Source organism: Meles meles, chromosome 5 (genome assembly GCF_922984935.1).
Source record: "Meles meles chromosome 5, mMelMel3.1 paternal haplotype, whole genome shotgun sequence".
Lineage (NCBI taxonomy): Eukaryota > Metazoa > Chordata > Mammalia > Carnivora > Mustelidae > Meles > Meles meles.
Window position 1 is genome coordinate 25,659,410 of NC_060070.1, and position 278,175 is coordinate 25,937,584.

A 278,175-nucleotide genomic window follows, 5' to 3' on the forward strand; every position below is an offset into this window, starting at 1 on the left:
CTGTCAAGTAAATAAATAAATCTTAAAAAAAAAAAAAAAAAAAAGAACTACCTCACCCCCAGCCCCCTTACCAAGAAGATGGAAAGGACCTCTCTGTCGCCTGCGTAAAGACCGGGGTTCACCAGCACTCTTGCCTGCCTGCTTGAGAACACTTACACATTTGCTTATTAGATTCTTTTTTCTTTGCTCTCCCTTGGACTGACATGCATAGCCAGGCCTCATGGTTGTTTATCAGTTCTCCAAGCCTATTTTAAAAGATTTCTGCTTTCATTTAAAACCTAAGTCACATTCTTCTTGCATCCGCTGCTGTATTTCCTGAAGGGGTTGTGTCAAAGGAAATTCAACACCCACTTTCCTCACGATCGGCTCCCCGGCTTGCTCACTCATCAGAAGGCCGTGCTATTTGATACTTCAGAAGATTATTTTCCCTGTTAGATGACGTGTTGAAGGAAGGGGAGCTGGCCCCAGCGTCAGGTGACTGAGTTTCGCTCCCGTTTCTACTGTTGACTCCATCAATGTCCTTGGGCAAGTCATTGAGCCTTTTCATGCTGCGGTCTCTGGGGATGAAATCTGCCAACTGCATCATATGAGTTTGAACCATAGTGCCCTCTGGGATAAAAATAGGAGGGGGCCAGGTGTCCATGTGGCCCCAAACTGATGGGAAGAGGAGAACCACGGGACCTCAAAGCTGTCCTTGAGCTGCAAACTCTGTAACAGGGTCAGGCCTCGGGCCTTGATCCAGTTGCCTGTAGGGTCAATTCTGGCACTTGGATTTTTCCAGAAAAAAGAAGACACTGCATTAACCACCCAGCCTTGTATATTCCGTCTGCTCCATATCCCATATACCTTTGTACTTCCCCTGTCGGGATACTTACCATTGACTGTTGTTACTCGTTTGGCCTCACTGCCCTGGAAATTTCTCAAGGGAGGGGATCTGTCTGCCTCATGCAACACTGTACCCTGTGTGAGGAGGACGTGCCTGGCAATTAGAAGGTATACCAGAAATATTTGACAAATGGGTGGATGAATGAAGGAGTGCTATCTGGCCTCAGTAATATCTCATTTCTGTATCACTGAGGCTGCCTATTCCCGGCTAAGAACATGGTGGGATTGGATTATCCCTAGCTCCTCAGAGCCCTGAGCCACACTATGGAATGATAATGGAAGCGGGTCTCAGACCAAATGCTGTCACTTGTACATAGTTATCTGTTAGAAGACCCCCAAATATTCAAGCACTTTGTTCTGTAAGCTCAGCAAAGTCCTAGCCCTCTGAACTTTTAGGTGCTCTGTCCACCCTTGACATGAAAGATTCTCTTGACAATGACAGGACAGTATTCTAAAGATCAGATTTAGTTAACATTAGGCATCCAGAGTTGTCTGAGTTCCCGGCTGAATGTAGGACAAGTTCCGAATCACGCCTGTGATTTCTGAAAGGTGACCAGGGAAAAGCTGACTAGAAGGTTAGATTCAGCGGTCCTAAGAGTAGAGAGAGAGCTGCTAATGTTTTAGCCAGTCTACCTGTTTTGAATACAGTTAAGTTCAGCAGTAAAAGTCCCGCTCTAACCTCCTTGATATTAATGAACAGATTGCTAACTTTGCCAACAGAAGTCATTGTATCCTTCATTTTGCTCATTAGCCCAACTTCTGCTCTTGGCTCCAGATAAAGATGGGTAGAGCACCTGAGGCAACCACCCAAACGGTTTTGTCAAGAAGAACTAATGGGAGCTGTAGAAGCCACTCAGACTTTTAAAAAGCAATTAAAAAGGCCCATGAGGTCCTGCTTCTGGAAAATGAAGCATAGTCTAGCCCCACAGGGCTTTCTTCCTCCTGTGTGCTTACTAACCCTCAGGGGGATTTGGTCTACTGGCTACCTTCCCCAGGTGGACCTCAACCTGTGGCTTGTAACAGAGTATAATTTACCTTCTGGGTTCTCTTAAAATTGCCTTAGCTATGTAGGTAATTGTGGGTCCCAAGGGAACTTATCAGATGGGCCCTAGAACCTTTTGGTTCTACTGACCAAGGAAGTTTCCCCTGCTTTCTTTCTGTTCTTAAAAAGTCACCGTAATGGCTGCCTTGATTCCTCACAAACTCCTCTTGGCTCTCACCTTCTCCAGCCTCTCAGCTCTGGACGTGGATGCGCTGCACTGCTGACCCACTCGGGAATGGTCAGGAGCCTAAGCCATGTCATAGGGGGAGGTTGGAAGTTATTTGTGCCACACTGACCGTCTGTGTTAGTGTGGCTGAAATGGGTCCCAGAGTTGTAGCAATGTTCTTCCCTACAAACATGCCTGTGCACACACATTCCATAGAGTGACACTCTGTCTCAGGTGTCTGTTCTGAACTTTGGACAACATGGAGATCCAGCCTAGCTCTTGTTTCTTCTCCCTGTAGAACTAGAATCTACCCCAAGCACGGTGCAAGGCATCCCTGGCTCTCAGCAAACCCACTGCCCAGAACCATGCCAACCCGTCCCCTGGCTGTCATGAACCTCAATGGACACAGTACACAGCCTGAGGCTGCTAACTCTTGGGGATATTTTATACTTCTGGCTACCCTACTGGCAGGAGGCTCCCCTGGCCCTGATTCTACCTGGTTATAGGTTCTTTTCTTTTCCCACAATGTGTGCTGCCAAGCTTGTCCAGTGTATTTGGCTCGTAGTGTTATCAGAGCATAGGGTTAATTTTTTTATGTGTCTCTCTCCAGGGGAAGCAAGTTAATCACATTATTTGTTGTTCCCACTAACCCCGCTTGGGGGAAACCCAAAAGAGCAGTTTAAGGGGTTGTGCTTTGCCCCATAGGACCCCACTCCTAGAGCTGATTGGTCCCGGGGGGACCGCAAACCCACAGGCAGCCAATCAAAAGGCTGGTCAGCTACTCATTCCATAACCTGGAGCACACACAGAAAAACTGGGGTAGTCCCCATTTCTTTCTCGGAAATTTGAATACAAAAGTGTCAAAAAAAAAAAAAAAAAAAAAAGAAAGAAACGAGAAAAGTGAGGCCACAAGGGGATCCCAGTGAGCTCAGAGTACCAAATACTGAAACTATGGGCAAGCAAAAGTGGTGGAGAGAAGAGTTTCAAGCCAAGGGAAAGCAGCATCTCAAAGAAAATCGATCTGGGGCAATGGGCGTGACCCTCAACGCCTGCCACGGAAGCCCTAGAGTCTCCCCAAACTGGAGTAGCTCCCCAGTCCCAGTGCCGTGATGCTGTGAGCCTCCCCCCTTCCCATGCCTGCTCCTGGCTGGTCTGTGGAAGACCATCTCCATTAGTGCTCCAAAAAAATCCCCCTCCTGAGCTAGCCCGCCTGAATCAACTCACCGCCAGGAAAACCATCGAGCTTTTCTGTATTCTCTGTGTGTGCAAAGACGGTGGGGTGTATCTTCGTAGCTTTGCACCTAGCACAACACATGGTACACATGAATGGGTTCTCAGTAAATGGAGACTGAATAAAAGAATTTTTGAAAGCCCCAATCAATAGTCAGGTTCAGGCAATTACTGTCTTATGTTGCAGTATCTTCAGTTTGGCGCTCTAAGTTGAACAAAGGATGTGGCCACATTTCCTAGCATCCCACCTCTTCAGCCTTTCCTATTCCATGAGATTCTAGACACACCGCTAATTTTTGAAAATGTAAATGCTTCCTCAGATTCAAAATCTCCTTCAGGAAGGTAAATTCTACTCCTGTCCATTTTGTTGAAAGGATCAACACACACATGCACACAGGAATTAATCATTTTTATTTTGGACAGTCCTTAATATTTTAAGGACCCAAGTTTGTGGTTCTAATCGATTCATCTAAAAATTAACCAGAACTGGTTTGAGATCATCTTCCTGCTTGGAAGTTATTAATCAGTTCAAGCTTCTTCCGCTTTGAAGAAAAGTTAATCTGTTATAAGAAAGCAGTAACTTTTTCTTCCGAAGGCATTTATAAACATCAGTTGGTTCTGAAGGGAAATTTTTAACTTTCAGCTATTGAAAATTATTCACCACGAGGGGACCATGCATTGATCCCCTCACACATCGGGGACAGCCACGGCCCTCTCTGGCAGCTGTCAGCCTGACGGTGGAAGTTGTTTCATCTGCTTTCCAGCCCATTCTGAGGGCGGCAGTAGCTTTCACTGTGACACGCCGCTGGCGGTGGCAGGGTGTCAGCCCATGCTGGACCAGGGCCAGCAAATATTTACTGTCAAGGGCCAGGTGGTGAACAGTTTAGGTTTTGTGGGTCTTACGGTCTGGCTCAAATCCACTGTTAGAGTACAAAAGCAGTCACGGACAATATGTAAATGAGTGAGTACCGGTGTCTTCCAATAAAACTTTATTTATGGTCACTGAGATTTGACTTTTATATCATTTCAGGTGTCACAAACTATTAATCTTCTTTTGATTTATTTTCAGCCACTTAGAAATGTTAAGAGCTATCTTTGCTGAGCAGGTTGAACCAAAACAGGATAAAAACCTGGATGCTGCTTGGAGATCCCTGCTTCCTGCCCCACTTGAGCCCTGGGGGTTCCGGGTATAGATCAGAGGCCTCAGATGAATGTGGTGGGAGCCAGGCTGGGAAGATTTGTGCCTCCCACCGAAGGCGAGTCCTGGAAAGACGTGAATCTCCTATGGAAATGCCACCCATCTCATGGAACATCAGAGCAACAGTGGTCAAGGGAGAGACCTGAAGAGAAAGGCCAGGAGCTGGCTCTGTGACAAGCCCCAGAGTCATGAGGGCCAAGGAGTCAAAATTCCGGAGACCCTGTTTGAAGGGAGTGTGGAGGAGGCTGGCTGGTGTCCAGCAGATTTAGTTCTCTAGCCTGAGAAGGGATATCCATCTGGGCCTACAACAAGGGGCCATGGTGGGACAGGGTTCCCTCAGTAGGGACAGCAGAGTTGGTGGCTGAGGCCCACAGATCTCGTGGGATGAGGCCCTACCCAGAAGAGAAGGAGCCTCCTCCCTTCCTTCAGGTTTCCTAGAGCTGGGGAGGGGTGAAGAGAAGGAAGGGCTCTTCTCTTCTATCACTGGTGCTAGACATCCTGGAGGACGCAGCAGAAGGCACACTGGGCTCCCCCAGGGCTAACGCTGAGACATGGGGTCTCTTCTCAGTGGCAGCATCTTCCCTTCCTTAGGGAACACTGCTGTTCACAAACGAGGAAGACTATTTAAGAGCCACACCCACCCCTTGCTAGGACAAGAAGGGTTTCTCAGACCCAGCTGCAGGATACCTGAGACCCTCCCCACCCAAGGGGTTGTACACTCTGAGATGGGGTGAGGTGAGGGGGGGATAGGGAGGATGTCACCGGACAGGGGCAGGAAACCCCACCAGCCCTAGTGTGCTGGCTTCCTGTGGGGCAGTGACATCACCCTGGAGATAGGAGGCCTCACAGAAAAGCTCCCCGTTTTGAGTTCAGCCTCCTGGACCGAAGAGCTCTTGTGAGCAGGGCCATAGTCTCAGAGAGATTGTTCTGGAATCCCCTCCCGATACTTGTTGATATTCAGAACTGGAATGAGTACTGGAAGTGATGCACTTGTCTGCCCTTGATTCACTTCCATGAGAAGCAAAGCTTTGCCTTCTATTAGCCTCAATTTCTTTACCCACCTTACTGTTGTTACGTCATATTTATTTAATTCTCCCAGCCCCTCCTTCCCAGCTTTTTTTCTACTCCTCAAACTCGTCTGCAAAGACTAAAAGTTGTAGAGTGGGTATGAACCACCATAGTGCAAAATCTTAGGTGTCAAAAAATTCAAAAAGGCAAGTATTTATTTCCGTAGAACTGAACTTATAAAGTCAAGATAACTTTTTTAAAGATTTTATTTATTTGAGAGACACAGAGAGAGCACTGAGGGAGAAGCAGACTCCCCACTGAGCATGTGGGGCTCGATTCTGGGACCCTGAGATGAGGACCTGAGCTGAAGGCAAACCCTTAACCGACTGTGCCACCTAGGCACCCCTAATTCAAGATAACTTTTACTTTAAAATGCAGATTCCCTAAATAGTCCACTTCTGGACTCTCCCCGCCCCTCCCCCTTCTCCCTGGAGGCCATCTCAGTTTCTGTGTGGGAGGAAAGAGCGGGGTGCAGCACCTAGGCATTGTTGAGAGGAGTTTCTGGCTCACCACTATCCTCCACGCTCCATTGGCATCTACATAGCCAGAAGCTGTCACATCTTGTCCTCACAGTCGTGGGCTGGCATCTACCATTCATGGCCCGAATCCCACTGGGTCTCCAGTGAGCAGGCCCACGTATTTGCATTCTCTTGATGCCAGTCTGCTTCGCTGGGCTCTGCAAGCTTGTAATGCTTGGTCAGTTAGGCACACCTGGCTGCTTTCTCTTCCTTTTGCCAGGGAGTAGGCGTTGTTGAGATACTCCCTTGGCCCCTCATTGCTGGTCAACAGTCGTTGCTGGTGCCATGCCAGGCACTCCTGTGAAGCACGGCTCCCTCTGTTCCTGCTCTGTCCTTGACCGCCATGGGGTTTCTATCGTCCCACCTCCCCGGCTCAAACTAGGAGGCCCATGGTGAGGACAGAGTTAGGGGCCCTCTCAAAGACATTTTTTTTTTCATCTCTGTTTTAATTTCTCCTCACAATTCTTTCCCCTCAGACATATTAGGTCTTGGACTGCATGGCTTAAATTATAAAAATGTCAAAATATCTCCAAATTAATACATAACTTCAATGGAATCCCAATCAAAATTCTAGTTGTAATTCTCTTTTTTTTTCTTTTTGAAACTTGATATGCTTATTCTAAAATGTATAGGGGAAAAGGAGTTCCATAGATAGCAAAATCAATTTTGAGACAGAAGAGTAAAGAGGGAGAAATGGCCTAATAGATATTGAGAGACAAAGTTGTTCTTAATGTGTCAGTGGAGTGGAATTGAGAGCTCATAGGTGGCCGTATGCTCACCTGGGAACTTCATCTAACAGAGCTGGCGCCCCGTCTAACCTCACATACAGAGATTTCCAAGAGATGGGTAAAAATTTCTTAAACCAGACTTTAAAAGTTCCAACCACCAAAGCAAAATGATAGATCTGATTACATAAAGATTGAGGGTTTCTTTTAACAAATGACACCACAGCTGAGCTGAATTTAAGAGACAGATGACAGATGGGGAGGGGAGATTTACAAAGCCTAAAAGTGACAAAGGAAAGGCATCTAAAATATACAAAGAACTCATGTGCTTCAACAAGAAAGGAGAGTAAGCCAAAGGAGAAATGGATCAAATATGTAAACAGATAACTTACAAAAGAGGAAACCCCAAAGCTTTAAAAGGACGGGAAAGAAACTGCTTATTAGTAATCAGAGAAATGCAAATTAAAGCAATGATAGATAACACACTCTAAGGGTGTGTTAAGCTGTAAGGTTTATAGCTATTAGCTTGGCAAAGTTAGAAAGCCGGATAATGCCAAGTGCTGGCAGGGGTGTGGGCATAGAGATTCCTCTTCCGGCCGGTAGGAGCCCCGGTTGGAGAATTATTGGGCACTAACTAATCAAATTAAGTACAGATACCTAATGACCCAGCAATTCCGCTTATGATGTAGGTTTTTAGAAATTCTCACACGTGCCCATTAAAGGAACATGTAGAAGCAGGGGTCAGCCCAGGATTTGTGGGACTTGAAGTTCATATAATCCAGGGAAACCTTGCTAAGAAAAGGAATACAAATTATGAATATAAAATTGGATACAGAGCTTTGGAAAGGCCTTTGGCAAGTGAGACCCTCTGAGTTTGGGCTTTATCAGCCTCTCGGTGAACTTGTCTCTGCCCATGAGGAAGTTCATCGCAACACGTGCAGAGTGGGGAGTTGAGAGCTTCTAAACCAATTTGGTTACCACACCTACTGGGCTTCTTGGGGGAAATAAGGGGTATTACTAGCTCAGCATTCTTTTTAATAGTAAGACATCCATCTAAACTTACAAAAAAAAAAAAAAGTATTCTTTCAGTGATGGAGATCAGATCCCTAAACCAGCTCCGATAATCTCCTATCACTCTGGTTGGGGGCCACTGGGTATAAATACGCAAGTGAGCCCAGAGAAAGAGAGTCAGGAAGTTCCCGTGCAGAGAGACAATATTTTGCAATACTTCCCAGCTTATCTATTTTTGGAAATGCTTTCTACAAAGGAGAGTGCTTAGAAGCAGAGGCTTCATGAGAGCCCCTGGGGCATGCTGGGGCTTGTTCCAGTATGCACACTGAGGGCCCAGGACATGGCCCCGGGCACGGAAGGTTGGCGGAAGCTGGAAACGCTGGGCTCTTCAGGGAAGCAAGGTGCCCAGAGAAAAGAAAGAAGCTAGAGGAAGACGAGCCTCTCCTCCATGGAGCCAGATCTAGAGATCGCTACTGTGAGGCCTCTGGGAGGTGACGGGGTCATAAGGATGGAGGGGTCATAAGGATGGAGCGCTCATGAATGGGATTAGTGCCCTTATAAAAGAGGCCTGAGTGGGGCGCCTGGGTGGCTCAGTGGATTAAAGCATCTGCCTTCAGCTCAGGTCATGATTCCAGGGTCCTGGGATCGAGCCCCGCATCGTGCTCTCTGCTCAGCAGGGAGCCTGCTTCCTCCTCTCTCTCTGCCTGCCTCTCTGCCTACTTGTGATTTCTCTCTGTCAAATAAATAAAATATTTTTAAAATTAAAAAAAAAAAAGAGGCCTGAGAAACTACCTTGCCCTTTCTGCCACGTGAGGATACAATGCAACCTGGTGAGCCCCCGGGAGAGGGCTCTCACCAGAATCTGACCATGTGGGCACCTTGATCTTGGACTTCCAGCTTCTAGAACCAGGAGCAATAAATTTCTGCTGTTTATAAGTCATCCCGTCTGTGGTACTTCGTTACAGCAGGGCAAACGGACGAAGATATTACTGTAGGAAGGAGCATTTGTGAAGGCTGCCTACAGCGGATCCAGGCCCTGGGGCTTGTGGGGTTTGTGATAGGCTGCAAGGAGGCGCTGCTGGGCGAACTGCATGGGGTTCAGCACAGAGGCCAAGCAACATGGAGGAAGGGAGTGGTTGGCAGTTGCTTGGGACAGAATGCTCACCCCTTTTAAAGGACCCTCACTGGTGTTGTGAGTCAATAGTGTGTGCGTGTGTGTATGTGTGTGTGTGTGTGTGTGAGAGAGAGAGAGAGAGAGGGAGAGATAGGGAGAGAGAGAGAGAGAGAGAGAGAGAGAAGTGAGTTGGGAGGTAGCCACTGCCGATTCAGCTCCCTAGGGTCACCTCTGGCCCAGAGCACAGGTCAAAGACTACTCAACAAATTCCAGCTGCCACCTGCTGGTGCAGCTGAGGCTTCTAGTCAGTGGTAGAGCCATTGAGCAGAATGGGATTGTTACCAGACCCAGGTACCAGACCGGGTAGAAGGGATCAATCCCGGTTTAGGAATTGAAGGAATTAACTGGTAACATTTCACCTAGGATTTGCCTACCAGGTATGGAGGAGGAAACCCCATGAGCCAAGGCAGAGGAGAAACATCTGCGAGCCAGCTGGGGGACCCCTGACAGCAGCATGGGCTATACGGCTTGAAATGGTGGAAGGAGACCGTGGAAGAGAAATCTGGGGTCCGATTGGCAAGGGCCTTGAATGATTGTAAGCCACAGAGTTTAGGCAGCGAGGAGTGATGGAAGATTTTTAAAGAGAAGAAAGGGGAAATTACACGGTGTTTTAGGGACAAAACTCTAGAGGCAGGGAAGAGAGGGGTGGGGGAGGGGAGGGGTTTTGAAGCACAAGACCTACTAGGAAGCCGGTTGCCCACATCCCTGGAAGAGATAACAGCGACCTGAGTCAGCGGCACAGGGGATCTGAAGATCCCAGATCCACTCAATCTGGTGTGGGAAAGATGAGAAAACAGATCAATACAATGTCAGACACAGCCTGCGAGGACTATGGCAAGGCACAGACAAGCCCCTCACTGTGCATGGTGGCCAGCAATGTTAAAAGAGATGGACTGTGAACTGGCTGGAAATTGTTTGGGGGAAATGCAAGGATCTGCCCTGTGTAGCTGGTGTGTGGGGTGGGAGTAGGGAATTTCGGGGAGGCTGGCTTACAAAGAGCTTGGACCCCCACACCACTGGCTTAAGGAAAGCAAGTAGGAGCCACTGAAGGTCAGGGTTGAAACACAGGTCACCAAGCCAGGCTGGGGCAGAAGATAAAGACTGGAGATCATTTCAAGCAAATACTGGTTTAGAATAGCTGGAAAACTCACAGATTTCTTTTCTCTGTGGTCTGTTCTTCAATTCTATTTTATGTGGCAATCGATTTAACTGGTACTTTTCTCCCAGTCTAGGTCATTATTAAGCATATGGGTTTTTCCAGTATGAAATTAATCTACTCTGTAGAGTAAATTGCTTGAGAAGAAGTACCTTCAAACTTGTTTTCTGCCCTGGCCATCCCCACCCCTGGAGGGTTCCCGGATGTGCTGAATTCCACTATGGACTAAGTCCCAGGTGGACCACAGAGCCGAGGCTAAGGCGGGAGCCTTCTAGCAGGAGGTACACCTAGTGCTGCTCCAGCTTGGGTCTCAACTCTCTCTGGGCTGCTCAGAGGGCAAAGGCTTCTGCTGGGGGCAAATGGAGAAGAAACAGACAAGTGAGAGAGAACAGAATGAGACTCCTTTCCAGCTCATCCTGCAGTGATGGTGGCATACTTAGGAGAAGAAAAACAATTTTTCTAGCCAATAGGAAACTCAAATTCCCTGAAAGGGAAAAAACTCTGGCATTGATTTAGCAAATTTCAAGTGGCCTCCACATTCCACAGGAACAATCTAGAATGCGTGAACTGGTTTCTTCTGTATCACAGGTTGCATTCTCTGGTAGGCAGGCTTCATTTGGCAATACCACGTTTAAAGAGAAATGGCTTCATCTCCAGGTTCCATGTCTCAAGTTTGTAAAAAAGAATAAAATTGAAATAGAATTTGAACTTTCAAAAACATTAAAATTGCTGGCTCAGCTTAGATGGGGTTTTCTTAACATACTGCTCTCTACTCACCATTTCATTGCTGAGGAACCCATAGTAACTGTCTACAGCCTTTGGATTTGGTTAGAACTCTCTTTGATCTTTAAGAATCTCCATATGGATCAGTCTTTTCAATTTTGTCTCCCACTCCTGTGAACTTCCGTCATATATTCTACCCCAGCCTGTAAACTTACTGATCCCTCTGGACACCAGGCCCCACACTTGGTTCTATTTTTGCATTCTATTTTGCATTCTTATATATATAAAGCTTTCCCTAAACACCTCCCTCTTTCTCTACCTGCCCAAATACATCAAGATTCAGATTTGCACTCAGTTCTTCCACAGCTGACCATACTGGTGGCTCCCCCAAATTCATGTTTCCCTTCTCCCTGGCAGATAAGACCTCAGACCTGTTCAGGTGTCCAGCTGTCCCCCACTTAGAGGATGGTGACCTCCCCCAGCTCAGATAAGTTCTAACCAGCTAAGTCAATCACTGTGGTCTCTTCCCCTTGACCATGACTAGTTGGGGCGGACTATGAGTTGTAGGGGAAGAGGTCTGCCCAGACACCTCTGAAGTTTTCCTCATCTTAAGAAGCTGTCTTTCGCTAATGGCCATGTTTGGATGCTTCAACTGGACGCCATCTTGCGCTCAGGTGGGAAACAACCAATTACACTGAGAATGGTTGAGTGGAAAGATGGAAATCTCCTGTACTGAGATTCTGACCCCATGCTCTATCTCTGCACTTACCACTGGGTGAGATAATGCATTTCCTTACTGTTTAAGCCTCCGTGAGTTAGAGTTCTTGGGCAATGACAGCCAACAGTTTCCTAAGTGACTGAGGCATTCTTAACCTGAGGGACACATCCCCAGGGGGCCCGTGGATAGAATTCAAGGGCCCATGAAAATTGTGGTCTTAACTGCAATTTCGTATTTCCTTCAATTAGGAATGTAGGTAACAAGCCTCAGCAATATTCGTAGAACCTGCAACTCAGTCCTAATAGAAACCATGGATATGTTCATACTACATTTTGGTTTTTGGAGATGTCTTAAACAGGGTGGCATAATGATTTTCTTGGGCCTGAAGCACCTTTGCCTTTTTGGGTGCCTTGGTCCATGAAAATTGTATTTGGCTACTGCATTAGTATAAAGACAATTGTATAAATATATATTAGAACATTTTTTCAGCCTAAAATTTATATTTTCTTGGGACTTCAAAAACTGAAAACATTTTCTCATATATCACTAATGCTCACCACCGCTTCAAAATTTTGGTAGTTATTAGACCTATTGCTAGAGCCTGAATGCATTAACTAAGAAGCACATATTAATTATGTTACAAATTTGTTTTTTAAAACTATTTTTAAGAGATTTTGTTTATTTACTTTAGAGAGAGTGTGAGTTCATAAGCATGGGGGAGGGGCAAAGGGAGAGGGAGAAGCAGATTCCCTTCCGAGCAGGGGGCCTCCTGATGTGGGGCTCAATCCCAGGACCCTAGGATCATGACCTGAGCTGAAGGCAGATGCTTAACTGACTGAGCCACCCACGTGCTCCCATTTTAAAAACTATTTTAACAGTTTTATTTCAACCAAATTGATATACAATACATAATTATATATATATATTTATGATTATATTCTGCATTTTAAAGTATTATTCTAAAAATAATACTTATGGTATTATTCTAACAAAACAAAACAAAACAAAACCCTATTTGGTGAGGGGTCCACAGGCTTAACCAGACTGCTAAAGTGTCCATGGCACAAGACTGGTAAAGAATGACTATGACGGCATTCCCCATGACTCAAGGTGGCTTTGGCTTTTTTCCCATCAAGACTCATATAGCAGCACCAATCATTTTAGGAAATGATTCTATTCAGGGCAGGATGTTAAAGTATTTGGTCTCCCCATGAGAGATGCCTTCATGTTTTATTGTTTCTGTAAATTAGAGCTCCTCCTATAATCTCTTTGTGGGCAATCTGCCATCCATTTCCTTGTACCCAATAGTACTGGTACAGTCCTCGTCATCCAACAGATGCTCAGTCAATGCTTGCTGGCTTGTCCTTGCCTCTAAGAAAGATGTGGTGTGGAAGGGTCTGGTTGTCTTTTATAATATCAATCAGCAAAATCAGCAAAGTCCACAAACAATTCTAGTTTTCCTTAATCTGAGCTGCAGGCTCAAAGCTCTTACAAATTTCCCCAGAGCTAAATGACTCAGTTGAACAAAAGTCCAGTGTTTAAGATTATAGATGTAGAAACAGGAGGTTGTGAAAAAAAAGTAAAAACAAAATAAAACAAAACAAAAACTCATTTCAGGGAGGCAGGGAGAAAGAGGTCTTCCTTAGAGCCTAAACCAACCTCCCCTTGTCATACTGGTGTGGGTGGGGATTTAGGGCCTTCCAGGCCAAGTCCAGAGTCTGGTGCCACATAATATCAAAGGCCAGCTTCCAGTTAGAGAAGTAGAGCATGGGACCCTAGAAACCCCAGGAAGTAAGAGGGTGAAAGAGAAGCGCTCACTACTTGTCCTCCATTTATGGACAGCAAGGGTCCCAGGGAGAGGGCCGCATGCCTCGGACTTGGACATACTATCCTCACATTTCATCCTCACCACTGCCCTGCACAGCGGGCATCATAGTCCCCACTTTGCAGGTACAGGAAACGGACCAGAGTGGTTGAGAGTTACAGACCTCCTAAGACTAAACGCCTGGGTCTTCCATGTGTATTTCCTAAGAAATCCGTGCTCCATACGCTCCTATGTAAGAACGGTACCATCAGTACAGTGTTAACTCAGAAAGTTAGCATTGATGACACGCTATTACTTAATATACGGTTCAAGTTCCAGTCTCCCCGATCGTCTTAATAATGTCCTTTGTATCTTTTCTTTTTCTTGAACCAGGATCCAGTCAATGGTCACACATGGCATTTTGTTGTCACATCTCCCTTCTTTAATCTAGAACAGTTACCCAGACTTCTTCTTCTTATTATTATTGTCCTTCATAACAATGACATTTTTGAGGATTCCAACCAAGCCAGTTATACTGTGGAACACCCTTCAATTTGGATTTGCCTGTTTCCTTGCGATTAGACAAAAGATACACAAATTTTGGCAGGAATATGGATACCATGTTCTTGGTTAACTGGTATTTATTGTCTTTGGATCCTTTAAAGTATAAGGGGGGGCATGGGATCCATGTTCTTGGGGGCATCTGGTTTATAAAGCTTATTTTATTTTATTTATTTGACAGACAGAGATCACAAGTAGGGAGAGAGGCAGGCAGAGAGAGAGGGGGAGAAGCAGGATCCCCGCTGAGCAGAGAGCCCAATGCAGGGCTCCATCCCAGGACCCTGAGACCATGACCCGATCGGGAGGCAGAGGCTCAACCCACTGAGCCACCCAGGTGCCCCAAGGGGAGCATCTGGTTTATAAGTGAGTTTCCCAGTTACATGCCAATTTCAAAGCCATTGTTATCTTTGTGTTTCTTGTCCCAGTTAATTAAGCTCCTGGTGTCAAGTCAGGCTTTCACTTCTCCAGGCCCTGGACCCTCCTGCCCCATCCAGACAGTGTCTGAAACTGGGGTCCAGGGGCTGAGCTGAAGCAGTGCTGGTGGGGGATATCACACAGGTGAATGCAGCAAGGGGCTGACAAGTGGCCCGCTGTTGCCACGACCTTCCTTGCAAGTTTCCCCTGGGATTCCGCACAGGTTCAGCTCATAACCTGACCGGCTCTCTGGCTCTGTCTTCTTTCTGCCTGGTGGCTCCCAGATCCAGCCCTAAAAAGCTGAATAGCGAAGGGAACAGGGCCAGGCACCGGTTATGGCGGTCATGTAGGTGCAGGATAAACGTTCCAAGAAAAGTCAAGACTGAGTATGTAGAAACAACCAGAAACCTGTAGACGGGAAAGAGTGTCTGCGATGATTGCCTAGCTGTTTTCAGATCACTGCCGTGAGCCCGTACAAACGGTGAGAATGAATTTAGTCGCTCAGACTTGACTATTTTGCCTACCAACATTCCGAAGATTTAGGCAAAATGGCAAAGGAGCTCTTTTTATTTTTTTGGTGACTTCACGTCTCCATTTTCTGGTCCCTCGCAGTTGTTCTCCCTCAAACTCCAAGGGCTCAATTACTCCTGTCAGTTTCTTTGTTCCTCCTAAAGTGTAATGGACTCACATCACCTTAGAGGATTATTTCTTTGTCTATTGTCGTTTTGCCAGAGGGAGCAGAGAGGGCCCTTAAAGTTTCTTGCATCAGGTGAGCCAGGGAGCCAGCTGCGCGGAGGGCCTGAGCATGCGCAGGTGAAGCGGGTTAAGGGGGGAGAGGTGGGGAGCGGAAGCAGAGGGGCAGGGAAACCCGGAAACAAGGGCCTGGGCATCCTGGGCCGCTGCGTGCTCCCTGAGGGTCACCAACACGGTGGTGGAGCCTCGGTAAAGACAGTGAGCGTGGGGGAGTGGACTGTGAAACGTGAGTCAGGGGGACGCTGGGTCTAGTCAGTTTTACCAGAAGTCGCTTGGAGGGGGTCTTCTAGGCCTTCTCCCAACATCCAAGGGGTCTACAGATGAGGAAACGTGTCGGATGTGAGCTGCCTGCCGCCTTGAACCTGAAGCCAGCAACAGGTAAGGGCCACCGGCACCTGAACTAGCCGGGGCTGCGGAAGCCGAAGGGTCAGGGCAGGAGCCAGACATTCCAAGCAAAAGGAGTGGGTTCTTGGGAATCTAACGCTTAGTTCCTGACAGTTGAGGGGAACAGAACTAATTAGGCCCCAAGCCTTGGTTTTGTCAGCTCACGGACATTTGTGTGTGGGCGTCGATATGTATATATTTTTAAAATTACTATGATTTTAATTTAAATTCAAGTGATTAACATATAATGTATTAGTTTTTAAGGGGTGTATGTATTTTTTTAAAAAATATTTTATTTATTTACTAGAGAGAGAGAGACAGACAAGCAGGGGGAGGGGCAGAGAGAGATGCAGACTCCCCACTGAGCAGGGACCTTTACTCTGGGCTGGATCCCAGGACTCCCAGGTCATGACCTAAGCCCAAGGCCGACGCTTAACCGACTGGGCCACCCAGGCGCCCCTATATATATGTGTTTGTTAATAAAATTCTGCCAGAACTTATAGACGACTGGATATCTGGTGGGGATAAGGTGTGGTGGCTATGGAACGTTATGGAAAGGTGTCAGATTCCGTGCAGAACAGGTCTTGGAGGCCTGAGATGGAAAGAGGAGTGGTCATCTTGAAAGGCTGGAGAGCCCTAGCACTTAGAAGAGGATAGTTCTGCTGAGCCAGCTTCGAAGTGAGTTTAGCAGAATCACAACATACTTTTTCTGATCATGTATTGATAAAAGGGATTTCATTTTTCTTTGAGTGAGTGGCTCGTGTCTGTTGTCGAAGATTCACTGAGGAGGTATTCACTGAGGACTTGATGTGGTGATTGTATAATGTGGACTTATGACTTATGAGGTGGTTTTGCTCTAAGCCTATACTCAGATTCCAGGACAGGAGACAAAAAGAAAACAAATTTTCTTGCATTTGCCAAATGGGGAAAGTATATGAATTTGTGTGTGGAATCTCCCTAAAATTAATATATTTGTTCAATAAATATTTATTGATGCCTATTACAGTAAAGCCTTAGGGAAATATAGGGGCAAATGTACAGGTACACAGGAAAGAATTCGTACAAAAGGGGAAAATGTGGCATAGAAAGTGAACTAAATGTTTTGCCTGGGATTATCAAATTTACTTCTGCCAATCAATCCTTAAAGCACTTAGGTGTTTATTGTTTATTTCAAGATGAACCTTTCTTGATACAAAGAACTATGGGGGAATATTAGAGAAATGTAACTGCGTCTGTGACCTGAATTTGCAATCTAGTTTGAGTTGCAAAATAGTGTGTGTGAAGCAATTGGCCAATGAGGCAAAATAATGAATAATTAGTTATTAAACTGTGTGGTCTGAAAAAAACAAGGGTTTTAGCAGAGAGGACAAATAGGCCTTAGTATAGACATCCCTACCATGTCTTCTCGTGCACCACAGGTTGGCTAGTTTTTGTTTTTTTGAGGAGAGTAAATATTTTTTAAATTCTAGAAAGTGCAGAGAATAATGTCATAAGCACCTGTGTTCCCATTTCACAGAATTTTAAAAATGCTGGAATTTTTCATTTTTGTTTCAGACTTTTTTTTTTTTTAATTTACTTATTTAATTATTAGAGAGAGAGAGATAGTGAACACAGGTGGAGGGGCCAGGGCAGAGGGAGAGAGAATCTTTTTTTTTAAGCTTTTATTTATTTATTTTTTTCCAAGGAGAGAGAGAGCACAAGAGTGTGCACGAGCCTGTGCATTTGCGAGCACAGCCTGGGGGGGAGGGGAGGTGGTGGGTGGGGCAGAAGGAGAGGGAGAGGGAGAGGCAGAGGGAGAAGTAGACAGAGCAGGGAGCCTGACAGAAGGCAGAGCTCGATCCCAGGACCCTGAGATCATGACCTGAGCCAAAACCAAGAGTCAGACGCTTAACTGACTGAGCCACCCCAGTGCCCCTGTTTCAGACATCGTTTTACATAAAATGAAGAAAATTCCTTAGAGTAGACACTCTTTGTTCCACTCCTCATCCTCTCCCCTGAAGCCTTCTTTTGTTCAGCACTGTACTTGTGGGATTCATCAATGACTCATGTCATTTGTTCATTTTCAGTGCTGAATGTTCTCTTGTGCAAAGAGAACCACTTTATTCATCCTACTATTGATGGCCATGTGAGTTATTTTCATTTTTTGGCTACTGCAAATAATCCTACTATGAACATTCTTGTATATCTTCTTGGTGACCAAGTGCACTAATTTCCCTGGCCTTGGAGTGAAAATGCTGTGTCACAGTGTATCTGTCTGTTCGACTTTAGTAGCTATTACCAAACAGTTTTCTAAAGTGTTTGTACCAGTTGCTCCATACATGTCCCTAATATTCACCATTTTATATCTTTTTAAACTAGCCTTTTGGTGATTATAGTAACATCTCGTTTGTGTTTCCCTGATGACTGATAAGATTAATCTCCTTTTCACATATTTTCAGGTATTTCCTCTTTCGTGAAGTGTTTGCTCAAGTGTTTTGCCCTTTTTTCTATTGTGTTGTCAGTTTTTGTTATTGATTTGTAGGTCTTTATATGTCTTGGATACAAGCTTTTTGTTATATGTGTTACAAATAATTTTTCCCCTCTTGGTGTTTGTTTTCTTAATGGGTCTGGATGAACAGATATTCTTAATTTTAGGTTGTCCATTTGTCAATCTTTTTTAAAAAATTTTTATAGTTAGTGCTTTACAATTCCTGATTTAGAAATCTTTGCCTACCCCCCAGGATAATAAATAGAGATAATAAATAAAGAGAATAATAAAGTTATTCTCTTATATTAGCAAATGGAATCTTTATTGTTTTACCTTTCAAATTTAGGTCTACAATCCACTTGGAATTGATTTTTGAGTATGGTATGACATAGGGGTCAAGTTTTGCTTTTTTCGATGTTAATATCTCACTGACCTAACAGCATTATTGAAATGACCATTCTTTCCCTAATCTTCAATGCCATCTCTGTCACAAGCAGGTGTCACTCAAGTGTGCATTTGTTTCTGGACTCTCTCCCATCTGTGCCTTTGGTGTGTCTGTTCCTGGACTTTAAGTACACCTTCCAGATTTGTCCCATCAAGGGCTGAGGAAGCTGGGGTCTTTGTTCACCAACTCCTATTACTCACTGGTGCAGGGTTGTTCCTGGAGACACTAACTCCCCAGTACCTCTGCCCTCCTCCATGTACAAGCCAAGAACAGTTCTATAACCAGGAGAAGTTCACCATCTATTTCCCTACTCACACTCTATTTGGCAGCATATAGTTCCTTGTGGTTGTGGAACTGAGAGCTCCAGTTTGGGGTTGGCTGCTACTCAGAGGCTGTCCTCAGTTTCTAGAAGATGCCTACGATTATTTACTACTTGAGATTGCCCAACACGACCACCCAATTTTTCATAGGTAGAAAAAGGCTTTAGCAAGATGGGCACTGCAGTTTTATGAAACTGCATAATCATGTACACAGAATCATATTTATTCTGCCACCTTTGCCCTATTCTGTTCAAGTCACAGGTCCCACGTTTACAGGGAAGGCATCCCATGGGATTGAGAACACCAGAAAGTGGGAATCATGGGGGCTGCTTTAGAAGTCTGTCTGCCATAGCAAGTATGGGAACTATCTACCAAGCTAAAGGTGACCGTCAAAGTGTGCCAAATAGATATTGGCAAGACACTGCCAGGCCCTCCCAAATATCTTTGTCCTAAATCTCTCCTGAATTTCAGACTGAGGTATACAATGGGCTACTTAATATTTCCTCTTGCATGGCTAATAGGCATCTTGTCTTTAACATGTCCCAAGATAAACTTCTGGTAACAAACCACCGGTAACAAATAGGAAAAACCCTGCATTCTTCCAACTACAAAAATCCTGGAGCTGTTCTGATTCTTCTTTCTCTTATAACTCTCTTGGTTCTCTCCTTAAGCTATATGTAGTACCTGATCACTTTTTACCACTTCTGCAGCTATCAACCTGGACCAAGCTGCCATTATCTCTGGCCTGTTTCCAGACTTTGACGTCAGCTGCTAGAGAGATCCCATTTCAGTATAAGTTAGAACATGGCAGTTCCCAAGTCAAGAATCTCCCAGTGATTGCCCAAGTTCCTTGGAGTACAGTTCAAAGACCCAGCATGCCTACAAGCCCTACATGGCTCCTATCCCAAACCTGCCTGACCCATCCCCCACCATTCTCCTCTCTTCAGTCTTCTCCAGCAGCACTGGCTGCCTTGCTATTCCTTGATTGTGTTGTGCACATTCCTTCGTCAGGAGTTTTGCACTTGCAGTTCCCTCTACTAGAATGCTCCTCACCCTCATAAACATATGGTGTACTCCCTCAGCTCCATCTGGTCTCTGCTTAAATGGCCCCCTTACGAGTGAGGCCTTCCCTTTTCACTTGACATAAAACAACACCATGTCTTGCTTATTCCATTTCATTTCCCTCCATGGCAGTTTTCACACAGAGTGACATATTGTGTCGCATTTTCTCATTTATCTATTATTTCTTATCTCCCACTAAAATGTAGGGTCTCATTGGTTCAGAAATTTGTCTTTTTTATTCTCTGTTGTGTCCTCTAGATATAGCCTAGAACAATGCTTCACATGTGGGAGATGCTCAATAAATAACTGTTGAAGGAAAGAATGCTGTGCCCCAAAAGAGACCGTAGAGGTCTGGTCTCAATTCAGAGAAGACACCAGGCTGCCTCACATTTAGTGAGTGGTAGCTCTGGGGCAAGAACCCAAGTCTCCCTTTTTCTGGTTTGTTCGTCCCATTCCACTACTTTCTACTTTGATGGAAGCGCAACACTGATAACTGATAATTAAGTAAAATAATAGAGAATAGTTCCAAACATGTTCCTAAAGGTTTTGCCAAATAAAACTCTGCTGTTCTTTTAATCTATTAACTTAGCGTCCAAAGCAAATGTCAATGGTGAGTAGAAGTTGGTGAGGCATGTTATAACTGCTTTATACATAGAGTTCTACTTACTGATCAAGTAGTCATTGTCCTGCCCAGGGAACAATGGTCTTAAGTTGTCTGCAAAGATAAATGACTCTGGTAAAGAGCTCAGTTTGCTCCTTTGATGAATAGGGCAAGGGAAGGATCCACTCAGTGCCCCCTTTCACTCTGTTCTATACCTGAGTGGTGGCTTCATGAGCCACAGTTAACAAGCCCAGTGTCTACCTTACAAAGCTCAGAAAGAGAAGCCCTCCTCTAGGATATAATTTGGGATTTTTTGCAGAGAAGATGCCTGTGGAGAAGAGCCCCCCTCTCTCGTCTCTCTCCTACCACTTCCCCTGTCCCATCCGTCTCCATTTTGGGGAGCAAACATTGTTGCCGAAACAACAAAATTAAGGCAAAACAACTTCCTAGGTCCCCTGGTCCTTTCCTCCCTCACCTTTTTCCACGTGCCATCCTTTCTCTGTGCTCTATTCGAATACCTCTTCTGCAATGGCTGGACATGGACCTAGGATGTAAACTCAAAAATAATGGAATCATTTCATTTGCATATTTCCACAATTTCTCCAGCAACATGATGGATGGGAGTGGTGGAGGGGTTTTAGATGTCAAATTTGCAGGTAGGCTATATCAGAAAGGTGTCTCTTCGCTAAATTAAAACAATTCATTATAAGCAGAATGATGTATGTATGTGTAAATTAACTCTAATATTCACTCTGGGAGTCATGGATAGCACATGAAGGAAAGCAATCAGGAAGCCACCATCTAGAAGAGGTTATATAAGCATTATAAATATTGTCATAGAAATCTATTCCACATGGTGTGTCAGTTAGCATAAGTGAGGAAAGAAAGACTTTGCTGTAACTAAATGAATAGCCTTCCAGCTATGAGCTTAGATAGATAACTGTATTAGGTCTCTTTATCCTTGCATGGGAATAGTGTACATTTCCAGCAAGCCCATGAGCCTTACACATTGAGATAGTACTCCTGGTCCAGAAATAATCGATCTTGTCCTGCCTTCTTGCACTGCAAGAGGGCATGGGGAGGTGGGCAGGCTCTGCTGCATGATCCTACCAGAAGCCCAACTTAGCTGCTGTCACAATGTTGGTCTCTCTGCCTCCTTCCCTTGCAAAATGCCTGTGGGTAACTGAGTGTGGGGACTTGGCCAAGATTAAAGGAAGGGTTCGATGGTGGGGTTTGTGTCTGCTTGCTAATGAAGGTTTGCATGTGTGGCAGAAATTGGCCTAAGACTAGCTTTCATCATAATAACCTGCCTGGGGGTAAGGTGGTAGAAGAAAGGGATATAGAGACTCAGCCTTCCTCTCACCCCAGGTATTTACCAGTATTTACCACAGGAAATGAATAATAACCAAATGGTTAAATTGGCTTAGGTCAATTTGCAGCCCACATCTTCAGTCACATTTTAGAATTATTCTTGATGAAGATATAAAGTAAATAGGTCTTAGTGGCTAATGGAGGATGACAAGAGGTAAGGTTTTCCCTCAGACTTGTCCATTGGTCTACTTAAGGATTCTGACTTTCAGACTTATTGGTGCATTTTATTTCCTTCATGTGGGAATACAGTGGACACAGAATGGTAGGACTTACTTGAGTCTTCCAAGGTAATAACTGTTATTGAAATAAAGGAGGGTTCTCTCAATGAGTCAGGCCTGGGGAATCCAGGGCAAAGAATCAAAATATTATATTCAGATGTCATTTTTGGCATAGAGGTCATTGGTACCTGAGGCCAGGATGGGGATACAGAGGAGGATAATGAGGTGAGTTTTCAAACTACAGCATCATCACAGAAAGTGTCCCTCCTGGCCAAAGCACCCCCTGACTAGTGTAACTGAGGATCCTTCTACACAAATGGTTTGGGGTGATGAAGGGTGATGCCCAAAAGATAAGTAAAGACCCTTTAGGAAAGATCAGGTTTCTAAGGGCCAGATACTGGAGGGTACTCTTGATTATGGGCCTAGGAAGGTGATGACTGCACAGAAGGATTGATATGTTTTTACAGATCCAGATGACTGGAAAACACAGATATTATCTTTGCCCTTATTTTATTGGGGGAGGGGCCTTCCTCAAAACACACAGAGTCCAGTGGGACCTGTGCTCTGGCAATTGTGCCTTCTGGCCTGATAAGTGTATGAAAGGCGAGGCAGCTAGAGGAAGACTTTGTTTTTCTCTTTTTCAGCTTGAAACATTTGAGGGCAGAAGAGTTGGCATAAAGCAAACATAATTACATGTTAACTTCAAAGATGGAAAATACCATGTACATTAAATTCTATAACCTGCCAGGAAGGAAATTATTCATGTTGACCTAATTTTATTTCTGATCTACCTATCATTATTTAGAGTAAAAATGTTGGTGGTTGACTTTATAATTCAATGCTTTTATTGGAAAATAATTTTTAAAATGGAAATATACTGTAGAAGAGAATATGCCTGTCCCAATTACATATTTTACAAGTAACTGATAATTATGGATAGTGGGTAACCACTTAGTAGAGAATTTTAGATCTTTTTAAAAATAAAAACTATAGAATCTGTCATTTTGTCTTTATTTATTGATCATTTATTATTATTATCATTATTAAACATTGCTTCTCTACCTTGTTTTTATGCATTAACTCAACCTAGTGTGTATTTGAATTTCTGCTTGGATACAATGTTATTTCACAAAAATGTTCTGGTTCATTTTGTTTCAGGTACTACAGAAGATACTAAAAAGTAGAGATCAAAGGAATTTTAGTAATCATTCAATCCTTTTATGTTAATTTTGATTTATTTCATTATTATTATTTTTAAGTAGGCTCCATGCCCAGCAGAGGGCTTGAACTCAAAACCCTGAGGTTAAGAGGTTAAGAGGTTAAGACGAGCCAGCCAAGCACCCCCAGTCCCCTCACTTTAAAGAAGAAGCTGGTGTCAAGAAAAATGATACAGCTTATCCAAGATTGTATAGCTGGGTCACTGGCAAAGATACACTTAGAAACCAAATCTCATGACTCCTGGGCCAGGCTCCTTCCCCTACACTATACTGTCCCCACTTTCCTTGGCCACTCCATATTTTTAAATTCTGACTCTCCCCCATTGAGTGAATATAGATCTTTATTTATTTATTTGTTTTTTGTATCAGGATGGAATTTTTCTAGTCTTTAACCCTTGCCTTTTTCCCCTCTCCACATGCCTTTTCCCCCTCCACATGGAATCTTTGAGAGGAATTAAAAGATTTCAGGGACAGGGGAGAGTAATACCTAATAAAATTCATGGTAGGGAGATAGGCAATACAAGCAGGACTCATTTCTCTTTTGGATGCTGCACTTTGAGGAGTCTGAAAGATACAAAGCTTTTAAGATCAGATATAGCCTCCCAGGTTGGAAGCTGCAGTGCTTAGGTGGGATCTTGAGGACAGAGCAGAGAATCATAACAGCAATGTAACAATAAACAGGGGAACTAGAGAAAAAGGGAATTGGCTATGTATCCAAGGAGGACCTTATGTGGACTGATAGAAAGCTTGGCACCATTCCTTAGAGTCTACATAGTTGAGTGATTGGTTATTGATAGGAATCTCTTTTTTGGTAATAGGTTCTATGTGTACAGTTATGGGCCTGTTTAAGAGTCACATTGAATATTTGAGCATATTTGTAAGTTTGGGTTTTAATATTACCACTTTGCTATCTGGAATCCTGTCCCACCCCAGCTAATCTGGGCATTCCTAAAACGTCTCTCTCTCTTTTTTTTAGATTATTAATTAATTAATTATTTTAAAATTTTAATTTAATTTAATTTGTGTGTGTGTATTCCAAAGTTCATTGTTTATGCACCACACCCAGTGCTCCATGCAATACGTGTCCTTCTTAATACCCACCACCAGGCTCACCCAGCTCTTCACACCCCCCCCACAAAACCCTCAGTTTGTTTCTCAGAGTCCACAGTCTCTCCTGGTTTGTCTCCCCCTCCAATTTCCCCCAGCTCACTTCTCTCCATCTCCCAATGTCCTCCGTGTTATTCCTTATGCTCCACAAGTAAGTGAAACCATATGATAATTGACTCTCTCTGCTTGACTTTTTTCACTCTGCATAATCTCCTCCAGTCCCATCCTGTTGATACAAAAGTTGGGTATTCATCCTTTCTGATGGTGGCATAATACTCCATTGTATATATGGACCATATCTTCTTTATCCATTCATCCGTTGAAGGGCATCTTGGTTCTTTCCACAGTTTGGTGACTATGGCCATTACTGCTATGAACATTGGGGCACAGATGGCCCTTCTTTTCACTACGTTTGAATCTTTGGGGTAAATACCCAGTAGTGCAATTGCAGGGTCATAGCGTAGCAATATTTTTAACTTCTTAAGGAATCTCCACACTGTTTTCTGAAGTGGCTGCACCAACTTGCATTCCCACCAGCAGTGTAAGAGGGTTCCTCTTTCTCCACATCCTTTCCAACACTTGTTGTTTACTGTCTTGTTGATTTTGGCCATTGTAACTGGTGGAAGGTGGTATCTCAATGTGGTTTTGATTTGATGCCATCTCCATTAGCCATCTTCCCGATGGCTAATGATGATGAACATTTTTTCATGTGTCTGTTAGCCATTTGTATGTTTTCTTTGGAGAAGTGTCTGTTCATGTCTTCTGTCCATTTTTTGACATGATTGTTTTGTGTGTGTTGAGTTTGAGGAGTTCTTTATAGATCTTGGATATCAGCCCTTTTTCTGCAGTGTCATTTGCGAATATCTTCTCCTATTCCGTGGGTTGCCTCTTTGTTTTGTTGACAGTTTCCTTTGCTGTGCAGAAACTTTTTGATCTTGATGAAGTCCCAAAAGTTCACTTTTGCTTTTGTTTCCTTTGTCTTTGGGGACATGTCTTGAAAGAAGTTGCGGTGGCCGATGTCGAAGTAGTTACTGCCTAGGTTCTCCTCTAGGATTTTGATAGATTCCTGCCTCACGTTGAGGTCTTTTATCCATTTCGAGTTTATCTTTGTGTATGGTGTAAGAGAATGGTTGAGTTTCATTCTTCTGTACATAGCTGTTTATTGAAGAGACTGTCTTTTTTCCACTGTATATTTTTTCCTGCTTTGTCAAAGATTATTTGACCATGGAGTTGAGGTCCATATCTGGGCTCTCTACTCCGTTCCACTGGTCTATATATCTGTTTTTGTGCCAGTATCATGCTGTCTTGGTGATCACAGCTTTGTAGTAAAGCTTGAAATCAGGCAACATGATGCCCCCAGTTTTGTTTTTCTTTTTCAACATTTCCTTAGCAATTTGGGGTCTCTTCTGGTTCTATACAAATTTTAGCATTGTTTGTTCCAGCTCTTTGAAAAATCCCTGTGGAATTTTGATTGGGATGGCCCTGAAAGTATAGATTGCTCTAGGCAGTATAGACATTTTAACAATGTTTATTCTTCTGATCTATGAGCATGGAATGCTCTTCCATCTTCCTAAAACATTTTTTATTATTGATGTGTCAAGGTGTTCTATAGGTCATCTGCTTAATAAGGGTTCAGAGAATTGTACAGTATGCATAATTTGGAGTGATAACTTCATTCATTTTTCCACTTCTGCCAGCTGACTTCTAGACCAATGAGCGTATAATGTAGTATAAAGGTTGTAGACTTTGGCATTAGATCCAAATTCTAATCTCAACTCATTATTTCCTAGTTGAGGACAGAGTTTCTTTAACTGTACAGGTCTTAATTTTCTTATTTCTCAAGTGACAATAATAATACATGCTTTGTTGGGTTGTCGTGAGAATTAAATAATATGGAAAACACACTTGGGACTGTGCTTGGCACACAAATGTCAACAAATGGCAACCTTTATTCTTCTGGCACAGTGGAGGAGAGAAGGGAGGGAGATGCATGTCTGAGGGAAAAAGGGCAAGTATTTCTTTACCTTTGGATGGAGGAGGTTTGAGAGTTGGTACAGATACCTGGTAGGAATAATGGGTTGGCTAAGAAGAAGGATGGTTGGAGAGAGGAAGAAGATAAGGTGGAGAAACCAGGCAAGATTCCTAGAACAGAAAGCAAGAAATGGCCTTGAGCAGTGGTAAGAGGTGTTTTGGGGTTTTTTTTGTTTGTTTGTTTGTTTAAGATTACTTATTTATTTGTTTGACAGAGAGAAATCACAAGTAGGCAGAGAGGCAGGCAGAGAGAGAGGGAGAAACAGGCTGAGCAGAAAGCTGGACGTGGGGCTCTATCCCAGGACCCTGGGATCATGACCTGAGCCAAAGGCAGAGGCTTTAACCCACTGAGCCACCCAGTTGCCCTGATTGGAGGTGTTTTATAACCCCTCTCTACCAAAAGTGTGGTCCTTGGACCAGCAGCGTTGGCTTCACCTAGGAATTTGTTAGAAATGCAGAGTCTGGCCACTCCCCAGAGCTTTTGAATCAGAAATCACATTTTACTTGATCCTCAGGTGATTACTATATCTGCTAAATCTGTTGATATTGTTTTCATCAGCTAGGGGTTGAGCAGATTCATATCAACAGGAAGACCCCTGGGCTCTTGTTATCTCTGAATTTATCAGAAGAGTTTCTCCACTAAATGGGTGAGGTCCAGGATCCAAGATGTGCCACTCCCTTGTTGCTCTGATCTGGACAGGGGGTTTTCTAAGGCAGTTAGGCTGGAGACTCTGAGGGATTCTTAGAACTTCTTGCCTGGGTCCAAAGTAATGGAGGCAATGAGAAGTGGAGTGATTAACACCCTTTCTCTATTGAGGGAACAAAAAGGGAGTTGGGGTTGTCCTTTAGACATATCTGGTAACTCAAGGATGTACCCTGACTGAGAGGCATCCTGCCACCTGCCCCTTCAGCTCCTGGTACCTTCCTTGCCTCTGAACCACAGGAGCACTTTTGTCTGTGCCCTGCATTTAGGGTCTTCATCACAGGTGTGGGAAAGAATGCTGGACTAATGCCCTATCACTGCTCTGTTACCAGTTCCTTGTTCCCTTATATGTAGAAAGGCTCCCAGTGTTTCCCAGTGCACTGGGGACAAGACAAGGCCTTCTGGTGGCTATTCCTACTGAACTGTACTCCTAAGTCAGCAGCCAAACAGGTGATGGAAGTGAGTGAAATGGCTGGATATAACGTAAGAAAGTGTTGGGTCTGGGGCCAACAGGGGAGCACGTGCACCATCAAGAAAGGGCCAGTTGTCAGGGCGTACTCTGGCCAGTCTTTTTTCTAAGAAATTCTAGAAGTCCAGACTCATGTTAAGTTTTCTGACTTTTAAAGGCTGACAACGAATTCATTCTATTTTTAAAAAATAAAAATAAAAAAAAATTTGTGTGTTGCTCACACAAAACACATCTGAGGGCTGGATCCACCCACGGGCTGCCAGTGCGTGAACTCCTTCCTAAGTCTTTTAAAAGAGGAGAATTGAGGAGCACCTGGGTGGCTCAGTGGGTTAAGCCGCTGCCTTCGGCTCAGGTCATAATCTCAGGGTCCTGGGATCGAGTCCCGCATCGGGCTCTCTGCTCGGCGGCGAGCCTGCTTCCCTCTCTCTCTCTCTTCCTGCCTCTCTGTCTACTTGTGGTCTCTCTCTGTCAAATAAATAAATAAATAAAATCTTAAAAAAAAAAAAGAGGAGAATTGAAATTTCCATCAGATTGGAAATAGGCAAAGAAGACAGCGACTCTTGAATTGCTACTTGCCCCAGCATGGCAGGCCCTGGTGACGGCTGCCCAAGGAAGACAAAGATGCTGACTTCAGTCCGTTCTAGCAGGACACAATTTGAACAAAATACTGCTTTCATATCTTCTCATTGCAACTAAATACAAAACTGAAAATACTCAATAAATTACATATTCTGGGATTAAAAGAGCCTATCGTAATTAGGTGATTAATCACCCTTAGCCTCTTATCATGTGCTGGTACATGAGTAATGTGTGTTTAATGTATTGATTGCATCCAAGCTAGGATTCCTTAGAGGCTGTCCCCTGAAGGACACTGTGACCACAGAGGTCCACCTCAGGTTACTGCCTTTTGCAAAGTGATTATGGGGTGCACAGCCAGGTGTAATTTAAGAACGTCTTCCTACAGGCAGTGGGTGCTTATGGCTGCCCAGCCCTAGCTGTATTGCTTTCAGCTTTAATGGGCATCTTTATTGAAACAGAAACCTAATTCTGTTTAGGTTAATAATATGCCCACTCAATCTTCCTTTCCAGAACCAGCCTGATCTTTAAACTTTCTGAGGAGAAACTGGCAGTGATTCCTCATTGCAGGTGGCTATCTATCAGATAAAGCACTCCTTTTGATTGCCTTTTTTCAAAATGAAACTGCAGTAACTCTCTCTTATCTATGAATGCAGGGGGGCCCAAACCGTTGTGGCGGGACCACAGGAGATGGCGAATGTCTCCCACGTGTACCAGCCTGAAGTTCAGGAATGGGATGAGCCTGTGTTCAGGGGCTGAACCAGCACCACAGCGATTCCTTCCAACTGCTCTTTTAACCCAGGATCCCTCTGTGTGATTGATGGCCTTGGAAATAATTTATGGGAGCCTAAAGAGGGTTCTGGGAATGTGACAACCCAGATTCAATTTCCATCTTTCTCCCAAACCCAAAATTTCTTCCTCTCTGGAGCCAAACAGCTGCTAACTTCCGTGGGTGGCTGGGTGCAAGTGAGGCCTTCCGCTTCCGTGTGTTCCAAGCAGAGAGAACTGTGGGGTTCTTTCTTTGAGTGGGCTGGGCAGGTTCTGGAGAATAGTGTCAAAGGCTGTAAAGAATGGAGGGTGGTAAGTCCTGGGAAGACTTGGGTTGTTAGGGCTAAATTCATCATTGGTCCAGTGTGACTGTACTGGGCTTTTCTTTCCCTAAGAGGCTATGGAGGAGTTGAATGGGGCTGAGGCCTCTTGCCTTCAGTTGGGGTAGTGTGGGAAGTCTCCAGAGAAGGGGGTTTCCTGCAGGTGCCTAACAGAGTGCTGGCAGTTTCTATAATTCAGCCAGTGGGGACTGAGATTTCTCCACCTTCTGCCATCTGTGAGTGTCCCACAACTTGGGACATATAAACCACTCTACCCTAAGGCCTAAAAAGCCCACGCAGAAAATTACTGTACCATTCAAACAGGGCCAGGAGCCAGAGCAAGGGTAATGAGAAAAAACAAAACACATTCCCAGCAACATGAAGCTGGGAGAGGAGTGTCTGGGTGTGGGAGGGAAGAGGATAGTAGCTTGAAGGAAAAAAATGGCAACTGTTGGTGGAAAGAGAGGGAGAAATAAAGAAGACTCCAAAGGTTTACAGAAAGGAGAAGAGAAAGAAAAAGGATTCTAAAGCTCTCATTTTATTGGAGAGAGAGAGCATCAGGAGGGAGCTGAAGTATTTCTGTGGAGAAACAATGCATACTTGTGAGTATAATGGTATCTTGTTTTCAGAAAAAAAATAAATAAATAAAGTTAAAGAGCTACATTCGAAGCAGTTAGGCTCCCAGGTCATCTCTCTTGCCTTACACAGGGTGGGTGGTATTGTACTGCCTCATGACAGGAAATTCATGAACTGGAAGGGTTCTGGACTCAAGGACACCAGCTCATTGAGGCAAGGATACCACACAGAAAATGGGCATTGGGAGGAGGATTAGCTACAGAAAGTTGGGATCCCTGAGCCCTGGTCTTCTTTTGTGCCTCACCTTCCAGAATATTAGTATTTATGTGTATTCTTCCCATTATGGGAATTGGAGTTTCCTTTTTGGGAACCTGACCAACTTAAAAGACGTAAAGATACTGACAGAACCCCTCAGTGAAGCAGGAAGTGCTGGAAGGAAGCCCACCAATCAACAGATTCCACCCACATCCTCTGAATTCTGTTTCAGTTAGTGCACTGCTCTTTAATTTGAGAAGACAACCAAGGATTACCAGACATGTAAGACAATCTAGCATGAAAGGCAGAGACCAAAAAAATTATAAAGGAAAAGAAATTTGGAAATAAAGAGAAAAAGAAGAAAACTTAAAAGAGCTCTCAATATCTCCAAAGAGAAAAGAGAAGATATCATATTGAAGAAACAAAAGAAGTGGTGGACATTGGAAAGGGTATGTGCTATAGTGAGTGGTGTGAAATGTGTAAGCCTGATGATTCACAGACCTGTATCCCTGGGGCAAATAATACATTATATGCGAATAAAAACAATTTAAAAAAAAAAGGAATACTGAGAGAACAGTTGAAAGAGATCTTGGGGATTAAAAACAGGATAGCCAAAAGGAACAATTCAAGAGCAAAGTTGAAATGAAAGAAGTGTTGTCAAATTTAGCAAATAAAAATACAGGACTCCCAGTTTAATTTTAATTTCAGATAAACGCAAAAAGGTGTTTAGTGTAACTATGTCCCATACAATACCTAGTTTGTCTGAAATTAATATTTACCGGGCTATCCTGTATTTTATCTAGTAACCCTACCTAGAAGACAAAGTTCATAAAGTCTCCAAGGAAATATAACCAGAGGAAGAGAGAGAGAGAGAGATGGATACATAGGTAAAGTGAGAGAGAGAGGACAAAACTCCAGGAGTTGTTGAGGAACTCTAATATTTGAGTGGTAAGGAGTTCCAAAAGGAGAACAGAGAAAATACATTATCGAAGAAATTTCCCATGACTGACTGAGAGAGTCTACACAAAGCCAAGCATAGAGGACAGAAAGTCCCTGGAAAAACACATCATTACAAACTTAAGTAGGACCAGTGACAAAACAGTGAAAGATCAAGCCATATACAGAGGATCAGGAATGAGAATGGCAAAATTTTTCTGTGGAAAACAGTGGGGCAATGCCTTCTGTGTTCTCAGAGAAAATTGATTTTCAGTTTAGAATTCCACACCCAGCTAAACAGACCATCAGATCTGGAGGCAGAGTAAAAATTTTCCTAGAACCTTCAATATCTTAAGAACTTAACTTCCAAGTATCCTTCTCAGAAAGCTTTCGGAGCATGTGCTCCATCAAAATGTGAGAGTTAGGGGCACCTGGGTGGCTCAGTGGGTTAAAGCCTCTGCCTTTGGCTTGGATCATGATCCCAGGGTCCTGGGATAGAGCCCCACATCGGGCTCTCTGCTCTGCAGGGAGCCTGTTTCCTCCTCCTCTCTCTCACTCTCTCTCTGCCTGCCTGCCTCTCTGCCTACTTGTGATCTCTGTCTGTCAAATAAATAAATAAAATCTTTTTTAAAAAATGTGAGAGTTAACCAAGAAACAAGATAGGGGCCCCAGGAGAGAGAGGCAGGAAAACCCCGAGATGATAAAAAAGGGGAGACTTCAGGATGATAACTCTACAGCATGCCCAGAGAATGATCACACCTTACTGGGGCAGGACAGGAGGCTCCAGATGTTCTATCTATTTGAAAAAGATAAATCTTATAGAATATATGATATTTGGAAGTAGTGAGATGAGATTTTAATTCTGCCAGAGAGCTTGAATATGAATTAGTAATTTGGACACAAGAAAATTAAAGTCAGTAACTCATGAACTCTAGAAAAAAAAAGTTGTACAAGAAAAAAAATTAATTATAGTTCATTTCGTGACTTGGGAATATAATTTACATAGTCATAATTGTATAAATGCAATATTAATCAACAAAATTATGATATAACTACGTGGTATGGAGAAGAGTGTGTGCTTGTTTGCGTGAGCACGGCAGGGGTGTATAAGTGTAGAGTTTGTGTGGAGTTTGTGAGCATAAAGAAGCCAAATCCTATAATGTGTTAAGAGTCTCTACATGATAATCAAAAGCTGAAATAACAAGAAATAGCTGTAGAGGCCTGTCATTTAGAAATAGAAAAGCAAATACCAGAAGGAACAGATATAAAAGTTTTAAGTGTTGTCTTCTAGATAGTGAGAATTGAGAGATGATAGGCAAAGGTGTGAACTACTATTTTGAATTTTAAGTGTTACAAAACTATTTAGCTCTTTAAAACTCTTGACCTTCATAAAAATAAAGATGAAGTTTTAAAAACATGACAAACTTGGGGCGCCTGGGTGGCTCAGTGGATTAAGCCGCTGCCTTCGGCCTTGGGCTCAGGTCATGATCTCAGGGTCCTGGGATCAAGCCCCGCATCGGGCTCTCTGCTCCTCAGGGAGCCTGCTTCCTCCTCTCTCTCTGCCTGCCTCTCTGCCGACTTGTGATCTCTCTCTCTGTCAAATGAATAAATAAAATCTTAAAAAAAAAAAAATAAATAAATAAAAATAAAAACATGACAAACTTTATTTTACCTAGAATCTAGTAATACATTCAAAGAACTGTATTCTTGACTATGCAGGATTTATTCCAGGAATTTAATATCAGAAATTCAATACCAGAATTCTAGGAGTCAATATCAGAAAAAGCTATGACCACAATATATGAACAAACTGAATTTTTTTTGCATGATCCTATCCATAAAAATCATTTTTTAAAATTTAGCAGACATTCCTCAGAAGTTTCTAAGAAAATTAAAAATAAAAAATGATCAAGTATACAAAAATGATAAGATATATTAAAGACTACAAAGATAAAAGAAATATTATCCTAAACAGCAAAAGGAAAATGGTAGGAGATGTTCTTGGGCATAGCAGCTCCCGAATCATAAAGAAAATTTTCCTGTGAAGTTAAGACATTTAATCTATATCTTCCCTGTAGCTTTCAAAACATAAAGGACGCCCTACATTCAAAGCACTTATTTCACTTATTTTGGGGTCCCCAGAGTCTGCATTTTGAACAAGAGCTCCAGGTAATTCCGTTTTGGATTAACTTTGGGAACGGCAGCTTAGGCCGACAGAAGGTACCAGGGGGTTCAAACTGAGAAGCAACCAAACCAAAGTTTCAAAGAGCTCCTTCTTCCTCTTCCTCCACCAGCCCACCCATACCTGCGTCATTACACTAGAGGACAAATAGGGTTGTCCCTCCAAATCACCCATCCCATTTCCTATGGAAAAGTTGGGTCACGTTGCCATTCAATGCCGGAAAAGTTTCTGGAAGTGGCCTTGGTTCCTGGAACATATCTGATTCTCAGCAAACAGCAAGAAAACATCTTCCTGGGGTGGGGAGAGAAACAAGTGCTGTGTCTTGTCTGCAGATCTGAAGCTGGCCTGTCTTGGTTTCAGTGGTTTCAACAGTTTCGCCGGTTGTTGTGGTTGTTAATTCCATAATAACAAAACTTGAAATAGTGCTCAGAACGGTCAGTACTGGAGGAAGTAACCAGGGTAGGGGATGCCCTCAGAGTCCAGCTGGAGCCATTTTCATTCAGAATTTGGTGACATCAGTCTAGGGAGGCAGAGGGGCGCTGGCTCTCCAGATCTGGAGAGCAGCAGCCCTGGGGAGACAGTGACATTCTCAGGAAACGGAAATAACACAAGAACAACCCCCCTGAGAAGGTGGTTCCATGGAGAGCAAAGGAAGTGACTTGAATGACCTAGTGAAGCCTTCTCCACCCTGGGAGACCTTCTGAATAGAAACTCTGGGTGGTGGTTGGAAAACTCCAGCATGCAGCAGAATTATCTGGAGGGCCTGTGAGACACCGACCGCTGAGCCCTGTCCCAGAGATCAGTAGATCTGGGTGCAGCTTGAGATTTGACATTTCTAGCATATTCCTCTTGTTGCTGCTGCTGCCCTGGGGACACTTCAAGGACTACTGGCCTGTGGTTGGCAAGGGAGGTCTGCTCAGCAACATCTTTTTTGCTGGGGGACAGTGGTCTTATGACTGCACAGGAGAAAAGCTAAGGGTGGGATGCGTGCTGGGCCACACTTTGTTATTAAACGCTCTTCTTGAGGCCAGGCAAGAGACTTGGGCCTAGTGGGCCAGATGACCATTGCACCTGCTTACGTTCCTCAAGGCACAAGCATTTGATGACTGACTGCCATCATTAGAGCTACCATATACTAAGTGCCATCTGTATGCCAGGCATTTCATAGACATTCCAACTTCATGGCAGCCCTCTGACTCCCTCCAGGCCTTGCCAGGCATATCCCCTCCCAGGGACTTGGCACCAGCTGGACCCTTGGCCTAGAAGGTTCACCCCCACCCCCAAGCTCTCCTCTACTCTCAGGCTTTGCACAGATACCATCTTGTCAAAGCAGCCTTCCCTGGCCATCCCCCCTCGAATCTCCACCCCCCACTCTAGCCTCCAGACTTCCATTCCAGCCTTCAGGCTTTACTTTCTTTCCTGAGCACTTATCGCTAATGTTCTATATATTTTGTTTTGTTTATTATCTGCCTCCCTCATTAGCATGGAAGCACAGGGCAGGGCTTACGTCACTGCTGTTTCCTTACAGTCTAGAACTGTCTGGTACATAGTTAACAGTCTGTACTTAGTGGTAAAATGAACAAATGCAACCTTCAGAGAGCCAAGCCTCACTTTGCAGGGACGTGCAGAATTTGCTACCGTGATGATTAGAGCCTATCAACTTATAAAGTATTCACATCCAGAACGCCTGGGTGGCTCAGTTGGTTAAGCATCTGACTTTGGCTCAGGTCATGATCTTGGGGTTCTGGGATGGAGTCCTGCATCGGGCTTCCTGCTCCATGGGAAGTCTGCTTCTTCCTCCCACTCATGCTCTCTCTCTCTCTCTCTCATAAATAAAATCTTTAAAAAAAAAAAAAAAGGTATTCACATCCGGCTTATTTCACTGGAGCTGTTGAAATGTGAGGGAAGAAAACAAATAGAAATGAAAACAAAGAGAAAATGGGAACTAGGGGCTGGGGGAGGGAGGCGGCAGTGGCACCACTCACTTCTGGCCCTGGGGGTGCGTGTTGTCCCTCAAGTCTCCTGCCAACAGTGGCTCTCAGTGGGTGGGTGTGTCGTCTGGACTCTTCCTGGGGGCAGAAAACAGCTACTACAGTCAGCAAGCAACCATTGCTGGGAAGCAGGGTTTCTGAAATGATAAGGAAGGGTTAGTTAAAAGGAGTAGCTTTGGGGCGCCTGGGTGGCTCCATTGGTTAGGTGTCTGCCTGGGATCCGGTCTCCTGTCCGGCTCCCCTGTTCAGCAGGTAGTCTGCTTCTCCCTCTACCTCTCCCCCTGTTCATGCTCTCCCTCTCTCTCTCAAAGAAATAAAATCTTAAAAAAAAAATTTAAAAAAAGACTAGCTTTCATATATCCAAACCAGCTGACACAGGAGGGGAACCAGAACTAGGTTGTCACCCAGGAGTAGCAGCATTGTGGCGCCAAAAGTACGGGGGTCAAAGAGAAGCTGGCCATGAGCCAGCAAGCAGACACCCTCCTGAGGCAAAAGGAAAAGGAAGAAACTGGCCTATGATTTAACTGTATCAACCGACTCTGTTTTATTGGAAACGCTGTCTGGTAGAGTCCATGCTGCACGGAAAATATGAAACATTTCCTCTCTGGGCACCTGTTTCTAACAGAGGCTACAGTGTTGATGACTTTGCAGCAGTATATAAACCCAGTCCATGAATGAACTGCAGGGAGGGTCCACAGGCCTTGGCCAGGGTGGCTCGTCTCAGATGTGAACATAACAAAAGCCAGCGCCGGGGACGGTTGAGTTCACAGCCCCGCGCACACAGGCAAGTGTTTCGGTCACGCTTCCTAGCACAGTAGTGAAGAAGGACGAAAAGAAATAGATCATCTCGAAGCCAGTGAACAGACTTCACCCACAGGTATCAAGCAACCAACAGCTAGCTTCAGTTCAAGTCCATAAGCAGTAATGATAGAAGTCAGCCTAGAGTGGAAAATCCTCCTCTCGACGAAAGCTGAAATATGGTCATCGTGACCAGGCCCCCGCCATTAAGAGCCCCCTAATTTCTAGTAGGTAATTTGGCAAACCGTACTTCCTGTCTCCATCAGGAACAAGTTGAGGACCTGCCAGGGATGGCAGGTGTGACTACACACAGAGCGTTAGGTGGCAGTAAACGGAGTGCCATCAAAGGGAGTAGCCGGCAGCATAAGGCCTTCGTCTAGGGTCCTGGAACTGTTCGTAGAAGTTGTTTAATAAAGGGCCTGAGATCACATATGTGTGGGCTCAATCAGGTTAAGCAGTGGTTAACCTTTATTCTTGTATGGGCTCATATACACTGGAAATCTATGGGAAGACCTCAGGATAGACTGTTTCTCAGATATTTGACTATAAGAAACCTTTTTGGAAAGAACCTACAATTAGAAAAATCTACTCTAAGCCTATTTGTCTCTCTGCACTTGTGGTGGGGAAGAAGGCGATGGGCTAAGTGTGACTGTTTATAAGCAGATTCTGTTAGATCTGTAGGGAAAGACTTGGTCACTCCTGGATTAGTGAGTTCTTGAAATGGATAGGAAACTTCTTCAAGCCTCTAAACCCGGCTGTGACTGTGACCTGGAGAGAATGCTTTCCTCCAGACGGGAGAATTCAAGGTTTCTTTACTTGATATGCTCTCACGCTGCAAAGCTTCAAATGAGACCTGCCATGGAGTCAGGTGCTTTTTTAAAAAAATGCTGTTTACAACTTATGGAATTGATTTTATTAATCTTCAAAAGGTTGCAATTTGCAGTTTGAAAAATACTAAGTTCTATCTAAACTGAAGCAGATTAAAATTCTTATGCCTGTTCCCTCAGAGAATTCTGTGCTCATGGTCTCATGTGGCAAAAGGGGAGTTGGAGAAGACTTGGGGCCAGGTTTTTCCTTCAGGAAAGATGGTGCCTTACACCTTCTTCATGCACTCCAAGCTCTTGGCTAGGTCCCTGCTTTCGGAAAGGAACAGGGAAAGCCGTGATTAAAACTGATTTTAAAACAGTGCTTTCAAGTTGTAAATGTGAGTCATATTTTAATCGTGTTCTGTAAACCATCCACAGCTAGCTATTCCCAATATTTGTTCCAGCTGAGATCACAGGTAAGTGCCCAGATAACGGAAGGGTATGGATCCAGCTGGGCATGTGGGGGGGGGCTGGGGGTGGGGGACTCCCAGGTAATCACAAGGTAATAGCATCACCTACCCACACCACACTTCGTCTCGCAAATTAGTGTCTTAATGTCACTTCCGGACGCTGAGCAGGGCTTATCCTCTGAGGGAAAGTAGACCCAAAAGGTTTCCTGGTGCCCTGAGAAAGGTGGGAAAGATTATTGATTTAAAAAAAAAAAAAAGATTCTTTCATACTTTTACTTTCTACCCATATCAGAAAAGCCTGAGCCTCAGAACATAGCAAGGTCTTGGCTCTGACCCCCTGGGTGTGGTTTCCAAAGCCAGGCAACACCTCTTCCCTACCCGTTGGGGCACCCAGGGTGTGTCCAACGTTTTTTTCAAACTAACAATGGAATGTGGTATTTTACAAAGCACTGTGGTTTTTCAAGCTTTAATATTGAGGGTTCTGGAAAATATTTGTATTCTCAGTTTCCTTTTCTCCGTCTTTCTTCCCTTCTTGATTTGCTTGATTTTTTTTCTGAGCATTTTGGCTGTGGAGCTCCCCCGTTATTGTCCCTTGGAGTAATATCTTAAGTATAAAATACAATCTTATTGTTTGGAAAATTAAGAGAGAAATAGAGTGCCAGTTATGGGGCCTGAGGAGCCATAGGAGAGGAGAGAGGTGGTGGCAGGGGCAGGGAGGAACTGTAGTTCAGTCGGAATGGCAAATGATTCACTGTAATTTCAAAGCTGAAAAAAAGTAGATTTCACCCTGCTAACTCAATTTAACTGCTCAAATGATTATTGCTCCCCTGGTGTTTATAAAAAACATATGAAATGAAAGGAAACAGACTCATACAGACTTGAAGAGTTTTCAGAAACCATTATCCCCACCAAATCTGTTTTGAGTTTGCCAACACAATGAATCCTAACTGTCGATGTTACGGTCTGCAGAAACAAGCCAGCAGAGCATGGGGGTTGAAAGGGATCACCGCCACCAAGCCTTGGTGTGACCTTGGGCAGGTCACTTCACTTGTCCAAGTCTCATCTTATAAATAGGGGATTATTCACAACTGGGGTTACCATTCAGGCTTGTCGTCAGGATTTAAGGAAGTAACGGGTGGTGAGCACTTACTAAAAGGTGTGTCATATGGAGAATGAGCATACATTTTATTACCGAACTCTACGTGAATAGAGTTACTGCAGGTAAACCGGGTTCTGTCTTTGGAAGAGTTCCAGGAAAGCCATGCAAGAGAAGTCCCATAGGCCTTGTCCTCCATATACCAAGTGTAGCAGATTTCAGTGGCAAACAGTGTGCTCTTCAGGGGGCATTTTTAATGCCTGGAGATATTTTTGGTTGTCATACTGAGATGCGTGTGTGTGAGATGCTATGGGCCAATAGTGGTGGAAGGCAGGGAAGCTACTTAGCATCTACAGGGCACAGGGAAGCACCCATAACCAAGAAGTATCTGGCCCCATGGGGCTCCTGGGTGGCTCAGTGGGTTAAGCTGCTGCCTTCAGCTCAGGTCATGGTCTCGGGGTCCTGGGATCGAGTCCCACATCGGGCTCTCTGCTCAGCGGGGAGCCTGCTTCCCCCCCCCTCTCTCTGCCTGCCTCTCTGTCTACTTGTGATTTCTCTCTGTCAAATAAATAAATAAAATCTTTAAAAAAAAAAAAAAAGAAGTATCTGGCCCCAAATGGCAACTGTGCCAAGGTTTCACAGAACATAACAAAAACAGACCTAGCGGGGCGCCTGGGTGGCTCAGTGGATTAAGCCGCTGCCTTCGGCTCAGGTCATGATCTCAGGGTCCTGGGATCGAGCCCCACGTCGGGCTCTCTGCTCTGTAGGGAGCCTGCTTCCTCCTCTCTCTCTGCCTGCCTCTCTGCCTACTTGTGCTCTCTCTCTGTCAAATAAATAAAATAAAATCTTTAAAAAAAAAAAAAACAGACCTAGCATAGTCCCTTTCACATCCAGAGGTTGTACCTTCCTTCATGGCTCTAAAAAGAGTTGTATTAATCAGTATGTGAACAGATTTGTGATTTTTAAAAAATTTATCATTATTATTATTATTGTCATAATTTTTTTTGTCTTCTCTGACTCTCCAAGAAGAAGCTTCTTGGAAATGAGACAGTGAATGACAAGAGTATTCTGAAGTTGACTATATATATATATATATATATATATATATATATATAAAATTTATTTATTTTTAAAGATTTTATTTATTTATTTGACACAGAGAGAGAGACAGCAAGAGAGGGAATACAAGCAGGGGGAGTGGGAGAGGGATATGCAGGCTTCCTGCCAAGCAGGGACTCAATGCAGGGCTTGATCCCAGGACCCTGGGATCACGACCTGAGCTGAAGGCAGATGCTTAACAACTGAGCCACCCAGGCGCCCCTGATATATTTTATTTTTTAGTACGCTCCACATCCAATGTGGGGCTCGAACTTATGACCCTGAGATCCATTAAAAAGAGTTGTCAGTAGAGTCTTAAGAGAACAAAAGAAAAGTCTTCGTTCCCTAAGAGCCCACTCTGTTGGCAGAGTTTGGGGCAGAATTAGGAAATGCGGTTAAAGCTGGAAAAAGAGGCCTGGTATTTATTCACCACTGTTACTGGCTTTCACTGTCAAGGCGAATTGATGGGAGCCCAGAGGCCCACGGGGAGAGTTAGACAAATGAGAGCATGGACTCACTTTGAAGAATTTACTTTGGTGGCAAAAGAAAATCTTGATGTTAACTCACGTCTTAAGATTAAAGCACAGATATTCTGAGTCCAAGGGGATTATCTTGATTGATAATTCATTACATCTATTTAAAAGTAAATATAGGGGTGCCTGGATGGCTCAGGTCATGATCTCAGGGTCCTGGGATCAAGCCCGCATCGGGCTCTCTGCTCAGCGGGGAGCCTGCTTCCTCCTCTCTCTCTGCCTGCTTCTCTGCCTACTTGTGATCTCTGTCTGTCAAATAAATAACTAAAATCTTAAAAAAAAAAAAGTAAATATAAATCAGATTGGATCCTTCCAGGAAGGCTTTTTTTTTTTTTGATTCAAACAAATACACTAAATTGTGGGTGATTCTTCAAAATCTGCACAAATCTAAGGATCTAAAAACTTTCTAGGTTGTTGACAATAGTTGCAAAGGAGACAGTGTACTTTTATGTCTTAACAATATCCTACTTTTAATTTGTGATCAAAACCTAAAAACACAAAACAGAGAAATAGGCTGAGAAGTAAGCTGCTATCATGTGGTGTCATGGACTGTCAGGTGTGATCATCTTCTCTGTTCTCTCCCAAGGTGCAAGTTCCATGGACAGTGTCCTGTTCTGTCCTCATGAGATGGGAACCTATGTGCTTCTGAGCCACTCCTTGCTCACATCTAGCAGAGAAAGAGGGCCAGGCAGCAACAGAACCTCTAGGGAGGGAGGACCTGGGTGACTCATTTGGTTGAGCTTCCATGACTCTTGGTTTTTAGCTCAGGTCATGATCTCAGGGTCATGATCTGAGGGTTGTGAGGTGGAGTCCTGCATCAGGCTCTGCACTCAGCAGGGAGCCTGCTTCTCTCCTTCTCCCTCTGCCCCTCTACCTACTGTTGTTCATGTGTTCTCTCTCTCTTAAATGAATATAAATAAATCTCAGGGTCCTGGGATCAAGCTCCACATCAGGCTCTCTGTTCGGCAGTGAGCCTGCTTCCCTTCCTCTCTCTCTGCCTGCCTCTCTGCCTACTTGTGATCTCTGTCTGTCAAATAAATAATAAATAAAATCTTTTAAAAAATTAAAATAAAATAAAACAAATAAAAAGAACCTGTAGGGTGCAGGTTCGCAGACCTGGCAGGCCCAGTAGCCCTCCAGGCCACAGCCTCTTTGGCGTTTGCCTGAGTTGTGTAGGGTCCAGTCTTAGGGTTGGTGAAGAGGAGTTGGAAGGGTGGCATACCTGACTGGAAAGCAGAGTTGGAAAAATGGCTGCAAAATGGCACATGACCTTCGCACGTTAAACTTGGAAGGTCGGTGTGCCATTGGAACTGCCATTTTGGCTCATTCCTTTTGTGAAATCCTCTTGAAATTTTCTCACATTTAAATTTCTGTTGGAGCTTAACCAAAAGTCCAAGTTTTCCAATGGCAATCTAAAGTAGAAAATATTTCTGAGGGATACAAAAATTGAATGAGCCTCTTGGTTTTGTGAGGGGGTGATGGCTACATAAGGGGCACACTGACCTTGCCACTTTATGAGCAGAAGGCAGGTGTGAGCTTACACATTAATGTTTCAGAATGTCCACAGGAAGTGAATAAAGATGACCCCACTGTCCCATTTGAATGCCATGCCAAAAAGTTTGATTATCTGGTCACCTTTGTTGTAAGAACGAGAGTTCAAGGGATCTTTGTAATCTTGATAGAAGTAGATTCAATAAAATAGTTCAACACTGGAATGCTCCTCAGAGCCCTGAAGTTTTGGGTCATAGAAGGGAACATCTGCAAGCAAATGACTTTATGATAAGCATTATATTTGAAGAGCTCCCTAACTGACCGTGATATAATGGTGACTATAAAACACTTCCCTCTGGAGAGGCTCTAATGGAACCTGGAGATCTGTGTGGTCAGAAAGACGTCTCCTTGATGCCTACATGAGTGAAAAGGGCAGCACGGCAAAGCGCACATTGGTACAAGAGCACTGGACTGGGAGCCTGGAGACCAGGCCAGCTTCTGACTTCCTGCCCTTGGAATCTCAGATATTCTCCAACCCCTTAGAGTTCAGCCTCATCAGTACAATGAGGATGGATGCTGGCATCTGCTGTGTACCCTCCTGGGCTGTGAACATTGGAGAAAGCTTCATGAATTGTTTACTAAATAACCAGTGTCTTACTGTTCTTGTCAAAAGGTAATGAGAGTTAGAATCCAATTGTATCTTATTAAGGAAATATGTTTATAACCAAATTACTTCCCGAGAACTTCATGTTTCCTGGCATGGTCTTTCATTTCTCTCCTAATATAAAATTGTCAGGAAACCTATGTTTCACTGAGGAGAAAATTTGCAGACCCAATAAATATATTTTAAAATGTCTTATTTTATGGTCATATCTTTGGTCATCTAGATGTGGCCGTTTGGAGGGGGCCTTAGCCAGAGATCTTTCTATTACATAGGGCAGACACCCATCCAGGTCAGTTCAAATAAGAGAAAGCTTGTTGCAAAAATAAAAGCAAAAACAGCAGCCCATCTCATGTGCATTCCAATCAAAGTAGAGTCATCCCGTGTGCAACTGGGTTTGGGAACCCTCCAAAGTCAAAGGGGTGCTTTTTTGCTTTTTTGTGGCTTGCTGGTTTATTTTTCCCTTATATACACCACAAACCCACATATCACAGAACTGGCCCAGTCATTATCCCCGAATCTATAGGACTGTGTTGGTCCCATACAATGTACCACAGTTTCCTGTGTCTCTTAGTCAAACGTCTTTCCTTCTTGCTTCCTCTTGCCTGGAATGTAGATGCAATGCTCTTCTCTCTACATCAGCTTCCTTTTCGGCATCTAAAGCTCTGAGTGCATGTCCACCAAGCTAGAAAATGACAAGCAACAAACATGGAAGCATGTTTTATAGCACCACCTCTGGGCAAGGTATTTAACCTCTGTGCCTCAGTTTCCTCATCTGTAAAATGGGGACAATATTATTCCAAATCATAGAGCCTGGTCCTTGTTGCTCAACATTAGCCATCATCATGATTAATTTTCAGGACAAGTGAATTTATAAAACCGACCAAGAGCAGGCATAGGACTGTATAATCTAAACACTGTATCATGTTCTAAAATAAATACTTAAGTATTAAAATAAATACTTAAATACTCTCTTGAGTTTGTCCGGTAAGTTTCAGAGCAGATGACTTGACCTAACCTAGGTCTTAAAAGGAAGTGACTGAAATAGATGACTTGGTGAAGAGAGATATTTTGGTTTTTGGTGACTATAACAAACCACTGCAAAACTTAGTGGTTTAAAAAACAACAATTACTTATTTACTCATAATTCTGCAACTTGGGCAGGGCTTGACAGAAGTGTCCCATCTCTGCTCCACATGGCTCCATATGACATCACATGGCAGAACCTTCCAAGATGGCCTCCTTGCTTATATGCCTGGCACATCAGCTGGGGCTCGCCAGGCATCCTCTTTCCATGTGGCCTCTTCCTGTGGCTAACCTGGGTTTCCATCATGATGGACTTATAGCGGTCAGACTTCTTACAGGTGGCCAGCCTCCCCAAAATGCAAAAGTAGAAGCTTCCAGACGTTCTTTGTTCCTGGGCTCACAGGTCGCAGAATGTCATTTCCACCATATTTTATCCAAGCCATCACAGGACCAGCTCTGCTTTAAGGGGTGGGGACACAAAAGGGCATGAATATCAGGAAGCTTAGTTCTCTGGGGCGACAGATGAAAGACACTGACAGGAAGTTCAACATTCAAAGGTTCAAACTAGGAAGTAACAGAACAGGCCCTCTACCCGACAAGGATCCCTGGAGGCTGTCATTTTGGGACAATTTGAGTAATCTCTTCCTTCCAGCACCAGGTCAGATCCACTGAACTATCAGGCTTTCAAACTAGCATGCATGCTGGCAGAACCCAACAGTGACAAAGGCTCCGGGTCAGACCGCTAATAAGTTTATTTCCATGGTCACTCTTCATCACTGACCATTAGCATTTTTTCCTCTCAATTTTTCCATCTATTGCTCTGTTTCCTAAAGCAGTAAAGCCTTTAATTTTCTGTGGGCCAATTATTTTCCATGTGGGTAGATCTGGACATTTTCCCAAAGAACCAGCTTTTGGTTCGGTTGACCCTAGCTATGGCTTGGGGATGCTTTCTGTCCCCACTGTTGGGGGTGGGGTGGGGTTGCCATGGAGCAAGTCTGAGGTTAGTGTAGGGCCACTGGAAGACCTTTACTGTGGTTGCTCAGGTGGGGCTTGCAATTCATGGATCAGTGTTTTCCTCTCCTGCCCCAGAACCAGAGAGCTTGGATCTGCCTTCTGAATTCCTCTCCTCACTAGAGGGCCGGTGGAGCCCATGAACAGCAAGGCTTTCTGTCACAGAGGAGGCATCAGCCTCTCAACAGAGCTGGGGCCTGCCCTGTGTTTACAGCTGAGAGAAGGGCCCTGCCTCTTTCTTAGCCCCCATCTGCCCCTGCCTCTGCCTCTTCAACCTGACCCCCCCACCACTTCCTTCATTCTCATCTCCAGCATTCTCTCTACAGTACCCTCAGAACATAAGATTTTTAAGAAATGCACACAGCCTCACTTGAAAGCAGCATTAGCCTCTGGGTTCATGAATTAAGACATCACAGCGAACTCGAATGTCAACTCCTTCTTGACTTTGCCCTCAGGGCTTGGCCCAGAACAGGGCGCAAAGTGGGAGCTCAAGCCACGGTTGCTGGATGGTGCGTGAATATCACCCAGCCGGGAATTTTCTATTTTGTTTCCTAAGTTTATCCGTTTGGGTTCTTCTCCCATCACAGACTGTACCCAGGGAAAACAAGAGCCGAGTTTCTTAGAAACAGCTTGTGTCAACAGTCAGTCTTCCTCCCGCCCCCTCCTCTGCCCAAAGCAGTGAGGCTGTAAACAGCTTTCATCAGAAAACTGGCACTTGGAAAACAGAAACCAATTAGGGAGCTGCAGAGTGACTCAGGAGAGTATTACCAGAGAACTGGGACGGAGATCACGCGTGTATTGGAAACGAACCTTGAAGATGTAACCTTTGGGAAGACAGCATTGATTGTAAATAGCCAGGCTCTAAGTTTAATCATTCAGCAGTTACCGAACTTCTCCAGATAGATCTTCTTGTGCTGTGTAAGATTGCTGACCGAAGGGGATTCATCAAGGGGAAGGTCTGGATCGTTCTTCAGGGAGATGTTGTATGTGATATTCTTTTGCCTTGTATATTAATCTGCTTGGGCCGACGTAACAAAACACCACAGACTGAGTGGCTGGAAACAACAGAAATATCTTTCTTCATAGTGCTGGAGGCTGGAAGTCTCAGATCAAGGGGCTAGCAGGGGTGGGTGCTTCTGTGGCCTCTCTCCCTGGTTTGCCCATGGCTGCCCTCTGGCTGTGGACCCACGTGGTCATCCCTCTGTGTGTGCTCTTCTGGTAGCTCTCCCTTTTTATATGGACACCAGTTACATTGGATTAGGGCCACCCACGTGATGTCATTTGACCTTAATTAGTTGATGCTGTCTCCAAATACAGTGAGAGTCTAGGGTAGAACGTATGAATTCTGGGGGCAGGGGGGGGACACAGTTCAGTCCACACTGCCTTCTCTCCTTGTGGAGGTGAAGAGTAGAGGAAGGTACTACCCTAAAATGCATCATTTCGGTATGAGGATTATTTTGAGGTAAGGGCACTTGGAAGACAGCACAGGCAAGAAGGGTGTGCTGACCTCTCCATCTGAAAACTGCCCTCCCTATACCAGGAAGTAAGAAATCCTCTTAGCACCAGAGATGGGGAGACAAGGCTGAGAGAAATCTGTTTCAACAGACCTTGTTAAAATAACCCTTGTTTTCCTTCAGTCCCTCCATGCAATTTAGTTACTTTTTCACAACTCTTAACTTTTCATTCAACCTAGTCTATAAGCACTTAGACCTAATTGGTTTTTCGGTCTTCATTTTCCTGTGAAGGCTCCTATGTCCATGTGAAAATATTAAATTGCATGATTGTCTCCAGTTACTCTGCCTTCTATTGACTTGATTCAGGCCCAGACGGAGACTATAAGAGGGTAGAGGAGAAAGTTTTCTTCCCTTACAGAGGTTTGCTAAATACTTTGGGTTGGATGAATTAATGACATCCTTTCTCCCCTTCACCCACTCTTTCTGCCAGTTCCTAGGATTACTCAAACAGGAATAGGCTCTACACAGGTAAGGGGATTGTGTGGGGAGCTCCAAGAGGCATGGCGTGACTATGGACAGCATTCCAAGGGTCCTTGGCACTCCTTGCTTTGCCTCTGTCCCTGCTGAGATGACTTGACTCTTCCCTTGCTGCTTGTTAGAGTAAAAGAAATGAGATTTCATAGTCCTTTGATGGGAGTGGGCGATGGCGGGGAATGGTGTAAGAATGCAATGACTGAATGACAATCTTTTCACAAGTCTAGTAGCCTTACTTCTGGGGACTCCCTGTGGGTTCCATTATAGTATTTTCATTTGCGTGTAGGGCAAGGAATTGGCTTGCTAACTACAGTTTCTCCACGAGTCTTGGAATGCATACCATTTCTAGTCGTTTGTCTTAAGTACTTTGTGTAGTGTTAGAAGCCAGAGCCATGAACACAGGAGAGGCTGGAGCACGTTGTCCTGTGATGCTGCAAACTTGCTGCGATGGCCTTGCTGCTCAGGAGTTCTCTCCCAGGATGACTTCGGCAGAAAGGCTCCTCTTCCTGACATGCAGAAGCCGGAAGACAGGCTTTGCTCCTTGAGGCCATGTAGTTAGAATTTAATGAACTCTGTGTGTCTCAGTGGGGAGTGACTGGAAGGGATGGCTTTGGCCAAGCCCTGGAGGTAGAGTTTTGGTGGTGTTGCAATATGGCGGCTCTGTAGATCATTCCTGGGCTTCCAGGCTACAGCTAGACTTTCTCATTTTTCAAAAGGAAGACATTTCCTGATAGTTTAAAAACTGATCAGTCTCAGCCAAGCAATATATTTGATTTGAAATACTGTTGTTTATACTTACTTTCTTTATGAGAATAGAAAATGGCATCCAAGAGAAATGAGATGATTTTTGCCTTTACTTTCATGTTAAGAACTACTAAAATAATTTATTTCAGAATCATTTTGTCTCTAATAAACACTATGATGACTTGAGTCTTACGATTCCTTTTCAGACCACCTATAGACCTTTCTTCCTAAATAATAACAAATAGAAATATTTACACACTTGACACAATTATTGAATATTGAATGTACAAATTTATCAAGATTTACTTACTGAGCTATTTCTCCTGTGTTTTTGAGAATCATGGAAGTTTTCATGGAAAAGGACACATTCAGAAATGTCAGGGAAGTTTGTGTATGATTTTTAACCAAAACTTAACTTTTATAAAGGGCAATTTTGATTAAGTCTTTTTAAAAAATCTTGACTTGGGGTGTCTGGGTGGCTCAGTGGGCTAAAGCCTTTCCCTTAGGCTCAGGTCATGATCCCAGGGTCTTGGGATAGGGCCCCGCATCGGGCTCTCTGCTCAGTGGGGAGCCTACTTCCTCCTCTTTCTCTCTGCCTGCCTCTCTGCCTATTTGTGATCTCTATCAAATAAATAAAATCTTTTAAAAAATCTTAACTAAAAATTTTTTAAAAGCCTAAATTATGTTTAGAAAAAAATAGAGAATAGAATTACACACTGTTTCTTAAGTCACTTTAACTTATATTTTATATATTTGATTCTACAAAAACTTGCCAAACTTTTCTTGCAGAGGTGTGCAAAATTCATGCCTGTTACCACAGTTTTTGAGTTTTTTACATAACTTTTTCTTTTTTAAAAAAATTTTTCATTGTGTTATGTTAGTGACCATACAGTACATCATTAGTTTTTGATGTAGTGTTCCATGATTCATTGTTTGCATATAACACCCTGTGCTCCATGCAACCCATGCCCTCCTTAATACCTGTCACCAGGCTCACCCATTTTCGCATCCCCCCCACAAAACCCTCTTTCTCAGAGTCCAGTCTCTTGTGGTTCGTCTCCTCCTCTGATTCCCCCCACTTCACTTTTCCTTTCCTTCTCCTCATGTCCTTTGTAACTTTTTCAACAGAGAATGTTTTCCTTCCTTTATCTTAATTTCCCAAAGTCCACTGGAAAAGTAACAATGATAAAACTATGTGTTTTCGAAGTTGTTTTCTCGTCTAGAGCATTTCTAATTAGACTCTGCAAAACCACTTTTGATTCTATGTAAATGTGTTTATTAATGGATCAGGCACTTCATGCAAATGATATACCTTTAAATAGGATGCAGAATAAAAGACCAAAATACACTACTATGTCCAAAAGCTTCTGTTGACACACAGAGCTTTTAGAGAATGGAGGGTCCATCCCTATCGTGAGAACATGGTCTGAGAACAACCAGAATCCCCATCCTGTATGGTTAGCCTTAGTTCCTTAAAATCATCTTTATTTCTGGCTTCCGGGGCTTGTGTTTTAAGATTCAGAGTAAATGCGGTAAGTTCTATGTAATTTAGCTTCAGCGTAAGCAAACTTGACTGCCCTGAACTATTGATGAGAAATGTCAATAACTCCTAGGAAAGCATTTTAAGTTTTAAATAACAACGTATGAAGTGGCAGGGCAGGTTAAATGTCCTTTACAAAAGTTCTGGTCAACCTCTGTGAGGATTAAAAAGTAGTTATACATCTCAACTGAGAGTGTGCAGTTATGGTTGACTGCAACTTCTATTTGTTCATTTCTTTCTTAAAAAAGAGGGACGCCTGGGTGGCTCAGTTGGTTAAGCAGCTGCCTTCGGCTCAGGTCATGATCCCAGCGTCCTGGGATCGAGTCCCACATCGGGCTCCTTGTTCAGCGGGGAGCCTGCTTCTCCTTCTGAGTCTGCCTGCCACTCTGTCTGCCTGTGATCCCTCTCTCTCTCTCTGACAAATAAAAAATAAAAAAAATCTTAAAAAAAAAAAAAACCAACTGCTTACCTTCAAACCAATGGTATGGAATGTTCCCTGAGACCCAAAGTCCATTCCTACCTGATTCCACGTGCCTTCTGTTTCACTCTTGGGGTGACACATTCTTCATAACACTGAACATGCGCCTGTGTATCAACACTTGAGACAGAAACTGAAATATTTTCAACAAATATAAATTCAAATTCCACCAGCGGAGTTCTGGTTAAATGTGCCAATTAAGCCATTATGTTTACTATCCCTCCTGCTGGAGATAAGTCTTAAATGACAAAAAGGGATTTTTAAAAGGCATAAAAGCACAAAAACAAAGAGAATGAAAGAAAAAAAATGAAGTAGCATTAAAAAACTAGGTGCTGGCAGTATTTGAACTGAATGATTTAGGGTAGGATTTTTCAACCTCAGTGCTGTTGACATCGGGGGACAGACAATATTTTGTCGAGGAGAGCTGTCCTGTGCACTGGAAGATATTTAGCAGTGACTCTGGACTTTGCCCACTAGAATCCAGGAGTGTCTGCTCCCCAGCCGTCATGACCCCAAATGTTACCACTTATTGTCACATGCCCCCTGGGAACAAAATGTCCCCTGTTGATAACCACTGATTTAGGGAATGAGAAAACTCTGAAATTATCTCTAGGGAAAGCCCAAAAGCAGGCTTATCCTGGCCAGAGAATACCCAAAAGACTCAGGACCTAGAGGTAGCAAGCAGAAAACAGGATTTTGGCTGACCCTCTGTGTAAGAGGTAGATTAGCTGCTCTATATCCCTCTGGTAGTGATTCCTTCTTTGAAGAAGCTGAGTCTGGGAGACTCCGGGCCCAGAGACAACAGGCACAGTTGAGGATGAAGGTTTCATATTGAATGTCGATATTATGTAAAAATCTAATAAAGTCAGTGGAATTCTAGCCCCTTGCTCAATTCCACTCAGAGAACACTGGCATCTAGGTATGTGTTTTCCAGGCAGGAGATTGGAGGATTCATCTGGTGAAAAACTAATCAAACCATAAAAAGGAAAAAAAAAAATCTGTTGTCATTCAGATGTAATGAATAGACCTGGCCAGACCACAGTAAACCCTAAAGTCAAGTCTATCAGTCAGTCATCTCCCCACAACCCCCACTCTGTTTGCTTCTAATCATGTTTTCAGTGCCTTGCTACCATGAAACAGAGAGCCAAGGAAGGCTAGGTGTTTTAAGAAGACTTCCAGTATGAAAGAAAAAAAAAATAAGAAGAAAGAAGGAACTTAGAGAAAACTGAAATATTGTAGGGAACACATAAAAAATGTCAAGAACATCCTATGTGAAGCTTCCCCTCCCAGATCTTGGTTTCTAAATACTATTCTTTACTGGGCTAGGTGTAGAGCAATATCCTGTTATGCCAGAAAATAAAGAAATGCTCAAAGCATGAAAAAGAAAACGGGAGCCATCTTGAATGGGTGTCCTCTAGCCCAAATGGGGACAGTTTGAGCATAAAAATAAATAACGGAAGTATAGGATTATGACCCGTGATTAAAATAGAAGGTCCTGAATCCATACTGACACAAGCAAATAAGGGGAGAGGGAAAGTTCTTCCTTTTAGTAGAATATCAGCTAATGATGGAGAAGGAATGAAAGAAATAGATAATCACCAGCTGGCCCCCCAGTCGGAGGTGGATGATACAGAAGGAGATCATCAACAGATGCCAAGGTTGGTGGTAGAAGAGCTATTGATGTACTCAGACTGTCTCCACGCAAAATGCCGACCAAGACTGAGAGGGAATTCAGGACTTTACAGAGGAGGAAACTGGCAGACACCAAATGACAGGGGACCAGGGTAACTATCACCAGTAGTGGAATGAGTTGAGGTTGTGTGCTTGATGTAAGACACCAAGAAAGAGCAGAGCCCCATTTCTGTAGTATTTCTAAGAGTCCATGGCTCAAGTCTGGTCATGGGGAAACACTGGACACACCCAGGTTGATGGTCATCCTGCAAAATGAAAGGCCTGTACTCTTTTCTTTTTTTGAAATTGTGTTTTCCGTTTTGTTTTTTAAAGATTAATTTTTCTTTCCTTTTTTTTTTTTTTAAGGATTTTATTTATTTATTTGACAGAGACAGACACAGTGAGAGAGGGAAAACAAGCAGTGGAAGTGGGAGAGGGAGAAGCAGGCTTCCTGCAGAGGAGGGAGCCCAATGCGGGGCTCAATCCCAGGACCCTGGGATCATGACCTGAGCTGAAGGCAGAGGCTTAACTACTGAGCCACCCAGGTGCCCCAGTTTATTTCTTTTAGATAGAGAGAGAGGCAGCTAGTACAGGGGTGGGGAGCGGCAGAGGGAGAGAGAGAATCTCAAGCAGACTCCCTGCCCAGCTCAGAGCCTGACAAGGGGTTCGATCCTGCGACCTGGAGATAATGACCTGAGCCACAAAGAGTTGGCAGCCCACTGAGTGAGCCACCCAGGTGCCTTCAAGTCATTAACAGTTGTAAGAGTATAGGCCCTTTGCTGGGTGGGTTTCCACTCAGATCATAATCTCAGGGCCGTGACATTGAGCCCCGTGTCATTTTCTGCACTCAGCACACAGTCTGCTTGAGATGCTCTCTCCCTCTGCCTCTCCCACTCATGCTCTCTCTCTCACTCTCTCTCTCTAAAATAAATAAATAAATCTTGGGAAAAAAAATCAATTCAGTGTATGGTTCCATGGGGAGTCTAGACCTTAAAAGAAAAAGAGGGATCATTTGGACAGTTGGCAACATTTATATGAGGTCTAGCAAAGAGACCACATCTGGCACAGTAGCTGTTCTCAGGGCTCTTTCTTGTTTAAATAGTCCACTGTTTCCATTAAAATTGTTTTTGTTTTTGGCAAAAGACAGACTGGTGAATTAAATGGAAATCTTATGGGGTCCACTTACTACCTTTGCATTCTTTTAAATTTTTAAGAGTGGCACTAATTTCTGCTAGAACCTCTGTGATGCAGTATTGTTTTTGGTTTATAATCTTGGCTGTGTGTGTGTGTGTGTGTGTGTGTGTGTGTGTGTAGGAGAGTGGAAGTTTCAGAGCTCTCCATTTGGCTGTCTTCACTATGATAGCTCTTATCCCACAGGCCATGGAGGCAGTGTGGGGCTGATTTAATTACTGGGCATATGTATTCCAAGTGTACCTTGAGAGACCAAGAAATCCTACAGATGGGTCTGCAAAGCCAACAGATGCACTGTAAGCCACACCTGAGCCAGAACTCCATTCTCATGCAACCCCCCAGGGGCCACCCAGCACAAACTGACAGTACAGGGTCCCTTATTCAAGAAAATATTGGGAGTTTTTAAAGGGCAGCATCTGGGCCTTAAACCAGGAATTAAACCACAGTTAGAATCTTCTAGATGTGAAATCCTGTGTGACTGCAGAGGTCACACACACTTCTGTGACACTGGCCTTGGCCCTACTCAAACAGGGTACCACAATGCTATTCCTGGGCTCTGGGTATTAACATCAGCCTGGACCCTGTGTCCAACAGTCCTCAAAATGTTTGGATTTTCCCCTTTCCTTAGTGTAGAGTTACCTAAGTAAATGGTCCTGGATCTTTTGGGGAAGGACCAGAAACTCATTACTGTAAGTACTTGTGTCTTCCTGGCCACCTGGTCTCTTTCACTTGATGCGTTCTGGGTCCCAAAACTGGCTCGGTTCTGGAAAATGGGCAGGATATCCTGACTTTTCACTGGGATGACTGCCTTCAACATCCACCTTTGATTTCTTTTGTTCATACAGGTTAAGTAGTACCTTTTGGGGGGGTGGGCTACTCATGTGTTTGCCCCTAGGAACACTGTATTTATTAACCATCTCCCTAGCTCTATGTAGACCAGGCCACCTTGCTGCCATTCCAAACCTACCATTCATTACAATAATTGCATCCTCATGACTTATGGTTAAGTGCTACCACCTGGCCTCTTGAGGGGTGGGGGGATTCGGGGGATGATAGAGGAAAAGGGGGAGTTGTCCTATTATTCTCATTGCTGTCAATGATCCCAGTTGTGTGAAGACAGAACTTCATCTCTGGTCTCCAGAGGAGAGATAGCCCTGAACTCTTGCAGCTTTGGTGCCCCTATCCCTAGCACATTCCATGATTGCTTTGGTGAATCATGTGTCCTCTGGACCATCCAATGGAGCACAGTCATCGAGGCCTCAGATGGTATACCTGCCTTGCACACCCACATTTCTGAGCCGTTGACCTTTCTTCTACCATCTGCCAGGGGAATTCTGTCTTTTAACCCTCACTCAATGCAGATCATTGCTTCTTCTGTGCTTGTTGGGACCATACTAAGAGCAAGAACTCTCCTAGAGTTCTTGACAGAGTGTCAAGCCCTGTATTCCAGGAGCTCCAAATAAGCACCTCTTCTCCAAAGGAACCTAATGCCTGCTTGGGTTCAACACCTGAGTCCTGGCCCACGGCTTCCTTCCTAGCTCCTGCCACTGCTGTGGACTAGGGCCTCTTCTTCAGCTTTCTCTGTGTTTCTGCTGCAGGAGAAGAGAGATTCTTCGCATGCTACCTAGGAGACCTTTGGCTTTCACATTTCCATACTTTTTGAAGTCTATCAGTCACTCTTAGTCTTTCATTATCTTTTTCCTGACCATTCATTGAGTTTAGTACTAGCCACCACTATTGTCCTTCTAGTTGCTATTTTCCCCATATTGCTCAAATGTCTGATACAGTGTTGGCTACCACCAGTGAGAATTTCACAACTGGTTTGTTCCCTTGTGCTGTGTGTGCTCCCCTTTCCACCAATGGGGTGGTCCTGCCAACCTGATGGCAGGTGATCTAGCTCCCATAGCCCAGCTTAGCATCTGCTTTCTCAGACCATTTCTGGTTTCAGCTGTCCTAGCTTGGGTTCCTTGGAAGGTGACTTGGAGACCGAGATCAGCAGGCAAAAGCCTTCATAGAGAGTACTCTTGAGATCGACACCTGTGGGAAGGAAGAAAAGAAAGGAAGCAGGATGGCACAGAGGGGGAATCTGGCCATGACTAAGACCTCAGCTGACTCCAGAGGGAACTCGAAAGCTGAGAATTGTCCCAAGTTGCAGGGAGGGTTTTACCAGCATCTTGAACAGTCATTGAATGACAGCTGCTCTGGGAAGGGGTCATGACTGTGGGAAAGGCAGCTCCTGGAAGTTGAACCAATTCCAAAACAGGCTGCCAGGGGAGAGGGGTCTGCCAAGGGCACTTCCAGCAGCAGGAGGCTAAGTTCTTCTGTCCTGAAGAAAGTGGCTCAGCCCAGCATCCTTGGTAGCTTGTAATCATGGAAACACTAACTTTCGATCTAGCTAAAAATTGTGCTATAATTGAGAAGAGAAATGTGTGTGGTTTTGTGTATGTGTGAGATTGAGGAGTGTCAAAACGAAATCTTCTCTTTGCATGTTTGGAAGCCAATAGATTAGACCTCAAATGTTTAAAAAATTAAAACAGGGACGCCTGGATGGCCCAGTCAGTTAGGCATCTGCCTTTAGCTGAGGTCATGATCCGGGAGTCCTGGGATAGAGCCCTGTGTTGGGGGAAAAAAAAAAAAATCTCTGCTTAGCAGGGAGCCTAATTCTCCGGTCTCCCTCTGCCCCTCCTCCAGCTCATTCTCTCTCTTGCTAGCTCACTCTCTGTCTCTCGATAAATAAAGTCTTTAAAAAAATAAAATTAAAATAAAAATCAATGAAATAGGCCATGCAAATTGTGTAATTTACTCAGGAATTCCTATCTTCCCCTTCTTGAAGATGCTGCTTTGTCTACCCACCAGGGTAATGTTTATATTTCTAAAAATGTTTTCAATGATAATGCAAAGATGATAAAAGCATCTTTGCGTTTAACTCACAAATTTTCATTTTGCAGAAAGCCAAATCACTGACTCAGAGCTAGACACTGGGCAACCTTAGCGGAATAAAGATAGAACAAATTAAATCTGACATACTTAGAAGGAATTTGGGCCTCTTTCTTAACAAAGAAAGATAATGGGCAATTGAAAACTCGTTGACATCTTTTAGATGGCTTCCACTTCTTCAGTTCTTATAGTAATCATCTAGTGTTAGTAGAACAGATAATATTTTCCCCATTTAATGGACGAAGTGACTGAGGCTTCTGAGGAGCTGTGTTTTACCAATGAAATCTGTATATAAATACTGGACAATAAATGGAATTACAAATAGATTTACTGTGTTTCGGTTGATTGTCTTGAATTTTAAAACAACTGCTGATAAAAAGAAATTGGTAAATGTTAAATTGTTACACAGCAAAAAAAAAATTTTTCTACCCGGGGTTTTCTAGGATATTCTTTGACAGATAAACTTGTTCTAGAATAATTTCTTCAGGCTTGAAGACCATCATGTCAATACCCAGAAAAACTCACCCGGCCTTTTAGGAGATCTAAACTGTCTAAAGTGTCAAATAGCAAATGGTGGAAATAGACAATTCCATTCCTACTGGCAAGTGAGATTTAATTTGTGTGAAAGATCGCTGGGTGTAAGTTTAGACACTTTAAAGTGAGACAGAAGTAGGTCTCTACTACTTGGGAAGCTCCCAAGGGTGACCTTGGAGTTGTGTATAGCGGTGTATGTGCCAGAGTGCTGGGGAGGGATTGGAAAAAATTTTAGTTCCACTCTATAAAGCCCTCTTTTATTTAGGATTCTCTAAACTCATTCTGCTTCTCATGATTCAGTGCACTTGTCCACTTATATTTTACATATACTTTGACTCCTTACTTTTTTTTTTAATATTTTATTTATTTATTTGACAGAGAGAGAGGTCACAAGTAGGCAGAGAGGCAGGCAGAGAGAGAGGGAGAAACAGGCTCCCCACTGAGCAGAGAGCCCGATGCGGGGCTCGATCCCAGGACCCTGAGACCATGACCCAAGCCGAAGGCAGAGGCCTAAACCACTGAGCCACCGAGGCACCCCGATTCCTTACTTTTGCTATAATCCAAAGTACCCCCCTTTTAAAAAGTCTCCTTTAAATAATATAAAATCCCATCTGAACAAGTACTTATTAAGTGCATTGATAGAAGGTCCTCATTGCTACTTAAATACTTATTGAGCAGCTTGTTAAATTTTAACCTTTTAGACAAGGGTTTACTGCACCGAAGCCTGAAATTACTGCCCAGAGACCTTTTGCAGCTCTTACATAAGAAATTAAAATAAATTTGAGAGAGGGGTAGAAGGTAGGGGAGATGTAATAATTTTGTAAATTTTAGGTTTGGGTTTTTATAACAAATTGGTCAATTTATCTTTAAAATAGTTGTTTCATATATATTGTTAAAAAAAAAATGCAGGGGACACCTGGGTAGCTCAGTCAGGTAAGCATCTGCCTTCAGCTCAGGTCATGATCCGGGGGTCCTGGGATTGAGTTCCCCGTTGGGGGTTGGGCTCCTTGCTCAGCTGGGAGCCTGCCTGTTGCTCCCCCTGCTTGTGCTCCCTCCCCTCTCCTCTGTCTCTCTCTCTCTCAATGCCATAAAATCAATAAAATCTTAAAAAAAAATTCAGTAGTACAAAAGAGGCATCAGTGAAAACAGTCTCTTCTCACCCCTGTCCTAGAGCTACTAGTTTGCCTCTCCAGAGGAAACCAATTTCTTGTGTCCGCCTTCCAGAGATGCTCTCTACACACACGTCTACACAAATGGTAGCTTACTACATGCTTCTTACACACAAACTCCTTCTACAATCCGTATCAGAACACAATAGAGCTACAGGTTTTCTTTTCTAATGCTTAAATAGTATTACCAGGTTGTTTCCACTTCATTTGCCATTATGAGCAATTCTGTAATTTAGCTTTCTTTATGTTTACATTTTTACCACCTTGGAATTTTTTTGGAGTATGGGGTGAAGTAGGGATACAAATTTGTTTTTTTCTGGGTGGTTATCAAGTACTAACATGATCTGTTGAATAATTCATGTTTGCCATTGATTTGAAATTCCACCTTCATCACATACAACATTTTACCGGTGTTTGAGTAAGTTTCTGGAATTTCTATTCTGCTTTGTTTATATCACTCTATGGCTGCTCCTCTTATTATTATTTTTTTGGAGTTTTCCTGGCCTTTACTGCTTGTTTATTTTTTCATGTGACCTGTGGAAAATAGTTACAGATTGTCTATTTCCCCCCAAACTTCAAGTAACTATTGAGGACTTGGGGCACGGCTAATGTCACTAAGAAGCCAAATTTTTAATTTTCTTTAATGTTAATTAAAACTTAAGTAGTTTAAGTTTTAAGTAACACTTTTAATTTTTTAATTAACACTAGTTAAGTACTAGTGGGTACTGTGTTGGACAGTGCAGTTCTAGCAGATTCTTCTTGTATATAGAAAGATTGTTGATATCTGAACATTAATTTTTTACCAAGCCACCTTACTCAGTTCTTTTATTCTTCTTTTTTAATTGAGGTATAGTTTATGCATAATGGTTAACATTAGTTACAGGTGTCTGACATAGTAATTCAATGAGTTTTTTTATTTTTTAAAATATCTTATTTATTTATTTGACAGAGAGAGAGAGAGAGACAGTGAGAGCAGGAACACAAGCAGGGGGAGTGGGAGAGGGAGAAGTGGCTTCCTGTTGAGCAGGGAGCCTGATGTGGGACTTGAACTCATGACCTGAGCCGAAGGCAGATGCTTAACCATCTAAGCCACCTAGGTCCCTCAACAAGTTTATATGTTATGCCATGCTCACTGCAAGTGTGGCCACCGTCTGTCACCATATAATGCTATTATAATACCACTGACTCTATTCCTTATGCTGCACCTTTCACCCCTCTGACTTACTTATTTCATAACTGGAAGTCTGGATCTCCCATTCCCTCTCCCTCTGACCCTCCTCCCTGCTTGTGCTCTCTCTCTCTCCCATTGTCTCAAATAAACAAAAAAGTCCAAAACCTTTAAAAAAAAAAACCCAAAATTTAAAATGGAAATATCGTACAATCCAGTAATCCCATTACTGGGTATTTACCCAAAGAAAATGAAAACACTAATTTGAAAAGATATATGCATCCCTATGTTTGCTGCAGCCAGGATATGGAAGCAACCTAAGTATCCATCCATAAATGAATGGATAAAGAAGATGTGGTGTATAGACTGACACACACGCAGGAATATTACTTGGCTATAAAAAAAGAATGAGAACTTGCCATTTACAATAACGTGGGCATTATGCTGAGTGAAAGGAGTGAAAGGAGTCAGATAAAGACGAATACTATATAACTTCACTTACATGTGGAATCTAAAAAACAAAATAAGCCAAAAGCACAAACAGACCCATAAATACAGAGAATAAATGATGGTTGCCAGAGGGGAGTGGGGGTGGAAGATGGGCCAAATGAGTGAATGAGAATAGGAGATACAGGCCTCCAGTTATGAATGAAAAAGTCACGGGGATGAAAGGTACAGCACAGGAAATAGTCAATGGTGTTGAAATTCAGTTGCGTGGTAGCAGACCGGAGCTCCACTTGCGGTGAGCATAGCCTCACATATAAACTTGTTGAATGGCTGTGTTGTACACCTGGAACTAATGTAACATTGTGTGTCAACTCTACTTCAACTAAAAAGGAAGAGAAGATAGGGTTTTCAGACTGAGACACAGTAACTTATCTATAAAGTAAATATTTTAATATTTTCTTTTGACTTAAATGTTTACTTTTTAGATTTGGCTATAGGCCTTTGCTCCAATATGTATATAACCTATTGATAACATATTTTGAGATTTCGTTTGTGTTACGCAGGTGTGAGGGTTTTCATAAAAATAATCATGATAAAAATAAAAATGATTATTTTCAACTAGTGTTTAAGTTGTCTGCCTATAATGGTGGCAATACAGTTTAGCTGTTAGACTAATTCCAAAGTTAATTCTAATTTCAAGTTAATTCTGTAGTAGCCCTAGTTTCTTTGCTAGTAATTATTTCATACTGGCAGTTCATTAAACTTCAAAATGTATAATCCTTTCCTAGTGGAAGTGCTCTCATACCAAGGGTTTTATGCCCCACACAGAGCCAAAGCGTTAAGTTTAAATTCCCTTTGAAACTCATCGCTAAATTGTTTCTTCTTGAAATGTTGAAATTCTAATTAATCACTGTCAAGCAAAAAAAAGGGGGGGGTGAAGAAAAAAGTGTGTTGAAACTCTTTGATACAAAATGTTACTTCTTTCCCTTTCCCTAATATTACCTGGATTATGATTATAATCATATATTATATGGTCTAGGTCAAACACAGCAAGTTGTCAAGTGACCAATTTATCAAATTATATACATTCATTTTGTTTATGCTAATTGCTCATAGTTTATACCAATTTATATTTTGCGGAGACCTCATTGTTTAATGCAGTTGGATAATGGGTACAACATCAATGTTAAGCAATTTGTAACTGTCCACTAAATGGAAGCATAAAAGGCAATGGAATAGATTAAAAAATGGTAAATATGTATCAGATTTGGTGAGTTAATCTCACATTTCTTTACAGTGATCTTTCTGGGTAGTGTTGAACATTTTGTCCTTACTGAAAACTAGGTTGTTTTTTTTTCCCTCTGTAAATTATTACCTATTTAATGTAACTATGTAAATGTATTCTTTACTTTTTATGGAAATGCTAATTTACCAGGCATTTCATTTTTTGGACACTGGAACAGTTCTGGAACACTCAGCTTCTACATACAAATGGTGGGCTTACTCTAAAATGTAGTTGAAGTTGTTATTCATCTGAGAAGAGTGAATGAGAATGAAAATGTGAAATCACTTCAGGCCCAATTTCTTCATGCACCACCTGAAGCTCTTCCTTTAGCTCCCATTCAAAAAATAGACCAGTGACTCAAGGGTAGGGGGACAATGGCTGGGGTATTGGTTGAGATAGGCTATTATGTTTTACAAACTTTCTACCCAAAATTTTAATGGCTTAAAACAACAAAAGTTTTATTTTTTGCTCACACTACCCATCCACTGGGTTGACAGAAAATCTCTACTAAACTTAGTCATTCAGAGACTCAAGCTGATAGCACAGCCACCATTTTGAACATTGCTGGAGAGAAAAGAGAATTCAGGAGAAGACCCACCGGGCAAACTCTGGTCTAAACACGTGATACTTCCACTCACAATTCATTGACTGGAATTAGGTACATGAGTCCACCTCACCACAGGAGAGTCTGAGAGTCGAGAAAACTGGAAATATTTGGCAAACAACATTAGCGATTGCCACAGTTGTATTGAGAAGGTGTTGAATTACTTAGTTGAGCACCGGAAGCTAATATTGTACTGCATGTTGGCTCACTGGAATTGAAACAAAAACTTAAAAAAAAAAAAAAGTTGAAAGAGCAGTTTTGGCAAGAGCCTAGACGACCTCAGCAGAAATGGAAAAAACAGTGTGAACGGTGCCGGGACACAGTGTTGGCTATTCTGGGATTGTTCATACTTCTCCTTCCTTCCTCAAAACATTTTCCAATTCAATTCACTTCAACTCAATTAGATTCAATTCAATAAACATTTAAGAAATACCTCAAAGTGTGAGATACCTGGTTATACCAAAGTGGCAGAAACAAAACTGTAGGTGTCATTGTTTTTTGAATGCTACACTCAGGCTACTCTGGGGGTCACCTTGAGAAAAACTAACAAAGCTTTGACAACAAGCCAAAATCAGACCAAACTACATATAAGTTTTAGACTATAATAATAGCGTGAACAGGTACTGAGTTAATTATTTTTTTAAGTTAGATGCCTTCTTCATACCATTTACTAAAACGTATTAGCTACATTTGACATATGACACCAAAGGCAAAAACCACAGAAGCATTATAGATAAGTTAGACTTTATCAAAATTAAAAAAACAAACAAACTTTACTGCTTCTAAGAAAACCATCAAGAACACGAAAAGGCAACTTACAGAATGGGAAAAGTTATTGACAACTCATGTCTGATAAGGAATTTCTACCCAAAGTAATTTTAAAAAAACCTCAAATTCAGCAATAAAAAAAACCTCAATTTTAAAATGAGCAAAAGATTTGAATAGATGATATTTCTCCAAAAAAAGTTTTATATGCAAAGTAAGCGCATGAAATAATAACATTAGTCATTAGAGAAATGCAAATCAATACTACAGGGAGATATCACTTCCCTTTCACTGGGATGGCGATGATAAGAAAGACAGGCAATACCAAGTGTTGGCAAGAACGTGGAGAAACTGGAATCCTGGCATATTGCTGGTGGGAATATAAAATGATGCAGCCACTTTGGGAAACAGTTTGGCAGTTCCTCAAAAAGTTAAATACAGGGGAAAAAAAAGGTTAAATACAGAGTTACCATATGGCCCATTAGTTCTACACCAGCTATATATTCAAACAAAATGAAAAACATCCACGCAAATATTTGTATATGAATGTTGATAGCAGCATTATTCATTCCAAAAATGAAAATAATCCAAAAGTCCATCAACTGATGAATAAATAGACAAAATGTGGTATGTCTACACATTGGAATATTATTGAGGCCTAAAAAGCAGTAAGACATTGATACATTCATAAACCTTGAAAACATTTTTCTAAGTAAAAGAAGCCAGACGCAAAAGGTTACTGACATGCTGTGTGGTTCCATCTGATACAAGATGTCCAGAAAAGACAAATTCGTAGAACCAGAAGATAAATTAGTGTTTGCCAGGAACTAAGAAGAGAGTGGAATGGGTTAGGACTCCTTATAGACGAGAGGCCAATGAAAAAGGTCTGGAACCTAGTGGTGATGGTTACACAGCTGTAAGAAATAGGACACCAGTTTTGTTAATAAAATACATATATCTACATCTATATTTACATATACATACATCTAGATGGTGAGGTAACAAGTGATTTTTATTCTTTTTTGTATGTTCTTCTGTTTTCTTTCTCACCATTAGCCACAGAGAACATACATTACCTTTGTAACTCAACAATGCAAACCTCTTAAAATCTATTCAAATCAGATTCAAAAGTTGAGAACTTCCATTCCCCGAATAATCTTTAAAGTAACCCAATGCAGGTTACATTCATCTGAAATTCTAGAATAAACAAGACTAAATGTTTTGGGGAAAAATCTGAAGAATGGTTGGCTCTGGAGGGGTGGGAGCAGGGACTGATGGAGGACATGAGATCATTTTCTGGAGTGACAGAAATGACAGTATTGTGGTCTGTATGTTGATAACGTTGGGTTATACAGGTATACGCATTTGTCAGAACTCAAGGGACATATAGTTAAGATTTGTGCATTTGATCATATGTAAGTTTTACATTAAAAAAAACCCCGTAAACAAATGTTGAACTCAAGTCAGTGTTTGGTATGCTTAAATGTGTAGGGCAAAATCGCTTTCATATATATATTTTAAAAGTAAGGTAGGTTAATGGATGAATAGAGGTATTAGAGGGTAGATGTATGATAGAGGAAATAAAGCAAAATTGCAATGGTGGGATATAGGTGGTGGATCTGTTTTATATTTGAAATTTTTCATCATAAAACATGGGGGAAGAAGACACTCAATGTGAAAAGTTTACAATTTATTACTCTTTTGACTCCCCAAACTCCATTTTACTTGCATCTTCTCCCAACATTAGGTATTTCCATTTGATTGTGAAATTCATCTCCAGCCCCTACAAATCATTTTACTTTTGTTTTTAATAAGAATGGCATCATTCTTATAGTTGTGAGCATTTCTCAAGATAAAAAAATCATGTTTCTTTCCCTCCTTTCTCTCATATCCTCTAATTCAGTTAAGCACTAAATTCTAATTTTCACTTTATGATGTCTCACTTCTTTTCCCGTTACTGCTACCTTAATTCTGCACCAATTACCTGCTGTTTCCATGAAGAAATAGACTGGCATAGCTAAGAAAATAATTTGCGTGTAATTTGATGCTCTATATAGTTTTACATGCACGCTATAAAATGGTTCTGAGAATACTGTATTAGAATTTACTTTGTTATTTTGAGTCTTAAAACTCCGAATTCCAGACTCGCTTCCTTTTAGTTTGTATGTTAATGACTTGAAACCAGTTTGGGATGATTTAGATGCATACACCCCTCATCCCTATCACAGAAATCAGAGTTATGAATTCTATGCTATGAGTGGTCTCTATAGACAACTGGTCCTGCTAAATGAACTCTGCTAGAATTGTCAGTTACCATCTTCACAAGTATCTGACACAAATTCTACCACATTATTCTGCAGGTCCATTTTGCAAAAAAATTTATCTTAGAAAATAGTTACCATTAGATGCCCTATGACTACTTCATTGACTTTTTCTTTTCCCCTGATGGCTATACGAGCAGGTCATTGGTAACATCGACCTTAAAATTTTCCTATGTTAAAATAATTGCAGTGAAGATGTTGTATCTGGGGCTTTGATTATCCGTGTATCTCTCTCTATATGGGAACAGAACTGAGTTTCATGAGGAAGAACTTGGTTCTGTCAAAAGCTTTCCCCACCCCTCTCCCCTAGGAATACAGGATAGTCATATTTTGGGAGGTTTCATTTTTTTTTTTTTTTTAAGATTTTATTTGTCAGAGAGAGAGAGAGAGAGAGAGATTGAGACCATAACAGGGGGAGCAGCAGGCAGAAGCAGGCTCCCTGCTTAGCAAGAAGCTCCATGTGGGACTCAATCCCAAGACCCTGGGATCATGATCTGAGCTGAAGGCAGTCACTTAACCGACTGAGCCACCCAGATGTCCCAGAAGGCTTTTTTTTTTTTTTTTTAAGATTTTATTTATTTGACAGACAGAGATCACATGTAGGCAGAGAGAGGAAGGGAAGCAGGCTCTCCACTGAGCAGAGAGGAAGGCTTTGTTTTTAAAGGAGCATGTTGGTCTTGCTCTTCATTTGATTGGCAGAGCACAGAGGGCTTTTGAAGACCTGCAGGTCTTTGAACACTGTTTTAGCCAATTTTTTTTTTTAAGATTTTATTTATTTATTTGACAGACAGAGATCACAAGTAGGCAGAGAACCAGGCAGGGAGAGAGAGGAAGGGAAGCAGGCTCCCTGCTGAGCAGACAGCCCGATTTGGACCCTGGGATCATGACCTGAGCCAAAGGCAGAGGCTTTAACCCACTGAGCCACCCCGGTGCCCCTGTAATACTGTTTTTAACAAATTGCCTAAAATCCTTCTGGATTTATAGTCCAAGAGGTGTAAAGAAAAAGAAATTTTAAAAAACCTTCTGAAATCCTCTGAAAATTACTTTTATTTAATGTTGGCTAGGCTTTTCTCATGTCATTTGCCTTTATTAAATCTTCAGGTTTATGTTCTAGTGTACGCACTGCTTAAGTCACGAAAAAACTGAGCAAGACCTTCTACTTTAAACTGTCCTTTGGTGCTTCTAAATACAATGAATACATCTCACCCCAGGCTTGCACAGTCAATATGCATTTAACCTTGATATGGATAATCAGATGCTTGAGGAAAGGGAGGGAGATCAAAAATAGCTAATGAATGAAAATTCAAAATAGAAGCTATTGTGAAAATTCCATTAGCTTGCTCCCCTCCCTTGACTGGAGCAGGGAATGGCAGTTTGCAGCATCCCTGAGCTCTGCCTACTGGTGCTCTTCACAGTCCTTCAGTCTAAAATCCTAAAGGGCAGGCATCTGCCTTCGTTCTCAGCTCATGATCCCCAGTCCATCCTCAAGTCTGGCTCCCTACTCAGCTCTGCTCCTCCCCACTGCTCTTGCTGGCTCTTGCTCATTCTCTCTCAAATAAATGCATAAAATCTTTTTCAAAAAATAAATAAAAAATAAAATCCTAAAGGTATTTCTTGTCTACATTAGAAGGAAGAGGTGATCTCCTAATAAGGTCGCTGTTCCTTGTCATTTTTAGCTTTTTGGAACCAGGCTGTCTCTTCTAGCCGGCTCAAAGTCCTCTGTGTTCCTGATGACCTGGTAACTAAGAGCCAAAGAGAACATTCTGCCTCTCTGGTTTCAAGTGAGTTTCTTAGTAACGCTGGGGGCCAACACGGAACACTGACTTTCCCCCTTGCTCCCTGGGCTCTAGGTTGTGTTGGGATGGCAGGTTGTGTGATCTCATCACATTTTTTCACTCCAGTGATGCTTCTATGGTTGAATCTAACTTCTCTTTGTTCTGCTGTGTCTTATCAAGGAACTCATCATACACATGTAGCCAACCTCGCCTTTCAGAATTGCTAACAATTTCAGGACTTAATTAGCTGAGATACAGAAACTGTTTCCCACTTAAATTCCCCCACAGCGATTTGGTAAAATGAGATCTACTAGATTTAGGGTGAAGATGGAGAAGAAAGAGAAACAAATTAGGTATCATTTCATGCTAGTTGGGTATTATTATGTGAGAACAGTCAATGTTTCACTTCCCTATTTCCAGATTCAGATCATCAGTGCAGCCTCTCCCTCTCAGGGAGAGGCCCAGGAGTAAGAGAAATTACATAAATATCCTTTGAAAAAAATTCAGTTCAAATTATACACATATTAAAAAAAGACTGGGGCAAAGATTTATTGTTTGCTTTTACATCATATTAGCTCCTTCAAACTAAGATGGTTTTCCCTTGTCACAAAAAAACCCAATTCTCTCTTGTGAATGTCCTCCTCTTTCAGGGATTCAGAGTCATGATTTATAAGAAAATTGGTGGGGCTGGCACAGAAAGATTTTACATAAACTTTGTCAGACCATTTGGGAGTGGAAGGATCCTGGGAGGAGAGAAAACTGTTAATGAGAAAGTAACAGGCAAGCTAACTTCCCACCATGCAACATTCCAGTGGCCCTGCAGAAGGTTCTGCCACTTAGACTTCTCCCACGTGTACTTTGTATTTAGAAAAGACTTTTTTCCTTACTAAACAAAGCAAATTTATTAAATAACAATTCAACTTCCCACTTACAATTATCGGGTAGTATATAAGTGCCAAATTAGAAGACCGGATCAACATGAGATGACAATGGTATTCCGGCAAAGACAAGTCCAATAATGAAACTTTATAGTGGTGAAATCTATGATTTTCATAAAATTTTCTTTCAAATTGAATATGGATTCTCGTTACTGTCCCTTTGGGCTCAAGAGACCCAAACAGAGAGCATCTGTAAAGAAACTAAGAGGGAAAGGAAACCGTAAGTAACAGAGAAAGCTGCGGTGAGGGAGGAGGCTGTGGGCCTCCTATCTTTGGCATCCTCACCAGATTATCTACCAGTTTTTCATCCTGGATATACTTGTCTATCTTGAAACTTTCTCACTAAAATCATGCTCCTCTGCCTCCCAAGCTTCAAGTCCAATATGGTCTCTTAGGTTACAACAAATGTTTCGGTGACACCAGTGAGTTCCTTTGTGGTTGGTAAATAGGAGAATGAGTCCCATGGAGTTGTTCTAGTTCCTTGGCTTGGGGTTCTGCGATGGCAGAAGTCACATTTTCAACGTTAGCAAAACAGGAGAAAGTGTTCAGTCACTGCAGCTCTATATTTAGAGTAATCAAGAGCGTCTGCACCTGGGCTCGTCCCCAGAGGGGCGTACCCCCAGTCTTGCATGACTCTGGGCCCCAGCACGTCGCACTTCCTCCAACACTCCCTCCAACACTCGGAGCGCCTCTTCTACCTCCTTTGTTCAGCACTCAGAAGCAAATATTCCCATTTTATTGTTTTTGTGCCTTTTTAACATACCCCAAGGCAGCCTCCACTACGTTTGAATTGCCCATCTGCCTGGCTGTTCACGTTCTCTCTGGAGGCACAAATTATAGCTTTTATTAGCACTTTGGTTACAAAGATGTGGAAATTCTGAGAGGCTTATCCCTAAGCTTACTTGTACTCTAAGCTGTTCTTACTAATGAACATTTTTGCAGAATGCCTCAGTCTCCACGAACGTGTGTCTGTGTTAATGTAAAAATTCTGTACTTTACACTTAGTGGATACCTCATAGATGCTGATAGGTGATTTATAATTAACGGTACCACAAGAGTTTTAAAAGGTGATTCCAATGAATGACTGTGTTGACAAGGAACCAAATTACAGGAATTGAGCAGGATCATTGGACTTCTCTCGAATATAAAATCTTCAAGTTATTTTAATTTGCGTGCTATATTTATCACTAGTGTTTTAGAGAGACAGAAGCTAACTTTTCAATTTCAGAGACTGATGAACCATCATCCATTAGTCCTTGAAGTTGAATAACAGGAAACTGTACTTGTTTTTCAAACCACTTGGCAATTTTAAGAAGCTGCTGGTCACAAAACGCACGTCCAATGAACTGTAGTCCTATTGGCAACCCCTGGTTTGAGAGAGCCACAGGGACACTCACTGCCGGCAATCCTGAAGACAAGAAAGAAACCTATTAGCTGATTACTTCTCCACCCTAACAAGGGGAGACTTCTGCTTTCTAGTGCTAGTAGGTGTAAGACAGATAAGGTTTAAAAAAATGACAGAAATTATATGATATGCACATGCTTTTGTATCTTCCTTTGCTCACTTAACAATATATCTTGGAAATCACTGTGTATCAACTCACAGAGACTTTCTTCATTGCTTTTTTTTTTTTAATAGCTGCACAGCACTCCATTATGTGGTTTGTACATAATTTTTTCACCCATGCTTCTACGGTTGGGCATATAGGGTGTTTTCAGTATTGAGCTATTTCACACCATGCCCAGGTATACATGTTTTTGGTATTCTTTTTTTTTCTTTTTTTTAAGATTTATTTATCTGAGAGAGAGAGAGAGAGAGAGAATGCAGGGGGAGTGGGAGAAGAGAATCTCAAGCAGACCACCCTCCCAACCCAACTGAGCATGAAGCCCAACGATGCTGGGCTCAATCATACAACCCATGAGATCACGACCCGAGCTGAAATCAGGAGTCGGACGCTTAACTGACTGAGCCACCCAGGTGCCCCACGGTTTTTGGTATTCTTGAAAGTCTCGCAGATGAATAGGGATTGCTTCGTCAACAGATAAATGCATATGTAACGAGATGTTGCTAAATTCCTCTTCAAAAAAGCTGTACTATTTTGAACTCCCATCAGCAAAATGCTTTTTCCCTATAGCATTACCAACTGAGTATGTTGTTGAGCTTTTGAATGTTTGCCAGTTTGATAGATAAGAAATAGTAGCTTGTTTTTAATTCCACATTTGGGGCAAAGAAAGCAAAAGATCCTGGGATATCTTGTTATGCCATAAAATAAGGAAGTTTTTAGAAATTAATGGGGATAGGTCTAAAGGCTACATGCAACTTGAAAGGGCTCTTGTTGGCCAAACAGTTTCAGCATCAAAACCAATAATGACAGTAATTGTTTATAATACACCGAATTAAAAAAAAACCAACAAAACAAACTGTCTTTAGAGAAGACTGCTAATGTATGTACAAAGAATGATAGAAAAATCAGCATTTTTGTCATTCTCTAGGAAATAATTCAGGTAAGATTCATCAATAGATCTCAAACTGGGTTCAAGATTTTTGGGGACTAGGATAGTCACACAATCTCAGAGTAACACCTCACCATCAGTTATAATTAATCAAAGGAAAAATGTAACTTTACACAGAAAACACCTGGCAGTTACTTCCTTCACTAGGGATCAACTTGGTCTCTGAAAGTGGAGCAAACTGACATTAACTGTTTCCCGACATGGAGAAATGTTTCCCAATCATGAGTAAGCAAGCTAGCAAATCCAGATTATGGATGGGACATCCTATAGGGCAAGTGCACTAGGCTCTTCAAAAAAGTCAATGTCAATTAAAACAAAAATTTTAAAAGGTGGGGCATTTCTCATCAGAAACTATGCAGTCCAGAAGAAAGTAGCATAACATTTTTTAAGTGCTAAAGAAAAGAAATGTCAAGCCCAAATCCTGTATCCAGTGAACATAACCTTTAAATATGAAAGGAAATCAAGCGTTCTTAGAAAGTTAAGGGAATTGGTTAACAGCTGACCTGCACTAAAAGAATGGCTAAAGGAATTTAAACAGAAAGGATATGATAAAACAAAGAATCTTCATACACCGGAAAGAAATGAACATCGTAAGCAAAAATATGGGGAAATACAATAGGCTTTCCTTCTCCTTTTGAGTTTTCTACGTTTTGTTTGATGATTGAAACACAGATTATAAAACAATCTGATGTGTTCCAAAAGGAAAAAAAAAAACCCAAAACAAAACAAAGACTAAAACCCAAAGCAGAGAACTGGGGTATTCTAAATTTTAAAAAGATAAATATAATATATCGGGGGGAAAACAATTTTATAAAAGACATTTTTGGTACAATTGAGAAAATTTAAATATGGACTATATCTGGAATATTATTATATTCATGTTACTTTTCCTAGGTGTGATAACAGAATTGTGGTTATGCAGGAGATTGTCATCATTTTTAGAAGATTTATGCTAAAGTATTTAGGAGTGAAGTATCATGATGTTGCAACTTTCTTTCAAATTATTCAGCTAAAAAAAAAAAGTGTGTGAGTGAGTGTGTGTGTGTGTGTGTGTGTACAGAGAGAAAGAGAGGAAGGAGAAAGCAGATAAGCCAAAATGAATGAATCCAGGCAAAGGGCATATTGGTATTCATTATACCATTCTTTGAACTTCTCCGGAGGTTTGAAAATTTCCAAAAATAAAAGTTAAAATTATGCTATTAAGTAGACTGACTCCGAGTATGTGTGTGCACATACCACACACACACACACACACGTACACACTTTCCTAAGCATTCCAGAAGAACAAGCTGTTGCCTTCACAGAACAGTCTAGCTGGAACCTAAGTTGAAGACCATGGTGCCTGTCTAAAAATTTGAAGAAAACTAGAACATTCCCAAGGGATCCTCACCTGCCATATTTACAGCCTGTGTAAAAATGTCATCCTGCGTGCTTCGTGTCCTGTTGTCTTCTTTAATGAACTCCAGGTATGGTGCTGCCTCCCGCAAGGTGGTGGGAGTCAGCAAGACATCCACTCCAGAGTTAAAGGCCTTCACAAAATCATTAGCAATGAGTCGTCTCACTTTCTGTGCCTTAATGAAATAATTCTCGTAGTTTCTGCGGAAAAACAGATGATATTTTAAGGATTTTTAAATTTCTTTGGATCAATTTTCACAGACAGGGCTTGTTACAGAATGACTGGATTCTGACCTTTATAAGCAGGCACCACGAAGGTTCCTAACGACACATATAAATGATTTTTGTTCAACTGTGCTGTTATTTCTAAAAATTTGAGTATCAGGAGTTTAATCAGAATTCACTGCTAGACACAATTCTACACATACAATCACAGAATAGTGATATCATTAAATAACTGGATATCATCCACTTTCAGGGAGGGATATCATTAAACTAGAACTTTTATTTTCAGGTGAAAAAAAAAATCAAGTGCATAGCAATTAAACGACGTTCCAAAGGTTACGAAGACAGGCAGTGGTAAAAGACTAGAACTTAGATCTCTGGAGGCTTATTCGAATCCTTCTTCTATTATAATGTCTTATTTCAACTGCAGTATAATGAGAATTCATTATTATAAGGATTCTGAAGTTTTGTAAAATTCTAATGTGCCATCCTAAGTAGCCACTAGGAAACAGAAACTTGAGAAAGTACACAGTGTTTGCAATTTTGTATTTTATGGCTAGGCATGCCCCAGGAATGGGAATGTGAAATTCAAGAAAAGATACTTACTTTACTGACAAGATTAAGGAATTAGCCAGCTATAAAAGTGACTATAAACCAATGATGCAAATAAAGGGAAAAAGAAGGCACTCTTTGGATCCTCCTGAACCAGACACAAAGGCAGGCAAAAGTATGGTTTTAAACTTCAGTTTGTCACCTGTAAAAATGGATATAACTACTCATCTTACTGAAGACCAAATATAATAAAGATAAAAATGTGCCCTTTTTTTACTCTAAAAGAATCCTACAGAAGTATCAAATCTCTTTACTATCATTTGACCACAGGGTCTCTAGAGAGATAAATGCAGGTATTACCTATAATTAATACAGTAACACTTGATGGCTTAAATGATGTCATTAATGGCATTTCCCAAACCTCAAATTTATTCAAACACAAGCCCAAGTTTTTTTCTATTAAATTTCTTCCTACTTTAAATATGGTTCAAAAACAGAACTTTTGTTTCCATTAATGATAGAGGAATGGAATTTACCCTGCCATAGTAAATAGTAACATACCCTAGTATTTACCCATAGCTAGGCAAAATAAAGCAACCATTTTCAGATATTAGACAGCAGGCATTCAAGAGAGGGAGTTCTGAGAGAGGGGAAGCAAGTAAGTGAGCCCTTTAATTTCCCCAGCGTAATGCCTGGAGGCAGTTTCCAGGCCTCAGCCCAGACAGGAGGAAACTACACAGAGTTTTCAGGGGACAGTTTTCAGGAAGTTAGGGACGAGGACTGGAAGTTCAGGGAGGCAAAGAAAACTGGAATTTTCTCACGGAGTACCAGAGAGGAGAAAATAGCACACAGAAAGAGCTCAAGAGATCTGTAGAGTGATCTCTCAAGTCTTTGGCTGAGTACCGATCTGTGTGCATGTAGGGAGAAGAAATTCTCAAGGCCAGGGAGAGAATCACTGCAAAGTCAAACAACTGCAAGAGCTCATATAGGGCTAGAAACAGGGTGCGTTCCTAACAGCCAAAGTGGAAAGACTTCATAATACATGAGGCATCTGGCAGAATTCTTCAAGGGTACTGCCTAAAGTAGAGTTAAATTAGCCTAGACTAAAGGCCATTTTGGACTCATCCTTGCAAAGCTTTTTTAAAAGGAAGCCTTGAACGATCCAACCAGATTCTGAGTAACTATTTATTTATTTATTTATTTGACAGAGATCATAAGTAGGCAGAGAGGCAGGCAGAGGGGGCGGGGTGGGGGGAAGGGAGGAGAAGCAGGCTCCCCACTGAGCAGAGAGCCCAAGGCCACCCTGGGCTCAATCCCAGGACCTGGAATCATGACCGAAGGCAGAGGCTTTAACTCACTGAACCACCCAGGTGCCCCAGATTCTGATTAACTTAACTGCATCCCAGAGCAAAGCCCGACATGGTTTAAAGGAATACAACAAAAATTCAGCAAATGATAACATAAAAGTCACTATGCCCAGTTATGCAAAAAAGCAGAAAATATAACCCATATTATGGGTTATGGGGGTAAGAAGCAATCAATATAAAGATACCCAGAAACAACAGAAATGTGCAAATTGGCAGATAAAAACATTAAAACAACTACTGTAAATATGTTCCATATGTTCAAGAAGGTAGAAGAAAACATGTATCATGAAGAAACCGAGGAGATAAGAACTGCTTGAAAGTTCTAGGAATGAAAAATGCAAAGTAGGAAAGAAAAATGACCCTTGATGCAACTGACAGCAGATGACACAGCAGATCAGTGATTCTGAAGATAGTAATAGGAACTATCCAAAAGGAAGCAGAGAAAAAGACTACAAAACAAACAAACAAACAAACAAACAAAAATACCCAGGATGGAGCCATCAGTGTGCTGTGGGACATCAAGCAGATTAACATACATATGAAAGGAGTCCCAGAAGAAGGGGGGAAAGTCAGAAAAAGTATTTTAAGAAACAGTGGCAAAAACTTTCCCCAATTTGATTAAAATAATAAACCCACAGATCCAAGAAGCTCAACAAACCCCTAAACAAGAGGAAACCAGGGAGAAAACCACACCGAGACACAACATAGTCAAATTCCTGAACACTGGCGATACAGTCTTAAAACCAGTGTGTGTGGTGGGGGAAGACATGTTACACACAGAGGAACAAAGACAAGAATGACAACATTTCTCAGAAACTGTGGAAGTCTGGAGGCAACACAACAAGATCTTTAAGGTACTGAAAGAAAAGCTTTCAATCTAGAATTTGATACTGAGAGAAAATGTCAAAATTAAAATAAAGACTTTTACATATAAACAAAAGCTGGAAGAACTAATTGCCAGCAGGATTATACTGTAAGAAATATTAAAGTTCTTTAGGGAGAAAAAAATTACACCAGATGGATATTTGGATCTACACAAAGGAATAAAAAAGCACCAGAAATAGTAAATATTTAGGTATACATAAATGACTTTTTTTCTTGTTTTAAATCTCTTTAAAAATTATTTAAGGACAAAAGAAGGCAGGAAAAGAGGTTAAAAGAAAGAACAGATAGGACAAATTGAAGACAAACAGTAAAAATCAGATTTAAATGTGGCTCATGTTCTTTAAAAATAAACTGTGGATTCCTAACTCAATAAATTTGTGTTTTTTGAACAAAAGGTAATAGAAGAATGACAAAATTGTAAACTGAGGCACCACATGAAGGAAAAAAATGTTATGAGTTGTTATAGTTCCTGGCACATAAACTGACTTTTTAAAGCTAAAAAAAAAAAAGTATACCCAAATTCCATTTTTCCTATCACTCATGTCTATCCTCCCCTCACAAAACAAGTGAGCGAACAAACAAAATCCCTCAAAACAAAAAAGCTGACTTAAGTTCTCTGACTCAGGAGATAGGAATGCCAGCAGAAATTCTCACTTCCTTTTGTCAATTCCCTCAACTGGTAACCACGCTTTCAGACTCCTCTCCTTCAGTTTCTTTATATGCTGTTACTTACAGTGACCAAGATACTCTATCAAATTGTGCCCTGAGATACACAATTTGACTCAAATCAGTTATATCTGGCAAATGTAACATTTTCCACTTAATGAAAGTCTTTGCTTATAAGAAAACCTCTCAGCAACATTTCATTTTCTTTTCCTACTCCAAAATCATTAGTCATCTGGCCAATATAGAAAAGTCTTATTTTTTTTAATTGTTTTTTAAAAGTTTTTGTTTGAATTCCAGTTAATTACCACACAGTGTACAATACAGTGATTCAACAGTTCCAAACATCACCCGGTGCTCAGGTGCTCATCATGACAAGTGTCCTCCTTAATCCCCCCCCCCCCCCACCTCCCCTCTGGTAACTATCAGTTTGTTCTCTATAGTTAAGAGCCTATTTCTTGGTATGGCCCTCTCTCCCCTCTGTCCCAGCCCTTGCTCATTTTTTTTTCCTTAAATTCCACATGAATGCAAATCATAAGGTATTTGTCTTTCTCTGATGACTTCTTTCGCATGGCATTATACTCTCTAGCTCCATCAGTGTCACTGCAAATGGTAAGATTTCTTTCTTTTTTATGGCTGAGTAATAGTCCATTGTGTGTATATACACCACATCTTCCTCATCAATTGAGGACCTTATTCATCAATTGATGGACCCCTGGGCTGCTTCCATATCTTGGCTACTGTAAATAATGCTGCTACAAACACATGGATGCATGTATCCTTTGCAATTAGTGTTTCTGTATTCTTTGGGTAAATACCCAGTAGTGTGACTGCTGGATAGTTCTACTTTTAACTTTTTGAGGAACCTCCATACTGTTTTCCAGAGTGGCTGCACCAGTCTGGGTTCCCACCAACAGTGCTGAAGGGTTCCTTTTTCTCCACATCTTCACCAACACCTGTTGTTTCTTGTGTTTTTGATTTTAGCCATTCTAATAAGTTTGAGGTAATACTGCATTATAGTTTTGATTTACAGGAAAAAAGAGTCTTTTATGTTCTGTCTATAGAACATAATCAGATATTTTTAGGTTTTTACTTTCAAGCTTTACCAAAATAGAATTGACATAATAAATTGTGTAATTTTAAGGTGTACAATATGATAATTAGATATATGTATATGTTGTGAAATGATTACCGCAATAGGGTTAAAACACATTTATCACCTTATATAATTATAATTTTGTGTGAGTGGTGAGAACATTTAAGATGTACTCTCAGCATTTTCAAGTATATAACACAATACTGTTAATTATAGTAACTATGCTTTGTATCCCCTGAACTTATTCATCTTTTTCTTTTTTTTTAAGATTTTATTTACTTATTTGAGAGAGGAAGAGAGAGAACATTATTAACAAGGTGAGGGGCAGAGGGAGAACCAGACTCCCTGCTGAGCCGGGAGCCTGATGTGGGGCTTGACCCTGGGACCCCAGGATCATGACCTGAGCCAAAGGCAGACACTTAACTGACTGAGCCACCCAAGTGCCCCCAGAGCTAATCCATCTTATCACTACAAGTTTGTACCCTTTGACCAACATCTCCCTATTTCCCCTGGCCCACAGCATCTCCCTGTTTCCCCTAACCCACAGACCCAGGCAACCACCACTGGACACTTAGGTTGTCTTCCCGTCTTTGCTGTTGTGAAAATGCTCTGAGATAATGATTTCATTTCCTTTGGCTATATTCTCAGAAGTAGGATTGCTGGATCATATATGGTAGTTCTATTTTTACTTTTTTGAGGAACCACCATGCTGTTTTCTATCATGGCTGTTCAAATAGTATTTTTGGAAAAAGTAATCCTAAGTATCAGCCCTGAAAGGATACATAGGTGAACAAAATGCTTTCTGTCCTTGAGGGAATATAGAAAAACTCAGGAAGCTATTCATTGAAACAATTATTCTTGCCTTTTCACACTTCTCATGTCCTCTTAAACAGACCTGATGGTACGCAAGATGAATTCTATTCACAAGATGATGAATATATTTATACTAAAGACAATCTAAGTAGGAGCCCTAGTAATTTAGAATTCTTTCTTGGAGCAAACAGATACATAATGTAGGGGAAGACTAAATTGATTTGCTAAATTTTTCAAGATACACCAATGTAACTTCCTGTTTAAGTCTCTAACAACAATAAGCCAACAGTAATAGTCAGGGGACATTTAAAGAGGCTAAAATTCTTTAGTGCTTCCTACTTAGTTCTGTACTAATCATTTTGCTAGAGTGTCATTCTTTTTTTTTTTTTTTTTTGCATTCGAATAACCAGAAATTAAAAGTACTATAAATAGGTCTTTAGTTATGATTTCTAATTCAAATAAGCAAGATACTTGCTTCTTTAGCAAGTATCTCAACTTAATAAGACCTGATAGATATGCAACTAATGTACTCTTGAGTGTTCAAGAATGGAGAAAATTTCTAATTACTTACTCTTTTATTATTTCTTTCTTTCTTTCTTTAAGATTTTATTTACTTATTTGAGAGAGAGCACAAGCAGTGGGAGAGGCTGAGGGAGAAGCAAACTCCCCACCGAGCGGGGAGCCCAATGCAGGACTCGATCCCAGGGCACCAGGATCATGATCTGAGTCGGAGACAGATGCTTAACCGACTGAGCCACCCAGGTGCCCCATTACCTACTCTTTTAATAAGAAAAAATTTCCTGCGAGAATTCTTCCTCTCACCACATCATTAAACCCTTCTCGCCTGGTTGCAGCATACATGGCTTCAGTAGACACACTGATGTCACACCTATGACCTAAAAACAAGAAAAGAGATAAATTTTATTTGAAAAGGAAGTCAAGTTTTGGCTGAAAAGCAAGTGCAGATTCACATTTCTGACCAATATTAAAATTTTGGGGGACTATCCTTAGTGGCTCCTCTTCTTTATCTCCTAAGAATCAAGGAGAGAGGAGAAAATAACTAAGAAGGAAACTTCATTTGTTCACCTCTTCATCCCTCCTTCCCTCATTCCTTCCCTCCATCCAAATATCTACCGAACTCCTACCATGTGCCAGGACCTACACTTGACAGACTGAAAATACAAGGATAAGACACTATTCCTGTAAAATATTCACAATTCAGAGAGGGAAGCCAAACATACAGAGATATTTATGATGAACAGTGTAAGCAGAAGGCTAAATGACAAAGGTAAGATGATTCACTGGTTTACTTGTCTAAATCATTAACCTTATCTCTGGGGATAATTTTTTTGTCATGAATAAGTAGAACTACCAAATGTTGGACACAACTACCTTAAAAATCCCAAACACAGCCATCTTACCATATTCTAGCCCGTCAAATCTTGCCATATTCGATGCCACTTCTGATGTACACAATACATGGTAGCAGACAATTGAATAACGGGTGTGAGGCAGGGACACTTCAATTACTTTGGCCCCCTCAGATTCAAAGAGGTTAGCAGCTTTGGACCAAAAAGATCGCACTTCACCTGATAATTCTGGTGCAAGATATTCCTTATTGGAAAAAGTCAAGATATAGAAATTAGAACATCTGTTTTTTTTTTTTTTTTCATTCAATATGCATTTATTGTTTGTTTTGTATGTGCTTGGTGCACAGTGATCCCAAGACATGGAAAACAAAATCACTATTTTAAAGGAGTTTAAAATCTAGCAGGAGGTGACAGGCATCAATGACATGAGGTGACAGGCATCAGTGACATAGTGCAATGACAGAACTGGGTCCAGAGAAAAATGAGGTCAGAATGAGCACTTCCATGGAAAAGACAGAGGGAGTAGGAACCAGAAATGCTGAGGTAGTAAATATATACACAATAAACACTCCATTCAGGGTCCTGGGATCAAGCCCCGCATCAGGCTCTCTGCTCCACAGGGAGCCTGCTTCCTCCTCTCTCTGCCTGCCTCTCTGCCTACTTGTGATCTCTCTCTCTGTCAAATGAATAAATAAAATCTTAAAAAAAAAAACAAAAAAAAAAACAGAAATTAGAACATCTGTATAGATGGTTTTATACAAATATGTACTTTAGGACCTTTGGCAGTACATTAGAAAATCTGATTAAATTGCTAGGAGGTAGCTAGAGAGACCGAATTAATTTAAGAGTGCTTACAGCATGACAAGCACTATACTAGTTATTTATGAGAGATGAGATATTAAGCAATAATATCAATATTAACAATATTAAATACTAACAATATTAAAGATGAGAGAAATGGCTGGAGACCCCATATGTGTTAAATGTTCATTATCAGATACTCTGCAAGATGCTGATGCTTTTCAAAGGTTCTCTCACTTAATGCTTTTGCAGAAACTTGTATAAGGGTCTCAGGTTGAACATTTTTTTTTTTTTTAAGTGGGCTCCACTGTGGAGCCTAGCAGAGGGCTTGAATTCATGACCCTGAGATCAAGACCTGGGTTGAGATCAAGAGTTGGATGTTTACCTGACTGAGCTACCAGGTGCCCCCTTCACTTAATGCTTTTATAACAATCCCATGATGTAGGTATTATCATCCTTCATTTTATTAATGAAAAATACTGAGAACTGGACAAGTTAAGTCACTTTCCTAAAGCTACAAAACAGATAAGTAGAGGATCTAGGATTCTTTTTTTTTTTTTTAATTTTTTTAAAAGATTTTATTTATTAATTTGACAGAGATCACAGGTAGGCAGAGAGGCAGGCACAGAGAGAGGAAGGGAAGCAGGCTCCCTGCTGAGCAGAGAGCCCAATGTGGGGCTTGGTCCCAGGACCCTGAGATCATGAGCTGAGCCAGAAGCAGAGGCTTTAACCCACTGAGCCACCCAGGCGCCCCCCCCCCCTTTTAAAAAATTAATTATTTATTATTTTTTTATTTGACAGAGATCACAAGTAGGCAGAGAGGCAGGCAGGTGGGTGGGGGAAGCAGGCTCCCTGCTGAGCAGAGAGCCCAATGTGGGACTCCTTCACAGGACCCTGAGATCATGACCTGACACAAAGGCAGAGGTTTTAACCCACTGAGCCACCCAGGTGCCCCAAGGATCTAGGATTCGAAACTAGGTCTCTTTCTATTACCTATGTTTTCTCTAAATCCTTAAAGGAAGGCACAGCTATTATCTTAATTGAAAATTTTAAAGAAAGTATTTCTCTACAGCGGTGGTCTCAACCAGGGGCAATTTTATCCCCTTTGTCTCAATCAGGGGACGTCTGGTAATGTCTGCATACATTTTTGTTTGTGGGGTTGTGCTGTTTGTGGGGAACTGCTGCTTCCAAGGCTAAAGGCCAGTGATGCTGCTAAGCATCTTACAATGGACACACAGCACAGTGTCCCGCAACAAAGAATTATCCAAACAATCACTGTTAAGCTTAAAACTCAGTAAGTCGTGGGGCACCTGGGTGGCTCAGTGGGTTAAAGCCTCTGCCTTTCGCTCAGGTCATGATCCCAGGGTATTGGGATCGAGCCCCGAATCAGGCTCTCTGCTTGGCAGGGAGCCTGCTTCCTCCTCTCTCTCTCTCTGCCTGCCTCTCTCCCTACTTGTGATCTCTATCTGTCAAATAAATAAATAAAATCTTTAAAAAAAAAAAAAAACAACCTCAGTAAGTCGTTTAAAGGTCAGTAATTTAACATATTGACCTTCATCCATGAATTACTCGGTTGCTACTGTAATAAATGCAGTAGCAATACTAATGACGGTAGTAAAGAAGGTAACATGTTATTCAGCCTTTACTATGCAAGGTATGGCTCTGGGCTATGTTGTTTACACCCCGGATTAGCAGATTATAGCCTCCCAGCCAGATATAATAACTTGCCAGTTTTTTTGGTTTTGTTTTTGTTTTTTAAAATTTTATTTATTGATTTGACAGAGAGAGAGAGAGAGAGAGAGAGATATCACAAGTAGGCAGAGAAGCAGGCAGAGCGGGGAGGGGGAAGCAGGCCCTCCACTCAGCAGAGAGCCCGATGCGGGACTCAATCCCAGGACCCTGAGATCATGACCTGAGCTGAAGGCAGAGGTTTAACCCACTGAGCCACCCAGATGCCCCTTGCCGGTTATTTTTGAAAATAAAGTTTTACTGGAGCACAGCCACACTCTCATTTACATATGGTCTGTGGCTGCTTTCACACGACAGGTGCAGTTAAATAGTGACACTAAACACTGTATGGCCCACAAAGCCTAAAATATTTACCAACTGACCCTTTACAAAAAATGTTTACAGACCCCTGCTTAACAGGATTCATTTTTTTTTAATTTTATTTATTTATTTGACAGACAGAGATCACAGGTAGGCAGAGAGGCAGCCAGAGAGAGAGGAAGGGAAGCAGGGTCCCTGCTGAGCAGAGAGCCCGATGCGGGGCTCGATCCCAGGACCATGAGATCATGACCTGAGCTGAAGGCAGAGGCTTTAACCCACTGAGCCACCTAGGCGCCCCCAGGATTCATTTTTTTTAGTGAGATAAAACTGACATACAACATTATGATAGTTTCAATATATGATTCAATATTTGCATATATTAAAAAATGATCACAATAAGTCTAAGTTAACATCCATTACCATACACAATGACAAGAATTTGCTTTTCCCTTGTGATAAGAACTTTAAGATCAGGTGCCTGGGTGGCTCAGTCGTTGAGCGCCTGCCTTCAGCTCAGATCATGATCCCAGGGTCCTGGGATCGAGTCCCACATCGGGGTCCCTGCTCGGTGGGAAGCCTGCTTCTTCCTCTCCTGCTCCCTCTGTTCATGTTCCCTCGCTCACTCTCGGCTTCTTCCTCTCCTGCTCCCTCTGTTCATGTTCCCTCACTTGCTCTCGCTCTGTCAAATAAAATCTTAAAAAAAAAAAAGAGCTTTAAGATCTACTCTCTTAGTAACTTTCAAATATGCAATATTGTATTATTAACTATGGTCACCATGCTGTATATTACATCCCCATGATGATTACCAAATTTAAGCCTTACTGCTCTCTGAGATCAGCACTGTTATTATCCCCATTTTGTAGATTGGGAAATTGAGCTTAGATTAAGTCATGTGCTCGGACTGCACAGCTAATAAAAGTGGCACAGCAGGATTCAAAGCCAACCGGTCTGTTTCCCAAGTCTGTTCCCTGTGTTTGACTTGCTTAGCGTTTTTGTAAAGTAACAAAAGGGAAGAGTTACCTTCGGAATTCCTATACATAGTTTGCTCACATCTGTCAAAGTGGGAAGTGTAAATGGTTTGACAGGGTCTCGTATTGTGGTAGAATCTTTGGGGTCATGCCCGGCCAGCACACCTGTAAGGAGAAATACTTAGGAATGACAGACATAATGTTTTACAGGGAAATTTATAATGTTTTGAAACTCTGTGGAATCATATAAATACCCAACACAATTGCTGCGTCGTCCACACATCTGGTTAAGATTCCTGGCACATCCATTGAATTCACCAGGGGAATGAGGCCATGACGAGAAACTAAACCATAGCTTGGTTTGAAACCAACAACCCCGCAGTGGGCAGCTGGATTTCTGGTCGATCCTCCTGTATCTGATCCTAAAGCCCTGGAATTTAAATGGAATTTTCTTTAGAAGATCTCCAATTATATCTGGAATCTATTTTTAAGTGTATATACTTTTAAACTTTATTTCCCCCGGTTATACAAAAGTCAGACATGCTTGTCTCAGAGAACTCCTAAAATACAGAAGAAGTGTAAAGAGGTAACAAAATATTCTACTGCCTAAGGCAAACACGCTATTGACATTTTGACATATTAACTTCAAGACTTTCTTAAAATGAAGTTTTCTTTCGTGGCTCAGGTCATTCTGTAATTATAACTTCCTATCTCTTTTTTTCTTATGAGCATTTTGCTAGCTCATTAAAATTACTGAAAATTTAAAATATGTACAATATCCCATCATAACAATTGGTGATTCCCAGGATTTTAAAGCCTGTTCTCCTGTCAGTATATACACAGACACCTTATACCTTCCTTTAATGGCAGTTTTACAGTATGCTTTTACAAACTAAACACATCTCTCCCAGAAATTCATACACAGAACCTTCCGCTACCTCATTTAGAATCACGGATAGAAATGTACTTTAATTTATTTAAACATATACGTTGTTGCCAACTAGAATAACTGCATAATAAATTACTTTGTAATAAACACCTTTGAACATAAATCTTTGCCCATATGTCTGATTATTTTTTAGGCTGGCTTCTTGGAAGAAGTAGCGTTAATGAGGCATAGGGTCTGCCCATTATTCTAAATTCTTAATCTGTATTGTCAAATGACTTGTCAGAGAGGCTCTGCCAATTTATATTTCCAACTGCAGTGAATCAGATTTGGGCTTATGTTTCATTATCATCACTGAGTACTAGCAGTTCTAAAAGCTGGTTAATCTGAATAACGAAAAATCTTTGTTAATGTGCATTTTTGAGTAATTTTTCGCATTTATTTGTATTTGCATTACCCAACTATGGAGTGCCCATTTCTTTGCTCAGTTATCTAGAGAGTGTATGTTTTTCTTATTAAAGACAAAACCAAAAACTAATCTTGAGGACATTCTGCTAAGTGAAATAGGTCAGTTATAAAAGCACAAATACTGAATGATATTCACTCGAGGTACCTAGAGTCTAAGTTCCTAGAGACGGAAGGTTAAAGAGTGATTGCCAGGGGCTAGGAGGACAGGCAAATGGGAAGCTGCTTTTTAAAGGGTACTGAGTTTCAGTTCTGCAAATGAACCAAATTCTGGAAATTGGTTGCACAACAATGTGAATGTATTTAACACTGAACTGTGCACTTAAAAATGGTTAATATGGTAAATTTTAAGTGCATAATTAAGCATTTTTTTAAACTTTATTTCAGAGAAAAAGTTTTTCTGATTAGAAAAGTGTATGTGCCAACTAGAAAATTTAATGTTATAAAGTATATGGAGTATAAAGTGAAATTTCTCTTATTATCACTGTCTCCCTAATAATCCTGTTATGTTTTGATATACTCACGCAGATACTTCCATGCAACTAATATATATATGTACATAATTATTTTAACAGAAAGAAGGTCATCTTGTACATAGTATTCGGCAACTTATTTCCCACTTAACAGTGTACCTTTGATATCTTTCCCTGACACTATGAAGCTTTCTAGCTGCTTCCTTTTAGTGGGTACATAATACTCCAAGAACCTTCCTGTTGTTAAAACTATCATAAAAGCAGCAAATCCAAAAGGGGGAAAAACAAAGTAGAACACTCGATACTTTGGGACCCATTCAATCTGGAGTTACTTTGGGTCTTTGCTTCTCTTGACTATACCCAGAATAAATCTTTGGACTGAACAACGCTCCTACCAGTCACATGGCCCTTGAGCTCTACAGAAAATGCAAATGAGATTGTCTTTCTTAGCAAGTCCGCATAAGCTACAAAATCAGGTTGTTGCTTTCACAATTTCTAAAAGGACACATTTTCTTATTAGGATTCACTGACGGCTGTGTAAAAGTAAAACCTGCATTTCCATAGGAATTATGTGTCAGAATGCCATCTCCTCAAAGCACATTCAGGAAGATGAACATTAAGTAGGGTGATGAGGGTAAAAAAAAAAAAAAGTACCTAATCTTGCAGTCCTAACTTGTCAGAGCTCTCATTAATATTAATGCAATGCTATAAAATTCTACAGAGATAAAATGAAATGGTTTTACTTGTAAATAAGATTTCAGAGAAACTTAAAAAAAAAACACAACAAAAACACAAAAAAACCCCTGAAGAATCTAAATCTCCACAGCTCTAAAAAATATAAATAATTTATTGGTTGCAATGTGTGTGAAAGAGCTTAGTTTCAGTGGATAATTAAGGAGAAATAAAATACACACAGTACTGCTAAAGAAACACATTCAATTTTATACTGAAACCAAGAAAAGTAAATAACTGGTATTAATTTACTCTTCTTTAGGCGGTTAAGAAATGCTTTACAAATGGGAACTTAAAACATAAAGCATGATGGATGGATTCTCCCCAAATACAAAATAGGACAGTTGAACAAGTCAGCTCCTAACAAATGGGAAGAAAACTTTACTCAGGGCGCCTGGGTGGCTCAGTGGGTTGGGCCGCTGCCTTCAGCTCGGGTCATGGTCTCGGGGTCCTGGGATCGAGTCCCACATCGGGCTCTCTGCTCAGCGGAGAGCCTGCTTCCCTTCCTCTCTTTCTGCCTGCCTCTCTTGTGATTTCTCTCTGTCAAATAAATAAATCTTAAAAAAAAAAAAAAAAAAAAAAAAGAAAACTTTACTCAGTGACACCCATTTTTAGTTGTAGATTTATGAAAACACTATTTTAAATATTCTATTGATACACACCAGGAACATTTCTTGCCCCTCTCTCTTTTTTTTTTTTTTTTTTAAGATTTTATTTATTTATTTGACAGACAGATCACAAGTCGGGAGAGAGGCAGGCAGAGAGAGAGGGAAGAATCCCTGCCGAGCAGAGAGCCCCATGCACCGCTCGATCCCAGGACCCTGAGATCATGACCCGAGCTGAAGGCAGAAGCACAACCCACTGAGCCACCCAGGTGCCCCATTTAGGTGAAGGATAAACCATCGTTAGCAGTTGAGCAGCACTCAACTAAAGCCATGGTATCTTAGTCCCTAAATATTTGTAACATCAGTGAGCAGACACCCAAATAAATTATTTTATTTTTTTTAAGATTTTATTTATTTATTTGACAGAGAGAGATCACAAGTAGGCAGAGAGGCAGGCAGAGAGAGTGAGAGGGAAGCAGGCTCCCCGCCGAGCAGAGAGCCTGATGTGGGACTCGATCCCAGGACCCTGAGATCATGACCTGAGCCGAAGGCAGCGGCTTAAACCACTGAGCCACCCAGGCGCCCCCAAATAAATTATTTTAAAAATGATATTCAGTTATGCTCACTGGTTTATTCTGCAAGATAAACAAAACCACGTTTTTAAGAAAACCAGATATTATAGAGGAAGAGTTAAAATACTATCTTGAAGTTAAATGTATAAAATACACAGTACATATACTGTACAGTCGAGTATTTATAAGATACAATTTTGATAGACCATCGAGCACCAATAACTTACTAAAAAGAAATAAAAATAGCACAGTATGAACTACTCTCTTGTTGGGTTCTGAGGCTGGTTTATGACTATTTGTATCTGGCTGGGCTTTATAGTACAAACAGAAAAAAGCATCTTACGCAAAGCATGTGAATGCTGCTACGGCCGCAGCGCTCCCTCCTGAGCTTCCTCCGGTTATAAGCCAATCTGAATCCTCGTTCTCACCATGGGGCTTCTGCTTCCTCTTTTCTCTGTATTGTTTTGAATAACTCCAGGGGTTTCTAACTGGTCCAAATACACCATCAGTGCTTCCAGATCTGAGATGAAGTGAAGCAAGATATCTTCATGAAACTTTCATTTTATATGAAAATTTCACCTCCTGATTACATTATCTGTGCCTAACACTGTATAATCCACTGGAACTTGAACTGGAAAAGGCAAGAATCCTGCTTAGATGCAGCCTTCAATAATTAGATGGTTGAGGAGGTGGAGGATGGGAAGAGCGAGCATGTGCGAGAAAGCAGAGAATACTAGTCTGTTAAGAAAAGAGGATTTTTACCCCAGTTGATCATCTAATTCATCTTATGATGATTTCCCTTGTAAGTCAAGGTCTTCCAGTTGTACAGGGTCATAGACATTCAAAGGGTTAACACGAAATCCTTTGAAGGATTCCCTCTTTCATCCAGACGTTTTAAGACAAGTGTAAGTCAACTAATAACTTATTTTAAAAGTTTTGAAATAATTTCATTCTTACAGGTAAATTGCAAAAATGAAAATAATATGAAAAGAACTTTATACCCTTTACCCAGATTCACCCGTTATTAACAAATCACCCAATTTGCTTTGCCATCTGTGTGCTTTATGTGTGTCTGTAACATATACAAATCCCTTTTGTTTCCAAACCACATAAGGGTAAATTAGGTGTATCATGGCCCTTTACCCTTAAATATTTTGGTATGTATTCACGTGCATTTCCTAACACTGAGGTCTTCCCTTGTGCAGTTGCAGTACAGTTATCAATCTCAGTAGAATTAACATCCATACAGTATTTTTATCTAACCCACGGTACGTACCCCAGTTTGGTCAGCCGATCCAGTAATGTCCTTTACAGCATTTTACCCCCTCCCAGTACAGGATGGAGTCTCGAGTCTGGTACTGCATTTGGTTATTATCGTCTCTTTAGTCTCTTTTTGTCCTCTTTTAAAATTTTTTTTAAAGATTTTTATTTCTTTATTAGAAAGAGAGAGGGCATGAAAGGGGAGAAGGTCAGAGGGAGAAGCACACTCCCCATGGAGCTGGGAGCCCGAAATGGGACTTGATCCTGGGACTCCAGGATCATGACCTGAACCAAAGGCAGTTGCTCAACTAACTGAGCCGCCCAGGTGCCCTCTTTATGTACTTTTTAAATCAATCACCAGCCAACAGACATTAAGTTATTTCCAGTTTTTGGCAATTACGAATAAATCCACAATAAATACTGTAATGAAAGACCTTAGCCATTGCTTTTGTGTAAATATAAGTCTTCCTCCCTTGAGCAAATATGTAGGACTAAGAATGTTGGATCATATGTTTACCTATATTAAGAAACTTACAAACGATTTTCCAAAATGGCTATACCATTTTGCATTTCCTACTGACATTGTGTGAGAAACCTAATTGCTCTGCATCCTTGCCAGACATTATGGTGTGTCCTCAGGGAATCACATGTAGTGTTAGACGATGTCCACTTACATTCACTGATTATGTTCATTTTGATCAGCTGTTCAAGGCAATGTCCTAATAATCTTTGTTGGAGTTTACGCCCATGGAGAATTCATTCAACACATATTACTGAGTGCCAACAGATACCACTGCAAATCAGAGAGTCGAAGACTCTGCTTCTATGGAACAGGGAGCATAGACCAAGCAAACATTACAAATATGACAAGAGTTATAAAAGGGAGAATAGAAAGCACTTTTGGTGACACACTGAATGCTTTCTCCCCCAAATCACAAACAAGGCAAGGATATCTGCTCTTATTACTTTGACTCCGTGTTGTACTAAAGTCCTAACCAACACAATAAGAAAGAGAAATGGAAGAAATAAAATTGTCTCTAGTTGTAGACTACATGATCATCTACATACAATATACCAAAGAATCTGCAAAGATCAACTAGAACCAGTAAGAGAGCTTAGCAAGGGCATGGGATACAAGGCCAATATAGAAAAATCAATTATATTTCTATATACTAACAAACGATTAGACATTGAAAAGATAACCATGTTATACAGCATTAAAAATTGCTTTTTTTAAAAAAGATTTTATTTATTTATTTGACACAGAGAGGTCACAAGTAGGTAGAGAGGCAGGTGGAGAGAGGCTGGGGGGAAGCAGGCTCCCTGCCAGGCAGAGAGCCCAATGCAGGGCTTGATCCCAGGACTCTGGGATCATGACCTGAGCTGAAAGCAGAGGCTTAACCCACTGAGCCACCCAAGCGCCCAGCATTAAAAATTTGAAATACTTGTGAGGGGGGCTGTGCCTGGGTGGCTCGGTCTGTTAAGCATCTGCCTTGGGCTCAGCTCGTGATCTCAGGATCCTGGGATATACCCCTGCTTCGTGGGGCTCGAAGTCTGCTTCTCCCTCTCCCTTTGCAACCCCCCTACTTGTGCACACGCTCTCTCTCTCAAATAAATAAACAAAATCCAAAAAAAAAAAATACTGAAATGCTTAGGAATAAATCAAATTACATAGAAGATTTATATGCAGAAAATCATAAAAATACCGCTGAGAAAAATTAAACAAAATCTAAATAAATGGACAGATACAAGGTGTTCATGGATCAGAAGATATATATTAAGATGTCAAATCTCCCCAACTTGATCGATCTATAAATTCACAATCATAATCAAAATCTCATTAAGCTTCTTTGCAGAAATCAGCAAGCTGATTCTAAAACTTCTATGGAAATGCAAAGGACCTAGCATATGTAAAATAATTTTGAAAAAGAAAAACAAAATTAATTGCTCTCACTACCTAACTTCAAAGCTTATTGCTATAAAGCTGTAGGAATTGGGGCACCTGGAAGGCTCAGTTAAGTGTCTGCCTTTGGCTCAGGTCACGTTCCCAAGCATGTCAGGCTCCCTCTTCAGTGGGGAGCCTGCTTTTCACTCTTCCTCTGCTCCTCCCTCCCCGTCCCACCCTGCCCACTCATGCTCTCTTACTCTCTCTTATTCTCTCAAATAAATAAACGAAATCTTTTAAAAAATAAAGCTACAGGAATCAAGACAATATCATATTAAAGTAAACAGAGATACACAGATCAGCAGGCAGAATCCAGAAATAGATGTATATATACATATTCCAACTGATTTTTGATAAAGGAACCAAGGTAATTTAATGAGGAAAGGATAATCTTTTTTTTTCTTTTTCTTTTTTTACAAATAGTCCCAGAACTATTGGACACGTGCAATGAACCTTGGCTTTATTCACACCACATACAAGAAAATTAACTCAAACAGATTATGAGTCTAAAGGTAAGAACTATACAACTTATAGGAGAAAAATCTTTTGTTACTGTGGGTCAGTAAAATTTCTTAGTTAAGATACAAAAAGCAGGGATGCGTGGGTGGCTCAGTTGGTTAAGCAGCTGCCTTCGGCTCAGGTCATGATCCCAGCGTCCTGGGATTGAGTCCCATATCGGGCTCCTTGCTTGGCAGGGAGCCTCTTTCTCCCTCTGCCTCTGCCTACCTCTCTGCCTACTTGTGATCTCTCTCTCTCTGACAAATAAATAAATAAAATCTTTAAAAAAGATACAAAAAGCATTGATCATAAAAGAAAAAAAAAGATGAAGTGGACTTCATCAAAATTAGGAACTTTCACTCTTTGAAAGGAATGTTCAGAGAACGAAAAGACAAGCCAGAGACCTGGAGAAATTATTTGCAAATTACTTATCCGACAATGGACTTGAATCCAGAATATATAAAAGAACTCTTAGAACTCAGTACGAAAAACAACCCAATTTTTAAAAAAAGGGTAAAAGATTTGGATAAATACTTCACCAAAGAAGATACATGGGTAGCAAAATAAACACATGATGTTTAACACCATTAGTCATTAGGATAATGCAAACTAAACAATAAAACATAATCTCATAGAAGGACTGAGAAACTGGCATTCGGGTCCTCAAGAAATCACCTCAGGGCTTTTGGGTTACCTATGTTTAATGAAATTAAAGACAGAGATGAAAGAAAGAAATATAAGAGAAGAAAATTTCAATTTTATTTACCCCATTGCGAACTCATCTAAATTTGTTTTCCCCATCAGGACAGCTCCCTGATCCAACAACTTCTGAACAACTGTAGCATTATAAGGTGGTACGTAACCTGAAAAAAATTCAGTTATTTTTATTGTAGGAGAGAAAACAGTGAACATGCAAGAAACAAGATTTTAAACTACAACTAAGCTGGTCATATCACATGTATTCATTATTCCTAATCTGAGTAGTAGATAGGACTTTCTTCTGAAAGCTAGTTAATTTTCTTACTGCTAATTGCTATGTTTCCCGAAGGCAGTTGTTATATTCATCTTTTTAAAAAGATTTTATTTATTTATTTGACAGAGATCACAAGTAGGCAGAGAGGCTGGCAGACAGAGAGAGAGAGGGGGAAGCAGGCTCCCCACTGAGCAGAGAGCCTGATGTGGCGCTCGATCTCAGGACCCTGAGATCATGACCTGAGCCGAAGGCAGAGGCTTTAACCCACTGAGCCACCCAGGTGCCCCTATATTCATTATTTTTATCATCTAAAAACACTGACTTTAACAGTTACTACTACACAATACTGAATGCTAGAGATGTAGCCAATTCATTTGAAACTAATTGCACATCATTATTTTGCTCATTGTACTTGAAATGCTATATCCCATAGTAATTTTTTATCTATTTCAGTCAGAAACAGATCTTTATTCTCAACTGAAATTTCATCTAGTGTGTACTCCAAGACAGTTAACAACAATCCACCTATCATGGGGCATACTCCTCAAAGACTTCCTTTCAGTGTGTAGCACTCTGAGTAAGATTTTGCCGTGTCTTTTTCCTTCTAGGATCTAGGAATCTTGAGAAACTGTTTTCCTTCTGACCCACTAAACTGTAAAGAATAAAACTAAGCATCACTATATACACAGATAAATATAGTGATAGAAGAGATGGAGGAGCTGGGAAACAAAAGACAACTAGACAATAGTAGCGAACCCTCACACCACCCTCAAGAGAGGGGCGATGACAGCCACTTCCTCCCTAGTCCTGTGGTATCGATGAGCGGGAGTCAGAGGGCACTGAGTGTGTGTGTGGTGGTCAGTTAGTAAATCTTCCTAAGTAGGATTTCTAAAACATCCTAATAGGATACATCCATTAAGCTGTCTTACCTCTAAGGAGTAATTCTGCATTCCGAAAGAGCCGATAGTGAAAATATTCCAGCCTAAGTACTTCTTTTGCAGATATAATTAGCCTGAGACTACCCTGGTGCTTTAGTATCTTATCTTTAATTTAAACTGAAAAAAATATTTTCATAAAACTATTAACGCTCTGGATGATTAAACTTTACCTTTTAGCATGTTTGAGGCACAAGTTGTCTCAATGCCGGACGTGCTAAAGTTGTCTTTTACTGCAATGGGAATTCCATCTAAATCCCCAAGTGAGCGACCTGCATTAAAAAACCAAAAGAGTAGGGTTATATCCAGAATATAAAGACATATTAATACTAGTTATTGCAGTAACTATTAGTTTTTGGCGAAGATACTTCTTCATAAATCAAGTTGATGTTAGAAATTATTACATTTGGGCATCAGAAAACATCATATACCCATTAGCCTTATTTTTATTGTACCTCATAGCAAGTTCTTGATATAAGGCTATGTTTTATGTTAAAAAAAACCTCACTTGCCAAATGGAGACTGCTATATCCAATTAAATTCTTTCTCTAGGAATATCCTAATTAAGTATAACTCAAGTAATTTACCTTTCTTGTATCTTTTCTCTGATTCTTCAGCTTGCTTTAAGGCCATCTCTTCTGATACAGTAATGTAAGCGTTTAGAAACTTGGTCTTCTTGATAAGAGAGAGACATTTTTGACAGAGCTCTGTTGGAGTAATTTGGCCTTGTTTCAGTGCTGCAGAAACCTGTAATATATACAATCCAAAAACCTTTTACTGAGGCTGCAGAAGTTTCAAGTATTATACTGAGTGGGCAGGTAGAGTGGTGAAATTTAAAATCTTGAAGTGAAGCTTGCATTCAAAACCAAGAGAGCTCTATACCTTGGGAGCGTGGTGAGCGAGGGTAACGGACCCATCAGCTTCGGGGGGGGGGGGGCATGGCAGTCGTCACCCGAGTGGAGGAATGTGCTGGTTATTTATTTATTTATTTATTTATTTGACAGAGAGAGACACAGGAAGAGAGGGAACACAAGCAGGGGGAGCGGGAGAGAGAAAAGCAGGCTTCCTGCTGAGCAGGGAGCCCAAGGCAAGGCTCAATCCCAGGAACCTGGTATCATGACCTGAGCCGAAGGCAGATGCTTAATGACTGAGCCACCTAGGCGCCCCAGGAATGTGCTGTTTTTAAGTCAGGTTTGCATCCCCAAGGGCAGGGGTTCAGGTGCCATAGCCTCTAGTAGGAGCAGAGGCTTGGCGTAGGTGGGACATGAATGGGGGTAGACTGTATAGAGGGTAGCTTGGCCAGAACACAGGCAGTACAGAGTGAGAGCAACAGACTGGACAAGGCCCTGCAGGACCTTATGGCTCCAAGTGAGATCTTTATATTTTACTGCAGAAGTCAAGTAAGAGCCACTACAGATTGAGAAAAATGCTTATAAAATATGGGTTCAAAAGCACACTAAAACCAAACTTCACCATCCTGTATTGGATGTGTTAGAAAGGCCGGTAAAGAAAGTGTTAGGATCAACTGCACCACAAGTGGCCAGAACCTGTATGTTTATAGTAAGCAAACCTTGAAGTGATGAGCATTTAATACTTCCTGGAGGAAGTAATAGTAAGTGCTTACTAATTAGATAAAAGCAATGAATAATAAGTCAAAGGGACACCAAAGCTTTGCAGATTATCCAAACAGAGCTGGATGAGATGAGGGCTCAGGGAGAAGGTGAATGGGTGGAGTACGATTTACTGAGTATTTACCAAGAGCCAGATGCCGTTGCTTTACTTACATGCGTTACTACCTCACTTAACCTTAACACAACCACGTAAGTTGTCATTTTATTAACCCTCACTTTACAGATGCAGAAACTGGAGCTCAGAGAGGTTAGTGATCTGTCCGAAGCCACACAGTAGCACAGGGTAGAGGGAACGTCATAACACGTGCCCTTTCACCACCTCTCTGGGCCAGAACAAGCTCAGTTCCTCCTCTGAGCTGACTGCATCTCCAGGAGTCCTACGTTTACCAAGCAACAGGAGTCTGCATTTGAGGGGAAAATCTGCCAATCATCAGCGCTCAGCTGTTGAATAAATCATCAAAGCAGCAGTATTCTTAGGGCTGAGGGTTTTAGAGGAGCAAATCAGCGGGAACAGGAACGGAGAGGTCCCTTAAGGCTGATGCGCAAGAGAAGGAAAGCATGGCTGGGGGGGGGGGGGGGGGCCTGGGGGAGGGACCCAGGAAGGGGCGGGGCAGCTGGGGGATGCCACAGCCAAACTGCGGTAATGAAGAAAATTATGCCTTTCTTTCTTTGCCTCTCCTGAAGTTTCCTAATATCTACTATCCTCAGGCTGCTTTCTGACTTGCCAGCTGGTATAAGAATACAAGGGAAAGGAATTAACGGTTGTGGTTACAAGGGCAAGAAATGAGATTGTCCGGGAGCACTCATTTTAGATGGTGTTGATCTTCATTAGGACCATTCTTAGGAAATCCAGATTTGAGAACGTCAATAAGAGAATTGGAGCAGAGAAATGAAAACAAAGATGCTAACTAGCTAGAATGGCCTGAGCATAAGGAGTGTGAAATAGAACAGTGCAGCTTCCCTGGGGCAAAACTGAAGGTGGCAGAGCTGAATAGAAGATGAAATCAACTTTAAAAGTTTTTGTTAAACCAGATTCGCTCTCCCTGACTTCTTTTCTCTAATGGAAAGTAGGCTTTTCCTTGAGAGCCCTGCCTCTCCTGCAGCCTTCTCCAGCGATGACTGTTTTAGCTTCCACCCACCATGGAGCAGAGTCCAGTGGGGGAAGGGAGCATGTGCATCCTCCTCATTCCTCAATGCCTTGCTCTTCCCCTACACTCAGAAACCCCAGCTCAGCTGAAGGACAAGCCTTGGAGGAGCTTGGATCACTCTCCCAGGAGTGTGAATCCACCATCTCCCGAGTACTCCTTTTCATTCATTGCAGATTTTCCCACTTAGCTCTCTCTGATCTTTACAGTGGCTCCTGCTGTTATTCTGGTTGATTTCAGACTTCAAGTAATGTCCACTGACACCTGGCCTCTCAGTTCTTGACGTCATTTCGGGCAAACTTTTCCTTCACCTTGCCCCAGTTACCAACTCAGCTCAGACTGCGTCATAAACAGTATCTCTATAACCTCCAAAACCTCCATTTGAGTTACCCCACACCTTCTGTCCATTCAGCTCATTTGCTCTACCACCCACATAGTCAAGAAAAAAATGGGGACCTCAGTGCTACAACTGCAAAGAAAGAGTCTGCCAACAACCAATAAGGCTGAAAGTGGACCCTGAGCTTCAGATGAAACCACAGCCTTGGCTGACCCCTTGATTTCAGCCTTGTGAGACTCTGGTGAGCGGAGAACCCAGCTATGCCATTTCTGGACTCCTGACCCACAAAACTGTAAGATGAGAACAGGATTATCTTTTTTTTTTTTTTTTTTTTTTTTTTTTATTTGACAGACAGAGATCACAGATAGGCAGAGAGGCAGCCAGAGAGAGAGGAAGGGAAGCAGGCTCCCTGCTGAGCAGAAAGCCCGATGCGGGGCTCGATCCCAGGACCCTGGGATCATGACCTGAGCCGAAGGCAGAGGCTTTAACCCACTGAGCCACCCAGGCGCCCCGAGAACAGGATTATCTTAAGCCAAAAAGTTTATATTAATTTGTTAGGCACCAAGAGAAAAATAATACAGCTTCTTAGAAAAATTAAGAAATCTTCCTCAGGAGCCACTCTTCTTAGAAACTAGGTGAAGAGATAACTGTTAAATACATATAATTTAGTCCATTTATCCCTATAACAAAATTAATGTCAATAATGGCACTTAGTTATTATCCTAGTTTATCCTAGGTGCTTCATATTTCTTTTTTTTTTAAAGATTTTATTTATTTGGGGCGCCTGGGTGGCTCAGTGGATTAAGCCGCTGCCTTTGGCTCAGGTCATGATCTCAGGGTCCTGAGATCGAGCCTCGTGTCGGGCTCTCTGCTCTGCAGGGAGCCTGCTTCCTCCTCTCTCTGCCTGCCTCTCTGCCTACTTGTGATCTCTCTCTGTCAAATAAATAAAATAAAATCTTTTAAAAAAAACGATTTTATTTATTTATTTGACAGAGATCACAAGTAGGCAGAGAGAGAGAGAGAGGGGGAAGCACGTTCCCTGCTGAGCAGAGAGCCCGATCCAGGGCTCGATCCCAAGACCCTGGGATCATGCCCTGTGCCAAAGGCAGAGGCTTTAACTCACTGAGCCATCCAGGCGCCCCATATATTTTTTTTTTTAAGATTTTTAAAATTTTATTTTAATTCCAATATATTTAGCATCGTGTTCTGTTAGTTTCAGGTGTACAATATAGTGACTGAACAATTCCATACAACACCTGGTGCTCATCAGAGCAAGTGCCCTCCTTAATCCCCATCATCTATTTCACCCATCCCCCACCCACCCATGCTTTATATTTCATTTAATCTTTATATCCACCATGAGGGGTTGATATTATTGTTTTCTTTTTATAGATGAAAAACTAAAGTTCCTGTTTGAGGTCACAAAGCTAGAAAGTAGCCAAGTTGCTAAGATTCAACCAAGGCCTGTTCTTGTTTCCAAACTATTAACTTTACAGAGAGCATCAGAAGTTGTTATTCTGGCTGGTTTCAGACTTCACGTAATGTACACTGACACCTGGCCTCTCAGTTCTTGACCTCATTTCAGGCAAACTTTTCTTCACCCTTTTTTTTTCTTTTTAAAGAACCATCTTTTAAAGAGAATTGTCTTGATAAATGCTGAAGGTATAGGAGAGCCCTTGAGGCCTGAGTATCCAGCAGACAGGTACCCATGAACACACTCCATTCACGCTTTTGTCTCCCATGTTTCAACAAATTGCATCAGAATGACTAGCAACCTCACATTCCTAAATCCAGCAGTCACTGCTCAGTCCTCATCTTATAATGCTTCTCCACAGCATTCAACCTAAGAGAGCACTCTCCTCTGGTCTCATCTTACAAGTACTTCTCCGCAGCATTCAACCTAAGAGAGCACTCTCCTCTGGAGGCTTTTCACTTGTGTTTCACGACATCAAGACCTGGTTTCCCTCTTGCCTTACTGACCATTCCGTCACCTCTTTTGCTGGCTCTGCTTCCTCTTGCTGACCTCTAAATGTTGGAAAGTTTTAGGCCTTCTTCTGTTTTTGTACTCAACTCCCTGGGTGTTCTTATCTGGCCACATACTTTTATTATAGTCTGTACTCTGGCCAATTTATATCCTCATACTCACTGCTTTTCTGATCTCCAAATTCCTAGATATCCACCTGCTTAACTGACATCTTCGCTTGGATATCTAGTAGGCATCTCCAAATTAACATGCCCAGGAGAGAAGTCTTGATTAATTCTCCTCTTTCCAAATATGCTTCCTAAGAGCCTCTCCTATACAGGGGTCCTCAAAAAACTAAAAATAGAACTATCACATGATCCAGCAATTCCAATTCTGTGTTTTTAGAATACTATTCTCCCAGGCCTTCCCCTTCATATCCTTTAGGTCACTTAAACACACTGTCAGAAAAACCTTTCCTGACCACTCCAAGACACCTGGTTCCCCCCTCTAGTTCTCACACTGTGGCCTGCTTAATCAATCTTCATAGTACTTATACTACCTGTGATTATATTATTTACTTAAAAAAATTAAACTTCTTTAATGCCTGTTTCCCCACAAAAGTGCAGGCTTCATGAGGACAGGAACTTCTGTCTGTCTTCATGTTAATTCTGTGTCTGGAACACAGAGGTGCTCACTAAATGTTAGTTGAATGAATGAATACCTTGGAATCTGTTTTCCCATAGAACAATAATTAAGTGTTCTTAGGTTGACCCCCACCAAGCCTACTGAATATGTATTATTAACTTAAGGTTTATATTAGCCTGATGTCTGGCTCCTGGAAACACTGGGATCATGCCATAAAAGAGGAAGGTGAAAGTGAGACTCCTCTTCTTTCCTGATTGTACCTGCATAAAACTCAAGAAATAGGACTTTTACCTCCTATTTGGCATGTTACCTCCTTTTAGTGCTTCCTTCCCAGCCTCCTCTGCTACTCTAGGCCTCACGTAGGTCCCCAACATTGCCTCAAAACTCTGCAGTTTCTCCCCAGAAAATTCTCCCTTTCTTCAGTTGATTTTAAAAACTAGGGTGTGATGGAGAGAAATTTTATTAAACTACTGTAATACATAACAATGGGAATAAACTGACTGTCCAAGGCATCTTTATATATTTAAAAGAAAATGTGTACAAATTAATTAACCTCTAATTGGTAGAATATGGGCAACAGTACAATGATGTGGGGGAAAAATACAGAGAGGAGAGAAGATATTTTTTGGACTTGGAAAATGTCTACCAAATAATGTTTTGTCTACAGTAGGCATCAACATATATTTGTTAAAGGAGTTACTTAGTGAAAGTAATCCTGCTCATGCAAGCTCTTATGTACCTTAGGTCAGCTCTCCTGTTTTTTCCCCCCGGAGGCAAAAGTTGTTTCTCACAGGAGCTCACTGAACAACATCAGAAAGGGGTGGCACAAAAGAGGGAGTGCTGAAGGGGGAAAGGGTAGAAAAAGGACATACTGTATTTTTATAGGTTGCATTTCATTTTAAAACAATTTCTTTAAAGAAAATTGGATTCTTTAGTAGAGGAATTTACTGTACAGAAATATGTAGCAGAGCCAGAAGCCGTATTATGATGGTAAAATACTAATGTATTGGGGGAAGGACTATTTATTATTAAACACCTGTCAATTTTAAGTTATGATAATTTATAGCTTTCTAAAAGGATACCAAAAGGGGGTTAGGGTGTTGAAGATTTCCCAGGTGAAGCTAAGATAGGAAGATGGAAGGTAGGGTAGGTCCTCAACCTCTACTTAGCAGAATCGCCTGGAACTCTGGTTAACGATATACTCCCGTCCTCAAATCCCAGAGCTGCCAAATTGGGACACAGCTGTGGTTTTAACAAGAGCCAGACGTGATTCTTATAACAGCGGGCCTGCAGACAGTTCTCCAGATTGAGAGACATGGGCCAGAAAGGAAGGAGACATGAACTGAAGCCTTAATAGCAGAGTAAGTTAAGAAAAGTTACAGACATAAATTCAAAACAGAATTAACAGGGTTTGGTGATTTACTGGATATGACAGATGAGAAAGAATGTAAGGGCAACTGGGATAAGGGTTGTGCTACTAAATAGAGAATATTAAGAATTCAGAAATCAGGTTTTGGTTTGTTAAGAGGGAAACGGAGAGATAAGAAAGTGGTCCTGTTACAATGCTGAAGTCAACTTTGTTAAATTCCGTGGAGGTGGTTATGGGGCATTTAGAAGAGATGTCCAGAGGGCATTTACAAATATTAGCCTAGAGTTTAAAAATTCTATCTAGGCTATGAAGACACAGGTGAGGGTATCTTTGGTATAGTTGAAGTTTAGAGAATATATCAAGGCAGGAGAAACTAAAAATTACTCGTCTGTATTTTGCAAATACAGATTTGCTGAGTTTCTTAGCGAGAACTGCATCAGATGAATGCAGGGGACAGAAGGAGACTGAAGTGGACTGGCGGAACCCAGTCTGAGGGGCCATCCATCAGGGGTCTGACCGCAGCCTTAGCAAACGTCTAATTGATAGAAGCCTCTGTACGCTTCCACCGCTCTGCGTAAGGCTCCCTTGCTGAGGTCCTAACTACAGAATGCGCAGAGGGAGTACAGATGAACGCCCCAAAGATCTGAAGCCCCCACCCAGTTCCAGGAAAGGAGACGGCGAGGCTGACCAAGATGCGGGTCAGACCCTGGGTCTCCTTGCCACGGACTCCGAGAATCTTTCTGAACTCCCTGGGCTCTCAACAGCCAGTTCCACTCACTTCTCGGAGGGTCCGGCCCAGCATGGTCCTCGTGCCCAGCCTGCCGCCACAAGGCCCAGGAGACAAATTGTAGTAAGAGGTCAACACCCGCGCCGGGATTACACGGGCGCAGCCATCTTTAATCGTCACTGCACCTTTCAACACCAAGTACTTAGATTGGTCGAATTGTTGCTCGGGCAAATGATCTTTGCTCGCGATTGGTTGGCGCCGCAAAGCAACTCTTGGAGCGAAGGAGAGCGGGTCGTAAGCCACTCCGGCTAGGGTCTCGGAGGGATTTGGGGAGTTTCTGATACTCTGTGGCGTCCGGTTCGCGAGCGGAGTTCGCTTGTTCTGCCGGGGGCTCCCTGAACAGGGCTGGATTCTAGGGGTTTTGTTTTTGCTTTTCAAAGGGGAGAGGGTGTAAGGAAAGAGGAGAATGGACAGAATATTAACTGGAACGTTAATTGGGGCTTTTCGGATGGGAAGAGCAGAATAATTCCATATTCTTCTTCCTTCATTTGTTCCATTAGTTAGGCTGTCTTCATTTTTGAATTTTCAATTTTGAAATCGCCCAGTGTGTTTGGCAGAATTTGACCTAATTCAGGGGTTCGAGTTCTGCCCATTTAAATGCATTTTAATTAGGGCACGCAATTCAACCGGTGTTTGCGATGGAATTTCTGAAAACCTGTGTACTTAGAAGAAATGCATGTAACGCGGTTTGCTTCTGGAGAAGCCACGCGGTACAAAAGCCTTCAGTTAGAAAGATTAGTACTACCTCTCCAAGGAGCACTGTCATGCCCGCTTGGGTGATAGATAAATACGGGAAGAATGAAGTGCTTCGATTTACTCAGAACATGATGATACCGGTCATACACTATCCAAATGAAGTTATTGTCAAAGTTCACGCTGCAAGTGTGAATCCTATAGATGTTAATATGAGAAGTAAGTTTTGGAAAGACATTTCTCCTTACCTTTCTTTTCTTTTTTAATTCAGAGTTTCATCGGGGATCAGTTTTTAAAAATTAGTTGTTATCTGACTGCACTTCTTTGGTTAATACAAAGGAATAGTTTAAGTATTTGACAGTATCTCAGATAATCCTTCTCAGGTTTTTGAAATTGCAATGTTCATGGTATACTTTAGTCTTTTGTGAAATATAAGCAAATATACCTTTTGAGATGTTTCCTTAAAATATAAATCGGAATTTGACTTAATTTGGGTTCCACAGCTAACTTTTTGTTATGTTCTCCTGGGAACTTGGTGGTAGTTTGAGGGCCATTGCAGGTTTTGGAGGTTAACGATTATGTTTTCACGTCAGTTCAGAATTTGCATTTTTTATAATAATTGCTCTCCCACTATTCACATCTTTCTTTATTGCTGCAGTGGGCAAAGCAGGACAGATGCCAGATATGATAGGGCATAGTACTTTGCTCATTCCTGCTGTTGCATTTTTGCCCTAGGCAGTTAAAATGCCCTTTCCTGTATGTTTCATCTTAAATGGGAATGTTACCATCCCTAAATCAGGATAGAATTATAAAATGAGGGGCACCTGGGTGGCTCAGTGGGTTAAAGCCTCTGCCTTTGGCTCAGGTCATGATCCCAGGGTCCTGGGATCAAGCCCCTCATCGGGCTCTCTGCTCCGCGGGGAGCCTGCTTCCTCCTCTCTCTCTCTTTGCCTGCCTCTTTGCCTACTTGTGACCTCTGTCTGTCAAATAAATAAATAAAATCTTTAAAAAAAAAAAAGAATTATAAAATGATATGAAGGGGCCCCTGGGTGGCTCTTAATTTCTGCTGGGGAATATTGACAAATCTTGGAGAGCACTATAGTCCTTAAAAATATACACACCATGTAATTAGTATAGTGCTGAAAAGATTGATTACTATTTGTGAATTTAACTTTGGGGAAAATAATGACAAAAATATTCCTCACCCATATCTTCTGAAAAAATTTTTAAAAATCTCTTGGGGTGATTCATTAGTTAAACTCCATGTTATAAAAAAAAATAATAAGCTGCTATATGCAGTTTAACCATAGATCTGTGTTTTGAAGGCCTTGTATGTAACTTAGAGTTCCTACCCGATTGCCTTTTAACAGTTACTTATATGAACTAGGTGTGATTAAATTTATTGGTTTATATAAAGCAATTATAAAATTAGAATTAATGATAGAATGAATCATTTTGTGAAATTTATGGAGAAGTATTGAGACTGGCATTTTCTCATTTTTCCTCCTATTTTCCAGGAGCTATATGATGATTAGTATGTCAATTCTCATTTTTTGGCCTTAAGATCTCTTGAACCTCTTAATAATTACAATGGGCTTTTGTTTGTGTGAGTTACAGCTATCAATATTTGCCTTATTAGAAATTAGAGCAAATTTAAAATTTTTACTCATTTAAAAATACAGTAAACTCCTTTGGTATTAACATTACAAAACTAAATCAGGGTAGAATTATAAAATGATATGAAGGGGCACCTGGGTGGCTCAGCCAGTTAGGCAACCAACTCTTGATTTTGGCTCAGGTCATGATCTCAGAGTCCTGGGACCGGCCCCACGTGGAGTTCTGCGTTCAGCTGGTAGTCTGCTTAAGGATTCTCTCTCTTCCTCTCCCTCTTCCCTGAGTGTGCATGTCCTCTCTCTCTCTCAAGTAATTAAATAAATCTCTTTTTAAAAAATGACATAAAAATGAGAGAGAACTCCATAGGTGAAGCATTGAAACAGGTAGTAGTTGGTAGAGCATAGAATCTACTTCAAAGTGCTTACTATGAACAATAGCTATTTTTCAAAATAAGCAAAAAAATTTAGTGAGAAGAGGATCATTGTTTTATACTTTTGCTTATCTCTTTGCTTTCTGGTTTATAAGACAGATGGATTTTCATGAGCTTCTGTATTCAATCTATTGCAATATATTATTTGAAGTTAGTGAAGAAAATCCAGCCTCATACAGATCGTTGAAAAGAAAGGACCTCGTGTCACCTGGGTGGCTCAGTTGGTTAAGTGACTGCCTTTGACTCAGGACATGATCTCAGGGTCCTGGGATTGTGCCCTGCATCGGGCTCCCTGCTCACAGGGGAGTCTGCTTCTTCCTCTCCCTCTGTGGTCTCTGGCTCTGACTCTTGCTCTTTCTCAAGTAAATAAAATCTTAAACAGAAAAAACCTCTTAGGCTCCTCAGAAAGATATTGGGGATGTAAAAACTAGGAGAACTGCTGGGTTAGGGAAATAAAGTCCAGTGTCTTGGTCTTTAGGTTGTTTTGTTTGTTTTTTAAGATTTTTTTTTTTAAGATTTTATTTATTCATTTGACAGAGAGAGAGATCACAAGTCGGCAGAGCAGCAGGCAGAGAGAGAGGGGGAAGCAGGCTCCCTGCCAAGCCGAGAGCCCAATGTGGGGCTTGATCTCAGGACCCTGAGATCATGACCCGAGCCAAAGGCAGGGGCTTAACCCACTGAACCACTCAGGCTCCCTTGTTTTTTAAGATTTTATTTTTAAGTAATCTCTACACCCAACATAGGGCTCGAACTCATGACCCTGGAGATCAAGGGTTGCATGCTCTACTAACTGAGCCAGCCAGGCACCCCTTGGTCTTTAGATCTTTGGACTTCCGTTGTTAATGTTGCTCTTTTTAGCTTAGTGACTGTGACTAGACCTGGGCTGTCCAATATGGTAGCCACTAGTCCCAGGTGAGTGTCAAGCAACTGAAATGTGGCTAGTTTGAATTGAGATGTTAGTATAAAATACACACTGGATTTCAAACACTTAGTTTAAAAAAAAAAAAGAATGTAAAAGATCTCATTAATTTCTATTGATTACACATTGACCTGATATTATTTTGAATATATTAAATAAAGTATTAAGATAAATTTTATTCTTCTTTAGTGGCTCCTAGGAAAGTTAAAATGACATATGTGGCTTGCGTTATATTTCTGTTGGACTGTGCCAATCTAGACAGTGTGAGGAATACCTACTACACACAGCCTTGTGGGGAAGGGGTTTGAGGAAAGACTTGGATTCTGAAAGTGCTTATAGCTAAACAACTCCCTATTAAGGATGAATTGAATGACTTTACTCTGACTGAAATACGAAATCCATATGTTTGTTCTTTTTCTTTGAAGTAAGTCGTGTTACTACTAGTTGGGTGTAGTGTTTTACTTTATTCACTTACATTGGGTATGAAGATAATTTAGTTTTTGCAGCTTATGTCTTTAAGCAGTAGGTTTATACCCAATGATCAGTATATTTTCATCTCCTTTGACTGTAAATCCTTCGGAGGTGGATCCCACGGTCTACCAACCACTACCCGTTTCCGTGCTTCACATACGTAGTTGTCATTCAGTCTTTATTTTTGCGTCCTTTTTAAATTTTCATTCTAACTTAAGATTGCAAACTAAAATTCGTGGTGTTTTCATCTTGAGTAATTTGTACATTATGTCTTCTTTCAGATCTGTTACCTTTTAACTTCTTTGAATGCACAGGCACAATTTGTTTGATGTACATTTTAATTTCAGTAGGATGCCTGGATCTCGACTTTCTTGGCTGCTATTTAACAATGTAATATCCTGACGCGTTTTACTTTTATGTGGTATTCTTGAGACATCTTTGTTTTTTATAACTTAACCGAGTACTGTTATTTGTAAGTTATCATATTTCCTGCTCATGGGTCCTTTTTGGGAGGATGTGTGATTGTTGTTGCAGAAGATACCTGAAATGGTAGCTTGCAGAGGTAGAATACTGAGTAGAAGATTATAAACTGGGGCACCTGTGTGGCTCAGTGGGCTAAGCCTCTGCCTTTGGCTCAGGTCATAATCTCAGGGTCCCTAGGATGGGAGCCCTGCATCCGGCTCTCTGCTCAGTGGGGAGCCTGCTTCCCCCTCTCTCTCTGCCTGCCTACTTGTGATCTCTCTCTTTCTCTCTATGTGTCAAATAAGTAAATAAATAAACAGCTTAAAAAAAAAAAGATTATAAACTGTAGGAAGCAGTTCTTTCTCTTAACAAGAACGCAAGGACCTGTGAAGCCAGGCTGTTTTTCTGGAGATAGCCACTATTAATTGGGCATAAAATCATAAATCATGTAAATGGCTAAATAAATGAATAATCTTAAAAGAGGAAAAAATACATAGCCAACAGCATCCTACATATCCAACAATGTTGGATTTCTTTAGATGGGATTAAAGTTTCTGAAATTGATGACTTTAGGATTTTCCAAATCATCCCAACTCTGAGCCAGTTAAAACTGGCAACCTCTAACGATGGGATGAAGCTCCTAAGAGCCCCCATTGATTTCTGTTCCCGAGTAGGTCCTTGCTCGCTAGCAGCTGCTTTCTGGATTTGGGGCTCGTTTGGCTGGTCCCAGTAAGGCAGGGCTACTCCGTTACCTGGGAAAACTTGAGCAACCTTGTCCTGCAGGCTCTGTACTTCAGAAAGGACTGAAGCCTTTTCAGTAGCTCCACTCTGCCATGTCTAAACACCCACTTTTGTTGCTCACACCACATAGGAATTTTGAGCGAGTAATTGTGTTTTAGTTATAGAAAAGGAATGTAAGACAGGAAAAGTAAAACGTGACTTCTGTGAGTATTACATGTGAAGTTGTTTTTCTTCCCCCTAATGGGGGGTGCACGCCTAACTAGCCAGATGGCAAATATGTAATATTGGCATGATGGCCATCAGCTTAGATTTTCTGGGACTATCCCAACTTTTCAAACACTCTCTACCATGTGTCCTTTTTTTTTTTTTTTTTTTTTTTTTTAAATTAGAAAAACAACTTCTAACAAGCCACCCACCTTCCCTCTCCCCCTGTATCCTCTCTCTTTCCCTCCCGCTATATGGATTAACATCCTTGTTCCTACTTAAGGTCAACCCTCCATGGGGGTTCCTGATTCCATCCCCTTTCATCAGCTCCGGAGCACTGTTTCAGAAGTTCTTTTCTGTGTCATCATTCTTTCCTTTCTCCTGGATCATTCTCATTAGCACACAGACTTGCTGTTATTTCTCCCCTCTTGAGTGAGGGGGAGACACTCAAAAATCCTTTCCCCGTCTTACCTGTGCCCCTCCAGTCACTATTTCATTTCTGTGCTCCCCGTCATAGCAAAAACTGCTTGAGAGAGTTGAATGGTCTCAGGTCTCCAGTTCTCCCGTTCCTCTTCTCTTTCTAGTGCCCCAGGCCACAGTAACTGCCTACAAGGTCACCAAAGACCTCTGTGTTGTTGGATCAGATGTTTGGTTTAGTTTTTTAAAAAACATACAGCAGCTTTTGACTTCATCTGAAAAACTGTTCTACCTGTCAGCGTTTGACTTTTTTTTTTTTTTTTTTAAGATCTATTTATTTTTAGAGACAGTCCATGAGCAGGTGTAGGGGGCAGGGGCAGAGGGAGAGGGAGAGAGAATTTCACACAGACGCCCTGCTAAGTGCAGAGCCCAAGGTAGGCTCCATCTCACCACCCTGAGATAGGATGGGAGTAGAAACCAAGAGTTGGAGACTTAACAGACCAACCCAGGTGCCCTAGCATTTGACTTCTTGAAATGACCTTCTTCCCTTGGCCCGTGGGACCGCTCTCCTTTGGTCAGGTCTTCTCCGTCTCCTTTGCTGGTTTTTCTTCATCCTTAAGATCTAAAGTGCTACCTCTATGGGTGGGTTGGGGGGGAAAGGGGAAACTCACAGAGTGGTTTAGTGATTTTGGAACATAAATTGTGGTACATGACATGAGAAAGGTGGAAAGAGTGCTTATCTTGGAGCGTCTCACCTAGCAGAAATGGTCTCCGAGAAATGTCAAGTGGAAGAGGCTATAGCAGATAATTTTGTGTCCTAGAAAAGTCATTCTATATGTTGAAACTTTTAATATACTACTTTGGGTTATTGTAGAGGGCCAATTTATTTGAAACAAAAAAGTTACGATTAGAATGTCTTCAGGTCTACTTAGCTAATATTTATGTAAATATTTTTTAAAAATATGTATAATAAAGCAGTTAAATTGACTTATATCAGAATAGAGGTAGCAAATGGTTTGTCCCCCCCCCCCCCCCACTAATATATGCACTTATTTCAGAGATGTTCTAGAAGCATTTTGGGGGATGTAGGGAACATTCTTCTTAGACTGATGTTAGGCATGGTATAGTATTTGATACTCTTTGTTGACTTCAAACAGCTTCATCATTTATCTTTTTCACTAGACTTGGCACCAAACAGTTTTGTTGTTTAAAAGTTCTTGAATGAATAGAAGAAACCATTTTCAAAGACTGAAACTATATAAGGAAATACCAAAAGGTCTGAACGCAACTTCAAAATTGGAATTTCAAAAACATTTTGAGCAGTGGTAGCTTTAGTTGAACGAATGGTTATAACTTTCCAAGTAATTTTCTTTGAAAAGAACAACATCCCTTGTTTTTGTGGGTTCAAGTGCGATGATTAAAAAAAAAAAAAAAAGTTGTGAGGTTGATTATTTTATAATCTACATCTTGAGGATAGAATCTGGCATGTAACTCTCTAGTGGGTTTTAAATAATTTCATTGTTTTGGAGGAAACCGATAAATTGTATTTCACAGGTGGTTACGGGGCTACGGCTTTAAATATAAAACGTGATCCTTTACATATTAAAACCAAAGGAGAAGAATTTCCCCTGACTCTGGGTCGGGATGTCTCTGGTGTGGTGATGGAATGTGGACTCGATGTGAGGTACTTCAAGCCAGGAGATGAGGTGAGTTAACTCCTTTTCTAAATATGCAGATTTCATTTTGTTGCTTTTGGAAGTAAATGTATCCTTGACCTTTTAAGGCTAGAACCTTCATTTTCTTTGTTCTGTTGTTACATTTTTCACTAACTATTCCAAAAGAGCTTGACCATACTTGAACTTTTTAAAATCCAGTGTTTAAGAATTTCAAGACTTTAAAATATGTAGGATTGGGACTTTTTTTTTTTTCCTTGAAGTCTTTAAACGACACTTTCTACCTTATGGGTTAGATGGTTTTAAAATAGCTAAAGTTTGGTATAATCACCTGTCACTTGTCACTTTGAACTTTTATACCAAGAAATTAAAGTTGAGCTCATAATGATAGCTAACACTGTTCTAGTTGCTTGTCATAAAAGAACACATTTAAAACTTATGAAGTAAGTACAGTTAGGCACAGTTTACAAGGTGTAAAGAGTCCTACAGCTAGAAAGTGCTGGAGCCAGGATTCAAGCCCCAGAGACTGGGCTCTTAACCAGTACTCTAAGTTGTCCATAAATACGGTGGATTTATTAGCATCTGCTTCCAATATGGTTTGAGTTGGCAAATTCAGAATCCTACTAAGTACTACGTTTATATTATGTGAAAATAACTCTTTTGCCTGGCCTGTTGCTGACTTGTGCTTTTTCGCAGGGTGGGGTCTGTGTCGGGGAAAGCCCTCATGCTGAGCTTCGGTCAGAAAATCTGTTTCTAATGAAGTTGTGTGTTTCAGGTCTGGGCTGCAGTTCCTCCCTGGAAACAAGGCACCCTGTCAGAGTTTGTTGTAGTCAGTGGGAATGAGGTAACTCCCCGACTCTGTGCCGAAATGCCATTAGAAAGTATAAACAAAGACTGACAAATATCTCTGAAATAACTGGTTGCTTTTCACATCGGGTTTTTGTTTTATGGGTAGTTTTGAAAGAGCTAAGATAGAGAATAGGAATTTTTGAAAGAGTAAAAAAAGTATTTGATGTCCTTTAGTAACACTGCCTGCCAAAGTGGCTCTTTGTCTCCCCGAGCAGGGATTTGGAGTGGGATCTAGAAACCCTGCTGTGTTTCTCAGTTTTACCCAGAATAAGCAGTTGAAACCAAATATACCAAATGGAGCATACCAGTTAATCATCAACAGAAGCATGAGAGTAGCAGGCTTTTTCAAATAACTTTAAAAATAGTCTCATCAAGTATAGTCAGGTGGCCTGACAATTTGAATAGAGAGAAAGGGGTTAACAGTGAGGAAATTGGCTACAGAAGGGAGGGCAGGAAGGGGAAAAGGGGTATTACTGAGATTAGAGAAAGTCTGGAAAGATTATCTTCCACTAAATGGGAGTGAAGGAAGCAGCTGATCTCAAAAACAAATTAGAATGTGTTTATGAGGGCTCAAGGTTTATTTGGATCTATTTCTGGGTATAGTCAGGACTAATGGGATTATTGAATGTGGTCTCTTTATGAAGAATTAAGCAGCTTTATCTGATAATGTAGCCTATAAAATATTATTGAACCTCTGTGAGGCAGGTTGAGTCATTAGGAGAATATTCCTTAGGGATAATCCTAGAGTAGGGTATGCAGTAAAAACTGAACCTGGCAGAATGTTATAGGCATATCTATGAAATCAGTGAAAGGAGTTGGATTCCTATGCAGATAAATATACTTAATTGTGTTTCTTCATAGGTTTGCTCGTCATTTCTTATTTTTAACTGTTGTCTCCAAATTCAGGTCTCTCTCAAGCCCAAATCACTCACTCATACTCAAGCTGCCTCTTTGCCATATGTGGCTCTCACAGCCTGGTCTGCTATAAACAAGGTTGGCGGCCTGAATGACAAGAATTGCACAGGAAAACGGTAAGTATCAATTGTGGTCTCTAAACCTCCCTTCTTTCCTTCTGTTAAGGTCTTTCTTTGCAGTAGATTCTTGAGAAGAGTATTAAAATTCAGATCAGTTGCATGAGCAGAGCTGTGATAACATTTAAAACAATCTCCAAAAAAAACTCCTATTTGTGTCAATTTGTACTTTTTTTTTCTTTTTAAAGATTTATTCATTTTAGAGTGCCTGAATTAGGGGTGGGAGTGCAGAGGAAGAGAGGGAGAGAGAGTGAGAGAGAGCATCTTTAAGCAGACTCCACACTGAGCACAGAGCCTGACGTGGGGCTCGATCTCACAATCCGGGGATTATGACTTCAGTGGAAACCAAGAGTCAGATGCTTAACCGACTGAGTCACCCAGGCGTCCCCAGTTAGTACTCTCTTGACCTCATTGTGTTGACTTTTAGCCCAAGCAAATGGGAATTTTTAGATGGAAACATATAGGTGAACTTCAGGAGTTGGAACTTGGTAAAATAATGCAAACGTTTATATGTAAATTTCTGCAAAGAGGATCCATAGCTTTGATTAGATTCTTAAAAAGGTTTAAGCGTCATCACCTTATACATTTTTGTAAGGTGTTTTTTCCCCTCTGCTAGGATTTGCTCTCTGACTCGCGGATTTCTGTGAAGACCAGATATAAAGGGACTGCAAATATTCTTGAGTTCTCTTAGGCTTCCTGCTTGGCATCCTTTAGGTCAGTTTTTGTGCTTCAAGGTCTTTACTGTTTAAGTAGCAACACACAGTGAGTAGGAATGTGTTAGGTGTACTTGAGTCCATATCCAGATTCTGCTGCTTTCCAGCTGAGGGGCCCACTCCGTCACTTCTCTTCTGTGAGTTTTGCTTTACGGGGTAAAGGAGAAAACACAAGTCAGACTAGTGGTGTGGCACAGGCTGTGGCCCATGGAAGGCACTCAATAGAGTGAGCCCGTGTTCTTCGAATTTTAGAGAGTTGGCGTGATTGGGAAACTGATTTTATTTTTTGGCAAGAAAACAAGGTGCCAAGAACCATTTAATGATTGTGATAAAGGAGAGAGATCTATAGGTCAATTTTTAGTAAAACGAGTTTTTTGGTTACTATGAATTAGCGCAGGTAAAATAATTAGACTGTTGTGAAACCTTACACTTCACATTTAATGTGTTGGGCTACAAAGGCTTCAATTTAATGAACGCTTAATAACTGTATTTCTGAAAGCAGTGTGAGGATGATTCATCTAATGAGCTGCTAGCCTTTATTGTAGAATTCAAGGTAAATATTTATTCTAAAGGTCAACCCTGTTTATTTTTTAAGCTTCCGAAGTTACCGTTTAGGTCAACTACTTTGTTTAAATTAAATTAGTCTGGCCACATAGCTTTTTCTAATGGTCTGTCTTCATTAATAACCTTGCAGAATTCAGGGTTTTCAGACCTTTATTATGATAGGCTCTGCATTGACATTGATGCTTTATTGTTTTGTTTTTCCTTAAAACATTAGACTTCCCATGCCTGCACGACCATCTGTGTGCTGTGGTTAGACAGCTCTCATTCCTTTTGCCAGTTCAGGGCTCTCCAGGCTTATTCATTTCTAGTACCTGGAAGAAAACAATTCAGAAACTGCTCTAGTTGTCTTTTCTTAGGCACGTGGATCTGTGCCCCGTTTTGTTGTTGACCTTGTGGGTCAATCTTTGGTATTGTGTTATCTTCTGTTTAAGCAATAATGGCTTGGAACCAGGGAATTAGAACACGTGGTCCTGTTCTCTGCCGCTGACTCATAAGGTGACCCTGGCTATGCCATTTCTGGGGTCTGTGCAGTTTCCTTCAGGGTACTGAGCGGAGGACAGTGTAGGTTGTTAGGGGAGCTTTGAGAAGTGGAAAGTTTCATCCTTTATAAGGCAGTTCCATAGTGTTTTGAATTGGGTGTGTTCATTTCTTTAGCCAGTATTAACCAAACTAAAGCGAGATCCATTGTAAATGGCTCATATTTACACTGGCTCATATCCTGAATCTCCTGCATTCTCACCTGACCTGTAGGATGCCTTTGTTCCAAGTGGCAGTGAGAGCTTTGGCCTGTGGTGCTCTAGGAAATCTGTTTCCTGGAGTTACTGCCTATGGGTGGTAATGATAGTCTACCTCTCCCAATTCCTTATTTGTGGGAATCAAATGAGAGGTGTGAGCACCTTAAAATACTATTAAAAAAATTTTACAGGAGGAAATTAGGACTAAAGTGGGATTTTATTATACATAAACTAAGCAGTTCCAGTGTCCAAAGTGGCTTTTTTCAGTTTGACTATTCATGGTGAATGGTGGAACATATTTTGCTTGCTCTAAGGCATAGTTATTCTTTCTATTAGCTGTTGACATTAAGGCATGTTTTAGTCTGCAGTAAAGCAGGTCAGTGTTTGTTAACAAGGGCTAATAGTCTGTTTTTCTAACTAGTTAATTAAAAAAAAAAAAAAAAAAAAGGAAAGAAACACCTATCAGCACCTTGGAAGAATTTACAGGATTTCTTTGTAACAAACAACTTTTTCAAATTAAAACAAAGCTTTCTAAGGTAAGGTTTACTTTCTAAGGTAATGTTTACTTTTTCCTTTTTTGTTATATAATTGTATTTCTGCAATAACTGAGCATCGTTAACCAAGGTGATAGTTTAATACTGATGTCTCATAATACGTCATTTTTGCCCACACTTTGATATCACTAGAAAATGTCATATGCAATGATTTTTTTCTTACCAGCCCATCCATAGTTCATGATTTATTAAGTTGGAAACCTAGATAACCCAGGGCTCTCAAGATGATAGAAATGTTTTAAAAAGTGGTTACACCAGATACTTTCTGAAAGCAGTTTAGTGTGATGGTTATGTTTATTGGTAGTGTCATGGTACATCTTGAATATTTCATGATCTACCTGAAATTCATCTTTTACTGGGAAAGTTGTACTTCACTCTGTTTGACAGAAGTATTAGAAAGTGTTGGAAATTGAACCATTCCTCTTGCACCATATAAATTTCACTCTTAAATTGTGTATACTTGAAACTCAGTGCAGTGAATTTAGAAATCCTTTTCACTGTTTCTTATTTGAGATTAGGCTTTATGAGATTAGGCTTTATTAGACTAAATTTTGTCAAGTAATTGTGAATTGGGTGTCTGATTAATTCTGTTACAGAATTGGACAGGCTCCAACTTGAAATCATTGGGCTTACCGCCCTCCCCCAACCACTGGGCTTCCGTGATAATTATAATACAGCTTCCTTCCTTTCGCTGCCTTCTGCCTGTTCTGCACCCCACCACCCACCTGTTTCTCCACACTCTGTGCTCCCACCGCCCTTGTGGACTGTGGGTTTTTCTTTGTACTTGACTGGGTGGTACGGTCAGAGGGGTAGGGGGAAGGAGACAGAAGCCTCAGCAGTTTACTTGCAGGAAGAAAATCGTCTGGCTGGGAGGAAGAGGAGAGGGAGGGTGGAGGCTCTGGCCAGTGTGATGCAAATGAGTCTTGCCTTGACTTCTGGACCTGTTTTGCTGGGGCCCCAGGAGGGCTCAGTTAAAGCACTAGTAGGAAACTCTTTCCTGGAACTTTGTGGTTTACAGATGAGCTTTCTGGGTGACTATGGTACTATCTTGTGAAGCTCAGAAGCCTTCTGCTCTTTGGGGCACTGTAACCTAACCTCCAGCGTTGCCAGCAAGCCACAGCTGTGCCCCCGCCCCCCTGGGTCATAGCTGACTAAGTGTCCAACCCCGTGATCTTTTTCAGTTCTTCGTAGCATTTCACCTCCCTGAAGTATATGGTACCGCTGACCACTTCCTTAAGACTCACTTTTTCCGGGGCGCCTGGGTGGCTCAGTGGTTTAGGCCACTGCTTTCGGCTCAGGTCATGATCTCAGGGTCCTGGAATCAAGTCCCACCTCGGGCTCTCTGCTCGGCAGGGAGCCTGCTTCCCTCTCACTCTCTCTGCCTGCCTCTCTGCCTACTTGTGATCTTTCTCTGTCAAATAAATAAATAAAATCTTAAAAAAAAAAAAAAAGACTCACTTTTTCCATGGTTTCAGGATATCAGACTCCTTTAGCTTTCCTGCCTTTTTGACCATCTCTTGTAATTTTTAGAGGACCCTTTCTTTTCTCCAGCCTTTAACTGTTGCCGTTCCCCCGTGTCCGCTCCATCACGGCTCTCTGTCTCCCCGAGGTCTCTCACCGGCTCCCAGCTCCTGTTCCTACCATGGCAGCTTGCAGATCGGTGTCTCACCCTAGCCTCTCTGCTGAGTTTCAGTTAGACATCCCCTTTGTGTTTTAAACTCCACTGGGGCAAGACAAGACCTCCTGCCTGCAACAACGGGTCCTCTGGATTGCTTATGTCCATTTAGTGGCATTTCCCTTCAGCCAAAACCAGACCCTTTCCAAACTCCAATGTCTCTCCTTCCACAAGCCAGTTCCTTGTTCTCATCATGTAAAATTTAGGAAGGTTTTCTAATGGGCGGAAAATGTCTTCCAAGTTTAATATGGGGGCTGTAAGATTTCAAGGCATTTCAGGTTTTCTTCTGCAGTGAATAGGCCTAAAATACTTGTAGGTTGTAATTGCCAGCCCTCATTTAGTAGTTTGTGGTTGATGTCTTCCATGTGGTGGTATCAGATGACAAAAAAATACCATGTAGTGATGCGTTTATCCTTCACTCGAGGGAAAAGCATGCCTAGATGGCGGAGCGCAGTGCCTCACAAGCAGTGGAACACTTTTCCTGAGGAATTCTGGGCAAGAGCGAGTTTTACAGAGCATTAGAAGAGGCAGCAGGGAAATGGCATGATTGCCTAGGAGGCCCGTGATTTCCTTATAAGGCTAGCCTGGCCTGTTTTCTAGGGTAAGGTAAGCTGGCCACAGCGGAGTTGGAGGACTGTGATGGGTGTTAAGTGCAGACCGACTTAAGTTGAGATTTATGATGTGGGCTAGACCCTTGGGGTAGCCTGCATGTTGTAGCTCCTGATCTAGGAATTAACTTTATTAGTGGCATATTGTAAGTTTTTACAGGTCTCATAATTGGAGGAATTTTCTGGAGATGAGCTTCAGGTTCTATGTGTCTCAAACCTTGTTTAACCATTTTCCTCCTTCACTGCTTGTATAATCTAGTGCTAGGTACCATGATACTTAGTCTTATCCTAATAAGACCATAACTTGCTGATGCTTCGTTGTGTCACTTCAGTGGGAAGCAGGAATATTCCTGGAAGGCATTCTTAAGCCAGGCAGCCTGCGGTAACTTAACTCCATCCAGAAAGGACCATGGGCCACATCACTATTTTCCACTAAACCCAAAGCATTTGTATTTCCAAATCCGCTTCCCTCCCACCAAATCTACTGTTACTTGTCACGAGGGGCAAGGTAATGGAGGGTGTAGAAATGGAAAGAGACGGAAATGTTAACTGATTGTGGTTAATAGAGAAGGAAAAAATCATTTTCCCTCCACCTTTCTGAATTCTCTACCGAGACCTCTGTAATAAAGGTTAACGAGAAAAAAAACCCAGAAGTTTATTAACATGTGTACCTCAGGTACATGAGCTACCTGGGGAAAATGAGGCCCTCAAATGGGTAGCTTAGAGTTCAGGCTAAAGTACCATCTTCGGCTAAAGACAAAAGAGGAGGAACAGGTAGGGAAGGAGGGTTGTGAAGAGGTTGCCAGGAAATGCAAGGTAAAATTTGTGATACAGATTTAAGTTGGTTCCTTTTCCACTGATGAGGGTCTAAAGTTATCCCCGGGGATTAACCTTTGCCCTTCCTGGTAGCTAGGAGGGGAGGTTCACCTTTAACAATTGATGTCCTGCTTTTAGGCTGACAGGAGGGCCCAGGACTTTCTTGTATCTGCTTCTTAGCTGCCTTCAGCTCAAAATAATCCTTCTGCCAAAGACAGCATATTCTGCCATCCTTCATTAGCATATCTTTTGCAAATTTTACAAAAATCTATGTTCACACAAGTATTTTGCTAGGGCTCCTCTCAGGGCTTTGTGTAAGTAAAAGGCTTGGAGCAGGGAAGGAAAATACGGTTTTCCTCCACGCTTCTAAGTTCTTGCCTGGGTCCCCTATAACAAGAGACAGATTAAAAAGGCAAAATCACACAGATTTATATAATACGAGTTTTATGTGCTGGGGAGACCTTCATAAGGAATGGAGGATCTGAAGAAGTGGTTAAGCCTGTGTTTTATGCTATATTTGATGAAGAGTGAACTGTCTTCCAAAAAGAAAAAAAAGGTGATCAGAAGGTATGAGCTAAGCATAGTCAACTGGGAAATTAGCAAGGCCTGTTCATTCTGGTTCCTCACTGTACCCTTCTGTCTTGGAGATAAGGATGTCCCTGTCCTCCAGGTATAGGACCGCCCTCTCACATGAGGGTCTTACGACCTGCTTAAGTGCAGAAGGTCAGAAGTCCATCATGTACATGCTGTTTCTCAACTTCCTTTAGCTTAAAATACTCAGTATGCCAAGATGCCGTATTTTGGGGTGGTGTGTCCCGAACCCTCTCAGTTCCGTGGTAAAGCTGACTATACTTCTTCTGTCTCTTATCCCTCCTGTTATTGCCATCATAAACATTCCTTCCTTCCTCCTTCCTTTCTTCTCTGTTCTACACCAGATTGAAGGAACCAGTGATTTGGTATGGCTCCCGCTGGTTGTCCTGTTCAGGGAGATGTGTTCCCAGTACTCCTGGTTAAAATTCTAAATTTCGTTTCCCACAGAATCATTGTTGTACTGTGTATGAGGTTCTTGGTCCACTGTGGGTTTACTAAACCTTAATAAATGACTACCCTGGGCACCGAGCCAACATACATAAATAGCTTTGTTTTCATGGGAAAATGTGTTTAAAGTTCCAAACCACTAATTCACACATGAACTCTTCTGCAAATTGGGGAATGTGTACATGAATTACGGAGGCTTAGGAAGGGACACACAAATCCAGGCTATCTCGGCCAAGTGTCGTTGGTTTGTTTTGTAGTTCTATTCTACTTGCTCAGATGAAGTTTCTCACTCACTTTAGGGAGTAAACTTAGCATATTATGTTATACTTTGCTATCTTCACCCCCCCTTTTTTTCCCCAAATTTAAAAGTAGTATGAGAAATTTAAAAATGAAATTAATATATTTTTAACATCCTCTTTAGTTTTTAAAGACCATTTGTTTCTACTTATGGAAGAGTTAGCCATGTTTAACTCCTCTTTGTTTCTGAGCCATTAGGACTTTATTTATTTATTTTTTAAAGGTTTTATTGGGGTGCCTAGGTATCGGTCAGGCGGCTACCTTTGGCTCAGGTCATAATCCCGGTCCCTGGGATTGAGCCCCACATTGTTCTCCCTGCTCGGCGGGGAGCCTGCTTCTCCCTCTTCCACTGCCCTTGCTTGTGAACTCTTTCTCTTTCTCTGCCAAATAAATAAAAATCTTTAAAATTTTTATTTATTTATTTATTTATTAGAGAGAGTGCACAAGTGGGGGGATGGACAGAGGGAGAGGGAGAAGCAGACTGTCTGCTCAGCAGGGAGCCAGACATGGGGCTGAATCCCAGGATCCTGGGATCATGATCTGAGGCAAAGGCAGATGCTTAACTGACTGAGCCCCCCAGGCACCCCTTCCATTAGGACTTTAAATAGAGGGTATTCTAATCTTGTGATGTGACTTTTTTCCTCCCACAAGTACATGGTCTGGGGGGATTTCTAAAGGTCATATACGTCTGTGTTAGAGAGACAGGGAAAGTATGTATAAGCTTAAATAAGATTGAAAATGCCAACTTTCCTTTTTTACTGACTCCTGGGGTGATGCTCATTTTTCATAGGAGATGAGTATGAGGCCTGCAGATTCAGTTAGAGTTGGGACTAGAACCCAGGTCTCTAGATATCTAGCTCTGACATTCTTTTTGGGGCTAGGCCAGGGTATAGAAATTTGAAAGATTATTCCTTACTTCTGGATCTCAGTCTGTTTTGTAGTCGGTTTCATCTCTTTTATCTGCAAGGCAGCCAGAGTGTTGATGCCTTGCCTCTTACGGCTGGAATACTGACTGTGTGATTGTAGAGGCACTTAGGTGCCCAAAATACTAAGTAAAAAGTGACTCAGCCATGGAAAAGAAGCCACCACTGAATTAATACCTTAATGTATGTTTAGGTAGAGTTGAGAGATTGGGCAGAAGTGACAGAGAAAATCAAATTTTAAGGCTTCAGGATGCATAAGCAGTGTAATAATTATTCCCGCTTTCTCCATATTTTGTATATCTGTCATAGTCCAAATCCCATGGATTTCACATGTGAACTTAGGAAGTAAGGGAGGAACGTGATTAAAAAGCTTGGCAATTTTGAATCACAGTGATTTTTCCAAATAGAGTATTTCTGGGGCACATACTCTCTACAATGAGCAGTATTCTTCCCTCCAGCAAATAGACCTCTACTTCAGTGAGGCTTGAATATACAGGGTGCCCATTCTAGCACACTGGGTAGAAAGCTTTTGCACTGTATAGCACTTCAGTGAAGGGCCACTGGGGGTAAGCAGGGTAAGCAAGCGCTGCTATTTTCCCTTTGTGCTGGAAGTGCTTTGAGGAGTAAGAGAACAGCTCGTTCAGCCCCAGGACCTCAGACCACGGAGGACTAACCCGCCTATTGTGGCTTGAAAATTCATTTTGCCTGCTGTCTCTTTTGGGGGACTTTCTTTGAAGACAAGTGCAGGCCCTGGTTGAATCTGCCCCAAACATGGAGTTTGCAGGGCCAGAGAAGGACCGTCTGCACATCTTTCATGTGGTCCTTCAACGGGCCTGCTCCTTGCCCGTTTTGCACTTGGGGGCGCCATCAAGCGGCGCCAACAGGAACTGAAGTCCCTGTTGTAGAACCACTCCTGCCAAGCATGGCTGTAAAACATGTTTGCTTTTTGTGTGGGGAGTGATGGTGCTTTGGATCCAGAGTTATGGGGAAGCGATGAATGACAATAATAAGGTTGGAGATGTATCTGGCAGTTGGATCCTTAAGCAGCATTATATTTGCTGTCCTCTTAATCCAGCCTTCCCAGGGAGAGAAGTAGAAATGAATTTCAGACGTTTGTTCACTGGAGGAAGTTTCAACGCAGTCTTCCCAACAGCCCGGGGATTCCCTCACTTGAGGTAGTCGCAGTTGTTGTCTTGATTGCAGGAGAAAATGCTGATTCAGATGAATTTTAAAGTCAAGAAACATCAGCCATCGGCTACACAGGGTAGTGTGCCTAGTCCTGGGCCTACTAGGAGGTCTCTGCCCTTGAAGCCTTCCAGAATAGCTTGGGAAGCAAGTGTACAGGGGAGGAAAGTTAACAACGTGTGGCACTAATACCTCCTTTGGCGTCCTCTTAGAGGTGCTGTTCAGGAAAGCTGGGGCTTGGTTTCAAGCGCCAGAAGAACTTACCAGGCAGTGAAGGCATCTGGGAGCCTGAGAAATGGGCCAGTGTGCACAGGACTTGGGCATAAGAGTGGGGGGCCAGGGTGACTGAGATGGAGAGTTCTTTTCAGAAAATGGTGAGACATCAGAGTTGAGATATGGATTAGATTGTGAAGGATTTAAATGACTTGACTTGTTACATTTCTGTAAGTAAGAATGGGCCAGATTAAGAGTAGAATATTTCATGGATGAATTAATTTTTTTTTAAGATTTTGTTTGTTTGGGGCGCCTGGGTGGCTCAGTGGATTAAGCCGCTGCCTTCGGCTCAGGTCATGATCTCAGGGTCCTGGGATCGAGCCCCGCATCGGGCTCTCTGCTCTGCAGGGAGCCTGCTTCCTCCTCTCTCTCTGCCTGCCTCTCTGCCTACTTGTGATCTCTCTCTCTGTCAAATAAATAAATAAATCTTAAAAAAAAAAAAAAAAAGATTTTGTTTGTTTGAGTGAGGGTGGGAAAGGAGGGAAGAAAGAGAGAGAGAGAGAAAGAACATGAACCGGGGGAGGGGCAGAGGGCTAAGTAGATTCCCGGCTCAGTGCAGAGCCCTATGCAGGGCTCAGTCCCAGGACCCTGAGATCATGACTTGAGCTGAGGTCAGACCCTTAGTCGACTGAGCCATGCAGGTGCCGCTGGATGAATAAATTTTTGGATATATCTGTGAGGCAGTTTTAATGCTTCCTGCCCTCTATCCCCATTTAGGAAATACTCAAGCTATTAATGTATGAATTGAAGGATTTTAGAAGGGTTCTTATTTAAATTTTTTTCCCATTCTGGGCAATTTATAATTCTTTGAAAATTAAAAGTAATTTTTTCTGGAAGGAACACAATTTACAAGGAGACTTGCTTTAATTACATTTAGTGTATTAATTTCAAAGGGAACAGCTGGCTCAGAAATTTTAGTAACTTTTAAGACCCAAAAGGGTGACAAACAACCTTCTGTGATTTGGGGGTAACAGAGAAGAACACAAAATGAAACTAGGGTTAAGATTGTAGACAGAATGCATGTCCCGAGGTTCTGTGCACTTGCTAGAGATAGGTGGCAAAATTCTCTGCACTTTCTAGCCATCAAGTCAAAGAGGGAAACAAGCTGCGAGAGAAGAAGTCATTTTGGGTTGGGACTGAGCTGATGGGAACCCAGAACTGGCCTGTTAATGGTGGTGGGAGAGGCATGGAATCCAAACTCCCAAAACAGTAAAATGATGTAGGCTGTTAGATGGTATCAGTGGCAATAAAATGGAACAGAAGGTAAGATGAAGAGAGCAGATAGGAGTGAGGGAGAGAGCCTTGAGGATATGTGAGGAACAGCAAATCAGACAAAGGAAATCCTTCTGAAAAGGCCCTGACATGGAAGGCTTGTCTGGCACCTTCCAGGAGCAGCAGGAAAGGCCAGTGTGGCTGGAGTAGAGTGATTGAGGTACAGAGCTGAGGAGATGGAGGCAAAGAGCGAAGGAGGGGGAGGGAGACCCACAGGCAGCAGCTATGAAGTTTACAGTGACAGATAGAAACTCAGCTACTCCCACCACGTAGTCTTTAGAAGAATGTTGTTCCATGCATACTTATAAAGTAAATGAAGAATGCGCTCAACAGTATCTCCTTAGCTAATGTGGTATCAAACATCGAACACATTTGATAATGTCCCTCATTCTGGGTGGGTAGCAGAACACCAAAGTGCAGTTCAGTACAAATTTTCTAGGGACCTGAATCTACACAGTTCAGATAGTCAATTCCCTGTGCTCTGGCTTCATTCGAGAAGAAAGTGTAAGAATACATAAAGCAGTGATTCTCTTTTGGGTCCCGTACTTCTTTGGGAAAATTAGGCTAGATCCCTCTCTTCCCCAGTGCATGCCTGCAGAATCCCACCAAATTTTGTATGTTATTTGATTTAGTTCACAATTTCAGAGGGTTCACACCGCCCCCCCATGCACCTCACCCCAACTCATCCGTAAGCTCTAAGCTGAACACCTTGATCTAGAGGGAAAAGAAACCTACGACAAGCAGACATAGTAAAAACCTGGAATCCAGGGTTGCTTGTGCTGATAGGACAGATACATCTGTTTCAACAGAAAGCCAAATTGAGGATAAGATTGATTTCCATTTATGAAAATTGATGAGCTTGTCGGGACATGTCTGAACAAAAGACATTTATTCCACTTCGGCAGGAATGTGGTCGGGAATGTGATTTTTCTTAGAGAGCTACTGAATCCACTGTAACACGCTAAAAAAGGATCCCAGAGCTCCCTCCTGTAGAGAAAACTGTGGTAATTTTAGCCTGGAAAAATTGTAAGGCAGATGTTACCAAGAACTGTCTGCACAGCTTAAAAAAAATGTGATATGTTGGTATTTTTGGTATTTGGTATTCTTGGTAAAGAGTTCATAGAATGTTTAGCTTTAAGCACTTATAGATTCTTGGTGAACCTAAAATGAAAATCCTTTTGTCATATAATCTTTGGAAACTGAATGATTATTTGCTTTTGGGATTATTTATCTTTGAGCCAGCTCATGTTGAAAACCTATTGTGTGTTTATCCAGTTATGTTGACCTAATATTTTCCCTAATTGTAGTTTCTTTTGCATCGCAGTGTTTTAATCTTGGGTGCTTCAGGTGGAGTTGGTACTTTTGCTATACAGGTAAGACTGTTTTGTTTTGTTTTTTAATCTTATGACTAGAAAGAGTATTTCCATGAGTTTATAAATTCACATATGAGAAATAATTTTTTCATGAAAAGTTCAGTAAATTCATTATAATTTCAGCTTGCTCTTCTAAGGAGGGAACTTCCTAACATAGAAGGAAGCATTAACCTTTCCAGTGGTTTAATATATGCGTTAGTTTGTGGCTGTCCTCTATAGCAAATGTAGGAAATCTTTTAGGGAGGAAGGCTGGGGACAGTGCATGTGGATGGGAAGTTTGCAGTTTGGTAGAAATGAATAAGCTGATTCTAAAATGTATGTAGAAATGCAGTGGCCAAAATACTGTAAAAACAGCAGTGTTCCACCAAAATGATCTACAGATTTGGTGCAATCTTACCAAAATCAATTGCCCTTTTTGCATAAATGAACGAGCTGATCCTAAAATACGTATGGAATTGAAGAAGACCCCAAATTGACAGTCTTTAAAAAGGGCAAAGTTGGAGGATGCACATTTCTCGATCTTAAAACTTAATACAAAGCTATAGTGGTCAGAACAATGTGATACTGGCATAAAGATAAACATATAGATCAATGAAGTAGAATTGAGCATCCAGAAATAAAAACCTGTATCTATGGCCAATTGATTTTTAACTAGAATGGCAAGACCATTAAATAGGGAAAAGAATAGTCTTTTTAATGTAACTAATGGTGCTGAAATAACTAGATATCCACATCCAAAAGAATGAAGTTGGACCCCTACCTCACATCGTATGTGAAAAATAACCCTGGGTCAAAGACCTAAATATAAGAGCTAAAACTATCAAACTTTTAAGACGAAAACAAGAGTAAATCTTCATGACCTTGGATTTGACAACAGGTTTTTAGGTGTGACATCAAAAACACAAGCAACAGAAGGAAAAAAACCAGATAAGTTGGGCTTTATCAAAATTAAAAGCTTCTGTGCATCAAAAGGCACCATCAAGAAAGGGGTCACATCTTTGCAAATCATTTCTCTAATAAGGGTCTAACATCCAGAATAGGTAAGAATTCTTACAACTCAACAAAAGACAACCCAATTAAAAATTTAGCAAAGCACTTGAATAGACTGCCTCCCCAAGAAAATATACAAATGGCCAATAAGCCCACAGAAAGATATTCAGCATCATTAGTCATTAGGGAAATGCAAATCAAAACCTTGGTGAGCTCTCCCTTCACACCTACTAGGAGGGCTATTGAAAAAAAAAAAAAAGGAAATAATGTTGACCGGGAGGTAGAGAAACAGAAACTCTCATCCACACTGGTGGGAATGTAAAATGCTGCAGCTGCTACAGAAAACAGCTGGGTGGTTCCTGAAAATGTCAAACATAGGATTACCATATGACTTGGCAGTTCCATTTGTAGGTATATACCTGAGAGAAATGAAAACCTGTTCAGACAGAAACTGGTCCACAGATGTTCATAGTGACACCCATATTCCTGGCAGCCAGAGAGTACAGGCAGCCCTAATACCTGTCAGCTGATGAATGAACAAAATGTGGTTTACGCATTAGTGAAATCATAGTCGGCCATGAAAAATAATGAAGTTATGCATGATTCAACACTGAGAAACCTGCAAAACATTATGCTTAGTGGAAGAATCCAGACACAGAAGGTCACCTTTTGTAGGATTCCATTTATATCCTCTCCAGAGGAAGATCCGTAGAGACAGAAAGCAGATGAGTGGTTGCCAGGAGCTGGGGGAGAAAGGAAAGGGGGATGGCTGCTTAATGGGCATGGGGTTTATTTTTGAGCTGAGAAAAATGTTCTAGAATTAGACAGTGGTGGTGGTTGTACAACATGGTGATGTACATAAGGAATTGTACACTTTAAAATTGCTGAAGTGTTGAATTTTAAGTTTTTATATGAATTTTATAAAATTTTATATGAATTCTCAAACAAGAAAACAAAACAGTGCCTTGAGCCTCCAGGAACAGGACGGCACTGTTATGGTCAAATATTTCACTGATTTTCTGAGAAGAGGGCTTGATTAAGCCTCCCTCAATACGCAGGGAGAGACCCTTTCTGCAGCCTGGTGACCATACTCAGAAGCTCTGCCACATCACTTTCCAGCAGAGAGACTTTGGGTGCGATGATCTCTATCCCAGACCCCACTTCAGCTCTTTTGAAGACCCAGATAGTGCTGGAGTTTCCAGCCACCTGCTAACTAAATTAGGGGTAAGGGGAGAGGACTCCTAGGGGATGCATGCACAGCTTGACTTCTTTTTAATTCCTCTTTAGATACTGCTGTGGTCTAAATGTTTGTGACCCTGCTGAATTTCTATGTTGAAGTCCTAATGCTCAGTGTGGTAGTAGGGAGCAGGGCCTTTGGGAGATGAAAATGCCCAAAAAGAGGTTCAGCAGAGCTCCATAGCCTTTCCACCATGTTGAGGACACACAAGGCACTGGCGATGTACCGGGAAGAGGGCTCACAACAGGATGGGACCATGCTGATGCCTTGATCTCGGACTTTCAGCCTCTAAACTATGAGAAATACATTTCTACTTATAAGCTACCCAGTCTGTGGTATTTCATTGGAGCAGCCCAGACTAAGACACCCAGGCCTAGTCCAGAGACTGAGCAAATGTAGTTTAATGAATAACTAAATGGAAGAAAAGAAAAGGAGGGAGAGTGGGAGAAAAAGAGAAATACCAAATACTATCGGTTAGAGTATAAATTGGTACAAGCACTTAGGGAAATCATTTAGTATCATCTACTAAATCTGAATATGAATTGCCCTAGGGCAACCCAACAATTCCACTTTTATGAATATACCCTACAATTATTTGTACAGTTAACTTATGTGTTCACCAAAAGATATGTACCAGATTTAGAGATCTCGTCCGCCAGAGGAAACAACTCAAATGTTTATCAACAGTGAAATGGACAGGTAAACTGTGGTATATCTTACGCTGGAATATTATACAGTCATGAAAACTATAGTTGTACACAGTGAGGTATATGAATCTCATGAGCAGAATATTAGTGAAAGAAGTCACACAGCCTATATGATTCTATTTAATAACATTCAAGAACAGGTGAAACTAAACAATAGTGTTTAAAGATGCCTACCTAGGGAATAAAACTCTTTAAACTAAAAAGGGGGGAATAGCAAAAAGGGGCACATAATAGTCTGCATGGTGGTGTTACTTCTAAAGGAGTGAGGGAGCTATGATTGGGAAGGGGAAAGCAAGATGCTTAGGAGCATGGCGTGTGGTCTAGTTCCTAATCTAAAGTGATGCTTAGAATACGGTTTGCTTTGTAATAACGTTTATATTCCATGCACTTTCCTGTGTGTGTTACATTTCACAACAAAAATATTTTAATACGGTAAAAACAGAAATAGGAAAATATCCAGGTTATATCTAACACAGAGTTATTATGAGAGGGTGCCTGCGTGGCTCTGTTGGCTAAGCATCTGCATTCAGCTCAGGTCATGATCCCAGGGTCCTCAGATGGAGACCCACATTGGGCTCCCGGCTCAGCGGGGAGTCTGTATCTCTCTCTGCCCCTCTTCCTGGTCATGCATGTGCTCGCTCTCTCTTGTGCTTGCAACAATAAATAAATCGTTAAAAGAAAAAGTTATGAGAATAAAGATTAGAACGACATATCTAGAGATTATAGCATGTCAGAAAACATGTCCATAAGACAGATCAAATGTAACTCACAATATTTGTTTTTTTAAGTTGGCTCTTCGCCCAGTGTGGGTTTTGAACTCACAACCCCGAGATTAAGAGTTGCGTCCTTTACTCTGCCAGCCAGGCACCCCCAAATGTAACGTACCATTTCAAAACAAGTTAAAAAACTAAAAGTATACAAGACTTTCAGAAAATCTTAGGGGCATAAAAGTAAAACAAATAGAAAATAAAACAAATAGAAAGTAAAACAAATAAAAAAATCTTAGGGGGGTAAAAGTAAACAAAAAAATTATTTAGCAGTGAAGACTAAACCAGAAGGAATTCAATAGCAAATTAACAGAATACGTAATGCTGCCCTAAATAGAAATATGATTAATAGGAAAAATTTTAAATCACAAAAGAAACCGAGAAAAACCAATTCAAGAGAAAGTGCCAAATATTGAAGTTAGGAAAGAAGGTTGATGTATGGGTAGTAGGCTCTGAAGAGGAAAACCAAAACAAGGGAACAGAATAAACACTAAAATCTATAATTCAAGAAAATTCCCTATCTTCCTGAAATTAAGTGATTTGAAACTACATATTAGGTGACCACAGTACTTATCTAAGAACATGGACCTAGAAAGAGCAATATCAAGGAAAACCCTAGTTAGTAAAATTAACTGGCTTTCAAAGAAGAAGAAAAAGGGACTCCTGGGTGGCTCAGTTGGTTGAGTATCTCTGCTCGGGTTTGGATCTCAGGGTCGTGAGATCGAGTCCCATATTGGGCTCTACATAGGATGTGGAACCTACTTAAAAAAGAAAAAAAAAATCCTTAGGACACCTTTAAAAAAAAAAATCGTGTGACTTAGAAGTAAAATTAGATTAGCATCAGACTTTTTGACTGCAGTGCTGTAAGGCCAGGGGGGAAAATGGAGTAACCTCTTGAAGACACTCAAGCAAGAGTATACTAAGACCATATTAATTTTATATATAACAAAACTGGTGCACTGCTAATAACTTGTGAGAACTCGGGGAATATGTTCTCCTTTTCTGAGAAACGCATTAGAGCTGACAACCAAAATGACTGGAGAGAGATCACATTAAGGGCTGGTGGTAAATGTGAAATGTAAATTTTTCTGTAGAACTAAAACCAAGGACTTAAAGTACATTGTGTAACAGCCTATCCTCTGACGAGGTTCAAGACAGCACAACTATTTATTAAAAGCAGAGGAAAACTGGGAGAGCATGTATTAAAGTTCTAATACTTTCATTAATCAGCTCCGTTGTATTAATAATAATGATGATGTTAGTATTATTCAGAGGCTATGCTGTGTGTTATATACAGTAGGACAGACGGATATTTATAGCATATTTTAATTCTGTCATCCCCTGTGTCTCTGACAGTCAGGATTTTAGGTATGGAAGGAAAGAGATACAGAGGTAATAGAAAAGAAGTTAAGGAAAAGCTTTGTAGTCTTAAATTTGAATTGGAGGTATCAATATGAACTCGAGATACTCTGTGTAGAGCTATCTCTTGATAGATCATTGCTCACTAAAAGAATGCAGGACTTCTTGGAGAAATGGCAGATTCTAGATCTAGGGGACAAAATGTACAAGAATGAGCCTAGAATACATTAAATAGGAAAACTCTCAAAGACTAACTTGAGTCATATCAGAGAGACTTAGGAGCCAACTTGAAGAAACTCTCGAAGATGTGACAATTTGAGCTTCAGTAATAGTACTACAAAGGACTAAAGCCCTTCAAATACATTTAAATCCATGAGTTCATTTTTTTTTTTTTTTTTAAAGGCCACTTTTGGGGACACCTAGGTGGCTCAGTCAGTTAAGCGTCTGCCTTCAGCTCAGGTCATGATCCCAACATGTTGGGATCAAGTCCCACGTTGGGCTCTTTGCTCAGCGCAGAGCCTTCTCCCTGTGTCCCTCCCTCCACTCATGCACTTTCTCTGAAAAATAAATAAAAACCTAAAAGAAAAAAAGTCACTTTTAAAAATGATAGGGTACCAATTTATGTTATAAACTGGTAAAGGGAAAACAGTTATTCATCTTGCCTTTCTTATATGAATTGTACACCTGAATAAGCAAAATAATATATGAAGAGAGTTTTTATAAAATTATTGAAAAAATAATTTTTATAAAAGTATTGAAAAAAATTAGACTATCACTGTTTTGCAACCACTGTTAAACAGCTGCTAAGATCTTAAGAGCAGTGACCAGATATTACATGCCCCCTGCGATTTTGCTGAACACTATCCACAGTCTTGTAAAAAAATTGAAACAGAAAACACAGGGAACAAAGCAGCCTGTGGAATTGCCCCCTGAGTGTGCAATTGGAAATCCCAGACCCTGGGAAACTCTCTGTGGCCTGGATTCTTCCACAATGAAATTATAGGAAAGTGAAGGGCTAGAGGAGGAGCATATCGTTCAAAGAGAGACTTAAAACACCTTATTTTTATTCTTGGTGAATCAAAGTCTAATCATTTTTATTAGGTCTGACAGGTGGCTTGCTGTAGTTCTTGTTAAGACGAAGCACTTGGGGTTCTTTAGAGATGAGTCTGAAAAATGTACACATGGGTGCCAACTATTTTTTAAGACACATAGTCGATTTTTCTACCCCCTCCCCTTTTTTTTGGACAGGTAATGAAAGCATGGGGTGCTCACGTGACAGCAGTTTGCTCTCAGGATGCCAGTGAACTTGTAAGGAAGCTCGGGGCGGATGATGTAATTGATTACAAATCCGGAAATGTGGAAGAGCAGTTAAAGTCTTTAAAACCGTATGTACTGGGACAGTGTTCACCTTGGGAAGTGGGAACAAGGACAGTTGATCATGCAGGCCTGAACGGTTTGGTGATTTTGTAATCACGTCGGGATCTTAGAAAAGAATCAATAAAAATACCTCAAAAAGAGTCATTTGGGGTGGTTTCTGTTTGAATTCCAGATGTTCATACAGCACCGTGACATGATGTGGTGTGTCCTGAGGAAACTATGTTGCTTGCATGGTCTTTTGTTAATTTCTAAGTTAACTTACTGTTTACCTATAAGAGGTCTGAAGACAGAATTGGAAGTTGTGTTCGGTTTGGTGGCATCTGTCACCACAGGAGCAAATAGAGAGCAGTGCGTGAAAATACTTGATTAGCACTGAACATTTTTCTGTCCGTGTTTGGGCTTAACAAGGGCATCAGAGAAACCAAGGCAGTAGAAGTATTGGTAATCAGAGCCCTGCGGATGTTCTTGGTGCATCCAAATGTCCAGCTGTGGGTTGGTTTGTACCAAACAGGAGCAGACTCCGTGATTCAGACCCTGTTGTTCCTGACTGTGCTTTGGGCAGAACTAGGGAGGGTGCTTATTAATCTTGTCTTTGTCTAGCCAGGACTGCACTGTGGCTGAGAACACAACTGAGCAGTGTTTGGAAAGATGTTTGATTGCTGCTTTTTCAACGGTTTCCCCCCTTTCTCTGTTCGTTTTCAGAAGGCAGTTATTCTTGTCCACTTTGAGTAGCAGCTTACAGTTGACCCATGAATAGCATGGGGGTTAGAGGCACTGACTGCCGCATAGGTGAAAATCTGCATATAACTTTTGACTTTCCTAACACTTAATTATTAAATTAAGTGTTAAATTATCCAGAAGCCTTACCAATAACATAATCAGTCAATTAACATGTATTTTATATATTGTGCATATATTCTATACTGCATTGTTAAAGTAAGCTAGAGAAAAGGTTACTAAGAAAATCATAAGGAAGAGAAAATACATTTACATTATGTGTTGTGTTTATTGAAAAAAATTCTGGGTATAAGTGGTCCTGTGCAGTTCGAACCTGTTCATGGGTCAGTGGTATTTTCATGGGTTTAAAAAAAAAAAAGAGAAAACAGAGGGGAGCCCCCACTGGACACTACCTAGCCTTTCTTAGCCAGCAGTACCCACTTCCAACAGTGGGATGGCCGTGCAGCCCCGAGGAGCCAGCAAATCCTGGTTCCTTCAGCTCTGCAGCCTCTTCAGCTCCACCAGGCGGGGCTGCAAACAGCTGCGGTGCTGAACAAGACAGGACACCCCGCCCCCCACCAGCCCTTCCATGGGGCTTCCATTCCAGTCAGGGAGGTGTCAGTGGTAAGTGCTCTCAAGAACACTGATAGAGGGAAAAGAGTGAAAAAAATGATTGGGAGAGGATGTTTGAAAAAGAGGAATTTGAGGGACACCTGGGTGGCTCCGTTAAGCATCTGCCTTTGGCTCAGGTGATGATCCCAGGGTCCTGGGATTGAGTCCCGCACTGGGCTCCTGGCTCAGGGGGAGCCTGCTTCTCCTTCTGCCTGCCCTTCTCTCTCTTTCTCCCTCTTTCTCTCTCTGACAAATAAATAAATAAATCCTTAAAAAGAGGGGGGCATTTAAGAAGGCCTCTGGGGCCTTGGAGCAGAAGGTTTGCAGAGCAAGCCAGGAGAATGGGATTTTTTTCGGGGGGGATCCCCTACTGTATCCGTCCACCTGTAACAGTGTGGTAACATTCTGGGTGCTCAGTAAACATTTATTCAATACATGATTGAGGGAATCTAGGAGAAGAGCACTTATTCAGGTCGAAATAACAGCAAATACACAGCCCGTGTGGCAGGAACACGGAGGGACTGAGGAGTCCCCCTGTCCCTGGCAGAGATGTTAGCTACTTCCTGCCTGTGCGTCAGGACCCCATCTCTCCGGGCCTCTGCCAGTTGCCTTCTAGACAGTGGAGTTTCAGTTCATCTCCTGTCTCCTGCTGCTTCTAGGAATAGCAGCATGAGACTGAGGCAGAGGCCACCCCATTCCCCTCTATCTACTTTAAGTTGTACGTGTGTCTGGAATTTGTCCCCAGAGAACGGAGGCCCTGACCAGTGGAAATCGGGTGCATACTCAGGCTGGCCCCCAGAGTCGGCTCTGGTCTGCCCCTCTGCCTCTCTCGCCGTGGTCTTGCCGCTTTTGCTCTCTCTGTTCTGGTAGGGGAATCTCTCTAGCTTGCAGATGCCAGGCTGTTACTTTTACTTATTTTTGACCACTTTGGTTACAGTTGACCTTTGTAACCTTTGCCTGGAGATTGGCCTCTGAGTCCACCAAGAATACACTCATTTCTCCTTTCAAATAGCAGCTTTTTAGATTTAAATCTTAGACTATTACAGCAGGAAAGGGCTCTGAAACATTTAGGTCCAACTTGATCATGTCATTCTTGAGATTCTAAGGGGCAGAGGACTCAGGAATTTTGCATGCTCAAGGTCACGCCACTTTTAAGCGTCAGTGGGTGAGCTGAGTCTACGGCCTGTCTCTGGACTTCTCTTTCAGTCAGTGCCTGTTCTAGAATACCAGGCTGCCTGTATGTTTTATTTAAATTAAGTTTCATCCCGTTTGTTTATTCAAAACCTGGGGATGAAATGGAAACTTAAACTCATGAAAATAATTTTCTGTTCTTTTTTAATGAAAAGAGTAGTCGTTGAGTAAAGTCATTCTCCTTTCCTTCAGTTTTTACTTGTTTTTCTTCATTTTTGTTCCATGAAAGGTAGGCTCAAGATCCACAAATTTGGCTAAAGCTGATTTTAGATGTTTGACTTCATCCAGATGAATTTAGAAGGGAAAAAGGATTTACCAGAACAGAATTCACTTATTAACTTGCTTAACTGATAAGCATACATTTTCTTTCTCCCTTCCTTCCTTTTTCCCTTCCTTCCTCCTTCCTTAAGATTTTACTTATTTTTTAGAGAGAGTGCACAAGCAGGGGGTTTGGCAAAGGGAGAAGCAGACTCCCCAATGAGCAGGGAAGCCCAACTTAGGGCTTGATCCCAGGACCCTGGGATCATGACCTGAGCCAGACATTAAACTGACTGAGCCACCTTGGCATCCTAAGCATACATTTTCTGAGTAGATATTTGTTTACAAAAATATTTAAAAGCATTCTTGGGTTTTATCCCCTGTAAGTGAAATGCAGTGATTATAGCAAGTTGAGATTAGCTTTAAGGAGTTGTGTGTCTCAGTTCCTCAGTTCATAGGACTGGGTTTTGAGGGCATGTGAGAACACAATTGAAGACTGAGAACAGATTGTTAATTTGTCTTTACGTTGTCCTGATGCTGTAAGTGAAGCCAAAAAGTAGGAGTAAATTCCAGATGAAGAGGATGCTTCTATGAGCAGTTCTGGTTATGGAGGGAATAAAAGCAAATCATTCTGTGGATGGAAAGCTTTTATACTTTATTTCAAGTATTCAAGTGCACTAAAGGATACTTTGACTTAGATTGGATGGATAGCTTTGCAATTTTCCATAAAGCTTAGGTCAGGGTTTCTCAACCTTGGCAAGCTTGGTTTCTGAACTATGGACATTGTGGACTAGATAATTTTTGTTGTGGGGGGCTGTTCTGTGCATTCTGTGTGTAAATACCATCCTGGCCCTCTAGGTGCCAGGAGTCCCTTCCCACCACCTCCCCCAATTTTGACAACTAAAAATGCCTCCGGACATTGCCTAATAAGTCCCTGGGGACCAAAATTGCCTCGGTTGAGAACCACTTGTTGAAGTCATCCTTAAAGAACTAGAAAAATGATACAATTTTATGACCAAAAAATTAGTCACATTTTATTTAGTTTGGAGAAAAGCCAGAATGGGTGAGTGGGGGTGCCCTTTTCTCCTTCATAAAAGCAAGCTCCCCCTCGCCCCCCACCCCCCCGGATGGCATGGGGCAGCGTGGTTTGTGAGCGGTCATTGAAATACACCCGATCGCTGACTGGCAATGGAAAGGAAGGGGGCATTGGAGCCATATGTAAAGACAGACGAGGATGTTTTGATTTGATTTTTCTTTTGGTCTCCAGGTTTGATTTCATTCTTGATAATGTTGGTGGGTCCACTGAAACATGGGCTTTAAATTTTCTCAAGAAATGGTCAGGAGCCACATATGTGACTCTGGTGACCCCTTTTCTCCTGAACATGGACCGACTGGGCATCGCAGACGGCATGCTGCAGACAGGAGTCACCGTGGGTTCTAAGGCATTGAAGGTAGGGAGGAGAGTCCTGGTTGGCAGTGTCTCCTGCTTCTGGAAACTGGTTTCCCCCTAGCCAGTTTCTTCTGTCTTGGAGCAGCATGGCACAGTGGCTGCAGTATGGGCTCTGGAGCCTCACACTGACCAAATTCAAATTCTGGTCTCCACTTAGTAGCTGTGTAACTTGCAAGTTACTTTGTGTCACTAAGCTCTGATGTCTTTACCTCCAAGATGACACTAATAGGGTATCTTCCTTTCTGCGTGTCGTAGGATTAAATGAGGTAATCCATGTAAAGAATTCAGTCTAATGTCTAGTGCATAAAACTTACTAAATATTCAGCTTTATTATTAGCAGTTACCTATCTTGATTCTGTCTGATACATCTCTGCTTCCTTCTTGCCTCTACCTGGTGGTCTTCACTCTGTTTCACCAGTCTTAACACATACAGGCTCTCCTGTGTGAGTGCAGAGGCTTTATTAAGACCGGGTAGAGCCAGCTGTTTTCGTGGTAGCCTCATTGGGATGTGCCAGTGATTTCTAGCCCGGGTCCTCCAGACCTGTTGAGGTCCGTGGGCATTTTTTTGAATTTCAGAAACCGAAAGGAAATTGTGTTCTTACTTTAGTAAGACCACAAAGGCAAATAGAACCATCATGCTTTTTCTAGTATTATATCAACTTGTCCTAACACTGCACATCCCTTGTGATTCAGTCGAGCTGTTGATGGCATTCTGGGTGTTTCTGAGACTCAGTTAGTCTACCTGATTCTGCTGACTGAAGCTCCTGTTACCAGAGCTAGAAGGAGCTCCATCCCGCAGCTGGACAAAGGCAGTGTGTGGTGGCCCTTGAGGACGAGCGCACAGCAGCCACAGCTGCAAGGACGATGGCAGAGCCTGAGCACACGCTCTCTGCCTAACACCAGAGCCTATTGTCCTCGCGGTGGGGACGGCTTAGATCGTTTCACGTTATCCACTCTTGGCAATTCTAGATCATCGGCTTGAAATCTGTATTAGCAGAATTAGTTGAAACGGTGTAAGTGATAGGCAAAAAAAAAAAAAATATATATATATATATATATATATATATATAAAAATTCTATTTTTTTAAAAAATTATACAAAATACTTCAGAGTCAAGAAAAAGACTGGAAGTTTCCTCAGTGGGTAAAAAGGTTATAAGTCATTATGCCGAGCTAACCAACACCTACTGATCTGTATGTCTGGAACGAACCACTCGGTGATTGCCTTCAGTGTCTTCTTTATTCTAGAAATTAACTTGGGACCTTTTTGAGGGTGAAATTTAGGACTTTGGCCTCTTGAATTGTGTGGACTGACTAACTACTTAGAGGGCTGTGACAGTGGAGACCACGGCACCCTTCGAGGAAGGGTGTATGTTGCTAGAGGTGAACAAGCCAGGCCCTGTACTGGAGGTTCTTGATTTTCATCTGATTTAGCCAGCAACCAGAAGCAGTGGCCACAGGGCGCTTTGGTGCGGAGAAAGGCTTCTTAGTTGTCCTTTGTCTCTTCTTTCTCTTTTCAGAAAACCCAGGCTTCAAAATATAAGTTTAACTTTTCTTTAAGATTTCACAGTTTGTACTTCAGTGAGACCTCTTACAAGTTAACCTTCTGAGTTGTCCTCTGAGAGTAAAACAGGCATCTTCTCTTTCCTCCTACTTGAAAGAGGATAGTGGTAATCTCATGTGAAAACCTTTTAAGTAGTTTCTGATGTCTTTCTGAGAATGTGCACAGTTTAAAGCCTCATTGTAATACTCCAGACTCCTGCCTGCTTTGGTTTACTTTCTCCTGTAATGGCCTGGAAGAAAGACACAGGCCCCTTAGAGCAGAGTATAAAAATTCTGCTGTTGCCGACCAAAAAGTGTCACTTTACAGGGCAACACACTATAAAGAATTATAGACATGGCATTTTTGACCATTGCTGTTCTTTTCTGTAAAACCCCAAACAGTTACCAGAATGTTTTAATTGTCTGAGGCCAGGCCTTAGGGAGAAGTACATGGACAGGTCTTTTGTGACAGTAATTATTCAGGCCTGCTGTACGCTTGGGTTGCGGCAGTGCCTTCAAATGGTGGTTTTTTTCTTTTGTTTTTTAATTTTATTTGCCCAGAGCAGTGCTCCCCAGCCTCTTTCCTGCTGTGATACCCATAGAAAATTGTTCATGTTTGAATAGAGGTTGAGGCTGTTCTGGGCTGAGAGCGAATTATCCGGAGACTTCTGCCAGCCCAGGCTCTGTGTTGCTACGCTGTGGGCTGAGGGGACTCAACCTCCTCACACCTAATCTGGGGTGAGATGGCTCTGTTTGCAGCTGTGGTCCTGGCATAATTATTAATGATGACTCCTCTAACTCTCAGAATTGTTCCAGGTTAGATAGTAAATTACAGGGTCACTCATCCAAACCAGTAAGCCATTCCTGGTACAACCATTGCAAAGTTCTGCCCAGAGAGCAGCTTGGTTATGTCTGTCTTCCTACGATCTGAAACTCAGATTTGGTGCCCCAGCCTTTCCTCAGTAAAGTTTGTTTCCAGCACTAGATAAATAAACAAATAAATAAGTATTTATTTATTTATTTTTAAAGATTTTATTTATTTATTTGACAGAGATCACAAGTAGGCAGAGAGGCAGGCAGAGAGAGAGGAAGGGAAGGAGGCTCCCCGCTGAGCAGAGAGCCTTGATGCAGGGCTCCGTCCCATGACCCTGAGATCACGACCTGAGCTGAAGACAGAGGCTTAACCTACTGAGCCACCCAGGTACCCCTAGATAAGTATTCATTGAATAATAAATATAAATCTTTATACAGATGATACCTTCTATGTATCAGGCACTTTGCATTCATTCTCATTTACTCCTTCCAACAACCCTGTGAGCAAGATAGTGGTCTCACCAATCTTTAGGCCAGGAAACTGGCTGAAAGAGGCAGCTTGACCTATAAACACAGCTGTTGAGTGCTGAGCTAGAGTAGCAGGGGAGTTCCCTTGCACTTGACCACTGTATGCACCTCATGCTGAGGGATTGTGAGACAGGCAGGTGCATAGAGGGAGGCCGCATGGTTCTGGCTAACCCCATACCTCTGGATAGCTCCCATCTGGTGAAGGTGAGTTGGGCAGGTCATCGAGGTATGTATCCTAGAGAACCTCAGTTCAGTTGTTCTTTGATAATGGCCTAGCCTACTTTTGACAGAAAGACTAACAATTGAAAGTGGGTATAGCAGTAAAGTGGTCATGAACTCTCTTGTAGCAGATTTTTGCTTATTTTTATCTGGAGACCTTTTGTCCCATAATAGATTCGGTGGCTTGAGACTTCGTTATACCTGTAGGGGGAAGACCCAACCATGATGCGAAAGGAATTTTACACTTTGTTTTGCCCTTGAAGCCACTCTATTCCAAAAAAAAAAAAAAAAAATCTGTGATCGGATTTCTTGTCTAAGATCATATTTTGGTGCCTTACTGCCCCCTAAGCATACTTAAGTTAGGTTTAAAAGCTCTTCTCTGGTGCCTCAGAGCTTTGTTTAAACCCTAGGAGAGAAAGCTGAGAGGTCTTAGTCTCTAATTTCTCCGAAGGAAGGAATCGAGTCTGTAAGACTATTTAGACTCTCCTTTTAAGGACAGTTTTCCTGTGCTGACTTGCTTGTCATTTACAATTTGGTAAAAAAGCCCGAGTTCACATGAATATATCTTTGTTTATTTATGAGTGTCCCCTCTGTCGGTCACTGCGCTGAGGCATTGGGCATAGAGCTCATTGTTTCATAATGAAGAGGAAATTGGTTTGTCTGTCTTAATCGTCCAGAAAATGCTTTCCCCTAAATTTGCATTCCATGAGATTTTATCCTTTCCTGTATTTGATGTGTTTTCTTTTCTTCTTTTTAGCATTTCTGGCAAGGAGTCCATTATCGCTGGGCCTTTTTCATGGCCAGCGGCGTGTATCTAGACGACATCGCGAAACTGGTGGATGAGGGAAAGGTACGTGTGGGCCCTCGGATTGCTGGAGCAGCCCCTGGACGGGAGCTCTCTGGGGGCAGGTGTGGTCCATGCACATGCTATTGTCCACGGCTACGTTTAAGTGCTGTATTTTGGTTCTGTCTCCATGGGAATCCTAGACCTAGACGGCTACATCTGAAAAAGAACCCACACCATCTGGTTCAGCCCTCTTACTTTATAGGCGAAGGGGCAGGTCCAGCGAGCTTACATGATTTTCTCAAACACACTTAGACAGTAGCAGAGCTGGCATTTACAGCTGGGCTACTGCTATTTTGGTAATGTCCTGAAAAGAAGGCACCACCAAGGTAATGTCTGCACAGAGGTCCAGACACACTTGTGAGTTTACAGAACTGCTCTGGAGCGTCTAGAGTTCAAGGGTGAAGCTGCTCCGGAGGGAACCAGATTTCCAGAGGAGCCCAGTGAACAAATACTCTGGAATCTCAACTCACATAGTACCGCGCCAGGACTCGGGTCCCCAGGTCTCCTGTTCGCCAGCTAGTGTAACCCACTTGGAGGGCAGATAATAGTACATCTGAGGTCTGTCGGAGAGGGTCAGTGGGTGGGACGCCGGAGACGACTGATGGAGATCTTGGTGGGGACCACTGGTTGGTGTTTCTGATGGCTCGCGTCTGTCTTGCACGGACTCTGTGGGGAAAGGATTGCTGCTTGTAGTTGGATTATCCCTTTTTGGCTGTCAGAAGGCCTTTCAGACCACTGTTTAGTTTGGTTTTTACATGGTCTTAACAGCCCTGACATTCTCTCTCTGGAAGAATAACCTGGAAGGAAAATTCCTAGTCTGGTGCTGATGCTTATGATTTTATTAAGAGACTGTATGAAATTATAGGGTAGAGACCCTTATAGGCCATAGAAGTTTGCCTGAGGTTGCAGGTAAAATGATTCTCATTTTACAGATGAGAAAACAGGCTAGGGGGAGAAAGGGACATGTTCAGGTTTGCAGGAGTGGGACCCTTCCTGACTCCCAGCCCCGTGCTTTTCCCTCTCCGTCATTCAGCTGCATCCTTAGTGCTGGAGGCTGATCTGGGGCTTTAGCTTAAGTTGTCTTGTCCTTGGCTTTTTTTATTTTATTTTATTTATTTATTTGACAGAGATCACAAGTAGGCAGAGAAGCAGGCTGAGAGAGGAGGAAGCAGGGTCCCTGCTGAACAGAGAGCCCGATGTGGGACTCAGTCTCAGGATCCTGATATCATGACCTGAGGCGAAGGCAGAGGCTCAACCCACTGAGCCAGCCAGGCGCCCTTGTCCTTGACATTTCACGATGGGCAGGGAAAGGGGATGGAGTAGGGCTGGCTTTTCCACCGTGTGATCCATACAGGGCCACTTGGAAAGATCTCCTTGAGATGGGCTTCCTTGTGCTGGCACCTGCCCCTTATGGCCCATTTCCTATTTCTGCTCTAATTTTGGAAGGAAATATCTTTAGGACCTACCAGCTGCTTTTTGTGCATATAGGTTTTTTTTTTTTAATTCTACATAGCCACGGGACTATATGATAGAAAATGTCCTGCTACCATTTCCTAAATTTTGTGGTTTCAAATTTGCGTGCCTTTTCTTAGACTTCTGAGTCTTAATGTGTCCCAGGTCTTGGCCTTATGGTGGCTATAAGTAAGTACCTCTTTAAGGTTCTTCTCACCTCCTATAGGATGCTTATTTTATTTCCAGAAAGAAGGAAGTGAGCTCTCATTAAGTAACGTGGCCCATAGTTTCCATGCTCTTTCCTGTGACTGGAGCCCCACCATGAGAGACATCCCCATCCTCCAGCAACATACTGTGCAGTCGTGCCGTTCCCGATCTCGGCTCCAGGCTGTCCACGGGCTTACCATGACTCTTTTGTATTCAAAATATTGGGACTCGCTCTCTCTCTACCTGGAAGTTACTATTTACGCAACAGAGAAGAGAGGAGACTTGTGTATATGTAACTATTAAATTTGGCAGATAACTGGCAGAATGGCTAAAAGAGGACAAGGTAGAAATAAAGATGCCCTTGATGTGTCCTCAGACGAGGGTGAGCGAGGGAATATTCTTTTGGCCTGACCAGGGTTATTTGGGCCCAGGAGTCCCCTCTGACAGTGAAGGACTCTGGGACTGTGGGAGCTGGTGTGTTGGGTGCCATGAGCAGGCCAGCTGTCTTCGTGTGCGTCCTGCCTCATTGTGGGTGTGGGAAGGTGCTTGTCCATGCCGGGAAGCTATAGCAGATAACCGAGCACGTCAGCTTCTCTGGTGTGTGGCTTGTAGAGATTAAGTGGATGAGGACATTGAGATTCTTCTAAGCTTTGCTGAGCACTTGGTGAATAATGGGTACCTGAGAGAGGAGCTCTGGTTATTTCTTGACAGTGTGAAGACACGAACCAAAAGAACCTACTCTTCTGAAATACTTTAAGGTTCAAAACTGAAAAGGTAGGAAAAGTTACTTCCTGAAATCTTTCTTTGACTCCTGTCCCTCAGTCACAGAGCTTGTCTTGTCAGACACAACCATTGTTAACCAGTTTCTCGGGTATTCCAGAGATGGTCTTTGTATCAAGAGGGGACAGAGAAGAATGACTTATAATTATCACACTGAGTGTAGTGGCCTGCTACCAAAATTGTGCCTTTTGCCTACAGTTATTTTTGCATTTTTTGTCCCTCGGCACAATAAACATTTCTTGTTTTCATACTGTGTAGCAAACTTTTTTTGTTAGCACGCACAGAGATTAGAAACCAGAAAACTTAGAGCATGTCTAGTCTTGCTATCTCCCCACACCCCCATCCTGCCTTTACATCTCATGACAGCCCCATGAATCAAGTGACAAGTTCAAGGGCTCAGGTCTCTTGACTTCTAGGACAGTTCCTTCAACCACCATTTCTATCTTTAAGAGCGAGGCAGTAGGGGCGCCTGGGTGGCTCAGTGGTTTAAGCTGCTGCCTTCGGCTCGGGTCATGATCTCAGGGTCCTGGGATCGAGTCCCACATCGGGCTCTCTGCTCAGCGGTGAGCCTGCTTCCCTCTCACTCTCTCTGTCTGCCTCTCTGCCTACTTATGATCTCTCTCTGTCAAATAAATAAATAAAATCTTAAAAAAAAAAAAAAAAAAGAGCGAGGCAGTAATAGTTAAAAAAATAAATCCTTCATGCAACCTTCATTGTTTTCTGCTTGCTTAAATAGCCATCTAAACATTTAGAAAGGTGGGGTTTGAATTCTGTCCACAAAAATCTTCCTGTATTTTTCAGTGTCTTTCAGGCCTGAGAGGAGGCGGGAAGGCAGGTTCTCTGGGCTAGAGTCAGCTACTGCTAAGAGTGACCAGGCTGTGAGGGAAGATAGGTGTGCGTATGTGCTTGTACGTGCACGCATTCCTTTCCTCTTGCTGCTGTAGCCAGCTGCCATCAGTGTGGTGGCTGGAAACCGTGCAAACTTACTAACTTCTGGTGCTGGGGGCCAGGAGTCTAAAATGGGTCAGCAGGCTTGTGTTTCTTCTTGCGGCGGGCTGGAGGGGAGAACCTGTTCCCTGGCCTTCTCAGCTTCTAGAGACCACCTGTATTCTGGGTTCAGTCTTGAATGACTTCAGCTTCAGCTTCCATCATGCTGTCTCCCTCCCTCCAACTGTCCTGTCTCCTCCTCCTTCTATTGACCCTCGTGATTACATCGGGCCCATCCGGATAGCCCTGCCCATCCCAAGATCCTGAACTTAATCATGTCTCTGAAGCCCCTTTTGCCCTGTATGTTATCTTCGGGGTTGGGGGATTAGAATGTGGACATCTCTGGGAGCCATTCTTCTGCCTCCACAGTGCATTACGTATCTCAGAAGATATGAAGAAAACTTGAAACACTGGTTTTCCCAGAGGAGAACTAGATGGCTGGGGATCCAGGATGGGAGGGGTATTTTTCCTTGTACCCTTTCGTCTTTTCAAGTATGTTTATCTGTATACATATGTTCGTCATGTAATTAATGAAAGTCCTTTGATGTCATGTTCTTAACATGCACAGATCTGTTTAAGATCCTAGGTGACCAGCCAAGCTTCTCGGTTGAGTGATGATAGAGATGACCTCAGTTTCTTTCTTTCTTTTAGCCAGCATCAGAACAGTTCCTATGTAACTTTTTTGAATTTAATTGAAAACGTTGACAGAGGGCCCACGAGCTTTGCCTAGTCGGGTGAAAGATGTGGAGAGATGGGTTGGCCACATTGAGTTACCTTCTGAGCCATGATGTCCACTGGAACTTCATGCAGTAATTGAAATGTTCTCTGTCTACACTGTCCAGTATGGTAGCCAGTGGCCACATGTGGCCACTCCAACTGAAGGACTGAGTTTTCCATTTTTTTTTCCCTTCGGTGAATGGAAATAGTCACATGCAGCTAGAGGTCACCGTTGCTGGGTGCTGCAGCTCTGGAGAAACATGAAATAGAAGTTGGGAGGCGGGCAGTTTCCCAGGCCCTTCTTGAGATCTGAGGCCTCCCTTTAGCAATGAATTACATTTTCAGACTTTGAGCTCCTTCTTTGCAGCTGGATTTTTTTCCTCTGTAGAGAGGATGTAATGATGAGGGATGGAAGGCCTGGGACTCAGGCAGACACAACTGGGACCTCATGGATCCCATTGCCCTGATGCTGCTGCTGTTTTCTCTTGTATTGCTGCTTGTTTCTGGGAGGAAATGTAGGTCAAGTTTCTCCTCTCACCTTCTGGCTGGAAGGAGTGCCTTTTTCAGGGGGACCTAGGGACAAGTCCCGGATGCTTTCCAGAATGGGCACATTTCCTCCCTTGCAGTGTGGCTTCCATCCTCTTCCCCCCTTCTTACCACCTCTCTTCCAGCTTTGAGTTTTCTGGGGCCAGAAAGTCCCAGAAATAGCAAATTCAAGCAAAACCCACTTCTTGGGGTGCCTGGGTGGCTCAGTGGGTTAAGCCGCTGCCTTCAGCTCAGGTCATGGTCTCAGGGTCCTGGGATCGAGCCCCACATCGGGCTCTCTGCTTGGCGGGGAGCCTGCTTCCCCCCCCCTCTGCCTGCTTCTCTGCCTACTTGTGATCTTTGTCTGTCAAATAAATAAATAAAATCTTTAAAAAAAAAACAACAACCCACTTCTTCCTTTTGTCTTCTCATAGCTCCTTAGTTGAAACCCCCTTCTGCCTGGGAATACTGACCCTATCTCAGAGGTCAGGGGGCATGCCTGTCTCGGAGGTGGTGCCACAGCTATGTCTCTGCCACCCCTAGCCTGGGTCCCTGGAGCCCGGCACACATGTGTGGACTTGACCTTCTGCCAGGAGCCCTTAGGTCTGCCTTGCATCTGTCATCTGTTCCTCTCCCTTCACATACCTCACCTTCTGCACCTACAGATCTGCAGTTTCTGTGCCTGGTGGAGGCAGAGGTAGAGGGTCTGGGAAAGAGGGGGACAGACCGTGACTCACGCTTCTGTCCCCAGACTGCACCCAGGCCATGCAGTAGTGCAGTCCATAGTCCTGCACTCCATCTTTGCCTCCGCCGTTGGAAGCTCTCACCTGCACGTCCTCGGAGCCCTTAGCCACCTGCACTTCGGCTTCCTGATCTATCCGATGGGCTCGTGCAGACACTTAGAGCCCTTTGAAGCTCTACCGTTGCGTCATTCTTGCTGGGCAAATGGGGATTGAAGGGAAACCTCTCTGCCTCCTGTTCTGCCTGCATAGCTGGTGTCGTCCCCGCCCCAGCTCTCCCGCAGAGGGGTTCTCTTCCCTCTTCCTTCAGAGCCAAGAAGGCGCGCCCCACGACTGGAAGCAACAGTAGTCCGCGGCCGCAGCGGGGAAGTTGAGGGGCCCGTGGCCCCTGTGTTCTCATAGAAGGGATGCCTGGCAGCAGGCGCCAAGTCCTGGGGCCTGGCATTACACAGCCTTCGTCTAAGAAGGTAAGGCACTGCCGGGAGGGCCCGAGTCGGGTCCGGGTTCGGGACGAGTGCCGCTGCGGTGAGTGGCTCCCAGTCTGCCCCGGCCCCGGGCCTCCGCGTCTTGGGAAGTGCCCCGTGCAGAGCCTGCCCGCTTTATAACGGGGCTCCGGTGCCGGCCGGGCTCTAGCGGTGTCATCACATAATGTCCCCACCTCACTGGGAGTAACCTCTCTGTCCCCTCGCTGGATTTTACTTCTGATCTCTGCCCGTAGCAAACAAGCACTCTGGGTCTGGGGTGAGGCCCTGTGTAGACACTGCTTCATTATCCAGTTAATCTCCGTTTGCTGGCGCTATTCAGGCGGCAGCAGCATCTGCCTGCTTGTTAACGGAAAGCCGCCTTTTTTCATTGTCACTTACGGGAAGAGCTGAATGACTCATTCCGGCCTGTCAGCCCTCTGGGGTTATTCGCCACAATAGGCCTGACGGGCCAGATTGAAGTGTGTGGTCATCGCAGGCTGGCTGTGTCATCAGTTTGGGCTCCGGGACTGCGGTCAGAGTTCTGACGTGAACAGAGCTGGATCAGCCTGGGCTGTTCATTCTCGAGTGGAGCAGGGGGCCTCCTGGTCCCTCCTCCCCGACTCTCTGTTAACACCGGGGCTGGGGTGCTCTAGTTACCGGTGTTCACAGCTCCGTGAGAAGTGGATGTCATTGCCCCCTTTCTTTCCTTGGTTTACCCTCGGGGGCCTGTGCCATGTATCTGCTCTGGGTTGGTGCCTGGCACTTAGAAGGCAACACCTAGTCAGTCCTTGTGGGATGAATGAGTATGTGTCTGCCAGGAGTCAGGGACCCAAAGATTAAGGCAGAAAGCTGCAGTGATGCCCACACCTGTGTGCAGTAAGCTCTCCTGGAAGGCTTCCAGAAAATGCATGGTGTCCCCCCACCAGCCCCTAGAGATTCTGATCCGGTTGTTCTAACCAGAGACCAAGGACTCTACATTTTCAGTATGCAAATTCAGGTGATTCCTTCTTAGGTAATTAGCATCCAAAAGGCAATGTCCTAGGGGCTTTCAAGGGAGTAAGGGGCTCAGGAAGTTTCCTGCAGGATGTGTGGAAAACAGCTATAGTGCATTCTGTATTTACCAGAGAAGGCAGGTAGGTTTCATTGGATGGGTCAGCTCCGATGTGTTCATAGCAGCTGCGGTGTGGAAGATTGAGGTATGCTTAGCTTGCCGGGGAGGGGAGGACCATGGTTAATAATTGGGGAGGCCAGGTGCAGATGGGAGCGGGGCCCTGTGTGCCGTGCACCTGCTGTCTCGGGGGCCTGGAGACGGGGTGCTCAGCTGGCACGGTCTCAGCACAGGGCAGGCCAGCCAAGATGCACACTGTGATAAATCATTACAAGCCTTGGCTGCCTTCCCTCCTCTTTCGATTTCGGGATCGGATGTAGAAAGCAACCTGAGATACCTGACAGACCCAGGGGCGGTGGAGAGAGCACAGACCAGGGGCGCGAGTGTGTGAAATTGGGTGACATTTTTCACTCTGTGCCCTAATTTCCTCTTCTGTAAATGCAGATGGTAAGAGTACCTCCCTGCTAGGGGTGAAGCGTGGGGAGAGGCAGTGAGCAGGTCGGGAGAGCTCCTGGCACATAGGACAGTGCGTGTTAGTTGTTACTGCTCCTCGGAGCTTACCGTGATTTGTGGGCACAGAATTTTGAACTCTCTGGAGAAGGAAAATTGTGGAGTCAGAGGTGTTCTTCTCATGACGGGGCTGTGAAACTCACACAAGAGGAGGGTACATTGGGGGCCTCCGAGCCTGCCAAGGACACATTTTCCTCTTGTGAAAGGAGAAGAGTCTTGAAATGTAGGCATGGGCTCAGGCCTTCTGATGATGCCTCCCTGTCCGTGGAGCTGCGGGAGGCAGGCCGCCGGAGTACCCAGGGGACAATTACAGATGTTCGCTTGTAGCTTTGAAGGAGTCGTTCTGTTGGATTTTTGCGTCTGGAGAGGGGGCTCACTGGGACCCGCGTTCAGAAGGCAGCGCTGATGGCGCAGGAACAAGAAGCAGCAGCCTGCCAGCCCTTGAGCCGGCTGAGCTGGCTGTCCCGTAAATTCTAAGCAGCCGCTCGGCCGGTTAGCAAGCCCCCAGGACAGCTCCACCCTGGGACGGGTTCTCCTGAAACCCAGAGAGACCACGTAAGACTTGCTTCCCAGTTATCTTACTGGTTTTCACCAAGTGACATCTCTCAAGCTCCTGTCTTGTGCTCAGGTTGTGCTGAGCATTGGGGCTGGGGTGTGGGTCCAGGAGAGGCAGCCTGGACCACAGGTACTCAGACTGTGGCTGAGTAGATCTCCCGGACACTTAACGGATTCTTTTCAGAATCTGTACGTGGCCTGCAAGGGGGCCTCCAGAGATCCAGTCAGCAAAACCTCGGGTGGCCCCTTTGACGTTCACCCTACATGACAGGGTGGCTAGGCCGTGTGCGCCATTGGTAGCTGGGTCCCGAGCAGTCCCGAGAAAACACTCTGCAGACTGGAGCTCAGACAGGGTAAGGGAGACCTGGCCTGGAAGGGTGGGAGTTGGCAGAGCGGCAGACACAGCACGTTCAGGCAACAAGTAGGCCGCTTCGGTAAAGCGTGAGGGCCGCATGAGGGCCAAGGTGGAGAGGTGGCGGCCTTGGAATGTCTGGGAGCTGTGGAAGGGCTCTACGTAGGGAGTGACACAACCAGCACAGAAGACAAACTTGAGCGATGGCTAGGGCTGCCTCAATAACACGCAGTGAGGTGGGAGAAGAGGCCCCGGGTTGGGCAGGGCGTGCGTGCGTGCGTGCATGCGTGTGTCGGGGGCGTGGCATGCGGTCAGCATCTCACCTAGGTGCATATGGCTTGGAGGGACAATGAGGATATCGGGGACGGATCCACCTTAAAAACCTGCATCTTTCCTCCCCACCGGTCAATTTCTTGTGTTTTACAGATTCAGCCTGTTATTGAAAAAACATTTCCTTTTTCTCAAGTTCCAGAAGCCTTCCTGAAGGTGGAAAGAGGACATGCAAGAGGAAAGACCGTAATTAATGTCATGTCGTTTAAATAAACGCTCAGTGTGGTGATTGTTGGCTCTCTTATTTGGTGATTGCCTCTCGGCCCAGACGTTTTGGTAACCGTTGCTTGCTTTCCAGATTAAATGATAAGTTCCATGACTGAAGTATAAAACGCCTTTTTGCCAGTAATTTGTCTTCTGAACTGAGGGCAGATGCATTTTCTACCCCTCTCCACCCCCCAACCCCCACCCCAGTGGTGCACATCGCCTCGCCCAGAGTGCCGTCTGGTACCTGCGCAGCATCCCCGCGTTCCTGTTGCCAAAAGGTCCTCCGAGCCGAGCAGAGGGGACACACAGCGCAGGCTCTGCAAGTGTCCGTGCTTGGCCTGCCCTGTAAGCTGCACGGGAAAGACTACAGAGCTTTCTTCAAGCTGTTTTTCCACGCCAGATTTTCCCATTGTTGTGTCATCTTCTCTTCCCGTAGCTCAGACTCCATTCAGGTTAGATGCTAGAACTTCTGGGGTGAGGCTGGATGGCGGCGCGAAGATCTTCGGTAAAGCTCCTTCTGGAAACCAGTGCTCCTGGAGGACTGCAGCTGGGCCCGGTTTCCTCTGCTCTGCTGGGTCAGAACCGCTCTCGGAGTTCTGAATCTCCTTAGGGTCACATACAAAATCTCATGATTTGGTTGTTGACTCTCAAGAAAATGAAATCAGAGGCTAAAGTTTCTAACTTTTTAAAACCTTTACATTTTGCCTAAGGGCTAGGCCTCTCTCAGCCATCAAAACATGCTTCTCTGAGGACCTTCTCCAGTTTCTGACCTTAAATGCCTGCACTTGGTGGTTTACCGAGAAGCCCAGTGCAGCTCTTGAATCCGTGACCCTCACTCAGGGTAAGTGTTTCTTCCTGGTGTTTTCCTCCTCCTCACCGCACCTCAGGCTTTGGACGAAGACTTGGTTAGTAACTTGCTACTCAGTTTTTTCCTGTCTGACGCTCATTTGGTAATTCGCTGGATGAGGGCTGCTCTCTGGAATCGCTAGTCTCACCACAGCCAGTAATTCACAAGAGAGAAAACGTGACTCTCGTTGTCAGTACCTGCCACTGTGGACTTTGTCTCGGCTCTTCTCCTGGCGGGCTCCCAGGTGGTACAGGGAGCGGACAAAACTCTTGAGGGAGGACCTCACTTAGCCTCAGGTCCTCTCTCAGAAAGTGGAGCTTTCACCCCTGTCTTATTCCAGCACCTGAAACCTGCATCTTCCTCGTCCGGCAGCAGGTTCTAACCTATCCCCTCACTCGCTGTGGACGCGTTGTGACGCCACAGCAAGGACGCACTCAGATTCCTCCGTACAGTTAACCAGAAACAAGTTTATTCAAAAGAGAAATTCAAGCCCGGCGACTGTAGGATGTCTGAGCCCCGCACACTGTAGTGATCCACACAAAGGCTGAAAGTCCCAGCTGGACATCTAAGAACAAGACAGACGTGCTGGCAGCTGGTGGACACGTGCAAACGTTACTTTAAAACGGAAGCTAAGCTCCTGGCCACAGCTGCCTCCCGAGACCACAGGGCAGTGCAGAGAGGAGCAACGTTAGCCCTGGAAAGACATTGGAACAGCTAGAAAGGAAACGAGATTTGTCCCTCCTGGGATGAGAGCACCAGCATTAAGGAGGCTAATGAGATAAGGACAAGAAGAGGAAGAGTGTATGCGAAGAAGGTCAAGCAGTTTTGTTCAAAACCAGAAGGCACTGGTTGATAGCACCGTGTGGGCCAGTGTATTGTCAGCGGTTAAACTCATTTTTCACTGAAATGCTGCATTTTAGGGTTTCCGAGTTCTACGATTTGAACAAGCAATGCTCCAGGCCTCCCTTCATCTGCTGGAGAATTGCCACTCATCCCCCCTGCCTCCTCCGTCTCTCATGTCTGCTGCTGGAGTCTGAGGTGACAGGCCTGAGCTTAGCAAAGGCTCACAGGACATCACATCAGAACGAACTGGAGACGAGTGATAAACTAGAGCCCGCGAACACTATTCCCATGGCATCCGTGAGAAAAGCGTTAAATGACACTCGCCTGTGACATTTCAGGGCAGCCCACAAGTGGGTTAAAGTCATCCAAATCCTGCTCATGTTAGCGGACAGGACGTGAAATCTTGTAAACTTACTAGCATCCAATACTAACAAAAGGATAAGTCTTCCCCCACTCTGCTGTAGAGCGTAAATTATGATTCCAGAAAACAGAGGAACTGAAATTAGTGGCCTGATACATTGTTTCTTCTCAGATGCTAAAACTCTAGCTTTTGTCCTTCCCTTTAAAGTGTAAGGCATGGGTAGGCCCACAGAGTCTACTCGAAGTTTGTTCCTCTTCTCTCCTGTCACGATCTTTGGAAATAATTTAAAATGTACAGAGTCTTGATACAACATTTTTTAAAACACCCAAAAGCTGCTAATGAGGCAACCTGTTAAGCAGCTACTGAAAGGAGATGAAAGGCAGGAAATGAAAGAAGGACAAATGATTGGTTTAAAACTATTACAGTCTTTCGAAAAGATGGGACCAGAATCCTGGTCCTGGCAGTGTCATTGAGGGGCGGAGCTAGAGCTGAAGAAGGAGCAGGTCCCCTTTCCTCTCGGCTCTGTCCATTTTCAAGCAGCTCGAAGACCTCCAGAAGCATTCCTCCTGCGTTCTTCAGGGTTATAGGACCATGGCTTCCCACACTTGCGTTAACTTCTCTTCGCTGACAGTGTTGAGGATAATGTGATTTTGGTCGTACTGCGTACCCCCTGAAAGAAAGAAAAGGAAAATAATGAAAGGAAATGTGCCTGTAGGAAACAAAGCGGAGAGGGTGAATCAGCTCTTGGTTGTGTGGAAATCCCATCCTGTGGGCACCAACAATACACAGGATGTCCCACCTCCCAGGGCTCCTTTTCCTACTCAAGACTTTAGGTGTCTGAAGTTGGGGGGTGAGGGGTGGGGAGGTGGAAAAATCTAGAGAAGGGAAAATGAACAAAGATTGTGAAATATATTCAGTGATTGTGGATTTGCTATAACAGGCCCTGAAAGTAGTGGAAGGGTTGGCAGCTGGGACAGGTTTTGCATGAACAATGACAAATGGCTGTATTAGGGCAAAGGGGACGTTTGAAAGACGCCCAGTATGTGGACTGGGCGGCACGCCCACTCCTGGGAACGCACTGGGTATATAAAAATTCATAGCACTTGATCCTGAGTTTAACTATACTTTTAAAATTAGTATTATTTAAACTCCCTTTCGCCAGAATGTCTCCAAGGTGCCTACTAGATAGACACGTGGGTGTGAAAAAAAACCTAGCCTCTTCTTTTCGGTGGAGAAGTGTCATAAAGTGCCATCAGATTTTTTTTTTCAGTGTGGACTAAATACGGTTTCAGCTACTGTATCCTTTCTTAGCATAAGGCTCTGCATCGAGGTTCTATCACAGGGACTCCCAGAAATACAAATCTGCTCCTCTCTCTATGAGGCAGTGCGACTGGTATTGAAATCCTGCTGCATCCTCAAGCCAAGAAGAATGAAATGTTCTCTTTTAAACATTAATTGTACATTAAATGTACTCTTTTAAGCATTCGTAAAATATCCAAAAGGTCTGGTAACTTATGCTCTTCTTACAAGGAATCGGTTTATCACCATTGCTGATCTCTTGGCTCTACACATCTAGGCGTAGCATAGGACACCAGAGCCAGATGTGTGTGTCGTGGATAAGTTACCCCCACCAGCAAATCCACTGTCCCCACTGAGACGCACACACTCTACTCCATTGAGATTTGGGGACTATTAGGATGGCAAGTGTCATTAATATGCACAAAAGGATGTTAAGATACCATAATCTTAAGGGGCGCCTGGGTGGCTCAGTGGGTTAAGCTGCTGCCTTCGGCTCAGGTCATGATCTCAGGGTCCTGGGATCGAGTCCCACATCAGACTCTGCTCAGCAGGGAGCCTGCTTCCCCCTCCTCTCTCTCTGCCTGCCTCTCTGCCTACTTGTGATCTATCTCTCTCTGTCAAAAAATAAATAAAATCTTTAAAAAAAAAAAAAAGATACCATAATCTTAATTAGAATCACAAAGACTAGGAAGTCCTTGAGGACTCATCTGATTTCATTCTGCCTCTGGGGAGAAAGAACATCCCCAACTTTTAAAGCGAGAAGAAATCTGCTTCCATTGCTGTCCTAGGTCTGAAATAATACATGACATCTGCCCAAATGCCTCCCTCCCCAGACACCAGGAGATACGTTCCAAGAAAGCCCCTTGGTCTGATCAATCTTAAGGCAATGGCAGCAGATGACAAAGGCTTCAACAGCTGTAGCTGATGAAAATCCTAGTCTCCTGTTAAGTGTTACCAGAGAGGTATTTCCCTTGCATGGATGGGGGCTGTGCAGCCCTACTCCCTCATGTCCACAAGATGGCACCACTCTCCCATATTCTGAGAAATTGAAATCAGTTTAACAAGGCAAGTGACTAGGGCAGCTACCCTACCTAGATGTACTGAGAGTTCACAAACACATAGAACCCTAACCTTATTCAAGAAGCATTGGACATATTTATAATGCATTTTAGGAACGGACCTTGGGGCTTTAAAGCAAAACCCTAAAGAGGAAGCTTCTAGAGTCCCGCAGTTCTTGTCAGTCAAGACTCGAAGTTAGGTGTCCTTACTCCTTGTCAAGTGCCAGTGTAGCAAGTGGGAAAAAGTCCTACATGCTTAGAGTTTCTGTATCATAAACTCTCTGAAGCCAAACTAGTCTTTCCCTTCCCCTCTGGTACCCAGTGTCTAGCTAAGCGTCTACCACATAGTGGGTACCCAAGGAGAGTAACCTTGACACAGGAAACTGAGCACATAAAAAACATGAATCCATATTTTTAAAAAAACGACGTTTCCAGTGTAGTCCCATTTCTTTGGTTTTGGAACTCTGTCTTGTAAGACCCAGGAGCTCTAGTTCAGCAAGGCGATGCATGCGGATGCATGGGGAGCTTCAACCATATTCAGTGAGCTCGGAGCCTTTGTGATTTTTAGTCTGTTATAATAAAACAAACGGTGTGAAGTCAGCCTAGGTCTGGATTCCAGGTCAGCACTTCCGGGTACAGGTCCATGATCGAGCTCTGAGCCTCAGTCTTTGGGCTATAAAATGGGACCAGGGAGGAAGGGGTAACCTGGGGCTCCCAGGGTCCCTGGGAAGAGCCTGTGAGCTAGAGGGCATGTAGAGGGTTCTCAGTGGCTGGCGCACGGGAAGGGATCGCTTACTACTAATAGTATGCACATTTTCACAAGCAAAAAATGTATTTTAAGTATAGACACAACAGAGAAAATAAATGATTCTTACCTTTGACATCTAAAACTAAATTTGGTTTCAACTTGCTGTAGATCCTGCCGTCTGGCTTCATGCTCCAGAACTGACTGTCGGCATTCTGGTCAAGGGCAAGGCCCAGTTTCGAGCCAGAGGTCACGAGGCTCCCCACGATCGTCAGGCAGCAGTCTTCCGCTATCTGCTTATGGGACAAAAAAGGCAGCTGAGAGATGGAGACACCTTTAGGGATCATGATCAGTTCTGGGCACAAATTGATTTTTAAAGTTGTCTTTGCTGTCTATTTGCCCCACAGGAGGCATTTCAGCTTTAGCCGGAGAATTGGGATCAAATAACAAATACTTATACCTTCATTTCAGGTGACACGAGTGCTGGAAAGTTCTCCATCCTTATCCCTTGTAAGATTTCTGCCCTTTGGGAGTCAGGGAAACCTCAGAACATTAGCTCTCCCTTTCAGCAAGGACCATGATCAGAGGCGGGGGTCTACTGCTCTATCTCCCCTGACCTATAACCATCTCTGCTCAGCCTGACCCTTCTGGAACGTGACTGCATCTCTATAATTTGAAAGACTGTTGTAACAGTGAAGTAGCTTAAAGGGCATTTTATTATTTTAAAACTTGAAATTCCACCTACTCTCGTCTTCCCTTCTTGAGAGATGTCTAATAGAAATTTCCAAAAAGGCATGCTATCCAGCTTTAAAAAGAGGAAGGATAAAATACAAATGCAGTAGGAGTGTGTTTTAATGCAAAGATTTTAAGGGCCTTTTCTGATGTGAATCTACTGTGTTCACGTGACGTTAACATCCTCCTACAGAAAATGCTTATGAAAAGCATACAGGTGATAAAAAGAGTGATAATCTAGGACACTGTTTCTCACTGACCTACTGAATTCACAGTTAACACCACTAAAATGTTTATTAGAAGTAATTAAAAGTAAGTGCTGAAAGGCACTGTTTTCTTGAAGTGTTTCATTCAAAGACAGAAGTCGGCTTTTTTTATGCTTCTGTAGTTCAGCTGCTTCAGTTTCTCGTGCTTTCTTCTCTGCCTGTCTAAACACTACTTCTGTTTGCTGAAAGGATGATTCTCCCTCAAGCCCAAGAGACCCAATTAGCAGGTTGTGCTCACTTCCACAGGGCTGTATGCCTTCTGCTGACTCATGGGGCACCCAGTTTTAAGAAAAAACTGGGAGCAAACAGTCAAGCTCATAAAGTCAAGAAGGAGTTAAAAAGACTACTACAACAGAAGCACGAGCTTCTCTAATAAAGTCGTATACTGTATTCAACTTTACCAGGTCTTACATGGCAGGAGTGATGCAAGAGGGAGACAAGCCATTTTCCATTTTACAAGGTATGACCACTGGGCAATGGGCTGGGTTGTACACAGGGCTGTAGATCTTTGCCCTAGTCTGTCTGCGGGGTCCTCCAAAATAAACCAAGAGTGAATTGCATTTACAGTGCTGGGGCTTACTGAAATAAGCCATGATACGTAGATGAAGGACAAAGGGGAAAATAACACAGATAGTTCCTTCTAGTACTACATAAAAGAATCAGGTATGGATGTAAATGCTGTATCCTTGGTCAGCGCTAGATTTACCTCCCATTTCAAGTTCCTCAATTGGTTTTATCAGCTAAAAATATTTTCATGGAAAACTTCATTTATTTCCGAACGTGCTCCAGGAATTGTGAAATAGCATCTACTTGAAGAAAAAGACCATGGCAAACCCTTATCTAATCCTAAAAGCTCACCCTGCATTTGATGCATCCTTCTTGATAAATCCAAATCTGATCGTCGGCACCGACGTCCTCCATGACCTGTATTCGCAGAAGCTTCAGATCCTCCAAGTTTCCATTGGTGGACATGAACAGCCCCGTCGCTTTGTTTCGAAGTCGGAAATAAACTCGTTTCTGGAAGACAAAAGACCATGGCGTGGTCATATATAGGTAGCACCGTCGGGGGCACAGAGTAAGCACCGATAGCAGGAGGGGATCAGAGGGGACGCTGGACGAGGGATCACTGCTCCATCCTTCAGAGGCTTCAGGATTTTCTCAAGGAGTTTGTCAAAATTGCAAAGTGCCGGGTCCAGGGAGCGTGCGGACAGCCCACAGGCCGATGGTGTGGTGGCATTTCCGAAAGCCATCACCGCCTCTTAGCACCAGAAACAGAGCCCAAATCCAAAAATTCAGGGGATGGGGGGGTGGGGGTGATGGATTTATACTTAAACTAAAAAGTGGAGTTACATGTACAAAAAAAGAAAACGATTTCAGAGTACTCGAAACCTGGAGAGGGAAAACCCGTACCTGAACAAAAGGTCGTAGAGAACCTATTTGGCGACAGCCACTGAACTCGTACCAATTCGGGACTTCCGCTGGTGACAGTAGGAACTGCCGACCCCTGTAATTGCCATATTCGTAAGTAACCCATCTGGGGAGAAGAAAAACTGCAGTAAGTGGCAATATCCATTTGACATTTGGCCCTGATTGTATTTATTTTTACAGCGCTTCCCATTTTTACACTGAGCTTCATACCTTAAATATATCTTGGGGGAGAAAAGAAAACTGCCACATTTTCTAAAACACTTAAAGCACCCATTTCTTGGCAAGTAGGAAATTCTTGGTGCATGAGTATTTATGCCCAAAAGATCCACTCCTGAATAGAAAGAGGTAAGTTTTTCCCTCTCATAAGGCAATGAAATATGATCCTTTCCACAAGGCTGCCCTGTACTTCCTGTGAGGCTTTTGTTAAACATCTTCAGTTGTAATTTTTTTCAAGATTTTATTTATTTGAGAGAGCACTTGAAAGGGAGCGTGGGCAGAGGGAGAGGGAGAAGCAGACTCCTGCTGAGCAGGGAGCCCGACGCAAGACTCCATCCTGGGACCCCAGGATCTTGACCTTAGCCGCCGGCGGTTGCTTAAGCAGCTGAGCCACCCAGGCCCCCCTCCACACTGACCTTTAATCATTGTGCACAGTGGCCCCTCATCATTCCCAGGTAAAGGAAAATCCTGGCCCTTACTCCAAAGCCAAAGGACTCGATCTTTCAAAGGGATAAGAAAAATCAGCTCTCTTTCTTACTTGCTAAAAAAGTGCTCAGTATATTTACTGAGCACTGGTTTGCAAAGGATTCCCCTAGAAACTTGAGAGCAGCTAAAGACAAGGCCTTACCTTAAGTAAATTAAAAATCTGGATGAAGAGATAAAAACTACCTCACACATGGCTTTTCCCAATGGGAAAACTATACTATGAAGGTGCATAATTATTAACCCGTATAGAAAATAAGGGGATAAGATGTTAGATTTCAGCTTGCTTAAGGTAGCATAGGAGAGAAAGAAATATGACCAAATCTAATTTTAAAAATCAAATATTTTATTGTATAAAAAGTAGGTAACTCACTTACATGCCACCAATCACCTGAACAGAGCGTATCTGTGTGTTGAATCCCAGGGATCGGAGATTAACTACTTCTGCATTAAGTTCAATCTTTTTTCCTTTGAAGTCTTCTCTTTCAAAAAGAATAATTGTTGGTTCAGAAAATTCCTGTCGAGGAACAAAAATAGAGTTCCGTTACTCAGCTTTGATGATGATTCGAACTCATACAGAAATATCTTGTTCAGGAAAAATCACAAGATCTGACCAGGCTTAGCCTGTCCTGAAGTCCCTTTCCTCAGAGGTCTGGGTGTACCCGTACCCCACAGCTAAGGAGAGGAGGGACAGAGGGGCAGGAAGGTTCTCTACTGCATAGGTAATGGTGTTTTAAAGCGGGGGTGCGGGGGGACATATCCTAGGCACAAAGGAATGGGTCTTTGAGTCATCAACACTTGTAATTTATTTTAAATTTTGTCATTTTGGTGGGGGGATAAGGACGGGCTGGAGAACCATGTATGTAAGTGAGTGGTAAGGTCTAAGGTTGGTGGCGGTCTGGGGTCTAGCAGGACAGCGGCAATTACCTAATCAAGGAACCTTCCCCTCGTAAGCATTTTTCAAATGTCTTTTTTGTTTGTTTTAATTGTAAGACAACAGATTGTGTGTACTCGTGCTCCCAAGCTTTCCTGTAGGAATTATTTTTAGAAAGAGAGGGGAAAAAAAACAACAAAAAACCAGGTGGAAGTCCCATGTTCAAGCCATCATTCATTTGAAAGAGGACAAGGGCACAGAAGTCCACTGATTTTCAGAAAATGAAAAGCTGGCAGCTCATACTTGTTTTTCAAATTATAGACCCTTCTGACCCCAGTCTAAGCTCTAATGATAATAATCCTAAGATCATAAATAATACATCAAAAATCCCCTCCCTGCTTAAAGTTTTGTGGTCAGGGTGTGGCGACTCACGGCTTCATTTATGTGGATGTGCCCTGACGTGCACAGAGATTCCGTGGAGCAGTAAACCGAGCAGATGAGGGTGCAGAGGTGGTTTGTGCGGGGCGGGAATGAGGTTACAGAAAAACGCAGAAGGAAATGACAGGAGTAGCAGAAGTGGCCTGAGCACGCGTGCCAAGTACTAGGGGAAGGAAGGCATTTGAAAACTTGACAACTGAAATGGGTTTGTTTTGTTGTTTTTTAAATATGTATTTGGAGGTAGCTTTTAGAATTCTAGGCATGCTAAATATCCAAGTTTTCGATATTTGCTTATTTACAAGCTAATGCCATTCCATGGGTACTATTTTCACGTCTCAAGAAAGGTCAACATTTTAGTTATCTGAACAGGCAGGAAGGGAGGAGATCAAGCCATTTCGCGTATGTTCTCCTTTTAAAACTCAAGTCACCAAATACACGTGTTTAAAGCTTTTTAGGAGAGATCAGCTACCAAAAAAACAGACACCCCCGGACGTGAACATCTGAACATTATCTTGATGTTCTGTTCTACTGAATATTGCTTTGGCTACATAAAAATGAAAGATTTCTGTTCAAAAAGGGACACTATCAGCTGAACTAGCAACGTACGTGATGAACTGGGAGAAGACGTGATTGCAAGTCTCAAACAACAGAGTGCTAGATTTAAAAGCCACGAGGACCTTCTGCCACTCAGTAGCAACAACAAAAGATACAGGAGACTGAACAAGAGCTTGGCAAAGGGTGTAAAACAGGCAGTTCACCGAACAGAAACCCCAAATGACTAATTAGTGTAGGAGATGCCAGTCCACTAATAGTGAAACAACATAACGAGATGGTACTTTTTTGCCCAGTGTCTTCCAACCGACAGAAATGAGAGAATACCCAGTAATGGCAACGATGTAGAAAAAGGAACCCACAGCTCTGCTAGCAAAGATCTCAAGTAGTGGGATTTGACCGTACTTAGAGAAACTGCATATCCATGCAGGTGAAATCCAGCAAATCTACTCTTTTTAAATACACACGCCCAAGAGACTCTCACACAGGTCTATCGGGATATGTATGTGGGGGCGGGGAATAAGTATGTAAAATACGGTGATGAATACTTATACCAATTAGAATCAATAAACTAGATGTACATTCAGCATAATGGACAACTCTTAAAATTTAAGCATTGGGTTGCTTATAATGATCAGAACTATAGCATCACACCATATATAAACTAAAAGCCAATATACAGATTTATTTTTTAAAAAATCCATAAGAATATCCAAGCTGTATCCCAAGCACATCAGAATGGGTACTTATAAAGGAGAGAGGACTAGAAATAGGGATCAGGTACGCAAGGGAAAAAATACAAGACAGAAGAGGGGCCTTGAACTAACCCTGATGACTTTACCACAGCTGACTCAACACTCTACATCTGGAGTCTGAGAAAACAGCAAACCAAACGAGATCTGAAAACAGGGGTGCCTGGGGACTCAGTTGAGTGTCTGCCTTCGACTCAGGTCACGATCCCAGGGTGCTGGGATCAAGCCCCACATCGGTCTCCCTGCTCTCCCTCTGCCTCTGTGTGCTCTTTCCTTCTCTTGTTCTCTCTCAAATAAATAAAATCTTAAAAAATTTAAAAAAAAATTTAAAAAAAGATCTAAAAAGAGACCAAAAAGTTACTGGATGGAGAGTTCTACAGCAACTGTTTTCTCTGCCTCTGACTTTAAGTCCTAAGGAAGCCTAGATGCTGGTCTCCATCAGCTACGAGCGCCCCGCAGCCCTGTCACACTGTGGTCACACTGACATACTTACAACATCTATAAAACGAAGAGACTTGAAAGTCGCTCCGGGCAGGCATCCCATCGCAGAGAGACAAGGGTAGTGGCCTTCCTCCAACACGTACTGATTCCCGGAGAAATTTTCTCCATCATATGCAACCCAGCTAAAACAGGAAAAATCACACACATGTTCAACATGTACTTTGGATATTCTCTTCAAGAAGTCTGATTCTGAGAGGAAGCCTGCTAGAAAGCACAATGCATACGGCTGTTTTTCCCTCAAAAATACCTACACTTATTTACTGCTTTCCCTCTTGTTGCACATGGATCTCTTAAGAAGTCAGCTGTTAGTTTTGCATTTGGGAAATATATTTTTTTCCTCCACGAAATTACTCATGTTTTTCCCTGTGGACCTTCCACTATTCCTGGAGCCTCTCCTGGGGACCACCATTCCGTAGCCCTGAGTCCTCTCTCAATAATGCTTCAGCTGTCACGGCTAGTCCACCACCTGGATCTACAGGTTTCCTCCCCGAATTTCTCTCCTTTGTCCTCATTTCTGGCACCTCCATAGCGGGCCGCGAGTCGAAATACCACAGTGACTTAGACAAGTCATTCAGCCCCTGTGGGCCTCGGCATTGTCAGTGACGTGGTGATTCACCAGCTTCCCCAGATGAGCGGGGTTTTTTGTTCATTCTTTTAATCCAACAAATGCTTATCCAACTCATTATGTGTCAGGTACTTTTCCACTGCTGGCGACAGAAGCGGGGACAAAACACAGTCCCTGCTATCGTAAAGTTGACACCCTAGTGAGCTGAGACGGATGATAAGCGAACAGCCGGGGTGCGTATCTGCTCCTACTAAGTGCGGCCGGGCAGGGGCTGAAGGGGAACCGGAAGGGAGATGGAGGTGTGTGTGACCCACTGGAATTTTGCCGTAAATCTGTGCGCTCAAATGCAAACCCAGTGCAGGCTCTACTGTGCGGGGCTATGTGCAAGATGGTGGTGTTGAGACCGCAAACAACTAGGTGATTAATGGCACCATTACTAATATTATTATTATTAGACGTAATTCCTCCTCACCTGCACAGGTGGCTCCAAGGATTTCCCAACCAATTTCCCTTGACTTTGGGCTCCCCTCCTTCTAGGGCTTCTGTCAAACTGTTTCAGCAAGACACTTCGAGGTCACGGCCTTTCCCTTCTTGTGTTTCCTACGGCATCCGTCTAAACTTGTATGCTCGGGGGAGCCTTCACGACCTGGTCCCACCTTCTCTCCCTCCAGCTCTAGGGTGCTGCGTTCCCTGATCCCATACATACCAGCCCCACTCCAGCCATGCGCTGCCTGACAGAGTGCCTGTCTTACTCCGATCTACCTGTTAAAAAAAAAAAATCTACCTTGGGAGGCACCTTAGAGATTATCTAGAGTCCCGCCACAGGTGACAGGACAGGCAGGAGAGGAGAGAACCTGGTCTGAATCGCACTGGAGAGCAGCGTGGTGAGCCCATGCCCTCCGATACCCAGCGCTCAGATGCGGCAAGGTACAGGTTCGTACTAACACAGGCCTGTCTCGTTTGGTGCTTTTGCAGAATGCCAAGGTGTCCCTGAATGCTTGCCAATACACGAATTCTCACCTCTCCCGCGATCGGGCTCTGCCAGCCCACTGTTTGACTTACCAGCCTCCTAAAACTCTGCAAGACTTGGTGGAAAATGAATCGTCAATTTGACTGGTTGTTTCTTCAAACCCTTGACTGTGACCTTGAAACTGTGGTTCCGAAAACAACTGAATCTTTGAAAAAGTCAACAGAAAGACGTCCAATTATTCTCCTAAACACGTGAACTCGTTCAGCCTTTGAAATGATGCAAACGTGAGCTGTTAGCTCCTGTGACAATAAACTGCTAGGAATTTCATAAATCCTTTAATTTTCTACTTCTGCAGTAATGATCAATTAGAAATACTTTGGCTGCACCATTCACGTTGCTTTAACTCAGAGACATCAAAGGCCAGTCCGACAATAGAGGCGGGTTTCTATAGAACACCCTGTCGCGACAAGCTGTGAGGCATTTTAAAGCTTTATTGTGGCCAAAAGTAATTGTTCATCAGTTCTAACATTTACAAGAAATTATATTTTGGAAACATAGTATAGTTTTGCTCCCTCTCAATGGGAGATACTTGCTGACTTATTAGAAACTTGCGTATGCCAATAAAGGAGGCTACTGTGGTGTTTGCGCCTCTGTAATTAGGGCTGTCTGAACTCCGAACACGTCCATTAAAAAGCCTCAATAACAAATGTAACACCCCAGTTGAGGCAGTCAGCATTCAAAGGCTTGAGTGAGAGGCCATATAAGAGAGACCATATAAAATGTTTGTCTAATGCGGACACAGCAAAGACGAAAATTCGTTTTACTGTTTAGAATAAATACATGTGTTGTTTGAGATATTAATCTTAGTGTATTAATATAAACTGATCCAGCATAACGATATCAAATTGAACTTTATATCATAAGAGCATTTTATATGAAATATTTAGATATGGGTATGTGCTGTCAAGCACATAAAGGAAACCTAAATTTAATTTTAAAATACAATTATGCTTTCAGGTTTAAAAATGGGTGAAACTTAACAAAATGTCCCAAATGTCTCACATTTTACACATAACATCAGCTTTTCAGTGGAAGCCCCTAATTATAAAAAAAGAGATTATTTTTTAAGTTACCTGATTTCGTCTCCTTGGGCCAGTGAAAGAATCCTAAAAATTTTTAAAGGGAAGAGAGAAGGAAATGAGTAGAGCAGACACCTTGAAAAAGTTTTTTCTTCCAGATCATCAGCAATCACTGTTAAAAATAATCTCAGAATAGTTTCTACAGTGTTATGAATTACATGAACCAGGAGTACACATTAAGGAAATCCAGAATTCAGTTAAATATTCTCATATAAAAGTATTAACTCCTTACCAAACAAATGGGTTGAACAGAAGAGATCCTACAACTTTTGGCTCCCCAGTCTTCAAAACTGGTGTACAAGCCTTTATCCAGTATATACTGCTCTCCTGTGAAGTCAGGGTTCTCATAGGCTACCCAGCTAAAGAAACAATGACTTGTTAGAGTTCACAGTGTACAGGTATAATACAACTATCGAACCCACTTAGGAAAATACGTAACATAAGACACTTCCATTTGTTTGAATAATCAGTAGTCTCGATTTTTCTGATCCTCTGTTAGTCTTTTGGGAGACCTGTCTGTATGACAAATCAAAGTGACAAGGGAAAAGTATCCTTACCTGAACCTTTTAGCGTTCTCACTTACCAAATCCTATTCCCCAAGAAAGCTCCAGTGGGGATATTTGTCTGTATTTCTTTCTAATTCTGTTCTAAGGAAATAATCTGGACTTCCAAGAAGTACTTATAATATTCTCCTAGTAAGCAAGCAAGAGTTCTTTTTGTTATCAACATTAATATTTTTCCAGAAAGATTACAAGAAACTATGTCTCTATTATACAACAAACCACAGTGGGGAAAAAAAGCTGACAGAAGAAATCCTTTAAAAAAATACAGCTAGGGTATACTAAGGTCTAGAGAGGTGACAGACCCCAGGATACTGGGAAACTATAAGAAATTGGGCATTCCTGGGGAAAAGGAGACACGGGCAACGGGGAAGGGAATGAGGCTGGAAGGCAGAGGCAGAAATATGATACCTCTTTTACAAATCACAGTAATTTTCCTCTTTCGGTGAAAAACACATTCTTCAGGTTGGCAGGTATACACAGAGAGAGACCTCTCATGCTGTGTGCAGGAAGTTCAAACCCAGGGAAGTAGTGAACTACCCCTGAGTTTAAATATTATTTGAAACAATAAGGATGATTAATAATTATGTGACCTTCATGTTCTGTGTAATCATCTTTATGTATAAACACATCGGTCAAAGTTCAAGAGCTGGATAGCTTTATAAATATATTGCTTTCCTTTTTGCAAGGCCGTCACAACAGTTCAAGGATTATTTGGGTTATAAGTTTTGTTTCTTATGCAAACCATTATGATTTTTAGCCAAGTTGACTGTAAAGCAAAATTCTCCATATCCTGAGTGGATTTATGTCCATTTGCTTAATAAAAAATTGCTCCAAGTTTACCATTAAAAAACAAACAAACCAACAAACATACCAAAACATACCAAAAATACAGTAATTAAAATTTTATTGGGGACAGGATTTCTGACGTGACCTGACTATGTAGAGTAAGCAACAGTGAACGAACAGTCAGAAATACTAAACTCCTGGGATGTTTCCTCTCACCTTTCAAGTGATGTACATTCAGAGGATAATCAACAAAACCAACGTATGGATGCTGCTCCCCAGCCAAAGATAGCCTTTGAAAGTTTTTCAGTTGTGTTATATTCGAGAGATAACTCAGCATCTCCTCCTGAGTTCATTCACTGCCCTACTGATCCGCTCACAGCTGAAAGGACTAACACTATGTGCCTGTATATTCACTCAGAACTTTCCAAAATGCTTTCGCATCTCTGACCACAGTCAACCTAGGGAGGAGCAGGTCTTCCCATTTTACAGAATGGAAAAGCTAAAGACAGAAAAGTGAACTCACTGATTCTTCAACAAACACTGCCTGGTCATTTATCGTGTGCCAGGAACTAGAGGGCGGTAGGCATGCAAGGATGGAAGGGACAGTCCCTGCCCTTGAATTTACTGATGGCTGAGAAGTAGCACATGGAATTCTTTGCTGGTGTTTGTTCTGGCTGGGAAGTGGCTTGCTCAGGGTGACGCAGAGTGACACCACTGATTAGCTAGTGGCCAAGGATGGCTGGGCTCCAGACTGGGTCTCCTGAGGCTCCCCACTCTGTGTCATGACCCGAGCTGCCGCTTGTCAAGTCTCCTTTCATTTACTCTTGGGTTAAGCCATACTTAAAACAGTCCACACACTGCATAACGAACAGGGTATGATTTTACCTTCGAAAGGGCTGGACTTCAGACAAAATCTCAAATGCAGTCCCTATTAGGAAATGAACAGCAATCAAGGATAAAAAGAACACCGCGAAAGTCTCCAGCATCAAGGAGCTTAGGACAGCGAACGTCTGCACACACTCTCTGGCCGTCTGAACAGAGTAGCTGCTGGCAGGCCAGCCGGTCTGTTTTAGGAAACACAGCTCCCCCACGTCAGACCCTCATCAGCAACTTTTATAGCCTATTCTTAAACACTGTGAGGTCAGGAATTAGGAGACCTAGTTTCAGCTATGGTCATGACATTAGTATCCAGATAACTTCGAATGGGTCGCTTAACTTTTGCAAAAGGTCGTATTTTCATCATAGGTAAGGGGGTCCGCCAGGATCCCAGCACTGACATTGCATGGGGCTGTACAGCGTCTGGGAGCCTCAGGGGACAGCCTTTGACTTATGAAGAGAAGAGACACTCCAATGGGAGCATGGAATCCTGCCGCGTGGGGAGGGGTATCTGCGTGGTGGGGATACCGACAAAACCCAGGACTTTAAAAAAAAAAAAAGAAAGAAAGAAAGAAAAAGGAAAAGAAAAAAGAGGTTAAGCCGTATCATATCAAAGTATTCCTAGCAGTCTCCGCATCTGAAACAAGTTAAAGGAAAGCAGAGGATTCAAAGGCCTTTTTGCTTGATTGACTTCAAGGTTTGGAGGGAAAAAGGCTGTGAAGGGGGAGAGACGGACCACAGGAGAGAAGGCAGCTGAGTGAGCCTTGGAGGAAGCTTTATCTAGCATGTTTTATATGTATATATACATATAACTAACAAGTGAGAATACTCTATTTCCCTATAAAATAAAATAAATCACTTCTAAGGAAACACCCAACACATGAACCTAGCTAATTCATGGAGGTTGAAGCGAAAAAACCACTTATGAAGATGTTACTTGAACTGACAGTCATGCTGTTTTCCTTCAGAGCTGTAGCCCCCGCTGAATCACCCACGAAGAGGAGGGGAAAAATAAAACCCCAACACCCAGACCTGAGATTCTCCCTTGTATCTGTAACTTCTACTTGAGACTTGTAAGAAGAAAATTCCTTACTGTCCTTGCCTCAACATATTCTGTCTACGTGAATCAACACCTCCCTGTTTACAAGGCAGGAGGGGGCGGTGGGCTGAGAGCGAGTACGTGTACCGGCAGGTCCCAGCCTGGTGGAGTCACTGCTCAGAACTCCCGGGTGGCAGGGCGAACTGGCCCTTCCGTGGCAGAGAAAAGGAAAAAGAAATTAAAATGATGGCACTTTAATTTTCTTAGCTGGACTCTGGACATAATTCCTTTTGTTCTCGGTTTTAAAAAAAACGAGCCCAGTTTCCACCATGTGAACAAGAACGTAACACAGAACTTGAAATGCCTTAGGAGGAGCTGCGAGAGGGAGTTTCTTCTGATGTTGCGGTAAGAAAGGGAATGCGGTGCCCAAAGCTTCCGTGGCTGGATTCACGAGCATCCCTCCTGAAGGCTGGGCTCTGTTTCTGAGCTAAAAATGAGTTTACCACCCAGGGATTGTGTTACCCATGTGACAGTGAATCTCCTGGGAGAGAGCCTGAGCAGGAATCTTAAAAAAGTTTCTGAAAAGATTTTGCGTTCCATACTGAGAAATGAAGACCCAAACTAAAATTCTTATTTGCCAAGAAGAATAAAGTCATTAAAATCACTTTTCTTTGAAACTATTAAAAACAAACAGGCTGGATCCTCCCTCGTGTTGGCACACCTCGAGCTATCTACCTCAGGAGGCCCAGGTCCGTTGCCGCCTCGTCAGCCACAGTCTTCCCTGCACACAACCTGGAAATCAATCTCTCTCTGCTCAGTATAATCTCTAGGTCTCTTGTAGCTATGATTATGTTTTATATGGATACTGTAACTTCTGTGAGAACTTAATGGAATGCTTTGCATGTAACTGACCTCAATCAATATTTGTCAGATAACCAACGAAATGAACTACGAGGAAGCAGCTGGCCCTGGTGAATACAGAAGCCCTTCCACAACCGCAGAATTTAAAAGGAAGTGGTGTTGGGGGTGATGTGTGCACACCTCCCTTCCACTTCCCCTACACCACAACTCAACTGCTATCACCAGAAAAAGGCCCAAGCCAGGAAATACAACAGAAATGACTAAAAATAGAAACCTATAAAAGCAACATTTATAAAGGAAGCTAATTTCAAGTAAACAAAGGCTGGGTTTAAAAAAAAAAAAAAAAAAGACTGGCTCTGGGCATGATTCTACCTGTTGTAACAGCAAAATCTACAAAAATGCCCTAAGGGAATTCTACCCAGCATCCTTTGCTTCCTCTGCTAGGACGCATGACTGGACTCTGACTAATGGAACCAACACACCTGGTGAGTACCAAAGTGTACAACTGTTTTTCCAGACTGAACTGGTCATTATTTTCCTCGTAAGTAATTAACTTTAAAGGCAATCCAGAATACTACGAGCCATGGCAACATTTCAGATGACTGTAAAATGTTAGGGAGTCATAGCAGGACCTGGTAGAGGGCATGTCCTGCTAGGAATGAAGACCCAGAAGTCCCGGATGTTACCCTGTCAAGATGGCACCACAAGCAACAGCCTACACAAGGATTTGGCGAATGTGACTCATAGGAAAACATTACACTGTAGACACATCTCAGATATCCAGGGATCCTCTGGGAGGCACCCAGAATACAACAGAATTGAGATTAGAATGATCCAGATAGCCTATGTTACTCATGACATACAAAAACCTAGCATCCAAGGCGCCTGGGTGGCTCAGTGGATAAAAGCCTCTACCTTCAGCTCAGGTCAAGATCCCAGGGTCCTGGGATGGAGCCCCACATCGGGCTCTCTGCTCTGCAGGGAGCCTGCTTCCTCCGCTCTCTCTGCCTGCCTCTCTGCCTAGTTGTGATTTCTCTCTGTCAAATAAATAAAATATTTAAAAAAAAAAAACAACTAGCATCCAATATTTGCAACAGAACCCATATCAAATAATTTCATCTAATTATTTAAGAAACTCTCATTTATAACAAATTCTGATATCAACCTGGATCATAAGGATCATTGTTTAACTTCTTTTAATAGACATGTATTTTGCCCATCCAGTATCTGTCCCCATTTTTTCTGACATTCCTGGGGAACAACTCACTCCAATCATATATTAAGTGGTGCTTCTGGGACAGGCCCTACCCCGCTCTGAGACTGGGCACATCACACAGATCCAGTCGTCTCCTCGACTCCAGAGATTGGTTCAGGCAGGTACACATGACCCAAGCTGAGAGAATCAAAGTCAAACCTGGAACTCTCCTGAGAAAGAGACGCTCTTTCTGCTGGACACCGTGAGAAGAACAAAAAGCCAATGATGCTGCCACAGGCCACCAGATGTAAGTGGCCTGCCTCAAACAAAGCCAGCATGGGAAAAAAGCCCAGTCAAGAGACAGAGAGCAAGTTCTAATGACAGTGTCTAAACCTGACATCCAGCCATGACTGAAGCAAAAATCTTTTCCAGGAATTTTAGGTTATATAGTCTGATAAACTGCATTTTAGGTTGGCCTGCAGTCATGTATATCCTGAAGGATCTTGACTGATCATCTTCCAATAAAAGCTTACCTGAGCAATAATAAAGCATTCAATTGCTAACTCCAGCTACACTGAAATAGTAACTTTTATGTCAAAATAATAGTGAAGAAATAAAATGGAGCAGATGTAGGGTGTAGGGGCTCAGGGCAAGCCACCCCCAAAATGACCACAATGGCATTTCGATTATTTCAAAGTAAAGTTACTTAGAAAACAACCTGTGCTAGGGGCGCCTGGGTGGCTCAGAGGGTTAAAGCCTCTGCCTTCAGCTTGGGTCATGATCCCAGGGTCCTGGGATCGAGCCCCACATCGGGCTCTCTGCGCAGTGGGGAGCCTGCTTCCCCCCCCACCCCTGCCTGCCTTTGCCTACTTGTGATCTCTGTCAAATAAATAAAATCTTAAAAAAAAAAAGATTTAATTAAAAAAAAAAAAAAAGAAAAGAAACAACCTGTGCTAAAAGGACTCTCAGACCCTCCTCTGCCTTTCAGAAAATAGGAAAAAATCTCCCATGTGAAAGTTACCCTCCTTGTACCCAGGTGAAAACACACTCTCATCACCAGAGACAGGGAATTTAGAGCTGAGAAGGCTGTATGACCTGAGAAGGCTGTATGAACAAACCCTGTTACTTTTTACTACTTTAGCCCAAATTCTGTTTAGAATTTATTACTAATCGAAGCTTCCAAACAAGTTTTATCCTGTCAATTCCTAACAAATGTATTGTGTCTAAAATATATAAAAACTGCCTGCCCTGTTTATTTCTTTAAGTCTCAATTTCATTATCGGACCTCCATGAGCATTGTAATTAACTTTGGTGCTTTTTAATATTTTTCTCTTGTTCATCTATCTTATGTCAATTTAATTCCTTAGACCAGCTAGAAGAATCTTTTTTTTTTTTTAAAGACTTTATTTATTTATTTGACAGAGATCATGAGTAGGCAGAGAGGCAGGCAGAGAGAGAGAGAGGAGGAAGCAGGCTCCCTGCTGAGCAGAGAGCCCGATGTGGGGCTCGATCCCAGGACTCTGAGATCATGACCTGAGCCGAAGGCAGAGGGGTTAACCCACTGAGCTACCCAGGTGCCCCCAGCTAGAAGAATCTTGATGGGTAAGAGAAAATTCTTCCTCCCCTGCAAGGACATAGAACAATTGAATGGGACTTTATCCCAAATTCAGTTTTCTAGTATTAGATGATTATTTTTTATTTGATTCCTAGCATAAGAAATCCAGGAGATCTTACCATGCAGACTGATAAGGGAAGTAGACCTGTGGACTTCTATCATGAAACCCCCAAGTCTATGGTCTACTGCAATGTGATATTATACATAAAAAAAAGACTATATGAGAAAGATTTTAAAAAGCAGTTATGAAAATACGTAGCAGTACGTATTAAATGACTGATTTCATATGTAGCTATTGACATGCTTATTTACTGAGTGTCTACACCTACTCTGTGTCAGAGACACGATCAGTTTAATACAACCCAAGGTAAAAAAGTGTTTAAAATCCCGACTGGGTCATTTCACTTACACTCCACTCAGTACATTAATAGACTGTGTCTTCAATCCATATCCGGTCTCCTTTAAGTTAGAAACAATTCCTAATACGTCAATACTGGAACCTTTGGATCCAAAGTTTTTTTCACTGTACATTATCATATGAGCATTTGAAAAATCCTGTTAAGAAAAAAATTCAAAATTCAAAGGCTAGCCATTCATCATTCAAAAAAGATCAAGTATTATCTATTAGCTTTTCTTTAACTTACACCTAATATAGGCCGTAAAGACTGAAGTTCTCCATTGTAACCTCCCCAATCTTTCCAGTCCTTGTACTCTCCTTCTTCAAGCAGATACTGATGACCTGTAAATCCAGGCTTCTCATAAGCAACCCAACTGCAACAGAAAGAACATGAAGGAGTAGTAGTTTTCATCAGTGCTAAAAGTGTTCCCATGTATGTACGTTTCATTAACAAATACTGACAGTTGTGAAGCTAGACAGAGACTCATGCCCTATGACTATTGGAATTATTCTCTAAAATTTAAGAGACTAATGGAATGGCCCCCTAAAGAACAACATAAGAGGGGTGCCTGGGTGACTCAGTGGGTTAAAGCCTCTGCCTTCAGCTCAGGTCATAATCCCAGCCTCCTGGGATAGAGCCCAGCATTGGGCTCTCTGCTCAGCAGGGAGCCTGCTTCCCTTCCTCTCTCTGCCTGCCTCTCTGCCTACTTGTGATCTCTGTTTGTCAAATAAATAAATAAATTTTTTTTTAAAAAAAGAACAACATAAGAAATATATATCAATGTTCTATAAAGGGGTAGAGGGAGTGTGTGTGTTTAACAAGAACAGACTCAAAAGAACTTCAGCAGGAGCCCCTGAGTGGCTCAGTCAGTTAAGCATCTGACTCTTGATTTCAACTCAGGTCATGGTCTTAGGGTTTGGGGATCAAGCCCTGCATTGAGCTCTGTGCTCCGTGGGGAGTCTGTTGGAGAGTCTCTCTCTCTCCCCCCCTTCGCCCCTCTCCCCACTCACGTGCCGTCTTTCTCTCTCAAATAAATAAGTAAATCTAAAAAAAAATAACTTCAGCAAATAAAACTGGATAAACTTTCTTCAGTGGCTAATTAAAATACTTTTGCCTATTTATAAGACCACTTTCAGTGTACGCTTCTAAAGGAAATATGTAAGACTTATAAAGTGTAGAATATCATTAAAAAATAGAAAGTAAACTAACAGTTCAATTGCTTGGAGCATCATATTAATAAACAAGATGTAGATTTGATCAGTGTGGGCCAATTTATTAGTCTTTCTCAGCTGACTGGCCCCAAACCAGCCCTTTGAACCACTGTGTCAAATCTAGGTCCCAGCTGGCTGAGAATATGTTTGAAATTCACTCTACCAGCTATCTGGAATGGTTTTTGGTGGGGGTGGAGTGGGGAGGGAGAGACGTGTGTATTAGTTTACTAAAGGGTAAAAAAGAAACCCCTCCAGTTACCCCCAACTACTCACATTCCTCTCAGCACTTTCATGGAGCCCACGGATGTGAACGGCAAACTGTCATCTGTCTTCTCTTCTGTTTCATCCGCTTCCGCGATAAAACTGCACATTTCTGTTTCTAATTCCATACATTTTCCTTCAAAGAAAGGCTTTTCATAAATAACTACCTATAATAGAAATGAGACAGACCAGTAATTGTAACAAGTTAAATGTCTCAACAGCTGAACATTCAATCAGTCATGTAACGTCATATCACTAAGTCCTAGAACACAAAACTTTCTGATCATAGTTTTTTAAATTAACTAAATAGTAGTATCATCATTTTAAAACTCTGAATTTTTTTTCCTGATGTGGTACAGCCCAAAGTCAGGTTCAAAAGGCAGTTTATAAATAACTGATTTTAAAAAATTGGTTTGGTTCGATGGCTACAACCGATATTTAGAAATTTGCTTAGGACACACTGAGCAGCCAGAGGATCCTACGTTGCTTTAAAAATGAAATACAGGAATGCCTGACTGGATTCACTGGTAGGAGCATGCAACTCTTAACCTCAGGGTCATGAGTTCAAGCCCCACACTGGGTGTGGAGCCTGCTTAAAAAAAAAGAAAATAAAATAAATGTGTCATAAATGCACAAAGTAGAAATAGCAGAAAGGGAGATCTTGTCTTGAGAACTCAGTTTTTATCCTGGCTAACCGGCAAGCAGCAACTGGCCCGCAATTAGTAAATACAGCCACAAATTATAAACCAAACACAACGATGAACCTTTTAAGCCATGGCCACACATCCTGGGAGGGATTATTAGTGCCATTAAGCTCATGTCCCAGTCGAAGGGACGGCATGTGTCAGTTGGGATGACGTCCTTCAGCTGCAGTTAACATCTGAGGAAATGTAAAATCATATGATCTTCATGGGGATGGAATGGGAATCAAACTTTTAAAAGAAACATCTTTACCTTGGGATCTGTAGGGAATTCAACTTTACGTCCGCCCTTAAAAGAAAAATAATATGGTCAGAAACACAGCTCTTGGTGGAGAGAATCCTGTTTCATATGACCCAGGGCAGCGGGTGGTCAGCGGCCGGCCTCCCAGCCTCTGGCATAAGTGAGGAGGCGACGGTTCTGACGTCCCGACGATGCGGAGGGAGAATGGGGGAGGCCGTGTGGAGCTGAGGTGGTCTATAAGCTGGATGCGTGGTGGGTTTGTTTTTTAACCCAATGAGTTATGTTTTTTGGGTTTTTTTCCCATTCAGAAAATGTCTCATGGAAATTCATCTCTCTCATTTCCCTTAAAAAGCAGTCCTAAGATCGGACAGCCCTGGACACAAGTTCTTGGTGGCAGCCCCCCCACCAACAACCCCCCCCCGCCTCCGTGCCGTCCTGCGCCTTGCACGGACTAGCTCTCTACTGGGCTCCCGCTCCAGCCAGGACTTGCGCAGACTTGGCCGATCTCCACTCCTCCCTCAGTTCAACTCCCTGCCGTCCTCATTCGAGGCTGTTTGCTGCCTGGCCTCTGGAGGCACGGGATTCTGCAACCCAGGGCTTACAACATCTTTGAGTTCACACAAGTTCACTCTAGGGTCTGGAGGACTCTTGAAATAATTCGATGAGCTGCTGGCTAGAACTTACACTAGCCCAAGGAATGGTCTGTGGGGTTGGTTATACTTTTAAAACAAAGTTGCTGTAAATCACCAAAAAACTCACGGAGAAGAAGCCACAGAAAAAGCTATTATGACACCAAGATAAACGGGGTAAGAGTTAAAATCGGCAGTGGGAAAGTCAGAAGAATATTTTCCACCAATACAGAACGGTTCTTGCTTTCTTTTTTTTTTTAAGTGCAGCCGGAGGTGCTCACATGCACCAAATGAACTGTAATTATAAAGGAACGTTGCTGATTTTATCAACAAACCGGAGCTGAGCCAACCAAGTGCAGTATCCCCCCATTATCTGCATTTCACTTTCCAGGTTGTTACCCGCGGTCAGTCACAGTCTGGAAGCAGAGGCTCCTCCTCCTGACTCAAAGTCAGAAGGTCAGGGGTAGCCTAACTCTGCGTCAGGACGCCCACGCCCCTCACCTCGCTTCACCTCGCCAGGCAGGCACTTTACATCTCGCGGCGTCCCAGGAAGGGCGATTAGAGTACAGTAAGATGTTCTGAGAGAGGGACCATGCTCACACGACTTAAACTACAGTGTATTGTTTACTTGTTCTATTTTATTATTACTGTTCATCTTTTACTGTGCCTGATTTATAAACTAGATTATAATAAATGTATAATTTAATTTCTAAATTAAACTTTATCATATACGTATAGGAAAGAGACATAGTATATATAGGGTTTCGTGCCATCCATGATTTCAGGCACCCACTGAGGGTCTTGGAAAATATCCTCTGTGGATGGGGCCAAAGGGGGACTAAGTGTACTAATAAGCACCCATTTCAAAAGTATCTTTTTCCAATGCCCTAAACGTCACAGCTTTGTATATCACTTGAAACAGTCCTCAAAACCTAGGACAATTGTTTAAATATTCACAAAACAAGCTGAACTTCGTTCTTTGCAAGTGAATTTTAGAAACGAATCATTTATAATGAAAAAGTCATTTATAATGCAAATGAGTTTTGCATGAAGACCAGCAAACACGGAGGGAGGCAATGAACCACCGGCTTTAGAAGGAGGTAAAGATAAAAATCATCTCCATGACTTTCTAATTTGTTTCAAACTGACTCTAGAAAATAGCCACAAAGTGCAATTTCAGAAGCACGACTGTAACAAGAGCCTCCCTCTTGCCACGGGTAGTTAGCGAGCACCTGCTACCGTACCTGTACCGCGCATACTGTGCTCCCCACGGGGGACAAGACTGAGCAAGGCTTAGAGTTTAGCAGGAGAGACAGAAGGAATGTGGCAAAAGACAGGGGCAGGGTGGAGAGGAAGCAGAGGCAGATGCTGGGGAGGACAATAGTCACACATCCTGTCCCAGGGCTCCCAACGCTGCCCCCCCTCCAACAGCTTCTGATTGCCACAGCTGGGCTCGTGCCCACTTGCCTTGGCCGTCCCAGCTCCGCCCGGGTTCGCGCAGAACATTCCCTGACATCTCCATCTAGTGCAGCCTGCATGGTTTTTAAGACCCAACTTGATGGAGCATGAAGATTTCCTAATCGCATCATTCACATCACCTCCAAGGTGGACTTTACCTGTCCTTCCTGTTTTTCCACCAGGTTTAGTTCTTCACTGTCTTCACTTCCTAAACCTGCCCGGGGCTGCAGCTCTGTGCACCGAGTGTGGCTCTGCAAGGCTGAAAATGCCTTGAAGGCAGACAACATGGGCTTATCCCCATTTTTTTTTCCCATCTAAAGCGTCCAGCAAGTCACCCTCTTATTTCCTCCAGCAAGAGGATCCATCTGCTACAGATCTGTGTTTTCACAAGTCTGGTTTTATTGCTTCCAAGTCCCAGCCTGTGAACTACCAACGTCAAGCTGACAAAGAATCAGACTCCAAGAACGTTTTGTTAGATTTCATTTTTACCATTTTCAGAGGCCGCATGGATCCAATGTACGCTTCTTCTGTGTCCCAGAAGGACAGGTCGGGGTATTCACCAGGTTCCAGGACAAAAGGCATACCTTGAAATCCAGGTTCTTCATAAATCAGCCACCTAAGTAAGCACCAAGGAAGAAAAGAGAGGGCTCATCATTTATTTCCAGGGCACACAGGACCCCACCGAGAAGAAAGGGAAGGAAGGGGACGATGTGTATCTGGGCATGTATGGTTGCACTCGGATATCAGAGCAACCTTAGATTCAAGGAGAATGTGCCCTTATATGCTCCTCTTCTTGGGCTTTTACTTGTCCCCTTGCGGTTTTGTCCAGTTAATTTTAACTTATATGATGAATCTCTTCAAAGCCTAAATGTCCCTATCACTTCAAGTCAAAGCAATAGCTACTTTGTAGCGCTCTATGTATTTAGAGAGGCCATAGCCAGGAAACTCAAACTTTATTTTATTTTTAAAGATTTTATTTATTTGACAGAGAGAGACACAGGGAGAGAGGGAACCCAAGCAGGGGGACTGGGAGAGGGAGAAGCAGGCTTCCCGCCCAGCAGGGAGCCTAATGCGGGTCTCAATCCCAGGACCCTGGGATCATGACCTGAGCCGAAGGCAGACGCTTAACGCACTGAGCCACTCAGGCGCCCTCAAGCTTTGTTTTAAAATGTTTTAAAACAGCAACATCTCACTTGTAACCAAAGAATCAGATGTTCCACCTACTCATTTATCACCGTGCCCAAAACTAGTAACAGGTAACATGTCCCTAGCACTTACAAGGAATGCCACCCGGAATTTGATCCAGTCCATGCAACAGAGCTATGAGGAAGGAACACTACTGTCCCCATTTTACAGATGAAGTTAAGTAAATTGCCCAGGGCCACGCAGCTGCGAGTACCAGATCCAAGCTGACTACAGAGCCAGACTCCTACTCATTTTGGGGAGCACTTTTTCTCATTCCAAAAGTGCACATAATTTACGCTTTTTACGATGACTCAGGATCATCACTGGGAGTGTGACAATGCATGGTGGTCTCCTGGGGGCTTTGAAGGTCCGTAAGGCAGCTTGCTCCCAGGCCCAAAGCTTTTTGAGTTCTTGGATCTGATTTTTACGGCTTTTCAATACCACACCCTTTTATCAGGCTTGTCAGCTGTCACTTCCGCTGTGGTCAGAGAACAAGCAGCCCCGCCCTCCCTTCATGTGCTAGAAACCAGAACACCATGCCTGTTAGAACGGCCTTGAAACACTGTGCACAGTCTTTTCACTTTCTTAGTTCCCCCGGCGAGTTCTGGGAAGGGGAGGTTGTAGAGATGGGACCTCCACGTAAGGAAGGTACTACAACAGCCCCTTTATACACAAACACGGAACTCTTGGTGAGCACTTATCCTCTCCAATTCCTTGTTAATCTGGCCAAAGAGTCCTAGCTGGGGTATCCCATTATCCCCAGAACGCCGTGCCGAGAAGAAGGTGGCCATAAATAAAATCTTTTATCAACAAAATGGGTTTGATTCTCCCTCTTTGCCTTCTTCTTGCCAATTTTGGCCCAAGGCACATTTTGGGTGATGGGTTTTGTTAAAGATTCCCTTGGATAAGCCAGTAGCTTCTCCTGACTCACTAATTATACAGGGATTTACAATCAAAATCCTCCTGAAGACCTGTCCACACACACACACACACAAATGTTGACAGACTGAGTGGTATATGTGTGGGTTAATTCAAAACAAATTAGTCCACGTGGTTAGAAATCAGGGTACCAGTTAAACTGGGGGTAAGAGGATGGCAGGAGGAAGCACAAGTAAGGGAACTTCTGATACCGGCTGTCTTCGATTTCTTTTATTTTTTTTAAGATTTTATTTATTTATTTGACAGACAGAGATCACAAGCAGGCAGAGAGTCAGGTAGAGAGAGAGGGAGGAGGAAGCAGGCTCCCTGCTGAGCAGAGAGCCTGATGCAGGGCTCGATCCCAGAACCCCGAGATCATGACCTGAGCTGAAGGCAGAGGCTTTAACCCACTGAGCCACCCAGGCGCCCTGTCTTCTATTTCTTGATCTAGATGATGTTTACACTTCGCAAATTCACTCAGATGATACACTTATGATTTGCTGTGTACTTTTTTGTACAAATATTATCACACACGCTTCAGTAAAAAATTAAGGGGAAAAGGGCTTATCTTTTAACAAATAGCACTACAGTGCCCTAAACCACAAGAAAATGAAGGCTAAGAGTGTGGTCCTTTAGACCTCCTTAGGTTTGAGGCATAAAAATAGGGATGCGTTTCCCAGTTCTTAGAGCTCTAAGCTCTCACAGGCACACCGCACCTGGATTTCACACCCCAACTAATGGCAGTTCATCAGAAATGGTGCTACTGGGCTACGGAGCCAAGGGCTGTGGAGTCTGAGTCCTCACAAGTGAATGGGTGGCACTTTCTGTAAACTCAGCACCCGGCTCATAGGCGGGTGCTGGGGAGAATTGAGGGAGAGCTGAGCGCAGGACCACGTTCAGGAGGCCTTCCCTTCTACGGTCTGAGGTGAGGGCATTTATTCATCTGATACAAACATTTCACTTTTCTCGAAGCAGGTGATTTAGTCATGTAACATTTACAGAAGGGAGATAATCTGGGGCAAAGGGAAATTTGTCAAAAGACTGAACACAAATGGACACGCTGGAAAGGACGGTGTCCTCGATGAGCAGGAAGGAAACTCAAACCCACACTTATCAGTATTGGGTGGACTTTGGAATCTCAAAAGTCATCCACAGAGCATGATTCATTTTTCCCAAGTTCTAAGTCCCACAAGATACATTATTCACGAAGCCATCAGGAGAGGGGGAAACTATCTTCAGGCGGTGTTATTTCGGGTTCTAAAAGTCCTCCTATTTTCTCATGTACTTAGGTAATGAGCTCTTACCTACACTATGAATAAACAGTATAACTATAAAGTGTGCACTTTTTAAAAAAATGATAAAAAATACATATTATTTCAACAACGTCCCTTTGTATGTTTATAATGGCTATCTATATGTTGATTAAAAACTTCTGTAATTATTCTTTCAGAAGTGCCTTTTAGCCACACAAGAAACATCGATCTTCTCTTGTTCACTTATCCTCAAACAAACAGCGTTTCCAGCCGGACCCTCAGTCTTACTCTCCAGACACGGCTCCCTGGGAGTGCTGGCTATTTACAGAAACCAACTGGAGATGTGAAAGATTAAATTTAAATACGCCAGTTTGAGGTTGCTCTGAAGAGGGCGAGCTATGACTCTCAGAGGGGAAAATGTCCCTTTACAGTGGAGAGCTGTCGGAGGCACCAATTTTTTTTTTTTAATTTTTTCAGTTTAAATTCAATTAGCCAACATCGAGTACATCATTGGTTTCAGATGCAGTGTTCAAGGATTTGTCAGTTGTGTATGACACTCAGTGCTCATCACAGCACGTGCCGGAGGCCCCAGTTTAACCAAGCAACCCAACTCAGTACGGTTAATAGGAAGCCGGGTAGCACACACCGCCTTTCGTGACGCAACGTGACGATGTAGCACTACCCGGATGAAGGGTCCTTTCCACACCTGTATCTGATCGTGCCTCTAGACCTAACCCGTTGAATACAGAAAATTCAGGCAACACCGGGACAAGTTAAATGATATGAGGAAATGCTCAGAGACAAAACCAGATTGTGGTATATTCTCTAAAACATCTGACCTAAAATCTTGCAGGGGCAGAAGTGTAAAATTAAGGTATGGGAAAACCACAAAATTCCAGAGAGAGTTTATGGGTGTGGAGTTGGGGGGATGGGCCCAGGGCAGGCCACGCTGGGTGCCGCGCGCAGTGCTGGTAACGGTGAGGTCCTAAGTCAGGTGGCAGGCACACGGGGATCTGTCTTAGCACCAGGCTTCATCATTCACATATAGCTGCTTCTTCGGTATGTATCAAATACGTCACAATAAAATTGATCAAAGAACGTTTGGCTATTCAAAACTGTCCCTTGACTTCCAAATTTAAAATTGTGGAAATTCCTCATTTTCCCAAAAAGAATTTGACGAGCAATGCCCTTCTTGTGTGTATGTGTAGAAGAGTCTGACCCCCACTACGTAAGTAGGCCCTGGAACAAATCTAATGGAATCTAGCGGAGTCCCTCACATAGCGAAGACCTCTCAGCTACTGGTTCAGGGGATCGATGTGTCAAAAGAAGCAAAATGAACTCAGGTGTTTACTAGCAGTTGAATTCTCCCAACCCATCAAGACTCCCCTTGAAGATCTATAAAAGTACTAATGACTTGTTCCCAAAGCCAACCAACCAAGTTCAAGGACCCCAACTTGGAACTGACATCCAAACCAGCTTTCTGTTATTCCTAATGGTAACAGAAATGAATGGCCATGAAAAACCGGACACTGTGGCAGGTTTGTGACTGGCCCCTGTGAGAGGAGTTAAACTCACTGGAAAGGTAAGAGACGTTACTTAGGTGTAGCTCTTTATGCCTCGAAAGAGCCCAAGCCTGAGTCATCAAGCCTTCCAGACATCGCGATGAGCATATTATAGCAGATTCCCATCTCATTCTTTTAAAGAAAGTGGTCCTTCTCAATTTAACATTAATACGTTAAGAAATAAAATATACCGATCTCTTTGATGTGGGGAAAAAACCAGAGGCAGCAGGACATGAAGCCCTGGTCTTTGTTTAGATTCCTCCTTTCCTTCTCAGCCACCAAATATAAACAGGCCCAAGGCTCAGATGGCTTCCCTACTCCCTTTGAAATCGGTCCAGCACAGGATTTAAAGACCTCCAGGCTGCCCACTCCTGAATTTCCACCTCCAGCTTCCCTCCTGAACTCCAGTCCCCCGTAGCCAGTCATCTTCCTGTCCCCTCACCTCAATGTACAGTTGGCCTGTCCAACTTCACCTCTCAAAACTGAACTGTTTTCTCCATCCCAGTCAACGCCGGAGTCTCAGTCCCTCACCCCTCACATACGGTCTGTCCGCAAACTTGACAGTTCTCTCAGGAAAATGTGTCCAGAATCTGACCACCTCTCACCAGCACTGTCTGAGCCACCGCAACGTCTTGCCTATATAACTGCATTGCCTCCGCTCTTGCCTCTTTACAGTCTATTTTCTACAGAGTTGCGAGAGTGATTTTTCCAGAGCACAAGTTAGATCAAAATCCTCCTGTGATCCCATGTCAGAATAGTCTAAAATCCCTCCCAAGGCCTGCCACCAGGCCTCTCTGTCATCCCAGTCCTCCTAGCTCACTGCGTTCCAGCCACCTTGACCTCCTGGCAGTTCCCCAAACACGCCCAGCAGGGCTTTGCAAAATCGCTTCCTGCCTGGGACTTGCCCCCTGCCCCTTCCCCCTCAGGCATCTTCAGGGCTGACTCCCTCACTTCCTCCAGGCCTCCACTTAAAATGTCACCGGAGACCTTTGCTGCCATCCTATCTAAAATGGCCCTACCACTGTTCCTCTCTCTAACTCATGTTTCTTGTAGTATTTTCCCTCTGACACATCAACACAGGTATTATCTGATGCACAGCCCGCTGACAAAACTTTTGAGCCTTCTCTGAACATATGAATATTTACAAAGGATATACACGATCACATAATATATTATGAATTTAACAGAAAACTTGCACAAAAATAAAATCATAAAAGGAGGAGATTTTAAATGAAACATGAAGAAGCTTCAGCGTGTTTTCCTGGCACCTCAGTAGCTGTCTTTTGCTGCCCCGGGCTTGGTACTCCCCTTCAGAGACCACTGTACTCGGGACTGACACCTGCACCTTCTGTCCTAATTTCCCCCATCTCAGATATTCCCACTTCCTTCCAAATACTTTTGCAGTTTCCTGTGATTTCTGAAACCAATGTCCTAGGGGCTCTAGACAGCATTGTGTGAAAATGTTCAAGGAAGGAAAGTACCACGTGTGTTGGCCTCCATCCCTCGTGAGATGTCAGGAACTCATGCTTTGGATTACCTCCTTTGGATTACCATGAAGGTAAAAGCTGTTACTCAGCTGGGTATGAATCAGGTTCCTCTGTGATAAGGAAATCCCAACATTAACATGCAGTTTTTTCCTCCCCGGCACTTCCCCCAAGAACGTTATTGTTTCTAAGAGAGCTGAATCATAGGAACTCAGTTACAAAAGAATCAGAATTTTATGTGCCTTATGAGAGAAAAAAAACAAAACACCTTTTAGTTAATAGCTACTTAATAGGACACAGATCAGAGTATCTTAAGTCTTTCCAGTAGGACACTCACAAAAAAAAGCTTCATTAAAACTGTATTTGAGGGCCACCTGGGTGGCTCAGTTGGCCAGGCGTCTGCCTTTGGCTCAGGTCATGATCTGGAGGTTCTGGGATTGAGCCCTGCATCGGGCTCTCTGCTCAGTGGGGAGCGTGCTTCTCACTCTCCCCTTCCTTCTCCCTTTATGTGCTTGCTCTCTCTCTCACATAAGTAATTAGATTAAAAAAAAAATTGTATTTGAAACCAAAATACTTACGTGCCCCAGTGTACTTTAATGGAACAAGTCTTCTGCATTATACCAAATCCCTGCATCTCTTCAGTGTCATCAAAGTAAGAATTCAGGAGTCCTAACCCTTCCCGTTCAGTGAATAAGTCAATCTGACTAACTCTGTAATCCTAAAGAAAGAAAGAAAAAAAAAGGACACATATTTAATGATTACACCATGTACTTAACTATACAATAAGCTCACTATCCTTTCTTTTTAAATAATTACAACAAATTTTAAATACACACATACATCTCACAGAGCACCTGCCATCTACCCCTTCCCCGTTTTCAGCCACAACTTAGGAATATGTGGCTTGTGAGGTAGCCATGTTGCTTTAGCCATTGAGCGTGGTGTGATATTCAAGCAAAAATCCCCAGAAGTGTATTTCACTAGAGTTCTGGAACATATTTATTTCTCTCATCCTTACTGAAAAACCTGTTTGGCTTTCCTTGGTGACTGGAGTTTGAGTTGCTTTAGTCAGACATGGCCATTCAAGTCCAGAGCCTCTCTAGTCCACAGAGGGGCTGCTTTGGGGCCTTCCTCAACTGCTGTTTTGTATCTATAAATCCTCTGTGGTAATTCTCCTTGACTGTGGACCAAATCTCTAAGATGTTGGTTTGGTCTAAGTTGTGAGAGCAATGGTACACATCTGTGGTGATTCCGTGATCCGTGTACCATGCTGTGGACCATGCCGTGCTCGTCCTGCCCATGAGACACGTCAGAGGCCTCCACTGGCTGAGTTCCTGCGTGTTAGTCAAACACTTATTGAACTTTAATCTTGCTGAGCTAGGTCCACTGAGATACAGAAGAAATTACACTTGGGTGGGTTTGGGGGAGGCTTTTTTAACCATTACGAAAAGGAATAAATTTAATGAACTAAAAAGGTGACCCCCTTCAGTGTGTTGTGATTTATGTTCATATTTCAAGCAACTACAAACATAATCGGTAAAAAAAAAAATAAATAAATAATGTATCAGGAACCAGGAATGTATCCTGATCCTTTAATATGACACCTTTCAGAAAAATTCACCCCAGTAAATCAGGAATTTACAAACATTTTTTTTTTAATTTTTTAAAGATTTTACTTATTTATTTGACAGACAGAGATCACAGGCAGAGAGAGAGGAGGAAGCAGGCTCCCTGCTGAGCAAAGAGCCAGATGCGGGGCTAGATCCCAGGATTCTGGGATCATGACCTGAGCCGAAGGCAGAGGCTTAACCCACTGAGCCACTCAGGCACCCCAGCAATTTACAAACATTTAAATGCCCCTAAATGTTCATACAATATTATTTAAAATAGTAACAAATCTAGAAACAGCCTTAAGTTCCACAGAGAAGGTAAAATAAATGATGGTACATCATTTCTTGGAAACCTCAAACCATGAATTGAAATTAAGCATGAATTGCATTAAGATGGCTATTATTAAAAAAAAATGGCTATTATCAGGCAAAATAGGAGACCCCTCTTTACCAACATGCTTCATTTCCCTTAACCCTCCCCTCCCCAAGTGCCTTTAAATCCCCACCCACTGGAATCTGATACAGTTACCATCACTAAGAGATATTGGCCAAAGGGAATGTGATCTTCAGGGAAATGGGTATGGAGAAAGAAAAAGGATTGAGAACTACAGGTTTTTTGTTTTTTGTTTGTTTGTTTTTTGTCTTGTTTTGTTTTTTCTTTAAGTGTAGAGCCCAGTGTGGGACTTGAACTCACAACCCTGAGATTATCATGATTATCACAATCATCATGATTACAACTATAGAAAAAGCAGACTGAAATATGGCCAAGACAGAGCAGAGAATACAGAAAATTTAAGAGAGGATATCTCATGATGGCAGATTGGGATGATGGGCTTAAACACTGCTTTATTACCAATATTAGTTGAGCAATAAATAAAGAGTGCAGGGAAATTAGACCACTGACTATGACAATTTAAAATGGTGTTCCTCATGTCTTCTGTAAGGTTTATCACATTATGTACTTAAAACTATTAAAAGATAAATCATTTAGAATACCAATGATCACTGAAGTCACTCAGAAATGTTGACTTAAGAATCAAGTGGCATTTTCCTCTGCCAAAAACTGTTACTCATTCTTACTCACTCATTTCATAACATTCCTTCTCTTCCTATTACACTCAAACACCCATCTCTGTTACACGAATGGAGTTTTAATCTTCCACTTGGAAGATTAAACTATGATTAACTACATTTTTAAAGGTAAAGAATCATCAAATCCCAACAGGCACAAAGAAAGACAACTTCCTCATCAACAAATAAGGAACCAAGACATTTTAGCCAATCCTTAAAGTGACCTCAAGTACCTACTGTTTTTAAACCCACATGAAACCCCAGAGTTGAACTTTCAACTGGATTTTTGGGGGATTATTTTTCCAAAATAGAATTCCTATAAGCTGCTCAAGGTAATCAGAACTCACACAGCAACCAAAAAACAAAGTAAAAGAAAAATCTGTTCATATAGAATTCATCCAAACCAGGTTAATAAGTAAAATACATTTTTGGAGATGGGGATGGGAACAGGAGTGAGAAATTAACCTTCAAAATTTATTATGAAAAAAATGACTAATCAGAGTGTTTCTTTTCTAATTCAAGTGTACGAACACTGAAGTTATCGAAAATATATCCAAAGAGCACCAATCGAACATTTTTCCCAATCTCTTATTTCATAACATGAACTTTTCTCTCAAAGAAAGAATCATCCTCGGCATTCAATAAATACTTGCTGACTGAATCATTGGACTCTGGTTTTCCCATAACCTACCTGGACCACAAGTCTGATTGAACCAATCACCACGGGCTTAGTAGACTCTGCCTCCTCATTTCTTTCCAAAACATCTTCTATACCCCAGAGACCAGAGAGTTCCAATTCTCCTTCTTCTAAGGGGATGGTGTGCCCTTCGAAATTGGGTTTCTCATACAGAATCCAACTAAGAGTAAAACACAGCAAAACTATTAGCTGGTGTTGGTAAGAAAGGTTTTGATGACTCAAATATTCTAGCTAATAGCCTCCCCTCACCCTGCCCCCTTCTTCCCTTTCCTTCTCCCCTTCTCTTCTCCCCTTTTCTCTCTCACATATTGTGACCAATTATCATATATACACTGGTCAATTATCTAGCAATTAAAATATATAAACTCTCTCTAAAACTAAATTTACTGGGCATAATTAAGCCTTTGAAAATCTAAAAACTATATCAGAATCTTAAAGAACTTTTGGCATCAATATGAACATCGCAGAGTCACTGATGTTCTATGGAAAGGTCAGTTCGTGAACAGTTATAAATGGTAATACATCGGATAAATGGACTTTTCCTAGAATTCTTTTTTCTCCCTGTATGTGTAGAAAACACTTCTAGAGGGATTTTACTTACGTTCCAGAACTGCATCAATGGATATATTGATACAAAATATTGATACCAAAAAACAAAACAAAGCCCTAGATGCATGTTAACGGAGAGCATTTTAAAAATACTCTTCCCAACAACAAACATCCAAACACTAAAGAAAATCTCATGTCAATATATGACAGTGCTGCTCTTAGATGCTTATGCTTTCAAGACAGAAGCCAACAGAAATAGAAAAAAAAGAAAAAGAAAAAAAAGAACACTGGGGTGCCTGGGTGGCTTAGTCAGTTAAATGACCTGTCTTTGGCTCAGGTCATGATCCTGGGCTCCTGGGATCGAGCCCCACATATGGCTCCCTGCTCAATAGGAAGCCTGCTTCTCCCTCCCCCTCTGTCGTTTCCCCTGCTTGCTTTCTTCTTTCCCTCTCTTTCTCTAATAAAGAAATAAAATCTTAAAAAAAAAAAAAGAGCACTATTACATTAAAAACAAAATTTATATAATATTTGTTTTTAGTGTTATTTTTGGTCTTTAAATTTAAGAACAAAAGCTAATTATATTTTTGTGATGAACGTGTTGAATACATAGAAAAATGTTATAATATGAAAAACCTAACAGGAAAGATGCTGAATGTATAATCAAGTGGAAAACACAAAAACAAACAAAAAACCTTACTAGTTTTTTAAACCACAAATGTCTAAAGCCCAGCCTTCTTTATCCAAACAAGATCAGTATCAAAGATAAGTGCTTATGCCAGATAAGTGATTTTTTTAAAAATGGCTTTTCTTATTTCAACTTCCTTTGTATTTCCTAGAAGCTGTCAAGCTGGTAAATCATTTTTTCACCAGTTTCTTTAATCAAAACCATCGGTTGCTGAGAAGCTGGAAAATAAATTTTAGGTTAGTCACTCACAATGTCTTTTCTCATAGAATATTGAAAATTCTAGCAACAGGATTAGTGCAATTCTTCCCAACCTCACTGAAAATTCATAAAGCAGAAGTGTTCGTGAGGACTTGGAGTTCTGGTAGTCCTGGACAGTGTGATGTGGGGTATATGGGAAAAGAAAAATGTACTGCTGCACACACCTGACTTTTCTAGCATTAATGGTCATCTCCTCTATAAAGTAGAAACATAAATAAGTACTGAAAACCAAAAAGGTAACTAGAAATGTAAAACACAAACCCTCTGAAAGTCTGGAACCCAAAGCACGGGTCTTACCATCCTCTGACGACCTTGACGATGACCACCGGGGAGAGGCTCCAAGAGCTACAATCCTCAACGTCACTGAAAACTTCAATGCACTCGTCAGAGACATCCGGGTCCCTGAAGATCACTACCTACAAGAAAATGAAAGTGGCAGCACACGGTTGGACGTTATCAGACCAAAATAAAATCCTGACTAGAAACACAGCATCCATCATCTTACCTTTCCAGGCCGGGGATTGATTTTATTTGTAAGACTTCCTCTGAGGGTCTGTAATCAGATGAACAAAAACACAACAAATTAAACTTTGTGTAATACTCTGCAGAGTTTCTCTGCCCATGATCTAGTTATTTGCCTCAAAATTCATTGATTTTGAGACAATCCACCTTTATCTGTGCCAAAGCTATATTAAAGCTCTCTCTGAGTCCACACTGTTAAATTGAGAGCAGTTTTTCTCCTCTAGCTAAATGTACTATTTCAATTTCTCCTCATTTATTTGTTTGTTTGTTTGTTTGTTTGTTTTTAGAGAGACAGGGAGGGAGGGAGGAGGAGAAAGAGAGAGAACAGGGGGAGGGGCAGAGGAGGAGGGAGAATCTTAAGCAGGCTCCACACCCAGCTAGGAGCCTGATGCATGGCCTGATCCCACAACCTGACCCCAAATCAAGAGTCAGACAAACAAGTGAGCCACCCAGGAGCTCCTCAGTTTTTCCTCATTTTCCACCAATCTAGAAAATTCAGGGCCCAAGAGTCAGACCTATGTTTTACATCAGTGCACAGAATAAGAATTCAGCTAAGAAATTATAATTCAGGGGCACTTGGGTGGCTCACTTGGTTAAGCAACTGCCTTCGGCTCAGGTCACGATACTGGAGTCCTGGGATCGAGTCCTGCATCGGGCTCCCTGCTCAGCCTAGAGTCTGCTTCTCCCTCTGACCCTCTCCCTTCTCATGCTCTCTTTCTCTCAAATAAATAAAATCTTTAAAAAAAAAGAAATTTAATTCAATCTCTGTATAATATCAAATACAGAGAAATTATAAAGTATTAATCATGTATCTAGAAGAAGCTACATCAGTGTTATGTGTTCATACACACACCTTATCTGAATCTATAAATGTTGCCTTGTAACAACTTACTATCATATCACAAGTATCACTATAGATAAAAGGGAGCTCGTGGTATGTATCACAATGATATTGCACATAGTATCCTTAATCCTCCCTTTTTGAAGAACAAAACATGTTTCTGTATGTTTCCAAAACTAATCATTTTCAAGAACATCTGACAAGACCAGTAAAATCAGAAATGCATAACGTAATAAAAATAGTAATTATACATGAAAAAATATACAATACAGACTACTTTCAATGCTGACCAGGATGCTTATTCTAAGGACTGCTTTTAACCTGATCACTCTTGCACCAGGCCATAGTAGAGTATGCCAAAGACGACAGAAAGGCCTCAGTAGGACACTATTAAAAATCAAAATGACATCTACTTATTTATATGTACACATTAGAAGTGAAATAAACTGAAGAAAAGGCCAGAAATTTAAAACAAAATTCACATTAAGACAATAAAGACAGAATGGTCATAGAGTAAACAAAGCCCAAGACCTATGGAAAAACAAAAAATGAAAATTTTTAACCATAAAAACACTTAGAAAAAGTATGAAAACACTTTTTTCCTCCTTTTTACTCCATTTGGTTTGATTTTGCAAGAGATTCCATAGGGAAGTTGTATATTCTGTTGTTAGACTCATCAAACTGCTATCAGATAAGAGAAGTGATCTAAGAATGAGTAAAAGGAGAAAAGAAGGCTGTAATGAATGGAAAGTAGGCCAGTGGAAATTCTGTGCTTAAGAGAATACCTAAAAATCTTCTGATTTCTGAGTGCTACAGGCTGATTCAGGTTTGTTTGTTTACCACAGTGGTTCTCAAAGTGTGGTTCTGGGGCCCTTGGAAGATCCCCAAGAACCTTTCAGGAAGTCAATGAGGTCAAAACTCTTCTCATACAAAGAGGGTATTTTCCCTTTTCCGTCTCTTTCTCTCACAGGAGAGCGGTGGAATGTTCCAGAGAGCCCAGGATGTGTGATGACACCACCGTTCTGTTAACGGAAGGTGTCCTTGTGTGTTCTCGGGCTTTACATTTTTTTTACTGTTAGATTCTATTATAATTAATTCCAGCAGGCATAATTCATGTGAACAAAAGCTCTTTGAGGAACTCAATAATCTTTAAATATAAAGGTGTCCTGAGACCCAAAAGTTTGAACATTTTTGAAAAGGGGGATTTGAACTTCCTCTGGACACCCAACCATAGGTTTCGAAAGAGCTTCCAAAATGGTATTCTATGCTAGGCTTGAGCCAAAGCCCACACAACAAATGGAAACACGCTACAGTGCCCATTCAAATGAAGAGGGCACAGTATCTTCTGGCAGATTATGCTGTGAGATAAGACAGACTACACTGGTCAGACAGCCTAGTTCACAGTGCAGGCAACAGGAATACAGAGGCCCACTCCTGTTTCAGGGCCAGCAGAGCTACGCTCTAGAACTCTGCCTGCCTCATACATCATCTTCCCTCCCATTGAGCATCATGCTTGGTAAAAGAAAGACAAGCAATTCACACCAAAAACTCAGTAGAGAAGACAACTTCTGGAATTCGGATGAAAGAGGATGGAGAAATCATAACTGTTCCTCAAAGTCATATTTTGCTGCCTTCTCTGCAATATTAAAGGAAAGAGCCAATGTAGACCAAAATTCTTTGCCCCAACAGCTTGGTAGGAAAAACGGTTTCCCTGATTAAACTTTCACTTAAAGAGAAATGATTTCCTGAATTACATGGGATAATCATCTAATGTTACTCATAGAAAGAAAGAGTGAATCTTAACATCACAAGAGAAGGGTTAGGAGTAAGATTTCTTGGTGGGGCTTTTCTGAATAAATGAAGAAGTTTTACAGATCTTCAAAATTCTAAGCAGAGCACTGAGCATTTTTACGTAGAACTAGGTAAGAAAAAACAACTCATCTGTCTCTGAACTCTCAAGGTACCTAACCTACACCTTTCAGAAGACAACATATAAATTCATAAGCCTTAGAATATGTATAGCTTGTTTTCCCTGCTAGAACACTAATGCCTTGAAGACAGAAATCTTAGTACCTTTCTTCTTAGCCGCTACCTATCCTTTACACACATTGTAGGTTTTCATGTGATCAATGAATAGAAAACTATCATTCACATGCACAACCACTTAAAAGAACATGAGTTGCTCATCACCCCTCTCTCCTCTCATTTTATAAATACCCCCCATAAATGGTAAAATAAGTTGCTACTTACGGTCGTATCTGATAAGGACATGGCAGAAAAAGACACGCTGGGGTCAAACCGGCTGGATTTGAAAAGACCCATGAAGTCCGTGTCGCTATTTCCATAGTTTGACAAGTTGGGTTTAAGAAGGCTTCCGACACGATTAGCCTTTTCTGGATCATCACTGTTCTTCAGTTTAGAAAATTCAGAAAGCTGGGTTTCGGGCAAGCGTGGGTTGCTTCGCGAACCCAGGTCTTCTCTGGTTTCCTCTTTGGGCAGGTGTCTCTCCATGTAGCTTGTGCTTTTCAAGCCCGAAGGAGCCGTGTCTGTGGAGTCGAAATTGAAGACCTTTCCGTTGCTGGGGGGAAGGTTTGGCGGCTCTCGGTCTGCACCGCAGGGGGGGGCCCCCTCCGCCCTGGGCGGTAACGCGGAAGCCCGAGAAAGAGAAGTGTCGTGAGGAGGGCCGAAAGACGTGGTCATGGCACTGACTGACGTCACAGAGGGAGAAAAGATCTTGTCTCGCGGCGGCGAGGAAGGCAGCAGGCTGGAGAAGAGTGCGCTCTTCTCTAGCCTCGACCTCTTAACTCCGCCATTGGGGACATCTTTGTTCTCTTTGTTGTTTGTCTCTGGAGCCGTGGAAGGGTCGTCTTTCCCGTTAGTGTACAGGGACTTGAAGAGGATACTCTGCTCAGTGGATGTGCGTTTGGGCCTCAGGTTGGGTTTTGTGTGAAGGTTCTGCATCAGATGTAAAGCCGGTGACATTTCTGGCTGGCTTTCCTTCTTCTTCCCCAGACCAAAGGTAAACACGTTGGGATCTAACACTTTTTCTAAATTGTCCTCATGAATCGGAGGCATGACAAAGGGAGGGGCAGGGGAGTTGGGCACCCTGGCCTTCTTTTTCTTCTGAGGCACACAGCCGGCGCTGTCCATGTTTTTGATAATTTCGGTGAATTTTTCCATATCCGATGAAGAATCAAATACACTGTCATCACTCCCTGCAGACAAGTTCAGAAGACGGGCAGGGCTGGCCTGACCATTCACAACATTTTGATCCGGCCTTTGGGGCGTTTCTAGAGGGTTTCTACTCCCAGGGGAGCCGACAGGGCCAGGGTCAGCCTTTGGGGGTTTTCGGTCACCCTGACTTTGAGCCTGGATAGGTTGAGTTTTCTCTGATTCTGGCGGCATGACTTGTGGGCCAGATTTTGCTGCTTGTTCCTCTTTGCAATGAATGTGTTCGGGAGATGTGCTCTCACCACCCAGCCCTTCTGCTTTCTGGGGAGCACAGCTTGCAACAGAAACCACTTCAAGGTCATCGTTGTGACAGCTTGGCAGCTGTCCTTCTCTAACTTCAGAGCTTTCTGAGATGACCTGGGAGCCCACATCCTGGGTGCTCTCCACGGGGAGCACGAAGGAGCGGACCTGGACCAGCACCTTGGATGGACGTTCGGTTCCCATAGCTTCCGGGCTGTGCTCTGTGCACGGAGCAGGGCTTGCGGCCCCTCCTTCTCCTCCCCCTGCAAGTCTGAAGGGCAGCACTCTCTCCTCACTCTTATGTGGCACAGGCAGAACACGTTCGTGATGGTTTTCTGACACTTCCACATGGGTGCACGGAACGTTGCTTCCGGGAGCTTGAACACATGCGTCTTCGGGTGCAGGCTGTGAGCTACAAGGCCCGTTAGATGACTCAGCTGGGGGCTGTGAGTCAGAAAATGTATCCTGTGGCTTTGGTCTGGCTGTTGGAGGGGAATCTTTGGTATCAAGAACAGCGGGAATGTCCTGCGCCAGATCAGTCATATTTTCGAGGGCAAGCCTTTTGCTGTCTGCAGCCGTTGAGTCACCCTCTCCTAAGGGCTTGTGGTCCGTGGCAGGAATCAGGGCAGTAACCACCACTTTGGAAGGGCAGCCTCCATCTAGCTGCACTTCTGCTCTATCATCCCGGGTAAGCAGAGCACCGAGAGCTTGACCCTCAGTAGGCTCGTCCTCCATCCCTCCCGCGCTGGGGCTCCCGGCAGCTGGTGGGATCTCTTCCTCCGTAACTTTGGGTTCTGGCGAACTCTCCTTCGCCAGCACACCATTCTGGTGACTATTTGCTGTGCCTTTCTTTTCAGATTGCTCCATCTCTTTGGCTTTTTTGGCTAAATTCAGCTTCGCCCTCCCGACAAAGGTCTTATTACAGGCAGGGGCGTTCCTTGCGCTTCGAATGTCAGCATATTTGGGGCTACTGGTGGCTCGTTTGTTTTCGAATAAGGAGATCTTGTTGGCAGTGTTTCCTTTATGAACTGGCTGGCTAAATGGATTATGCTCATTTCCCAAACTGTCAGGATTCTTGGGAGTTTTAAGATTTAGTTCCACATGTTTGGGCTTGGCTGGGCTGCAAAAATAGAGCAGTGAGATAAAGTTATTGACCTAGTTTTAAAAAGTGAACATACCAATTCATTACAAAACATTTATTATTATGAAAAGCCAACAGCCTTCTGTTAAGTAACATTTTTTATGAGACTATTTAAAAACCATCCTAAATACACTTTCAAATGTTTTTAGTGGAGGTTTCACTTCTGTATGATAGATGAGAAAATTATATAGCCAAGAAAATCGAGAGATGGGAGGTTAGCAAACTTATCAAGTCCCTAATTAATGTGAGCACAGTGCTCAACCACTAGAATTAGAAGACATCTTAGGGCTTGAAGAACATTAGATTGAATTTATATATTTAATGTACTCCCTTATTTCAAATATGTAAATGATCTCCCCAAACATCAATTGTGTATTTTTATAATTTTAAATATTATTTCAAAAGGCTAGATTTAAAAAATATTTATCTGTTATTTACCTCTTTGGATATTTTATCCCCTTCATCTTCCTTTATGTAACTTTACTCTGATTATGTAAGTGTGTTCACTACAGAACATTTGGAAAATATAAAAATGAAGAATCACTCATACTCCTATGACTCAGATAATCCCCCTGTTAATAGTTTAGTATAATTCAGTCTTCTTGTGTGCATAGTAAAACACTTTAAACAGAATAGGAATTATTCTGTTCACAGAGTTTCAGATCTTGTCTTTAAAAAAAAAAAAGATTACTTAATCTTATATTTCACATTTTTCACATTTTCAAGTCACTAAAACTTGAAGTTTTTCATAATGTCTGCATAAAATTTTCATCATATAGATGTACCATAATTTACTTATCAGTTGCTCAATTGTTGGTTCTGTCACCTTTTGGGGGGCAAAGGGAGTCTCCCCTCACTCTGGAGAGAAACTCTAATGTTTCTTGGTTGTTACCCCCAATGGAAATCATAAATCTTTGAATGTATGTACTGTTCTCTTTCTGAGAAACAAAATGTTCTCTGTATGACATTCACCAGCCCTGGTCCTTACACTGATTATCTATGTGAGCTTGGTCTAGTTAACTCACCGGACTCACTACCTTCGCTACCTGGAAAAACAACGTAGATAGTTTGGAATAGAGCTGGTCCTCTTCACCCCCACCTTCCCCAAGGAATGGCTGAAGCAATTCTTGGGATTCTCTTCAGTTGCGGTGTGGACAATAGAGACAGAGGGTTGGATCTGGGGTCAGTCACCTTCCTTTCAAGCAGAAGCACTTCTAGTTCTCTGTTTCGTATATCGCTTTTATATAAGCCTTCCCAGAAGAATGGGCTCCAAGGCTAAACACAAGAAAATGTCTAAACCAGAGGCCTAGTGGTTTCTGAAATGAAGAGATAATAACCACTAACAATCACGGATTGACACACGCTTGACAAACACTCCGCTTGCCTAATGTACTATTTTATACGTTCTCGTTTAAGAGGAGGAAGCTGAAGCCTAGAAAAGGCAGGTAATTTGCTAGAAGTCACACACCCACTGAGTGACAGGGCCAGGGTTTGAAACCAGGTGTCCTGTTTTCAGAGGCTATGCTCCTGACTGCTCCTGTGTCCCCAGACCTCAGTGACCAATTCTGGTCCTTTCCAGCTTTACCTATTTAAGAAGTCAATGAATTAGCAGGAATCTCTAAGATGAAGTAATTGGACTTTGGAGGCCACCTTGATAACAGAAAGTAGAGCCACACAGAAATCTCATGTTGCCACCAGCATGAGATTCATTGACCTTCAAGAAAGAGGAGCCTTTTGAAGGAACAGGCAATATGACTTTGGGTGAGACACCTTTCTCTTCTGGATAAAATGAGTAGACTGAAAAGACTTGAGAAGTCCTTCCCAAACACGGCATTAGGAATTTAGATTTTTACTTTTTTTTGGAATTTGATTTAAATACTTAATTTGATATACTCTCATGAATTTTTCTTAGGCATTGCTTTCCCCAGAATCTCCATAAGATAGATAGGCTCCGCCATGGTGGGCCCATAGCTTAAATTTAAAAAGAAAATTAATTTACATGCACTACCTTGAAGATTAAATTCTAAAGCCGGTGGAGTAGAAATGGAGAGCTTACAAATGCCAGCAGCTAATGAAGGATGTTCACATACCAGTAAATACACCTTTAAAAAATTCTCACTAATCAGCTCAAGAAACAAACATCAAAGTATATCTTGCGATGTAAATGGAAAACACCAAAGGTTAGCCAACAACTTACCTTAAGGACAGGAAACACATCGGCACATTAAAGATTTACACCAAGATCAAAATATATTTTACAACCAAACTTTCTGTGCTATTAAGTTCTGCTACCAAGAGTCACTACAATTAACCTAGCTCAAACTGATTAAAAGGAAGGCTTCTATAATTCATGTTTAATACCTATATTATAATGTGAGAGGGGAAAATAATCTTGTGTCTAAAAAGCCATGGCTAAGAGAGGAAAATTCTCCTTATTCTAAACATACCATTGTTAAGAATCTCAACATTCAATCCTTGGTACAGAACTGAAGACGTAATTTTTCTAACAGCATCAAGAAACTCTCTGCGATATAGTCCTTTTTTCAGGGACTATAACATGAGTTTAACTAAAACATCAGATGCAAATTGTTTTTTAAAAAAATCATTTGATAACATTTTTTTCTTGAAATACAATCAGAGGGGAAAAAAACTGGGGAAAAAATCCATCAAACAGAAAAAAGCTAGAAGGAATTGATTTCCCATTTCAGGAATTGGCCAATTAACCAAGTGCGAGGCCCTGTGGAAAACACAATTAAGCCAAATGCCTTGCAAAGGGAAAATTTTAGGTAGGAAATAATCGGCACAGAGAAGAAGACATTTGATTTAGTTTTGTGCCCCAAACGGCACATGAAAAGCTTCATTATAAGATCGCTTCCCAGGTTTGTTTACCCTCCTCCTTGCAACATTTCTGGTTTTTCCACTGGCATGCTCCGCTTGGAAGGCAGGGAAGGCGTCCTCTCAGTGCTCCACAGCAACGTTTCTCTAAGCTCGCACTCGAGGTCTGAATGTTCAGTCACACTGGCCTTCTTCAAATAATGGGCATCGTTCACTCTGGTTTCTTCTCTGACACCGCCGTTGCAGAATAAATAGGTGACTTTATCAAAGGTCTCCAGGTTGGCAGCTGGGGCGGTAGCTCACATTACTCATTAAGCAGGTTCTCCCTGAAGTGTTTACCAGACCTCCTACTCTAAAGCTTACTTACCCAAGAACTCAAATGGGATGAAACCATTCGGTTTAAGAATCAAAATGCTGGGGAAATACCAGCTCTTCTAATAAATGAGCAAATGTAGGAGAAACTCGGGCAGTTCCGATAGTCCTTTTTGCACAGGCGCTAGCTGGGAGGTGGGGGAATGAGAGTATGGGAAGGGGAGAGGATCTTGAGTTTTACAGAGAGCCCTCCCTACCCCATCCTTCTATACACACCGCATTCAGCATCAAGACACAAGCTCAGCTCCAAAAAGCCAACAGCGATTTCTCCTGCTTTGCACTTCCCCAGACTTTACAGCTGATAATCCACTTGGGAGTTCCCTCACCCATCACCTTAGACAGTTCGTTCTCTTCTTTTTGCAAGTCAGAGTGGGCCATAAACTTCTCAAGGGCAATATACTGAGTCATAGTCTTGAGTTTTCCTGCATAGTTCCTGGCACAACACCATGCACAGAAGTCACTCAGTAATTATTTGGGGGAAAAAAATCAGTGAACTTAACAGCAGGTAGTCAGTTGCTGAGCTTGATTCTTCCAATGTTCTTTCATCGAACAAAGCCCCCCAGTAAGAACACTGCTCTCTCTCCATTTCTGTAACCAAAGAATTCCTCTTCAACCTGGGGGCAAACATGTCACTAACCTCCCAAACACTGGGAGGAGGGGAATTAGGAAACAATCTTTAAGCTGCCCTAAGTTCCAGAAAAAGTTCTGTGAATTCTCTAAAACTCATCCATGTCAAAGCTACTACTGGGTCAGACTGAAACTAAGTGGTTTTGCTCCATGTTTTCAAATTCACGGCATTGGTGTTTCCAGAATGCCCTCTCCAGGAATGCTGGTGTTTTAAGTTTTGAATAAAGGATTAGCTCCAGTCAGGCCAGTCGGTCCTCTTTCAATGGCTGATGTAAACATTGAGCCTCAAGAGATTGTTCCATTCTTTCAACTTCAACATTCTATCAGAACAGCAATTCACGAGGCGGCGAGGCTCCCGGACGTCCCCTCCAGCGGTGCTAACCAGCCCTTCCCTACCTCCGTTTCAACACTGAGGGGAAACTCTCGGTGCACAGTTAGTTCTGCCACAGATGCAAACACCCCGGAGCCCCCCAGAAACACCACCCACAACGTCTGCCGACACCCGCAGCGCGCCCAGGCCCCGGTCCGCGGTTACTTACAGGGTCACTTTAGTGGTCACCGTCGACCTGCCCACCCCGAAATGGTGCCTGGGCTTCAAGGCGTCCGCGCCCGAACCACCCGCGGATCTGCCCGGCTCTTTGCTTCGACTTCCTTCTCCCCGGCTGTCGAAGTGGTTGGGGAACGGGCCCCTTTTGTGTTCGGGCTTGATCTCCGGCAGCAGCGAGCTGCTCTTGACGGTGAGCTCGCGGGGGATGACCCGGGCCACCTCCTCCCCGTTGTCCCCCGCGGCGCTCTTGGCGGCGGGATCCGGCGCTGGCGCCCTCTTCGGGGGGGACTCCTTGGCGGGAGCCTGAGGGCCGCCGGCCGGCGAGGTGGGCGCGGCCTCGGGGACGCGGCTCCTGCCCCTCCTCTTGGTGGGGGACGAGGCGGGCGGCGGCTGTTTGCCCCGGTCGGACTCCCCGCGGAGCGGCCCCCTGGACCCGGGGCTGGACTTGGGCTCGGCGCCCGCTGCGGAGGCAACGCCCCCGTCGGGGGCCGCCCGCGGAGATTTCACTTTCTTTTCCGCCGAGCCGTTCTCCGTGGCCGCGTTTGGCGCCACCTCGTAGTCGAACACCGCGTCGTCCCTGCCCGCGCTGTCGGGCAGCGCCGTGTCCGGCCCGGGGGAGTCGGTGGACTTCTGCGACCTTCTCCGCCTGCCCGACCTGCGGCCGCCCGACCTCTTCTCCATGTCGTCAGAATCGCCGCAATCTTCCGCCCCCGGAGGAATCGCGCCCGGCTCGTCCCCCTGGGCCGCCTCAGTCTTGCTCAAGTAGATGTCCAAAGTTAACACGGTGGCGGGGTGGGCGCCGGGCCGGCACTGTCGCCCTCGGGGCCCCGCTTGGCCGTCTGCCTGCGCCGCGTCCGAACAGGTCCCCTCGTGCTCGGCCGGGGGGTCCCCTGGCGGAGCCGACGCGTCCTCGGAGGGCAGGCTGTACGCGTCTTGGGGCTCCAGAGAGTCTGCCCCGGCGCACGCACGGGGGGCTCTGTCAGAGGCGTCGCCTAGTTCCCCCGCGGACCGCTCCCCGGTGGGCGACCTCGGCACAGCCCTCGAGCCCTGGGCTGTCTCCTGCTCCCAGCCAGCGCCCGGTGCAGCGTCCTCCCCCGGACTGCCGGCCAGCGTCTCTGCGCTGCCTTGCCCCGAGGAATTCTCAAGTGAGGAATGCAGCTGCTTGGCAGCGGTGGTGGCACCTGGGAAAGACTCTCCCTCTGCCTCCAGAGGTTCTAATTGGAGTGAATCACGTTCATGGCACTGCTGCACAGCCGCCGTCACTGCGCGGCTGCTCGTGCAAGGTGACGGCTCGGCGTCAGGGGGGGCCGCCTGCACGCGGGTCTCGGAGCGCTCCTCCGACTCCCGGGGCTGCTCCTGCCGGGAACCCTCCTCGCACGTGTCTTTCTGCTTTGGTTGGCCGCCCTGAGGTTTACTCCTATTCTCTCTTTCGGGGGGTCTGGGAGAGGCTACATCTTTGGGAAACACTGATTTAGCACTGGAGCTGGTGGGACTCTCTAACCCGTTTTTGCTGGTCCTTCTCCTTCCAGCCGTGAACAGATTGCCAAGCTTCCCCAAAACGGGCTTCCTTTTGTTTTCTTCTGGGGGTTGTGCTCTGGACTGGAAAACAAAAAGGGTTGGGGGAAAGAAACCGTGAGAATCTGGTTTGCCCCCTCCTTAGTAAGCGCATTGCAGACCTGCAAGCTAAAATAGTAGCAACCCAGTCTAACTGAAAATCAGGGAGTGTGTTTTTGTTACATTTATTCCAACAAAATAAAGTTAGATTTTCACATTTTTCTTAAGCCCCATCTATGTTAGGCGCTACTTGGAATAACATTTTCTTTAACTCTTGTGTTTTGAAGAAACACTTGTTATAACTCTTGTGTTTTAAAGGAAAATTCAGAAGGTCCAAATAATCATATATACAAAATCAACAATTCCCAGGTCTATTCAGCTTTTGCTTTTTACCTTCTTCCTCAATAAAGATGCAATTTCAAAACAGTCGTGTTTGACTACAAGGCAGCAGTAAACATACTAAAGCATCTTAAAGATTTTATTTAATTGAGAGAGAGAGGGCAGGAGTAGGAGGGTGAGAGAAGGGCAGAGGGAGAGGAACAAGAAGACTCCCCGCTGAGCTGGGGGGGGACCCCCGCCCACGCTGGGCTGATCCCAGGACCCCAGCTCACGACCTGGGCCCAAGTCAGACGTTCAAACCGCTGAGCCACGCAGGCGCCCCTAAAGTACGGTAAAGGAGAGGTTTTTTTGTTGTGGTTTTGAAACACCGCCCTTTCTTTTTGTAGGAAGAAAGGAAAACGAGTAGGAAGTTCTAGCAGTCTTCTCTAGAACAGAAAAAAGCCACCTGGGTATAAGACAGCTGCAAATGGAAAACTCCAGAAAACCAGGATTGGAGACCCGAGGCGGGCGGGTGGCCACACCTGTGGCCCTGGAGGGCCGGGCCCGCACTCCTCCAATGGGAGAAGCACGCGGGCTTTCAAACGCCCGCCGGTCCTCCCCTCGCGGTCCCGCGGCTCTGCGGCTCACCCGACGGCGGTGCGCCAGCGGAGAGGTCCCAGCAGTGCGAATACCGAGAGTGCCTGGAAGGAGGGCGGAGGTGGAGGGCGACCACGTGCGCACGGCCGCCCCTCGGGTCCGGGAGCGCACCTGGCTCTGCCCACGCAGACCTCAGCCGGCGGCCCGGCCCTCCCCGCCGCGCAGGGCTTCAGGCACGAGCCGGGGAAGCGGACCCACCCGCGGGAAGGGACTTGGGCCGCCCGCGTCGTTCCGCTCGGGTTCCGGGAAGGGGAAAAACGCGCACCGCTTGCATAGCCTGGAGCCAAACTGCCGGCACCTGGGGCCCGCGCCAGAAGCGGGAGCCCGCTCCAAGCTTGTCAATAAAAGCAAACCCGCCCCTGGGCGCCGCGGTTTGCGGGTGCGGGAAGGGGTAGGTGGGGGCGGGTGGCCGGCAGGAAGAAGAGGGAGCAGTCCTAGGTGAGGGTGGGAGCTTCGACCGCTCGCCTGGCCTCTGCGCCTAAGGGAAGGCGGCGGCGTGCTCAGGGCAACGTACCCACTGCAACCAGGACCACGCGTGGGGCTACAGTAACTTAAGAATCACCTCTTCCACTTAAAACCTAGGAGCTAGCTTGAGCCCCGCCCCGCCACCTTTCCTGGAAGGCGAACACTCAGGGCAGTTTTTACAATACTGAGTGTTTACAGAGAGATTCCTAAATCACTGTGCAAAGCAGCTCCATTTCCTTTGAGTTTTATGCCGCCTTGGACTTTGGAACTGGTGGGAAATAGGAAGGACTGTAAGATAAACCTGGAAATTAACATGGTCAACAAGCATTTATTGAGACCGCCCCGGGCCGGCTGTGGAACATGTAATTCTGCGACAGCCTAGCTTCCAGGGCAGAGATGAAGGGGTGGGGGGACGGGGTGGGGGGCAATAAAGTCAGGATCAAACCCAGTTCCTGAGCTTCCCCATTCCGTCCGTGCTCCTTCAGCTCCACCACGGGGACTCCTTTCAGAGGACGGGGAGATACAGAGGGCACCCCTGAGACAGAGCCAGCCCAAAGGAAGAGAGGCCATTCGCCCCCAGAATTGGCTCCAGAGGAAGTTCTCATGAATTGCATTTACTGACAAGCCCTGAGTGATTCTTTTGGTTTGAGAAGCACCTGGCAGGAGCTTTTGAACTAGCGAGCTGCAGCATGAGGAGATGGGCCCGCGTGGCAGCCACCAGAAACTTAAAAAAAAAAAAAAAAAAAAATTTATTTGAGAGAGCGCGCGCGAGCGAGCGCGGGAGCCCACAAGACTGAAGAGGGGGAGGAGCAGACTCCCCGCTGAGCAAGGAGCCTTATGCTGGGCTCAATCCCAGGACCCTGGGATCATGACCTGAACTGTAGGCAGGGGCTGGACACTGGGAAATTTTGCAACTGAATTGATATGCTTCTAAAAGCTAACCAGATTTTGGTTAATAATTTAATCCTACAGTGGTTATATAGATAATATAGGAAAAATAAACATTCCAACTACCCAAGGAATATATTTGGATTCTTACTCTAAGTCAAAGGTATAACATGATTTTTAAACATAGTTCATGCTTACTGAGCCCATCTTAAGTGCTAGACATTTGCAAAGAGATTTACATAGAATCCCATCTAATCATCCTAACAATCCTTGAGGTAGTACTCTTATTAGGCCCATTTGCCAAGGTTTCTTAACCCTGTCCAAGGTTCCACAGCCAGTAGTCTTTCTTACTTATTTTTTAAAAGATTTTAAAATTTTTTATTTATTTGGGAGAGACACTGAGATAGCAAGGGAGAGCACAAGTGGGGAGGAAAGGGAGAAGCGGACCCCACATGGGGGTCTTGATCCCAGGACCCTGGGATCATGACCTGAGCCGAAGGCAGATGCTGAACTGACTGAGCCACCCAGGTGCCCAACCAGTGGGCTTTCTAACTTTGCCTTTAGAGGACTGTCTCTGCTGCCTGGACAGGCCTTCAAACATATTCTAAAGAGGTACCCAGGAAACAAGGTTTGAGTTTGTTGGTTCAATTTTAGTCCGTGTGAAAGGAAAACCATTAATGGTATGTATTATTCAGTCCTGCCAATCATGTTGCAATCCATTTTTCCCATGGGGTTGAAAGGTGCCTGGTCAGCAGTCCTCTCTGCTCAGTGCAGGCATTTTTTCATTTTTGGCTATAGCTAAAAAACCGGTTGCTCTTTCTAACTTGGCCTCATCACCTACTTGCCTCTTCCTCCCCTCAGGACAGCCAGCTTCCCACCTCCCACGTTGCTGTTTAGTGTACTGAACTGCCTAGAACTGTAGAGCTTTGTCTGTTTATACATGAATGTTCACAGCAGCTTCACTCATAATTGTCAAAAACTGGAAACAGCTTAAATGCCCATCAATGGTGGATGGTGAAACAAATTGTGTTATATCCAAACAAATTGTGGTATATCCATACAGTAGAACACTACTCAATAAAAAGGACCGAACTTCTTAAGCATGTAATGACACGGATAAATCTGAAAAATGTTATGCTAAGAAGAAGCCAGACTCAAAGTTTACATACTGTATGGTTCCATCGATGTGCTATCTAGACAATGCAAATCTAATACATAATCACAGAAAGTAGATCAGTGGTTGCCTGAGGGCAGGGAGGGGGTGCAGGGGTGTGTGTGTGACTGGAAGTCACAGTGTGACTGGAAAGAGGGACAAAGGAACTTGGGGGGGGGGTGGCGATGTTCTATATCTTGTGATAATTACACACATGTACACATCTTTCAAAATTCATCAAACTGCATACTTAAATTGGATATGGCTTCTTATATATGTTATATCTTTTTCTTTTTCTTTTCTTTTTTTTTTTTTTTGACAGAGATCACAAGTAGGCAGAGAGGCAGGCAGAGAGAGAGAGAGGGAGAAGCAGGCTCCCCACTGAGAAGAGAGCCCAGTGCAGGGCTTGATCCCAGGACCCTGGGATCATGACCTGAGCTGAAGGCAGAGGCTTTAACCCACTGAGCCACCCAGGCGTCCTATATATGTTACATCTTAATAAAGTTGGTTTACATATAAAACTTTCCCATGACAGAACGAGAGGGTATTATGCTTAGTGAAATAAGTCAGTCAGAGAAAGACAATTATCATATGATCTTCCTATATGAGGAAGTTGAGAGGCAACGTGGGGGGTTTGGGGGGTAGGAAAAGAATAAATGAAACAAGATGGGATTGGGAGGTAGAGAAATCAGAAGAGACTCTTAATCTTACAAAACAAACTGAGGGTTGCCGGGGGGAGGGTGGTAGGGAAAGGGTGGTGGGGTTATGTACATTGGGAAAGGTATGTGCTATGAAGTGTGTAAACCTGGCGAGTCACAGACCCATACCCCTGGGGCTAATAATACATTATATGTTAATTAAAAAATTAAAAATTAAAAAAAACCTTTCCCATGAGAAACTATCCATTTGACTTAGGTGCCCATTTCAGAGTTCTAGTCAATGGGAGCCTCGAGTCATTTTAAGAGCTAGGCCCTCATTTACAGGGCCGAGGAGACAGATCCCAGGGCATCTCCCGCATCTCCCGCATCTCCAGCCTAGCTCTACACAAGGTACTCCGAGCAGAGTTCAGGATGCACTGTTCATCCAAAGTAAAGTTCACAGTAGTGTCTTTGAGAAACACCCTTTCTTCAAACAGGACCTACTTTTTTTTTCTTTTTTCAGCCAGGGATATTTCTTTCCAGTGTTCATGGAGGAAGAATGAGCGTGGCAGATGAAAGATGAAAAACTAGATGGCTTGAGATTTGTCCAGAGTGTAGGGACCTTCCTAAGTAGGAGCCTTTGCACCTGGAGTGCTAGAGGTAGGATGGGACCCAGCACCGATCTGCTCAACCTCCACCGTAACCTGTCAGGAAGGGGAGTGTTTTGCGAAGAGCCCATGAGGGGCAATCAGCATTCTTCCTGCTCTCCTAGGCTCCTCCCCAGGCTCTCCCCGCTGCTGGGTCAGGGTTCTGAGGGTTCTTGGGCTGGGTGTTCACAGACTACAGCAGAGCCCTGCAACCCCAAGACCGCCTTTGCAGTGAGCTCTTTCCGGTCTAATCTCCACCCGCCTTATTTAAGGCAGCCAGCTCATCTCACTCTGCAGAACCCACCCTCGGGATCCTCAGTCACCCCCACCTGAGGGGAGGAGTGCGGTGCAGGACAGCTCTACTGTAGAGATGGTCCATGGCTCGTGGTCTTGGACTTGTTTTAGAGTGCTCTTGCAGGCTAGTATGAAATGTGGCTCATTAGGGGCGTGTGTAAGCACCAAGGACGAGCCAGAACGCCACCAGTGAGCAGACCTCCCCCCCCCCCCCCCAGCCCTGCAGCACTGGCTGCAGAGCTGGGCGTGATTCCCACCCTTGTGCCCCAGCGCCTGCTATCAGCAGCGCATCCTTAGTGGAAGTCACCTTGGACTTAATGTAACTTCAGAGATCTCTGCAATGTTCTCAACTGGGGTGGGGGGTGGAGAGGTAAAGTCCAGGAAATACGGGATAAATTGTTAATATACTACAAATTGTTAACATATGAAAATGTCTGGACATACAAGCAAAATTGTGTGCTTATCCCGCCTCCTGCTCACCGCACCCCACAACCGCCTGATTTGCCTATTGGAGTCATTGCTTTAAATTTATAAGTAATTTACCTGAAATCAGGTTTGGAGGTTGAAGATAAATATGTTGAGCATATTATGTGAAAATGTAATAAACATACTATTTAAAAAAACAAGATTTTCACTTGTTTCCCACCTTTTTGTTGCCGCGTGGAATAAAAGCCCCTTAAGAGCTGGGAGAATGTCCTGTCTGCTTTCCCAGCACTTAGCACAGGGGCTTCGAGTTAGGGGTGGACATGAAGTATTTGCTGCTACTGGAATTAGCAACAGCCCCGATGCTCTTGGAGATAAGCAGAAACAGGATTAGGTCTACACAAAACCAAAACGGAATGGAAAAATCTTTTTTACGCAAGACTTAGCGTGGTCAAGACTTTGCAGCTCTCTTCTGCCCATGGGAGGCTGCGGCTGCACACCGGAGCTGCCAGCTCGCAAACTCCCACTTCTTCAGGGTTCCTGCTGGCTCCGGGCCCAAAGCTGACTTGAGAAAGCAGGTCAAGATCTTTTCACATGTACTCATGAGCCCCTCCACTAAAGAGGGCTCATTGATGTGCAAAAGTGACTCTTTTTCTGCAACACTTGTGATTCCAAGAAGCACTCACTTCCATTTCTTTAAAAAAAAAAAAAAAAAAGCCTTAAATTAAAGTAGCTCCTTCAGTTCAGCCATGATGAGGAATGAGTCTGATGCACATTACCGTAAATGATAGGATGGCATGTTCCTTTGAGAACACCTTAGGTTCTCAACATAGGAGTTTATGTGTTTGCATTGGGGGGTGCTATTTTTTCTGCACAGGTTTTTTAAAAATCATTTTAGTTGTGTGTCTTTAAAAATATAGGGATTTAAGCTACTTCAGCTTTCAAAAACGCTTCAGTAGGCTCCACACCCAATGTGAAGCTTGAACTCACGGACTGAGATCAAGAGTCACACACTACACCCACTGAGCCAGCCAGGTGCACCGCCCTTCAATTTTAAAGATTTTATTTATTTATTTGACAGACAGAAATCACAAGTAGGCAGACAGGCAGGCACAGAGAGAGGGGGAGGCAGGCTCCCTGCCGAGCAGAGAGCCTGATGAGGGGCTCGATCCCAGGACCCTAGGATCATGACCTGAGCCGAAGGCAGAGGCTTTAACCCACTGAGCCACCCAGGCGCCCCCGCCCTTCAATTTTAAAAAGTAAAAGCAAGGGTTAGAAAATTCCATTCAATAAACAAGAAATACTTTCAAAATATGTGACAATGAAAGAATAAAGATGGAGAGTGGGGAAGGGGAGGAGGGAGAAAAAAGGGAGAAAGAGTCAAAGTCGGAGGGGACAATCTGATGTGGAGAGTTGGGAGGCAGGAAAGAGAAACACACAAAAAGCAAGAGAGACTGTCATGAGGAGATGTTACCCTTTTCTTAACAACTTTCCAGGATGTTCACGCTAAAGACTTTCACGATGAAAATTAAAATCACATTTCGCCCCGGTTATGTGTGCAGCTATCTCCCAGCCCCAGAAGCTCAGACAGATGAAGGCACATTTAAGGAAGGATTTAGAGAAGGATCCCTGGTAGCACAGACCTCGATCGGAACAGGCATTTCAAATTACCTACTCTCTTCTTTCTCTTTCCATTTTGTGTTTTTCTTTTCAATATTGTTTATGCTAATAAATACGGCCCACCCCAAATACGCATGTGCGCACACACACAAATACACAAAATGTAAAAGAAGAAATGTTCACGTAAATAAACTTTGACCTATTAAGCACTCAAACTTTTCATTTTAACTTTTTAAGCAAATATTTTTCTTTTATGTGTTTATCTAGTTCCCTCCCTCAGAGTATACTAAATATAATGAACTACCTTTTAATGGTTCTGGAGCCAGAACTATGGACCTTGGTGATTCCATTTGTGCTGTCGAAATGCTTTCTTCCAGGGCTGGTACAATGAGTGAAGACTAAGGTTTTGCACTAAATGACCCACAGACTCTAACACATTTAGTAACAAGCAGGCCTTTTGCCAAAAGACATGTGAAATTACTGTATTCAACCATTTTTTTAAAAATTTTATAGATTTTATTTATTTGAGAGAGTGAGAAAGAGTGTGATAGGGGAAAAAGTCAGAGGGGTAAGCAGACTCCCCGTGGAGCTGGGAACCCAATGCGGGACTCCATCTGGGGACTCCAGGATCATGACCTGAGCCAAAGGCAGTTGCTTAACCAACTGAGCCACCCAGGTACCCTGTATTCAACCATTTTTGATCTACAGTATGATTTCATTTGGGGCAACCAGTAATACTTTATACATTAGGCCTTCAGAGCCTCTCTCTGCTGTCACCACTCCCCTGTCTCTCAGGAGGGAGGCTTACTTGCCCTGCACTGTTTCCAGTTTTTGTCAGCATTCCCGATGCAGGGAATTCAGGTGATATGTACTTCTCTACTTTCCACCACAATAGGTTTGGTTCCGTTTTGTTTCATTTCTTTTCTCTTTTCTTTTCTTTTCTTTTCACTCCTTTCCTTTTCTTTTCTTTTTAAGATTTATTTATTTATCTGAGAGAGCGAGAATGCACACACAAGTCGGGGGAGAGACAGAAGGAGAGGGAGAGAGAGAGGCTCAAGCAGACTCCCTGCTGAGCACAGAGCACGGGCTTGAGCTCTAGACCCTGACATCATGACCTGAGCCAAAATCATGAGTCAGATACTCAACCGACTGAGCCACCCAGGTGTCCCTATTTGTTTTTTTTTTTTTTTTTTTTCTAATGCTTCAAGCCACACAGAGGTTACATCCTGTTGTACAAAATCATGGGTATACTACTGGTCAATGAAGTAACAGCCTGGCTTGCTCTAACTTTCAAGTTTAACAGTGCTCTGAAACAGAGGCATTATTGAATATGAAAGCCACCATATTCGTTACTATTATTATTCAATGTTAAATGTTCATCATTCCAAAAGTATCTTTTGCTCCTCCAAAGGGTTTAATGAAGAAGCGAAGGGTTTCTTTGGAAAAGTAGACTCCCAGTTCCAGTTAAGAACTGACCTTAGGACATTCACTATTGGACAGAAGCAGAGTGAAGCCTAATTGTTTAAAGCCACAGATTTTAATCTTTAATTTTGATCAATCAAAAAGGAAGATAAAATCATAGAGTGTTTAAATTGTGAGATCATTTACTTCATTCATTCCACTCATCATTATTGAGAGTCTGTTTTGTATTGGAATTGTCTCCTTATCTTAAAGAAGCATACCATAACTCAAAGAGTCTAAGTAACATTCCTAAGACACAAGTCAGGCTTTCTCAAAATTTCAGTAATTTTTCCCATTTGAGGTTATCACATATCACAGAAAAATAAGATTTTATTTCCTAGAATGATTTATGTACCATTTTTATGAAAGTCCTTCTGCATCCCGACAGTAGGTTATGCCTGTGGGACATGCTTAGTCCTACGCTTTGCAATACAAAAATGGACATGATAGAGTCAATAGCAGATAAACTCTCACTTATTACGGTGTGCTGCCTTTAGAATGAGGGAACTCTGTACATAGTGGATATTTTTGTTTGCTCATCTTTCCTCACACCTCTGTGCCCCAAGCCCTTGACCCTCATGGAATATAGAAACCGAATGACTCCCCTACTCTTTGGCTTTGGTTTGGTTCAGCCAGTGGAAGGCAATAATGGGAAATCAAAGCAGGGACTGGGGTGAAGTCAGGTGTTTCCTACCCATCCCCTCTCCTCCTTCTTGTGCTCTGGGGTGGGTGTGGGCAGGCTTGACCATGGCTTCCATCTGGCAGCCTTCTGGGCAGCCATACCTCTCTGCAGTTCCCAGTGACTGATTCTTCCTCTTTCCCCTCCAGGCTTAGGATGGGAAGGAAGGGTTTCAACTGGTTGATTCCCCATCCTTCGCTTGAGGTAGAACCAGGTTCTGTGGGGCAGGATAAATTTTGAGAGATTTCTTTAAGAAAAAGAACCCCAAGTTCTGGATTACAGATTTAGGGACAGGATTTTGAAAGAGGCCAGGTGAGCAAAGAACTGGGAAGCTTAAGCTTCTTTCGTTTTTCTTGGTTTCCTTAACACCTTTCCCACCGTTTGTACATAGTCCCTCACTGTTTTCCTCAGTTCCCCCCAGGTGCTCTGTTCCCTGGGCTGACATCCTCACTAGCACTCTGAGTCCAGTTATGGGTAACAAGTAACTCACAATGTTTCTCGATGTGTAAACTGAACAGAGTTTGACTAACTTTTTCTTTTTCTCCCAAAGGAGAGAAATTTCTTCTTCCCAAAGGTGAAGCCAACCATCAGGATTAATTTGCTTCATAGTAGATATATTTAATCCTAATTTGGTGAATTTTTTTCCCTATGCATAAAGGGTAACTAAGAAGAGACTGAAGAATTTTAAACATATAGGACTGTATTTCCTACCATGTCCTGGACTGTATGTGTCTCTCAATTAGCACAATCAAATCACCAACTCGTTAGTTCCTAACTGGAGTGGAGAAGCTTAGCCAGACTGGAAAATGGAAGTATGCTCATTGTTCCTTTTTTATTGACCCAGAACCAAAAACACATGTTCTCTGTGCCATTTAAAAGAATGACTTGCCCAGTTCCTCATGTCGAAGATCAAGAATGAGGACTTCAACACAGAGAACAGTTGGGTGGTTACCAGAAGAGAAGGAGTGAGGGCGGGCTCACTGGGTGAAAAGTCACAAGTGTATGGTGATGTGTAGTCACTTGTTTGCAGGAACTGCAGTTACGGCGGCGTCACTTTGTAGAGCATACAAATAGGGAATTATAACGTACACCTGAACATTATACAGTATATACTAGTTATACCTCAATTAAAACAATAAGTCCTTTAAACACTAGAAAACTATCATTGGATCTCAGAATCCTAGTATTCAAATCCCAAGAAATCACCTCCAGTTAGGTCATCCATATGTAAAGGACATGATGAGGAAGATGGGAATAATTTGGGAAGAAGAGGGGGAAGCAGCCCTGGAGAGGTCTGCGGCAGCATGCCTGGCTCCCCTCGCCAGCTAGCGGTCAAGTTCACTGTAAGGTGACAGAGGCCAGGAAGAGAGAAGGAACTTGGAGGTAGCAGATCTATCAGGAATGAAGTCTCGCCAACCCAGCACTGTGGACTCCAGGCTCTCGCTGAGACTTCCAGGGACCCTGAAGCTCGAGGTTAATTCAACCACATTGAGAAGTATGGCAGAAAATAATGGGCTTATTTCTAGAAAATGGAACAATCTTTATCTTTCCAATTAATATATAATTTCTGCCAAATTTCTGTTTTCCATAATTTCTAGGGAGAATTATTGACGTCCTGGTACTACATTCCCAACTAAGAAGCAGAGTGCATACTTTCACGAAAAGAACTCAGGAATATTACTCTATGAGGATCAAATCATTTGTCCTCTCAAAAAATTCCTTATCTGGCATACAGGATAATTGAGAAATTCGCCCGAAATGATATACATGAACATGCTGTGAAAAGCACAAAGTGTCCTAAGACAGCGCTGGCTGGCAGAACTGATGGTCTGCTACTTTGCTGATGTTTCATGGCCCAAGTTTAAATTACAGAAACTACGTAAATAATAAGGTTACTTTACGATTGTCAGTCGGTGAGATGGAGATGGGAACAGGCCTGTCAGATGCAGTTTCGATAAGAGTGTGTCTGCAGAACTCGGCATGTCATTCATTCTTGTGAGTGCTCACCTTTGATGGGTCATGACCAGAATAAAGGAAACAAACAGAAGTCTATGCTTCCTTTTTTAAAGCTCCTCCCCCCAATCTCCCACAGATCATAATGTGCAGAAGATACACACCTAGGTAGGGTGGACACCGTGGGGTCATGCTCTGTAAAATAGAAACTCACTTTCTACAAACGTATCCTCCTTTCTTTTCCTTCATAGCACTCATCATGGCTTGAACCGTGCTTCCTACTGATTTGTATGCTTTGTCAACTCTCTTCCCTTATGGAACACAATCTGCATGAATACAAGAATGTAATTTTGCTTACCACTGTGTCCCTAACCCTTTCTCAATGCATGGTAGCCTTAGGCACTCAAATATTTGTCAAATGAGCACACCAACCATATTTTCCAGAATTCCCTAACTCATCCACCTATCAACAAGCACGAGCCAGAAAACAGTGCATAGTAGAAAGGTAAGGAGCTTGGGGCAGTGAATTGTTCCTGAAGTCCCCAGTGAACCATCATCAGACAAGAGCAAAGTCTCGTTTCCAGCCTCAGTCCCCTGCTCAAATGGTTCCTCCCCAAATCCAGTTTCTGAAATACTCATCCTCTGGATTTTTTTGAGGATCGACTGAAATGTTGGTAAAACATCTAGCGCAGTCTCTGGGGAAGAGATGGATGGAAAAGGAAACCTCAAAAAATAAAAAAGTAAAAAGAAATACATACTCATATTTGAAAGTCAGAATACACAAACAAGTACAATGAAGAAAATATAAAGTAGCCTTAATTTTTCCATCCCCAGATATCCCTATTATTATTTATTTTCTTCCTGGGGTATTTTTCATTATTGTTTTTTTTCAGGGTATTATACAATACTGTTTGACATAAGCTTTTTGATATTATTTTTCTTCACTGAATTCACGCCAATAAATATACTTCTAAAGTAATATCTGTATGGTTACATTTTACTCCATCCTGTTAATGTACTACAATTTCTAGTTGTTCATTTTCAATGCACTGCAGTCTGCAGAAAGCATATATGTTGCTTATCTCTACACGTTAATTATTTCTGTAGGATACATTCTTAATTAGTAATCCAGGGAACGGAAAAGAAAAACCACAATGAGTTATCTTGACATACCCATCAGATTGGAAAATAATTACAAAGAACGATAATTCCAAATATAAGAGAGGTCGCAGAGTGATAGGAACTCTTCTACACTGGTTTGTGGAATGTAAATTGGTGCTGCTCGTTTGGAAAACACTGTGGCATTATCTGATAGATTTGAAGATAGGTATGGCCTATGAGCAAGCAATTCCTCTCCTCCGTACACTCCCTAAAGCAGCAGTTCTCAGAATCTGGGCTTCAGAACCCCTTGACCCTCCTAAAACTTAAGGACCCCAAGAGGCTTTGTTTATGTAGGTTTTATCTATCAACACATATCAGGTCAGAAATTAAAGCTGAGTCAAGATGCCTTCTCGTAGGCAGCAGAACAAGACATCCCTGCACACCATGTTGCTTCTGGATCTCCACTGTACACTCGTGAGAACATGACAGTGGCGGGCAAATAGAATCTCAGCATTATTATGAAAATAGTTTTGATATTACGGTCTCCTTCAGAAGATCTCGGGAACTCCCAAAGATCCCCAGACCTTACTTTGAGACCCTGCCACTGTTCTCCAGAAGCTCGTGAACACTGTTCCGGACAAGTGCACAAGAATGTACATAGCAGCATGGCTTGCAAGAGCCCCCAACAAGAAACAGACTCAGACCCCAACAACGGTAAAATGAGTAAGTTAATGGTCGTGCCTTCATACAATGGAATACTCTGCAGCTACAAAACTGAGCAAACATAGTTGCATACAACCAGTGGATGAATTTTATACATATAAGTTCATCATAAGAATCCAGACACAAATGAGAACACAGTATATAATTCCATTTATATGCAAGTCAAGAATAGGAAAACTGATTTGCATTGTCTTGGGATGTATTCATAGGTGGTAAAGCATACAGAGAAGCAGAGATGCGATGCTTATAACAGTTAAATTAGTGGTTACTGCTTATGGTGGAGATCCCATATTTAAAATTTTGATATTTTATTCATCATTGATTTTTTGGTATTATTTTCACAATATTGTAATAAAATGTTACATTAAAATATTATTTGACTGTTGAGATTTATTTTTTTATAGATTTAATTTTATTTGAGAGGGAGAGAGCAAGCACTGGGGGCGGGCAGGGTGCCCCCCCAGAGGGAGAGGGAGCGATAATCCCAAGCAGGCTCCAGTGAGCATGGAACCCGGTGAGGGGCTGGATCCCATGAAATCATGACCTAAGCCGAAACCAAAAGTCAGACGCTCAACTGACTGCACCACCTAGGTGCCCCTTGACTGTTCAGTCCCTTGGCACCCCTGAAACTTTGCTCCTGAGGCCAGTGGCCCACTCTCCTCACCCTTGTACTGGTGGGGAGGGAGTGGGGGGAGGGCTGACCAGAGAGGCCCTCAGGAGACTTAAGACAGAGCATCAAAGTGCTACTTTCTGACCTGTGCTTAGTTTTACAGGTGCTTGTTTTATAATTATTGTATTATACTCTACATTTATATTTTATTCATTTTTCTGATGTGTGCCATATTTTACAATAACTAGGTAAACATGCATTTCTTTGCTTTCTAATGGCACTGAACATGTCATATATACTTATTCTTTGATTGTTCCATCTTTGTGATTTATTTCTACTAAGATTTCTTAAGAACCTACCATGTGTCAGGTACCTTGTAACAGTCTGGTGAGGAGGTAATTGTCATCTCTATTTTCCATTTAAGAAAACTGTGGTGTGGAAAGTGATTTGTCAAGGTCACACGTAGCTTGTGGACCCAGAAGATGCTTAATAATGTCTGTGTCATTTCTCTCCTTCCATTTCCTACTGTTCCTTTTGGTTGCATCTGACATTCTCTCTCTCTCACTCTCGCATGTACACGTGTGTGTGCACACACGTACACACGTACACACACACACACACACACACACACACACACACACACACACACACACACACCCCTTCCTAAACAAGAACTGGGAGAAACCAGGAAGGTCACTTTCGACAGAGAAAGTGCTGAGAAGCAAAAGTGTGCTGCCAAGGAGGGTGGAGCGGAGGAGCAGGTGAAGGACCGGCGGTGGACAGTGAAGACCCAGGAGTAGGGGCTGGGAGGAGCAGCCCTGGAGGAACCCAGAAAACAGCACCAGAACTGCCAAGTTGGGGTGGAGTCCATACTTGAACTTGCCGGGGCCTATCAAATGACGGGTTTTCATTCAGCGTCTACTATCTTGTTCCACTCTCTGGATCTACTGGTCCTTCCACTCCTTTTCTACCCTCAGAAAGATCCCCCGGGTTTCTGCTTCCATAGAATTTGCTCTTGTTCCTCACTCCCTCCAGTAGACTCAGTCTTGGGGGATTGGGACTGTGTGCACACTGGGCATGGGGAGTCCACAAGAAAGGTGTTGCTCCTTCAGTTTGAAAAGGAAAGCATTTCATCACCTCTCACCACTCTGTTCCTGGCAGGCAGCGTGAGCCTCGGATGCCTTTGCACTGCCTTGGCTTGCACGTTTGGATTGCGTTTTGTGAACACTACTCCTGTACAGGCTTGAGGAGGACAAGTCTGTGCACCCAGGCTGAGCACTGCCCTAGTCCTGATTATGCCTGGAGACATAAGCAGCAGGTTCCTGCCCATTTCAACATTTGAATTCAAATTAGAATGTGGGCTCATTAGCCAGGACACCATTAGGACCTGCAGTGTCTCCCATACAACTTTATCTCATATCAGAGAAACTCAAGGGAGAAACAGCCTTCAGGATCATCAGCCTGGCCAATATCCCTCCTCTCCCAGCTCTCCCCCACCCCACCCCAAAGCTTCCTTACCAAGGTACGTGGGCTATGCTTAAATTCATCTGCTTAGTACGTTTTTAGACATTTACAATTATCTTAATAGGGTGGTTGATCAAAATAGCAGAAATTTCACTTACTCAACCTAAAATGCTTCTGGGAGGTTCAGAGTCATATTGCTCTTAAGTCAAGAAATTTAAGTTTTTTTTTTAAATCTGGCAAATCATTTTTGAAAAGCATTTCTTGTACAAACATGGGTACTTATTCTGTTAAGATTTCAAGAGGAAGATTGGGAGCTCATATCTTAGTGCAAACACATTTGTCTGTACAGTTATTAAGCCATTGTGTCTAGCCTATCAAGCGATAGGGGCAAGTGTGAAATACTAACAAATAAAATGGCCATAATGCCCAACACTCAGTTGGGGCTTAATATTTATGCCTCCATGATCAAACCAGTGAAGCAAATTCTAATAGACATTACATAAACTTTTTTCTTAAAAGTTTACAAGATTGCTTTTTCCTCATAACTTATTTAAAGCCATAGTATTTCTCGAGGGACAGGGGTGTAAGAAGCCAAGTCTGTCCCATAAATTTCTGTGTCCTAATAAAATCTCGTTTGGGGAAAGTATGCGCAATACATAATAGCTTGTTACGGGGCCAGGCCGGTAAGAGCAGCAGCCGACGCCCACTGAAGACCGCATTTGAAAGGTAACCTACATTTTAAAAGAATGTGTAATAGAGTTCTGCCACCTTCTGCCATGAAGAAAAACAAAAGTCAGTCCTCACTCTAGCATGTTTCCTAACCAGTTTCTTCAGAAGGGCTGGACATCCGTTCCCTTCGAAATTTGGGAAAAGGGCAGGGGACAAAGTGTGTGTTGAACTCAGGGGAAAGAAGAGATTAACTGCGCTAACAATAGGTCTATAAAATTGGCTGATGGCACTAACTCAAATATATTTAATGAGAGTAGCTTGTCAATGATGATCTGCGATATTTTCAAGAACCTAGGAAAAGGCAGATTCAGCAGATCACATATGAGGCATTTCATTTCAACTTCACGCCAAAGTCTCTGAGATACTCAGCCTCCCACTATATACCTTCTACTCACAATGGCTTACGATTTTTGAACCCAGAGAAATTTGCCAGCTCTAGGCAATAACACATTGTGAAATTAATTGATGTCATTAATAATAATGCTATACAAATTAAAAACAAAGTCTTAGTCCATGAAGAGATAACAAAACTTAGTGTCTTACCATGATGTTGCTTCTTTTTTGCTTTCTATGGAACCACCAACAGGATGTGGGAAGGGAAATGTCTTTGTACGGGCATTCCCACTTCAATCTTCTTCCTTCTCAGGGGAGCTTGGTCTAGTCCTCCTCCTCCCAGTCTACCCTGGATAATTCTCACCAGCTCACCTTCCCGTACTGCTGCTCTGTCCCAGAGTCAGAGCCGAATGACAGATGCTGACTGTTTACGCAAAAAGCATATTTAATAAGGGTGTGTTTGATTCGAGAGTTGAAAGGGTTAAAGAGGTGTGCCCTTTTTTGGGTGTGACACTGAACCCACACTGCTGAAAAGACAACATACGGAGTAGTAGGTAGTTTGGGGAAAGTAACCTCGCGTGCATTAAGTTATATGGAAAACCTGACTGCAGGAGATAGGAAGCAGAGAGACCAAGAACGACACCTGAGTTTTGGTTTTCTTTCTCTGGTGAACAAGGTCCATTTTCTCTAATGCTGGGTTTTCATCATGTCTTATGTTAATTCCAGGTCGTATTTATTTATGCTTTTTAAAAAAGATGTAAATTATATCCCATAGGCCATATCCCATGTAACATTACCAAAAAAAAAAAAAAAATGTAAGCATGCAATATAATAGAAAGGGCCAAAATTATGTCCATTTTCTTAAAACCGATATAATGACATCTATATTCATCAGTACATATAATTCAATACTTATAAGTTATTATACATTTGCTCCAACAGTTGCTAGTTTATATGAGTCTTATTAGAAGTTTTCAGTATTTGGTAACGAGTTCCATCCTTCAATGGAACAGTAGTTGCGCTACTATTGGACCTCTTCAGTCTTTATCGTTAGGTGTTATAAATCAGAAAAAAGAATGCTCTCCTATGTTTTCAACATGATCATCGGTATTGTAAACATTTATTAAGCATCCACTGGCTTAGGTCAATGGGCAAGCATGTGCTGCTGGTGGTGTGTACGTGTCTGAGGTGCTAGTCTTTTTTTTTTTTTTGGTGCTAGTCTTTAATGTTTTAAATCTTATTTTAAACTATGATTAAAAGCACATAATGTAAAAATTACCTTCCTAATCATTTTTAAGTGTACAGTTCAGTAGTGTTAAGTATATTCACATTGTTGTGCCACAGATCTCTAGAACTTTTTCATCTTGCAAAACTGAAACTCTATACCTGTTGGACAGCTCCCCAGTTCCTCTCCCCGTAGCCCCTGGAAACCAGTATTCTCCCTTCTGTCTCTTTGAGTTAGATTACTCTAACTCTAGTTACTAACTCTAACTCTAGGTACCTTGTATCAGTGGAAACTTAAAGTATTTGTCTTAATGTGACTGGCATATCTCACTTGGCTCATAATGTCCTCAGGTTTTGCCCACGTTGTAGCTTATGACCTAATTTCCTTCTTTTTAAAGGTGAATACTAGTCCATTATATGTATGTACCACATTTTCTTTATCCATTTATCTATTAATGAATATGAGGATTCTTTCCACCTCTGGGCTCTTGTGAACACTGGAGCAACCAACATGAACGTGCCAGTGTCGCTTCAAGATCCTGCCTTCAATTCTCTAGGATATACATGCCCAGAAGCAGGATTTCTGGATCATATTTTAAATTTGATGTAATTTTTTCTTTTTTAAAATTTTTAATTTTTACAGGAACCTCCATTTTCCACAGTACGACAGCACTTTACACTCCCCCCAACGGTGCAAGTCCACATCTTCACTAACACTTGCTATTTTTTGGCTTTTTTGATAGGGGCCATCCTAACGTGGGTGAGGTGGCCTCTCTGTGGTCTTAACTTGCATTTCTCTAAAGACAAGTGCTATTGAGCATCTTTTCATATGCTTGTTGGCCATTTGTATCTCTTCTCTGGAGTCCTTTGCCCATTTTTAAAATCAGATGATTTTTTTTCCTTTTGAGGAGGACTGCTACTTGTAAGAAAATTTGTAAGAAGTGGATAGCTTCACCTATTTGAAAAATATATTACAAATGTTTCTAGGCTTGGCAAGAACAATTCTCTTTCTCTTAGTCTAAAGTCAGCTATAATTTCCTGTATAATTGTTAATGTAAAAAGATAAATTTTGAATAGATTGAGAATTAGATTTTTCCAAGAATTAAAAATAATTTAATCTAAATTATCACAAATATAAAAGTGTTTGGGGCACTCGGCTGGCTCAGTCAGAAAAGTATGCAACTTTTGATCTTGGGGTTGTAAGTTCCAGCCCCACGTTGGCTGTAGATATTACTTAAAATGAATAAACTAGGGGCGCCTGGGTGGCTCAGTGGGTTAAAGCCTCTGCCTTTGGCTCAGGGCATGATCCCAGGGTCCTGGGATCGAGCCCCGCATCGGGCTCTCTGCTTGGCGGGGAGCCTGCTTCCTCCTCTCTCTCTCTCTCTCTGCCTGCCTCTCTCCCTACTTGTGATCTCTGTCAAATAAATAAAATCTTAAAAAAAAAATGAATAAACTAATTAAAACTTAAAAAATATGTATAAGTTAAAATTATATATAATATATATACATATATATATAAACTTAAAATATATATAGAACCATGAGTATGACATTGCTTAAATACAGTTATGGTTACCAAATGACCATTGAATCTTTTTATAAATAAACATTTATATGTTTATAAATAATAAATCATTTGGTAACCATAACTGTATTTAAACAATGTCCCACTCATGGCTACGTGAGAACTCTTATAATTCATTTACTCATTTAACAAGCATTTATTAACTACCAGCTCTTTGTCAGTTTCTGCAGATTCAGGAATTAAAAGACATAGTTTCTGCCATCACAGATCTCACAGTTTGGGGATGAGGGAAGGAAGGAAGACAGTACAAGACAATATTGTTTAATGGTACATATAGGATGCAGTGGGCCCATGATAATAGCTGCCATTATGAATGGCCTGTGTAGAAGTAGTGTTTCACTGAGTAATACTTAAAAGTCATGTATTCCAGCACTGGGTGTTTTCCTTCTTCCTTCCTGTTTTTTTGTTTTTGTTTTTGTTTCTAAGAGAGAGAGCACACACATGTGCAAATGAGGGGGAGCATGAGAGGGGAAGGTCAGAGGGAGAAGCAGAACTCCCTGCTGAGCAGGGAGCCCAATGTGGGACTCAATCCTGGGACTCCAGGATCATGACCTGAGCCAAAGGTAGTCACTTAACCAACTGAGCCACCCAGGCACCCGAGAGAGAGAGAGAGAGAGAGAGAGAGAGAGAATCTTAACCAGACTCCACACCCCATGTGGAACCTGATGCGTGGCTTCGTCTCACAATCTTGAGCTCATAACTGGAGCTGAAATCAAGAGTCCAGTGCTTAACCAACTGGGCCACCCAGGTGCACCAATTCTTTCTGTCTTTCTGAAGAAGAATTACAGCTGGTAGCAGATAAAAACCTTATAATTTAGGGGCGCCTGGGTGGCTCAGTGGGTTAAAGCCTCTGCCTTCGGCTCAGGTCATGATCCCAGGGTCCTGGGATCGAGCCCCACATCAGGCTCTCTGTTCCACAGGGAGCCTGCTTCCTCCTCTCTCTATGCCTGCCTCTCTGCCTAGTTGTGATTTCTCTCTGTCAAATAAATAAAATATTTTAAAAAACCTTATAATTTAATATTAATCAACTATATAGCAATCTTTTATATTAAAAACATTTATCTGGTACTATGGCTATATATATACTTGACAACATAAATTGAAAATAAGAATTATTCTTCTTGATTCAACTTGGACAGAAAAATTGTGAAACAATATCTTCAATATAGTACTTACTATGTACTCAACTAGGTGAAGGATAGGGAATATAAGGTTTATTTTGACGTCTGGAAGCTTATAGACTTATCTATAAAACAACCACCAATGTGAAGGCAGGCATATAATTAAATGTTACAATGCATACAAGAGACATTTGTAATGCTTTAAGAGTTCAAAGAGAAGAAGATCAGTGAGATGTACCAGAAAAGTGCAGGAAGGACATAGTTTAAGGAGGCAAGGATCGAGGAATGGTATTCCAGGCAAGGGGAACAGACTGAAGAAAGGCAGGGAGGTGATGATGGGCAGAGGGGGCTTGGCATGACTGATCGTCAGTGGAATAAGTAAGTGGAAAGTTGAGTAAGTCAGATTAATCCAGTTTGAGGAGGGCCTTGAAAGACAAGTTAGGATGTGATGTTGTGGGAAATAGGAGATCTTCATGGGTTTCTCAGCAGGGAACTGACGTGATCCAAAGCAGCTTTTGGTGGGCCCAACCGGATACAGATCCGGGGTCAGCGGCGCTATGTGCTACAGGGCTGAAGTTACCACCAACTGTGGAAAGAGAGGAGAGAAAAGAAAGTACTGAGGGAAGGTAATCCCTGAAAGTGAGAGATGAGGCCAAAGGGCTCCACGATGCCATCTCAAGGCCTTGGAAAACAGTGGAGAGCTCCGTCGGAGGGCGAGGACTGGGGGTCAATCAATAGTTCCAAGTGGAAATGTCCACCAACCCCGCTGAGTAGACCAAGAACCCATTTTCATTCTCAAAGCATTTATGCCTGCACCCTAAATCCATCCCATGCTGATCACGATTGGGAGGAAAAAATTAAGTGATAGTTTACAACTGGCATCACTGGCTCTATTATGAGGCCATAATTTATTTGTCTGTAAACCAGACAAAAGACAAATTTATCTGTCGTTAGCCACCATCAGCATTTTACAGTTTTTGATCAGGAGTCAGCACCCTGCACAGGGCCTCTGCACAGTGGCTCACGGGGAGCCACCTTTGTAGTGAGGAGTTTGTTAACAAGCCTAAGTAATAACTACTCTGCTGTGACCTGTGGGTATTTCATCATTTTGTTTGAAAAAGGGTTATGCTTTGTGATTATCATAATGAATGAAATAAAAATAGGAAGCCTGTACTTTTGTTTTTAAGCAAACCAATGAAATCCTCTTGCAAGAGGAGATGTCATTAAATTCACATCATACAGAGATGAGAGCAAGAGCGGCCAGTTGTACTGACTGTCCAGCCTCACTCAAGGTATTGTACTGTTTCATTAGTACACATTTTGAAGACTTTTTAATGGATTTGAGAGAGAGGGAGCGAGCAGGAGGAGGGGGCATGGGGGAAGGGAGGGGAGTGGGAGAGGGAGAGGGAGAGAGAGAATCCTTAAGCAGACTCCCCTCTGAGCACAGAGCCCAACTCAGGTTTTGATCCAGGACCCTGAAATCATGACTTGAGCTGAAATCAAGAGTAGGACAGTCAGCTGGCTGAGCCACTCAGATGTCCCTCATTAGTACACACTTTTTTATTTTTATTTTTTTATTATTTATTTTTTTAAAGATTTCATTTAGGCAGGAAGCCCAAATGAAAGTTGGGCAGGAAGCCCAACTCGAGACTCTATCCCAGGACCTGAGCGGAAGGCAGATGCTTAACTGACTGAGCCAACCAGGCACCCCAGTACACACTTTTTAAAGTGCAAGTTGAAAACTGACCCAGTGCTCAGCACTAGCAACAAGAATTTTCACAGGGTGTGGGAAAAAGCATGAGAATTTGGCACCCCTTCCTCTTCCTCTTCCCTCAGCCAAACTCCCCAGGGGTCATTACAGTTTCGGGGACTTTCCCCACATGCTCATTCTTTCCCTGCTTGTATGAATCTGTATTCTAGAGCACAAAGGCAGGAATTGGTAAAAAAAGAAAAAAAAAAAAATTCCTGTGCCTGACATTATGACTGGGTCTCTGCAGAGCACAGAGGTGGGGCCCAGTGCAAAAGAAAGCAAAATTGCCAATGCCTGATTTTCCTCCCCCATTTGTTGGCCCTGACCTTCCACATCACACTGGAAAAAATTCATGTAAACATATTTCAGTTACTAGTCACAGATGATGTGCTTACAAATAAATATACAATGTACGTTCACATGGCCCAACAAACATTCTCAGGGCAAAAATTCAATGTTTCGACTTTAAAATCTTTCCCAAAAGATCACCTGTAGGGGCCATGGGCAGACTGCCCCAAGATAGCCATTTTGTCATGAACATTATTTTGAGTTAAAAGTAATCAAAATGCGGAAGATTCAGGAAGAGTTCTCTTCTTGGTCCTCAATTGACTAAATTTATATTGGGAAGGAGAGTCTGTACTGGGAAGAGAGCTATTAACAGAGACTCCCCTTTACCTAAGAAATTTATCTGCATAATAGGGTAACATTTGTTTTCCAAACCTCTCCCTTCACCTTCCTGTTAATGGCCTTTCTCCCCTTTGTATCCCCAGACCCAACACCTCTCATTAGCTCATACAAGCCTGTCATTGCCTCAGTATCTTTGGATTCCATGCCTGTGGATTCCTCATATGTATGCTATTAAATTTTATTTTCTCCCGTTAATCTGTCTCATGTCAAGTTGGTTCTAATTCGAACCAGAAGGACCTTGAAAGGCTGAGCAAGCTTTTCCTCCCAACACATCTTTTTTTTTTTTTTTTTTTTTTAGATCTCCCCAATATATTGTATTCAATTTTGACTAGTTCCACTTTCATAATCCCACGGGTAAGGGATTCCCCTCATAAACTGAACTATAGATTTTTATGTCCTTATTCCTTTAGCAAACCTCAGGCCAGGCACAAATATGATTTAAAGATGGTCATGTCACAGTTGTTGTCCCCTTGCGCAAACTCACATCCTTATGGGGAAACAGTTAGTTTTCTCCCACTCACACCATGATGAACTAGGGATTTTCCTAGCTGTACTAAGAAATGCAACTTTGTGGATATATTTGAATTTGAAAGCTGGGTATGGTTCTGGGAGGAAAATGACACTATAATGTGAGCTCATTAGACTAAGGACTCACCTGCACTTGGCTTATTGTGTGCTGTTGAAGCAATTAATCTCTCCACAGCAGACAGAACCTTCTTATAGTTCTTTATATGTTTCTTGATCTCTGTATTTTTTAGGTAGATGTTTACTCTGTTTGCTCAGCTATTAAGAAATTCAGTTCTGTCAGTCTGTAGAGTAATTTCGTGTTCTTGTTTCCAGATTGAACAACATGAACTGAAACCATCTCTGAACAACACAAACTATAACCAAACTAAAATGATTCAAAATAGTTATTGCTTCCATTACATGTATCCCCCCCAAAAATGAAGGGGGAACCTGTCTTCTATCATAGACATTACTTAAAGATCTTTAAGTCTAAAATAGTAATTAAAGGTTTTCCTACTGTTTTGAAGAAATCTGATGTCTTGTGACACAATCAAATAAAAAATACTCTATTAAGACCACTGCCTTCAAAATATTTGTGGTAGGAAGAATCTAAGATGATTCCCTAAATTCCCACCTCTGGTGTACACTCCTTGTGTAATCCCCTCCCTCTGAGCATGGGCAGGAGTGATGGCTGTCACTCCATCATATATGATGTCACCTATATTATGAAGTAAAGGTAAAGAGATTTTGCAGATATAAATAAGTTCCCTAATGAGCTGACTTTAGTTGACCCAATCAGGTGAGCCCTTTAAAAAAGCATGTAGAGGTCAGAAACTTGAAGCATCAAAGACCCTCTCTGATGGCCTTTAAAAAGCAAGCTTCCTATGAGTTCTGCATCTGCAAGGAAATGGATTCTCCCAACACTCACAGGAGCTTGGAAGAAGACCCTGAGTCTCAGATGAACCTGTAGCCCCAGGTAACACCTTGATTGTAGGTTGTTAGACTCTGAGCCGAGAACTCCAACTAAGCCTTGTCCAGACTACTCACCCCCGGAAACTGAGATAACAAAATGTACATTGCTATCAGCTGCAAAATTTATAATAATTTGTTATGCAACAATAGAAAATGAATTCAATATTCAATAAATATTTATTGGCTACTTTTCAAGCACTAAGCACCGAGGTACATTTTGCCATGGATTTGAAAAAAAAAAAAAAGTGTAAGACTTCATGTATTTGAGTAATTTTAATCCACTGGGAACCATAACATAGGCATTTAAGTGAAGACAAAATAAAGTAGCATATATTTGTATTCGTTGTAGCAATGAAGAGTTAGCAATCTTCATTCCCTTCCTTCAAGAGGCGGGAGAGAGCAATCGGGGAAGGCTTTGTGAAAGGGGCGGCACAAGCTAGGGTTTGAATAGTTTCGTTAGGTAGAAATGGAGCGGAACAACATCCCACACACAAGGAAGAGCATGAGCAAAGCAGAAATGGAAAAGTGTCTATTGTGGGACGTGCCAGTGGAACTCTCTGGCTGAGACACAGAGTTCCCATAGGGGCTACCTGGGACGTTATTTGGCGGTCAGTAGGTAGTCAGTGAAGGTGTGGAGGCCTAGGGTAGAGTTTCCCAAGACAGGCCACAATAGCATGTAGACTATTTTGAGCTGAAAACAATCAAGGCCCAAAAGTCTCAGGGAGAAACTTTGACCTCCCCTGAACCACCTAAAAAGAATTTAGATACAGGACCTGATCCAGAAAGAGACCAATCACATAAATAACCACATTTTAATATGAACCTTGGGGTTGGGGCTAAAGTATGTTTGTCAAAGTTCCTCTCTATGTCCCATTGATTCTGTGTGGCCCAGGAAAAATCTATTGGTTTGATTGTTTTTTCAAACATTTGTTTATTAAACATTTACTCTTGGGGCACTTGGGTGGCTCAGTTAAGTGTCAGACTCTTGGTTTCAGCTCAAGGTCATGAGATCAAGCCCCATTTGGGGGTTCCACGCTCAGTGGGGAGTTTGCTTGAGATTCTCTCTCCTTCTCCCTTTGCTCTTCTCCCCAAATTGCGCGTGCGTGCGCGCACACACACACACATACACTCTCTCTCTCTAAAATAAATAAATAAATCGTTAAGAAAATTTTACTCTTTTTCATCTTCCTATGAATTGCATTCCTTCCCTTTGAAATTCCAAACCCCTATCCTTTCTCTTAGTTCAAAATGACATACATACCTCATTTTGCCTGACTATCTTTAGAATTTCATGTTTGTGTAGATTCCTTGTACATGAAAAATTAAATTTTATTTTCTCGTATTGATCTGTCTCACATAAGTTTCATTCTTTGTCCGGCTAGAAGAACCTTGGACAGAGGAAAATTTCTTCCTCCCTGATAAAGGGATCAAGAGAAGCACATTTATACGTTAACAAAGTTAGTGAGTGTTGGGCTCCCCTTCTGGTTTGAAAAGTGGGCTACTCTCTCAATACAGACTTTGCTTCCTTCTCCCACCCCCACTTTCCAGATATTGATACTGTTATCTCCCTATTGCCTGCTTCTTCTATTAGGTAAACATTAGGGTCGTTTTCTGCTATAACACCCCAGGTAATCTCTCTGCTAATAGAAAATTTCCACTCTTTGCAACAAAACACTAACTGTATCCATTTCTCCATGCCACTGGAGGGGTGGCATGCAGCAGCGCAATCCATACATCTATACTGCTCTCCTTCATCTAAGAGACTGTTACCTACAAATTTGATGATCCAAAAAAAGAAGATAATAATTACAAAATATGTGCATTTTAGTGGAGAGATATCTAAAATAAGATAACCCTTGGTTTATCAGAGAAATTTAAAAATATTTATATATCAAAAAATAGTCTCAGAATAGGAAGTACAGATCTTCATAGGAAAAAAAATGGGAATTTGGGGGACTTAAGACTGGCCTCTAGAAATGTGAGAGGTTGGGACTTAAAGAAAAAAGGCCAATGAGACATTCCTAGTATGTGAAATGACTGAGGAAATTTTATCAACAATGGTGACCATTATGTGATTTTTAATTGTTTGCCGTACTGTGCCAAGCTCTTAGTGAAAGTTTGCTGTAAGTAATTGCATGAGGTTATGGTGCTTTGGGGAAATGGAGACAGGGCCCGGGTTCCATGAATAGGCTGACTTGTTGCACAAGGAACCCTGAGAGGAGAGGTGAAAGAAAGGGTGGTCACCAGAGAAGGATCAGGGCCAGAATGATGGGGAAGGGCAGGGAGGATGTAGGCTTTGCCTAGTATGTGGAATAGGGCTCCCTTTTTTTTATTTGAATGTTAAAGAACAGGTGCCCTCCTAGGGCTATCAAATATTGGATGCCGATATTTGTATTATGCTTTTATGAGCTTTGACCATAAAGTTAACTATTTGTTTAATAGTTACAATTTGTTAAACACTTTACGTACATAATCTCACCGAATCTGAAGAAGTATTTACTATCCCCATTTTCCAATGAGGAAACAAGTTCAGGTAGGGTAGATAACTTGATGAGGGGCATGGAACTAATCAACGGGGCCCAGTTTCAAATCCAGGGCTGCTGGGCTCCAAATCACATGTTCTTAACCACCTCTCTTTCTATCAACTTCCACCACATCACTCTACCATGAACCACTCTGTTTCTCTGAGTTGCCCCTTTCTTCTCTCACACCCTCATTGCTTACCTTTCTCTTATCAACTTCCTTTTTTTAATCTCCATCTCTACTCCCAATGTAATTTTTTGCTCTCTCTTGGGGGGTATCCAGCCACCTTCTCTCTTGGTATGCTCCCATGTCATATTGATTGTATAGATCAGATTCTCAGCCTCCTGGAACATACTAGGGGATGTGGCTGAGCCCACACAGGAAGAGGCAAGGCTAGTTGCCAATAAAGGTGATTTGTATATGGGGTCCCACAAAATAGAGGCAACCCACATCATAAATCTAAACCTAAGACTGCCTGCGTTTACAGGAAACACCTGTCAAGGAAAGCTAACATGCGCCAATCACAATCCTCCAACTCATCTTTAGCTAATTAATCTTACCCAGGATAATAGGACCTGCTGGCCTTGTAGGGAAATCCCATCTTCCTATACAATTGTACCCTGTTTCTGTGTTGCCTCTCTCTGTATTTCACTCTGTACAGCGTGGTCTAGCCCAAAATCCCTTGGGAAGAGTGTTCCAGTGCTTGTGAGGCACTGTACTCCTCCAATCCATGGATTGTTTTCTCTTGAATAAAAGACATCAAACTTGGTTTGATTGTATTATTTATTGTCATTTGACAGCGCTATCTAGGGATCCTTTCCCCTGTCACACTGAATGGTAATTCTTTTAAGTAAATCTCATGTTACTATCCACCTCCCCCCTTAAAATCCTCCAACAGCTTCCATAATGTTGAGAAAGAAATTCAATGCTCTTACAATGGCGCCCAATCCCCTGCAAGATCTGTTCTCTCCCTGTCTCTGCCTAGTCTCTGTCTCATTCACTTCCCTCCAGCCCTGTGGTCTCTCTACCACTCCACAATCCTGCACAAAGGATCTTTGTGCCTGCTGTTCTTTCTTTCTTTTTTTAATGTTCAGTTAGCCACTGTTTAGTACACCATTTGTTTTTGATGCAGTGTTCAGTGATTCATTAGTTACATATAATACCCAGTGCTCATTACAGCATGAGCCCTCCTTAATACCCATCACCCTGTTACCACCTCCTCTCACCCCCCTCTTCTCTGAAACCCTCAGTTTGTTTCCTGGGGTCCACGGTCTCTTATGGTTCATCTCCCTCTCTGATTTCTCCCCCTTCGATTTCTCTCCCTTCCCCTATGGTCCTCTGAGCTCTTGCTTATGATCCACATATGAGTGAAACCGTATGATAATTGGAACTGGAGGGGATTATGCTAAGTGATGTAAGTCAAGCAGAGAAAGACAATTATCATTAGATTTCATTAGTTTGTGAATGCTGTTCTTATGGATCGCCCTTCTCCCAGATAGCCACACAGGCATTCTTCATTAATTCAAGTCTTTTCAGAGAGGCTTTCTGTGACCACGCGTACTACCCAAAATAGCACCCCTATCATCATTTCTCCTCCCATCACCTGTATTATTTTTGCCCAGCACCTATCACTAGCTGTCGATGTAATGTATAGCTATTTGGTTACTGTCTGTCTCCCTGCCAGAATGTAAGCTCCCCAAGAGCAGGTGAATGATCTCATTCACCCTAAACCCCCAGGGTCTAAAAAGCCAGCTCATAATAGGCATCCCACATACATAATAGGTACTTCAAAGACATTTGCTGAGTGAATAAACACACTTCACAGATTTGTTCTAAAGGGAAAGGCTTAAAGTCTGGCCTGTTCAACACACAAATGTCTGACTGGGAGAGAAGGGGTGTGAGTCAGGACTGCAAGAAGAAAAGTATGGGAAAAGTGGGATGATTTGATGAATTTAATAAAAGGACAAAGGTGTGCACTGGGTGAAGAGAGCCCCCGAGAGTAATGCCCCCCACTCCGGGGCTGGGAACAGGCCTGAAGGGCCAGGAGGGAGCAGATACCAGGTGCTGTATCTAGGAAGAAGTTGCCATGGCTGAGGTGAAAGAGGTTACTGCTTGTGTCTCCTTGAGGGTTTTAATGGTTTCCTATTTCACATTTAGGTCTTTCATCCATTTTGAATTTGTTTTTGTGTATGGTATAAGAAAGTGGTCTGGACTCCCTTTGATTGAACCCAGCAGGAAGCCAGAGGGCCAAAGCCAGACACAGAGCAGGGTGGAGACCTAGAGGGATGATGGAGGGTCTCCAGTGGGGAAGGCAAAGGAGTCCATAGGGGCCAGAGTAAGCTGTGCCTCTCCCTCTTGCTGTTCCCTAAGAAGATGCAGATGAGATCAGAGAAAGGAAGTTTGGAGGCCTCATCACCATGGGCACTGGCCTGGTGTATTGCAGACAGACCAGTCATGATTCAATTCTACTGGCTGGTGTGAGCGGAATTACCAGCTGGTAAGGTTTGCTAATTATTCTCTTCCTAAATTTAGTTTGTCAGAGTGACAGAGTTCTTCTAAGCTGAGCTTTCGCTCCATTGTAGCAGCCACATTTCTTTTGATACCCAAATTGTCTTGGTAACTCCAGACTGCAGTGAGCAATCCCAGCTTGGTCACAGGGTTAGCCAAGCCCTGCTACAGCTTGCACCACCTTCCCCTGCAACACTGTACCTAATCAAAACCAGTGGGCCTCAGGCCTTCTGAGCATTATACTTCCCTTAAGTGCTGGACATGACTTCTTTGGCATCAGGCTACTGGGAATACAGACTGTATTTCTAGCAAAAAAAGGGAAGGATGATGACCCCTACCTCACTCCCAACACAAAATACAACTGAAAATGGATCAAAGCCCTTAATGTTAAAGCAAAGACTCGGGGAAAACATTGGTATAAATCTTTGTAACTTTAAATTTGGCAATAGTTTCTCATAATGTGTAAAGCACAAGCAACCAAAAAATTTTTTAAAAAAGATAAATCAGACTTCATTAAAAATGTTTGTACTTCTTCTTTTTTTTTTTTAAAAGATTTTATTTATTTATTTGACAGAGAGATACAATGAGAGAGGGAACACAAGCAGGGGGAGAGGGAGAGGGAGGAGCAGGCTCCCTGCTGAACAGGGAGCCCAATACAGGGCTCAGTCCCAGGATCCTGGGATCATGACCTGAGCCAAAGGCAGACACGTAACGACTGAGCCACCCAGGCACCACAAAAATGTTTGTACTTCTAAGAAGAAGCACAATCAAGTGCTATCAAGAAAGTGAAAAGATAACTCCCACAGAATGGGAGAAAATATTTGCAAATCATATAACTGACAGGGGTCTTGTATCCAGAACTTTTACAAGTTAATAATAAAAATACAAATAACCCAGTTTAAAATGAGCGAAGCACAAGTGAATAGACATTTGTATATCCAAAGAAGATACACAAATGGCCAAACATTTGTATATCCAAAAAGATATGCAAATAGCCAGTAAGCACATGAGAAGATGCTGAACATTGTTAGTCATTAGGGAAATGCAAATCAAAACCATAAGGAGATGTCACTTCCCACCACTACAATGGTTATAACCAAAATGATGACAATAAGCATTGGTGAAGACATGGATAAATTAGAACCCTGGCACACTGTTGGTGGGACTGTAAAATTGCAGCCACTCTGGAGAGCAGTTTGGTAGTTTCTCAATGTGTTAAACACATAGCCCAGCAATTTCACTCTGAGGTATACACCTAAGAGAATTGACAACACACATCCACACAAAAACTTGTACACCAGAGTTAAAGCAGCATTATTCATAAAAGCCCCCCCCCAAAAAAATGGAAACAAACCAAATGTACCTCAGCTGATAAATGGATAATTAAAATAGGGCACGTCCATAGAAGAGAATGTTATTTGGCAATAGAAGGGAAGGAAGTATTGATACATGCTACAACACGGAAGAATCTTGAGAACATTATGCAAAGTGCAAGAGGCCAGACACATAGTATATGATTCCATTTATATCATATGTCTAGAATGGGCAAATCCATAGATTGTTGGTTGCCAGGGACTTGGGGAGAGTGGGTATGGGGAGTGACTATGCAGTTTCTTTTTGCAGTGATGAAAAGGTTCTGGAATTAGTGGCTATGGTTGTACAACCTTGGAAATACGCTAAAAACCACAGAACCATCAGTATACTTTAAAAGTATGAATTTTGTAGTATGTGGATTATTTCTCAATTCTTTAAAAGGATGATGGGCAATTATGAAGTGAGACTATTTCTAGTCTCCTTATTGTACCATCCCAAGGAAACTTAATAATAAAAATCTGAAGTTGCAAGAAGAAATGTTATGGAACTCTGGAACAATAATGAGGCCTTATCAGTTAAAGTCCCATGGGAGTTCTTTTCGCCGTTGTGCTAGCGGCAGTTGCAGAAAGGGGAATGGAAAGAGGGAAGGATGGGAATTAAAGTCCGTGTGTGCCTGCTATGAACCAGGAGCTCTATAATAGCAAAGCCCAAGGTCTCCCACTGGGGGCCGGCAGACAGTGTGCAGCCCAGGTCTTTCCTTCCTGAGGGGCTTCAAGGTACAAACTTGTATTTCTAAGTGATGTGAAAGACTCAGGTACATTGAGACAATGGCAGGAATTTTTGTGTTTTATAAAACCATGCCTTAAAACAAATACAAAAAACACATCTTGTGAAATATAGACTGACATTTTTTAACACAGGTCCTTATCTTGTAAAGTGTGCTAAGAATATTAACTTGTTAAAAGTAAACATTCAGAACATATTATTTTTAATACCTATTTTTGATATATGTTCATTTTTATTGTTGTTGTTTTTGCTTTAATGTACTAGGAGTTTCTGAAGTGGAAGTAATCTCGGCCTCTCTTAATTTCTCTGGAGCCCTGATCATATTTAATGCCCACAACCACCCTAAGGGGTAAATATTATTGTCCCATTTTGTAGGTGAGAAAACTGAGGCTCGGCAAGGCTCAATTAATTGACCAGTCTTGCAAAGTTATTAAGTGATGTAAATGGGGTTTGAATTCAGGTCCATTTGATACCAAAACTCCTGGTGCCACTTCTACATCCTAAAGAAAACAAAAGATGAAAATGTAGATTTTTCTCCACGCACTGCACCACAGCACCCCCTACGCCAATGTCCCAGTACCACACAGTGCCCCTGTGTACAGTGTTGCTTACAGCCGGGTTCCGGGCAGAACTACATATCCTGCTGAAATCCTTCCCCAAAGCCCTCATGCTTGTGCAAATGGTACAGGAGATACCACTGAGAAACTTAAATTAAGACCTGCATTTGACCAGAAATATATAAATATCTTTGCAGGACCTTCTCTGCTTCTTTACAGAGAGGACCACACATTAACTAAAGCAGAAATGCCACTTCAGGTTGTTGGCTAGGTTCAAGCAGGGCTTAATATCTTCAAGTTGGATGGTTCTTATAGGATTTGGAACATTTGGGGAGAAGAGACTCTGTCTTCAGCTAACATCACGGAAAAAAGAGAGTGGAGAGAGGATAGAAAGGGCCAAATCCCACAGGAGGCAAGCCACATGAATGCAAAATCCAAGTGCATCACCCTCATTTTCAGAGGAAGAAACTAGAGGTAAGAAAAACAGATAAACTAGAGATAAAGTCTCATGGCTGGTAGAGCTGGCTGAAATTCAAAGCAGGTAGGACTGACTCCAGAATGTCCCTGCCACGACCATAGATGTGAAGTTTCAGAACACTGTGGTCAGGAGCACACATGTAGCTTTGCTCCATGGGTTCAAGTCCCAGCTCTGACACTCGCTGGTGAGTGACCTCGAGCCAGCTGAGAGACCTGGAAAAATAGGAATAATAATTGTGTCTACCTCAGAGAGTTGTTATAAAGATTAAAGAGAGCTTCTGGGTTGGTGAACACACAGGGGACTGGGAGAATGGCAAGCTCAGGGAGGGCCTGGAAGCTCTGTGCTCTGTCCCCAAACCCTGCCCTGTGCACTGTTTCCATCTGGTGATTCCTGAATTACATCCTTTCAGAAGAAACTGGTAATCTAATTAATCCTCAATTGGAAAAAAAAAATCCCTGAAAATGAATAAATTATCATTGGAATCAGAATAGGAGAAAATAAAAGATTCCACTTTTGATAACTAGAAGAATTTTTGTTTTTTTAAAGTAGGCTCCAGCGTAGAGCCCAATGTAGGGCTTGAACTCAATATCCTGAGATCAAGACCTGAGCTGAGATCAAGAGTCAGATGCTTAACCACTGAGGCACCCAGGCAATCCTGAGTAGGAGAATATTTGAGGACCCACGCCTCAGGAAGATCCTGACCTCCTCAAGAACAGAATCCGAAATCCTTAAGAAACTTAGACTAAGAAACTTGACGATGCTGATTTTTTTGGAAAATAAACATGTTTTCATCAACTGGGATTACCACCACTCCTATCCAGTGGGAAGAAAATCTGAGATCCACAGAGGCGTGGATATTAGTAATTTGATAGTAGATTATCTTGAAAAAAAAAATCAAATACAAATTATTCCACTTCCCAATGAAAATAACAACAGTGATCAATATATTTTACACCTCTCAATAAAGATGTGTACTGCTAAAAAAAAATGGAAGGGAAAAAAAAAAGACCAAACAATGCCTGGATTAGAGCAGTGCCTGACATGTAACAAATGCTATGCTATGTAAGAATTTGCTATCACTGTTTTATGCAATTTCCCCAAATGAAAAAAATAGAAGATAATGAGCAAGGGTTGTAAAAATATCTAACTATACATATGTAACAGGCTGTTAAAATGGAAGGATTTCTGCTCAGTTTCAGCTAAGCCTGCAAATCTGAGAACAGACCCATAGGTGTCAAGTTCCGCACCTGCCAGAGGGAGGCACTAGACCACCTACACCAGGGCTCGGAGAGGATGATGGTGCCTCCAAGTCAGTATAAAAGCCCTGGAAGTTAAGAAGCATTACAAGAGATTACACTTGTAGAAAGCTGATTTTTCTTTCCCACTCTCACTACCCTCCCCCAAAAGAGAGACCACAGGTGCTTCCCCTTCCCTCAAGCCTCGTGAAAGAACTTTAGGGAGACAAATGTAGTTTTCTGTGTGTCCCTTGGAGGTTGGGGGACACAGAGGACAAATGTCTGACTCATGCTTGAGAAGTCTAAAGGCAAGGGGCCTGAAGCAAAAAGAAAGAAGGGGCCATTGATACTCATCCGATGAGGAGGGCCAAAGAACTGAGAGAATTTTCCGTGGAACAGATGTGAGCCCTGCTGGAGAAAACGGACAGGGAAGTTTAAAGACAGACTGCCTAAGGAGGAGGGGGTTGTGGATGAGGGACAGTGGACTCTAACAGGATCATTGTGGGGTAGACTCAATGCCTGAGGCCTGAGGGTCAGGCCAAAGTAAGACAGATATCCAACTGAAGAGCCCCAGAGAAAACCATAAAAGCTGGTGAGAAAGAAGCAGGTATAAATAGACACTTAATCCAAAGAACACCTTCAACCTAAGTGCCCTTATCCCCCTCAAATCCCGCCCCCCACTCCTTCTGGGCCTAACCCAGAAAGAATGAGTAGTGTGAGCTGGGAGCAAAGAGGAAAAGGGCAAAGCCAGGGAGGGGGAGGAAGAGAACAGAAATGACTGTGCCTCTCCTTCCCCGCAGGCTCCCCACCTAAATCCCCCCCCCCCATGGGCTGGACGAGGGGGAACATCGTCACGTGAATGTAGTTTAGAGCTTTAGTTACCTTGGGCTACACATTTTAATCACTGCAATAAACTTTTTTTAAAAAATTTTCTAAGAGTGAATGATAAATTCAAGGGGTGAAAAAAAAATGGTCCATGGAACATGTTTGAAGGGACAGTGATGACAAAGAGTAAGATGATTTTCCGCCTCCATATACCGAGCTCCACCCAAAAGCCACTCGCGCAAGCAGTCCTCCTCAAAATACAGGAAGTTGTGCTGAGTTGGGGGTCCAGCTGGAGGGGGTGATCTGGATGTGAGAAATGCACCAGCGATGGAAGAAATACTTGCTAGATTATACGTGGAGGAAGTATGAGATCCACATGGAACAAAGTAAAATCTGTACCATGTGTTACAGCGACTGCTATGCTGCCTTCTTGCTTTTTGAAAATGGAAAGAAGAGAGTGGACGTCTACAGAATATGTATAAAACATCATGAAGGACAACCAAGTTTAATGGATGGAAATGATTTTCAATTCAAGTATATGCTCTTGATGTTAAAGCCCGCGAGAATTGTGTTCATTCCGTCATTCAAACATTTATTGAGCATCAAGTATTACCAGGCAAAGTTTCTATTGTCATGTGTTGATGTCTAACTGGAGGTGCATACTGATTAGAAAAAGCCTCCCTTAACAGCAAGCTGGCAAAGACATGGTGTCCTCAGCTACCAGCGGTTCTAAAGGAAAGCTGTGATCAGTATTCAAAGCAGAAGGTACACGGAGGTTACATGTGTCCTGTAAAAACTGTAGGTTTGGGGTAGAATGTACATTGGGTGTGGCTATTGATTTGTGCTCTGCTAAATGCAGGACTGTCCTTAGAGCCCAGAGAGGCATTACCCAAACCTTCAGGCATTGCCGCATGTGGCAATTACTTTAGCACAAGATTTTACAATACAGCGTGTGCATCAGTCTCAAGATTGTACCTGTCATCAGCCTCAGCCCAAACCACAGTTTAACTGGTTTTATTTGGTGTCAAACATAATTGGAATTTAGGCTTAGAAGGGGAGAGAAGATAGATCTAATCTTCACATAAAGGAAAACACATACACCCTCATTATTTCCTTTTTCATTTTGGTGTACCCTCATTACGCAGGTACGCTTTCATGGTGTGCAGATCTCACCTAGGAGGGCAGCATATACAGGGTTATCTGAAATCTTCTAAAGCTCTGGGAGCAGGAGTGGAAACCATCCATGTCCCTCAACAGTTTGCCTCCTACAGTGGACAGCCGCATCCCAGCTTAGGGGCACAGGCCTAGCCCTTGTGCTACGGTCAGGCTCCCTGCCAGAGAAAATGGCTGTGCCCTCCTCCTTTGTACTGGGGCAGGAACTCTGTGGAGTTTCTCTTGCCCTAAGGGGAAGGAGCTGGTGTCTTGGCACACCACTTCCAAATGGTCCAGTGCCTGTTCTGAATCAGCTGAAGGGAGAATGAATAGACCTTTTCATGGCGTGAGATCTGTCAGATAGGAAAAAAAATAAAACAAAAAACCTTCACACCCATTTCTGATGAGCCCCATAAAAAATGTTTTTTTTTTTTCCCCTCAGCTCAGGAACAGAGAGAAACTTCCAGAAAACTTAGGCAGGAAACCATTCACCAATGGAGCAAGAGTCAGAGGGATAACTCACTAACTATGAGTTGAAGACTACTTCATTTGGTTATCTAAAACGAAGTAGGCTAAATAGGACTAGTCTTTGAAACCCTGACTCATTGCTTCAGCTGAACTTGGAATTTTAGTTCCTTGAACTACAGAAGAGCTTTCCCCTAGTAAACATGTGTTATTTATTATTTTTTTTCTGAGTAAACATATTTCAAATGAATATTCACCATCTACTGAAAGCATAAAGTGAACATGAAATTCACTGCCTTCTTTCACTCTGGCCTCTAAACCTTCTCCTTCTGTACTATAAAACATTCCTCTTTGAAAGTAAACATGCACCCCATACAGACAAGACAGATTCATCATTAGTAAAATGCAAATAGAATGAAGCAATGATCAGAACAATGTCATAGACCTCCCCACCAAAAGATCACCAAAGTGGCTGAACTGATCTTGAAGAAGATATATAGGTCCACATAATTATGCCTACAGTTGTATATGCCAGGGTGTCTTTAATAAATATCTTTTAAAATATTGCCTTGTCACAAAATATTAGCAAACCAAATCCAACAATACATTAAAAAAATCATACACCACAATCAAGTGGGATTTATTCTTGAGGTGCAAGGGTCGTTCGAGATTCACAAAACAATGTGATATATCACATCAATAAGAGAAAAAATAGAAACCATATAATCATTTTGATAGATGCTGAAAAATCATTTGACAAAGTACAACATCCATTCGTGATAAAAACTCTCTGCAAAGTAGGTCTAGAGGGAACATAACTCAACATAATAAAGAACTTACATGAAAAACCCACAGCAGACATCATAGTCAGTGGTAAAAACCTGAGAGCTTTTCCCCTAAGGTCAGGAACAAGACAAGGATGTCCACTCTCACCACTTTTATTCAACAGAGTGCTGGAAGTCACAGTAATCAGACAACAAAAAGAAATAAAAGGCATCCAAATTGGTAAGGAAGAAATAAAACTCTATTTGAAGATAACATGACACTGTATATAGAAAACCCAAAACACTCCACCAAAAAATTACTAAAACTGATAAATGAATTCAGTAAAATCACTGGATACAAAATGAATGTACAGATATTTGTTGCATTCCTATACACTAATAATGAAGCAGCAGAAATGAAATTAAGAAAACAATCTCATTGGGTGCCTGGGTGGCTCAGTGGTTTAAGCTGCTGCCTTCGGCTCAGGTCATGATCTCAGGGTCCTGGGATTGAGTACCACATCGGGCTCTCTGCTCAACGGGGAGCCTGCTTCCCTCTCATTCTCTCTCTGCCCGCCTCTCTGCCTACTTGTGATCTCTCTCTGTCAAATAAATAAATAAAATCTTAAAAAAAAAAAAAAAACAATCTCATTTACAACTGCACCAAAACCAATAAACTATCTAGGAATAAATTTAACCAAAGAGGTGGGTGAAAGACTTGTATTCTGAAGACTATGAAACACTGATGAAAGAAATTCAAGATAATGCAAAGAAATGGAAGGACATTCCAAACTCATGGGTTGGAAGAACAAATAATGCTAAAACTTCCCTACTACCCAAAGCAATCTACAGATTTAATGCAATCCCTATCAAAATACCAGTAGTAGTTTTCACAGAACTAGAAAAAACACACCTAAAATTTGTATGGAACCATGAAAGACCTCAAATAGCCAAAGCAATCTTGAAAAAGCAAAACAAAACTGGAGGTATCACAATTCCAGGTTTCAAGTTATATTACAAAGCTATATTAATTAAAACAGTATGTACTATCATAAAAGTAGACACATCAATCAAAAGAATAGAAAACCCAGAAATAAACTCACAATTGTATGGTCAATTCATCTTCAAAAAAGAAAGAAGGCATATCCAATGGGGAAAAGATAGTCTCTTCAACAAATGGTCTTGGGAAAACTGGACAGCTATACACAAAAGAATGAATCTGGACCACTTTCTTTCACCATACACAAAAATAAACACAAAATGAATTAAAGACCTAAATGGGAGACCTGAAACCATAAAAATCCTTGGAGAGAGAATAGGCAGTAATTTCTCTGACATCAGCTGTAGCAACATTTTTCTAGATATGTCTTCTGAGGTGAGGGAAACAAAAGTAAAAATAAACTACTGGGACTACATAAAAATAAAAAGTTTCTACACAGCAAAGGAAACAATCAACAAAACTAAAAGGCAACCTACTGAATGGGAGAAAAATTTGCAAATGACATATCTGAAAAGGGTTAGTATTCAAAATATATAAAGAACTGATACCCATAAAACAAATAATGCCATTAAAAATTGGGCAGAAGACATGAACAGACATTTCTCCAAAGAAGACATGTAGGAGGCCAACAGACACATGAAATGATGCTTAACATCAGTCATCATCAGGGAAATGCAAATCAGAATGACAATGAGATGTCACCTCACACCTGTCAGAATGGCTAAAAGCAAAAACTCAAGAAACAATATGTGTTGGTGAGGATGTGGAGAGAAAGGAACCCTCTTACACCACTGGTGGGAATGCAAACTAGGTGCAGCCACTGTGAAAGACTGTGGAGGTTCCTCAAAAAATTAAAAATAGAACTACCTTCAATCCAATAATTGTACTACTGTGTATTTACCCAAAGAATACAAAAACACTAATTCCAAAGGATACATGCACCCCAATGTTTATAGCAGCATTATCAACAATAGCCAAATTATGGAAACAGTCCAAGTGTCCATTGATAGATGAGTGGATAAAGAAGATGTGGTATATATATATGCATATATATATATATATATGATATTATAATCTTGCCATTTCCAACAACATGGATGGAGCTAGATTATATAATGCTAAGTGAAATAAGTCAGTCAGAGAAAGACAAATATCATATGATCTCACTCATATGTGGAATTTAAGAAACAAAACAATATGCACAGGGGAAAAAGGGAGAGAGAGAGAGAAACCAAGGAAGAGACTCTTAACTACAGAGAACAAACTGATGGTTACCACAGGGGAGATGGTGAGGAGAATGGATGAAAAGGATGATGAGGGTTTAAGAGTATACTTATCAAGATATAAAAAAAAGTAGACGTTTTTGACTAGAGAAAAATAAAAATAAAATAAAATATTGGGGCACCTGGGTGGCTCAGTCAGTTAAGTGTTTGCCTTAGCTCAGGTCATGATCTGGGGCCCTGGAATTGAGACCTGTGTTGAGCCCCATGTTGAGCTCCTTGCTCAGCAGGGATCAACTTCTCCCTCTGCCTCATCCCCTCCCCCCAGCTTGTGCATGAGCTCTCTCTCTGAAGTGAATAAATTCTTAAAAAATAAATAAATAAAATATTGTCATGTCTAATAATAATGATAATTACAATAATATTTTACCAAGCATAATAATACTACTTCACCAAATTTACTTGTGGTGGGTGGCATTTAAATACTTTATATTAACAACCTCCCTTCATCCCCGTAACTCAATGAGACAGTTGGGTAAATTGAAGCACAAAGCTATTGAGTAACTAGTCCAAGGTCATACAACTAGGAAGAGGCAGAACTTGGATTTGAACCCAAGTTGAACTGATGCCAGAATGTATGTTTTTTGTTTGTTTGTTTTTTTAAATTTATTTATTTTAGGGATGGGGAGAGAACATGGGAGGACGGGGCAGGGATGGGGGAGAAAGAGAGAGAATCTCAGGCAGAGTTCCTGCTGAGTGTGGAGCCTGATGCAGGCCTCAATCTCATGACCCTGAGGTCATGACTTGAGCCAAAATCAAGAGTTGGACACTTAACTAACAGAGCCATTCAGGTGTCCCCAGAATATATGCTTTGACTCAATTCACCACACTATCTCTCAGCTTTACAAGCGTGCTTATGGTTCTATGTAGGGAACTGTCCTCACTTCTTGGCCTGCATGCAGTCCCTAAAGAGGGCATAGAAGGAGTATTAGCCATTTATGACATTTATAAGCTAACCCATTTTTAATAGTTATTCAGTGGAGTGGGGGGAATATAATTTCACATATTGAAAAATCTGATAACCTTGATATACAATGAGCATTTTAAAGAAATCTCCACCTCAAGTTTCCCACAAATTAATCATAGATAAATCCATCACTGAGTCATTTGTTTGGTCATGGCCATGAGGAAACTCAAGCGGAGAGTCCAACTCAAAGTGCATTAGAAATCCATTTTATGAAATGTTCTTTCGGTGTTAGATCTAACTTACATAATTAGAGAACATTAGAGTTGAAAAGGGCCTTGGAGTTTATAGAATTTAATCTCCTTAAGGGAGGCTGTCCAAGAAAGATAAATGAATTGCCCCAGGGCCTAGAGCCTTCTCATGAAGGAACACCATGAGACCAAGGTCACAGACTTCCCAGGGTCCAATGTCTTTCTCCGCTGTAACATGCTGCTTGCCCCACCCCACCCCAGGTGACATGTAAAAAAATTTTTTATTTCTTAAAGATATTATTATTTATTTGAGAGAGAGAGAGAGCGAGCTCAGGGGGAGGACAGAGGGGGAGGGAGAGGGAATTTCAAGCAGACTCCCCACTGAGCCCAGTGCAGGGCTCAATACCATGACCCTGACATCATGACCTGAGCCTAAATTAGATGCTTAACCAACAGCCAGAGAGGCACCCTGTGACATTTTTATACAAAAAAGTAACATGTTCTCATTACTTAAAGATACTTTCCTATGCTCTGTACAAACAAGGTTTATACAGAGTTATATTCCACTGGTTGACTTTTTTTTTTTTAAGATTTTATTTATTTATTTAGTTAGTTATTTAGTTATTTGACAAAGATCCCAAGTAGGCAGAGAGGCAGGCAGAGAGAGAGGAAGGGAAGCAGGCTCTCCACTGAGCAGAGAGCCCAACGTGGGGCTCGATCCCAGGACCCTGGGATCATGACCTGAGCCAAAGGCAGAGGCTTTAACCCACTGAGCCACCCAGGCGCCCCGTCCACTTGTTGACTTTTAGGAATATCATTGATCTACTTCAAACACAAGTTAGGTAGTGCTTAGCTTTTTTTTTTTCATTTAGAGAAGCGGACATAAGAAAACATGAGAAGGACATGAAATATGAGTGTGGTGAGCATCCTACCTACATGGGTACTCATTTTGTACTATTCCATTATAATCTCATCGCAATCATCTGTTCCCAGTGGAAATTGTTGACATCTGAAAACCATCAGTTCTGTGAAAGAAAACATGTCTCTTTTCAAAATGCCAGATCCTTGGCCTCTTCTGTGGTCCATGAGCCCAGGACTTCTATGGTCTGCCTGCCTCTCAGCTCCTTTCTGCCAGGAAGTTCATCTGAACACAGTCATTTGTTCATTCTTCGCAAATGACAGATCCCATTAGTTGTATCTCAAAAACTTTCAGTGACTATCTACTGTCTTTAGGGTAAAGCCCTAACTTCCAGAGCCCTGAAGAGACAGCGCTCTTTATCTATCAAATCCATGCTTTTGTGTACCTCCACAAACAGTCCACTCTGACCCAGGTAGTATGTCCCCAGTTTCCCAGACATATGTGGTGCTTACCTGTCTCTATACCTTTGCCCACATGGCTTTTCTCTCCCAGGATATCACCTCATCTGCCTGTGCCAATTCAATTCTGAGTCATAAGGCAAGGCCCAGCCTGGAGGCCTCCCTGTCAACCCAAGCTTCCTGAAATCCTTTTCTGAAAGCATTTATTGCTGGTAACACTGATTTCATATTTGCTGTTCTGTTTTATTTTAATTTTTCCATGCATGCTTCTCTTGCCTTCCCATCTGGTTTATAAGCTCCTTTAGAACAAGGAACATTTTTTTAGACTAAAAACATTTCCTCTATGTTTTAAACACATAAAGAACTAAGTATCCATAGCTGATTTCAGTCAATTGCTTTTCCATTTTCTTGCTTCTCCCCCAAAATTCTCCTTAAAAGTTGGCAATTCGAAACATTTAGGGTGATTTTATATACTTATCTAAAAACATAAAAGCTATGGAATGTATCGTTAAGTAGAGCCTTTTACCTATAATTCATGGATCAATTCAAAGATGAGCTGTTAGAGCATTTATTAATAGGTTAAGAGAATTAAGAACTAAAGAACAGAGGAGCTCAGGTTCCTGGGTTAAGCTTCTGCCTTTGGTTCAGGTCATGATCTCAGGATCCTGGATCCATGGAGCCCTGAATCAAGCTCTTTGCACAGCAGGGAGTCTGCTTCTCCCTCTCCCTCTGCCTGTCACTCCCCCTCTTTGTGTGTCCTCTCTCTCTTTCAAATAAATAAATAAAATCTTTAAAAAAATTCATTGGCAAAGATGTAACAGTCACAATGGGTAATATGTGAACATATCCTTTTTTTCTAAAATGACCACATTTATATTACTTAACAAATAGCAAGAGAGTTCCTTCTGCTTTTTCCAATCTTCCAAATTATCTTCTGAGTCATGGTGTAGTTTGGCAAATGTAATCATATTCTCTATCTTTTCTAATCTCTTCTTATAAAGATATAATCATATGTAAACTCCCCATGAATTGGATTTCTTAGTGAATAAGCAAATACATGTTTATCTCAGTTTATGTAGGACAAATCCATTTCATGGTTGATGCACAAGATTACAACAGACCAACACACATGTTTTGAAATTACATGTTTAGAAGATCATCTTATGTACCATATAAGTAAAAGGAAAAAGTCAAGAAAGAGGATTCAATTTTATTCTGCTCATTTGGATTTAGCCTTCAGGTTACATAAGGAATTCAAGAAAGAGTTGGCAAAACAGAGATTGCCTAGGTCAGCAATTAAACATCACCGGAGCCCAGAAGATTTGATAATGACATTCTCTCCAGTGTTCATCTCCTCCCTCTTTCTGTTCCCAACCCTCTTCTTTTTTACTCACTTCTGCTGTATATATTGCCTAGTTTTTTTCTTTCTTTTTTCTCTCTTGCTTGTGCCTTAAATCTGCCAGTGACAATCATCCTTGCTGGAAATGGAATTCTCTTCCTGCTACTTCCCTCTTCTGGAATTGACTTGCTTAACAACATTACAAATATACACTTTCAAGATAAAAAGTCTACCCATCGAACCATAAGAGACTATGGACTCTGAAAGACAACCTGAAGGTTTTGAAGGGGCGGGGGTGGGAGATTGGGGGAACAGGTGGTGGGTAATAGGGAGGGCACATATTGCATGGGGTGTAGTGCAAAAACAATGAATACTGTTACGCTGAAAAAAAAAAAAGTCTACCCATGTTTTATAAGCTGAGTAAGTCAGGGTCCTTCACTTCTCATTTTCCCTATATAGTTGCAATCACAGCACAGACGACAGACTAACTGGCCACTTGTGGAAGTTTCTAAAAAGCAACAAATCATTACCTGAAAATCATTATAAATAAAGGAGGAAAAACTCAAGCATTTATCCTGCCTTTCTTTTGAACTGTTTTTCAGAGTAAGAAAATAGTTGATGTGGGAAAGTTGTTTTAGAAAGATCCTTGCCGGGGTGCCTGGGTGGCTCAGTGGGTTAAAGCCTCCGCCTTCGGCTCAGGGCATCATTTCAGGGTCCTAGGATCGAGCCCCCATTGGGCTCTCTGCTCTGCAGAGAGATTTATTGCCCTGCCAATAAATGTGAATAAAAACAGTTAATGGATCTAGCTAGTCCATGGCTGCTGACTGTTTGGCAAAAGCCTTTTTGCAATGGATCAGGATGATGACACCAATGTTTACATCATGGAAAAAAAGAGCCATTTATGATACAACCCAATAGTATGTATAAAGCATCATCTATGAAATGTTCCTGCAAAATTAATTGAATCGAGTTTTAATTATTGGTTTATTATTTACTGGTAAGTAGTGGGGATGAAAAAAAGTGTTAAATGACACCATGAGGATAAAGTCAGTCTTCTACATGGGAGATTCATCTCTTCTCTCTCATTTACTTATTTATTCAATCATTTCTTTCTTTTTTAAAAAATATTTTATTTATTTATTTATTTGACACCCACAGAGAGAGAGAGAGAGAGAGAGAGAGAAAACACAAGCAGGGGGAGCGGCAGGCAGAGGGAGCGGGAGAAGTCTTCCCACTGAGCAAGGAGCCCAGTGCGGGACTGTATCCCGTTACCCTGAGATCATGACAGTCAGCCACCCAGGTGCCCCCAATCATTTATTTCTATCTAATATCCTTGAACCTGGACTCAAAGATACTTATTCTATACCTTGAGTCCTAATGCAATACTTATTTACTTTGTTGCTCTAATTGTTCCAGTTTTGGCTACGGGGAGCTCTTTCAGCGCTGGTTCTTATGTCCTTTTTAACATATCTCTATGTGTGTGTGGGTGTGTGGGTGGCACTTTTTACATTCTGGCACTACAAGATACTCCAGGCTCATCTTGTATGTTTTGAGATCCAGTCCTACAATCAGCCATTTTTCTGATGAGTCCCGGTACGTGTTATTGGAGAGCAGTATTAGAAACCAGGATGTGGCGGGATGCCTGGGTGGCTCAGTGGTTTAAGCCTCTGCCTTCGGCTCAGGTCATGATCCCAGGGTCGTGGGATCGAGTCCCACATCGGGCTCTCTGCTTGGCTCCCGCCTGCTTCCTCCTCTCTCTCTGCCCGTCTATCTGCCTACTTGTGATATCTCTCTGTCAAATAAATAAATAAAATCTTTAAAAAAAAAAAAAAAAAGAAACCAGGATGTGGCTTTCAGGTGTGTTTGTTGCTACTGGAGTATCATTGATTCTAGGGCCTCTGAGCTAACAGAACAAGGAAATAAATATGTATACTAATAAATAAATATGCATAGATATATAAATATGTGTAAATATTTCTGTATGTAACCGTCTGTATCTATGTTAAGCTAAACATGATGTTGGGATTCACACTCATGTTGGGACTGGCTTTTAATCCAGCTCTGGGGGTGCAGAGTAGGAGAGGTACAGAGAGAACAAGATTGCCCAGAGGATGGTAATTGTTGAAACTGGATGATATGTAAATGGAAGTGGGACGGTGTGGTGATCTAGTACACTATTCTCTCTACTTTTGAGTATGTTTTTAAATTTACATAAAAAGAAAAACTTTTGTTAATAAGAATAAGAAAGGTTGAAGAAGGCACTTTTGGCTTCACTCCAAGCCCATTTATTCTTTCTTTATACAACATTTTAATGAGCTTTGCTAGCTAATTTGCAAACACATAACTAATTGAAACACTTTAAACATTTTAAAAGACTTTTTTAAAGTGCGCAGGGACAAAAGTAAGAAATTACAGGTAACAAGAAGGGAACTTCTCAAAAAAAAAGATATAAAATAATACAGAAATGGTAATGTGCTGCAGTCACAGAACACACACTACAGGAAGCTCTGAGAACATTATTCTATTTCCATAAAAAAGCTGTTCTCCATAATAATCACGCCTTATCAAAAAAGCTATCTAATATTTAGCATGTTTTGTTTAAGAAAAAAAAATAAGTAAACATATTTTTAGGTTTTATTCAAATCAGTAAAAATTTTTAAGTTTCTAACCTACATAGATAGGCACTAAGTCATCATAATTGTGAACTGCCTAGAACAACTGATTCTCCAAGTTTCCAGATAGCTAAGTATTGGAACTCAGCTCTAAACATCCAGTTCCTCAAAATATTTAAGTACTTTATATTTCCACAAAAGCATACATTTAGTGTTCATGAGAGTCTAAGATTTAACTCAAAAAGAAACAAAAATTCAACAAAATCTATTCTTACCCTAATAATTCTGTGAAGGAAAAGTATTACATGAGAGATCTTTTTTTTCAAACTCCATTTCTGATTAAAAATGTAAAGCAGGTATCAGTTTATGTTCACAAAAATTTTCATGGAATACTATGTTTCTTTTTCTCTCCCTACAAAGAGAAGCTAAAGCCATATTGATATCTGTTGTGCTCAGAGTATATATGTTTGGTTTAAAATATCCTGAATCAATGAGCTTTTTATTGGTCAGTGCAATCTGTTGAAAGGAATGTTTTGGGGTGCCTGGCTTGCTCCGTTGGTAGAGTATGGGACTCTGGATCTTGCGATCATGAGTTCAAGCCCCACATTGGGCATAAAGCTTACTCAATTAAAAAAAAAAAAGTTTTGGAAAAAAAATGTGTTTGATACATACTATTAAACTTCTCTCCCTAAATTAGACCCAAGATCAGAAATAGGGGGTGAAAAATTCTTCTTTTATCGATCTTAACATCTATTGTCTATTTTTGTTTCTACCCTTTTTGTGTATGGGCTGCAAATAAACAGGACTCTTTCTTTTCTGAGTGCCTGGCATCAGCAGGGCACAATAAGGACAAAACATGTGTTGGGAGGGGGAGGCTTAGAGAACTGAAATAGCCCAGGGGCTGCCGCCTCACTTCCTGCTGAACCACACCCCACACAACCCTCACATAACCAGGCTGTTAACGCTGTCCACCTTGGGAGAGCAACACGCATTGAAAAGATTATGCCCAGCACTCCCCTAAGAGGACTCTTGCTGGGGTGTGATGTTCCAGAAATTAACCCTAGCTTCTGGGTTCCTTTGATTAATTTATAGAGAACACTAAAATAGATATGATCCTGCAGAAGTATGAAAGCAGAAACCAGGATAGCATTACCAATCAGCAGACAAGGCAGGCCCCTGTCATTCTGGTGCTGGGATACTTCCTCTAAGGATAAGATTTGTCTGCTCTTTGCTTATAGGATTTACCGGAAATGTTCTGGAAGGGGAGGCCAAGTTGCATTAGATTAGCCCTGCTCCCTGATGACCAACATTATCTTTCAGAGTTCATGGACACCCTCAAGAAGCTTAGTTCAGGTAACTTCTCTCTAAAGACCAGAAATCATGTGATGTATTTCCCTTCCACGTCACTACGCCAAACTGCCCCTTTTTCGCCAGTTCCTCGCAACCAGTTTCCAAAGATGCCAAGCAGAGCAGTGTCCTTTCATATGGAAAACCACAAGGGTAGCCCCAAAATATTGCAAGAACAACATGCATTTGGGGCATTTCCATTTGGCATTCTTCAGTAATATAGTACATGGTGCTATGTACATTTTGTTACAGTGCAGGAGGCCCAAGTTCAGTCTGAGAATGAGAAATTTCAAGATTCTTTTTTTTTTTCTTTTTAAAAGATTTATTTATTTGAGAGAGAGAGAGAGCATAAGGCAAGGGAAGGAGAGGGAAAGGGTCAAGCAGACTCCCTGCTGAGCATGGAGCCGGAAGAGGGGCTTGATCCCAGGATCCCGAGATACCTGAGCTGAAGTCAGACACTTAACCAACTGAGCCATCCGGGCGTCCCTCAGTATTCTTTACTTAGTCCAGCAATACACCATCTGGAGTCTAGGCACCAACACCCTTGCTTTTCCTTGTTTGCAAAGCATAGATAATGACACCCACTCCAGGACTAGGGCATGAGCTAATTAATGATTGCACAGTGCTAAATATAAAGAGGCTTCATGGTACAGGCAGGTAATATGTCCCTTTAGGAGTGACACATGTTAATTACACTGCGTGAGAGCCCAGCAAAGCTGCATCGGTCATTTTGAGAAAGGTGGTCTGGGTAGATCCATCCTATTTCATTTTTAGGATGATACACTTGCTTTTCAGTTTCCTGCTCCTAGATTCATCTTTGTAATAGTGCAGAATTCTCTTATTTCTATTTCTTATTTAACTCCTTGCCTCTGGCCAGCTAGCAGTCAGCTCAGTTTTTCTGGGTGTGTTATAGAGCACCTTGGGGACCGAAGGGAGGCTCTCTGTCACTGAGCAGACGTCCAGGATTGGCCTGGCAGCCTGAGTGCTGGCAGTGGGGCTGCACCCACACCCCCTCCCAGCACAGGCCGGGGCTTTCTGCCCTTGTGCGAGTAGACTCTGGGGGCCTTGAAGCCGAGTTGCCAAGGCTGTTTGTTAGCAAACTGGTTCCTGACCAAAAAAAAAAAAAAATGACTTTCTGTACATGAAACAGCTACAGAGAAAGATCTTTTTCCTTTGAATGCCATTAATTGGGGCATTAAAGTAGATGAGAAGGTTGTCCCAAGGGGACATCCCAGGCATGACGATCCCCCCAGTTACAGAACTGTAGTAAAGGAAAACACTGTGCTGTACTTCCTGCATCAAACTAAAGTTAGTACAGCAAATCACACTGAGAAAACTGGACTGCTGAATGCCTACTAAGTATGAAGCAGACACGAGAAATAAAAGAACCAAGGAAGGGGCGCCTGGGTGGCTCAGTGGGTTAAAGCCTCTGCCTTAGGCTCAGGTCATGATCCCAGGGTCCTGGGATCGAGCCCCACGTCGGGCTCTCTGCTCAGCAGGGAGCCTGCTTCCTCCTCTCTCTCTCTCTCTCTCTCTCTCTCTCTGCCTGCCTCTCTGCCTACTTGTGATATCTATCTGTCAAATAAATAAATAAAAATCTTAAAAACACACACACACACACAAAAAAGAAATTAAAAAAAAAAAGAACCAAGGAAATTGATTGGAAAATGATACGGAGAAAAATTTATTCACTCATTCGTCATGTAGCAAGAACCTCATCTATACCAGCCATTGTGCTAGGAGTGGGGATACAGTGGTGAAGGAGAGATGAAAAATCTTTGTTTCACAGAGTTTACACTAGGAGGAAGAAAGACAATCAAGAAGCAAAGAAACAAGTGGAAAATACATAGGAATATGCCCTATGCAGAGAACTCATGTAGGTTGGGGTGATCATGACTGAATGGGCTCTCTGTGGAGGTAAGATCGAAGCTAAGATGTAAAGGACAAGAAGGAATCTGTCCTGCGAGGACTGAGGGGAAATGTGTTCCAGGCCAAACAGGGAGAGTCAAAATCTCAAGGCAAGAATGAGTCCTGCAGATGTGACCTGGCATGACTGCACGGGCGTGGCTGGGCCCAGCAAAGAGGAGAGTCCGAGTTAGGTGGGGGCAGGATGCAGCTCACGAGAGGCCTGTGAGCCCCCATGAAAACTGGAGGTTTCTTTTCTAAGTGTGATGAGAAGCCATTAGAGACTTGTGAAGAAGAAAAGTGGTGGGATCTGATTCGTGCCTTTAAGAAACTTCGCTGCTGCTCTGTGCAGAGGTGGGTAGGGGTAAGAGTAGGAAAGCCAGGGGTCCCTGCTTTGTTATGATCTGAGTCCTGTGGTTGCTACTTGCTCCTTATTTGGGAAAGCTAATGACCAAGGATCATGTTGTGTGCGACTTCATGTCTAGTGGGAGAGTTATAAGATACCCCATTTTGAATGCAAGCTGGTGCAGCCACTCTGGAAAACAGTATGAAGGGTCCTCAAAAAGTTGAAAAGAGAGCTACCCTATGACCCAGAAATTGCACAACTGAGTATTTACCCCCAAGATACAAATGGAGTGATCCAAAGGGGCATGCGCACCCAAATGTTTAGAGCAACAATGTCCACAATAGCCAAACTATGGAAAGAACCTAAATGTCCATCAACAGATGAATGGATAAAGAAGATGTGGTATATATATATATACAGTGGAATACTATGCAGCCATCAAAAGAAATGAAATCTTGCCATTTGCAACAACATGGATGGAACTAGAGGACATTACGCTAAGTGAAATAAGTCCATCAGAGAAAGACAATTATCATATGATCTTGCTGATAAGAGGACTTTGAGAAACAAGGCAGAGGATCATGGAGGAAAAGAGGAAAAAATGAAACAAGACGAAACCAGAGAGGGAGACAAACCACAATAGATGCTTAATCTCAGGAAACAAACAGGGTTGCTGGAATGGAGGGGGGTGGGAGGGTTGGGGTGGCTGGGCGATGGACACTGGGGAGGGGATGTGCTATGGTGAGCACTGGGAATTGTGTAAGACTGATGAATCAAAGATCTGTACCCCTGAAACAAATAATACATTATATGTTAATTTAAGAAAAGAAAAAAAAGACACTCCATTTTTGTGACTTGGGAAATTTCAGACTGCATTGCACAACAAGACAACCGTGGCCAGACAGGTCTCTGTGCATGTGTGGATTGTAGAGTTACCGTGTTTATCTCACTCTGGCTCTTTCCACAGCCATCGGTTCCCCTTTGACTTCCTGCCATACTTTTGTCAGTGGCTGCTCCGAACTCTTCTCCACACTCCAAAACCACCCGATTCTTAATCATCAGTTCTTCCCCAGGGGTAACAACTTTATCCCTTTCTCTAAAAAGAAAAGTAAAACTCTTCGGTGTGAATTTTTTTGGGTCAACTTCACATTCAGATACTTCCTTAGTTTGGGAAGATGTGCCTCCGCCCTCCTCCAGAACTTCTGCCCTCCAGCTGTCTGAAGGTCTGTGTCGTAACCTGCTTGAGCTTCCAAAATGGTTCCCTCGTTCCGAAGCATTTTTAATATTATTTCTTTGTCCTCTTCTCTGCTTCTCACACTAGAGCCTAATTTATCCGATCTGAACGGGCAGCTCTGCTCTCCGTGCTGCTACTTTTTGGCAGTCTCTAACATCCCCTCTTTGGGTCTACGTGCCTCTCCTTCAACCTGTAAATGAACCTCAGCCTCCTTCTCCAGTTCCTAGTGTCCAGATCCCTCTACTCCCATAACCGTCGAGAACTGTACAGATTTAACCATATCCTTCTTTTTGCCAAATCCTTTCTCTGCTTCAACTTATCTATTTCTTGACTTCCCTCTTTTACTTGTTCCTACATGAACTTTATGTTTCTCTAAGTTTCAACATTCATTAAATCTCTCATCATTTATTCAACACTTACAGACAACTCTCAGATATGTAGGATTCTGGGAAGTCCCTCACTGACGACATTCTTTCTCTAAACTTACAACAGGTCTACAGTCCTTTATGCAAAGCCTATTGGGACTGTAAGTATTCTAAAAGCAAAAAACTCTTGAGATTTTGGAATGATAATATGCGTATATACCATAAGGCATTAATATCTGCTGCAAAAATGTATGACAATTCATGCTAAGTGGGATAATCAAAGACGATAAATTACCTCATAAGAGTTCAGGACAGATTTTGGTGCCAGATGAGTTTTGATGTCAATTTACAAAAGAAAGGAAGGAAGGAAAGGAGGTGTCTGATGGTATCGCAGGTCTATTTCTCTGTAGTGTTTTTTTCTGTTACACTAAAACTTTCTACCTAGTTTTCAAGTTACTACTTCAAAGTCTACATTTTCTAAAAAGAGCAAATTGATTTTTCTTGCAAGCAGCCTTCCTTTCTGAAGAATTTCACTTGCTACCAGAAATATCCTTTTTTAAAAGGCTCCTAAACTAAAAACCTTATTCCATCCACTTTTGCTCCTACATATAATCTATCATCGAATTTCTTGACCTCAGACGATTCAACAGCGTCTACTCTAATACAAGCCCATACTGTTTTAACAGACCCTAGGGCAGTTTCTGAAATTCTAGCCCCCATCTGTGATCATGGTTTTTTATTTCCCTAAATTCCACCTTTCCCTCACACCAAGAATATCAATGGCACTACCTCTGAAATATTTCATTCATCATGAATGCTTCTTTGCTCAAGAACTTAAAACATTTTCTCTGTCGGTATTTAAAGATTGGGTTGCATCCCACATTTATTCCTAAAGAAAGTTCAGCTTCCTAAGCTTCCTCTCTAACCAAACACATGGTATTTTGATTTATCTTCTCACGAGTCCAACTGCCACCCTGATTCTGATGCCTTTCTTAATTATAAGATAGAACAATGCAGTATCAGATGTAACTGATATACTGTTTTTTAATTTTTTAGTCCTAAATGAAATTTGTTTCTCCTTCCTTTTAGACTCATTTTAGGGTAGGCTGTTGGCAATTTATGTGACTGAGTTAGTCAGGGTACTCCCAACAATTCCCTTTTCATTCCCTTCCATGTTCACTGAAAGGAGAAACTCCCAAGGTACCTCATTAACAAGCATGGAATGAATAAATAAATAGCACATGTACCAAACATAAAGGAACAAAGCTTAAGGCACTGGCAGAATGTTAGCATTAAAATTGTAGAAGCACTAGAGACTTCTAGTGAGCTTTGAGTGACTGCTGAGTACATGGGTATTGAATCTCTTTCCTTATTTTGTATACTTTGACCTTCTAGTGCTTGTTTTCTTTTCTCCTATACTCTACCTACTAATTCCTTCATTACTATTTACGCTGGGGAAATCCGTGATGCTCTGTTTAGTACTTTGGATGTCCATCAATGGATATTTACTCACAAACTTGAAAATATTTGCTATCTCAAATAAATTTTTTTTTTAATGAAGCAGAGGGGTCCCTGCCTGGCTCAGTTGGTAGAGCATGCAATTCTTGATCTCAGGGTCATGAGTTCGAACCTCATGACATGTATGATAATGAGATGAGTTAATAAAATTGTTACATAAAATGGCAGATACTAGAGGTGGAAGAACATTATGTAATCTAGTCAAGTTGTTATCATGATTTTTTTAAGCAGTAAAACATTTTATGCAAAAGAAATTGTAACAGGGATTGAGCCATATGTAGAAAACAGAAGTGAGCTTCCCTGAGTGAGGACACGGCACGAAGCTTGCAAGCCGGAGTTCCTCTCCCATCCACCCTCCAGCCATTCCTTTCTCCCTGTTGCAGCCTTCTGGGCACCCCAGAGAATTCCTAGGGTTCCACAGAGCAGTATCTAAACCAGCTCCCATCTCCTAATTTGCAAATACAAAAGCAGGTGCCCGGGAAGGATAAATAACCTACCCAAGCTAACGCAGCTGGTCTAAAGAAAAAAACACAGCTGGCCTAAAGCTGGTCTGACGTCAGAGCTCTGGTCTTTTGGCTACATTCAGTGCTATCTAGTTGACTTTTCTGGTCATTGCATTTCCCTGTATTGACTGAGGTGCAAATGAGATGGGAATATCCTGCCCTAGAGAATGCTAAGAATGAAGAGCTAGGCTTCCAAATAATAATATGGAGAAATTACATGGGATGATACAGAATTCCATAAGAACATGAGAGATGTCAGATAATATCAGCTGAGAATGCAGGGAAACTTCATAAATGAGATACTATTGAATCTGTTTTAGAGATGGATAGATGTTGATCAGGCATAATTTTTTGCATTCACAGATACACAATAGATTACTATAACCAGTTCAGACAATTACAGGTTTACGAGACCAGTGCTCTAACCCCTGAGCTACAGAGCCGACAATTACAGGTTTAAAATAGAAAATCAAAGAGGGGTTTTTAAAGGGCATTTGTCATTATTATAATATATATTGTCATTTTATAAAATACCTGGAAAAAATCAATATTTTGAATTAATAGATTAATTAATAGATACCTTTACCTTTGGACAGAGCTTTACTTAATTGCTAAACCCATAGAAGTTACTACTTTCTAGAAGTTTTTTGATATTCTACCTATTTTAGGTGAAAGTTAGGAGGGAGTCCAAGGGCATAGTCTTCTGGGCTGGTTTGAATGATATCATCACTATCAGGGAGATGCTTAAAATGAGGAGTTTCAGCATCCAGACCAAAAACAGTCCCTACTTCCCTCATTTTCTAAGTTAGCCATTCTTCATTTTAAGATTCTAATAAAACAAAATGAGGTGTTTGAAAAATTCCTCACTATTTAGGGTTGTTATTTGGACCATCATGGTGAATAGCACGTTTGGGTTTCTAAGATCTTCATTCAAAGTGAGCAGGGAATTAGTTTAGATGGCCCAGTGTTTACTGAGATGATGCAAGTTGCCTTGGAAAGATTCATTTTTTTTATTTTTAAAGGCTGCATTTGTCATCATCACGGAGATCTCTCAGAACCACATGGTACCCCAATGCTCTAAGCATTTAAGTTTGTGCTGTCCGTCCTCCAGTCTCAAATCTTTGTTTTTCCCCATGTTCCTGTGAACATTTTCTTTCATGTTGCTGGTTAGAAGTTATTAAAAATATCCCCTGGGAGCTGATAATGAATCAGTAATTAGCAAAGGGCACAACTCCATGCATAGTGAATTTCTGATCAGTCTCTACATGGTATCTGACTGACGCTCTTCAGGTGCAATGGTAGAGGGAAATCAAAGTTTGCTAAGAGGAAATGACAGTAAAATCAATAGTCATGGGAATAAACACAGAACAATTAATATACTAGTCCCTTGCCACTTGTCTTCAAGCTACTAGAGTCCGTCCAACCAATGCGGTCAGTGAATGGCCAACTTCAAATGTTTTACTCTACTTTCAATTGTCACTTCAGCATTAGATGTTCTTCGAAGTGCCTGGGTGACTCAGTTGTTGTGTCCATCTTCAGCTCTGGTCATGATCCCAGGGTCCTGGGATCGAGCCCTGTATTGGGCTCCTTGCTCAGCCAGAAGACTGCTTCACCCTCTCCCAATCCCCCTGCTTGTATTCCCTCTCTCACTCTTTGTCAAATAAATACATAAAATCTTTTTTAAAAAATATATGTAACACACACACACACACACATCTCATACAAACACATACACATATGTATATTTAAATCTATTACCTATTTCATTAAATTATGGGTTATACTGTAATCAGTACCCTGGAGAGAAACAATACATCGGAAGTGTACAGGGCAGGCTTTTCTTAGAGCACATCACAAAAACTGGTCTGACCTACACATTCTACACATTCCATTCCAAAAGCTCCAAAGCTATCGTGTGAGAACAAAGCAAATATGTAACATAGGTGAAGAAGAGAGGGATTTAAATAAGCATCAGAGGAGAGCTCAGCTTGGTGGGGATGGCCATCCCACATTTCACAAAGTAGCACAAAAGATTTAATATTAAAACAACACACTGGCTTCTACAAACAGGAACTGGGGATAATGAGTAAGATCAGGGTTGACCTTGATTCACCTTTCAATCTCAAGACAACATATCCTGTCAAAAGAGGTACATAAAAAGCAATTCTTAGCTGTTGATCTGGAATCTTAAGCTAATCATTCTATGTGATTTAGTAATATCTGATTCAAATAAAAGCTTGGTCTACTGCAAATGAGCCTAACCCAAAAGAAAGCAGCGTTTGAGAGAAGACAAGGTAACTTGGTTCTGAAGCTGGTTCTCAACTTCTGAAGTTGAGAACCAGCTTCAGAACTGGTAGTTGGTTCTGAACACCAGAGTTCTGAAAAGGCTAGAGTAAAGAGGACTAAGTCTCTGAGAACAGTACCCAGCAGGAGCTACCTTCACAGGCATTTATTTCACTGGTTAAGCTCAAACCAACTGCTGTTCAACACTCAGAAAAATTAAAAAGTATCTAAGTGAATATATTAATAAATAGTACCCAGGATACTTGCAAACACACAAGAATAGAATGGCATTAGCCTGCATAACAGTAATAGATACTGATTCACAACGACAAACCTCATACTCAAACATTATAAAGAGACACTGGACAAATTCGTGACTCAAGATCCCGGCAAGGACCTACCTCAAGATCCCGGTCATGGACCCTGTTTCTGGAGTTTTCGCATCTATTCCAGGAGTCAGGACACCTATTATGATACTCAACACTCCTGCTCCGATTATTGGCACACGCATGGCACCTGCCACAGCCACAGCCACAGCAGGTCCGGCTCCCCATCGAGGTTCTGGACAGAACTGGTCTTCAGGAGCGAGTGATAAGTATTGAGGAAGAAGTAGAGGGGGGAGTGAAGTCCAGAGCTAGATGTGCAGCCACATATGGTCCCAACTGGCCCAGCTGTCGTCAGAGTGCTGCCAGAGGCCTCTGTTCTTAGCAAAAGAAGGAATTCCCAATGAGGGATTGCTGACCTGCTATGATTACAGAAAAACTCTGCATCAATTCAAAAGAACACAACCCCCCAGTTTTTCATCTCTCCAGCCAAAATGGTGATCTGCTGCTCTCTTGAAGTCCTCACGAAAACAAATGAGCATCACTGGCCAGAGACTCGTCTTTATTATGGGCATGATGTCATAAGAGCTTTAATTTCTTCCTCTACTACATGAGCTGGTAGGAGTTCAGCTTAAAATTTGAGGATGTCAGAGAGCAGTAACAGTAATTACTACTTGTACAGAGCTTTGTCTATGTCCCAGGCTCTACAATCACTAGTGATTCTTTACAGCCAGATGGCCAGGCTGACCAGGATGGTCACCAGCCAGTATTCTTGAAGGAAATGGATCTGTCTTGACTGGAGCTGAAAACAGAATCCCAAAGACTTCAAATGTTTTCAGTCCTTAATGCTTGGAGTCCAAGACTGCTGTAAATATTTTTAATAGCAAGTGCAAGAAATTTATTTGAATAAAAGGACTGAAAGATACGCAGAAGCAGAACTGGAATGGAGGAGAGGAAAGAGCATTTCAGTTCCTCTTCTGAGAACTTCATTCAACTCCATTGTCTGCGTGACCAGAAAATATTTCAGGAGTCCCCCTCCTGATACTCCCCCGGCTGATAAGGGCAGAGAAACGTTTCCGTTTTTCACTACTTAATAGCTCCTCCCACACAAACCCCCACCCCCACAAACACAACAGACTTAAACCCCCATTGGATAACAGAACACTTGATTTTTTAAAAAGAAGAAGGATATACAAAGATTAAAATGTCCTCTATAAGAACACAATTTTTACCAATACTGGATACCAATGATCACTATTTAGCACAGTATCTTCAGCACGATAAACCAGCCGATGCAAAAATGAGCAAAGAACATGAAAATAATTCACTGAAGAAATACAAATGGCCAATAAGCAAAAAAAAGAGTTCAACCTCTTTTTTATTTGGAGAACCGCAAATTTAAACGAGATACCAACATATCGGCAAAAGAAAAAGACTGATTATATACAACACTTATAAAGTGCCTAGAAAAATAGGCACTTTCATTCACTTTGGTTGGGAGCTTAGATTGATAAAAACTCTTTATGGGCAATTTGGTAGTATCTATAACATTTAAAAATCAGCATGCTTTCCATTAAATAATTCTGTTTCTGGGGAATTTATCCCACAGAAATACTGACCAAAAAAATCCCATAGAGACAGCATTGTTGATAGAAGAAAAAAAATGGACGTTGGGATGCTTGGCTGACTTACTCAGTAGAACAGGTGACTCTTGGGGTGCCTGGGTGGCTCAGTGGGTTAAGCCTCTGCCTTCGGCTCGGGTCATGATCCTAGGGTCCTGGGATGGAGCCCCGCATCGGGCTCTCTGCCCAGCGGAGAGCCTGCTTTCTTTCTTCTCTCTCTGTCTGCCTCTCTGCCTACTTGTGATCTCTCTGTCAAATAAATAAATCTTAAAAAAAAAAAAAGAACAGGTGACTCTTGATCTCAGGATTTTGAGTTTGGGCCCCACATTGGCAGTAGAGTTTACTTTGAAAAAGGGGGCAATAACTATGTGCCCATAAATAAAGATTGGTAAACCACACGACAGTATACCTATCACATTATCTATATGAAATACTCCATAGTAATTCGAAAGAGGCACATTTATAGATATTAACTTGGGAAGATGATCCTAAAGATTGATAAGTAAAAAGACAAGTTAGAGAACTGTGGACCGCGTATGAACCTTTTCTGTAGGAAAAGCACAAACGGACTCACTCTGTCTACAGAAACGCGTAAGAAAACATTCTGAAAGGATACACACCAAGTTGTGTGTATCCTTTCAGTGTATATCTTTCAGTCCTTTTATTCAAAGGTGGTGAGAAAATTTGTCTGTTTTGTATGTTTCAGAATATTGGAAGTCTTTGCAGCAAGCATATATATTTAGAAGAAAAACAATAAATATATTATCACACTTAAAAAAAAAAAAAAACCTGAAAACCCTAGCACAGTCAAAGCCTTCTAGTTTGGATTAATACAGGAAATGGACTGGCTAATATATATGTTTATTTTTATATATGTAAATAAACAGCACCCACAGTTATTACATCAAAGGGAGACAACGCATACGTTTGGGGTGAAGGAAAAACAAACATTTCCTGAGGCATCCTGGTTTCCATGATACCTTCACATGCATGCCATAACAGACTGGTAGAGATGGCCTGATTTTTCCAAAGCCAGCTATACACAGGCAATCAATCTTTTTCTTATAAAGCCAGACATTTATCTTTGATGAGAAAAACAGCTGGTATCCCATATCCTGCTCTTTGTAATGCCATGCTTAGGAGATTAAAGCAACATTCTCCATCCTATGGAAAAAGAGCCCAGGCTATGGAACCCAGGTTGGAAAGGCAGCTCTAGCTGCACCCGATAATACCAGGCTTTTTCAGAGACAACAGAATACTTCCTACGCCACCCAGCTCTCCCTTGATCTCTGCAACTCCACAGCGCAAGTGCTAGAGGAGAAGGTGGAGGCGTGCTCTGGAAATGGCCACATTCTCTTTCTGCGGCCCATGCACGGCTTATTTCCGTACATATGTGTACACGTATTCGGTGAGTTTTCCTGCTCTACTTTTGAAAGCCTAAATAAAAATGGAATTTGTACTGGAACCGAAATGCTGCACTTTGGCAATAGCATTGTTTTCTATTATTATTATTATTTTTTTTTATGGTGAATGTAGAGTATTTCATTCATGCAAAATGTATAGCTAATGTTCCACCCACATGAATGCAGACTGATCCTTGGGGCCTCCCAGTCCAGTGTGGAAGGAGACTTGTAAATTAGTACGGTGTGGTAAGTGCTGAGTTCGGGGTACATCCAAGGTAAATGGCTTTTCTGAGGCAGACATCATGAAGGAAGGGCTGTTGGAGCAAGACCCTAAAGGATGAGTAGACAAAACGTTGAAAGACTTTGTAGGCATGGGAAGAAATATTTGCAAATGCAGTAGAACGGCCCACTGAGGACACTTGGGAACAGTAGCCCCTGAGACAATGCAATCAGGACTGGTATAGATTACAAAAACCAGAGAATCATAAAAATTACACATGCATACATAAACCATTTTAATTGAACTTTAATCACAATATAACTTAAATCGCACCTACTCATTCCTCCATCTTAAATTTTTTTTGAATATATAATACCTTCACATAGCTCAAAATTCAAAATATGAGAAAGTATACAGCATAAAATCTCTCCTGCCCATGTCCCCTATCTGCCATTCCCTCTATCCCTATAATAGGCAATTAGTTTTGTATGTATTTCTATATATTTTTAAAGACTTTTAATTTATTTATTTGAGAGTGAGAGAGAGCACAATTTGGGGGGGCAAAGAAGAGAGAGAGAGGGAGAAGTAGGCTTCCTGCTGAGCAGGGAGCCTGATGCAGGACTCTATCCCAGGATCCTGGGATCGTGACGTGAGCTGAAGGCAGCTGCTCACCTGACTGAGCCACCCAGGTGCCCCATATACTTCTATATTTTCTTATTTAACCTATAAATAAAAACATTTATCCTAATCCGCTAACTTTTGCATGAAATGTAGCATGCCATACACACTGTTGTCTATAATTTTGTTTTCTAACAGTATTACACCTAGACTTTTAGATCAGTACTGATAGAACACAGAGCGACTCTTGCCATGAAGTTGATCTGATTAGGCTGAGAGATTGAAGTTGGGCAGTAGACTTACCTGCGTGGATAGGACAGGTCCCAGGGTGGGGGTGGGGGGGTGGAATGATAGTGAGATCTGGCTGGTGATGAAAGGAGACATTTGGGACAAGGAAGGCCCAAGGGCTCAACAGTCTCTATTTACAACACCAGACGGCACAGGTGATTTCTGGTAAAGTGCCAATAGTAAGATGAAATGTAGCATTGGGATGGATGGGTGACACTCATATGTCCTTTAAGTAAGTCATGTTCAGGATGTAAGTCTTCTTACAAGACTTAGTAAATGCCTCAGTCTTGGGGTGAGGGTTGGAGGTTAGACTTTAGGATTTGGGAGGTCCTACCTTTTGCATCATGATTTTAGAACTGTTCTTGGTGAGATTAGTAGCCTGGGTGCCTTAAGGCAAATGTGGGAACCCAGTGATCAATGTTCATGTAGTGTCCTAGGCAAAGCCAACAGCGAGCTAGACACTGTACGATGTTCTGTCGGATGAGACAGGGTGGGGGTGGAGTGAACAAGTCTGAGGCCTCTTAAGTCCTTCATATTCTGAAGTTGATCTGGCCTAAGAAAGGAAGTAAGGCAGGGGACGGAGCATCCAGAGCAGAATCTGTGGACCAATGTGGAGCAGCTAGAGAGAGAGAGAGAATAGAAACAATGGGTGGGCAGGGAAATGGGGGCATCCCCTTCTCAAAGTGGTCCACCACCAAGGAAAATGAATGTGTTAGAAAATAGTTTTTTCTTCTTTCCACCTCAACCAATGTTTGTTAAATTGGATTGTTATACTTCTCGACTGAACTGGAAAAACGAGGCTGGAAACTGGAAATGATCCACCTTAATGATGCTACGATGAATTAGGCAATAAAAAAGCTGTCAAAAGTGATTGTGGTAGAACCGTCTCTGAGAGCGCTGAGACGAAAGCAGATACCTGTCTGCTGCGATGATTTGGGAGCATCCCAGTCTCCAAGAGTAAGGTTAGAGATTCATGGCTGTTTCCTGAATGACGGGGCACAGAAATAGTGACAGGACTCAAAACCTGTACAAGCAACTTCTGAAGGAACAACACTGATCTGGCAAGACTTCTTCTCCTCTATAGATTAGAGGGACTTTTTTTTTTTTTTTTTGAGGGGGGCAGGAGCTTATTTTATCTTTTAAAAAAGTACATGTGTACACACTTGTGGATAACAGGAAATAGAGGCTTTTCTGGGTCATCAAGAATGAAAGAATCCAAATGGTTGAAGCAAAATAGATTTTTGCTTGAATTAATCAAATGATTGCTGTTCCTGTTTATTCCATTTTATTTGAGTTGGCTCCAGAATGATTAAAATCACTATAGTCAAATACTATTTTCTAGATCAAAATAAGTGATTACAACTGAAAAGGAATTAAATGGGTTTTGTTCTAGAAACCATAGAAATTCTCATTAAGGTAATTGCTTTCTTTGAAGAGGCTGATTTTTTTAACAATACTTGCTCAGCATCTTGCTTTTTTTTTTTTTTTCTAAAGAAATGCTTTAATTAATAAAAAGTGTTCCTTCATGTCACAGAAATACCTTCATGTAGTGAAATTAAGACATTTTCACTTATGAAATAAAGTAAGCTGGAAATATAACATGATAAATACAAGTACATAAATATAACAAAACACATAATAATGTGTAATGTTAGTCCTCTCTTACATGCAAAGAAAGAATTACTCAACATGATAATCACTTATATGCAGAATATATGTTTTCATTTAGTGATACCACTTCCCTCTGCTTTTCTCTAATGTGAAAAAGTGGTCTGTTAGAAATAAACATTTTAGGGCGCCTGGGTGGCTCAGTGGGTTAAAGCCTCTGCCTTGGGCTCAGGTCATGATCCCAGGGTCCTGGGATCGAGCCCCGCATCGGCCTCTCTGCTCAGCAGTGGGCCTGCTTCCTCCTCTTTCTCTGCCTGCCTCTCTACTTGTGATCTCTGTCTGTCAAATAAATAAATAAAATCTTAAAAAAAAAAAGAAATAAACATTTTACATAAACATATCTTCTGCTGTAAAATGGACTAAAGATTTTATGTGCCCATTTAAAGGAAAGACGGTTTTGTACAAATAAATATAAAATCCCTGGTGATTTTTCCCATCTAAGATTTGAATTCTAGTAATATTCTATTTTGATTTTTGTTAGGCTTTTTTCCTTATGCATGTATATATGCATTTCAGAGGCAATACTATCTTTGTAATTATAAACCTGTATTTCCGTTTACACAAGCAGGTATAGTAAATGTCTTCTTATTTTAATTGAAGGATCCAATATAGTATTGTCATCTTCAAGGAATGGCTAAGGAATTTTAACAGCATGTTAAATAAACAAATGCAATAACAAAATGTACTGAATAAATACAGAGAATGAATAAATTCTGGTTGTTTGGGGAAAGGCAAATTGCTTAACTTTAACGCAAATACAAATTTAAACACTCATTTGAATAAATACATATAACCAAGAGAGCTGTATCAACTCGGGAATCTTAAGAAGAATTTACGGTCTTTTATGAGGGAAAGATGCCAAGGGTGGTCCTCCTGCACCAGCCTAATAAATGGGCTCATTCTCCAAGGAAGTGAGCAGGCTCACTGCAGACTAACAGAAGGGTACTTGGAAAGTGCGGGAGTCCCCTGACTCTCACAGTAGGTACAAACCACCCAGAATCAAAGAGGAGTTAACTTCTGTTTCCTAATGATCCTGGCCATACCCGTGTAGGGGGATGCTCTGCACTTCTGAGAATGATCCCCTGACTCCCTTAGCCATGATCTCCAGAGACAAAGTTGAGGACACGTGGGCAGGGAAGAGCAAGTCTGTTCCTCTGCTTCTCCCTTTCTTCCAGGCCTCGTAGCCAATGCAGTTGAGAAAGATCAAGAGAGGAAGGGCCCAGAGAGTGCAGGAGTAAGGAAGGGGGATAGTGGAGACAGACACAGAGAGAGAGAGAGAGAGAGAGAGACCACAGCCCCAGAAGTGGACCTTGGAGGCCATCCCTCAGGCAGAACGTGTGATACAGGTAGAGAGTTCAGGCCGTCCCTGGCTGACCCCATTTCGGTGACCCTCAGAGACAGTGTAGCCAGAATGACAGACTGCTTCTGCTTCCTTCTTCACCTTCTTGCCCTTCTCTATCTGCTCTGGCTTGCCCCTACCCTCCCAGTTCACCTGTCTCTGGCTGCCAGCCTCCTTGTCCCTGCCCATCTTCACAGTACTGAACGCTCTGGGTTGGCGTTGGGGCCTCTCCCTCTGGGCTGCCCTGGACCCCCGGCTCCCCGCCCACAGGACTGTCTCGGGGCCGTGAACCCTGGGAGCAGGGCCCTTCCCAGGTACCCTTCTCAGCCATCCCTCCTCAGGGGATTTGTTTTGTGCCCCAGCTGTGAATGCTGCCACCTAGCATTTTCTGGACTTGAGGAAACATCACAGGATGGTGAACGACATGATACTTACGCAATTAGTTTTATTTTGAATTATTAAAGGACGCATGTAAGAAACAACTTGAAACTCTAACTGGGGCCAGTGACTAGCTTTATTAGGTTTTATTTACAGTTATAAACTATTTCTTGCAATGAAAGGACAAAATGTGAAATGAGTTTGAATGTAAGTATAATATACAGCAAGCCAGGTTATTTAATTTTTTAAATTTAAATTTGATTTTTTATTTTAATGTTTTATAAAAGTTAATTTTATATTTCAGATACTCCTAATGATATTACACTGTTTTGAGTTACAAAGCTTCTCTATTGCATTTCCCTACCTATTTTTTTTTTCTTAAAGATTTTATTTATTTATTTGACAGAGAGAGAAAGAGAGCATGAACCTGGGGGAGGGGCAGAGGTAGAGGGAGAAGCAGACTCCCTGCTGAGAGGGGAATGTTCGGGGAGCTGGAGCTTGACCCAGGACCCAAGGGTCAAGACCTGAGCCAAAGGCAGGCTCTTAACCCACTGAGCCACCCAGGAGCCCTTCCCTCCCTTCCCTTATCATGTTCTAATAAAACATAAAATATGAATTAACAATCTCATTATTTTTTTACTGCTTTCATCACTAAGTAATTTAAAAAAATTTTTATTCTAAATTGTGGTAAAATACTTGTAAGAAAGATAAAATTTACCATCTTAATCATTGTAAGTACACAGTTCAATGGCATTAAGTATATTCACACTGTTGGGCATCCCATTTCCAAAGCAAGTTTCTTTTTGGTGGGAGGAGGATTTCTCTTATGACAAAATATCTTTCACTTCTAACACTCACTTACAGCACTCATCTTACAGCAGTAGTTCGGAACAAGAAATGTACTGTACAACCTTCAAAGCCCGGCAGCTCCTCTGCTCTCACGCTATGACCAAAGACATCATGGTGCTTTCCTGCCGCGGACAAGTGCGTGAGTAATATCCTTTTATGAGTGAATGAATGCGGTTAACATGCATGCACTTCTCTATCTCCCACATTGGGGAAAGCTCTTTTTTAAGGCAATACAATTGAGTCAGAACTTTCTATGCAAACATCGAGGTACTAAGAAGTAACTGCTGATCTAATACCACTCTAAAAATCTTTGCAGTAGGAGGGAGTATAAATGCTTTTTATGGGCCTTCCGAGTATCGCTGTCTTATTTATTTTGTATGCCTTTGAGCCGAAACACAGTCTGTGCAAAAAGAAAAAAAGGCGGGCAAAAGGCACTCATGACAATGAAGAAGAACATCTGAAAGCTGCACAGAGCAAAGATTCACACTCATCTCGAGACTCATCGTTTATTATCATGGTGCTTTGATAAATAACGCCCTTCTTACAATTTACATTCCTTTTAAGTATGTGTTTTTCAATCAGACAAGGGTTATTTTGCCATGTTTTTTAATTCACTAAAGTGCTTATTTTGGGAGGAAACCAAATATTGGAAATGAAGCATTACCTTTCTAAACATTCCTGGTTCCAGAGGAAAAGGGTCAGGCCCTTCAGCGGTGGTGTGAAGGAGCTGGGATTCCCCATCATGTGATGCAAGTCTCTGGCACTCTGGAGCCACATGGCCTCCATCCTCCACCTCCAAAGTCCTGTAAAGAATGGAAACATAGTGATGCCAATAACCCTTCAAGAAGCCTGGAAACTCAAGAAACCCAAAGGCGCATTTCTGTCTGTGTATTTCCAATAAGCCAAGATGAGGAATCATTCTTCAAAACCTACACAGGATTGTAGATAATTTGGGAGTCTCATGCACATTTAGGAATAAGCCATGAGGACTTTGCCATGTGGCCAACGGAATTCTTTTAAGCCCTATGCAGAAAACAAATCGGACTTAGATAGGTAGATAAATAGCATTTATAGACAGGTTCGGACAATCCAATTCATTTTACGATTTCTTGGTTGCTCTACCGTCATCGCTCTTAAGAAAAGATATTTGTAATTGTCCAAACATGGGAAATAGAGTAGGAACTAAATCCATCAGGAGAACAATCTAGGCTATGCCAGGGAAAAGGAATCATTCCCAGGATTAATATTTATTAGAGTTTAAAGAAATGGAAACCAAACTAATCAACCCTGGTGGTTTCCTATCCAAAACCATGTCCTTTATCCAAACTCGCAGACACCTCCCCCCCACCCCACATGTATTTTTCTTTACTAATAACCCTGATTTTATTCAGATATCCATCCCCCATGTGCCTCAGAGGAAGCCACTTCTGGCTTGCTGGTCCATTGTGTCTGGCCTATTTCTGGTGTCCCATTCCCCTCGCCCGTTACTGGTTTATTCATATGCCATACATCTCTCTGGCTGATATTGCCAGAGATATGTATTATCTCATATCAGAGATTGATATGTCTCTCTGACCCTCTAAATGGTTTGTACTTTGCCTGAGTTATCTGGTGCAAGTCTGGCCAATGAGATGTGAGGGAGTCTGCTGACGGAATCAGTGGGAGGTCCTTCTCCTAAGAGAAAGTTTACAGAAAAAACTAGCTCGGTAGTCCAGTGTCATGCCTGCCTGCGACAAATGTGACAGCCCCCTTGAAACCGCGAGTGGCATTAGCCAAAGGAGAACAGATGGAGCAGAAAGCGGAGAGAAATATGAGGGCTTGAGCCTTCAAATATATTGTTGAACAACTGCATTAACCAATCCTCTGGTACATATGGTAACCAATGGTACATAATAAGCGCTCTATTGCTTAAACCATTTTGAGTTGAGTGTTCTCTGTTATCTGCAATTGAGCATCCTAAGTGACAGAAGCATTGATAAATTTCTTTTTTTTAAGATTTTATTTATTTATTTGACAGAGAGAAAACACAAATAGGCAGAGAGGCAGGCAGAGGGAGAGGGAGAGGGAGAAGCAGGCTTCCGACTGAGCAGGGAGCCCAATGCAGGGCTTGATCTCAGGACCCTGGGATCATGACCTGAGCCAAAGGCAGACGCTTAACAACTGGAGCCACCCAGGTGCACCAGAAACGTTGATAAATTTCTTAACTGTGTAATTAAGGCTAAAATAAAGATACTGGAACAGGATAAGGTCTTTGAATGAAGAATGCTAATGAAGCAGAAAAAGAACTAAAAGTCCATGGCTTTAATAATTCGCAGAAGAAATAGAAGGTGGGTTTAGTTTCTCCACGGCCAGATGAAGGGGAGGACTGTTATAGATAGTCCGGGAATGGTGCTTGCTTCGCCCATAATTCTGAAACAGGAAATTCTCAATGTTTGTGGTTCAGCCAATAACCTCTCACCTTCCTTTGAGGGGAGGAGGCTGATGGGGTGTTGGCTGACTTCTCTTTCCCCTGACCCAGATACAGGCAGTATGTCTGTGCACCTGGTCACAGGTGCCGTTATTTCAAACCTGCTCCGGGACTCGGTTGGGGAGATAAAGAAGGCCATGGGATGTGTGGGCTGGGAGGGCTTCACAAGCGTCTCACCCAACCCCAGATGCTCAGGCCATCCATGAGCATTTCTAGTTCCTCCCTAGAGAGTCGGACACAGAACTTGTACTCATAGCAAACTTATTATACAAGTTTGTCTACTGAAACCAATCTTCACAATATATTACCCAGAAATAATAGACCCAGAATCGTGCTGGAGGGTCCCTAGGCCATGTGGTAACTTTTAAGATCATCTAGCTTCATTCTTTCAGCAAGCATTTTTACAGCTCTCTCTGTATGTCATAGGTCAAGGTACACAACACAAACAAACCCACCCTTTGCCCTCAAGGGTATTAAGGCCTCGTAGACACACGGGCTCCTTTGAGGGGGGACACTATTATTCCGAGTAATAGTTACACACGGAGCAAGACAAGATAAATCTCCTTGGCCTACAAGCCAACCTTAGTAAGTGGTGTTTGTAAAGGGAAAGGCCACTTAGAAAGTTGACTAATTATTTTTCTTTTTCAAAGGGTAAATTTTAGTTTAACTCCTGAGTAAGCCACAGGTAGTCATAAGAAAGGCTGAGCTGGGCTCTCTGGTGAGAAAGTTAAGATTTGTAAATGGAAATACAGTTTCCTCTGTGAATAGTCACTGCTGGTCTCTTATTAAGGACAATATCTCTTGGGTAAAAACAAAACAAAATAAAACAAAACTAGACAAAATAAACTAAAGTCCCGCAAACACTGCCATGCTGGTCTGGAGCTTTAGCAGAGGGTAATTCATTAATTTGTTTAATTATAATCTGTCCTTTCCTTATTTGGCACAGATACGCTGCCGGAAATGAAAGTTTCAGTGTTGACTCCTTCACTTCACTCAGACTCATAAATAAGTGGAAAATTTGCCAGCGCATCCAGTCACTCTCTCTGTTTTATTTGGCTTGGTTCTAAAAACCAGATTGCCTTTTTCCCTGGAGATTAAGTTGGTAGAAAATTAATAATGGCAAGATTGTCTACCCTTTCCTAAGTTAAAAGCCACAGGCTGTTTCCAGACAAACCCAAGCTTTGTGTGGCTTGAATCGTATATAATTTAGGGGACCTCTAAGAAAAAGAAAAAAAGATATTTTACTTTTTCAAAACCTTTTAACTTTAGGTCCTCTCCTAAAGCCTTCGGAGTGGCCCCTGAAGCATCAGCCTCATTTACTTTCCATAAATCTGCTTCAGGTTTTCCTACTTTGGTTTACTTCATCAAGTTGTTCCTCAAGCATTTTAATACATGTAGCCCAATATAAGGCAAGCTGAATGAGTTTCTTTATTTGATAATTCTTTTTCCTCTTTTCTTCTTCTTCTTCTTCTTTTTTTTTAGAGGAAGCTCTATGCCCAACCCGGGGCTTGACTCACGACCCTGAGATGAAGAGTCACATGCTCTACGAACCGAGCCAGCAGGCGCTCCTCTTTATCTAATAATTCTTGCTTCAGAGATAATGTAGATGTGAAATAATAAAAAGTGACCCCAGAGGAAAGGTTTGGATTTAACTGCAGGGTACAAATCGATGCTCTACCGCCATCTATTGTCTACTCAAAGAATTCTTCGAGTGTTCTAGTAAGCCTTGGAACCGGGATTTCAAAGTTTCCGAAGGGGCTTCCATTGAATTATTTCCTCCTGAGAGCTTAAAACACCAGATATTAGGACCACTCTTCTGAATCAAGGCAGTGGTTGTATAGCTACATAAGTTTCCTGGGCCATGAAGAAAGAGAGAAAACTCTTAATTTACTAACAAGCTAATAGTACGTGTAGTATTTTTTTTGCTGCAACCTCTAAATGGTAGAGAGCTACCACTTCCTGAGCAACTCAAAAAATGGACAGTGTCACACCATCAGGACATTCTAGACTTGAAAAGTGCAGTCCCTTCATTGCATTTGAAAACACAGTGACTCCGAGAAACCATGAGGCTGGCAGAATTGGGGGACCTACTGATTACCCATGTGCATGGGACTGGAAGTCTGACTTCTATGCCAAGGCTCACCAAGAGGCAAATAATGACAGTGGCACCATAAGGCCATGTAAAGCTGTCCTATCTCCAGAAAACAAACAAACAAAAAACCACATTTATTTACCTTGGAAACCAAGGGTTTCAGATTTACAGAATGGGCTTTTCTTTCAGAAGCAATGTCATATTCGGACTTCTGTCTTTCTCAGCTAAATAAGAAATGGAATATTGCTGTGGTAAACACACAGATTTCAAGTCATACCAGCCCAGCCATTAGCATGGGATCTTGTTGAGTTACATAACTTCTCTAAGCCTCAGCTCCCTCATCTGCAAATAGGGATAATAACCAGACTGTCATGAGAATTAAATTAGCTAATGCTCATAAAAATTAGCTAATGCTTATTAGCTTAGTACTGGCACACAGTAGGTGCTCAGTAAGTACCAGTTATTTTAACGATGCATATGAACGTCAGTTAACATGTCCTGCCCAACAGCTTACTAGGTATCATATAGATGTTATTCTGAGCTAGCATATTCATCATGCTCTACTGTGAAATGATACAGAAAGAAAAATGGCAGAGATGGGAGTACAGAACCCAGCTGACTGCCAGCCAGTTCAGAGACTAATTTCAAATTCTCTGCAGATGAGTTTCATGATCACAGTTGGATGGAGATATAAATATAGCTTTCTATATTCATTCAAGTTTTGAAAATCCGAAACATCCTAGGAATTTTAACTACATAAAGAATACCCCGACATTAATAGAAGTACTGAGCACCGGGAATCAGTAATAGCTTTTGATGCAGAAACTCTGCCATCTACCGGTTGCACAAGATCATCGGTCTACTCATTTTTTTTTTCTGTAAAAAGTAACACTCTCTGGTCCAGGCAGCCTTCACCCTCCTGGGCCCCTCAATGTTTTAAATGGCAGCTTGAAGGCTTGGGGCCATCTCCCAATGTGCTGTGCAGGGTAGAATGTCTAAGTTCCCCTCCTATCAGACCACTGGAATGCAAATCATCTTCTCTCCAACAAAGCCTGGGGACCTTTGTCATAATAGTTGCATTTTGTGAAATCCAGGTTTTGGGTATGACAGAGTCTGTGAAAATTAATCAAGCTATCTCAGAACCAATAGTATGTAAATGTTGGTCATCTGGGATCACTCTCCATAATCAAGAAACTATGAAGCCCACCCAGAACCAGGCTGGGCTCAACAACGTTTGGCTTTATTATTGGTGTTCCCAGAGGAAGAAAGGCTCTCATTTCGAACAAGAACAAAGAGGACAGGAGACCAAAACGACCTGCGGAATGACTGTCCCAAACCCCAGGAGAACTGACAAACTGAGGTCTGTGTCTCAAGGAGGGGCTCGTGTGTGGTAGGAGACTATGTTTCATGAATGATTGCACATTCACTCACTTAGAGGAAGCAAAGACCATGGTATTTTTTTCAACTTTGCTTTATAACATTTAAGTTGGACAATTTCGTTATTAAAATATAAAAAATTTTCTTGATTGCTGATATTTTCCTTTGAAGGCTACTTGAGTTCCTATAACCTAATGGCAGAGAAGAGCAAATATAGGTTTTCTTTCGATGGTGTATCTAATACCCAAAGAAAGACTGTCTAATGACCTTCCTAAACTCATAAATAACAAATCAATAATGCAAGAGAGAGTTTTTAAAATTGCTATCCTTTGTAACACAAAACAAAGCTAGCGGTGATTGTGTTACTGTGGGGCAGGCTAGGAGCAAGAAGCCTGGAAGAATATGATTTTAGATACAAGTGTAGAAAACCAACCCTAACTCACCATGGGCAACCCTGGGAGTCATCCCTTGGATCTCCTGCTCCCATCACCCCCCGCTCTGATCACGAATCAAGAGGCCCTTTGTCACCACACCTGAGCTTGCCTTGAGAGGCACTAAAAGCACAGCCACATAAGAACTCTTTGTGGGACACGTTGCAGGGAGGTTGAGAAGGGTGTTAGCCACCATCTTACTTAAGAGTCTTTAATGGTGCCTGAAAGGAGAAAGTTCTCTCATTCTTAAGTGCCACAGAAAGCTTTTCTTTTCCTCACCTGCTGTCTTTCAGACTGTGGGGGTTGTGGACCTGATCTTGAATCAATTTTCGTAATGATACAGAACTTTATGAATGTATAATTCTGTTAAGTAGGTTTCTTTATGGTCTTACTACATTATTATTCTTTTAGTTTTCCAATCTTCACCTTTACATTGTTAATTGGATGTAAACTGTAAATCCTTTGGAGGAAGGAGGGATGGGGCATAAATACAGGAAACCTTCGTCCATTCAACTGACCATTATCCTAGTCCCAAACTTCATTACATTTTCTGTTTCGAGAGTTTTCCGGCTATCCTCTGCCATCTCGTCTCTTCCGCATCCTCTAACCTGCTCTACCATACAAACAGATGGATCTTTCTAATGTATTCTCTTATTTGAAAGCCGTTCGATGGTTTGGCACTGGATATGGAATGAATGACCCAGTATTCAAGCTCTTCCATTCTCTGGATCCAGCCTAGCTTCTCAAACAAAGCTCCCTCACACACCCTCCGTTACAGGCAGTTTTGCTCTATTGTCTCGTTATAATCACTGATGGCTGTTTCCCTCACGGGGTAAGTAAGGTCTTTTATCTCGGAGAGTTAAGTTCCCTACAGAGCTCCTGGGTACGGTTCTCTGTTTTTGCCGTGGCACATACGCACGTCTGTCACATGACAGATGTTCAGTTCGGGTGTCCTGGGTGAGGGAGTATGAAGCCCTTCCTGCAAAGATGGTTTGACTCACGACTACAGCAGCTGCTTGCGGAGCCCGCGCCATGATGACTGTTTCAAATAACGTCAGTATAAAGCTTTGGATCAAAAGCACCTCTTCCTAACCACCGTAGCTGCAGCTAGACTGGTCCATCTGTTGATATTTTCCAGAAGTCTCTGGTGATGTCACACACTTTGAAGTTGACTTTATAGCGCCTCTACTGTGTATCATCGGCTTCCTTTGTTTACCTTGGCCACACCTTAGCTCGATAATCCAGAATGACTCTGTGCCAACCACAGTTAGTAAGAGTCTACGAAACTAGGGTCCCTAACGAACCTGGCACCAAACTCTGCTGCCGAATTTAGCCCTTTCAGGCACTAGGAGGATTATCCTCACCAAACCTGAGCTTTGAAAAGAACTGCATCGCTGCAAGTGTTACTACTTTACAGCAACTTTAGAAGCAAGAAGTTTCAAGATAAATTGTGTAATTGTTCCTTGTATCAAAGATTTTTAGCACTTACTATAGTTCCTGAAAGCACAAATATCTACTTTTTATTTTTTTTCTTTAATTTATTTATTTTTTCAGCGTAACAGTATTCATTGTTTTTGCACAACACCCAGTGCTCCATGCAGTAGGTGCCCTCCCTATTACCCACCACCTGTTCCCCCAACCTCCCACCCCCCGACCCTTCAAAACCCTCAGGTTGTTTTTCAGAGTCCATAGTCTCTTATGGTTCGCCTCCCCTTCCAATTTTTTTTTTTTATCAAATATCTACTTTTATTACAATTCAGGTACCCTCAAAATTCTCACAGCTAAAATTCAGAGATTTAAAAGCTTTACTCAATACATTCTTACTATACAGTGGTCTCTAAATCTTATAAACCTAGATGTGAGGATTGAGTCTTCAAATGTTACTTGTAAGACATAGAAAACATAGAAAATGCCCTTTGATGATAGTATGAAACTGAAGAAATTATTTTAAAATGTAAGTATGGGTCTTTCTTTTTGTACTTTTTCAAGATAATTCTTACGGATGTTAGTTTTTCTATTAGTTTCCAATTTCAACTGTCAATCTCATCATGTTTGACTTCCTGAATTTCCAAATACCTGGCAGGTGTTCAATGATTAATGCAAGATGATCAGTAATTAGTACCTAGTTGTCTGAGCTACATCTTTGGCTTCCCCCATCCACCTGCACCAGATAGGTAAACTTCATAAGAGACTAGAGTTGCTTAAGGGTTTCCTAGATATGTCCTTTGGCAGTGCCTAGAATTGTCGTCATTTACATAATGATGAGTTTAATTAGTATCTTTAACTGATGCTAATGTTACAAAAGAAAACTCTCATTAAAAATTTCTCATTTCTTTAAAAAAAAAGAAAATACAGGAAAATAAAAAAAGAAGAGGAGATTAGGACATAATTGTACAAAGAGGGAAGACTATATGAGGACATAAGGAGAAGACAGCTACCTATGAGCCAAGGAAACAAGCTTCAGAAAATACAACAACAGGGGCGCCTGGGTGGCTCAGTGGGTTAAAGCCTCTGCCTTTCGCTCAGGTCATGATCCCAGGGTCCTGGGATCGAGCCCCGCCTCGGGCTCTCTGCTTGGCAGGGAGCCTGCTTCCTCCTCTCTCTCTCTGCCTGCCTCTCTCCCTACTTGTGATCTCTATCTGTCAAATAAATAAATAAAATCTTTAAAAAAAAAAGAAAATACAACAACAAAAGAAAGAAAGAAAAGGAAAGAAAGAGAAGGGAAAGACAAGACAAGACAACCCTGCTGATGTCCTGATCTTGGACTTCCAATCTCCAAAACTATGTGGAAATAAATTTCTATTGTTTAAGCAAAAAAAAAAAAAAAAAAAAAAAAAGGAGAGGGTAGACATTCATTAAGCAGGATCTTGAGGTGTGGTGCACCAATACAAGGAAGCATAAGAGATATTCTTGCAACACTTGTGAGCCATGTCCTCACAAAGGGCACGCTAGGCTTCTCAAAGGAAAAATGGTATTATTAGAGAAGGGACGAAAACAGTGAAAATTAAGGAGATTGGTACTCCTAAATATTTGTATTGTGCATAACATGTAGCTGGTTTATGAAGCTGTGTTGTTGTTGTTGTAAATCACGAGTTCTTGTAAGAGTCATTAAACTTTAAAAATAAAAAAAAATTCTCATTTCTAACAAGAGTAATAATGCAAAACATATTATGGACACATCAGGAATACAGATTTGCTGACTGATGGCAATGAGAAGGTAAATCTAAGAACAGACTGATATGTATGCTCTTGGCTCCCATGAATTGAATTCCTCTGTGGTATAAGAAGTTATCACTACTCTCCATCTAGCTTAATAAGTTTGTCCTTACAGGTGCTAGTAACAAGCTCCAAATTCCCTGCCACTCCAACCCCATCCTTCCCTTACTTGTGGTCAGAGAGATTTGTTTGCTCTGGTTTCATTATTTATTCTTTGCTCAGGTTTCTTATATTAATTCTTTCCCCTCTCCTCTTGGCAATGTCTGGCTATCAAATTCTGTTCAGTCTAATTTCAAAATTCATTTCCTCCAATACACTATGATGTAATGAATCTTTTCCCCCTTAAGTATCCAGTTTATACTGAAGGAAATCCCAAATGACCAAAGGGTTATATACAAAAACTTTTTTTAAGGTAACTGACTTATTATCTCATAAGTACAATATTATAAATGGTAGTGTGATTCCCAGATAAGCCCCATGAAAAGTCAATTCCATGTAGCTAAAATAGTACACCATGGCCAAAGAAAGAAAGAAAGAAAGAGATTGCTAATATGAATTATAGAATTATTGATATTTTCAATATTGAAAATATTGATGTTTTCAAGAAAGCAATAAAACAGCCTTACAGATTGTATTTCTTGGGGTGTCTGGGTGGCTCAGTCAGTTAAACATCTGCCTTCGGCTCAGGTCATGATCTTGTGATCCTGGGATTGAGTTCTGCATGGGGCCCTCCCTGCTCAGTGGTATGTCTGCTTCTCCCCCTGTTTCTTCCTCTGTCTCTCCCCCTGTTCATGCTTTCATGTGCTCTCTCTCTCTCAAATAAATAAAAAGAATCTTAAAAAAAAAAAGAAATAGTATTTTTTTCTTTCAAGTACAGATTATTTTCTTTTTGGGATAGGGATTATTGAGAAAAAGCACATTTAATTAAAAAGAATTAATTGTTAGAGAACCTTACAGAGATTATAAAGTGACTTTACAAGGCTTTCCCTGTTACCAGATATAGACTATCACTGTTTCACAACAAAATGTATAGTTTTCTCTTTTCCTCTTATGAATGTATCACGAGCTTCACTCTTGGGCCTTACAGCCATCAACGACATGACCATGATTCAGTAGAATGGAAAAAGAAAGACAGACTACAAAGAAAGGAAGGAAGGAAGGGAAGTGAGGGAGAAGGGAGAAATTTTCCTTTCCAAATTAGGTGAAGATATGCTTAGGAGGAAAGGCAGTTCCTACATGTGGGAGTAATGTAGTCAAGGAGAGACAGGAGAAGGCATAAGAAAAGGGGCTGCACGCGCGCACCTAAATGTGCAATTCTGGGGAAACGTCGCTGGCCCCACACTTCCTCCGCTCAGGACAGGCCTCTGGGCACAACGGCTCTTCATCCTTAAACGACTAAAGGACAGGCAAAGCTCAGGTGAGTGGCAGTAACTGGTTGTGAACTTTGAGGCTGAATGCCATGAAGTAACATTTTTATAGGTCAAAACCAGTCAAATAAAGGTCCAGCCTCACGTTATTTGTTAAGTATTCAGATCAGGTTTTCTGGGAACATACGTTATTCCCTCATTTCGGTTATGGGCTTTTTAGGAGTTAAGAACCATATCGTGTTCTAGGCCTATAACCTGTACTCAGTTACTCAGTGAAAATAAAATAAATGTCCTTTTAAAAAAAGATTTATTTGAGAGAGAGAGAGAGCACACGTGGGAGGGGCAGTGGGAGGAAAGGAGAGAGAACCTCAAGCAGACTCTGTGCCCAGTGCAGAGCCAGACGCCAGGCTCGATCCCACGACCCTGAGATCACCACCCGAGTCAAAACCAAGAGTTGGACGCTCAATTGACTGTGCCAATCAGGCACCTCCCCCCCCCTTTTTTTTTTGATCAGGGATGACATAAAACAAGTTTTTTTTCTTGTGGCACTGACTGATTGAGGAACCAGGCTTCTAACACTGAGAAAGAGTTGAGTCACTAAACCACAAGACATTCTATTCCAAGAAAGTATTTATTTTGTTTAATAGAATTTTAAAGTAGGGAGTGTCATCTCATCAGGTAGAATGAGGACGTGTGTGTGATTCAGCCGGCTGTGTGCACATAGGAGATCTTAACTTCTGCGCTCAAGATGAAGGTAGGAACTCTCACAATATCTGGGGATATCAGGCACAAGTTAACAGAAAGAAAGAACAACTGTCTTCATTTTCTTCATTTAAAAATATTTTCATACTGCCTTTTTTTTAAGATTTTATTTATTTATTTGACAGACAGAGATCACAAGCAGGCAGAGAGGCAGGCAGAGAGAGAAAGGGAAACAGGCTCCCTGCTGAGCAGAGAGCCTGATGCGGGGCTCGATCCCAGGACCCTGAGACCAGGACCTGAGCCGAAGGCCGAGGCTTAACCCACTGAGCCACCCAGGTGCCCCTTCATACTGCTTTTAATAAAAAAATTTAAATATTGCCAATATTTCAGAAAGGAAATAAACTTGTGTTTTATAAACCAGATAATAATAGTGGGACATTTCTTTTTTTTTTTTTTTTTTTTTTGCCAGAAAGAGAGATCACAAGTAGACAGAGAGGCAGGCAGAGAGAGAGAGAGGGAAACAGGCTCACCGCTGAGCAGAGAGCCCGATGTGGGGCTCGATCCCAGGACCCTGAGATCATGACCTGGGCCGAAGGCAGCGGCTTAACCCACTGAGCCACCCAGGCGCCCCAATAGTGGGACATTTCATGCATTTCTCAAAAATGGGCAATTCATAAAATTAAACAGTAGATATATAAATTTCATTAAGATTTTTTATTTGCCATATTAGTTAAAATGGAAGAAAAAGGCTACTGGAAATTTCCCAACTTTTACAATAACTTTTTACTAAAAAGAATCAAAATGATGTTACTAGCAAAATAAATTTTCCAATCTGTCATCCTTTCTTCCCTTTAAAATAGTAGAATCTTAGGGTTTCCCTCTATTTAGGAAATAGTCAAAATGAAGTGTTTTTCTTTCCCTCCCAAATTTAGCAGTTACAACTCGTGGCACTGGGTTTCAAATATGAGAAAATCATATAATTGCAGTGACCACTAATTGATATAATGTATTTTTTGAAACCCAGAAAGATCTGACATCTAATCATCACTTGAATCATTCCAATAGACTACTTGTTTTTTCAATGACTTTATTTATTTGTGCACTTGTGTGTGTGTGTGTGTGTGTGTGTGTGTGTGAGAGAGAGAGAGAGAGAGAGAGAGAGAGAGTATGAGCAGGGGGAGAAGCAGAGGGAGAAGCAGACTCCCCGCTAAGCAAGGAGCCTGATGTGGGGCTCGATCCCAGGACCTTGTTCATGACCTGAGCCAAAGTGGGAAGCTTAATCAACTGAGCCCCCCAGGCACCCCTGCATTACTCCTTTGATCCTTTCACTTAGCCATCTACTAGTTTTTCTGTGTTACTGATAGAAAAGGAAGATACTGATCAACCTAACACTTGGATTCTCCACTTCAAATGCAAACAAGTTCCTGAGAAAGCAAAACACCTACGGATTTACTCTTTATCTGGTTATAGGATCAGCCGCATGCGCAGCTGTGGGATCTGACATTGTTTCCATACACCTGCCCCACCCCGACTCTCTCTGTTTTCTCCCTTTGCCACCTCCCTACGAATCCCAGGATTTTCTTGTGGTTCCATATCAACTGTTAAACAGAAAAGTGATCTGATAGAACTAAATAATGGGAGAGAACTATTCACTTATATGTGTACTAGGATGAATAACATCCCCCCAACATTCATACTCCCCTAGAGCCTCAGAATGTAACCTTATTGGAAGTAGGCTCTTTGTAGATGCAATTAGTTAAATTCAGATGACATTATACTGGATTCCGGTGGGCCCTAATCCAATGACTAGTGTCCTTATAAGAAGGAAATCTGGACACAAAGACTCAAGACACATGCAGATACAGAGGGAAGGCGGCTATGGGACAGTGAAGGCAGGGACTGGAGGGACACAGCTGGCAGTCAACAAACAAGAGGATTGCTGGCAGCAACCAGAAGTTAGGAAGAGGCAGGGAACCATATTCCCTGGAGTCAGAGGGAGGAGGGGCTTCTAGCCTCCTAATACATTTCTGCTGTTCCCAGCCACAATGTGGTGCTACTTGGTGTGGCTGCCACAGGAGACTAAAACACTCTGCTACTCTGCGGAGGCAAACGTGCATTTTTAAAAAAGTCTCCTGAGAGAGGGCAGTGTTTCATGCGAAGAGAAGAAATAGCAGGTATAGCCAGCATCAACAAAAACTCAGAGGAGAAGAGCCTTATGAGTATCTTTTCAATGAAACCCAGCATGTGCCAGCCTCCTCCAAGGAGGTATGGGTCCAGGCTTGTCTGAGTGGAGTTGCTAGTATTCCCAAGCTTTGTGGAGGAAGAAAGAGAAATGAAAAGAATGCATGCACTTTGCCACCCAGTGAACTCCAAAGACACCAAAAGTCCTAAGATGAAAAATGCGGCCTCAGGTAGTAAGAAACTCTGAAGTAAAGCCAAGAACAATGGGAGAGGTAAGGAGGAACCTCTGAGTTAAAGAGGACTATATGTGTCTATACCATGCATTCCTAAGATCCTGGCAAAGATATATCAAAGTTAATTCCTGGCTGAAAGAATTAAATGGAAAAACCTTGAATGCCAAGAGGTTAGAATGCCTAATAAGGCACGGTAGAAGATAATATAGGATGGGAAAAAAATTCTTAAGATTAAAAGTAGTGGAAGAAATAAAAAAGAAAAATATTGGTAATTTTACTAGGCATCATTTTTAATTTTTCATACCTTGTTTTAAATAAAACACAGTAATAAAAGTCAAGAAAATATTTTCAACAAAATTATCCAACAGTTGCTTAAGAGCAACACTGGATAAAGAAATCATAGAAATATACAAGAAAAGTATTAGCAAACCTAGTAAAATGGCAAGGAAAATGAATAATTTTTAAAGGAAGAAAGCAAAAGTTAATGAATATATTCTCCCAACCTCATTAGTAACCAAAATACGCAAATTAAAGTAACAATAGATGCAATTTAAAAGTGAATGATGCTCAATGCTTTTACATATTACCGGGGATATATTAACTGTTATAGCCTTTTGGTAAGCAATTTATTAGTACTTATCAAGAGTCTTAAAAATGTTAATATACCTACATCCTGTGATTCTACTCCTAAAAATGTTTATAAGGAAATAATCAAAGTCTTCAAAGAGTTATTTACAAAGATGTTCATGGCAATGTTATTTATGATAACAAATTTTCAAGCAACTCAGCTAATTTGGGTAATGATTTACTAAGATATAGAACATCCATATTATAGAGCGCCATTTATTCTTTAGGTCATTGAGTAAAGCCTGTGATGTAATGGCAAGTTGAAAAGTAGGATGGGGCACCTGGGTGGCTCAGACGGTTAAGCGTCTGCCTTCTGCTCAGGTCATGATCTAAGGGTCCTGGGACTGAGCCCAGCATCGTACTCCCTGCTCAGTGGGGAGTCTGCTTCTCTCTCTCCATCGGCCTCTTCTCCAGTTCTTTCCCTCTCTCTCCTTCCCTTACTCTCTCTCAAATAAATAAAATCTTTAAAAAAAGAAAAGTAGGATAAAAAATTGTATATCCAGTATGTTAAATAAAAAAGAACATATGGAGGGGCGCCTGGGTGGCTCAGTGGGTTAAACCTCTGCCTTCGGCTCAGGTCATGATCTCAGGGTCCTGGGATCGAGCCCCACATCGGGCTCTCTGCTCAGCAGGGAGCCTGCTTCCCCCCTCTCTCTATTTGCCTCTCTATCTACTTGTGATCTATCCTATATATATATATATATATATATATAAAAAGAACATATGGAAAGGAAATACACTAAAATCTTAATAGTGGTCTTTTCTGGCTAGTTGGATTATGAGTAATTTATATTCTTTTCTTTATTTTCCACAACTGCTATACATTTTCATATAATGAAAAAAAATTAACCAAAAAAGTTGTAAAATTCCTAATAGGCTCCTCAGGGAAGTCTAAATAATAAGGATTTTGAGTGGCAGTAGCAGAAGGTAAAACTTAGATGATGGAACAGATCTTTTAACATAATCTAATAAAATATTAATGCACAGATTTTACCTGCCAGTCTCAATTTCTTTTTCCCAATTCCTTAGGCCAATAATTCCCAGCCTCGATTTTGGAACACCCCAGGTTATTGTTAATTATCTCATGAGAGTCACAATTTTTTTCTTGGATATTTTCCAAGACACCACTTGTTTTAAAAATTTGCAAGGAAAAAAAATACTTGCAGGGAACTTCACTCTGTTTAAGGCAATCAACATTTGTTTTGATGTATGTCAGAGAATTAAAAGCAATCATTGAGAGGTAATTTTGCAGGAGTGGCAGCTAGATTGGGCTGGGGGACAGGAGAACATAGAAGTTGAGAAGAGAATGATTTTGTCTTGTTTCCTACTGTGCATGATTTCAAAATCATTTATTCCATTTCAACAGGGGGATAGGGTGCAAATAACTAAAGGGTATCCTGATTCCATTCACTGTTTCATTCTTTGGTGTTCTGTACCTTTTTGCACCTCCTGTAGCTCCTTTTTATAACCTATACACATTTTATAGAAGAAATCAGTAAACCCATAAAATGAAACCAGTAGAGGAAAGTAAGTCTTTTATCTTTTACACTGATTCTAGATAAAGGCTTCTGATTTAGTATCCTATAGTTTTCTTTTTAGATCAGTGGTTATTAAGCTATGGCCTCTAGGCCAAATCTGGCCCACAACTTGTTTTTATAAATAAAGTTTTATTGGTACAACCACATAGTAATTGTAATACATTAGTCTCTATGGCTGCTTTAGTGCTACAATGGCAGAACTAAACCACTGCACCAGAGACTGGATGGTTGGCAGTGCCTAAAATACTCAGTATCTTGCTCTCTACAGACAAAATTTGCTGAAATCTATTTTGGATTATAAATTCCCAAGCTTGCTTGGCAGGGTGTCATCTTCTTCTTCTTCCTCTTCTTTTTAAGATTTTACTTGTTCATTTGAGAGAGAGATAGAGAGAGCATGTGTGGAGGGGAGAGGCAGAAAGGGAGGGAGAGGGAGAAGCAGACTGAGCCGAAGGCAGAAGTCCCATGGACTGAGCCACCCAGGTGCCCCTGGCAGGGTGTCTTCTTTTTGTGCTTTTAAAAGCATCATTGAAGAAGAATAAGCACTCCTAAAACTCTAATAAATATTATCAGGTAATTATAACAGAAGCTCTGGTTTACCCAAGTCTGGATAAATTCAAAGACATAAAAGAAAAATAAATTCAAAGACAAAGACAAAAAATTCACCCACAACCTTATGTATAGGTCTAAATCTGAATAATTCTTTGATGTATTTAATTTTCTTGATTACTAAAATTATATATTTTTGTATTTCTTTATCTGATTTAATTATTTATTTTTTTAAAAAAGAGTTTATTTATATATTTGAAAGAGAAAGAGAGCCAGCGCAAGCAAAGGGGAAGGGCAGAGGGAGAGGGAGAAGTAGACTCCCCGCTGAGCAGAGAGCCCAACTTGGGGCTTGATCCCAGGACCCGGGGATCATGACCTGAGCCCAAGGCAGATACTTAACCAACTGAGCCTCCCAGGCATCCCTTATTTTATTTTATTACTTTTTTAAAATAAATTTTCTTTTATTTTATTTTTAAAAAGATTTTATTTATTCATTTGACAGACAGAGATCACAAGCAGGCAGAGAGGTAGGCAGAGAGAGAGGAAGGAAAGCAGGCTCCCTGCTGAGCAGAGAGCCTGACCAGGGCTCGATCCCAGGACCCTGAGATCATGACCTGAGCCGAAGGCAGAGGCTTTAACCCACTGAGTCACTCAGGCGTGCCCCTTATCTTATTTTAAAGAAAAAAAGCAGCAGATGAGGATGAAGAGAACATCTTCCAGGACATTTCCCATCATCCTCTGCTCCCACTATTTACATCTTCATATAGTTTCCTCTGACACTCTGATCATGATATTTCACTTCCAAGACCAGGTTATAACTCCGGCTTCTCTCTCTCTCTCTCTCATCACTTGCTTTGGGGGAAGCCATCTTCAATGTCATCCTGACAACAGCCCCAAGAGTAAGTTTGGAAATGGCTCTTCCAGCCCCAGTCAACACTTTGTCTGACTGCAGCCCTGGTTGACAGCTTGATTACCGCTGGGGCCGCCCAGCTAAGCTGCCTCTGAACTCCTGACCTGCTCAAACTGAGAAGTGATAAATGCTGGTTGTTTTAAGTGCCTGAATTTGGGGATATTTTAGTACACAGCCATAGAAATGCATATGCTTACCGCTGCCAACACTTACATATTGCGTTTCTAGTTTTTAAAAGCCATCTGTGCTTGAAATGGACCACGAATTAGACCTAGCTCAGGACACAAAATAAATATCAAACAAATCAGAGACTTTTCTCGAAACTGTAAAAACTGTCAGCCCTGAAAGCAGCTCTTGAGCCTTCCACTCTGTGGCCATAGTGACATGAGTTAAAGATTGAAGTGACTGAGATCATGCGTGGGTACCTGGAAACAACAGAACCTTTACACCAGGAGTGCTGGAAACCCACCAGAACCTGTCAACAACCAAACTCCAGGAGCGTCGGGGAACCAGAGCTCAAGCTTCTCAGATCTGTTTAGGCTTCCAGACAGCTTTGTGTCTCCTGCTACTTTAACCAGAGAGGTGGACACTATCAAGAATCTTTACATTTGTGTCGCACTTTGTCATTTGAAAAGTAGTGCTTCTGGTGTGCATTTTTAATTCTCACAGCAAACTTGACTTGTAAGTTTAAAGTAAGAGTCATCTTATTTTCTGTAAAGAGGAGAGAGAATACTAGTATAAGAACAGAAAACAGCATCTAATTATATCTGTGAAGTATTAGAATGTTCTGCAGAGAATGAGCAGAGCCCAGAAGTTCAGTGGAGGGACCTCGAAGGCCAAATAGTGGGCCAAGTGGGGACAGGCTGAGGTGCACCTCGCGGAATCCATTACCAGAAACCTCCCAGAAAACTCCATTTCCACCCCACTGGTTCAGAACCCAGGGTATACTCATAAGAATAACTTCTGTATTGGGATTAGATTGTCACACCCTTGACCCTCAATTGGTCAAGCCCTCCAATGACCCACTGATTATCCTGAGAACTTAACTCCCTAGAGGGTTGGTGCTGGGTATCCTTCCTCTTTGTACCCCAATACCCTGTAATATACTGACTTCACATAGAAGGCACTCAATTCTTTTGTGGGAAAGAGAAGGAGGGAGGAAAAAAGGAAGACAGTAAAGAAGGGGCTTAAAGTATAATATATGCTTCCTCAACCTACAAAACCTATTATATTACAAAGTATTTTATTTTTTAAGATCTCATTATTTGAGAGAGAGAGAGAGCACAGGGGGACAGGGTGGTGCAGAGGGAGAGGGAGAAAATCTCGAGCAGACTCCATGCTGACCATGAAGCCTGATGCAGGGCTTGATCCTACAACCCTCAGATCATGACCTGAGCCAAACCAAGAGTGGTATACTCAACCAACTGAGCCACCAGGTGCTCTGGTATTACTAAGTATTTTAAACAAAGTTGTGTAATTTCTCTTGATGGACCTCCCTCTATTTAAAATAGAAGGGCACAAAATCTGACAAAAAACATTCATGGAAGTACAAAGTAGGGGAGAGTCGCCCCTTTTATGACTCATCTCCTAAGCAGTCCGGGTGATGAGGCACAGTTAAGAGATTATGCTTACTTGATTATTTCACTCTTAAAGTGCTTTCAGAGGCAACAGGCATCTAAAAGACAGCAAGGATTTTGCCATGCTGAAATTAATATTCTGGTCTCTTAAGAACGTAATTGGCATTTATAGCAATGTTGCCTATAAACTGGAGCACTTGTGATGTAATTGATGCCTCAGCAAACAACATAAAGAAACCCTTCCATGTCAGCACAACCTTTGGGGCAGCAAATTCATCATGTCATGTGCCCACTGAAAATACTTGTTTTCGTGAGTCCACTGTGGACCCACAGCAGCTCTGGGTCCTGTTGGAATGGCCAGGGAACCAAGCCCCAGGGCGGGCTATAGAAACATTCCAAGTAAGTCTGGACAAGCCCCATGACAGATCGACAAGCCCCATGACAAAATACGTCCTGTGCTCAAAACCAAAAATACAAACCGCAAAGCAGTGTGGCCGCATCTGCAAAGATCTTGGTATACTATGCCCACCCACAGGTGGGAAGATTAAGTCCATAAAAGAGAACTCAGTGCCCTTTTCCAGGTTGGTGTATTTGTTTGACCCAAATGGGCACTTTGCACATCTGGATCTATAATCCTCTCCTTCTTGAGTCTGCCTCAGACACAATTTCCAAGATGGTTTAGAATCTGTATTTCCAGTTTAAAAAGACTGTGGAGAAAATATCTGGACTGAATGAAAGATTAGTGTCCCCCTAGAAATGTGTTTATATGTCACTGTCCCCCTGGAAATGCAGGAGGTTGTAGACTATTCATGGGGAGGCTTATTCCGCAGTGGAGATTAGGAGATGAGCTGGCAGAAGGCCGGCTGGACAGTCTCAGGGGGCTGTGTCACAAGTCTCCAAAGCCAGCCCCAGCAGTTTCTGTTCTCCTGGTACCACGTGCAGCTCCTCACGTCCAGACTGGACTTCTTTTCTCCTTTTGAGCTGCCTCATAAGAGGTGCAGCTACCCTAGGGGAGAGGCCACCTAGGGAGGGGGTACGGGGGATAACCTTGGAACCTGACCAACAGCAAGAACTGAGGCCCTGGACATAGGCCCCAGGAGAAGCGTTCCTGCCAGCAGCCAGCTGTTTCAGCTGAGCCGTCCGGCATGTGACTGAAGAAGCCGCCTCAGAAGGTCCAGCTTTGCTAGGCATCCCATAGAGCAGAGACAAGCTGATCCCACCTGTCCGGTCCAAATTCCAGTCATCAGGAGCAAGAACATGATTGTTAGTTTAGGCCAGGATAGCTGTTCGGCAGCAGTCAATAACCGAAACAGGCTGAAGTCACATAGCCTTCTGCTGAAATCTATTCTTTTTTTATTTTTCTAATGGTATGGTTTGTCATTTCTTCTAGAAATCATCCACAGAAAATTCAATTGTTCTGAGAACTTTTTAGGCAGAGACTGAAATTTGAATAGATACACTTTAGAAAGTATAGAAAGATTTAGGGAGGGCTTTTTTTCTAACAGCAATATGTATATTATAGAATGTATGTATTATATACATTTAGTATATATATAATAATTTTTATCTTACTTTAAATGACTAGAGCAGCAGGAGAAGACAAATAGGGAATGAACCCAGTAGTACCAAACACTTAAAATAATTACGGTTTAATAGCAGTAACTATTTTTTATTGGGTGATCGCTATATTCCAAGCACTGTGCTAAGTGCTCTACGTCTATTTTCTCATTTAATCCTTACAACAAACCTGCGGGAAAGGTGCTATTACTGCATTTTATATAGATGAGGAAACTGAGTCTCAAAGAGATTAAGCCATTTGCCAAAAGTTACACAGCTGGGAAGTTGTGGGGCTGGGCTCTGAACCTGGCCAGCTGGCCTGGAAAGTGATTCAACTACTTAATGCTTACTGTACTCTCTAGCCTCCACCTTTAACTGTAAAATAGTTTCATTATTTGGATACTTTTATATTCCGAGAAGAATGGGTCTCACAGTAATAACAGCTAAGAATAAAATTATATTTTGGTTTTAAATAAGTGACTCAAAGTATTTTTCACATAGTTTAGCATCTATTTGCATTACAACGATCGGATTTGGTCAGATTCATGCTAAATAATTCTCAGAGGATATAGGAAAATTTCTCGTATACAGTATGGACATCCTTCCTTTTGTTAGGTTATCTTGTATTTCCTACCAGATTGTTTGTCATATAAAAGGGAGAACTGAGGCACACTTCTCTGATTAAAATGATTTATCCTGGCCAGGCCTCCTGTTAATTCTGACATTTTGCTTTCTCTCTAGTTTATCTGGCCCTGCCCAACCCCACCGGCTTTACCCTTCTTTCAAACACACCCACTCTCTCCCATAAGAATATAGGCCATCCTTTACTATTCGGAGAGGGCACATACTGAAAACCCTGGATCAGCCAGGCTGGAGATGGTGATATATTGCACACAGAACCAGAAAATGGAAGAAAAGGGAGGGAACGTAATTTTGCCCAACTGTTAATTTTCCAGGTTATCAACTCTGCTAGCTCTACTAAATGGCTTTCTACTTTGAAGTCTAAAACACTCTAAAAATCCCCGGAAAGCGTTGTTCTAAAACCAGGTGAATGGCTAGGTTGGGTTGCTTCTAGAGCCTCAATAAGCAACTTCCTTTTACAAAAGATCAAGTAAAAGGATACTCTTCTTCACCTGATAAGAAGTTGGAGAAGCCACAATACCTCAAAACACCTGATCTGTTACTTCCACAAAGAATCTTCACAGTGTCTCAGCTCTGCCAAACTGCACAAGAATTTCGGATGATGCTTTGATGTGTGGGAAAGATAATGAACTGAAGAACTGATAGGCTTGCTTTATGCCAAACATTTGTGTGTCCTTGAATATTTAGACTAAAAGAAAAACCTAATTTGGTAACAGATGGCTTTAATTAAAATGCCATCGCTGCCACGTCTAATTGTGTCACCTTGGGCAAGACACGTAATCTCTTGAATATTGAAATTATTGACCTGTAAAGTAAGGATAATGATATGACATGTTATAGAGTTGTTACAAGACTTAGAGGAGGGCGCCTGGGTGGCTCAGTGGTTTAAGCTGCTGCCTTCGGCTCAGGTCATGATCTCAGGGTCCTGGGATCGAGTCCCACATCGGGCTCTCTGCTCAGCGGGGAGCCTGCTTCCTCCTCTCTCTCTGCCTGCCTCTCTGCCTACTTATGATCTCTCTCTGTCAAATAAATAAATAAAATCTTAAAAAAAAAAACTTAAAGGAGATGGTATTTGTGAAAGCACTTTGTAAACTGCAAAGCTTATTACAAATTTTAATTATTATAAGTTATTCTATCTTACAAGAACATTGCACTATATGCTATATGAGTGTTCTACTTTGGGCTTTCCAGAGAAAATATACTATAATATTATTATATGTCATGTTGGTTGTTTAAGAGACACATCAAAAATCAGACTAGTGGAGACATTTAATTTTCAGACCTGATCAATTTATAATATACATTTGCCATTCAATAGATACACTCAATAATTCATTCTGCAAAAATAATTTTGAGTGACTTACCACAGTGAATAAAATCGCTTCGGGAAGCTTACATTTCTGATGAGAGAGGCATAGGAG

At 42.2% G+C, this 278,175-nt stretch overlaps 3 protein-coding genes across 4 annotated transcripts; 1 reads left to right on the forward strand and 2 right to left on the reverse strand.

Moving 5' to 3' along the window:
- Window positions 1-65,276: 65,276 nt before the first annotated feature.
- QRSL1 (glutaminyl-tRNA amidotransferase subunit QRSL1) lies at window positions 65,277-97,703 on the reverse strand. 2 transcript variants are annotated; one of them, XM_046006928.1, is made up of 11 exons: window positions 97,601-97,703; window positions 90,320-90,479; window positions 89,906-90,004; window positions 88,591-88,687; window positions 84,465-84,641; window positions 80,643-80,818; window positions 80,441-80,553; window positions 76,622-76,814; window positions 75,979-76,096; window positions 69,595-69,800; window positions 65,277-67,098 (listed from the first exon to the last, which is right to left on the reverse strand). In XM_046006928.1, the coding sequence occupies exons 1-11, from the start codon at window positions 97,622-97,624 to the stop codon at window positions 66,878-66,880; spliced, it is 1,584 nt and encodes a 527-aa protein (XP_045862884.1). In that variant the 5' UTR covers window positions 97,625-97,703; the 3' UTR covers window positions 65,277-66,877. The 2 variants fall into 2 exon arrangements, with proteins under 2 accessions (XP_045862884.1, XP_045862885.1); XM_046006929.1 differs by lacking the exon at window positions 84,465-84,641.
- A 118-nt stretch (window positions 97,704-97,821) lies between these two features.
- Window positions 97,822-142,707, forward strand: RTN4IP1 (reticulon 4 interacting protein 1). Its single transcript, XM_046005510.1, has 9 exons — window positions 97,822-98,521; window positions 105,115-105,266; window positions 106,009-106,077; window positions 106,989-107,113; window positions 119,090-119,138; window positions 125,447-125,583; window positions 129,621-129,804; window positions 133,662-133,754; window positions 142,575-142,707. The coding sequence occupies exons 1-9, from the start codon at window positions 98,248-98,250 to the stop codon at window positions 142,689-142,691; spliced, it is 1,200 nt and encodes a 399-aa protein (XP_045861466.1). The 5' UTR covers window positions 97,822-98,247; the 3' UTR covers window positions 142,692-142,707.
- A 1,272-nt stretch (window positions 142,708-143,979) lies between these two features.
- Window positions 143,980-190,897, reverse strand: CRYBG1 (crystallin beta-gamma domain containing 1). The gene is made up of 20 exons (XM_046005055.1): window positions 190,209-190,897; window positions 183,474-185,814; window positions 180,366-180,413; window positions 180,158-180,276; window positions 178,363-178,528; window positions 175,569-175,708; window positions 169,078-169,204; window positions 166,514-166,549; window positions 165,572-165,726; window positions 164,334-164,460; window positions 164,099-164,244; window positions 156,987-157,113; window positions 156,749-156,781; window positions 155,708-155,820; window positions 154,073-154,202; window positions 151,341-151,480; window positions 150,247-150,370; window positions 149,695-149,853; window positions 147,969-148,131; window positions 143,980-145,406 (listed from the first exon to the last, which is right to left on the reverse strand). The coding sequence occupies exons 1-20, from the start codon at window positions 190,895-190,897 to the stop codon at window positions 145,318-145,320; spliced, it is 5,172 nt and encodes a 1,723-aa protein (XP_045861011.1). The 3' UTR covers window positions 143,980-145,317.
- Window positions 190,898-278,175: the final 87,278 nt, after the last annotated feature.

Coding starts and splice junctions, on each gene's coding strand:
- QRSL1 (XM_046006928.1), bottom strand. CDS start 97,624: ATGCTGGGCCGGACCCTCCGAGAA. Junction 80,819..84,464: donor GCAGCATTCACATGCTTTGC/GTAAGATGCTTT, acceptor TTTAAATTCCAG/GGCTTTAGGATCAGATACAG. Junction 76,097..76,621: donor ATTTGACGGGCTAGAATATG/GTAAGATGGCTG, acceptor TCTTGTTTTTAG/GTCATAGGTGTGACATCAGT.
- RTN4IP1 (XM_046005510.1), top strand. CDS start 98,248: ATGGAATTTCTGAAAACCTGTGTACTTAGAAGAAATGCATGTAACGCG. Junction 107,114..119,089: donor AAGAATTGCACAGGAAAACG/GTAAGTATCAAT, acceptor TTTGCATCGCAG/TGTTTTAATCTTGGGTGCTT. Junction 129,805..133,661: donor TGGGTTCTAAGGCATTGAAG/GTAGGGAGGAGA, acceptor TCTTCTTTTTAG/CATTTCTGGCAAGGAGTCCA.
- CRYBG1 (XM_046005055.1), bottom strand. CDS start 190,897: ATGGAGAAGAGGTCGGGCGGCCGCAGGTCGGGCAGGCGGAGAAGGTCG. Junction 178,529..180,157: donor GTCAAGGTCGTCAGAGGATG/GTAAGACCCGTG, acceptor TTTTACTCTTAG/TTGGATTCTGTATGAGAAAC. Junction 155,821..156,748: donor GCCCAAGGAGACGAAATCAG/GTAACTTAAAAA, acceptor ACTTTTTCAAAG/ATTCAGTTGTTTTCGGAACC.